General features: G+C 39.6%; 1 protein-coding gene across 1 annotated transcript; it reads left to right on the top strand.

Moving 5' to 3' along the window:
* The first annotated feature begins 81,643 nt into the window (after positions 1–81,643).
* On the top strand, positions 81,644–251,674 carry PPP3CA (protein phosphatase 3 catalytic subunit alpha). Its single transcript, XM_059844181.1, has 13 exons — positions 81,644–82,222; positions 151,336–151,536; positions 201,146–201,270; positions 209,693–209,804; positions 210,997–211,142; positions 213,091–213,230; positions 219,636–219,713; positions 221,482–221,576; positions 229,668–229,793; positions 232,435–232,509; positions 240,079–240,163; positions 243,940–244,037; positions 249,925–251,674. The coding sequence occupies exons 1-13, from the start codon at positions 82,165–82,167 to the stop codon at positions 250,116–250,118; spliced, it is 1,533 nt and encodes a 510-aa protein (XP_059700164.1). The 5' UTR covers positions 81,644–82,164; the 3' UTR covers positions 250,119–251,674.
* Positions 251,675–267,605: the final 15,931 nt, after the last annotated feature.

Here is a 267,605-nt window from a genome sequence, read left to right as displayed (position 1 = left end):
TCTTCCAAGTTCAAAATAAAGGCCAGACCCACCCCCAGACCCACCACAAGGAGTTGGACTTTCCCCATAAAACAAGATTACAGAAAAACTGAAGGAACTTTCTGAAATACGTTTTCAAAGGAAGCGAACCTTTTCAAACCATTTTGTGCACAAATGTGTGCTCCTTACCCACCCAAACTTCTATGTTCACCTTCTCTGCCTGAACTTTTATGTTTTGTGGCTGATTTTAGTGAAACATGGCAAAGGTTTTAGAGATCTTAAATGTGAGTTTGCTAAGTACCAGTTTCAGGAATGCAGGTGTCCAAAATGAAGAGACTCTGCCTAAACTGAAGGAAAGGCTGCTGAATTAATTCAAGCAGTACGAGAGGAAGGGAAATTCACATAGAGGAAGTCTTTATAGATGTCTTAGTGTGACAAAACCTTCACAGCTTGCAATCAGCTACATACCACAAATTGCAGGAGGCTGGACTTAGTCAGGGAGCTACTTCTGTAAAGACTTTGCACACTGCAGGGTCTGTGTCTGGCTGAATTACTTGGAAAACTGAACCCTCTGAGCTGTTCCTGTTTCTATCATTACATAGGTAGATACTTCTTGATTATTATCACTTGTTATGTTTCAGGGGTTATTTTCAGTCACTTCTGCTAACATGTGGGCGGTTTTGGTAAATTTCTGACTTGGGCTGGCCTACCACACAGAGGAAACATCTAGCTACAAGGACACTGGGAAAATCTGATCTAGATCCAGTCATGTCAGGGTACATGTGCATCGGGAAGAGAGCATGGAATGCCTCCCCTTGTTCCTTGCTGCTCATTTTTTACCTTTGGATTTTATTCATTTAAGTGGCGGGTATCTGGGCAATATCTCATTCCATTGCTGTATTTTTGGGTGCAAGGGATGCAGCACTACAGTGTCAGTAGTCTTGAACTGTGAGCAGGATAAGCACAAATGAGTTCTCTTATAAAGGAGGGTGCAATGTGTTAAAGATAAAACATTTAGAAACTCTGCATCTTATTATTTTTCCATGGCAATAATAATTGCTGCTTCCTAAAAGATGGGTTAGGTAATGTGGTTGGATGCAGTTGGGATTGAGAGTTCTGAACAGCAAGGACCTTCCCTTGGAAATAGGAATTCATAAGAAGAAAAACAATCATTAAATACAAATGTATTTAAATATAAAAACAACTAAAATGGAACTTGGAACTCATGGAACTCATGGAACTCACTTCAGTAAAAACAAAACAAAATTAGGGTGTTATCCTGGGTGTCAGGATGAGGAACGAAATGGATTGTGATAGCCCAATTGTTTACATTGTGAGAGCCAGCACTGTGGAAATGAGTCCTAAAAGAAAGAACACAATTTGCTTTACTCAGGTTTTAAACCAAACAACAGGCAGGCTTCTACTAGTCAAGGAAAGAAAAGCCTTCATTGGAATCCAGAAGCAAGAGGCCCTGCTCTGCATGGAGGCCCTGCTGGAGGCATTGGTCAGTGCACATGGCATGCCTGGAGACCTGCAGTGGCCAGGGAAGAACCTGTGCTCTCCTCTGGTGGCCAAGCTGCTAAGTGTAGGGTGATCCATGAAGGGCTGGAAGGAGACCATCTGGGACACGTTGCTGAGAAGATGGAGATGGAAGGGTAGGGCAGGAATTGCGTTGTTAGATCCCACTTTGAGGGAGGATAAGACTTGGTGAGGATTGTGGTGGTCGTAAAAGACTGCTTGGTGTGGTGCAAGTGACTTGCTCATCATGGTGGGTGCACCTTCACCTCTCCCTGCTGATGGTGAGGCTGAGTCTGCTGGGTCTGTGCTTTTAGCTGGACCCAACTGGGTCTTTGCTACTTAGCTCAACTAGTTTACTGTTGAACATGTTTTTTTCCTAAGCTGTGGTGCTGCCATCACAGCTTTTGAGACAGTGATACTGGCCTGACACCATGGGAATGGTGGACACTGCACTGGTCTCTGACTATTTGCAACTCAAGACAGTGTTAGGTATACCGAGGCCTGCAACCAGCAGAATTACTTCTAAGAGCAAAACAGCTCAATTCTCTAACTGCAGGGTTATTGCCATCAATTTTTACTTCTTTAACCAGCCCAGTCATGAAGATTTTCTCTGGAGTAATGTCTGCATATGACTAGGTATTACTGCCAGTGTCAGCAGACTCCTACTTACAAATTAAGTTTGCTGTGGCATCTTTCAGAGGTTGAGGTCTCTCTACAAGTCCAGCAGAAGAATTAGTTTTCCCCAGTTCTTCAACGTCCTAATGATTGCACTTTATATATATCATAAAGCCACAGAATTTATAATTTATGCTGGAGGTGTAAGAACACTCACTGTTTCTAGGCAAGGAAAAACTACTTAAATTATTAAGCAATCTCAGCCCATGTCATGAAGCAGTGCTGCATTAGAGGGAAAAGAAATAAAAAACCCATGTTAAATCATGAAAAACATGTCTTGGGAATGATGTCAGTGTTGTGTTTAAGTTGTCTGGCTGTCCTCAATATGAATTTCAAGCTTCAATTTTAGTTAATTTATTTTAGATATAAGCTTACTTCCAAACACCCTAGATTCATAACACTGACTTGGGGACAATTATATACTTCTGTAATGCTTTTACCTTCAGGTTCTCACTGATCTTGTCAAAACTACTTTCTTTCTAATACTGCCTTTGTTTTTCCCTTTGTGTGTATTCTGCTATTGTTGGAATGCTGGCCTTTCCTTTGGATATAATTAACATTCAATACATTGCTATTATAATTTCCTCCACATCTTACATATTTGTTTTCCACAGGTCTGCTAAGGTTTGAAAAGCCTTTTTTCTGTTGAAGAGCTTGAAAGCGTTTTGAAAGCTTTATTCACTGTTGATTACTAACCTGATTTTCCTTCTAGGTTTCGTTGTAAAATCCACTGACAGTATTGCTAGGCTATAGTACAATACAGACAGTATTGCTATAATTGCTAACATAATCAGTTGGAAATATTGCATGTCAGATGATATTGTTAGTTTTTGTTTTAGCAGGAGTTTGCACGTAGTTTAGATTCATGCTGTGTAGTCATCTTAGTTTTTCTGCCCTTGCACATAGCTACTGCATTTTCATCTTCGATGTTACTGCAATAATTAATATGAAGTTAGCTGAGTGTCCACTCTTCTTGTCTAGTGGAAAAAAGGAAAAACTAAGTATGTGATAAATTTCTAAATATTGGTTAAATCTTATGAAGATATAGAAAAGAATAAAGGGCGTTGCCCAGCTTGTATGGTAGCTTTCAAGAAAGTAAGAAAATTGTGTTTGAGACCTTCATTTTGTTATTTAATTTCACATGCACTAAAATAAAAATAAAGCAGATCTGGGACAGAACATGATTCTAAGAGAAAATGTTACTGTACACAGTAACACACTCAGTTAAGAGAAATGGGTCAAGTGAGACAAATCTAATAGCTTCTTTCTTTAGTACCATTATGATTAAATTGGTTAATGACACAGATGAAGCATAAGAGAATATAAAATAGGCAGCCTGGAATATAAAAGCGCTGCCAGTATGTAATGAAAATTATTTGTGTCATTCTTTAATTTCATTTTTGTATGTATCAAAAAAAACCCCCTGTTTCCTCCCATAGCAACTTCGGTGGTCACAGCAGTGTTAGGTACTTTTGAAAAAACTTTAGATACATTATGCATGTGTGGGTTTTTTAAAAAGTTTTTTACAGGTATAACAGAGAGCAGAAATAAATTCTTCCCTCCCCACTCCCCCATCTATGGAATATAATTTCATGTCTAATTACCTGTTACTGTGATGGAATGCATGTACAAGTCACATTAATCCTCAAGATTTTGCTTAACGAAAATCTATGTATTGGGGTTGCCACATTCAAGCCTTCAGTGATAATAAACTGAATTAATCATGTTGTGGTTAGAAACCAGTTCAAACGCTGTTTACAACATAAGAAAGTCAATACTCCAATATAATGCTATATAGCAAGATGCTTTTACACACTTAGAAAGGTAATACCTGATGTGTCTTGTATGTCTTACAGTAATTGTTGGTAAATATGAATTCTTAATGTCTGACATCAGGATTCTTTTATACCTCTATTTGGAAATGTGTATTGAAGAACTACACCACTAATAAATAACTTGATGCAGTACCCAGCAGGATGTTAGAATAATGTAGATTGAATTGATTAAGTAGAAAACAGAGTGGTTTATGGATTATAAGTAGAGCTTGGTCATAACTGAACTGCTGGTTTGTCTTGCCACATGCAACCCACAAAGGAATGACCAGGAAGACAATAAATAAATAATAAATATTTCTTGAGGTCAGTTCAGACCCCCAACAGCAGTGTGTTTCTCCACTCCACTGGAAGCATTGCTGGATGCATATGTACTGGATTTGTTAGATCTAGATTACTCAGTCTTTGGGCTGTATTCTTGGCTAGTGCAAGTCAGGTTTATTACCTCTTCACTCTCCTCAAGGTCCGTGGACATACCTTCCTATGCATTACTCTTTCTCTTTTTTTTTCTCATATTGTGATCTTTTTTTTTCAAGGTAGTACAAGATTTGCCAGTATTTCTAGCAAAGTAGTGACTGCTTGAGTCACACTGGAGTAATGCTTGTCTCATTTCTAAAATGAATTGTTAAGAATGGTCTGGAAGATAAGAGGAAGGCAATGCTTGAGTTGCATTCTTGAAAAGTAGCAAGTGGCAAACAGCAAAGGACAAATTTAAGACGACTTAAAGGGATGGCAGCAGCATGTGAAGATCTAAAACCAATGAGGTGTTGACTTTGATGTTTGGGAATGCAAAGAGAAATATCCAATACCGAAATCAGAGCAAAGGTGATCTATATCTCCCAACCAATAGTCAGCACTCACCTCTTATTGATCATCTCTGCCTGAGAGACTAAGGTGACCCATATTTCTCCACAGCAGTGATACAACATTATGCAGTCCTGACATTTTATTTGTGGAGAACTATTTGTTACTTTTCAAAGTGTAATTATTGTAACATAATGGTTTGTTAAAACAATGTTGATTTACAGCCTCTGCCTGTTAGTTTAGTAATGCTCATACCTTTGACCATTGATTATAGAATTAATTTAGTCCAGATTATAGTCATTGTTCTTCAGGTAAGAAATTAATTTTCAGAGACAACTGAAACAGTATGGAAAAATAATATGTCTATTAAGGAATATTTTCTAATAGCAAGAAGTTTAAGTACTTTTTGGTTGTGTTCAAAGACATTTGTCATGTGGCAAATGAATGATAACCTTTTACTGAAATGATCTTACCACTTTTTAATTGGACTTACTCAAAAAACAGGTTGTAGAAAACACTTCAAAATGAACAGCTCAGTCTTGGCAGAACAGACAAAATAGACCATGTGACCTAAGAGAACTTTGCTGAAATTACAGCTTAATTTGCCAATATTTTGCTTTTCAATTAATGAGAAAATCCAACAGATCCTATTGCAGAAGAAATTTCAGCATATATTGCATTGCCATTTGCCTGCAGTAAACTACTTTCTAAAATATAGTTCTTTTTCATATTTGCCTAAGCAAGAGAGCTTGAGGTCTTTACAAAGGCTCTCACAGGCCTTTGTAAAATATATTTTTTTAGAGTGGCTGGTAAATGTGATAAAGTAGATTTTTGTTTTCTCTACTTCTTTTTTCCTCCTCCCGACTTTACAAATCTGAAGAAACTGAAGCCAGTCCTTAAACAAAGAAATGGAAGAAAGGAGTGAAGCAATTCAAACACGAAACAGATTACCAAGTCAGGCTTAAAAGATCAGACTTGTTTGTAAGGAAATCTGAAACTGAGGAAGGATTTGAGAGGAGGAGTGATGCTAATGAACATACATGGATTGGTTCTTTAAAACACTAGAACAGAAAAACTTGTGAAGAAAAAATTGGGGCATAGTTGATGTCTTCTATCCCCAAAAATCATTTGGTCCAGATTCTGTAGAGCACTTTGTTGGTGATGCTGTTGATGTCTTTCCTAGAGTCATGACATTGAATCATATGGATAGAGGCTGAGTTTAGGAGCTTTTGGACAGGATTGCTCTTGAAATGTGGTCGCTGGCCCAGATTTTGCTGGCATACCTGGCTAGCAGTGTTGGTTCCATACTCCTGTCTCTACTGTTGCAGTGCACATGTGTGCATCCTGTACAAATGGCCAACTAAGTAGAGTCAGTGTCAGGGAACGGAATAGGAGCTTCTGACAAAAATTTGGCAAAAGGATTGTAGAGGTGTAATTAAGCCTTTATATGGCTTTGTCCTTCAGGATTAATGATGGCAAACCAGGTATTCAATATGAATAAACTGAGTGCTTTATTTAGATTGTTAATGATTTGGTACAAAAGAAGAGAATAAAGGTAAAATTGCAAAATAGTAAAAAGCAAAAGGACAGAACATCAAAAGAACAAAAGGCTGTAATCAGAATTACTAACTACACAATAAAACTAATACAGAGCACTTTTTACTTAATCAGTATTATGAGAGCTAGCTTATCAAGTAGAGTTTGATGTTACTCACCCATACCAATGACTGTGGGCAAATCTCTTTGATCAGCCTGGAGTGTTAACCTTGAGGAGCGTCCCCACCTAAGGGAAGGATCATCCCATACCTTAGGGAGGAATACAAGAAATCCCTGCGGTGAAAAAGTGTGACTGGTCTTTAACAGTATAAAGTGATTGACTGTTAGTCATACATATCTTTAGATTATGTGTTGTCATGCCTGCTCAGCAAAATATGTTTTATTGCTGGAAGAGCTGTTACCGTGTCTTTGGTTTCTTCTGCTTGACTCTTCTGACTCTCACTTCCATCTCAGTGCCTGCACATCCCTGCTGCTGTTTGCCTCAGTGAGGAAGTACCTTTCTTGGAATTGTGGTGTTGTTGATTTGAGATAGTTTGTTCAGGCTGGTCTCAGGACTCTTCAACACCAAACCAGCAGGCCCTCCTTGCTCAATCCAGTACTATTAAATTGTAATTAATGATCATTATCTGTTATGTTCCTGGACAACTCAGCAGCCAAACTTCATGGAGCTAAAGAGGCTAAGCTGGTATTTAAAATTGAACTGTACTGTCGTCAGTCCAAATTATGTGTTCTGGATGTTAAATGGTGCTTTGCAGCCATTCAGACTTGCTTTTTAGTGTCTTCCAGCTGCCAAAATGACTTGTGCTGCCTGTAACTGTGGAGCAGTGAAAAAATGTGTGTGTTCCTGCCCCAGTGGAGGCCACTGTATCCACCTTAAATCCATCAATAGCTCAGGCAGTTTATGTGGCACAAGTGACTGGAAATGGACTGTCCCTTCCAGCACACTTTTACAATAAGAAAGCAGCAATGTCTTCTCAGGGTTACATTGTCTTACAGATGGTGACATTTTGGGTCACAGTGGGATTCTTCCTGGCCAGCTGGAATTTTTTCCTTCTACTCTTCAAAATGTTTTTACTGGGTGTTGGGATTTCCCAGGCCAGGTTGGATGGGGCTTTGAACAATCTGGTCTAGTGGAAGGTGTCCCTGCCCAAGGCATGAACAATATGATCTTTAAGGACTCTTTCAACCCAAACTATTCTATGACTTCATAAAGGAAAGTGAAGAGTATGAATTTCAAGGATTTATGTTCCTCTTCTAGGTTGTTTGCTTGTAGGTCACTCTGAACTCTTTGTTTTCTCCAAAATAATATTGGTCAAAGGTAATAAAGTTCATATTGTAACTTTAAATCCACATTTTAAAAAAATAATTTTATACCTTCTTTCTGTGTGGGTTGATGTACCTTTTTTCACTTTGCTGAATGTTGTCTTTTGAATTCTGATCTCCTACCTCGCAGTATCACTACATACAAGTCATCACATATCCAGATGCATCACAAATATTGGTTTATCATCTCCTTGCCTTTATGATATTGGAAAATATTTCTTATTTCAGTCACTCTAATTCTCTGTTGAGGCTGGATTGTTTTCAGTACTTCTGAGGGGAAAAAAGCAAATAGTTTTTTAGGAGTGTAGAACATGAAAGAGGAGCAAGTCTGGAAAAAATAGTTGTACTTTCATTGGTGCTGCATCCACTCTGGTGGAGCTGCATCAAAGCAATTGTAAATATGAGTCATTTCCCTCTGTCCTGCAAAGAAAGAGTCCAGATGGCCTGTCAGACTGCTGGAACTTCCAGCCTCCCAGAAATGACTTCTCCAGCACCTGAAGCAAGAGAAAGGGCTCACTGGATCCTGCTGGCATCTTGGCTACATTGCTTTGCATGTAAAAGTGCCAAGACTGAGGTGTCTGAGACTGACTTTCTTTGCACCATGTACCCTGATATCACTATTTTAGGCTTTGAGACTTGATAGAGAGAGGGAGAAAATACAGGATTTTTTTAGCTTTGCAGCTTGCAAGAGATAGGGAGAAAAGATAGCATTGAAAGCAACTTTTAAGAGTTGCACGTTCAGCACATAGACTATGCATTTTTTTTGTTTTTCCTTTTTGAAGTGCCCATAAGTAGGTGGGTGCTTGGAAAATAGGACAGCATGGTAAGAATGGCTGTTAATATTCAACATGCTTTTTATGCAATAGCTTTGCATATATTTGTATTTTAAAAATTACTTTTTTGGCCCTCTATTTTGTAGAACTCTTGTGGTGTATTACCATAATCAGTCTTTCTTAAGTCCAGCTTGGAAACCCCTTATTGTTAAAAAATATCCTTCCATTTCGATAAACTTATTTTGCTCACATTATCTGCTCCTCTATGTACTCTGTGGGTAAATTAGCACTTATCCAAGAAGTGGCCTGATCATTTTAAAAAGCCCAGCAGAAGAGAGGGAGAGATGCTCAGTGAGTAATGCTTTTGCACCTTTAGCCTCTTGAAGCAAAGAGAACCCAGTGGAACCTGGCATTTTTGAGAGCTATAAAGCTCTGGGTAGCACTGTTCCATTTTGGAGGGTACATAGTAACATCTTACACTTTTTACTGGAAAATAAAAGCAAGATAATTTTCTGTCTGAATATATAATGTATGAATGACTGCTTTTGAGACACTGATACATAAATTATAGATAGCCTTTCAGATTCTGCACTATGTATTATTAATTAAAAACTGAAGATCTTCATCTACACCCTGATATCTAGGCCACTGAAGAACATATTTTAGTGTTGGGAACTACATAACCTGGGCAGATTGCAATAAATTGCTATCATTTTGTTGTTTATGTGTAGCATTTTGGTACAGAAAATGGCCAGAACCTTCTGCTATTAGAGTGGACAGGAGGTGTTCTGCTTTATGAAGAGGAGGCGTGAACAAGAATGAAGGTGATGTTTTATTTTCCTTTGCATAGAAATTATATGAGGAAGCATTTATCTCATGCTTATCCTAAATTATGTGATTTCCCACAAGACACAGTTTGCACAGTTTCTGTCCTTCACTCTGTCTTCCCATCCCCTCTCCTTGCAATAGTTTTTAATGTTGTTTGATGGGTGTTGTAGTTGCCTGCTAGAGTCATTCTGAATTGCAGGTTTGGAGGGAAACTGATGAAGATGCTCAAAGTTGCCAGATATTCTTAATAGCTAAGCTTCTAAAATAAAATCAAAGAGATACATAACAAAGCACATAATCACAGCAAGCCATAGTTAGCATCAATTCCTTTTAAATTAAACTGGAAACAGCCTATCATACACTGGTGAGATGTTGGCTAGTGATGGTAGACCCACACTAAAGAGTGAACATGGAGAATGTCCATTGCTTGTTTCTTGTAATCTAAGGATATGCGAGAGCCTTGAATTTGAACAAATTGTTGTGTGAAGCAAAATTGAACAAAAGCTAATACCTGGCATCTGTCTGCAATCACAAATTTAACAGCAATCAGAATATGTCTGCCCAATTCTGTACTTTATTTTTTAACTGGTTTTACTTGGAGAACTACAGATGGTTTTGTGTTTGTTTACATTCTATGAATCAGTTATAACTGCTGCTGTAAATACATGTTCATGTAGCTCTTCATTTTTACTGACAGAATGCTTCATGCTGGGACTGTTGCACAGCTGGGCTATAAATCTCATGCAGAAGTCAGGCAATACAAATGAAGATAAATGCAAGATACAAAACCCAGACTAAAATAAGAGCTTCATTCATCCTATAGCTTATGTGCTGGGAACAGAGAAATCATTCTCTGAGGAACAGACCACCTTTAGAACCTGAACAGATCTGAGGTGTTTATTGTCTCACAGGCCAGATCTTGCCACAGCTTCCTTAAGCAAAATTTCCAAAGATCTGGGGGAATTATCACAGCAAGACTCAACTTCCCGATGTGCATACATGATAAGTTAGAATAAAAATTGATGTCTAATTATTACTCATCTTAGGCAGTAAGAGTAACAACCATTTATTTTCTTTTAGTGATAAGAAGGTAAAATAGGTGCCATCTGCTGATGAACCAAACAATTTTCCCCCCACTGAATACTCCTGTGCTTGGAAGTAGCTGCCTTATTAGTGCCTTCCTTATATGCAAACAGCTTGTTTATGAATCAGAGCCCAGCTACCAACGAGCCCTCATGTTAGTATTTGAATGAGTTATTTTCCAATGAATAATCTCCCTGCATTTCATTGCAGGCTAAATTAAAATGGAAGGAAGGTGTTGAGGAAGAAAGCTTGTGTGCCTCTCTTGGACTATAGTTGCATAGCTGCTGGGATTTATAGGTTTCTTAGCTTCATTTTCCTCAGAGAAGGAGCTGATTCAGCAGTGTCTGTTGTGGTTTATGCTGATGGCAGGCTGCCCTTGCAGTCAGCACAATCAGAGCAGTGTGATCACCTCATAATGCTGCTTGGATGGACTTTTAGCTTTGACCCACAACCGACCCACATTTGGCTGCTTTGCAGTGGTTGACAACAGGGGTGCCCCAACCAGGCAAAGCCTGCAGAATTTCCAGAGCTTCCAAAGATGAAGCACAATAGTTGTCTCCATCCCTCACTACTCTGCTCCCCTCTGCCTTCTTTACTCCTTCTTATTTGCTGCCTCCGTCTGACACCTTTTAGAGAAACTGGGAGGTCGCGGCTGCCAGTGTTGGCCTACCCCGAGCATGGCAGGGCGTTGCTGCATGCAGGGTGAGAGCAAGCCCTGGTGCACCATGGCATGAGTGTATGAGCTCAGGCAAGAGGGCAGGGGCTACGTCAGAGTGAAAATGGATGTGGCACTGTAGGGCAGAGGAAACATCTGAGGTTTTTCTATTTCCAGGTTCTGGGAAGACCATGTTGCCAAAAGCTGTACTTGTCATACCCTGTGAGTAACCCTCAGAGGCACAATGATTCAGAGCTACCCCTCTGAGTCATAGGTCAGCAAAGTGACTTTCATTAAATACTTCTCATGCAGCTTCCAGCTAGAGTGGCATCAAGGTCAAAAATTATGCAGATCTGAAAAGTCATGGAAACACATCTGAAGTTATAGTACTTAGAAATAAAAACTTTGGAAATGATGTTGAATCTGGGATACTGACTAACTTAGAACAAGACTTTAGATCTAGACAATGGATGGTATTGGTCACTTTTATTTCAAAATTCTGATTCCCACTACTGCCAGGGATAATGTTCTGGACTGGATGTACAAAAGTCAAATACAGGCTTACGATACCTTTCCTTCCTGCTTTTCTGTGCTTTAGAGGACAACAGACATTAATTCTTCTCCCTTATCAGTAATCCATCACACCTTATTTTATCATGTTCCTGCGTGCAGGAGTATATGCATGTATAATCTTGTAGTGGAGCCATATTTCTCACCCACCCATCCTATAAGCAGTTTATGCTGTTTTCTGTCATATGCTCAGTTATATGGTGCATATGCAAATACAAAATCAAAGGACTCAGGCAATGCTGAGTTTCCTGTCATGTTCCCTTGCTCCAGAATAAATTGTGCTGGTCTTTCTGTTAGCATGGAGCAGTTTTGTGGGCCTTGCCTTTTAAATAGACTGTTTTTTTGGAAATAACTATTGTGGCAGCAGGATGCTGAGTGGTGTGTAGGCTGTGTGAAAGTGGCTCAGGGATGCGAAACTCCAGCATCATGGCTTGTGGGGATTATTGAACACCAAGCAAGTAATGCAATAAAAGCTACACAATGAAAACAGTCAGTTGCTGACATTTATGATAGAGAAAAATAACAATTGTTCCTTTGAGTCCTTTCACCCATTATGCTTGGGCAGAATATGGAAGATGAGACATAATGCTCAGCAACTGTATGCAATACGATGTATTTGAAATCTTCAAAGCCAGGATTTTATCACCAGAATTAGAATTATGGTGCACACTGAGGAGCCATTTAGTCATATGGTTTTTGGCTGTGGTTGTGGCCAATGTTGTTTTAAGAGAAAGAATAGTGATTATTATTGAGGTAGACAGTGTAGGTGGAAGCTATGGTGCAATATCTTTTTCCCTGTGTTTGACTAAAGCAACTAGAAATGAAAGATTTAGCTTAAAAAGCTAGGCAGTAGTAAACCTAAAAACAATGGCATACTTGTATTCCAGACAGCTGTTCTTTCTGGAACTTTGCTTTATTGATCATTCTATTTCTATACTTTCTCTTTTCTCTACTTTTGAAACCTATGTAGTTAACCAAGTCTATATGTATTCATATAGAAGGATGAAAAATTAAATTTCATAGTATAAAAATGTATGTTTATGTATGTGTGTATAAAAAAGGGCTTATCCACATACATACATGTATACATATACATATATTTATTTATATACACCTCTTTAAAACATTTTTGAAACAATTGTATAGGATAAATGGTGTTTGTAGAATAATAGTTTTAGTGGCAGCCATTTATTATGCTTTAATTGCTACGTTGATTATGAATAATTTGGTGCATTTCTTGCCATCTAAACTCATGTCACACCACACGTCTTACCTATTTTGTATCTGAACCAGTCATGATTGGAAAGTGTTGTAGATCCATGTAAGAGATTGTTTTCCTCCTATATCTTTGATTAAATAAAATCAGGGCTTAAAACTGAAATACATTATGGGTGCTTTGGTGTTTGAATTGAGCCCTTCTAAGTAGCTTTATGTATTTATTTTGTTTCTCATAAATTGTCAACACCATATACATAGATTTATATATATCTGTGGGTGCTGCAGAGATGTGCTATACATTTATGCACACATTTATGATGTTTGGTTACACATAATGATTTTGTGTGCCTTTTCTGTTTATCCTCTAAAAATTGAAGAGGAAAATAAGCTTGGGTGAAGCAGTTAGAATTACGGATATGGTAGACAATTATGTTTAAGTAGAGACCTAAAAATGAGAAAAGATGAATGCTATAAATATTGGCCATATTTTTAAATGAATAGACACATCACTCCTTCCCACATCCAAAGCTGTTACTTTATATTTGGAAAGAAAAGTGATACCTTTATGAAGCACACCATGCATCTCCTTTGCTGAGTTACCTCCTTGCTCAGTGAAGACCATATTCTGCCCCCTTTCCATTTCAGTTAAACTGTAGGGAAAATCCTTTCTTTTTTAAGCACAGCAGACAGTTCCCATTATTAGTATGTTGTAATAGGTCCCAGCAGGTGTTTCTATCAACAAAACATTTCATCTCAGACAGACGTTCTTGTATAAATATTAAAAAATACATGCAAATAAAATTTGATATCAAAACATACCAGTACATTGAAATACTGAGGTCACAAGTGGTGTGAAATGTTTAAACTTGAAAACTCTCTCAAACTTTGAGAGTTCCAAACTCCAACCTGAGTCCAGAGCCACCAGTACAATTTGTAATGTGAAACTAGTGCAAGTATTAGGAGATAATCTCATCACTTAAACAGTGCAGGAAACAAAATTTTTAAATTTAGGCTCCAAGCTTTTAAGTGTTTAAATTAACCTATTGCCATTTTTTTCCTGTTTGTAAATTTCTGCTCTTTATTTAAATGGGTTGATGGCTGTAGCAAAGCAGGTGGTTACACAGAATCACTTACATTGTGTTAGGTGGGGCACAGTGACACATTTCAGTGTCTTAGTGCAAGGGAGAGAACAGAAGGACCCTGTAAAACACACTAAATGTGCAAAGAAGCATCATCTGGGTGAAGAGATATGAATGTCTCGCTGTAAAGTGGCCATGATGTCAGATCTCAAACACACAGGCTTGTGTTCACATGGCTTGGGGCCCTTAAAATACCTCCTTTACTGCCTTCAAAGTTATTTTATTGCTTGGGTTAGGAGAGTAAGAGCCAAATATACCACTGACTTGTCTGAGTCAAATCTTGATCTGAGCTGTATAAGGTCTTCCGGTGCAGCAACTAAAATGCTCAGCAAAAAGCCTTGTTTTCTGTAAAGTTTTTTAGTAACTTGGCCATTTGAAATGTCCAACAGAAAAGTCAGATGGAAAAAATACAAGAAACCCTTTGTGTGTTGTTTGCCACCCCTCGGAGGCTCCAAATCCTGGATTGCTTTGGGTAAAACATGTCAGTACAGCACCACCACCTCCAACAATGAAAAATGGAAATCATCAGAAAATCAAACAGGTGGAGAGGGAGCCCAAACCTTGTGCCTGGCCCAGAAGAATCACAGGAAGCTTAAAGTACACAAGATCTGTTTGAGTCTTTTTAATTCCTTTCTTCCCCAATCCTGGATGCTCTTAGAAGTAAGTCAGAACTGCACCATGCAAAAGCTTCGGTTTCTTGAGAAGTGAAAACTATGATTCTCCTGGACTTAATGGACTGCAATATTTAACCCATAAGAAAAATTTATTGAATACTATTAATATTTTCCAGTAATGCAACAAATTGGCAATGTTGCAGAAGCAATTAAACTGAGGCTGTTCTAGACATGGCACAAGGGATGTTCTGTGGTCAAGATGAGACATTACTGGACCTTTTTTTTTTTTAATTGAAGCTTCTTAGCTCTTATTCTGCCAATCTTTGATGTTGTAGCTGGTGGGAAATGGAAGAAATATGCTTGAAATTATAGTTTCCCAACAGATTGAAACTTTTAATTTGAAAACTGCCCCAATCATAATGAGTATTTCTTCAGAGGGGGAGAAGCCTTTTAACTTTTTACGGCCCGTAGCAAATTTTCCAATTATCCGAAGCATTTATAGCGTAGGAGGACATTGGGAAAGATACATAAAGGTTGTGAAGATTTATAAAACAGAGTAAGCAAACAATTTTTATGGCAGCCTAGGAGTAGCTGGAGTCAAGAGTGAGTGAAGACACTTGACTGTAGGATAGCTCTTTTGTTCCCACCAGCTGTCAGACTCAAGACATTTATCTTTTGACTTTTTCCATACATCCAACAGTTACTGATTTGAGAAGAAATCGTAGCCTGGATGTAGGCCTCTAATGAGCTCAGCTGGTCTCTGGCATGCAGGGAGGGAATACATGGCCATCTCTTCATACTGCTCTGTCACAGTCAATAAGAGTGGTTGTATTGGCTGTCAAGTCGCAATTCAGGAAGGTTGCAGGCCTCTCATCAGGCGTTATTGGCCACCAGTAGTTTCACAGATGGATGTTGTGTAATAGGTTGAATTCAAGAGAATTGAATTGCACGTATCTCACATACACATTGTCCTTTCCCTTTCCTCTCTTACTACTGCACACTGTTTCCGGTCAGTGACTTTCTGCTGTCATTTCCCTCCCATCCTTCATCTCTTGCTCCCTTTTGTCACTTCCCTTTTGATGTTTCTGCATTCCTGTGTTCTGCAGGAAAATACACAGTTACCATCATAACAACCATCAATACTATTAGAGAGATGTTTCTTTGATCTTTTTCCAATAAAGTCATCACAGGAAATTTCTAATTTGTTCTGAAAAAGCACTCCATAAATCTTACCACTTTCATGAACATCAACCTGGCATTTCACAGGGCTGCTTGAAAAGAAATTACTGAATGCATTTAGAATGCTATGACTGTAAATGCAAGGTATTCAAAGGACAAATCTTCAAAAAGGCATCCAGTGATGAGTGGATGGTGAAAGTTGCTAATGTATTATTAAGCTGCATTCAATTTTCTTATTTTTAGAATAATTAAAAGTGTTTTTTTCATTCATAAAGACATTTTTGAAGCAATATCAAATATTTGGAGAATTACAAGTACCGAGTCCATCGCCTTGTTATTTATTCATTCTACCCATACTGTGCCAATAAAAAGTGAGAGAATTCCTTTTCTGAAGTCTCTTTCAGTGTAGGCAGATAAGCCCTACCCAGACAGAACAGAAAGATAAATGGGATGGAATTAATACCATAAATTATTATTTTCCTGTTTTACTAATTTTATATACAGTTGAAATAGTTGTTTATGGTCCCCTTTTCTACATGATTACTGCAACCTTTTTCACTGTCTTCATTCACTTTGAACAGCTTCCTATCTTTTCCACATTGAAGCAGCAAAATAATGCCCTATGAAGGCCGGATTCTATGTGAAAGGTTTTAGTGGAACCTGGGAAGACTTCAGTTGTCTTCTTCAGGATCCACAGGAACAACTGAGCCGGTTTTCCTTTTGTCACTCTCCCTGTGCCTGAGCAGTTTGTGAAGTTGTGCAGGCTCCCTCTGGTGGCCCACGGCCACTGGCCGGGCGAGAAATAGCGTCTGCGGGAGGGAGGTAGAACGTAGGAATTTGATAGAGCGGGTAGTTCCTAGATTTGGCTTTTTATTTGTGGGGGCTACCGTTGAAAATCTAAATTTATATAAGCATGTAAATACAAAAATATTACATATAATTAAACACAAATAAAATAAATATAATTTTGTGGTGATAGTCAGTCTCTAAGTGAAAACTCCTATTTTCACTTAAAAATATTTTGGTATCTTAGTTGTAACCCAGCAAACCAAGCATGGTTACTTCTTTCCAAAGACTGCAAGACCAATAAAGTTCATTTTAGCAGTTTTTATCATCAGGCACTTACTTTCCATTCTGAAAAGGAAACAACTGTCTTGCTGCTGATTCACATCACCATTGCTGGTGCTGTCCACATTTCTTTTACATTTGCTATTATGCTTTGCAGAGCTGGAGAGTTTAGTGAGTTTAGTCATTTAGATTCCATATCAGCACATTTGAGTGTCTGTCCTTTCCTTTGAATGGCAGCTGTGTGGACCACACACAACCCTTTTTCTTCTTTCCTGCTTGGGTAGACTGTGAGTGGGATCCAGGCTGAGTCCTCACTTGTTCACAGTTTGCAGTACAGATAAAACACGATTTATAAAGCAGGGCATGGCAATATTAACCAGAGTAAAGCTCTCAGAGCATCTTGAATGCTTTCATTCCTACAGGACATTTTTCTAACATTTTGTTCTTTGCATCTTGTGTTACGTAAGTTTTAACAGCAGAGTTCAAAGTCTGAATCTAAATTATGAACCACCTTTTTTTGTGTTTTTAGGCTAATTCTGTGCCTAATAACATCAGTGGTCTTCATCAAAAGTATAACATAATAACATAACATATATAACATAATCAGAATCTTATATAACATAATCAGAACAGAAAAGATGAAAGATCACCTCCATTCATATTTTCAGAACTACAGAATATCTCATTATTTTTCCTACAGTGATTTACTTTCACTCTTTGTATGTAGTAGTGTAAAATGTTTCAGACCCTCTACCACACTAGGTTATATCAACAGATATTTTGTTAATTACTATAAATGCTGCATTGGCAATTGTAACAGAAAGGAAATTCAGTCTTAAGATCAAGAAGTACATGTTATTCCAAAATATGTGTCAGGAGTCCAAGGTCCAAGAGAAGCAATTTAACCTAGTGAAAGGTATTTTGTAGTCGGGTTTTTATTGCTAATTTTTAATTTCCCTAAAAATGATGATGTTAGTCCAGTGTCCTACTAAGCATAGACGGGTGTTGCCTTTCCTGTAGCCAGCCCAGCCAGTGGAACAAGTCTGCAGCAGTGCACTCCTGGGAGAGGATGCTCAGCCTGCTGTGGGGGGAATGAGGGGAACAGACTCAAGGGCATGATGGAACTGTCGGGAGACTCCTGCACTCAGGCACTGCGGACTGCACTCAGGCACTGCAGACTGCACTCAGGCACTGCACTGGCTGCAGCTCTTTCAGAGCAGCACAGAGTGTATGATTTTGCCCATATTCACTGGAATTCACCCCAGTGGTTGCCTACCACCCAGGATCAGCAGCCCTGAGCCTGCAAGTTGGCACAGCGCGGCATGGAGTGACTGCACTTTTGTGAGTGTGACAACACAGCTACCTTTGCCATTATAACCATCATTTCCTCCTGTCTCTGTCATCTAGAAAAGCGAGAGCAAAAACACCAGACAAACAAATACAAAACCAAAGCAAGCAGCAATTGCCTCTCTTCACAATTATCTAGTATAGGGCATCCACTGTTAATTGGTTACTTTGTATCACAAGTGATCTGAAAGCACATTTTACTTTGGTGTACACTGGTACAACTCCAGAGAGTTCATTGGTGAAATGACACCGAAATTCTGATTGTGGTGAATCCATCAGGTATGAATTGACCATAAACCAGACTGAGCAGTCCTGAGGGTTTCATGAAACATTCTTTAGAAGAAATTCTAAGGGAGAAAATAACAAAACTGAAAGAGTATATATGATATTTTGAGTCTCTACATGCTGCAGTGTTTCTGTAATGTGTCTAAGTGAGAATTTCGCTTTGCTCCTAAACTGTATTTTTAATGAACCACAAAGAATCATAAAAACAGACTAGAACTATAGTGGTTTTTTAATTCTTGACTTAAGAATGGGAAATAACTCTGACGTACAAGGAATGAGTTCTTAACATTGCCAAGTTTTTAGTGTATGTTAGCTGAGAAATTTTGTTTTCCAAACATGCTAGAAGATCTCTGGTTGGTTCCTGGAATATTTTGGAAAAATGAATCTATGAAACCAGTAAGGCCCAGTGTGTCCAGGTGTGTTTAAAATAAAGGACACTATTTTCTCTCCTCCTTTTCTTAAAACAAAGGAGACAGCAGCTCTGTGTGGCAAAGGTTCATCTCCTGTAACATCCATCAACATGTTTCTATACCTACATGATATCTGATCTGCATGTCAAAATAATGCAGATGATTTTCACCAATTTCAGCAGCTTCTGGATAGATCCCAAATTTCCTGAGTGAAGCTTACTTTTTCACAATAACAGAGTTCTCCTGGAATTTAAAAGCCTGTTGGGATAAGTAAAATCTATAGAAGTAAATATATTTATTTACTTCTATATTCAAAACATTTAAAGAAACTGAGAGTGATCTCCAGAAAACCAGGAGCCAGGGTTCACCTGAGCTTCTGTTTGTAACTCCTGGATTCATAAAAATCTCATCTCATAAAGTCATGAGCTGGTTTGCCACAACTTATAGGATCTGAATATGGTCTACAGATCTTAATCAATTCAAAAGGGAACATTTCCAATATGTCTGAAAGTCTCTTCCACATGCTAGCAGAGGAAGAGAGATCTCTGTGAAGGACTATATCTAATTCATACTTTTATGAGATTTTATGAGAGTGAATGCTATCAGTTCCAGCTCTGCTAGGTGCAGTAACCTAATTTACTACACTTGCAACACAAATCAAATTCAAATCAGAGTCCAGGTAGAGAGGGCATATCTTCTTTGATAATCTAATATAAAGGTAATTCTCAGTGAAGATTAAAAAAAAAAACCTGTATGTAATTTATACAGAAGGAAAACTATTATCTCTACGATGTTGAAATCTTTCTTAAGAAAACCCTATGTGTGGCTGCAGTTCTTCATTCTGTGAACAGAGATGTATAAAGAAGAAAACAGGGGAAGTCACATCAAAACCGCCAGGAACAGCAGGAGGACTGAGACAATTTTGAAGCTAGTTAGTTTCATACACTCATTTCTTTTTTAATTGCTTTGATCTTTTGAAAAGTCCATGTTATGCACTGAAAATCTGGAAAACAGAAAGTACCCTCACTACTGCACACACTTGTCAGCTGTAGTAGAGCTGAAATAGATAAGCACTTTTGGGGGTGGGGGTGTGTGTGTGTGTGTGTGTGTGTGTGTGTGTGTGTGTGTGTGCGTGTGTGTGTGTGTGTATACTTTATTAAGAGAAGAGCATGAAAAAATAAAGGTAAATGTACTTTTATAAGAAAGTTAGATTTTGTGGTTTATGCTGCATTATGAAAAAAAAAAAAATTATCTTCCTGACTGTGATGTTGTGTTTGGTTTGGAATGTGGTTTTTTTATGGGATAGAAGAACAGGGATGAGAAGGGGATATAAATGCTATGGTGTGCTGCTCCCAGTAGTATTTTCCCAGCAGCATAGCAGCACCAGTTGGTTGCTGTAACTGGCACAGGGAGAAGCATTTCTGATTCCTGCATGGCCTCTGGAGTGGCATGGGAAAGAGAATGCTTGGTTAAGCAGGAGGCTGAGGGTATTTCTGAGACTTTCTCTGTGGCAGCTCCAGACTTACATCCAAAAATAATTGCTGTCAGAGTGTTTTACTGCTTGTTTGCTCTGCCCTCTACTATATCCTTCACTGAATTAACATTGTATGACAGGAAGGAAAAGGTGCCGCCTGACAGGTAGAGCACTGTTTATGAAAGGGAAAGGAGGGGCAGACATGCATTCTAGTCCTTCTACCCAGAATTCTGTATTGTTTCATGAAGGTTTAATAAGAAAACTGCAGAATGGGGTATTTGGGTGGGTTCTGGGCTTGTAACTGCTGCAGGATTGTGTTTGTTCCATATTCTCTTTCTCTTGCTGCATTTTGAAGATGAGAGGCCCTGCAGAAAACAGTCAGCTATCAATAGTGTAGGGATCAGCTCGCTCTTAGGAGAGGGGGGCATCTGACAAGCTTTCCAGGTGTTCAAGAATGTAGGAGACCACCACCAAATTTCCAACACACAATGGGACCAAAGTGAGAAGGAAGGCTGAAAAAATATATACAAAGTATTTTATGAATTATGTGCCCTAGGAGTGTATTCTTTTAAGCAATGCACTTGCAGTAATGCTAATTAAAGACAAAAATTTGAGCAGAAATAAAAGGCAGATAACACTTTGCCAGGACTTGTCATGGCAGTCTTATAGTGCACAACTTAGAGAAATGAATAATTACTATAAAAAATATTTTTCTGCACTGCACAGGTCTGAAGGCATTCTTGCATCACCTGAAAAAGCATTGCTTTCTAATGCCAAGCACTGACTGAAAGAATATATCCATTCAACATACTTTTAGGTCATTGTAGGGACCTATAAATCACAGCTGACAGGTCATGTGGAATTCTTGCTGGAATCACAACCTTCCCACTTAATATAAATCCTCCAACCACATGGTTCCTGGCCAAAGTCAGAGCACACATGAGCCAGGCTTAACAAGCAAGAGTTATGAGTGATCCTATTTCTTTCTTTAGGGAATAAATGAATAAGCCAAGAAAACAACTCAGCAGGTCGCAGGAGAGCAGATCCTGGAGGAGTTACCACCTGTCAGCAGATATCTTGGCTCACAGTTAGAAGTTGTAGTCTATGTGCAGGATCAGCATTTGGTAAGTTAGCCAGGAGACCACCTCATTCTCTGTCAGCAATTGGATCACTGAATTAGCACAAGTAATTTATCAAGAGTACTTTGAGAAAACACTTAGAGGAACTTTAAATCAGGAGAGAAAAAAGAAAAAACAAGGTAAAATGGAGGTATTGTGTATTTTTTAGGCAAGATGCTTGAGGGGTGTTACTCTGCAAGGGGTAGTCTATGGAGCATGCTCACCTTGCAGGCCAAATAAATTGCACAGAGAATTATCCCATAGGGAGCAGATAGTTTCCTCCAGAGAAAAAATGAGAAAGTAAGGACAAAGCAGATTTTCTGAAATGGTATGAAACAGTTCTCTAATGAAGAAATAAAACCAAAGATCTGACATTTCATGTTGTTGTATGAATCTTTAGGACTGCTCACAGCTTATGCAATAGACAGCAACATGAGCTAGCAAGAAAAAGAAGCCTTCTTGTAAAAGGATGCCTTCCTGGATATGCTCAACCACCTCATGAATCTGGGAGCACTAAGAGGAAATATTGCCAGCTAGTAATGCTGAGGCCTCCTGTGTGCTAAGAAGAGGCTTGTAAGTGTGGGTATCTAAGTGTTGTCTTGCAGTGGCAGCTTTTTCCTATCTCTTCTCCATGAGCTCATGCTGGGAATGTTCTAGAGAAACGAATGAGGTGCTTTATTGGCTCAAGTTTTTGGAATGGTTTAGAGATTTTTGCTGAGGAATCCAAGCCCTGGCAAGGAGTTCTGTGTCAGCTATGCTGAGGAGGTGATGATGCAAACTGGAATGTGGATTGTACAGAAGGTTGGGGAGAGGTACCATTTTCCTGATAGATGAAGTATGGAAGAGGACCACCTCTGCCCCAGGGAGTCATGGAATGGAAGTCTTTATTCCTCATGGCTGTCATGAAGGCGTTCCTACAAGTTTCTCAAACACATAAATGAAGAACAGCCTCTGAGATAGGCAGAAACATTGTGAAAGGTCTAGGTTATAGGAGAATAATCACATTCATTCAGTATAATTCTTTGGTCAGAATTAGTGGTTACAGTTCCAGGTTTGTGCAGATAATTAAGACCTCAGCCTAGCTAGGTCTTGGTTGCCTTGTCTTCTTGCTCTGTTTGGCAAAATGAAATTTGCAAGATTAATTTGCCTCAAACATGCTAAATGTGCTTTGTTTTTTGCACAGCTGGGCAGTTCCTGAATGGCTGAAGGCACTGAGCCCTCACTGCAGCACACAAAATGTGAAGAGACAGCTGGGTAGTAGGCAGCCTATTAGGCCTTGTTGCTGTGTTCTCTCCATGCACTGCAGTCATCCTACCTACAAACCTTTGATCATGTTAGAGGGACCAGCATGCAGTACACAATTTCATTTTGGATAGAACAGAAAGCAATCGTTCCTTGTATTTAACTTTAAATATCTTGGTTAATGTTTCACAAAAAGGAGTAAGACTATTAAGTAAGACTAAATTGAACTAGGAAGGACTTTTTTTTGTTAATGTGTGTGTTCTTTTATTAAAGGAGAACAATTAAAAAGCATCCTTTCTGCAAACTGACTGGTAAAATTACATTGTAATTTACATTCATTATTAGGTTCATGCCAACTGGTATTGTAACAAACCTCATAAAGTAGTCCTTTTGGAATTGTGTCACTGTTTTAATTACCAAACTTATCATGCACTTTGGTCATTTGTATCTGTATTATATATCAGGAAAAACAGGCTTCATCTGAAGTTGCATAACTGATGATTGTTATCTACAGTGATTTGTAGTGAAAACAACTAGTGGGCAGCTCCAGTCTGTTATTGCTGTAAATCTAATTACTTCAGCTTGCACTTCTCTTGCTCTTGATCTCTCTATTTGGGATGAAGTTTTGGTGTGCCTTTTTTTCCAGTATAATTTCTAAAGTATACTGGAAAATAGAATTTTCCTTTGGGGCAGGGCATGAAATGATAATCCCACTGTTTATAATAACAAAGAAGTAATGGTGTTAAACCTAACAGAGAAATTCATGCACATTTAAGCTGAGAAATAATTGCAGTTTGCAAAATTCAGGACAACAATTCTTAAGAATGTTTTTAAAAGTCTTCATTCACTGCTAGATGGTTATAAATACTTCCTATTCTGATGTTGGGATGTTTTCTGACAGAAGTTGCTTAAAATCTGCAATATTAGAAAGAATTAGGAAGATATGTGGGCTTCAACAAGTTAGTAACAGCAGCTGTTGTAAATAAATACAGTAGTGCTTATGTAGTGTTAAAGAGTAAGAAATAAGTTGAAATATATACCTCAATTCTATTATAATACAAAGATAAGATTTAAATTTATGGGAAGATACAGTTAAGCTCATAAAATAAGGAGATCTGCGATCCTGCAGTGGATTCACTCAAGCCAAACAGTGTTGCAGACATAAGCATTTGGAAGTTTCCAGAGGTATGAAAGGCTTCTTGCAAGCTTGAACCTGACCTATTTTGTTCACTGCAATTTAAAACAATAGAGACTGCAGAGGGTAGAGGAAAGGTTAGTGTTTTTTAAATGATAACATTCCAGAGTTACTGAGACCAGCAGTAAAAAGTAAACCTTTAAGACAGGGCCTGTTGGGCTGTAAGAAGTTTCATAGGGAGATAATTTCAAATTATGTCTGTCAAATTGCTTCTGGTGCTTCTACTTTCTTCACTCAGCTCACCAGTTCTTACAGGTACACAGACCTTTCTGGTGTAATGGTTAAAAAAACTCCACACCTTGCCCTTCCTGAAGAAACTTACATGGATGTGTGAACACACGGCATTAGTCTGTGTATGTTTGCTTTATGTCTATGTTCAAAAGTAAGTGTGGGGATGAAATGGCAGACAGAAAATAGGCATATCAACCAGTGCAACCTGTGAGGAAAAAGCAGTTTCCTTGGAGGTGCAAGACAAGGAAACTAAAATTAATGCTATGAATACTCCCAGGCAAAGTGACCATGGGTTTTTTGGTTTTTTGATTATTTTATTGGACTGAAAGAGTTATTGACGTACTGAATACAGAGAGAAGATGTTTTCCTCAGCAACTATGCCTCCAGAAAAAGGTTTTGGCTTGTTCTCTTGCATGTTTTACAGCATAAAATCAAATTATATCACCGGTAGAAAATAGACACCGAGCCTAATGATCTCCAGTGGAGATCCTGTTGGCGTTGGCAGCTGTGGTGGTTCTGGAGGCCAAACCAAAAGCCCTGTTGGAGGCACATCTCAGGTTGGTGCAATCTGATTGTCTGAGCCAAAGAGTTTGATCTGGGAGGTGCAATTTTCCATTTCCTTTAAACCTCAAAGAACACAACCCTTGGTGCTCAAAATGGCCCAGTGTTGCCTACCAAGAACCATCATCAGGGTTTAAGGGGAAGGAAATACAAGGCCTAATGCATTACTATTCCCATAGCAGTGTAAATCAGTGTTTTTTTGTAATTAAGGAAAACTGTCTTACAGTAGCGCTGTGACACAATCTGGGAGTCACTTTAGAAATACTTTAGGAATCCTAAAGTATTTGCATTTCAAGTTATGTATTTGGGTAAAGTGAAATATTAAATATTCATCCAAAATAGAGAGAATTTGGAATTATTTAAATAAGGGATTTATTACCTACTCTTAGTTTTTATTCATCTCAGCTGCTGATTTAATAGCTCAGGCAGAATTCTCGAACTTTAAAGATTTAGTGAACTTATGGATTAAAATATTAAACTAGAATGAAACAATTTACACAGTCTCTAATTGCAAATTTTCTGAGGGCAGCCTGTTGCAAACAGATTGGAGGTCTCTTGTGCTGCTTCACTCTTCAGGTGACAGGCTGTGTTTTCAGTTTATGACTTCGGGTACACAGGATTCGTAGGGAGCCATTAGTAATAGTAAATAAAACCGTCTTCTATCTGCTAAGCTAGTTTTTCCAAACACAGTACCAATCAATATACTTTTAATTCCTAGGCTGGGGCATTGATTATATGATTATACTATCACAGAATTAAACTATGAAACCTCAATGACTCATGCCACATCCAGAAGATGGATTATTTATCAATAAGCAGATTCCCTGGCATGTTGATTTGGCTTTCTGGTTTCCAGTGTGCTCAAAGATAATGAAAATGAAAAGCTTAGTATTGGTCTTTAAGAAAAACCACCACCAAACCCAACGACAATAGCAAACCAACATCCCAAAACCCCCATAACCTGCCCAGAGTGTTCCAAGCTGCCATGACATGAAGAGAGAAGAAAGCCATTGATGAAGTGGGAGTGTGTGGTTCAGGGTGTTTTCTGAAAAAGATATGACGGCCTTCTATAATGCTCTCAGGACAAATATTTGGCCATTAAATATTTTGTAACAACCTTTGGTTGTTGTAAGAATAGGTTGTAAAGAAAAGAGAGGAAAAAGAATTCTTCTGGAGAACATTCTAGTTCAGCCACATTTTCATCACTGTGAAAGGAAAGAACACCTATGTGGTCCACCTAATTTGATATAAATCAAACAAATCTGGTTTGCCACTGCAGAAAACCAGTTCAAAAACCTCAAGTTTAGGTAATTCATCTGTGTGCAGATATGAAACCAAGGCATCTTGTGCCATTTTGTATGTTTGGATGGATGCCCATTGTGTCACAAACCCTTCAAGGGTTCTGTACCTTTCTTGATTGACAGCTGGAGGCTAGAGGGGAAGAATGGATATCCAAACACATCTAATGTGTATCTTTATATTGATCCTTAAATCTTACTCTAGTGTTTGGGAAACTTGACCTAATCAACCAAATAGATGAACACAACCTCTTTCCTTCTTGTACATACAAACTAAAAGCACCTGGGAAGTACTGGACCTCTGTGGGAAATGCACTCTGCTCCATTTCCTTTGGAAAACACTTTCTGCTCTGCATAATCAAGAAGACATTAGGGCAGAAAGAAATAGAGGGATTAAATTCACTGGTATCCAGTGGTATTAGATGTATTCTATCAGTCAATGAAGTCAGAGTTGTCCTCTTTTAAATATCAAGATACAGTTAATCCCTTGTCATAGTCTCCCTTGTATCAAAGCAAATCAAAGGCTTTTGACAGGACAGAGGTCTAATTCCAAAACATAAGCCTGTACCAAGGAGTAAAATACCTGGTAAAAGTGGCATCTATCAATTTGTGTTTAATTATCGCTATTATTTGTTGCTTAATTGCCACTTTTTTTAAATAGGCAGGTCTGTCTCTTGAAAACCTTTACAGTATAGGTTTAATTGTATTAAGGAAATTGTATTGTATTTTCTCTTCCCCCCCACCCCTTTCCATTAAGTACACATAATGTGTCATCCTTTGCACTTGCTGTTTTTGTTTGTCATAGTCTCAGTATGATTATTGACATTTTAAGGCTCTGAATCTCAAACCGTGGCTTTTGTTACTTGTGTAGTGCAGTTAATATCTAGATGGGAGATTTTCAGTTCTGTTGTTGATGTTTTAACAGGGTTAGTCATGTATGCATGACTGAATCCATCTCCTATCAGGTTAAATGCAACTAATATCACATCAAAGAACTGATTAACATCCCTAGTAGGGGGAAAATGTAGAATTCAGCTCTTTAATAGAACAACACTGGAATACACTGAAATTCAAGATAATCCCTTTCAATGAGTTACATTTTAACAGATCTTTTTCTCTAAATCAGTGCATGAGTTCATTATAAGAGCTGCATATTTACTTGTCCCTTTTAAAAAGACTAATTTTAACAATGTGTGTATTTATGCTTCACTGGCCTACTAAACATGATTATGTTGCAGTTCAGTGACTTTTAGATGTGCATTACTCTAAGACGCTTAATGGTAGAATTTGTTCAGTGAACTCTCAGTCCTTTATAAAACTTGGATATATGTCCTGATAACTGCCCTAATATCTGCCTTACATCACACAGATCAAGGAAAGGTTGAACACTGCTGCCTGAAAGGGGTATTGTGTGCACCCATGGTGTTCTGCAGGAATGACTGAGAGAAATTTCTGCATCTGTAGGTAGTGTCTGTGGCCCAATATATGATGGAATAGCCATTTTTTTCATTTGTGATGATGCTGTAATCTTTCTACATGTTCTGATAGCTGCCAGTTCCTGTAGCCTAAGAAGAGCTGTAAGGGGCACTGTTGTGTATGCCTTATATAGCCACCATATCTATAGTTGACATTCTGTCTAAATTGCTTCTGGAAGGATCTCGGGGGCCGTGTTAACACCTTCAACACCCCTGAAAATGCTTAGGAGAGCACAAGTTACTAAAGAGAAAATCCATCCTTGGGATAATTTTAGTTAATCATCTGTAGAGATGAGAAGGAGCCTGGCTTGAAAACATCCTCTGTCACTTCCTATTGTTCTTAGTATAGACTTAATTTTTTAATGTTCTCATTGACCTGACAGGAAGATTGTGGAAATATTCTGCCCCAAAAGAAGCCCAGTCTTCTCCACCAGTTTATGTGTGACCTCAGAGAGTAGGGAGAAGAGAGTCCCTGTATTTTTCTCATTCTTCCTTACGTTTTTTCATCACCTCACTTCATGGACTTTTTTACTGGACTGCTTTAATGTGTGTAACATATAGAGTCTAATGTGAAATTTCAAGGTTCAGCTGCAGTTCCAAGAGTTAGCAATAACTTCTAGTATTCAAGATATAAAATAGGGTTTATTTTTTGAGACTAGCCCAAGCCATGCTGATGGTAGAACTTAGTAGACTGAGAAGAAGTCGAAAACTAAATAGCCAAGGTTTTCAATAGTCGCTTGGAATTTCTGCAAAGAGGGGAAGACTCCTTCTTCTTTGTAGAATAATAAAAATTTTCAGCCTAACCTGTTCTTCCTCTTAAATTTTCTAATGGTGTTGTGCAGAGCTGACATGTCAAGCCCTAAGAATTTAGCCTTGTTGTTCCTCATCTTTATCAACAATTCAGTTTCTATCTTATCTCATACAGTCTTTTCTATTTTCTTCCCCATCTTGAAGAAGAAGATGAAGATATGATTGTGGGTTCCTTCCTTTACATTCTGAATTTATTTTTTCATCTTACGGGATAGACAGTCTATGAGTGAAACCAAAAAGAAGTTTCTTTGAGCTATTTATCAAAGTTAGTTGTCCATAATGATAACAGAGTAAAGCAGGCGTTATAACTTAAGTGAAAGTCAAAGAGTAAGTTGATAAAATCATGAAATAGTAAATATATTTAAGCAACAAAACCTTAAGCAACATGCACAATTACTTGTCTACTATTTATTCGCAAAGTGCATGCAGATAACTTCCCTTACAATTTTTATGTCTGTGAAAATGTCATTATTTTCTTGTAATAGATTTAGAACTAGAGAAAGGGTCTAATAGTAATAATTTAACTATTTGCCCTCTGTAGTACTTTCCAAAATTCTGCTTGGTTTCTCCCTTGAACTTAAAATATTTTTCATGTCTTTTAGCTCACTCATTATCTCTATTCCTACCCCTTCCTGAACCATCTTTTTCTTTTTTCAAATTTAGAAAAAGAACAGGAGTTTTAGGGACGTATAGATATATTTACCTGGGTATCAGTCCTGGGTCCCATTTTTAAATAAGGGATTTATTGCCTATTCTTAGTTTTTATTCATCTCAGCTACTGATTTAATAGCTCAGGCAGAATTCCTGAGCTATTCCTTGGTCATTGGCTCTTTTGTCTTTAATTTGGTACAGTTTCTTCCACGATTTTTAGTAAAACTGGATGTTTGATATGATCACCAGGACCTTGGGAGTTCTCTCCCTTCTTGTTTCTGAAAGATTTAGAGGGAGGAATAATGAATCAAATCTAGGGCTTACAGTTCAGAAGCAAAGCTGTGCAGTAGCATAAGCCTGATCCCTGGTAACAACTAGCAGGCCTGAAGGGCTGCAGGTACACAGGCAGTCCGGAGCAGTCAGGTACAGGCAGGTGGATGGTGCCAGGCTCATTCCAGAGGTATGTGGCTCTGCAGAGTTGTAAGTGAACTCTGTCTCCTTCCTGTCTCTCCTCTCTGCCCTCTACAGCAGTTAATTGCCCGCTGCTCATAGGTCTGGCACTGAAAGCTGAAGCACTGCTTCAGTGTTAGGTTTATGACTTGTTTGGTTTTCACAGGGGTGTGATAACCTGTACAGAGGTTGTTTCCTGGGTGTTTAGGTTTTTTTCCTCTGACAATCAGTAGAGGTCTGAAGGAACATGTGGTTGAATCTTGCATTACTTCTGCATAGCAGGAAGTGAAATGCAGTTGGGGACCCCATGATCGTGTTGCATGAAGCATGCAAGTGACCCCCTTGCAGGTTTCAGAACAGTTGTCAAAAATACAGACACATACTCCTCATCCATTTTCTTATCCACAGACCAGCTCAGAAAACAGTCCTCTTCAGAGAACAGCAACTGGTCTAGTCAAATCAAGAGATAACCTCTTGGGAATTTAGGATAAAAGATTCTCTTTGTTTAGATTCTTTGGCAACATGTGAACATAAACTTCCTCAATACACAAATTAAAAGTTATTGGAATAAATGGCTTCTAGTTGAGGTAACATTTCTTAAGATATTTAGAGGGGAAATGAAAGCATAAATTAGTCATATTGCCAGTAAAGTTATTCCCTGTCACAGCCTTTCCATTTCTCCTCTAAACCACTAATGAACACTCTAGCTGTAGAAAAAGCACTAACATTGTGCTCCCTAGTTTGTACTTTTGGCAGTTCATAATATGTCAGTGTCTGCACTGTCAAATTCTGCTTCAGATCAGTTGGCCACAGATCTGGCACTAAGACAAATATGTTTAAATTGCACACAGTCCAAAGAAGTGGAGAAGTCTCTTCAGGCTTAGGTATGAATACGGCCCTTTCTTCTGTCAGGTGTTTTGAAATTAGAAGTTTTCACTAAAATTACTGGTATAATCCCTGCTACAAATAGTCTCTGTTTCCTCTCTGTACTGGTGAGGTGCTACTCCCAGTGTATAAACAAACGGTGATTCATTAGCACAATGACCCAGAGCAACAGATGACCTTGCATCTGAATAGGTTATTCTTCTGCTTCAGTTACAGCAATGAATCATTTCCCTCTTGTGCTCCTCCTTCCCTTCTACTTGAGTGCATTTCTTATTATTCAGAATTCTCATCTTGAAAGATCGTTTGTCCCTGGAGGTCGAGAGGGGAAAAGACCCTTCACTCGCACAAAGCGCAGAGGAGCACAATTCTGCTGAGTCATCAGGAAGCCTCCTGGTTTATCAGGCAGTTCTCTGGTTATCAGTGCCTATCTTTGCTGCTTTACATTGGACCATACTTTCCTCTCAACTGTTTGTGTCCTCCTGACACAAGGTATGTTTCATGAGTGAAAGCATGAATTGTCCACCAAAATTCTTTTTTCTTCTGTGGAGAGCTCATTGAGTTTTGGAGACTGTGTGAATGTAAATTAAACATCAAGATTGTTCATTGGAAAATCCATTAGCGAGAATGTCTTTTGTCAGTATTTAGAATGCAGTTAGCATGTTTCAGTTTTCTTGTTCTCCACCCTACTTGAACACAAGGAAGCCTTGTTCTCAACTTGCTATCCCCAAAAGCCCTTATGTTTCTTAAAATACCTCAATATGTAGATTTCCTGAAGGACTTCCAGAAAATGGTACTTAGTAGTATCTGGATAATTTTTCTGGAACATTTTTGCTTAGGTAAATGTTAAAAACATAATCTCACATTTATATAGTGATTTGGCACCTGGCCATTTGTCCCTGTTTCATATCAGTGGTAAACAGCTGAGTTGGCTGACTTTTAAATACAGAAATATCCTGTTCTAGCTGAAGCTGTTAATGAAAAGACTACTGAAAAGTCTTTTGGTGAAAGTTGGCAATTGCAACAATCCTGTTCCTAGAAATACAATGGCTGATATTTACAATGGCTTGGTAGGGCTGAGCACTCCCTTTGGCAAGGGGATATAAGCCATGTGCCACCCAGATAAGCAGTTTCTGAAGCATGGGTTTACACACCTGGACTGTTTAAATAATGCTCAGGCTTGAGGTGAGAAGAGCAGAGAATCACTGACATTCTTCAAATGCCTAGTGACTTGCTGCAAAAGAAGGACAATATTTCACAGTCCATGATGGATAAGACAAAAGGCTTCAGTTTTAGTGAGCAAGGATGAGACATCAGGAGAAAAAGCATCTTCCTAAACATTTTCCTAAACAGAAGGATGGATTAGTCATAGGAACCCAAGGGTACATGAAGCCTTTGGGACCTGATGAAATACTAACCCATCATACTAGAGAAGTTGTGTCAATCTGGTGAAATTCCCAACAACTGAAAAAGGGGAAACATAACCCTCATTTTGAATAAGGCAAAAATGAAAGGCCTGGGGAACCACAGCCCAGTCAGTCTCACCTGGTGCCTAGAAAGATCAGGGAGCAAATCCTTCTGGAATCTGTGCTAAGATACATGGAAGATAAGGAGGTGATTGGTGACAGCCAGCATGGTTTCATTAAGGGCAAATCAAAGTAGTATCTCAGAGGCAAAGATCTTTCCTTGCTTTCCATATACAAGTTACAAGCTGCAATAGAAATGGGCAGAAAAAAGTTGTCATCTCTGCTTCTGCCAAGGAATTTCTTCAAGTTCTCCACTGAGCCTCATTAATATTTTTTCATTTCTGTTTGTTTCACTTTGATTATTCTGATATTGCAATTACAAGTCTGTAGACCCTGAGAAGAATGAATTGCATCTGAAATTAAATACATGACTGTCATATTTTAATTTCTGGTAATTAGAATTATAATGATTTGTTGTAACTGTGGGTATCTATCTATAAAAATTGTATTTACTGTCTAAAACACAAAAATTAAAAGGAAAAATGTAGTTCTTGTCTACATTTCATAAATGAGGCACAGGTTATGGATTTATGTTGTACATATTGAAAACATTTTTCAAGAGTACAAGGATATAATTCTAAGCAGTTTAAACATGTGGCTACATAAATCTGTTAAATTCTTCTGAGTAAAGGTTAGATGAAGCCATTTTTTATTTTCAAATCTCATGTGCAGCCATTCCAAGAAAAAGAGTGTATTTAAATCAATTACAGGATTAATCTGAAGAGAAGTCCATTAAGAATCTGAGAAGAACAGACTAAACAAATGCTACTTTGACTGCTAGCATCAGGTTCAAACTCACTTTGCAATTTTTTTGTCACCATTTAAAGGTTTCTATGGTGGTATGGAGAGCCTCTAGGCAGCTTCAGATCCTGACATTTGTGACAAAGAGTTAGACCAGTGGGTGGACTCAGTCACAGGAATTTTTTTTTTTCTGGTGATATATGTAGTGTCCTAAGGCATCACAGTTTAGAGTCAACAGATCCTTAAGAGAGACAAATTTGAATGGGTTCAGGTAAACAGACAAGAAAGCAGACAGTATGTCCAAATGACATCTCAGAATGATCAATAACAGCCAACCTGTGACCCTTTTCATTTGTCTATTTTTCTTATAAAGAGAGATTAATGGAAGAAGTTACTGACTGGACTGAAAGTATTGATACCTCTCTGTTTTTTCTGTAAGGTCATATGTATCTGAAGGAAGCAAAAATTAATTTAAAGTTAAGTATGAGTAAAGTCCTGAAGATGAAGCTAGGAAAATCATTGAGGAATATAATGTGAAATTATAAAAAGAACAAGGAAATAACCTGAATTCTGCTTTGACTTGATCCCCAGAAAAGCCAAATTGTTTAGTGAAACATGCATGGCAGGTTTGCCCTAGAAGTAAAGTTTGTTTCAATTCAGAAAAACATGTTTAAAATATTATTTAAGCATTCAAGAAAAAATGGGGAATCATTCTGAGGGTGTTTTTCCTTTTTTCTTAAGCAGGCATTTTGTTCTGTGTAGCAAAGGAGTAGTGCCTTCAAAAGAGAAATATGCTCTAAGAAGCAGAGAGTCCATTTAAAAATGAACTTGAGTCATATCTTCAGTTTTAGTAGGGTCCTGATTTAAAGTAATTTGACACTTGCCACGTTTCAAGATCAAGTATAAATATGAAATGATATGAGATGCAAAAGAAGATTGTCCAAATATGTGTCAGCCAGATCTGCTACCTTTTGGAGGTTTCACAGTGCTCACCCAACTCCTGCTTACAGATAAGGAACATTTGACATGCGTATTCCTTAAAGTCAACTTTTTCAATAATGAAACAATATTGGTACAATATTGGTTTTCAAATGTTCTGCACTTCCTCCAACTTCTGTGACCCAATCCATCAGTTACCAAACACATGTTTTTATCCCTTTTGTACTTCCACTTTTACTGGTCCTTTTTGTAGATTAAAAATTCACCAAGGAACCTGACTCCCATCAGATGAGGAGTTCATTACTTGCAGGCTAGTAAAGTAGGCAAACAGTAATGAGCAGAGTAGGCAAACTCCAAATGCTGATCATGGTACAGGTAGATTGAAAAAGTTCAGGAGATGTGCTGGTAGATGACAAGTGAGGACTTTGCTGGCTTAGAAAAAGAGCATGGCTAAGCAACGGACAGCAGATCCATCCTCTTACCTTTCTCCTATGATGGAATGCAAGACACTACAGCTCAGAAGAGGTTCATGTGGAGTATTTGATCATAGAGAGTGTTTCTGGCTCTACCAAAACTCTAGGAAGTTAATGCCTGAAGATAATTCTGCATATCAAGTGTTAATGTAAGAACATGAAATGCATTGGGGGGGGGGGGGGGGAAGCACATTATCGTGACAAAAGAATTGGAAAAATCTGACATAGGTAAATATAGAATCAGTGCTGCAGTGGAATAATAGGTGCCATTCTAGGATGATGAACAGCTACTTGGGTTGCTGCTTAAGCTCAGAAAAATGAGAAGAAACTTGCACTGTGTTTGTCACATTCAAGAGGAGATCAAAGTATGTGCTTGGATGTGATCCAATCAGCAATAAAATCATTATGGTTCTTTTTCTCGCAAATCCAGTCATGATGTCGATCATACAGATTAACACTCCTACGATAGCAGATGACAAAGATGCAGTTGATGAATTCTATCAACAGCTTGAAGAGACATTAATTAAAAATGAAACAAAGCTATCACCCTTGCAACTGGGGACCTAACTGTGGAAGTTTGGCTGTCAGATGCTTGGCTTGCCAAAAGAAGTAATGGAAAATGACTATTCATCTTTGTTTACTGAATGAAAGGGGCATCTGATTGAACTTTTTTGCCTGCATGTTAATTCCTTCTTCATTTAACACCTAAGCTGAAGGTCCAAGATACTTGTATAGATGATAATGGCACAATGAGTAAGAGCCAAGCAATACTGAAGGATCAATATGCAACAAAGAGCACCCTGAGTCAGAGGAGCAGTTCTTGGCTTCTAGAATGTCAAAACATGGATTTTCAGCAGCCCATTGATTCTTGTCCAGACACAGAAAAATCTATGTGATGTCTGTCCAAAAGAGGTTGGTTGCATTGGCATGAAGGAGCAGTCAGTTAACCCAAATGGGCTACGAAATAAAACTGCCAAGAACAAGCTACCAGTAAACACATCCTGGTAAGTCAGGGCTGAGCTCTGAACATCTGTGAACAACAGCAAGCAACCATTTCATGAGACAGCATGTGAATAGTAACATATGCTGCCCAGACTTTTTCAAAGTGTAGAGCGGATTTTCTCTGAGACAAGCTCTGAAAAAATTTGCAAACTACAAAGGAACTGTCCCACTCCCTGCCACCCCCTGCCCCCGTCCCAGCTCAGGAAACAAGTCAGATGTGCTGATGAGATAACAAGGCAAGCTCCAGTCCTAGGTAATCAGCAGAAAATGCTGGACTTACTGAAACCCACGAGTGGAAACCACATTAAGGACATTAATGTGGGAGGGAAGGAAATATTTCTATACTGACCAGAGAGAGGATGCAGGCAAATCTTACCCGATGATTACCTGCAGAAGAAATAGATTAGGTTCAGTTATCTGGAAACTTTTACACCCAACCACAAAGGTGTTCAAAAGGAAGTGGAGGCAGAATTCCAGTTCAGCTGTATCTTTTCACAGAAAAAAAGCATGAAAAATCTTAGAAACACTTATTAAAGTACAAGGTTCAACTGGTGAATATAGGAATGGCTGAGGGAACTGGGATCATTTAGCCTGGAGAAAAGGAGGCCAGATGGGGGATCTCATTGCTCTGTCCAACAACCTAAAAGGAGGTTGTGGCCAGGTAGGGTCAGTCTCTTCTGCTGTGTCTCAAGTGAAAGGATGAGAGGAAACAGTCTCATTGTGCCAGAGGAGGTTCAGATTAGATACTAGAAAAATTTTTCCACTGAAAGAGTGGTTAGGCATTGGAATAAGTTTCCTAAGGAGGTGGTGGAGCCACCATCCTTGAAAGTATTAAGAGATGTGTGGATGTCGCACTTGGGGAAATAGGTTAGGGGTGATTATATGGGTGCTGGGTTGATGGTTGGGCAAATGATCTTGAAGCTCTCTTCCAAAAAAGCTTATTTTTAAGTCCAAGACAGTGAAGGAAAGAAAGCAGATAAAAGCTTATTCTTCACCTAATTTTCTTCCCATTGTACATGGATCAATACTTTGATAGCTTAGCCTGTGTTCCAGGTCTGTCTTCTAAAACATCAGCTAAAGCACTGCCACAAGCAGTGTCTGCATATAATTTATATAGATCTTCTTCCAAATTACTTAAGCTGGTACTAGAAGGAAGTATTAATGTCATCAGGTGCAGTTTCCACCTTTTGGCAACTGTCCTCCCTGAGAACAGGTTTAGTTATATGCTACACGACTCTAATGGAGTAGTACTAGGAGGCAAACAGTAGTTAGCCTTAACATGGATAAATCTTATGTTCTTTTAGATCTCTGAAATCCAATTATTCTGTTCTTTTTACCTCACTGCTTTCACAGCCTTTTTTTGTTGTCCACTTGTATTTTTCTGAGCCATGCCTACAGTAATTTAAAAAACCTCCAAACAACCCAACCAACTAGTTTTAAAAAAACCCCTAGTTTTGCTTTTGGTGGAAAATCTAGGATTGAAATATAGCACATCTCTATGCTCCGCTGCTCTTATATCCAGACTTTGAGTTACAGTCACACAGTTTATCATGCTCATTACATTTTTTTTTTTTTGTGTCTACTACTATGTATTTCATTTCTTACAGGCTTAAATACTGTACATAAGTTCACAAAGATATCTGAACTCACAGATTCAATAGGATAAACTGGCTCTTGTAGTACTTTTTTCCCTGCTCACCCTCCCCCTCAAAGTAAAACCCCCCAAACCATCTATTCTATTCATCTATCAACTTCTGAGTCCTTCAATATCTTCATCCATCATTTCTTTTATGCATTAAATTTTGCTCTTTCTCTTCTTTTGATGCAGAGAGAGATCAAATTTAAACTGAGCAGTATGTAGTCAAGGCAGTATTGGACTTGGTTCTATGTGTTGCAGTTGCAGCTGATCCCATATTCACAGAATCACAGAATTTTTACACCGAATAGTTAGAAGGGAACCACAACGATCATCAAATCCAACTCTTGAGTGAATGACCCATATGGGGATGGAACCCATCACTTTGGCACTATTAGCACCCTGCTCTAACCAACTGAGTCCATCTCAGGGCTGATGTTCATTGCTTATGATTCAATTTAGATAATTAATTTTTTTTTAAATCAAACTGTTTTCATGCTGTGAGAAAGAAATCTGGAGATGGGAATTCTCCCTTCCAGTCCTTGTTTTCTACATCCTAAATTGCAGATTTCATGCACATATTTACAGAATTAGTCAGAGAAGGCTTCATGGTCTCCAGAATGTAATGCAGGATATTAATTCTCTGCCCCTTCCTCTCCCATTTATGATTTTTCAGTCTTTGAAATACAATGCAGCAGTCATGTTGATGCTGTTCAGACTCCTCTCTTGTGTATTTTATAGGTGAAAAAACTACCAACAACTGCTTTTTCTGGATTTATTCCTGAAAAATTAAAACAGCATAATACCACAAATGGGAAAAAAGGCAATGTTTGATGAGCAGATCAAATGCACAAAATGATAACTTGGGATTTTTCCAAAGGACATTTTCCTTTACCCAGACATGCTTTTTCTCCTTGTTGCTGTCATGATTGATTAGTGAAGCACCAAACAATCCATGTAATTATTCACCAACTGCAGACCATCTGGAGTTAGGAATTTGCAGTCTCTTTCTAGAAATGTATCTGCACTGGGTTTGCTGCACGCTTTTGAGCCTCTTTTGAGCCTAGTACTTAATCACTACATGTGGGAGGTGTTAACTAGGGAATTGCCTTTCCAGTCTAACTACATTATCATTTATATTGTGCTGTAAATGTCTGTAATATTTAAGATGCTGTTCAAAGGGTTAGAAGTGCAACACATATAACAGATTATACCCCAAAGAGCATGGAGTTGAAGTGCACAAGTGGATCCCATAAAATAAAAGGCAAATGATGAGGGAACAGTGGCTGTGAGAGAGGTAAAGGAACAGATGTCAGAAATTTTTTTGGAGGAGGAGGTGGGTGAGGAGGAGGGAAGCTGTTCCCATGTGAAAGATGATCTAAAATGGGGAGTGGGCGAAGGAAATGATTTGGAGTTTCTTACAAGGGTGTCTACTGTCCTATCAAGAAGTGTTTGCGCTTTTGAAAGGATAGCTAAATTTGACAGGAAAAAAACCCTTTTAAACATTCCAGCATAAAAAGAAGTGTAAACCATTGCCCATTGCATGGTTTAGACATCCCATGCATTACAAAAGTAGCTAGCATCAAAATAATGCATGTCTCACAACCAGAAACTTGTAAACTCAACATGAACTGTCTCTCTCATCTTTCAGAGACCAGGCAAAACAACAGAGCCTTAAGAAAGACCTGAAGGTCAATAGCTTGGACAGCAAGGTAAATATTCTGGCTTTGTGGAGATGAGGCAGGAAGGAGGGAGGCCAGTTCCTTCACTGGGAACAGCACAGTGGGCACCAGACTCTGGCCATTTACAGCTAAACCAGGGACTGCCCACGTTTTTCACTGTGGTGCTTCACATATGCCCAGTCATGACTGGGAATGACACACCTTAGTGATATGGTCTTTTTGGCTGAGGCTTTAGAAACAGCTCTATCATTATTGTTGAAGTTACAAACATGTGTTCGGAAGGAATCATGAAATGTGAAAAGACATTTACATCTGGGATAATGTCTCCTGGCTGAGGAAACATCCACCCTGCTTTATGCACTAATTTGCTTCTTTAGAGCTGGTTTCTGCAGCTCTTATGACACATATAGTGAGGCTATTGTCTGTATGCTCTGACATATTTTGTCAGTATTTTGGTACAATATCTGTTACTCCTTCCAAGACACAACAACTTCATTTTACAAAGAGGGGATATGGATAGATTTGTTGCATACACAGTTTGCTTCCAAAGGCATGCCACAATGCCAACATATGGGCTGCATTTCTTTATGCTAATAAATGTTATAAAGCCATGCCCTGGGCTCTGGCAGATCTTATAACTATATAACTAAGGTCTGCTCCTGGTATAATCTGTCCTCGCTACTTACAGAAAATGGACCTTGTCCTAGTGCTGAGCCAGGCTGTGTAATTGTCTAGGGAAGCACTAATTCCTGTGGACCAAATTCAAACCAGTCAGCATGCTAACAATTCAACAATAGAAACAGTAATGTGCTGAAATTCATTCCCTCTTTAGACACTTGGTCTGCTGATGCAGGCATAACAATAGTATATATCTAATTCAGAATCATTTTTAGGCAGCAGATAATGACCATGAAGCTTCCCTAACACCCCTGGCTTTTTCCTGGTTTCTTACAAACCATACCTGAAGAACAGGAGTCACCAAGTAGGCTGGAATACTTCACCTCCTCTTGGGATGTCAGATAGTACCCATATTTTGCCCCACTGATTGTGTCTGGTTCTCTCATTCATTCGCTGTGATACGCTTTAATCTTAAATAATTTGCCAACCCTTCCCTGCTCAGAGCATCTGGAATTTCTTCTCAACAATTTCCATCCCATATCAAATTAATTAAAAATAGTCATTAATATTAGTCTAAGAACCCTGTGGAATTGGTCTTGATGCTGGGCCACAGTTAATGAGGAGATTTTTGTAACTAGTTGCATATGGCAAAAGAAGGGGCAGGAAAATTAGGTGAGGAATGATTCTTTCTCTAATCCTGTCATTAAGAAAAGGTGAGAACCAGTAAATATCACCAAAGTTGTCATATAAGCCTTAGCAATGTTTTACATTCTATCACACTTATTCTGTCTCTCTGAGCACGCAGCTGCTAGACTTAACTACAGTAAGATAATGTCAGAAAACAGAAGCAAAATATTTTGATCTGGGGACTGCAGAGCTGTGGGTGGTGTTAACTGTGGCCTCCATGTAGATCAGAGACAAACCAGGAAGAACTTCTAGAAGAGTGAGAAGCTAAACTATGCTGTTACCAAATTAATGTGCTACTCTTGCTTAAGTCAATGGAAGGTTCATCATAGTCTCTTGTGGAGTCAGAATTTCCTCCCCAGTGCTTAAAACTCTACCAAGTTAACAGAAAAAGGCACAAAAAAATTACTTGCTGTTCATTTTTGGAGACTATATACATACATACATACATACATATATATATATATATATATATATATATATATATATATATAAAAGTAGTTGGTGAACTCCACTTAGCCATATCCCAGCTCCATGTTGGGGAAGACTCAACATGCTTAAAGTTTTCCACTCCTTGGTGCCTTGATTTCTACTAGGTGGGAATCTTGGCATATGTAATGGATAGAAATCCTGATCTGTCTTAGCTTGCCTCTAGTCTGGATGATCACAGGATACCTGAGAACATCATGGCACATATCCAGACATCACTTCAGATGCAGCCCAAGAAAGTCTCTGTCTTCAGAATGAAAGAGGTAGGTACCAACAGATGGACAAGACTATTTACTGCCAGTCAAAGTTCAGTCTTTTTACCTGGAGATACTGCTGTTTCATTAAATAATGCTCATTGTCTTGGATGTCACAAGAATATATTCACTCAACACAGCAGGAAAAGGCTTTAACCAGGCCAAAGGGTGAACAGTAGAACGATCTGCATTAGAAGGACACTCAGAATCATTTGGTATTACCTTGTCTGATTCAGCCTATTCTTCCTATGTAATTCATGTTACTTTTTTGTTTAATTAACACAGGTCCAGCATGAAAAGAGAAGAGGAGAAAGAGAAGGAGAAACAGAGTCTTTGCATTGGCCTGTCAGGTGAGTCCCACCTCTGTTACACCTCCCAGATGTATCATCCCTAATACATATAAAAGTCCCATATGCCAAGGAAAGAGACCACTGTGGGGGCCCTGTCTGGACTGTGCCTCTGCCAAATTGTAAAAAAAGGGATTTTATAACCAGCTCTACCAAAACCCATATTTTAGAGGAAAACTTCACCACAAGCAAGTTGGGTAGTGACGTGAAAATGCCTTCGTGTTTTTCAGAAGCACCCTTCTGGAAGCACAGCCTTTAAAGCAAATCCTGTAACTTGGTGTTACTCATTCCTAAAGGAGAATTTTTCTTCACAGCACTCAGGAGTGTCTTCAGGAAGAAGGGAGAGTTTCTGACCTGACTTGTAGTCAGTAATAATGTACAGTTCTGAATTGCACCTTTTGTGTACCCAGTGAGTGACATATTCACTTTGTCACCTCGGCAAGCTGTGATAAAGCTGCAGGGCCACTGGCATTTTATCTGTCCAGTCTCTTGGAGGAGTCTGTAGTTTTCTGTGCCGTGCTGATCCAGACACATCAGAGATGATTTTATGAGTAAGGAACAGGGAAGGTAAGCAAAGATTTTTTAAATTGGGATGTTTTCCTGCTTCCATCTAAACTAAGACTAGCTATCAAATTAATTCATAAACATCATCAGCCACTGACAGTTATTTGCTGCTTCCAGATTAAACAGAATTCAGAGCAGTGATCAAGAGGCGATGGGCCTCTCACTCATTAACAAGCCTGTGAGCCATCAGTTTCCCAAGAGCACCAGGTTTTATAGGAATGTCAAGAAGTACGCAGTAGTCATGGTGTAGTGTATGCTCGAATATTAATGAACTTTCTAGCTTAAACATACTTGACTTACTGTAATTAGACAGCAGAAGACTTCTTAAAGGTGCATTCCTAAAGCAAGTTAAACACTGTTTCTGTTACATGTCATTCTTCTAAGACAGCATCTGAAATAGGTATCTGAAGTGTAGCATTTGAACAGTGTTTCATTTACCCCAGACTTCACTGTAGCAGCCTTTCCTGAATTTAATAAGGCTGCATTAGAATGAGCAGTGCCCAGAGTAACCTGAGTCAATGAAAAGCAATTTAATTCACTGTATGGAGAGGTACATGGTGTCTCTCTCTCCCCCTGCCCCCGAAGTAGATTAAATGAAAAGCTTTCTTACGCATTGAATGAATGCTTTCAGGATTGTGTATCATACTCTGATCTCTATAAAATCTTGTCTAAATGTGTATATTTGGGTCACTGTGTATTTCTTCGAAGAAGAAAGGTGAGCTGAACATAAATGAATACACTGCTCTAACCATACAGAAAAGCAACTATTTAATTCACTGACATTTAATAAAAACAAAAGGAACAAAATAGCTGAAACACAAGTAGTACAAACAGGATGGCTGTGATAATCTAGGTGTATGTGCTTTTGTTCTTTGCAGTTCAGTAACACATTCCCTGCCACTCCTACAGGGCATGCACTAGGAAATCATGCCACTATTACACCGAGTTGTGCTTTTTGGTGACACGGCACAGTGAAATATCTTGGGCTAGTGTGAATACATGAGGCATACTATTTACCATGACAGTAGTGCTGTCTCTGCCGACTGTACATTAATTGAGACCATGAAGAGTGGGCCTGTTCCTCGCCATTCAGGCACAGCACGAGTTGGTGTTCTTAGCAGAGGTCACCAACAGAACCATCCTTCGCTGCAGGTACAGAAGCTATGGGTTTGTAAAAGTGTTTTCATCTTCTTTGAGAAGATCATCTTCTACAAATACTCAGAAATTGCATTAGGTTGTAAGTTTTGCTTTTATTTCATGTTGGTATTTGATCTCATCTTTCCTGACTATTTTATATATTCTGGTTTTCATGGTAAGCTTTCTGCTACCAGTTTGCATCTTCTTGAGGTGTAGTTATTACATTCAAATGCCTGAGTGTGGTGGTCGGCGTTTGTTATAATCTGATTTGGACTGTACGTGTTAACATGTAACAGCAAAACTGAAGTACACAGGATGCAGCCCTAAGTGCTTTAGTTCTTCTGGCCTAGAAGGCATCTATACTTCATCTTTTGCACCAAGGCAACAGTTTAGCTTCAGGCTAAACTCATGAAGTTACTGTACATGCTAATAGGAGATCAAGCTTCTTGAGAAAAATCAAACTATGTCACCGTGTGATTAGTTTTAAGAATGAATTAATACAAGAATTGCAAAGCTAAACATAATCTCTGTAGCACTGAATTTACTTCTGTTCCTAAGTTCATATTTGAGAGAAATATGTTCATATTTGAAAAGTTCATATTTGAGAAATTAAAAACCAACAAGCTTAACATCTCTAGCAGTAGAAAAAAAAAGTTAGGAGGAAAGTGAGATTTATTCAAACAAATGTCCACACTTTTCTTATAAGTAGGTTTAGAGGGACAATATATCACATCTGTATTCAGTGTTTGTTCATCAGAAGCTACCTCACAATTCAGAGTACATAATTCCAGGTATTCTTGACATCTGTACATACTATAAACAACTAATGTATGGTTTAATGATACCTTCTGCTCTTTGAAATTGTTATGGATCAAGTTTGACCAGCCATTTTGGAAGATATAAAAGGTTTCTGCATCAGATATGGCTGTCCTGATTCTCCAATCTGCTGTGACATTCATGGATAGAAAATGGAAACAAGATTTGCTATGTGCTGGGAATAGGTAAATGATTTAAATAAGAAATAATGGGCTGGAATATTGCACTGTGTATGTGCAATGAAAATGATAGCAGTACTTATCTGTGGAAAGAACTCCCAGCAGCTATTTACTGATTAAATTGGTTTGTGAGTCAGTCAGAACTTTTATTGCTAGTGTGCCATACAGCTACAGTGCTTGCAAATCTCTATAATTTTTTGTTTGTTTATTTTGTTTGTGAAGATGAGCTTCCAAACCAGTCCTTTGTGTGCTGTGCAGGACTTGAGCAATGTTTGGGCAGTGTGTGGGCAGCCCTTAGGGGAGGCTGAGTACTGGGCAGGGCACAAGAGTGCTGGTGTTCTGTAGTGGTGGTTGTGTGGGGCTGGTTGCTGTGGCATGTGGAAGGAGCCACATCCTTTTGCAACAAGAAAACTGCAGGCAGTGTGCTGGTGGGGACCCTGAGCTCCTGCTTCCTTTTGCATGCTTCTGCTTGCATATTCCATTGGAAAAGGATCTTTGTGACTTATATTTTTCACATGTTGTTTCAGGTAGAGCTAAAGCAAAGACAGCAGGAAGAACATTGTTGTATATATATGCATACATACACACACATATATAGTATTTTCTTTTATACACTCTGTACTGAACTACTGTTATCTAGAACTAGAATTCAGTTTAATGGCTCCCATCCTCTCTTACTTAGCCTCATGTCTTCTGTGATGAAAGAAAAAATTATTTCAGAGACAAGAAGCATTCCCATCCATAAACAATTGGGACAACTTCCAGCAGAGCCAATTCTTACCCTGGCTTTCTAGACACCCCAAAAAAAAAAAAAAAAAAAGCCACCAGAAAGACAACTCAGTGTCATCCCTGTCATTCCTTTTGAACCTTTTTTCCCCATCCAGTTTTATATAAGAGACCCAAGTAGAACTTTGTAGGAGTGGGTAGACAAACATAATAAAACATTATAGCACAGAGACAACAGGGACAGATGATGGAAATTGTGGGCTTAATGTTCATTCTCCGTTTTGTCTTTGTGAGAAAATCCTTAACAGTACCCAAATACTAAGAAAGTTCCCAAATACTAAGAAAGGAAAGTACTAAGAAAGTTCAACAGCAAAAGAGAGGCAGTCAACTTCTGAAAACAAACTTGAAATTAATAATTATGTTGAACCAGCATCTTAATGTACATATGCACCCACTACCAGATTACTTTTGAAATAATCATACCTCTCAGCCTGGCCTCTTCAGAAGGATTTAAACCCTGAATAATTCACCCCTCCTCCAGATCAGAATCTGTACTAATGTTTTCATAATGATATTTATATGAGAACATATATGAGCAGATCCACTGCTCTCATCACCTGGAATTTTCCATGCAGAACCTTCTCCAACCAATTCAGCTTCCAAAAATATTTTGCATCTCAGTATCAGAAGCCTATCCTTATCTGATTTGTACTCCCTTCTGATCAAAGAACAGTTCTAGGAGATATATTGATTGAAGATTCTTTGCACCAGATTCTCTCTCCATTCTATTACACACAACTCTGTGAACCATACTGTGCAAAACATTCTTTTCAGATGAGGCTGTCCTTCCAGCCTCTCCTTCTCAGAATGGAGTTTACGCCTCACCTTTCATAAGTACTCCATGAAGTCCCAGACACTCTTAGTGTGCTGTGATAAACAGAAAGTCTCCCACTTGCCCTGAAATGAATTCAAGATTCTTAGGTTTGACTCTTCTAAAAATTTTCACAGTCACTGAGTCCTACGCCATTTTAACAGGAAGCCAGAGTATAATTTGTGATGCCCCTTAGTCCTTGACAAAACATGACTACAGCAGAGATCATCAAACATTTGCCTGTGTTTTCTTCTGGTTTACCCACAGTAACTAGATTAGAGGAATTTGTCTCCCTTGTTAGATCTATCTCTGTAAAAAAATCTCTTCTTGCAGATACAAACTCTCTGAGGATCTTAAGCAATGATTCAATTAACCTTTCTCTGAAACATTTGTTGGTAGCATTTACAATTAACCTACCACATCTAAATTAGGATTTCTCTTCATCCTATTATACTTTTGACTTTTAATGAGTCAAAAGTTGCTCTCTTTAGATAACTTTATGGATTCAATCATTCTAATAAAACACTAGAGTATCTATTTTTTCTCTTTGGAGTAAACACATATTTCACCTAGCTCTTAGCACAAATCCTTTGCTAAAGAAGGTAATGCTTAAAATCCAGTAGTAAAATAGAGGATAGCTTCAAATAGGACACATGAAAATGAGTACCAGAAGAAAGCTTATTATTGAAATAATAATAAAAACAAGGTCCTCCTTGAGAAGCCAAAGTTTCTTAGGATTATCTTCTGTTGACTAGGCTTATTTGGGGAGTTTTTGGTTGCTTACTCTGTCTTAATTCCCAGTCTGTGGACAATATGTGTATGTTATATAGAATGTTTTTATACCTCATTTTTAAAATGGAGGGAAATTATCTTCCTTGTTTAATTCTTTATGTATATATTCTTCATAATATGTGATAAGATGCCTGTTAGATTTTTTCTTTGTGGGGGTTGTTGGGGTTTTTTTCCTCCCAAAGTTAAAATTCCTCATGATATTAAGCAAGAGTCTTGTTTTTATCATCATTGTCTGGTTCAGAATTGGACCAGGTCTGAGAAGTCCTGCTTAATGATGAAAAGAGTGTTGAATTTTGGACATGAAAGTTTTAGTAATTTCAGTTGCTACTGATTTGTATGCAGGGAAAAGACTACTAGAGAAATGAAAATTTGACATTTATCTCCTCATATAAATGGAATGATTTATTCTTTAAATCAAAGTAACCTACTTTGGTTCTTTTGAAAGCCTTTCTTCATTCTCTTTCAGCATCTGATTAAGGTACATTTTTCTTTAGCAAAGAATTTTATGTTCAGTGATTTCAAGTTTAGTCAGTCCTGACCTTAGAAACTGATTTGTGCCTAGAAAGTTATTATTTCGTAAAATAAAGGTTGGCTGCCAGTAGAAACCATGGATAAATCTTAACAGATGGCAGTACAAGCTGCAATTTTATGAAATTCCTGCACAGGAGTGTACATACAACTTATTATGCATAGTTTTTGGGGTCTGTGCAATTGAGTATGAATATATAATGTGTGGGATTCTTTTTGTGTAGAAAGAAGAGCTGTTTTGGACTGACATGGTGACACAATTGCATGTGGTTTTCACATGTGCCTGAACTTTGTAAAAAATTCCATGAAGCCTACAAGGCAATCCAAGGAGTGTAAGTGTACAGTGTTTCCTGCCATGGCCCTGCGATGTATTTCTGAGATGGTTCATGTGCCCATACTCATGAGATGAGCCTGTTTCAAAGGTCATTTATACTGAGATAAGTGTACACGTGTATAGAAACATCTGTAGAAAATTTGGTCAGCAAAAAAGCAAGTAAAGAGCAATAGGTAATTTTGTACTGAGGTATTTGTTCTTTTTAAGGAATTTGACTTGTTCTGTTCTGCTACGGTTCTGTTGCGTTTTGTGTCCCCAAGACAAAGTTCAAGTAGTATAAAATTACCTTATGTTCCCTCTGATAATATTCTTTTACCACAGCTCTGCTACTTGATTCATTGCCAAGAACCTCTTCTACCAGGTATTGTGGCAGCTGGACCAGAAGGACTGTGTCTCACTCACTTTGTATCCTTGGAAATAATTTCTGTCTGGCTAGGAAGAGAGCTGGATGTGACTTGCCATGATAAAATGGAATCAATCTTGAACTCCAGAGGAAGCTTGAGTAGATTTTCAGAAGCTTAGGTGGATCAAATCAGCACATCCAAGTGTGTAAAACTTTTTTGTTTGGTGAAATATGAGGGAACGCTCAATACAGAAAAACAGATATTAGCTGAAAATAGCGTCAACATTTTAATGTGTACTGAGGACGAAAGGTTTAAAGTGTTTAAACAACCTGTCCACAAACTAAATGGTTGCTAGCTAGCATAAAAGAGTTAATTACAGCTCACTTTCCAGTAAGTAAGAACTTTCTAATACCTGCAGGTGTCCAGTAGATTCTTTTATATCAGCCAGCCATAAGGGGTAACATGATCCTCCACTATATCCTTTTGAGTGGAAGTAGACACATTTTGTAAGGTAATAGAGAAGATTAATAACTACATTATTATTGTAAAGAAAATGAACACCACACTGAAATGCCTTTCAACTCTTTGGAATTTCAAACTGAGCTCTAGCAGGGTTCTAATCTGCCTTTTAACTTAAACTGAAACACTCAAATTGGAGCTGCTTTGAATGTTTGGATCACTGCTATATGGCTGAGCTTCAGCCCCATCCTGTTGGAATTCCCCGTGCCCTCTTGGTCTCTGCCTGCTGTATCCTCATTGTTGGATATGGCAATCAGCCTTGGCAGCTCTCAGTAAAAGCCAGCTACCAGCTGTTTCCTGTGACAGAATGGAGCCAGTGCTCACTGCTGCTGCTTTCTTTAGGGCTTTAATGCCTTTTATCGAGAGTTTTCTTTTTATTAAGAAGACTACTATGGCAGTGCGCATACAAAATTCAAATAGCTTTTAGTAAGGAACAGACTTCCGATGTTCAGTGTCTTGGTGTCAAATTGAGGACAGCAATGGCAAGTGCATTCAAAAGCTATTCTGAGGTAATGCTTTTGCTGTTCTGCTTGTGAGCCCATTAAATCATTTGCAGAGGACTGCATTCCCTCTGCTGAATCTTCACACTTTTGGAGAAAGAAGGGCTTGAGTGAAAAACCTTTCTCCTCCTCTGTTACACATCTTATGCTGAGATACTTCTTTCTCTTGTAGGCGTTTCTGACCACAAGAAAAGCTTCTTTACTTTTCAGACGTCCAATGTACTTAGAAAATGGGTTAATAGCACTAACCAAAATACTGCCAGTACATTTTGTTTTGAAGATATGTTCAGATACAGCATTGCTAAATTGGACTATAAACTCACTTTGAGAACTTTCTATCAATAAATGGCTTGATGCAATAATCATGGAACTAAAAGCTATAAAAAGTAATTTTATCAGTCATTAAGCAGTTCTGTGAAGGCATCACATAGCAAAAACCTCAGCAATGCTAGGATAGCCATCCTACATAACCGTGCAGAAATTACTAAATTTCTTCTTTATGAAAAGTGCAAACTGAAAGACAAAACCAGAGGTGCTCTTCTACTTCAGAGGCCTGCTGTTCTTCTGCATTCTCTTTTTGACAATGATGATGATACTGTTAATTATCTTGTCTTATATGTAAAGTATATACTGAAATACAGATGCTTCCAGAAGCACTTCTTAAAATTTGGGATTTTATTTAATTACTGAGACAGACTTAGACATGCTAATGCTGTGTGCATACATACAGCCACTGGGAAACACTTCAATAAAAATGGGACCTATGATCAATACCCCAGGTATGTTGTCTTTATTGACCTAAATAAATAACGTGAAAAATCTTCAGACAGCTCTACAGCAATGCTCCCTTTTCTTAAATATTGGAACATCATCTAAAGGCAGGAAACCTGTGGATTACCAGGACCTGACTCACAGAAGGCATATAAACAAAAAGTCATACAAAGGTCTAGTTGATTCTTTAGAGTAAATGTAGCAGTCTGTAGATTACAGAATTTTTATAAGCTGTCACAGAGATTCCAGCTCATCTTCCCTCCAAAACACTTCTCTTCAGCTCCTTCCTCAAAAACTACCAGCCATGGAGAATTCACTACAGCCCTTGACAATTTGTTCCAGTGCTTAGCTATCATCACCTGCAGAAAGACAACTTTATTCCCCATCTAGACCAGTCCATCTGCCCCTTTTCTCCAGTTACATTTGCGTCTACTAATCCAAATGGCCTTTTACTCCTCATGTTATTACTCACAGAAAGAGGTTAAATTGCTTCTTAACCTTTTCCACTGTAAGCTAAATAGACCAAGCTTTTAGTTCTTCACTGATGCAGGACATTTTGTAATCCTTTAAGAATTCTCATGGCTCTTCTCTAAATTTTTTTGCATCATTTGCATTATCCTCCTTAAATTGTCAGTATCACAGCTGGAGATAGTCAGCCCGTAACTGCAGCAGGAATGCTAAATTGAGGGGTTATACAAGCTTTCTTCTCCTACTAGGTTCTCCTCATTGTATACCCATTATGTTGCACATATTGATGCTTTTTGACAAAGGGAAGTTAGAAATCTATCTATCCTGAAAGCTCTCAATGAGCCTGAACCATTGCTACTCAGTGCTGGGTGCTTTGCTCATAAAATGAGGGAGGGAGTCACAGGCTTTTGCAAATGAAAGCCAGCCACCAACACAGAAGAACCAAGTTTGGTTAAAGAAACAGTTGTTTTAGGGTCTGATGATTCATCTTTTCCTATTAAAAAGCCTGATGACAAATACATATTAGGTGCCCAAGGACATGGTCTCAGCATCAAGCAATGAATTGCAATAATGTGAAAGGTCGATCTTGGAAGCAGACAGTGAGGAACACATGCTGGAGCTGTGTTCATCCCACCACAGAGGGGGCAGCTGACCAGGTGTGCCAGAGGTGAACATTCCATGTGCCTCCTGTGCAGGGATCATGCTGCTGGGTGCATCGTGTGGCTGTGTGGGGTGGCCTTTCAGCCCCAGCTGAGTGTCCGTCTCTCAAGGTTTTGAGTCACAGATCCGTTCCTGCACGTGCATCTCGTATGCACAAGCTTGCAGGGCAGTAATGCTGATGCAAAGTCAATAGCTGTTAACAGCTAAACCTGGCACACTTAGAGCCAAGGAAAACAAAGCCATACTGTGCACCACTGTGTTCTGCTGATTCGCCTTGGAGATGGGCTGTGCGATTACCCCCGCCCACCCGTCCGTTTCAAATCGCACTCATGCTTTGAGAATTCAGAGTTTTGGAAACATTCTCAGAGCTGGAGCACAGCCTGTGGTTTGAAAGGAGGCAGTGGGAAAGTAAACAAAGATGGAATAAAGTAGATTTTTGGTTCAGTTGGCTGGTTTATTTTTGTTTGTTGGTTGATTCACCTTTTTTTTTGGAGCCCTTTTGCCTTAGTTACTTTTTTACACCTCCTACAATGTGGCATCTTCACAAACATAAGACAAATTGTGAAGTATAACACAGCAAAATTATGAGGCATGTGACATCAGACAAGACATATAAATGAAAAACACTGAAATTACTCATTTTGTAGTGCATACACACATATGTCAGCAAGGGATATATGAGTGTATGTTTGTGTGTGTGGTTTTAAACAAGTTCCAGAATCTTACTTTTAACTTTGCTTCTATTGTTTTCTGTAGAGGCATTCTAGCTTTGGTAATATTTGTGAAATGTTAACCTTGTGTTATCTGGGAGGTACCCGCAAAATTAATCTGATGCATCTAGAGTATAAACAGGAAGTACTCCAGTACTCCACTGCACTTAAACTAGGCTGAGGTGATGGTCAAAGAAAAAGAGTCCAAAAATACCATGGAGATGTATTAGGACATCTAATCCCTGCAGCAAAATGACTAACACTAAGTTTGGAGCATTAGACTGAAATGAGAATCAAGAGAACAGGTTGAGTTTCCTAAATGGATAATATTCAGGAGTTGAAATTAATTCAAATAAATGGATCAGGTGGGAAATAATTAAAAAGAGAAAGAGATATAGATCATAATCATGGAGGGTTGTGGCTGTATAAGCAATTTTAAATTTCTGTTTCTCTTTCTAATAGGAAGGGAGGCAATGGGTGAAGGTGGTAAGAGAATTTCTGGAATGAAGCCCTTTGGAAAAGAAGAGAGATGCAAAAATGGTTCTTTAGTCTTTATCACAAAAACTGGTAAAAATTCTGGGAAAATGTCATTGTAAATAACCTGAAAGCTCCAGAGTAAGTTGTATTTCCCATGGACTTAGGGATTTTAGAATTTCATTTCATCCTTTCATTGGTCACCCCATAAGTATATTGGTTTCTAGTTTCCATATGATAACATTCTCACCATATCCAAGAGATTTCAATACTGAGTTTACTCTTGACTTTTGCAGAGATGGTCTTTGAGGAAATATTTTAAAAAGCCAGTGTAGCTGTTGTTTTTCAATAAATGAGAGAAATGATGATATGATAGAGGCACATGCAGACTGAGGATGCATGAGGAGCAACCACCCTCCTTTTCTGTGTCCAATTTGTCATTCTGATGCCAGATGTCTTTTAAGAAAGACGTTCATTGACAATGAATCTCATTCTCCCTTTCCACATCCACAGCAATACCAGTGTGCTTACATTTTTCTTCTTACATATGTGAGCTGAATGTGCCTAGATGAGCATTACTGAGCTAGTGCATAATCTTTGTGACCTCTTGCTGTAAATTAAGCTAGGCTTTTAAATTCTACATTGTGAAGGAAACCTGAGTGTAATTTTAGGAGAAGTTCATCAGGTGACTTCTGCCTGCACAAAGCAAAAGGGTCTGCAAAGGCCAGTGTGGGGAAAAGCCAAAGCAGGTACTGCTGCTGCTGCAGAAATCTTGAGGTGATTCATGTGCATTGAATTCAGTCTGTCATGGAAGCTCACCCCACTCTCTCTCTGTGGAGGAGGGCTCCTCTAACTTTCTTGCCATGTGGAAATTATGCTGGGTTTGCCATTGAGGACTCTGTAGTCAGCCTTTTAAAGAAGTCTGAGCAAAATGCACACAGTGGGAGTAATGATAAGGAGGCTGGGAACAAAATTCCAGAAACACGCTCCAGGTATTAGTTTGTTTTGGCTTTTTAGAAAATGTTAGAAAATGAGCGAACTTCCACAGAAAACTGCAGACATAAAACCCATTAACACTGCTAATGTGGATGCCTTATTGACAGCCTCAGCAAGAGGGTCTGATGGCAAACTTTCAGTCTTAATCTTCCACATGGATCTTCCGCAGATGTTGTCTGTGCAGCTGGTGTTGTGCTCACCAGACAATGTTATTCTCCAGTACAAACCAACCTCTTCTAAATTCTCTATGTTTAGCTCTAAAAATTACATGGAATTAAATACAACCCAATTCCAGCACTATACAAAGTATATGTTCTTAGAGATATAACCCAAACTGTTACATATGTACATAAAGTTTAGTTTTAATTGAGTTCAAGGAAGTTGATATGGTCTTGTTTGTTATGTTATTTTAGTAAAGAAATGCCAAATGTTTATTTAACTTTAAGCAGCTCTGAAACTTGCCTACTGTAACCCATAATCCTCTGATATTTATGGATGAATGCTTTTAGCCCAGACACCGTGAATGCAACAGATTCTACATAGCCTTCTGTGGTTTCCTAGCATAAAAATAATCTAGGACTAAACAAACAGTAGGGGAAAAAATAAAACCCAAAGCCACAGAACAGAAGTATTTCTACAACTTGAAGAATTGTGTCATGTTGTTAAAAAAAGTTCATGGTTTCATTTTTGTCATATGGAACTTTTCTTAGCATGGATCATCTAACACTACTAGAACTAATGTGCCATCTTGCCTGTATGGTATCAAAATACCCCAGAGTAGCTCAGTACAGCTGCTTCTCACAGAGATTCACAAAAAACCCCAAGTGAGTCCTTTATCCAGCTTACATTTTAAAAAGGCTGGACTTGCTCACTTGAATAACAAGAATAATATCTAGCAAAATAGGATAAAAATTTAGGAAAACACTCTCACTGCCAATAGTGCCAAAAATCTGGAGGTGCCATCAATAACTCTGTCATCACTGAAATTTATCAACAACTCAAAATATGAAAACAGATATATATTTCTATTCATTAGTCTTCAATGCCCTGTTATGAGTTTTCCCTTCTTTATTTCTTCTTCCCCCATCCCCCCTCCTTGTCTCTCCCCTTTCCCTGGTTTGCAGCTCTCAGAAATGATCCAGTCATCATAACACACACCTTTTTTTTTTTATTTTCTTTCCCCAAAGCCTTCATTTCACCTACAAGCCTGTTGCATCTGTGTAGCTGTATAATTAACTGGAAGTCTCATTTTTTATTTATGAAAATGAAGTCATGTTTCTGCTCCTTATGGTTGTAAAAAAGATATAAACCTCAAAGGTTTTAGGTCCAAAACAAATATTAAAAAAACCTCTCCAAAGTTCAAGAATTGTCATGTTTTTAAGCCAACCTTTGTATGTCAGACATCTTTTACTTATGTTTTCAATGTTCATATTTAGAAGTACTGCAATAAGAAAAATTAAAGGTTGTCAGAGGAGCAAATCTAAGAGTGATTGTTAAAAAATAATGGAATGCAGGATTATATCAGTGCTGTGACATGGAAAAGTTTCTTTCTCTCCCCATAAGTCTCTGTTTGAAAATCCCCATCCTCTAGGGAAGGGGGGGGAGGGGGGGGGAACCCCAAAAAAACCAGAACAAAACCAAAAACCTGAAAACAAAAATCACAGGTTTGGAAACAGAGGGCACTCTATGTAGAAAAAAAAAAAAAAAAGAAAAACAAAAAAAGCTTTCTTATCTAATTAAACTCTCTATTTTTGTGCATTTAAAAGCAACTGAAGATGTAGATCAGCAGTCCATGCTAATACAGAAGAAAATACAGTAAAGAAATGCTCCAAAGAGGGAGTGGAAAGTTTTCCATTGAAAATAGAGAGTATGAACAATTTTATCAAATATGTTGAACTGAGAATTTGTTCTATTACTGTCTCATCACAGCCTATCTACATATCACAACATCCATCTATAAATAACCTCACTTATACTGCTATTGTGTATTGTCTATTTATGTTGAAATTTCCCTAGAATAGTCACACAGTTTTTCTGCTTCACTGTTCAAATAATGCATGGCTTAATCTTTCAGTAACATTCAGAGGAAGCACACTTTTTCAGTACAAAATTGGCCTAATGCACCTCTTACAAGCATAGAAGAAAAATCTGCTTACAGACTTCAGGTCTATCATATAAAATACAGTGAAACCTTTTGACTTCAATGAAAATGGGAATGCAATTTTAAATTAGGCATAAAGGTGATTATAAGAAATCTCCTACATAGTATGATCCAGTGTTTTTATGGGCATGTTTTCATGATAGACTTAGCAAAGGCCTGTAACATGACACCTGATTAAGCTGCCCGTTCTTTGCTACAGTCTCAGGCATCCCAAAGAACTGTAAGGTACTTCACAAGCTACTAAAATTCAAAAACCTAATGAAATGTACTTGCCCCATCAATACAAGAGGTAGTGAGTGCCCATGCACAGGCACAGCCCTTATTCCAAGACTTACAATGGTGTGCACAATGTCAAAAAGCTTTAATTTTGATTTCCCTGGCAGAATTATTTTTTCCTCATGATCAACCAACTGGATGTTTAAAAGTGTAGCCTGATATGCTCTGGCACAGAACCAGATTCAGCAGAGATTTGATTGAAAAATTACTCCCCTAGCTACCCATCTGGATTACAACAGTGTAAACCACCAGAATAATATGGATCAATACTTCCATTCTGATGCCCAGCCTGATGATGCAATGCATTGATTGAGCAGAAAACATTGATAAAATGAAGCAATTAGTTTAAACCTTCAAATAAAATTTCCAATGTTTTTCTTCTCATCGCTCTCAACAACTCACTTTTGTGTGTGTTCTCTGGAAAAGTGTCACATTCTTCTAAGTATTTACATCCTAAACCTATTGTGAAAAAATGCTGTGGGGCTCTGTTCCCTGGAGCTCTTTGCTGAGCTCTTCCTATCCATAACAAGTTTTTACACAGAAAACATTAGAAACCCAGGTAAAATACTTCCAGTATTCATATTTTGAGAATGCCTGACTGAAAATGTACCACTTTAAGTCTGATCTGCAGAACCAAAGTTCCATTCTTGTCAGGTCAACATTTGGTTTACTAATTATTGTTTTCAACAAAATGTTCACATCAAGATCTTAAAATGGTTTTAGGAAGTAGAACAGGAATTCCAGTGTACTCTGGAATACTGGGAGGGCATGAAAACACCATTAGTACTGCTCTTAGGTTTATGCAATGCAGAAACTTAAATTCTAAAGAATATAAAAATAAATCATGCTTGTTTCTTATGAAATTACTTGTTAACAAAGCAGAGAATTATGTAATTTTTTATGTAACTTTTTCTCAGCTGATCATGTAATCTGAGTCTATAGCATTGCAAGAAATTGTCCCAAAGGATTTAAAATTTTTTATAAGACAAGGGAAAAAACAAAAATGAGAATATGCCTTATGTATATTGCTATTTGATGCCTGTTTATAGTATTTGTGTATCTTCCAAGAAAAAAAAGAAAATAATTATTCACAATTTGGAGAGGTCAATGGCAAGATCCAACTCAGTATCTGTCAAGGATACTGAAAGGACCACATCCTTTCAGTTCTGCTAGTACTGCCTGTCTCTGGCTGTGTTGGAGCAAGGCAGCTTCCATGACACACCTTGCAGTCCTGCCTCTGTCACCAAGCTCCTGTCAGCCCCTGCCTGCCAACTGCGCTAGGTTTGCTCTGCAGGGAGTCAGGGTGCAAAGGGCTGGGAAGAGGGTGTGAGTCTTAACATGCACTCTTTGCCCTTGTGCACCTGGAAGCCAGGAAATACTCTGGTTCCAATAGGAGAGAGGGAGATTTTAGTCTGTTTATACAAAGGATGACATTTCTGGAACAAGGTAGCATCAAATTAGAAAGAACAGGGAAGCAGAGATGTTGAGAATCGGGGATTGAGTGAAGTTCCAGAACGTAATTAAGAAATTATGACAATTATTATCTCCTATTACTGAGAAGTCATAATGGCCTGAAGACAAAGATTTTAAAAGTGTTCATGTACAGCTTTCCTTGCTGTGATGGTGCTTTTGCTGCATAGATCTTGCTGGCTCTAGTAGGAGCTAGGCAACTCTAGGGTGTGGAGCTCTTTGTAGCAGTATTTTACAATCTCTCTTAGAAATATATATGGAAACATAAACTACAATTGCTTTAATTTTATATAAATTTAGTGTTAAAATTTAGCAGTCATCCTTCTCCCAAATGCAATGATTGACTGCTCTTTGATGCCTGCAGACCATGAGACAGACCAGTGCACTCAGATGCTTTGCAAGACAAATTCCTTGATCACAGAGTCTTCTGTAATTACTGCCCTGCTGTAAAATGAGATTGTGCACACCTGGCTCACACAGGAATCACACACAATCTTCTTTGACTTTTCTAGGCCTTGAGGAAAAGGAATCCACATCTTGCTACAGTTGCCATATCTAAAGGATTAATGAGGTTATTTAGGGAGTGTTATGGAAGTAATGATTTATCTGGAAGATAGCATAGAAGTATGTTATTTTGCAAGGAACAGAGTAGGGCAGAAGCCTGGCTTGCATTTACAAACATTATCTCTATTCTGTTGGAAATTTTCTTTCAGTTGGAAATATATTGATGTGACAGGGGGAAAAGGGGAGAACCAACCTCATTAATAGTTATGGCATGGTTGCCTTTATTATGAAAAAGAGGTGACTAAGGGAGGCATGACACAGGCCTGTAAAATGATAGATGGTTCAGAGAAAGCACGTAGGCAGTGATTATTCACTATTTCTTACAGTATAAGGCTTCTTCAACGCTCACGCTATGACGTGACTTCAAAATAAACAAAAAGGAGGGAGTTGTGCAGGCAACACGGTGTTAATTCATGCAGCCTGTTAATCCATGGTGTTATGAAGACAAAGAACTGAGAATGCCAAAGTAAGAACTTGAATTTCTGTGGGAGACAGGTCAGTCAGTGGCTATTAAAAGGTTTTTCCAGGTGCAGTTTTCAGCTTGGGAAGGTGGTTAGGAATATGGTTAGGAAGGTGGTTGAATATTTAAAAGAATTGCTGTTTGTCTCACATTTTTTCCTTAGCTAAGTGCTAATGGCCACTGGCAAAGAGTGAATAGTGGAGCAGCCTTTATGTCCCTTTTTCCTGAGCTTTGTGGTTTTCCATAATGTAAGCCGTTCATAACATTTGAAACCTGTTAATTTTTCATGGCATTTTCTTGGCATCCATCTGATGGGACTCTTATTCATGCCAGCATCTGAAATCTCATTTCACCTCCACATTGGCATTTGGGATGAGCTGGAGGGACTGTCCTCTTTCCTTAAGCAACAGTCAGATACTTGCAGTTCTAAAGGAAGTTTTCTCATAAATTGAGACCTGTGTGAGCAACCCTGACTCAGATTTCAAATGCTCCCCTAAATTAGGATTAAATACCAGTTTTTCTGTGGACACCATGATAATTAAAGTTGTACTATAAACTGGAGTAGCTTTGTCGTCACTTCTAATCTGGGAAGAACTTCAGAATTCCTTCCTGTGATGGTGAACCACTGGGAATGGATACATTTTCTAGTGCTGCAACAATGTTGCTAGAGTGGATGCAATATATTTCCCCCCAATTTTAAGGTCAAGTCCATTTGCTGCTTAGAAAACTCCTTAAAAACGAACTGAAGAAGGTATTTAATGACTTGGCTGTATGTAGAGGTAGGTAGTGGGCTTTAGAATGAGCAATGGTAGAAAAACTTAAGGGAAACATTTTTTTCATTTTTAGGGCTTCTGCTTCCTGCTCCTTAATTTAGGTACAGAAAATTAAATGCTAACCAACTATAAAAATGTATACTACAAGCTTAATATTGGGTGCTGGATGTACAGAAGATATTTTTCCAGGTAATTACTTCCTGGAAAGTCAATTTTTAGTAAGCATACATGCTTAAATGTGGAAGTTAATTCCTCAGCATTGTACATTTTAATGACCTTCCTTGAAACTCCAAAAGCAGCTCTGGACAACTTTATTAGGTACACATTCCCCCAGCTTCAAGATTTAACATGGACCCAGAAAATGATGAATATATGAATGTATGTATTGATGTATATCAATTTTTGATGGCCATTAAGAATTAAATGGATACAAGTGACTATAACTCATTTGATGCCCAATTTATATATCTTGTATATAAGGAGTTTTTTTGAATACAAGTTTTTTTACTGCATTTGTGTCACCATTGTTTTTCTTCAAGCTTAGGCTTATATTTCCTGGTTTCAACAGCATGCCAATGAACAGACCAGAGTGGAATTCTATCTGAAACTGTGCCTGAGAGTCTGAAGAAACATTATACTAGAAATCCATGGGAGAAAATCAATGCTGTGATTGGTAACTATACACTATAGATTAATTAAGGCCAGAGGCAAGGGATTAAGCCCAGCACAATTCTTTATTTGGTTTGATTGCAGACACAGTTGTAAGCAAACTTCTCTAAGACTGTTCAAAGTTGAAGGTCATGTTGCACAGCACTGACAAATCTTTTTGTCCACCAGAATTTCAGAGCAGTCTCTCTATGTAACAAGGTACTGTGCTGCTGTAGCCATGTGAATAAACCACCAGTGTTCCCTGTGCTGCTCTGATGTGGAATGGCATGCCATTTGTTTGGTGATTTTCTCCAGATTGGCAATTGCATTTTAGATTTATAAATCCCTAGATTTATATCATGGTAAATCATTGTTATCAGTGCACAGATTCCCTATGAGGGAACCTTTCCCTGCTGGACTAAGAATTCTGCATTATTACTTGTCTGAATGGCTTCTTGTGGTAACTAGAACAGTGCTAAGTAAGCAGTACCAAAAGTGACAGAAGGATTGATTTGGTTCTTCCTCAGACTGTAATCAACATAATCCCTCCTGCACCCTGCAGAGAATGTCCTGCTGTCACCTCATTGCTCAGATGTGACAAAACTTCCAGCATTTAACCCAATGATCAGTAATATTTTTAATTAATGCAGCAAAATGTTGAGGTTAGAAGCTTGTTTTTTAAAAAATTAAAGCCAAAAAAGAGTTGAAATCTTCTCCCAACTTCAATCCATTTGAAGCAACGCTGAGCTGGCAGAGTGGCCAGAGTCACCAGAGTAAGGGAAATCACATATGGTGCGAGCATGAATGTTCTGGTAAAGCAAATAAAATCCCAGCTGCAAACACACGGCAAACCCTTCATTACTGACCTGATCATCTTCGTTTCATGGAAAACACTAACTGCTACAAATCTAGTTAATGGTTGTTATGGCCAATTAAAGTGCACAAAGTCATCTATTGTTATCATCCGACACAATTAGGAGTAGCTCTGGTGATGTAATGTTTTCAATGTCTCATTGAAAATGAAACATCTCAAAGCAAGGGCTGTTCTCTGATGCTTAAAATGCACCTTTCCAGAACTATGTTCTCTGCTGGTTTTGATAATAATGAAACAAAGGTCTTTGATTTTAAGAACCTTATCAGCACATCCCTGTGCAATTTTAGTGCATTGCTCATCCTCCATATAAAGTAGAAGCACTTCTATCTCTACACATCCCACACCTACTATAACTCCAAAATATCCTCCAGTTTACAGAGCTTCTGTAGCAATTACTCTCTGCATAGTCTTTTCCAGGTCAACCAGTTCTTTTAAATTAATTAATTAGCTCTGTTTTGGTTAAACAATTATTCATGACCTAGTCTTAATTTCCCCTGATTGTTTTCCATTAATTGCAATGCTTACCCAGGTAGTCCCACTAAAAAACTATGGTTTGCTTGGGAATCCCTCGCCTTCACTGTGCTCTTCTATTTGTTACCAGTGCTAGTCACCTCAATTCTCATGGGATGGTTTTTATTTTCTGATTATGAAGTTGACATTTTTTATGCAAGGCTTTCACAAATGAGCACTGCTGTGAGAGATGGGGATATAATTATGTTGCTGAAACTATGGAGGCTAATGGGGACAAGCATTTAATTAGCAACTCAAAGTAGTTTGAATACTTTAAACTAAGAAAGTTTTGCATGGTTTATTCCAAATGAAATACGTTCTTTTGTTAAAAGTGCATTATTGAATTGAGGATTAGACTTGTGCTTTTATGGGGAGGTTGGGATTGTCAGTCGTGCCTGTGACACATTCAGGCATCACAGCATTACTGTGTTGCTCAGTGATGTCTCAGGACAACACAGTACTGAACAAATTGTACCTGCAGCACAGAAGGTGCCAGAAACCACTGTCAGCTTAACTGAGTGCATAAAACCAGAAATTCTTGAATATATGGGAAAGGAACAGCATAAATAAAATGTTATTTCCTAGGAGAGAAAGTAGAATATATCAAAGAGACTTTGAGTGAGAACAAAACAATCATACCGTGGAGTCTCCCAGGAAAAGAAAGGGAATTTAGCCTCCCAAGATTGTTCCAGTTGGTGTTAATCTTTATTACAGCACATAGTTTTACCCAGCTCTCTTCACAAGTAAGTCAGCATTGTAGCTTCTTGGAATCCAGTCTGTCTGGTCTAGAAATACCTGTCTCTGGTGCTCTGCCTTTTTTAATAGGACAGCTTGGCAGTCATCATTTACAATAGCTCACTGGGGACCAAGCACCATTAACACCCCCCTGCGGTTTGATTCCCAGAGCTTGTGTCTGTCACTTTGGTTCCAGAGACTTTGCTGTCATTTTTGCAGTTTTGTCAGGTGTGGCTCCAGAAGTCTCTCCACCTCTCTGCCCCTTTGCCTTTCCAGTCTCCAGCTAATAAGGAGCCTCTGGACTTCAGAATTAACTTTGCCATGCCCCATTAAACACAGTTATTTTATCAGTCTTGTAGTGTTTCTACTGAGTCTGTTTGCAGATGATGCATAAAGATCTCTTCAGATACTTGCTGATTGTGTCCCAGTAGCTTTTGCTCGTTTAAGTCTTAATAGTAAAATCCATCTTGGCCATGCAAATACTGCAGGGCAGCTCAGGACTGCATCAGGACTGTGGGGCTGCAGAGCCTGTGCCCAGCTGGGGTAGGGAGCACAGCTTTCTCCTGGATCTGTCCCCTGTCACAGAAACCCTGGCAGGTGTGCCCCTGGCTATCTCTGTTTAAGGCATAAAGGGCATATTCTGTTCCTAATAGAGGAACAGCATATCCTTTTTATGCTAAGGAAAGCACAGATTTTGCAACATTAGGGACTTGTTGAAAGTGTGAGGAAGAGCCATAGTTTGCATATTCATCCACCTAAATCTGCAAGCATTTTCTACCTGCATGTACAATAGTAGATACAGTAAAATTAAAGCTATTTAATGGCTTCTGTAAGGTACCATCTGCTTCGGTGCAGTATTTAACATTCAGGACTCTATTTATAAACAGGAAGAGGTGTAGACTTCAAAGCTGGATTTGCACATCCCAGCACTATGGCCACCTCACAAGCTATATATATATATTAAACATGATACAGATCTACAGACCAAGCCTTGTATGTTTAGCTGAAGGAACAGAATGTGAAAGTGAAGGCTTATACACCCTCCTCCCAAGCTTAAACTGGAAGCAATCAGTGGGCGATAATTCTTCTTATCATCCTATTTTCATTAAATAGTCACCAGCATGTGAACGTATATTGGAGAAACAGAAATTGCATAACTGCTTTGCTGTGATATGGATGTATTTATAAAAAGACACCACAAAAGAATTCCTATTTTATTGATCCAACAGTTTAGCTTTAGTCTTGCCACTAAAAATTGTTCTTTACTGGTCAAAATATAAAATCAGTTGTCCAGGACATGTTTGCGTGTATGGTATTTGGATTTTATCCAGTTTTTGCCTAAACCAAATAGCTGAAAGAGTGAAGGAACAGCCCAGAGAAATTTGTGGCTATCTCTGGATAACCATGAAGCAAAGCAAGCCAAGGTTTGCCTGTTTCTACAAGGCAAGAGAGGAGGCTAATATTTATCAGCTGAGTAGATCTGGGATTGTGTTATGTCTTTGTATTTTAATGATACAATTTTTCTGTGAAAAAAGGACCTTTAAAGAACACAGTCATGGTGTTTGCATCCCTGCTTCATGAAACAGCCTGCCAGGCTTGTCAACATATTCACTGAATTAATTAACAATTTCTTTAATTTTTTTCGTAAAAATGATTTCTCAGAATCTCCCTTTTTCTAGAATAGCTTTGAATTGGGAAACACAGCTAAGAATTTTTGTTTCAGATATGACCCAGGGAAAAATGAGTAACTTATACATGTTTACAAAAATGTTGAATTCTTTATAAGTACGCTCTCATGGTTGCCAGGAGTATCAACTGCTAGCAGCAGTTTTGGTTTCAACCTCTTTTGTTAGACAGAACTCCTGGGTCACTGAAAGAGTGGTAAGCATTGGAACAGGCTCCTCAGGGAAGTTGTGGATTCACCATCCCTAGAAGTGTTCAAAAAATGAGTAAATATGGCACTTTGCAATATGGTTTAGTGGTCATAGTGGTAGTCAGTCAAAGGTAGGATTTGATAATCTTGAAGGTCTTTTCCAACCTTAATGATTCAGTGATTCATTTAAAAAATATAAGCTGTCTTTTATTATAAATTCAAATGGGTTGCAGATGTGAAATATCCCACTTTTTTGATACGCCCACAAATAAACTTAAGACGAAATCGAAGTACAAACAAATGCAATACTTTTTGTGATAGAGAATATGAAAACAAAACTGCCTGAATTGTAAATGTTTTTATTTTCAGAACTTATGTTTGACATTCTTGGCTGAAAATGAGAAGTAATTTTGATATTCATGTTGAAAAGGTACATTTGCTTCTTGCCATGGTTGGCTTACACTGCCGTCAGCGTGAACTGCATTTTCCCTCAGGAGGCAAGGGACAGTGCAGACCTTCTGCTACAAAACTCCCTCTCAGTAGACCCATGAATCTGGGCCTTTATGTAGACTTGGGAAAGGAAATTATGTGGAACTGCTTTGTTAAAATATTATATTTTGATGTGTCTCTCATCAAAAACATTACATGGACATTTAATCAAAAGTTTGAAGGGGAAGGAGGAGGTGGCTATAAACTTACTTATGTATGTCTTTACTTTGAATGCCTTTGGATTGCAAATCAGAGAAGAACAAATCTGTATTCCTAGGAGTTCAAATGTTAAGTAATGATGAATTTAATTGTTAAGATTACATAATCTCTCCACACTGTGTATATTCTGTCTGTCCCAACTGAATCATGATATTTGACCAGTAAAACATTGATCTGTAAAAGTGATTTTCTTTGAAATAAGGTACTAATCTTCAAGACAATTGTGGCATAATTAAAAACTATTAAACTGTTGCTAAATGCAAATAAAATTCCCACCAAGCTAGGAAAATAGAAATACCTGAAGCACTTCAGACTTACTTCCCATACATTTGACAGCACAGGTTATTTATTTATCTCCTATTTTATATGCCAGAATTGTGTGTGTGCGTATGTTTATAGGTATGTACTAATCTGTTTATAAAGAATGAAAGTTATTTTTTTGCCACTAAGATGAACTTAAAGATGAGATCCTGCTCAGTGACTCATAAGTCTTATGCTGCAAGGTTTGGAATGCACAGAAGAGATGGGGAGTGTCTCCAAGTCCCTCCCATTGAATCAGTGGGAGGGAGAATCTTTTCTTATTGCCTTGGAATCTGCTCAGGTTGTTGCAGGTCCTACTAGGAAAGACATTAACATATATTCAATTCCACAGGTGTACTAAGTCTGTAGACACACTGGCTGAGGAATAAACCTTTCCACAGGTTTGGGGGTTCTTATATGTCTGGTAATAGACATCAGTGAGCCAAGGTATGTGGTTGATTGGATTATTACAAATAATTTCTGAAGGAGATTTGAGTCTGCTGAGTAAGAAGTGGGTACAGAAGCTTTTTCTGGAAAACATTCTGCATACTATACAGAACATGGGGGGAGGGTTAGAAATGCACTTTTACTGGAAAAAAAAATTAAAATCACAAAGAAATGTTAATTGCATTCAGATAAGGCATTTGGCCAAGGGATGAGCAAGATTCATTGCAACTGAACAACTGTAAATGCAGAGCTGATGGAAAGATTGCTCTTTCCATTCAAATATTTAGATGATTGGTTTCAACAGTGGAAGCTACACTCAGGGTCAGTCCCTTTATCTGGGTACAAAAGAGAATATTTTAAAATACTTCAAAGCCAAATATATTCAGAGTTATAATATTAAAAGCATGGGAAGTACATAATCAACTCAAGTTTCAAAGAACAAATAAATTTCAAATTACTAAATTTTGGGAGGAATTTTTTTGTGGAGATATATCTCAGAAATTTACCATTGTGTAATCTTTTTGTCTGTATTAATAGCAAAATTCTAGATTAGACAAGCAACAATATGTCTTGATTACTCAAATGGCTCAAAGCTTTGGAGTAGATGGCATGCCTTAATTTTTTTAAGTACTTGAGAGTCTAAGACTCTAGTGAAATTCTCTAAACTACTGGAACATCCAATGAATAAAAAATGGTCAAAAATAAAGGGATTGTTTTCTGCAATGTTATGCTTCTGGGATACCTAACACAAGATTGAAGGCTGATGTAAATTACAAAAATACTACAAATTGTCCACAATTCCTGCTAAAGCTTATGAATTACTATTTTTTGGTCATGGTCCTGTTGTACTTAGATCTAAGCCTAAGATATCCACATGCGTGCATGTATCATGAATCATTTTGCATGATTCAGCTCCTTTCAAATGCTGCATGAAATCCTTTCCCCTTTCAGGAAAAACCTCTGACATCAGTAGGCAAGGAATTCACCCACCTCATTAGTGCAGAATTGCTACTGAATGTGTAAATTCTAATTAAAAAAAAAAAGGCAACTGAGTTAATTTTACCATGAAGAGCACTTCATTCATCTCAGCTGCAACAGGCACATACATGCAGGCAAAAATGTCACACACTGGTACATGAGATATATGAGAATGGTTTTGTCCAATTTGTTTTTATACCCAGTCTTTTCAAACTGGTACTTGATCATGAGGCAGATATTACAAAAGTTCTGTGGTTGTATATAATGATCAAGTCAGTTCCACAATGATGACACTTCAAGCATCTATATACAGAAAGCATGTATAATTTCTCTCCATCATCACTTCTCCTTGCATCCATAGCTATCCTTTTTTCAAGTTTTAGCACCTGGATAGCTGGTAGTAATTTGAAATGAGGACTAAGAAAGACTCCCATGTACAAAGAGACATTGAGTAAAGATTTAAATGTCAAACACAGGTGGAACAATGATAATTCTGGCCATCTAAAATTTCTTGTTTTAAAATGAAATCACTTGCTAATTCAGTCTGACATTATAGGCCAAATTTTGCCTTTCTTATTTATCCTATATATGTGGAGTGTGAAGTTTGAGCAGCAATGAATGGAGAAAGGATAAATCATGGGTGAGATATTGTGCAGTCTTTGTCTGAAAGAGATGGTTATGGGCCTTCTATGGAATAGCATGGATTTATGAACACTCCGTTGTTGTATTTCTAAACTTAATCTTTTATTTAGAGACCATATTCTTAAATATCCAATTAGAATATATAAGAACCATATTAATTGATAAAAATGTGTCCTTGGGACATTATTTGCTTTACATTGCAATACGTCCAGGTCCTGCTCATGGTTGTTTTATCACTTGACAGTCCCTGTCCTGGGAGGGGACTGTAGCAGGTTCACATTTGCTCTCTACAATTCCCTGACAGGAGGCTGTAGCCAGGTGGGGGTCAGCATCTTCTCCCAGGCAACCTGTGACAGGATGAGAGGAAGTGGCCTCAAGCTGCACCAGGGAAAGTTCAGGTTGGACATCAGGAATAATTTTTTCACTGAAAGGGTGCTCAGGCATTGGAACAGGCTGTCTGGGGAAGTGGTGGAGTCACCGTCCCTGGAAGTGCTGAAGAGACAATTGGACATGGAACTTAGTTCCATGGTTCAGTTGGGATGGTGGCGTTGGTCAGAGGTTGGACTCCATGATTTTGGATCTATTTTCCAACCTTAATAGTTCTATGATTAGTTTTTAGTTTGATAGCTGCAGGCTCTTTGATTTACAATGGTGAATCTCCATTGAAACCTCCTGATCATTAAATTTATAATACCATCTGATCCTGACAATTATTTTTGCAAACACTGGCCCTCGAAGCCAGTCAGCCTCCTCTGTCCTGCCCTTTCTGGCTGCCAAGTCCCCATTTTTTACTAAATGTTGACAAAACACTGGTGCTACTGAGTGTCTATTTAATTTTTGACTGATTTTCCTGCTGCATGAGATCACTGGCAACTGCTAGAACACATTCTTGCTTTTCCAAACTTTGTGTTTATTTCCCTGAAGATCTTGCCATCTGCTGTGCTCAGCTGCCCAAATAAGTAAAATTTTCCATGTCTTATAATTTTTTTCCTGAAAATATTGTCTGTTCTCTCAATATTTCCAGTTTTCATCAGGTTCTTTATGATAAGTTCACCTCTAAATAACATGTATCATAACAGGCCGTGTTACCAAAACCAGGAATATTGGTTTTGGCAGCAAGACAGTGGTTACTGAAGCAACATTCAGTATGTGGCATTCCAGATATTATCTAGAGGTCAGCCAATAGAACTGTGGACAAGAGATTCATATATGATGCTGTTCATGCAGTGTATATTTCTTTGGCCTTACTTAGCATTTACACCTCATTTATTTTGACTTGCTTACTGTTGCCAACCCTGAGTGCTCAAAATCATGAAATTGGCTTGAAAATTATAATGCTTCAAGCAGTAATACATTTAGAAGTTCTTAACCCAGAGCACTTGCACTTTCAAGCACGCTTCTATAGCTAGCAGAAAATGTGCTTTCTTGGGGGGAGGGCAGAAGTGACAGGAGATATTCACACAAAATATTGTGACCCCCTCTGAGCTGAGAAAACACAAAGTATCTCACTTTTGAGAACTCCATGCTGGCTGAGTGGCTGAGTTACTCAGCATTTATACCACCCTAAGTAAATCAGAATACTGCAGAAATGTGTAACAAAAACAATGCATCTCACCCATTTGAACTTATATGATCACTGCCCCTTCCTACTGGTTCCATATTATTTTACTTTAAGAATCAGGTGAGCAAAAGCTTTTGGAGATGGAAAGGCACATGGTGCAATTACATAGAGAGCTGAGGCAGTGAAGACATCTGTGCTGCCTGCCAGACTGATTAGTTCTCATGTTAATCTGTTCATGCCCATCATCTCTACTGCTTAATGGCATCACAAGATTAGTCTGAGCATACCTTGGGTCAGCCTGAGCCACACTTTAAGTCTTTGCACCATCAAAATGGGAATTGGCTTTGATTGAGTGAAAGTACTCTGTTCCTTTGCCTTGACATGTGTTCAGAAATAGAAATGTGGCAAGGCGAGGCAAGAGAAACAAACAGCAAGCAAACAAACACCCCAAATCTTGCAAACCTTACAGTCAATTCTTTGAAAACTAGAACTGGGACACAGAGCAAAGATTTCTTGTGAATTTTAACTCTATTTTGTCTATAGCTTCACCAAGGAAGCTTTTCACATTCTTACACCCAGGTCCTGATGTATTTTTCTCTCTTCAGTGATTTCTAGTGGGATGAGAGTGGGAGGTTAAGGGAAAGAGCAGTATGAAGAATGAATGAGTGTTGCTCCATGTGGATCCTGGGGACTCCCATAAAATCTAAAAAAGAAACGGTGGAGGAGGATGTGGCTGGCTGCTGAAATACTCTGTGGGCTCCATCCTGTCTGTGGCTGTGGCAGAACTTGCACACCTTTTGGCTGGTGTGTGTGTGTGTGTGTGTGCTGGGTGCTGAGCAGCGTGTGCAGCTCATACAGAGGCTGTGCCTTGCCACTGCACCCTCCTGTCCACGTGCACATGCTGAGCATGCCTGCTTTGGGAGTCATCTGCTTCATACAAATGGAAAGCTCATGTGAACCAGCACAATGTTACAAGGATGAACTTTCCCATGTGAAGGCTTTTCCTCCAAGACAATCTTGAATTTTCATCCTACAGTGCTTTTTCTCCAGCTCTGTAAAAGTTTTCTGAAAAGTCTTTATATCACTTTGTGTAGTTCAGCAGAGTGCAAAATAACCTCTTGGTGTTTGCTTTAGTTCTGTCATATTCTGTTTACAAATTCAAAAGGACCTAACATAAATAGCTGTCAACACTTACATATTACTGTGATTCACTGACTTCACTACAAGAATTTTCGTATAGCAGCAGAAAGAGCATCAATATAAAATCTTGTCTTGAAAGCCACTGCAGTTGTTCATCTCTCTTTCAGTGAGTGTGTGCACAGTGAATCTAATTATGCTACTTGAGATATAATTACACAGCTGCCAGAACAGGACATCAAAATGGTACCTCAGCAGTAGTGTGTGGGCCTGAACAACTGAGAGTGAAGGGCTTTCTTTTTCCTGTACTGCTACTATACATATTGTTTTGATCATCTAGATTTAAAAACTTTAATTTTAAATGGGGGACAAGAGAGCAAAAAAAAAAAGAAATCAGTAAAATCAAAGGATGCATGTCTCTTTTTCCCTTTTGTTTATTGATAGGTCAATAATTCCTAAAATTCTGCTGAAATTTTTGGTGAGGGATCAGTTCTGACCAAACCCTATCCTGCAGTTTTCAGCATGGAGGAGTTACACTTTAAGGAAAGACGGTTTGGAGTCTGTTGTTTGTTACAGCTGTTTAATATCTAGCCATAGACTAGGAAAACTTGCAGCACTGATTGCTAGCTGCCTATCTGTGGTCCTGTGGCCTATGACATCTCAAACCTCTCATGTGGAAAGACATCAGCAGGCAGCAAACATTGCAGACTGGGATTTAAATCATGTCTGCTGTGCCATGGGAAGGGAGAAGCAGGGAGACTTGCTGAGCTGCTCTTACATAACCATGCGGTGGACAAATATGCATCTGGCATGTATTACATTTTGAAAAAGCACTGGGCTCCAGGCTTCTCAATTCTCAAAATCAAAAATGTAGAAACACTAGAGCAGAGTTTGTATTGCAAAATGATGAACAACTATCTCACTGTTACAGGAGGACTGTGCAGCGAGGACTGTGGTATCCCCAGCTAGTTCCATTTAGTCTTACTGTCTGGAAATGCAATTCTGGGGACCTCAGTTTGACATCTCACCTAAGAGGTCTGGTTTCTCAGAGATCACTTCCTTCAGTGGCAGCCCAGGGCACTCTGAATTGCACAAGGACTATTCCTGGCAGTAAAAATATACTGGGAGACATATTTAGCTCTTGTAGAAGATTGTGGAGCTTCACTGAAATAAATGGACTAATTGAGGAGTAAGGTAAAACCACTGGCTTTAATGGCTTGAATGTTTCCTTCCTTTTTTTTTTTTTCTCCTGATAAAATTGTAAACAAGGTGCAATTTAGGGCAAAGTTCTGACTAAAATATTCCATCTAGACAGTCTGATTGGCGAAATTCATCTGACGAATGACAATAATCAAATGAATAGCTGGATAAAGTTAAGCAAAGTCATGATGGACTATGACCAATAACTTGTATAGTACCACTAGAAAGATGGTCTAAGTGTCAGTGCCATGAAGCAGCCGAGAAAGAGACTTTGTCACTGAGCTTCTAAGAAAAAGTCCTGTGCTTTCATGCATGGCATCTTTTACTTGCCTACAGATATTCAGTGCAGAGTATTTAGAAAAAAAGACTTGCATAGTCAGCAGGCTGAATTGATAAATTTGCTGGCATAAAATGCCATAAAGAACTTTCTGAATTAATTGGAGGTGGCAGGGCATTCAGCATTCAAATATATGATTCCTAGGATTGAGAAGCTGCCATGGATTCTAGCTCTTTGGATAAAAGCCAAACTTTTATGCAAACCAACAAGGCATGAGCTGTACAAACTGCTTCACTGCATTCCTGCTGCCTGGTCTTGGTGACCAGTGCTCCAAGGGAAAGCTCCATCAGTGGGGGTTGAAATTTCTTTCTGGCAATGGCTGATGAGAATAAAGTGGAGTTTTTCTCTTCACACTCTGGGACAAGGATTTTGCTTTGCAGGGCACTAAGACTGATGGAACTGTAATTATACTCAGGTTTACTGTGGATGATACAAATTAAACTATGAAGATGCATAGGTGTCTCAGAAGAAATGCAGACTGTGGTGCTTGGGAGTCTCAACAGCTTGGTGTTGGTGAATGGCGGGCCAAATAGTGCTTTTCTAAGCTGATACCCTTTCATTCTCTAGCTGTAGCTGGTCACTGTGTTATTTTTACTGGAATATAATTCTTCATTTTCAAGCTATTGAAGTGATTTAAAAAAAATGAATACATAAGCAAAAATGTGCAAATGCAAGATTCACATTTAATTGGAATTTTGGTTTGGTTGCACTTGAAGCCACACTTTCTTCCTCTTGCATACCTTCTGTCCTGCAGTATGACTAGTGCAACCATAGACAGCTAACTCTGAATTTGAATGCCTGACCTTCTCAGCAAAAGTGAATTCAAAAATTGTGTGCATTACCAGTATTTGTGCAAATTGGGTACTACACTTGGATGTGTTCCTGAGTGTATTTCCTATTCACTAAAGCCCTTGGGACCATCTAGTCCAACCTTCTTCATAGCAGGGCCAATTTCTACACTGAGTTCAGTATCTTGCGACTGAAGCAGACAGCATCTTTTTATACACACCCTGATGTGATTTAAAAGCTCCAAGTGTCCCAGCATATTCCAGGGCAAGAAGTCCCACTGGTTAATTACTCATAGTGTTAGAAATGTGTGTCTTGTTTCCAGAGTGAATTTTGCTGACTTCAGCTTCCAAGATCTGCGTCTTTGAATGTGAAATGTGAAACTGCTTGTTGTTTATTTCTGATATAGCTTGTCTGCACAAGGAAAGGAAATTATTCTCTGCAATTGGCAAGTAGGATGGACAGAACGGTATTAGTACTCTTTCTTCTCCTTCCTCCATTTGGAAAATGAGCATACTCTTAGGAGAAATTTAATGTTATGCTTTTAGCATTACTTCATACAAGTTTTCCTATATGGTCTTCCTAGAATGGGAATATTATATATGAATGATATGCAGAATATGAAGAACTTTGAGGTGAAAGGCCAGTGTCTGCTTCTAGAATGTTTCTTCTGCTTCTAGCAGTTTCTTCTTCCTCAGTTTTGTGCTAGTATTTATTTCATTGGCCTCTCTGATTAACTTGATCCATTGTTTCTGGATTGTCTCACCACCACCAATCTTCTGATTATTGCCAAGGCTTAGTAGTTTCTGGAGTGATATTATACAGCTTGTCTGGGAAATCTCAATGCAGATAGAAGCTGGCTGCTATGTGTGTTACTGTTGGCAGTGACTATATATTTAGAGCAGTATTAGCAATTTTTTTAAATAGGAAAAACCCAGATTTACTAAGCTCATCTCTGTGAGTGACATAGTCAGAGTTTACCCTAATTTATTTTGGTAGATAGTTCAAAGAGAAAGCTTGAGGACATTCAAAGTACACGCTCTGATTGGGAGAAATTGGTGACCACTTAAAATAATGGAGTTTAAAATTAAGAATCACCAGAATACTTTGGAAAGCACTTCTGGACACTATGTTGGAAGTCTCTGAAATGGTTCATGGGAAAGAATCACTGGAAAATGTCACAGCAATGTCTTCATGATCCCTCCCTATCACTGCCCACTATGGACTACAACAAAGCTAAGAAGATGGGGGAGGAAAGAAGAAGAGGGAGGAGGGAAGGGAAGGCAGGAACAGCAGCTTTAATGCAAAGGTTCTTCTAGAAGAATGTGTATGGCTACTGCGAGGTAGCCATACACATGGCTTAAAGGGAAGCATGCTGTTGTAAAACTTTTCTGAAACACTGTTCCAGGCACTTCCAAAATGAAGAAGGAGGAGGAATAAAAAAATACAAACTAAAAAGAGAGAAAAGAAGGGAAAACAAAAGAAGAAAATTCTGAGGACACAGAAATGGAAGGAGGTGAACCAATCATTCCCCACTGCATATTCTCCATCTGAGCCCATGAATATGCAAGTGAATATCTGAACAAACATTATCACTGACACAGATTTCCTTCCACAGCATATTTGTGTTGCCATGCATATGAATAATTGCATTAGTAAGGCAGAAGGTCTGGTTCCCATATTTTACATGCAACTATATTTTATCTGTGGCTATGCTTTGCACTTTAATTATATGGTGTTGGAAGCATCCATTTGTCTTCTTTCTTCCCAGTGAACACTTTTTTTTTTCCCAGCTGACCCAATGACTGAAAAAAATTGGCACAAGAATAGAAAGTGACAGCTCAAGCTAAGTCTGGACAGGAAGGAGGCACAAGGAAAGCATTTTAGTGAAGAGACGGAGTTCAGGTCATCTGCCATCTGCTAGACCTCATTTAATTGTATATCTGCATAGCAGCAATCACTTTCCTCTGTCTCATTTCCCTTCCCTTTCTCTTCCAGTAAGCTCCATGACTAAAATAGGTAGATTCAGAGATGAAATGACATTACACTCTTTCCCAGCTGGGGGGAACATGGCACAAGCACATGGTTCCAGCACTCTCTGTGACTTTTGTGTTTGGCACCAGTCATGGTGCCTGAGCTGCTCCCAGCCACTAAATATCCAGGGACCAATGTATTGTAACAGCATCCAGATCCTTCACGGGTACAGTTGTCATCAGCCTTCTCTCAGCTGATATATTTAAGTGGAAAACTTCTGAGAATCTGGCAGAGCATGCATGTCCTGGGCTACTTAATTTTGCAAGTCTCACCAATCCCACTTTGAGGTCAGGATAAGCACTTGTCAATTTTTTAACTCAGAGCAAACCCATTTTTGCAGATATTTGACTAATTCACTACTGAGCAGAAGGTCAGCACTGTAGTACTTAAATGTCATTTATGCCTTATCTGAAGATTTTAATGGGACTTATTTGGTATATAATCTTGGCCTGGCCTTGGCACAAGGGTTATTTTCACCCGAAATGAACTACTGAGGAGCTGACAACATCCTTTGGAAGACAACCAGCAAGAAGTCATTACTCTTGGGATAGCTGTGAACTCCAGGAGAGTTAGAGAAATATTTCCTTCTTAGGCAGAAAGCAGTGTCATATAAAGGAACGAATGCAAGTGCTGGGTTTATTGGCAATGCTAAGATAGCAAGAGTAACTGAAAAATGTTTGCTTCCACTCAATAAGAAACATCCTAATGGTTTTGAATAGTGTTAATGTCTGCTCCTTGCCTTAAGTTTAAATTATTTTCACAAACTATTAAAGTCAAGATGATGAAATTGTCCCATCCTATAGAGCACATCTATTTACAGAATGGATGTGTTCTGTACCAATAAGAATTACAGAATCATTTAGGTTGTAAAAGATCTTTAAGGTCATCAAATCCAGCTGATAACCCAGAACCACCAAGACCATCACTAAACCACTAATCCCTAATGCCCCATTTACAAGTCTTCTAAATACCTCCAGGGATGGTAATTCCACCACTTCTCTGGGTAGCTTGTTCCAATGTTTGACAGCCTCACCTCTTCACCTTGTTGATCCTCACTGAACTGGTCTCAACCATTGATCCAACCTGTCCTGATCCCTCTGCAGAGGCTTCCTACCTCCAGCAGATCAACACTCCCACCATCATTAAACTCTAGACCATCCAAACACTATCTCACATACATGGCTACCCCACCACCTCTCCTTCTTGCCTGTCCCTACACCCACTGCACTATCCATCACAACACTCCAGCTGGGTGAGCCAACCCACACTGTTGCCATGATGGCAACTTGTGTCATACTTTTCCTGCTGTACCTCGGTTTCCAGCTCCTCCTTTTGCTTGCCTATGCCACATACACTGCTGTAGATGCACTTCAGCTGACCTATTCATCCTTCCACCTTTTTAGGGGTGAAGCCTTAATTCCTGATCATTCCCCGGCACTTCCATTGTTTCTAACACATCAGTAACACATCACGTCTAACACATCACGTCTCTGCTGCTAAGGATACTTTAAAAGGAAAATTTATTATCTGAGTATTGTAAAATGGTGTTCTCTAGTCCTGTGCATTCAATTGTCACCATCTAGAGCCAAAAGAGCCTCTGGATACCACTTTTTAGCAATTTGGAGATAAAAACCTATGCATCTCTCGCTGTGCTGAATGCCATTTTTTGAGTGAGCACAGAGCACTGAAACTTTTTTTTAAGAAGTGAAGGAAGAGGAGGAAAGATTAAAGGGGCTCATGTACTTCTTACATAAAATTTGAGGAGCTGATGAAAAGAAATTTGATTAAAATATGATTGAAAGGATGTTCTGTGGCATGTCTTAGGCTGATATTTTTTCAATGACATAGGTGCAAGGGGGAGAAGGGGAGTTATTGGTTGTCAATATTTCTGGTTTTTTTTTTCATGAGATTAATACCTAGTCTTGCAAGCTGCCCTGCAGGAAAGCCTCGTGGGACTAGTAGGGCACTGCTAGAGTGAAAGAGTTCCTTTTCCTTTGCTGCAGTTGGTTAAGACAGCAGCACTGAACTTGCATCCCTGGTTGAGAAGGTTTGTAGTCAATTAGAAACCCAGTTTCCCTTAATTTAGGGCTGCTCTGCATCACCCTGGGAACATAAAATGTATTTTAAGTGAGTGTAAGTGTAACTTATAACCATTAAAATCCAGCTTTGCATTGTACAGCAGTTTAAAGCCTCAGGGATAGTGAGAATCTGGATTTCTAATGCTTAAATTATGGTCAGTCTGAAAATTAAATTAAGATTTTTATGTTTTGTAGTGCTACCACTAAGGCAACCTAAGTTATTTACATCTAATTCATTATTGTAGTTATATTAATTAGAGCTCCCTAAACTGTATGGTAATCTCTAGTTTTCAGTATTTTGCTTTGAAAATATTTGGGAATTTTACAAATGCACATTCAGAGATCAGATTGTTCTGTCCTTTTTTTATCCATTCTCAAGTTCTTCAGAAAAGACATGGCACAGGAGGTCAGTTTGAAAAACACTTTCTAGTCTGTTGTTCCTTTTCATATTCACTATGCTTCTTTAAATAACACATCACAAGACACTTTACATTCTGAGAGTTTTGGCAACTAAATCAAAGTTTTCAGTGTTTGTTCTTTGAGTATCACTTATTGTGATTAATTATCTCACTCTTAGCACCAGTTATGGTGTGCTGCCACCCAGCCTTCAGCTGGTACTGATGGCACTTGAATAAATAATTTACTCCAGGATGTGTTCTATGCATGTTACTTTAAAGTGGCAGGGATTTAATCTATACTGTTTTCAGGCCATAAAGGTAGCAAAACTAAATAATAAATCATTGCATCTCTATGAAAGCAAATAAGGCTTACTCTTGCAAAAGTAATTACACACATTCCTCTTTGTTCTTGTGTCTCTGTCATCAGCTTTACTCCTGAAAAAGGAGGCAGAAAAGCATCCTGGGTATTAAACAAGCTGGGTATCATGTCTTACTTCAGGATCTGTTCAGCTGCTTCTGTCACTGGTAGTTTTCAATAACACACCAGAGGTAAATCAGATATATATATATATATATAGATACTTATAATACAAAATGAATATATATCTTGTTATTTTGCTGTTCCTGTTTCCTTCAAATATTGTTCATTTCTCTCAACAGGCATTGGTCTGTCATGATGTTTTTTAATGCAAGAACATTTTTAAAATGCAGTGAGCTTTCCTTCTATTCCTTTCTTTTATTCTTATATTCTTATATTTTCTGGAAGATTTTAATATTCACTGGGATAACATCCTAAAGCCCCTTGCAAAATCTGTATTCTGTGGACTCCCATTAAAACCGATGTCTAATTAACAACCAAAGCCTGCAGGATGAACTCCCTGGGAGCAAATGACTAATTCTTGATAGCAGGACTGTGTTTTTAAGCTGTTGCCAGCATCTCGAGAACAGTTCGATGCTGGAAGCTGCTCCCAAGGGTCCTTTCTTTCAGTTTCACAACGTATTGGCAGAGGCAGAGAGGCTCGGGGACGGGCACACCAGTAGGGGGAGATGAGGGGATGTCTTTCCACTTCTGGGAACCTTGGCACTGTTGCCCGCCTTCAGACACAGCTTTTTGGTTTTTTCTACAGTAACACATTTTCACTGCACAAACTTGCAGTGCTTAATTAAAGCAATAATTTAAAGCACATTTAGACAAATCAGTGCAGCGTTCTGCTGGATACATAAATTGAGTGAAACCTGCTGCTTGCACCAGTAAATTTATAGGGACAAGCTACTCCTGCAGATCAAGTTTTAAGTCAATGAATGTTTAACCACACTGTTGGGTTTTGCCTGGGCTACTGGCCCTGCAGCTGGATGCAATAGGGCAACTGGGATTGTGGCCCAGCTGTGCAGGAGCTAAAGCTTGGCTAATTTCCTCTAATAGCAGATGTGTCAGGCAACTCCACCAGTTGTTCTTGGCAGCCTGCAGTGCCACTTGGCTGTAGTTTTGCTTCTGACTCTTTTGCCTTTCATTCTTGTTTGCTTAGTCTTGATTCCTGGTTCCTGCTTCCTTTGTGTTATGCTCCTGTTCCCCACCTTGTCCCAGTCCTGACTTGACTTAGGGGACTCTGGTTTTCAAACACCTGGCTCTATGACTTTCTGACTATGCTTTTCAGTTTGAGATGATTCTTTCCATCTCTGGTGTTTTGATTTATTCTTAAGCTGGCTTCACTCCTATCCAAACTCAATTCTTATCTGGTCTTCACCTTTGGGCTTAGTGGAGTCGTCTGATGAAAGCATGTGCCTCTCAGGAAATCTGAAACTGCAGTGGAGGAAACTTGTGTCAGGGTGCTTCTCAGCAGTATTGGAATGGAGACAGATATGGAAGTCCTTTGCATGATTTCTCTTGAGTCTGCATGCTGTGAGGGATTACAGGCATGACTTGTGGATCAGTTTTACACCAGGGGCTTAATCTGAATGCAAATAATAATTTGCAGCCTTAGATGACCACAGTTATGCTTCTTTTATATTGAAACCTGTTGTAAGCAGGCCAGTTTTGGCATGGGGTAAACAATTTCCAGGCCTCAAGGTTATTTTCTCTCACTTGTGTTCTTCTCTTTCAGGATTTGTTGACTTTTCAAATGTCACTCAAGCTCTGAATATTGCTCATGGCACCAGTTGTTACTGTTTTCCATGTTGATTCAGCATCTTGGAATTTGTAGCTAACCTTTCTCTCTTCTGTATTCCAGATGCCATTGCTTGCATTTTATTGCAACACAATTCATTTTGGTATCATCCATTCCATGGCTCTCTATAGAATTATCTATTTAGCTTTGCTTTCTCAACCAGGCACAGTATCATTAACAGTGCATATAAATACTTCTAAAAACTTCAGGACAAAATCCAGAACCTGCTTAATTAGCCAAGCCAAAAGCCCAACAGATGAATGCTGGGAAAAACATGCAAAGCTCCAGAGAGGCTGGTGATCAACAGGTTAAGTGCCCACAGTGGATCCATGAAGACCATGTGTGAAGAAAGGAGAGGATACACTTAGTGATGGGTTATGTGTCTGTCTTTTGGCATCTGAACTTTCCATCTCCTTGCCAACATAACCAGAAAGCATTTCAATGATACAAAGAATTTACTTGCTACAGGCCCTTTATCTGTCTTCTTTTGTACTGAGGTAGAACAAGAGGAGGAAAACTCTTGTCCAAAAAATCCTCAGACAGTGCCCCTTGATGGTGATCTAAATTGCTATGTGGTCCTTTGTGTAGGCTCTCTACCACTGGGGTGAATTTCCTCTCTTGAGGATATGATGGAACAAAATGACACGTGGAATGCTGGTAAATTATATTGCCTATCCAAGGCTAGTATACGACACTTGGTATCAAATTTATTTTAGTTAAATGCAGATGAATCTAGTTCTTTTGAAAGTTTTAGGTGCTTGTTGTCACTGTTGTGACTGTGAGCTGTAACACAACGTTGAGTTCACTATGGAGCATCTCCTCAAGACATACTATCAACATAGATTGGTATGAAGAGGTTTTAATCTTGTAGACAGTGCTGCTTTAGAGGCTATGGCCTAGGAAATAGACATAGATACAAAGATGTTGGGAATTTCCAGTAATTTTTATATTGAAGGGAAGTAAAGCAAAGGAATTGCACATCTCTCTTGAAAGAAAAATCAGGAAAATCATTATTTAAGGCAGCACCGATATCCAGACTAACCTTGTCGCATATATTTTCCATTCAGCCATCACAGTATTTAAGGGCCCTTGCTAATTCCCCTTTACTTCCAAGATATTGTCAAACTTACATTTATTACATGTGAAGCCAGAACTTCCAGAGGCTAATAATAATGCAGGAAGGACAGACTCCTGTAGCTAGAACAGTCTTTCTCTAATTATAATAATGACCAAAATTTTAAATACTATCTCTTGCAATCAGTACTTTAAAACAGTATCTTAATTGGTTGAGTCAGTGGGCAAAAGTATTGCTACATCTCTATAAAATAATCCTCACCTTGCTGCTGAAGTAGAGTCAAGACAACTTGACTGGTAATTTTTCATAGGATCTATGATGCATTTTGAAATCCCTCAGTCTGTGTGTCTTTTTAAAAGTCCGGCTTAAAATTACTGTCATCTTTTTGTTTGGGCATTTATTCCTCCTTTCACTTCAGCTGGATGCTGCTACTTTCCAGAGCTGCTGTGTGCTTAAAAGAATTGTCATGTCCCAGCTAAAATGGAACAGAATTGTTCATCTGAGGCAAAGAGGTGGGTACTAACTTACTCCAGACTTGGAAAAAAATCTCTCCCCCAGATCTCACAGAGCTTGTCCTCAAAATCAGTAATCAGGAGTGACTGCTCTTTGGAAGATCAGAGCTTCCAATCTATCATGCTGGGCTTTTAGTCTACTAGGGGATGAAATGACTAACAATGCTACTAGGGATTACTGATGCAAGAGGTCAAATGTGTTAGAATTTTCCCAGAATACACTGACTGCGTTCTTTTCACTCAAAGATGTGATCTTCATATTCTCCTCTGCCGTTAAATGAGAAAAAGGAATCTAATAGGACTCAGATCCCATGAAAAAGAAATTCTTCTGTGACCAAGGAGTGTGAGGAAAACCTAAAGGACCACCTGTGTGGATGGATTTGAAGGACAGATTTAAGTCATAAGGAATGCCTATATAACCTTTACTACTAACACAAATCTGAAACAGAGTATCTCTAGTTTGTTACTATTATCAGAGAACAAAGACAATGTTCGGCGATTTCTCTCTCTTACTTTCCCTCCATCACAGCAAGGATAAGGATAAGGATTTCCTTTTGCTACAGAAACAATTTATAGGGTTAAAATTACACCACTCCTTGACAGAGTAGTTATGAGGTCTTACCCCTGTGATCTGAATCTTGGCTGTATCATACCTTGCAGAAGTGGCATGATTCGTGGTATTTGGCTGTGGTACTGACCTTTGTCATATGAAAGCTCATCTGAATGCTCCTAAAGAAGAGATGACATGAAATGGGGATTCTACCTTGGCAAGGAAGACTGAACACATTCAACAGATGAATAATCAAGACCCTCCACAAGATAAAATGAAAGAGCTTTACGTAGCCTGGATGGTATCTTATAATTGAAAACCAGAAGGGAAGGAAAACTGTTAAAAAGGAAGAACTCCTATATAGCCTTCAGAATTAATACAAACACGCTGGAGTTGTGACACTGGATGTTCTTACATAAGCAGCAGCAACAATGATACTTTCTTGTTAAAAAAGCAGAGCTGAAGTCTTGTCCTGTGATTAATGGGGGAGCAAATGTAAACTCAAGAGTTCTAGAGCTTCTGTTATTCCAGGCTATGAAGACAAATCCAGATGACTCATGCAAACCGCCTGCAGTCCCAGAAGAACGGATCCAAACTGGTCCTCCACACCTCATGAAGCTGGGGCCCACGACATGTAGGCAATACTGGCCATACTGCATTCCTCACATGCTGCCTCTCCTTCCGTGTCCGAGCACCAAGTGCTGCTGGGCAGTGTTTCCCAGCAGTGGGGATGAAGATGTAGGGGTTTTTCTGTCCAGATTCTTCTGCGCCCTTCATGCTTCATGAAGTATGCCTACCATATGGGGAGATGTCTGCTTACTTGTCATGGGCTTCAGGATTTTTCTGGGCATATATAAGACACCCTCGCTTGAGCCCTAGCTCTGTTTCACATTCTCATGTTACCACTGCAATAGGAATCTCAGATGGCAACTTTATTACCCAGCTAGTCTGTGCTCCTGGGACAAGAGGATGGTCACAGCACATGGAGCTCACCACAGTTATTGGAACAAGCTGAGAACTCATGCTGTTCTACTAAATGTCAGTCACATACAATATCTTCCCATGCTCAGAGAAAATACCACAAGGACAGCCTACAAAATGTCCCCTAAAAATGTCAGGCAAATCAAAGCAGGGAGTATGTGTCACAACTGCCATCTTATATTCTTGGTGGCTTTCTAAAGCTATAGTATCTGCTAAGCAAGCAACTTGTACACCACCACAGAGGGAAGTGAGAAGCCAGGTTAGGTGTTTGTTGATTCTTGGCTCATCTACACAGAAATTATTCAACAACAATTCTGTAAACATCTCTCTCCAGAACAGGTATGCCTTATTTTCCTCTTTAATTAAAACTCACGGTGTTAAACTAAACCGGAACAGCCCAGCCTTATACTGGAAATTAGTCATGAAATTAGTCAGAAATAGCTCCTCCTGAACAACATGTATAAACAAGCCCATAACAATATTTATGTTGTCTGGAATGGTGGAGGACACCTTCACAGATGTAAAGTACTTTCCAATCCTCTAAGAAACATGAAGCAAGAGTTGTTGTCTTTCTTCCAGCTGGGGGCGGTGAACACTTCTCACCCATGTTTGGCCATTCCGCTTGTCCTCGCAGGCCCATTTGAGGGGACAGTGATACCCCAGCATTGAGGCCGAGCTCTGCAGGCTGCGCCAGCCCATGCCCGAGGCTGGCGTGTGCCAGATGCGCTGGGCAACACACACAGCTAGGGGCGATGGATGTATTTTTCCTTTATCCGAGGGGATGGATCAGCAACCCCCCGGCTCAAGGATACTATTTAAGAAGATGTCCCTTTCCCGCAAGACAGCCCCGGCTGCTCGCGTGCCGGTACCTGCGTGTCACCTTTCCAGGGACGCCGCACCTCGGGGCGGGTACCCCGCGGGGCAGGCGCTTGGAGCGCTCCGCGCCCGTCCGCACCCGCGCGGGCCGGCCGGGCACGCAGGCGCGGCCAACCGGGCGCGGTTCCCGGCGCGCAGCCACCGCCCCCATGAGCGGCAGGTAGTAGGCTCCTTCCCGCGGCCACACGCAGGCCGTGCCGTGCCGTTCCGTACCGGACCGTGCTGTGCCGTGCCGGGCAGGACCGGGCCGGGCCGTGCGGTGCGGTGCCGCGCGGGCGCTCGGCGGGGGATGCGCGTCCCCGGCGGGCGGGCGCACCTGGGCGGCGCGGCGCGCGCGGGGCGGGGCGGGGCCCTGGCAGTGAGTGGCAGCGCGGCGCGGGCCAATGGCGGCGCCCGGGAGCGGGAGCCGGGCGGGCGGGGCCGGGCGGCGCGCGGGGGCTGCGCGGCGGAGCGTGTGCAGCGGCGCGCGGGGCCGCGGCCGGTGTCGGTGCGAGGCGGGGAGAGACCCTGCGGGGGGCGGCGGGGAAGACACGGATCCGGATCCCGATCCCGTGCGGCGGCGGCGGCGGCCGTGGTGGTGGTGGCGGCGGCGGCGGGAGGAGCCGGAGCGGCGCGCCGTGGAGGAAGGAAGCGCAGGGCTGGCCGCTGCGTGTGCAACCTGGCTGTTCCTGCTGCCCGCGTCCACTCGCGGCTTTTCCTGCCGGCGCTGCCTGACAGCCGCCCGCCGCGGGTGTTGTCGCCGGGGTCTTTGGCGGGGGGGGGAAGAGCGAGCCGTCCTGCACAGCCCGGAGGCGTGATTGAAAGCGAGCAATAATTAACTGGAGGAGGAAGAGGAGGACGGGGGTGGAGGAAAACGAAGGAGGAAGGCACCGCGCGGCAGAGCCCAGCCGAGCCAGCGAGCGGCGGCGGGACGCGGCAACTTCGGCCGCAGCGGAGGAGCCGGAGCCGTGACCGCAGCGGCCGCCGCTGCCTCAGCCCGCGCCTGCCCTGCTCGAAGGGGGAGAGCCTCGCCGCCTCCCCGGCCGCCGGACATGTCGGAGCATAAGGCCGTTGATCCCAAGTTATCGACGACGGACAGGGTGGTGAAAGGTGGGTGCTGCGCCCCCGCCGCCCTTTCGGCCGGGTCCTCCCGCCGGGCCCCCTGCAGGGGTCGCGTCCGTCCCCCTTTCCCCGCCAGCCCCGGGCAGGTACCGCGGGGCTGCCGGCGGCGCGGCAGCTGGGAGGGGTGGGCACGGCCCGGCGGCTTGCGCCGGGCCCCAGTGGAGGGTTTGCGGCTTCCCTCGCCTGCCTGCCCGGCGCTACATTGCAGCATTTCCCCCCCTTCCTCCCCCCGCCGCCTCCCCCCCTCCGCCTTGAAGGCGCTGCACAGGGCTGGCGTGAGAGAGAGGGGGAGCCCCAGCTTCCTCCCCCGCCCCGGTGCCTGGGGGAGAGGAGGGCAGGGCTCGGCCCCCTCCCCCAGCCCGCCCGCTCCTGTGGGCATCCCCCATTCCTCCTTCTCCACCGGACCGCGCTCCCCGGAGCCCCCCACCCTTCCCCCTCCCCGCAGGCTGCGCCGCCGCCGCTTGTCACTGCCGTTCTGCTCCCCGCATGCAGCAAGGATGCCTGGAAGCCTCCCCGCGCCAGCAGCCGGGGCTGCGCTCCCACACCGAGCGCCGCTGCTGGGGACCGGTTGCGCCGCTCGGCTCCCCCGTGCCCCGCTCCCGCAGGGCCGCCCCCGCGGCACCCGCGGCGGGGATGCCGGGCGAGGGGGAGCGGGCCGCGGGCGTTGTGGGAGGCGGCGAAGGCTGTTTCCTCCTCCTCCGCCTTCTCCTCCTCCTTCTCCTCCTCTCCTCCTCCATCGCCGTTTCTTGCTGACGGCCCGGCCTGCTAGGATGTGAAGTTATCCGGCGGGCGTACCGTGTCCGTGCTCCCGCGTGTGCCTGCAGGTGGCCGTGAGGGTGCTCGGCACAAACACGTATGGGCTCCATGATCTTTTCTCTTTTTCGGAGGGACGCTTGTGCTGCCAGCCTCGGCCGTGTAAACAAATGAGAGTTTGGGTTGACGACGCGTTGTGCCCCGCAGTACAGACCAAGGTTTTATTTACTGGGTTGATGCTGATATAAAATGCACATGTGCATTTCTCGGTGTGTAGGAAGTGCACGTGTATTTAGTGGTCTGGGTTTTTTGTTTGTTTGTTTTTTGTTTGTTTCTTTCCTTCCGCACTGGGCACACAGCCAAGTGTACCCAGCTCTAGTGTATTTCACTCAGGTTATAACCCGAATGCTACAGTGGACAGCACACATCCTAGGTGCAGCTTGCATGTATCCAGATCCTGGGAAGCTGGAGATTGAAATGGCCTTGAAATACGTACACTTCTGTATTTACATGAGTATATGCCAGAATGAAACAATCAGTGTAAATATTATTTGGGAAGATGTGTTATTTATGGTTTTGTGTTTATATTTATCTCTTTCCCATCTTATGCCTTTTCCCCTCTTAATTCATTTTATGCCCCTCCAAAGGAAAGTGTAGGTATAGATATTGTAAGAAACATAATTGCAAGAACTTTAAGAAAATCACTTGTTAATTCACATTTAACTTGTAATATAGGGAATGTTTACAATTTAAGTTTCAGTCTGTTATATCACACCGAGAGTAGGCTTTAAAGCCTGTGTTTAGCTGATACTTGTCTCCTGTAGAAACAACAAATGGCCATCCTGTTAGGAGATTATGGGGTATCTCTTTTTTTAAAATTTCCTTAATCTCCGTGGTCCTAGTACACGACCAAACGTCCTGATCTTTGCTGTGGTCAGCTTCCTTTGGCTTAAGACAATGTTTCTAATGAATAGGAATTATTTCAGTACTTACAAAACCTTTAGTGCTTTCAGCTCATCTAAATGTGTTTTGTCAGCAATTGCTCTTTATATTTTTCCCACGTGTAAATGTCTCAAACATCTAAAACCAGCATTTTTAAGAAAACTTAGCAGTATGTTTAGTTAAATACTTTTATAATGCAGCTCAGAGATAAATCAACTTGGTTAAACTGAGTTCAAGTCTTGAACAAAAAAAGCATAGATGCTGCTTGGGTTTCCATGGCCCCTGCTGTTTGTCTTATATTGTCAGTGTTTCAGTGTAGATGTGAAGATCTGCTTAACTGGTTCAGGCCTCTATTAAATATTGAAATCCTTTTAAGGTCTTAAAATGGCATCTAAAGAGTGTAGTACAAAGCTAAGTGATTGTTCATAGGATTATTCTTTGCTGCATCATAGGCACTTCACACTGCCTTCATATGGACATTAAGGAAATCAAGAAACTGGTGGTAATAAAGGAAAGATCACTTGGTTGTTTCTGTCATATAGGACGTGATTTGTACCCTCTTGAGATGAACAACTGAAATGGGCTTGCAATGTTAAATTAATGCAGAATAATTAAAAGTTACATTGTGAGCACCTATATAAGTAGTTGAAGTCTTGTTATTTTAGAGAGAAAAAACAGATATTCTAACACTGGTAAGGTGTAACCTGAGAAAGCAAGTTAGTTAAGTTCTTCTAAGTTAGAATATCATATATAAATCTTCTTTAAAGGAAATGCCTTTAACATGCATGTAGTCTCTGAATTAAGTTTTACATTTGCTTGCCTGTGTGGGATTTTTTTGGTTTGATTTTATTATGTTTTGTTGGTTTTTTTTTTTTTTTTTTAAATCCTCTTCATTGCTGGTGTGTGAGAGGAGATGTTTCCTACTAACAGTGACTCCGAGCTGGCTGGTGAAAAATCCTGGCTTGGCGCTGTTAGGTAACAGTGGGACGGGCTTGGGGGGATTACAGTTCCAGCAGCTTTGTGCAAATTGCTTGTGGCTGAGAGCTGCTTCTTCTGGGGGTTGCTGTGGGTTTGATTTTTTTTTTTTGCTTCTAGTGCTTAAAAAGCTCGAATATATGGAGAAGTGGAGTATTTCCATAGGCGAGGATTTAATCTCGCACTCATTTTTCTTTGCTTTTTGAATTGTCTGAACTGTACTTGAACTGATTTGACTCAAAAATAAAACATGCTTTTGGGATGAGGGGAGAAAGGCTTGGGAGCCCCCAAAGTTTTTAACATCTTGGCCTTCTGGCTTTGTTATGCATATCTTACACTGTCATACGATGAAGAGTGTAAAGATGAAATTCAGGTTTGTGTGTAATGGTAAGTTTCCAGAAGCAAATTAACTCCAGTTAAAATTGACAAAACTGTTTTGTTGAGCTAAAGGAAAAAGTATAATTAATACAGAGAACGCAGTTGGGGTTTGAGGGGTACTTTCATTTTACTCTGATGTTCTCCTGAAGATGCTGTGTATGTTGTGATGCAAATTACACAATTCATCTTTACGCTGGATTTTGTCGTGCTGTAGAGGAGCAACACTTTGGTCTGTTGACTGCAAATACGATAAACTGTATATTCAGGTGCATTCAGAAGTTCGTGGGATCAAGGCTCAGGAACAACATACTGTTGCAGGAGGTGCTGACTTGTTGTTATTATTATAAATTGAAATTTCTTGCCTTTTTGTTAGTGGTATGGTGCAGCTTTCACTTGAACAGAGCTGTCTTAAAAGTTAGTGTCTTTCTTCAGGACTGAGGAAGCTATTCCTTATCCATGCAGCTTCTAACTCCTGAGACTTGCCAGCCAGAGTGTGGGCTTGGTTGTTCTTGTGAAGGTAGTAATACCTGTCCAGAAAAAACTGGACTGAGGATAGTAGCTCATTTCACATGGCTCAGCTGCCTGATGTCAACAGCTTTTGCTCACTACTGACATTAGCAAGATTTGAACCCCACCCCTGGGGAAGGAAAAGCCATGTATCATGTTACTTGACCTCCTCAACGTGTTTAGTGTTGCACCAGTGCCTCTGAGGAATACAGCACTAGAGCAGAGTAATCCTGAATAAAAACTTTGAAAGTCAGCTGGAGTAGTCGTACAAAAAAAAGGTGAAGTCAGTATTTCTTGGAAATCTTGCAGTTAGTTAGGTACACTAATTGTTTAGATTCTTTTCTGGGCAGGTCAGATGGTTGTATGCTTTTGTGTGGGTTTTTTTTGTTTGGTGCTTTTTTATTGGAAGTGGAGTTTTAATGAAATAATTCTGTCTCAGCTGTTTAGAAAGGCTGTAGCCATGGCCTGTGGATCCTTGGTGTTGTCCTTTCCTCTTGTGCATTGCATGGGGAGGTGTATGTGGTTATATCAGCAATTGACAACACACAATAAAACCAGACACTGCTGTCTCTGAATTTCAAACTGTGTCATTGTTAACACTCTCCTAAAGTGCAGGCCGACAGTTGTTTGTAATATAATATGAATGCCAGCTCAGGATCGATATCTCACCATCAGTGTTAATTTCAGATTTGTGAGAGGTAAAATTGCTGTCAATGGAAACTCTAAACTTCATTGTTAATTTCCATTAGTCCAGGGACACTTGTGTGTATTCACCAAAGGCTTGTGCTTCAGGCAGGAATCCGGCACTGGTGAATTGCAGAAGCCTGCTTCTGTCTCCCTGTGAATTGAGTTCAGTTTTTCCTGCATAGATGTGTCCTGCAAGTGCTTCAGTGGTTTTTGAGCAATTGTGTTGACCTGAATGTCTGTAATGTTAGTGGATTTGGTATATATTTTGGTGTAAATTTGAGTATTGCTTGTTTATGGCAAGGACCATGATTACATAAATAGTTGTAACTGATACAGTAAAGGATGATATGCCTCTCTTTTGAGGATGCTGAAGATTGTGTCTGTCTGATTCTCATGAAGAAAAAGAAGGAATTGCTTTGTAGCTGTTCCTGTTGGCATAAGAAAGCTGACTTTACTTTTAATTAATTTATTGTTTTAGTACTTGGGAATATACTGCCTCTCCTTAGGAAGACTGCATCTGGGTTCAAAGTGTACTATTAACTAGAGAATCCACCCACAGCTATGCCATAAAGGTGGCTCTGGAACAGCTGGGACTGATTTTCTTCCCGTCCACTATTAGCTTCATTTGAAGGAGCAGGTGTACATCCACCTCACTTTTAGTAACTCCAGAGTTGCAAATCTCCTGGTACCTTTATGAAACAAGCTGTGTGAGAGGCACCTAGGGGCAGAAAACAGTTGAATATACTTGGAGAGATATAATGGTTGTTTAGGAAAGAAAACAAGGTCGTGGTTTTTTATGTATGTAACTGATTTGTTCTTACCTCATGTCAAAACTAAGTTTATACTTGTAGGACCAATAGATTTTATCAACTGGATGACACTTAGGTGTTGCAGCCTTTGTATGTTTGACATTGTGCAGACCTGTGTGTGTATGTGGTATGTGTGTAACGCTAGTGAGGGATTATGAGTGTGGTGCTGAGAAACTGAAACAAAACCAAAGTACAGTCTTTGATGACTATGTGTAATAAAGCTGGTGATTTGTTTTGATTTATGAAGTCACTGAGCCTCTTAGTCATTAAGATCATTTTGTAAGTAAGCCCTTTGGTGAAACAAGTCTTTTGCTGTATAGGCATAGGGGAAAATTGTGCACTTGCTGAAGGGTGCCTTTCTTACAGAGTTATTGCTGCACTGCATAGGTGGGAGGCTTTTCTCATGCTCTGTATGATGAGAGTGGCTTGCTGAGTGTGCTGAGTCGTAGGACTGATATGAAGTGAGGCACAAAATTGCCTTGTTTGTGTGTTAAAAACCTTTTGTATGCTTCTGAATTCCACGTTGGCTGAAGCTGCCTTCTGTTGCCTGCTCTTTTTGACTGAGCCTCAGTAGGGAGCTGGTGCTTTTAATACCACTGTTTGTAATCTTGAAAGAGGAGTACATACTGGATGATATCAGCATTTAACTTAATTGGAAAATATGAGCCAGTTGAGGTCATTTTCTATAGGGGGATGTTGAAGAGAACAGTTGTTTTCTCTCTGTTATCCATACCCAAATTGAATGGTATTTACTTCCATCACATGGATCCCACTTAGAGATGATAGTTGTTGCGTGGATGTGTTTGCATTTCAGTGCAGGTTGTGGCAGGAAGATCACGTGCAAAATGTATTTACCTTTGTTTATATAACTTGATATTTTAAATTATCTTTTTTGTAATTATAGGCTTCTAGAACTCAGCACAGTGTTTTCTGCGTGGTATTTCTAAAGGGATTTTCTATCAAAAGTAAATTTGGGTAATATCAATAAATGTGTACCTGTAGCCTGGGTACTGCTAACTCATCTTCCCTGTTTTTTTTCCCGGTTTCTTATGTTTTGCTGAGTGGCTCCTGCTTACAGTACAAAAGCAGAACTGTAAGTTAAATTTGGTACTCCATTTAAGTGTGAATATTAACTTATTTTAGGCTTCTAAGTGATGTTGAAGCAGTGTATAGTGGGGATTAGTTTCTTCTTCATAGCTTCAAGGAATGTGGAAAAAAGTACTTCCTTAAAAGTATTTTAAGATGGAGAGATACTGCTTAACACTTACTGTAAGCCTGCCATAAAAGAAGCCACAAGTTTCTGAAGTAAAAGCCACTTCAAATCACCTTCATGAAAAGGTACCTTCTTATATTCTTTTGTATGTGGTTTCATGAATCAAATATAGGCTGTGATTTCACAATTGTTCTTCAGCTGAACACTCAAATAATTTCCTCTTCTGATAATCAGTCATTTACCTTGACTTCCCCCATAAAAGATCATTTTATGTCTACTCAGTAATGGTGGAAAGTATCACCCCAGTTTTGAAAACCATTATAGTGCATGTGCAGCCTAAGTGTGCACCTTCATCTAAGTGTGTGGCTCACATAGTGGTCTGCCACTTGGGTTGTAGATTGAGATGGGTAATTGCTGGAGGTGGTACTCCAGGTACATACTTAATAGTTTCCCATAATTACTGCATGAAGGAGGAGACCAGAGATCATATGTAGAAAACTGGGAAGACAATAATTGCTATTATGATGGTAAATCATTCTTCTAAAGGTAAAAATCTGAGCTAATTCCCACCCTATTTACTCTTCCCCCAGAAAGCTGCCACTGTTTAAATAACACCTCCAGAGTTAGTACCTCCTTGACAGTCATCTGTGTGTGTTTTAATCTCTATTTATAAGAGAGCTTAGGCATCGTAATGTTGATACAGCAATGCTGCTGTATGAGGAGAACATGATTGTCTTATTTAAGATTGATTTAGGATGCCAGCATCATCTCCAGCTAATTGTCAACTAACACCATTTGTGTTTGGAGCTGGAGAGGAAAAGAAGTAGAGTGGAAAGACACCACACATTAAAAATGGTGGTTTTAATTAGAAGTTAGTTCTTGTGTATCTTGGGGTGCTTGTGTCTAAGGTGTAGATAGCATCCTTTAGGGTGTATTTAACCAGTTTTAAAAAACATTTAATTTGAAAACTGACTATCAATCAAACTTCTTTCTACTTGTAATTAAAAGCTGTGCTGAACTTCTGTTGCAGCTCCTTTTACTTGTCAGCAAGTTGGGTTTTTAATGCTTTCCCCCTCTCATGTTTCAAAATGCCCTTTTCCTGTCTATTCCTGTCCTGCATTTCTAATAACTCTTCTTTCCTCATTGCTCTTATGCTTATTTGATTATTGCTAAATAGGATGAGCAGCCTAAGTGCTGCCTAGTAGATTTGAGTGATTTGGGTCCGTGTATTGAATGGAAGAGGTTCATAGAACACTGTCTTTCCTTTTGGTGCATCTGTAGGTGCCTGGGGAAGCCTGTGAGAACAGGGGAAGTATATTCTGCCTCGTCTCAGACTTCTGTTGTAACTCTGCAGCCAGCTGCCGACTGTAGCTTTCTTTTCAGTGAATAGCTCCACTGTCAGTGTGCTGCTCAAGCTCTACCCAGCTTGTCACAGAAGGATGTCTCTATTCTACAGCTCAGCTGCTGCTTGCAGGTTTCTTGCAATTTATGTTGAACACTCATAGTGTGACTGTTAGTTTCAACTTGTGTGGTTTGCAAAGCCAGCATGAACAGCGTGTTCTCAGTTAACTTGGAAGGGAGGTGGTATGGGTCCTTCTGCTTTGGTGCTTTTATAATCAGACATGGAAGTTAGTTAGCAATGAAGGGTAAGGCTTGGTGAAGTTAGTAATTCTTGAGAAGAATCCTGAGGTTCACCACAGATGAGTGAATTATAAAACCCCCACCTTAAACTTTAGGATTAGAAGGTGCAGAACCTAGTCTGTATGGAGATTGTACCAAACATTTGTGGAAGAGAAAGGGAAAAACCAGGCTAAAAAGAGTTGTATAAAATCTATGAGAAAAACAGCAGCAATTTTTTCATCTTTGAGAAAGGCATATCTGGGTTAATAAAACCAAGCTTTCAAAATTAAAAAGTTCTGTAATGTGATGGAACATGTACTGATGGAGACAGATATTGGTATTACAGTATTCTATCCCATATTCTTTTTCTCCATCCCGTAGTTTAGAAGCATTCAGCTTAGGCATTTTATTGCATCAGATTGCTGTTGGCCAAAATACTTTGAATTATCTTGACTTTTGCACAATACAGAGCTGAATAGAAAAAAAAAATACAAAATTGCTATGGAGCAAATTCTGCTACAATGTTTGTATAATATTTCCTAATTGTGCAGACTTGATCTTTTTGTACAATGTTGCTATAAGAAAGGAAGTGCACTTTGAACTTCTGATTGAAATGGTGAAAATAACATGTGTTAATAATGGCTTATGCAGATGTGATGCTACAGAGAGTCTTATAACAGTCACTCTGGGCATTGTTCAATAGGCTTAATTACTAGAATTCACACTATCCAAAACTAGAGTTTTGGCCTCATGCAGTGTGTGATTAGATTTTTTTTTTTTAATTTAGACTTTTGTCTTTGAAGGTAGGGTTTACAATTCTACTTTTTAATTATTTTTTTAAAATTTGCTGATAGTGACAAATATGTAACAGATAAGTGTGGCTGCATAAAGTTTCAGGATTGTTTGTGTTTTGAAGTAACCATCATTTGGAAAGAAATCCTTTGCAGTCTAGATAGATGTCCCAAAGTGAGGAAAAGAGGCTCAGCTTCTAACTTGTTATCTGTTGCTAAGTTTAGCTATAAGTACATGTTTAGCAATTATTTCTTCCTTTGGATCAGGAAGTTTCATTGTCATAGGATTTTTGTTGCAGCAGTGTTTGTTACTTGTTACGGAGTCCCCAGCCACTGCCACAAGAATGGGTCAAAGCCCTGTATGTTTAGGTCATCATCTTTCCAAAGTATTTGGAATTTCTCTGCCAATGTTTGTGTCTTAAAGTCGAGAAAGTGGTAAAATTACTTCTAATTTTCTTCATGAATTATTGATTTTCTTGGTAACTATAGTGAAGATAAAAAGCAGTGCAGGATTGTGATTTCTTTCTCATCTGTAGCTCTATATGGTTGGTCTTGGAGGGCACATTGCTAGAGAGGAACCTATATTCTCTTATTTTCTTGAGAAATTACATGAAATTACTAGAAGTAGTATGTTTCAAGTTCTGTGGAGATTTTATGTGGGAACACATGCTTTCCCCTAGCTCTTTCTCCATATGTCAAGGAGTAATGCTCCATTGGAGAGGGTTGTATCTGAAAATTCTTTCTACATCTATATGTGTGTGTGTGTATATATATATATATATGAATTTTTCTATTTTAACCTTTTCTCTTTGCATTTGTGTACTTGAATCTTTATGAAAAAGTCTGATTCGGTTCATGTATAGTTCAGTTAACAAAGCAATTAAAAGCTTCTAGAGGGTGATGCTTACCCTATTCTTGACTCCAGAGAAAAGATATTTCATAATCATCTTTGGATTTGAGACTTTTAGTCAGCACACCTCTTTTCAAAAAAAAAAACCAACAAAAACCAGAACAAAAAAAACCCACCCCAAAAAACAACCCAAAAAACCCCCAACCAAACACAAACCAAGCCAGGATTTATTAGTTGAATTATCTTTTTATTAGTAGAAAAGACAATTTTGATAATTTAATACCTGTTATTTACCATGATTTTTGTAAGTAATTTAACATAATTGACAATTTGAATAAAGAACCATTCATACAAAATCCCTTCCTATCCCCCCAAAACACTTAAAACCAACCCATGAACAGAAATTAAAAAATAAAATCAAACAGGATTTAAATGATTTCTTAGTCTTTTTTCCATGATGCTTGCCAAGTTTCAGTTTGATGTAGATTACAATGGTCATACTGTGTTACAATCTTTAAAAAAGTGCAACTGGTCATTAGCTGCAATGACATGAACAGCTGTAGTATTTTATGACAACAGCTGGGAACAATCTAGTTCTCTTCAATAACTTTCTTTTGTTGTTTCTTTCATGCCATTTTTAAAATGAGAAAGCAAGATTACTGTATTTGTTCTCTATTTTACACCAGGGATTTCTTCATAGGCAGTGGTGGCAATTACGTATCAAAATACGGCATTGCTGTTTGTGACTTGGAACATTTCCCTCTGCAGGACCTGTTTCATAACCCGCTGAAATCTGTGGGAGTTGGAGTCTTTCATTAACTTGAGTAAACTGTGAATCAAGTTGTCATCCTAGGATTTCTTATTTTGGCCTTCCTTTTTCAGTGCATGGTTTCTCTTTGGTTTAAACTACTTTGTTCTATTTGATCTTTTACAGCATTAGCACTTATTTTAAGAGTGAGCTAAGTTCCTTTCTACTTTGCAATGCTCATTTACCAAGTGAGGATGAACTTGTCTGTTTGTAGGTGGCTGGTTTGCCAAGAAAGTTTGCCTCACTGTTACTCTCTCTTCAGAAGTGTAGTCTAAAATATTTTCTGTGTATGTGCATATGGTTGTTCTTTATTGTTGGAAAAACAAGCAGAGGACTGTGAATATATGTTCTTTCTGTGTCCCTTTACAAAGAAGTTTTCTTTAGTTATGATCACATTTGGGTCACCTTAAATAAAATCTGTTTAACTTATTTTTCAGCTGTAAGAGTGTAACTCTTAAAATCACACGGGTAGTACCAAAGATGTACATAGCAGACAGGTATGGGAGCATTATTTACTTCCCTGAAAAGCCTGCTGTCATGTGTCACCCAGGTGGTGGTGTCTGTGATTACTAGAGAGGAGCCTAATAGTATAACATTGGGACCACAGATGGAGAGTTTGGGAGGAAGAAATGAAGAGCACAGTGGGCAAGGGGGTGTGTGTTCAGTGCAGTGAAGTGTTACTAAGGGAATTTATAACTAAGGTAGTTTAGAAATCCAGGGAGAGCTGTTTTGGTACTGCATTGCCTCATGAGCTCTGTTGGCTCAGGTGAGTATCCTGGAGGTGCCTGTGCAGGAGGGCAGGAAGCTGAGTGGTAGCTTCTGGGGAGCTTGACTCTCAGCAAGCAGAGAACTGGCAAAGGCAGTTGGTGAAGTTTTCAGTTAGTCATATACTCTGTGTGTATACCCCTCAGGCTGGTTTAGATTATCAGAGAATGAACTTTCTGCATATTTAAAAAAAAAGTTTACAGAGATCAAGTGCTTATAGTTTTTGTTAACCATAACAACTTTTAATCTGTAGTTATCAGTAAGAAGGAGGGGAAAATGACTTTAGGGTGATGTGTTTGGAGCATCCTGAGATAAGGTTACTTTTGGTAGTTGGAGGAAAGAAATGAAGTCAAAAAAAAAATCCCATACTTGTACTACAAAAGGGGAAGAACCTGCACTCATTTCAATTGAGAGATCAGTTTTAGCTTCTTTCCTGTTGACTACCTCATCAGGTATGGTTTGATATGTTTTTTTGGTTCCCCCCCCGGCTTTATCACTTAATCTTCTGCTTTCCCCTTCACTGGAGAAGTAGTGTATCCTTAATTTTTATGAATTATGTGTCAAAGTACCTTTCTCAGTCACTCTCAATGAAAAAGCACAAGTTCTGACAGCTTCACAGAAGCCAAGAATAGTTAAGGCTGGGAGGGACCTCTGGAGATCATCTGGGCCAGCCCCAGCTCTCTCAGCCTTTCATCATAGGAGAGATGCCTTGGTCCCCTAAGTCATCTTTGTGGCACTTTGCTGGGCTCTTGGTAATTGGTCCATATCTTACAATTTGTGGGACATGTGAAAGTACATGGAAGTTAATTTATGCATATAGAGAGCTTGTACATTAGGGAATAGCATACTTTAATCCTTTTAACAAGGTTCTGTTCCTTCCCTGGAGCTCTGACTCTCAGGTGACACTTACCTCACATGTAAATACTGTTTGTTTACCACAGAGAAGATGAGGGATATTGCTGTCATTAACAGAAGTCTTAAATGCATGTGAATTTTCTGTACACTTAACCTCACATCTTGTATCCTGTTGTAACAGACAATATTTTGCTGTAGGTTATTTGTATAACCGTGCCTAATCTCAGAAGTACTGCCCATCAGCAAGTTACTCTGCAGATATCTTTTTGGTTATAATCCAGTTGCTCTAGCTTCTGAAAGTTTGTTAGACTCTTTGCGTTCACCCCTTGATTTATGGAGACAGAGGTTTTTATGGGTTGTCTAAGAGAGTTTGCCAAGAGCCGTCAGGGCTGCGTAAAGACAATTGTTGCCAGCAGGTTGATAGAGGTGAATCCTCTGCTCAGCACTGGTGAGGCCATACCTGAAGTGCTGGATTCAGTTCTGGTCTTCCCAGTGTGAGAAAAACATGGACATACTTGAACAAGTTCAGTGCTGGTGCACAGAGATGGCCCTGGGACTGGGGAAATCTGAGAGAGCTGGGACCACTGAGTGTGGAGAAGACAAGGCTCAGAGGGGCCTTATCTGGCTACATGAAAGCTCGTTGTAGGAAATGGAGAAGGGGCAGCCAAGCGCTTTTCAGCAGTGCCCAGTGGCAGGGCAAGAGGTAATGGGCACTAATTGGCAGCTCTCACTGTAAGTAACTTTCTGCTTTTCAAACGCTAGCACAGGTTGCTCAGAGGTTGTGGAGTTCCATCCTTGGAGTCATTCAAAAGCCCCGTCTTGATGGGGCCCTGTGCAGCTGGCTCTAGCTGGACCTGCTTGAGGACAGGTGTTGGTTGGAGCAGCTGACCAACAGAGGTCCCCTTTCAACCTCAACCCTTCTGTGATCACCTTTTACTCAGCTCTCTTAAGTGAATAATTAAAACACTTGATCAATTCAGAGACCTTTTGACCGAACATGAAATAGAAAATTCTCCCTTAAAAATGCAAAGTTATGTTTGCAAATGAGGTGTTCTACAAGGAGGAATACTTTGTGGGATTGAGGGTCCACCATGTAAATAATTATCTTGGCACAGCAGCAAGATATGTTGCATTGGGAAGATATATACATATATATTTATGAGTTAATGCATCCATATGTAGCTAGTAGTGTTGCTGGCAAAATATTTGCTCAGATCACTCTTGAGAATTTTCAAAATGTCCTGAGCATGTGCAGCTCTGGAGTTTGGTGTAGCTTGGAAGCAGGACAGATAGTATGACTGCTGTACTTTGCTTTGGACAACTGTAAGAAAAAGGGAAAGAAAGCTTTTATATAAATCTTCCATAGTTACTGCCAGTGCTTCTAATATGACTATCAGAAAGGTCCATTTTCTATTTACTGGAAGGAAGTAGTTATCTTTCCCTAGTCCTTGGTTCATCTGGTTTTTTCATAGTGGCGTGACAGTCGAAATTGAGAGGGATGGCAATTGTCTTTCAGCACTGACGCTCTCTGGCATATTTTTTTCGTTGCTGCTTTCTCATGTCTGTTTCCTTATGAGGGTGAATGTTGCCCTTTAAACCTGACTAAGTTGCCCTTTGAACTGAATCTTGTGTGTGTTAATCTAAAATCATACCTGAGATAAGTGAATCTCTTGATGTGGGTAACAGAAAAATGAAAATAAGCACCTGGAAAAGTTCAGAGTTTGACAGAATTATGCTAATTGTTTCAGAAAGGTTAGCAGAGCAACCATACTAGAAGTTTTGAGCAAGTTCTGTAGGTGGCATCGCCTTCATGGATAAGTGATCTGGATAATGGAGGTGATATTTTATTTTGGAAGTGTGGCTTCCAGAGTTGCTCAGTTGACTTGATACATTTGAGGAAAAAGATAGGTACTGTAATATAAAGCATGAATCGTCTTGGTGTAGTATAAATCATAACATGAATGAAAATCTAGGGCAAACATACATCCCCATGAAAGAAGCTCTGGAATATTCTGTGTTGTAGGAAGCTGGGAAAGCAACAGCTTGAATTTATTACTGGTTCAGTATACAACAACCATCAGAAGGGATGCTGCTTGAAGTTAGGGAAAACTCACAAGAGGAGTTTGAATTACCTTTTGTTTTCTGCTTCAGCAGCTTACACATTTAAGTAATTCAAAGGAAAGAGGAGTATTAACCTTCAGTAGTGAGAACTGCTGAGTATGATAAATGACTCGGAGAGGATTAGTTATTTATTCATGTTTGTGTATCTGCAGTGCTGTAGAAGTCGCTGTCAAAGGTCTAATTTCCCTTCAAAGAAACCACCAGAAAAATGGTCCATATAGGCAATGTGTTTGTACACAGTAGGGCTGTAATATCCTACAAACATCTTCCTGAGATCAGCAGGTGCTCCTAAACTTTACTGTAGAACTGGAAATAGAGAAATCCTGGGTGTTTGTGATTGGATTGTAAATACAAGGCATGGTGCTAGTTAGTTTCTGACAGAGTAGCATCCCCTGCTTGTGTAAGTGTGCCTGTTTCTGGTTCAATGGCACTGCAGCTGGAGAGGAGTATGTGAACCAGAGCCACTCTATAAGGGAAAGGTGAGTGTTAAAAGCTTTCTTCTTGAAACCCCACCAATTTCCTCTGTAGCATTTAACTTCCCATTCAGATAGGGAAGTAGCTGTGGGTAGTTCTGTTGCCAGGCAGGTGTTGCAGAGGCAAAAGCATTAATACTTTGTGCTTTGTACTGGAAAGATTCTGAAGCTTTAGAAGACTTTGTCTGTTTTCAGGCCTGTAAGAGCCTTGGGTAACAGGTACTAACTCTAATTCCTGAGTTAACTGAAATGAATGCCTTTTGCTTAGTAAAGAAAAAAAATAGCCAAACCTAAGATATACAAACCCTTCTCCCCAAATCAACAAACATCATAGAAAAAATATGCATCTGTATGTGCATAATTATGCAAAAAATTATGCATATGTATGCATTTTTCTTCTTTCCCTTTATAAGCAAATTTGGAGTCTCTATTAAAAAAAAAGTATGTTTTCCTGCATTGATGGTCTAACTGCTATAAAGCCTATGTTAATATGGACTGTTTAATGTCATGCCTTTTTCCTGTACCAAGAAAATGGTGATGACTGGAATGCATGTCATCAACTTCTGTAATCAGGGTACTTGAAATATTTACAATACTGTGATTACAGTAAAGCTTCTTATGTACACATACACACACACTGTAGCTGCCTTAGATATTTTGGCCTTTCAAGTTTACCTCCTCATTTCTCTGCTAATCTTATGTGGAGTTTGTTTTTTTATCAAAGGTTCTTGGCAAAAATGAATAAAATATGAACTTCTTTATCTGCTATGTGAGGTTTGCCATGTGGACGCTTAGAAATTATCCTAGTGAAATGAACCAGGAGAAAAGAGCAAAGTTTGAAGATTTTCACAGGCCAAAACCAAACACTCCAAAATCTACTGAAACTACCAAACTCTGTTTTGGGGGCTTGTCTGTCAAGAGTCTAAAACCTTTTCCTGGATCCGGCGAATGGAATTGAGCAGCAGGAAATCCTGGAACAGATTTTCTGGAAAGGCCTCTGTTTGGAAGAACAAAGGTTCCTTTAGGTGTGGGATGCAGAGGAGTTTCAGGACAAGACCCGTTAGTCTGATCTGTTTTGTTTCTGTTGTGTGCAAGAGCTGTGACCATTTGGTGCTGTACTTGGCTAAAAAAGCCAATTCTTTGTAGACACTACTCCTAATTCTTGTTTCAGATCCCGATGGTCAGTCCAGTGGGAAATAATAAGGTATCCCAGAATAATTACACCTGTAGTATTTCCTGTCTGATGGGCAAAGTTCACAGAAAACCTTCTAAAGCATGACTACAGACTCATTTAATTCAATCCATATTCTAAACTGGGCATACCTGGACTGAGTCCAGGGCATGAAACTGGAGAGGATTGGGTGGCACTAATAGATGGTGTTCTCCTGTGACTGGATTGCCAGGCATCTGTTGCAGGAGGCATTAGAGAATGTGCCCACTCAGTGGTAGTCAAAGAAACTTGGATTACTTCTTGCTGGGGGTCTTGTAGAATTTTTTATGCTGGTGCCTGGAGCTCTAAAATGAGGCTGTTGTAGTGGTTTTGCTTTCCTGGCACGAGGGCAATAGCCGCAGCAAAAGGATATGGATTTTTGCTTTATAGCTAGACTGAAATTGTAGAATAAAGTCCTCCTTTTTCCTGCTGGGATGAAGGGTGATCCTAGATCTTATGCTCTGTGCACCTGTGTAAAACATTTATGTTTGACCTTTCCTTTTCTTATGCAGTCTATAGTCTGCTTAAACCTGGGTGGTTTCGTGTAACTTGTACCAAAAGTGAAGTGCCCTTTTTTTTTTCCTTCTTTTTTTTCTTTTATCTTTTTTTTTTTTTTTTGTTTAATTCAGTTAATGTTCTTTGCAAAGAGAGGATAATGTAAGAATAAGAAGTAAAAACAAATACTGTTAGAAAATCATGCCCTCATGTGTTGATGTGTGGCTGTGTAGTTTTTTGTCTTCCTTGAGAACTGAGGGTTTCTCTTTCATGCCTGGCTGACTGATGTGCCCTGCCCTGTTGGGCTGTGCAGTCTGTCTTCCCTAACAGGCTGTAACAGGTTTTTTAAATCTCTTTTTGAGAATTTCCGATTTTGCTGGCTTTTTTTTTTTTCTTTTTAGGTATACAGTCCCCTCCCCTAAAGGTTGCCTTTTGTGTGCTGATGTACATAAACTACCTCAAGGTTTTCCTAAAGAATAGTGGAAGCAGGCCCACTAGTTCTCCCAGGAGAAAAGTGCAGTGAGGTCAGTGGTATTCCTTTTACTTCCCTTTTGGTTCTGTTCACTCCTATGCCTTGTAAAACAGCCAGGAAGATTTGTCACAAATCATGTTTATTTCTTCTCGTGCAGAATATAATCCAATGTTGACTTTTATTTTCCTTACAATAAGTCTTCTGAAATCCCAGCAGCAGAGTCACAAATGCCATTTTATTCTTCTTATTTGGAATCTAGTGCCCCAGTCTGTTACATCAATATTGCTCTCAGAATAGTGCCACTTGTTATTACCTGTCTGGTGGAAGCATTGGATTTGGCGTGCATATATGTGTGCTCTCCTTGTACAGTTTTGTTTTTTTCTTATCTTAGAGTATATGTATTCCCTGCCACCTCCCCTCAGGTGTAGGAAATAGGATCTCTGCAACTAGTATTGTGGAACAAAAGCAAGGTTTAATCTTTAAATGAGAGTATGAATTGTTATTGTAAAGCCTTGACTCCAAATATAGTCAGTTGTGTTTTCAGTAGCAAATCTCTTCATCTTCTCTGGAGGAGTCACAGCTTCCCTTTTTTGTCTCTTTTTAAACTGCAATTCTTATTACCATTTATCAACTTTACTTGAATTGTTATGGATGGAAAGTAGTGGAGCAGCCTGCAGAATAATATTAAAAGTTTACAGTGAGAAAAGTTTAAGAGCCTGTTGCTTTTGCAGCACCTTTTGGTTTTGATTCGTCTTCTCTCTGCTATAACTTCACTGAAATGCAGAGTCTCTGGCACTAGGAAGTGTGTGAAAGGCCAAAATGTCTCATTCAGACAGTGACTCAGATGTGCAGTCACTTAACTCTCCAAAGGCTTTGTTGTATCTTAGAACCAAATGTACACTGCTCTGGTATATCCTCAGACCTGGAGGATGTTCATGGGCACTCAGCCAAGTACAGATTATCCCAACCCTTGAAAACCACTTGGATCCCAGTGTAGTTGGCAGTAATTTGTTTTTATATAGCAGTGATTAATTAAGACAAATACTCTCTGAAAAGCTTCTTAAAATTTTAGAAAGAAGAGTTTTTATTTTCTTTAATACATACCTTCCTAAGGCAAAGTGATTATTCTTTAAGATCTGAATCTTCTGTGGTGATTTTTCTCCCCCAAGAAAATCTGTGTGGAAGTAATAGAAGAGCTGTATATAGAGAATAAATTGCTTGCAACTTCTCAGAGAAAGTGTTGTTAAAAATTGAAAGCATCCTAAGTTTACAGCATTAGGGAGAACTACTGAGAAATAATTGTTCATGATTTTACCTTGATCACATGGCAACAATTTAAAAAGTGGTTTTGCATTTCAAGTAGAAGTTGACATTGCTATTCATAAAGGCTTATGACTTGTGCATTTAATGAAAAGAAGGACCAAGATTTGTCCTGTCTGTTTGCAGAACACCTCGTAATGAATTAGAGATGATGGCTTTCAGAGGGAGTGGTGGTGGTGTCTGGAGAAGAGACCTGTGCTTCATCTTTCCTCCCACTTTTATCCCTTGCCTCTTCCCGTTCTCCACCCACTTTTTTTGTTTTACTGAACTGTGTCAATTTGTGACATGATCCCAAAGACGATGAAAACAAAGTGCATTGAAAGGCTGGTGTTCTTTGAGATCTGGTGCCAGAAAACTTTTGGAAAAAAATTCTAGCAAGTACAGAAAATCAGATTAAACATTATGTGAGAGACTACTTCCATTTTGGTCACTGCAAAAAAGGAGCAAATAATGTTCTTATAGCACTTTTCTAGCTGAGGTGCGCTGTCGGGAGAATTATCCTTATGGGAATATTTGCATACAGAAGTAAAAAAGGTTGTGTTGGTCTAAGTTGGAATTCCTTTTTTATATATATATATTTATATATATGTCACTTTTAAATTATTATTGCTTTTTTACAAAAAACAACTTTCCATCTAAACTCAATGAGCTGAAAAGAAGCTGAAGGGGATATTTGTTTATGTTTATATAACTTTTTCAGTATTTCATACTGGAGCAGTATCCCTAAGCCTCCCCATACTGGACTGGACTGGACATGAGCAGAAATGGACCAGTCTCTTTAATCTTATCTAATAAAGTACTTGCTTTGGCTGTACAGAGACTGTTTTAATTCAACTAATGTAAGAGCCAGGGAGGGCTGTCAGGTGGTTGCATATCTGCAAGAGGCAGTGGTTTGGCTCCTGAGTGTGCAGAGCAGTTACTAGGATGGGTGCTTTAGCACGGCCTCCATGGCTTACCTGGATTTTGTACAAGAAGACCTCTCTGGGGAAGGGTGACAAGCTTATGCTTGAGTTTGTGCCTGAGCCAGCCAACTGAAGTGACAAGTGCAGCCATTTCTCTCTTTCCCCCTCCCCCTTTTTTAATTTTTTAAATTTTAATTTGCTGATGCAGGTTTGCAACATGGCTGAGGAGCCAGTGACTCCACACATTGGCTGTGGTTCTCTCTGTACCAGCAGTCAGTCCTTTCTAAATGTATCACATAAGCAAAACAGTTTAGAGAGGGTTGAGTAAATTCACTTAAAGACTGGTAAATGCCGTTTGCCTTATCTCTGTTAACCTAAACAGTTTATGTAAATGGCTGCTGGTAAATGATCTTCACTAAGTTGTATGAAAAGAAAGTATTTAGTTTTAGATTAGTTCAAGAGGCCAAAGGAGTTTACTTGTCTGTGATGGTAAGTTCTCAAATAAATCACAAAATCATATATGGGTGGTCTTGAGACCAGCTAATTAAATGTAGTAGGAATCTTAAATTCAAAGAGCAAGTTTTCTCTTTTAGTTTTTCTGTTCTTAAAAGGTTAGTTATTTTTTCCAGAATGATGTAATGTTGGTGTTTTACGGAAGTTATTACCAATACCTAAAAAACTTGTATGCACTCAGAATGGTTAGAGGAGGAATTACAGTGTAGTGCTTTTGTAAACATCTGCGAGAGGCTGGAGTTTGATACTTTGTTGTTTTGTAGAAGTGGAGTTGGACTAAAAAGCTTTTTCCTGCTGGTATCTCATTTTCTGTTCCATGGTCAGCTGAAAGATAATTCAGAGGCATAGTATCCTGTCTGTAAGGGAGGTACAACCCTTGAAATTTTCTTGCAAAGCCTAGAAGATTACCTGTTTTCTCAAAGTCTTGCCTAAAGCCAAGTCCAAAATGCTGATTTAGTAACTTAATGATGTATTTTTGGTACTGGAGCCAGGTCTCATTCCTCTTACGATGTCTTGCTGATTAATATAAAAATTGCTGTTCTTTTTAAACTTTGTCATCCTCTTGCTTTAACTTGGTGATATAAAGCACTAGGAACATCTGACATCTGTTTTCTTTTGATCTGTGAAATGCTTTTTGTTTTATAATAATAAAAAAGTACATGTTAAATTAATTCTACTTCCACCTATCCTTCTGGGGGGGATGGAGAATGACTGTCTAGGTTTTCTTAACTACTGAGAATACCAGTAACCTCTGCTTGCCAAAGGTGTCTTGATTGCTGTTCCGAGCAGAAAGTCCTGTGAGAGCAGGACTTTCTGCTCGTGGCCTGGTTCCTTCTGTAGTCTCCCACCTTCCAGACAGAGCAGCTTCAGCATTTCTGGTGCTATTGCCATGATTCCTGTAACATAGTACAGGTCAGGAGGGTCTCACCTCATGTTAGGAAGGACCTGTGATCCTCTGCATGGTGTAGGATTAAGAGCCTCTGTGCCACTTTAATATGTTTTTGTTTCTGTAGAAGGAGGAAAGAGAGAAGCTGAAGGTCTTCTACCTTTTTTTTTTTGCTTCCCAATGTGAAGCTCATTAGCTAATTGCTAAAACTTAGCATGATTTCATTTGTGATGCAAGGCGCAAGTCTAACTGCTTAACCAACTACTTAACTAACTGGAATAACTAACTAAAGTCACTATTAAATATATATATTCTAAAATGAAGAATCATAAGACCATTTTGTACAGCATTTGATAGCACATCTGAAAATTGTAAAGTACAGGTATGGATGTGCTTGTCCCTTTTTGTTGACTTGTGCATATTTGAGAAACTAAAGTAACTTCTTTAAAACTTCTTAAAAAAAAAACTTCTTTAATTGGGTTGAGCATTTCAGCCTTTTAAATGACTACGTGCAATAATATATGAACTATTATCCTCTCCAAAGATGAAGTGTGACAAAGAAGTCATGTGCATTTTTTTAAATCAACAAAGGAGGAAGTAGACTTGCTATACTGTCTGTTACATAGAATATTCTGTACATTTTGGTTTCATACAGAAATCTTTTCCTATGCTGGAAACTCCTGAATGGATGCAGAGCTGCCCTTACCCTGGAACATTTGTCTGTGTGTAGGAACATTTCCTTGTAAATCCCATTACTAGTGTTGCAGCAGAACTTTGTTCTAGCTGTGTTCAGAGCATAGGCTCTTGTAACTTTCAAATATAATCCTTACTGTTTATGAGTGCAACACTGAGAGTGAGGCCTCTGTAAATAGATCCAAATCCATATTTGTGGATGGGAACATGTGAGGTTTTATGATGTTTTTTTAATCCGTTATCTTGAGACAAGCAGCTGCCTCTAACATCACTCAAAAGGCTGCAAAATTGAATTAATCAGACACGCTTCTTTGACTGATACTTGGAAACTAATAGCAACCCTGTCACTGTCCGTGGTCAACTGAATTTCACCCAGCTGGAAATCCCAGTGATGTTTCTCTGTTCATAGTGGAGAAAGCTGAGCCACTGGCCAGACCTTTGCCTGCTGACCTTCTGCAGTGATTTCTACCTCCCCTGGGGAAGTCTCCTGTTCACTGAGGGGTGAATTATTTGGGCTCTGTGTTTGTAGGAATCGTCTGTAATCCTGGACATCCTTAGTAGTTAGAGCATGGAAGATTATAGACCTGGGCTTCCAGGTTGATCTTTTTTGTGTCCATCTTTCTTTTTTGGGACCAAATAATCCAGGCTAAACAGAAGTTACATTTGGCCTGATGATCTGTGCCTCATTAGGATCGTCTTTTTTTTTTAAATACAGAATGTGCATGTCATTGGTATGTTGGAAATATACCAAGGGAACTCCAAAGCAGAAGAACCAAAAATGAAGCTAGCTAATCACAAAAGACCAACGCTGTTTTCTGCTGGGATTATGATGCTGGGGAAACTTCTCATAGTCCCTGCAGATGAGTCAGCAGTGCTCTGCCACCCAGGAGGGCCACCCATGTCCTCAGGTGCATTAGGTGCAGCATTGCTGGCCAGGCCAGAGAGGGGATTGTCCCACTTTGCTGTGCACTGGGGTGGCCTGACCTCAAGTCCTGGGGGGGCAGTTTTGGGCACCACAATATACGAAAGACATTAAGCTATTCGAGAGCATCCATAGGAGGGTAAAGAGGTTGGTGAATGTCTGGAGGGGAAACCTTACAAGGAGCAGCTGAGGTCACTTGGTTTTGTTCAGCCTGGAGGAGGCTGAGGGGAGACCTCATTGCTGCCTTGAGCGTTCTCACAAGGGAAAGCAGAGAGGCAGGTACTGATCTCTTCACTCTTGTGACCAGTGGCCAAGGAGCCTCTTGCTGGATATTTTGTTGAGGATATTCAGCTACCTGACCTGTTGAACATTTTGTCTGTCAGCCTTTCAGATTAATGCAGATGCTAACATGCTCTCAGAGAAGTTTTGGATATTATTAGTTGCACATTTGTCAAAGCCTTCTCCTTAAAAAATTTTTACTGTGTTTGTTTAACAACTTGGGTGTAAAGTCCTGGCTCTCCCTCAAGCCTGAGAGAGCCTTGGCGTGAAGCATGTAACAAATGAAAAACTTGGCTTGATCTAAAAAATGGGGTTTCATTTCTTTTCAGATGGCTATCTTGCTGCTTACTCTGTATAAATGTTGTCTCTCACCTTAAAAGTAAAATAAATAAAATCTGAATAATTAATGCAATTAGTGATTGACAAGAAGAAGCAGCGCTCTTGGAATTTTTGTGATTGCTGAGATGGCTACTTGTTAACAGTTAAAATGAAGTTTGTAGAAACTGAGAATAGAAAATTTATTTAAACTCTAAGCATGCTTTTGTTAGATATTTTTTCTTTTTTTCTTCTTCTTTTTTTGGACTTCCAGACCCTGTTAAACAGAAGCATAATGATATGAAATAGAAACCATTGAAAAGGAAGACCAGTGTTCATATGTTTCCTGTTTTATCATTATTTTGTGTTTAATTTGTCAGTGGCAAGATTCACATGACCTAAAACATCCTTTTGAAGCAAATTTGCCAACTTGTATGACTGTGCTTATTTGTTCTGCATTTTGAAGAACTCCCTAATGGGTACATGAAAAGGCTTACTTTCATTATGATACATGATATTGTGAATTATCGAATACTGCTTTATTTTACCTCACTGAAAGGAAATCAAGTGTGGATGACCTTAATTTATTTAGTTAGTAGTAGATGATCCTTGTACTTTTTGGTATTTAACTTAGAGAAAAAACATGTATGATTGAAGTGGGAGAAATGTGCATTTCTCTTTTTGTATGAATAGATAAGGATTAAATTGCTCCCCTAAGGAACAGGGTTTAGTTGATACATGTGGGCCTCCTTTTAGAATGTAACAGATACATTACTGTTCTCCCTTGGTCAGTCTTGCATGAAACAGGAAAAAGAAATGCAAAGCTTTTCTTCAAACTACAAAATTACAGCGCTGTATAAAAACTGTTAAAAACACTGAAATGACTTTTAAATTAGGTTTTCAAGTTTGGAGACTTCTTTGGGCAGTCTCCAAAACTACAGAGAAGGGGTAGTGGTAAGGTGGAAGAATGAGGAGATGAGTTGTGCCTGGGGTCACCCAAAGTGGTGGGATGAAGGTAGTTTCCCAGATCCATGTACGTGTTTCAGTTACACCAGGACTCCATCTCGGGATGAGAAATTGTGGCTAGTGTATTTTTCCCTCTGCCAGGCTCTCCTCTGTTGTGTTTTCCCACAAGAGGAAGCTTTTGCATGATGTCTGGCAGGGTGCCTGGGTGCTGGGCAGCCTTGCCCTGGCCAGAGCTGCTGGATCCTGGGTGGGCTGCAGAAGGCACCTGCAGCTGGGCTCCTCACAAGCTCTCCTGATTCAAGAAGCGGTGCTTGAGTGTGTTTCATGTATAAAATTTAGGATGTCAGGGAATTCACAGATTGGGTTTTGAGCTATGAGAAGGGGTATTATTCATTATCTTCTTTTTTTAAACCCAGAAGCAAATCTAAGGGTTGTAGAGTCAAGAAGTGGTGCCAATAATGGGCATTGGAAGGAAGAACTGAGCATTTGTGTGCCAGACACAGCAACAGGAAGATAAGCATAGCTCCTGGAAAGCCTGGCACTTCTCCTGCTGAAGGGATCTGTATCATGTTACAGTTGACTGCTGATGCTACAGAATTTTGATAGGTTAAACTCTAGTTTGTTTATATGGGTTTTTCTCCAAGGTTCTGTGATTTAAATTGAAGATGTAGGTCTTTAATTAAATAGAAATATTTTGATCTCTGTTGACAAAGCCGAAGCTTGCATAGCTTTCTGGCTGCAGAATAGTTGCTCTTTTGGGACTTAAACAGTAAGAGGCTTTTTTTGTATGCCTTTGCAAACATGAAATAGTTCCTCAGCCAAGAGAATCGTCTTGTAATCTACATAGGTGTGTTTCTGCTTTATTTGAAGCACATGGATCATTTTGTATACTTTTATTATCTGTGTCTTTTGTGTGCTTGGGGAGGGTGGGTGGTTTTCGTTTTTTTCCTGCTTAGGGGAGCACATAGTTTTGGAATCGTTGTCTTACATCTGAAAACTTGATAAGGGATCTTCAGCTTGTGTAGCTAGATTCATTCCTTAAACAGTGACTTCTTTTTTGAGGTATTTTTTTGGTTCTTTAGGACAGTAAATAGGTATATGGTTGTAAAAATAGGCCCTGTTCAAACTCTGGCCACCAAAATAAATGTTAGCATTTAAAACTCTAGCTACAGGATAGAGGAGAGGAAAGAAGCATTTACAGAAATGAGATGACATTAGTTTGGTTAAAGCAGATGCCAGAGAAATTATTTCTTTTGAATGCCTGGATGATGCCAGGCAATGCTTCAGTCCACTGAGAAATCAGTCTGAAATGTTGAGCTAGGCTCAGTTGTTTGCTCAGACTATTAAGTTAATTCCTGCAGGAGGCTGGCTTAAGTTGTTTACTAGTCGATATTCTCAGTATTCATCATCCATTTATCGCTGTCAAAGAGGATAATTTGAGTATTTTTGGAAGATGAAGCGGGAAGGGATTATAAACAGTTAGGAGAACAGATTTAGAATTTCATATGATGAATTGGAAAAATGGTTTGAAATCAATGAGGTGAAATTTAATAAAGACAACTGTAAAGTGTTATGCTTAGGAGAAATCAAATGTACTGATATAAATGGGCTAGGCAGCATGCTGGCCAGGAAGGATCCAGGAATCACAGTGGCTTTGCAAACTGAACTTGTAAGGGGTGGTGTGCATTACACTGAGATTTCATTAGGGCTGTGTAAGTGATGAAACATGTCAGATAAATGGCAGAGGAGATAATTATTCTTCTGTGCTCAGCACTGTGCTTTTAGCCTCTGCTTTAGACTTATAATTAAAGGAGGATGTGGTAGATAAAGGAACAGGGTCTCAATGGCACCAAAAAGGCTTGGCCACAAGGCTTGAAAAACTCAGCCTATAGGGAATATGTAAAGGCTTTGAGGTTTTTTTAGCCTAGAAAACAAAAAGGTTTGAGAATGTCTGAATCTTAAATGATTTAAAAAGATGGTATAAGAAAGATACAGATCAACTCTTCTGTATTCTTCATTTCTACTGAAGCTAAAACAAATTATTTTAACTTGCTTTGGTGGAGCTTTAGATTACACAAGATTGAAATTTTCCAATTACAAATATCTTTCACAGTCTGAAAAAAAACAGTCCAGAGACAAGAGCTAGATGAAGCACTGATGCCATTGCAAAGATGCACAAATAAAAGCTGCCGTAACAAGGGAACCCTCTTGGTGTACAGTATGGAAATGGATGTCATAGCTGGACTCTGAAAGCAACAGAGCAGCAAGTTAACCCTGCTGAGAGCCTGTCAGCTCAGCCTTAGAGCTACACTGATGTAGCCAGGGATATCTGCTGCTGTAGCTGCTTGCAATGCTTCTGCAGAGAAATTACTCTGTGCGTGGTAGGGGTGGTCTAAAGATGGCAGAGTGTGCAGGGGCTGGTATTAGTCAGGATTTCTCAGCTTTTTCTAGTCCTTATCTAATTTTTACTATTGAAAATTCTTAGCTTATTATAGTATGTGGTTCTTGGAGTGGGAAGGTTCTTCGTGTCTCACTTGTTCTCTGCAGCATTTCAAGGGTGAGTTACACCTCTCAAGTTGGGAAGAGCAGGCTTGGATGATTGCCAGGGGCTGTCACTAGCCGGCTCAGAAGCAGGTAAAATTACAAAGCAGGCTGTAGTGTACTCCTCTGAGTCAGCACAGGGTTAGCTGCTCAGCTGGTGCATTTGCCTGTGCTACAAGAGTTAAATTGGTTCTGGTACCTGAGCCTAATGCACTGAGAAGTGGCCTGGGAGTCTCTGCAGCAGTGACCTACCTGACTCTTGGGCATGTTCCCCAGCCCTGTGGTACAGGGAAAGGAAGTCTTTCCTCTGCCCTGCATTTGGCAGGACTACTCATTTTGAGCCAGCCTGACGATGATAACTACTGTGTTTGGAGTGTTAGGTTGTAGCTAGAGTCAGAATGTTCTTTCCTGTCCTTTTTTCCTGATCTATCCAACTGCACAGAGCACTGGACTTGGAGAAATGGTTTACTTGCCTTTTGAAGTGACTTGTGGTAGGGGCTGCTAGCACTGATGAGTGAGATGTTCTACAGATCCTAGTGACTTTTTGCCTTTTAAATATGATATTTTGAAATGGATATCTTGACACTAGCACAAAAATGGAGGAATGAGACATTTTTGAGGAAAAGGAAATTATTAATAATTAATAAATTATAGTTCTTATAGAAGGTATGGAGCTTCTAGTTTGAGGCATGCTTGAGATTGGCTTTTGAGCTCAGTGAGGTTGCTTTCAATTTAGGTGCTATTGAAAATAAGAAGAATGCTTATTTTGGTAAATTGAGAGGGGAAGATTAGTATGAGCCTTCTGTGAAATTAATTTATTCTTGGGGGGAGGGAAGTGTGTAAAAGTAAAATTATGTTTATACTCAATCATTATACTCTGATCATGTAATTTGCAGGAGCTAAAATTTTAAAACTCTAATGTTTGTGTAAGTTTGTCACTTTGTAAGTGATTGCCCTGGTGCTACAAACATGAAATTTCTACCTCTTATTTTATTTTAGTCAAATGAAAGCATACAAACCCAAAACATTGACTTTCAACATTGAGGCCATTTGCCATTTCATTCTCAGGGAAGTCAGATTAAAATGTCAGGTGTGGAAGGGATATGTTAGTTCTGGATAATTTATAGGAGATTACTTTTTTTTTTTTAGCACAGCATAATTCCCATGCTGTTGCTGCTAATTCCTAACTCAGTTGCTTCTTGGAGCAACTTGGAGAAAGGAGCATTTACTTTGGAAAACCTTGTTCATTTGGCAGCTGGACCTGGTGGTATTCAGACTGTATGACTTGTGGCATGAAATGAAGACTAATCTTAATGCCCACATTTTCTCTTTATTGGGGTGTCTGTATCTCAGCTCCAGATCTGAGGTACAACACTTGATGTAGCTGCGTCTTCAGTGTGTTCCAGGATTTCACTGAAATTCCATTTCATTGCTCAGAGTAAAATTAATAATGTAAAGATTTTCCCAGGTAGGCTTAGATCTGTTTTGTGGCAGTCATTGAGATGCAGATTAAACGATGGCAGCCCTCTCCTAATGAGCTTTTTCAGTGCACTTTGTCAGCAGCAGGCTGGCTTCACTTGAACTGACGCCTTCATTTAGCACCTTGCATTAGCCTAGTCTGTTTTAATTTCATTTCCTGCCTTGACAGAATACCTACAGAAGTTTCTCATACAGTTTTTCTCCAGTGAAAATAGCTTTGTTAATTAGCTAACATCCCTGTGAGGGTTCCCTTTGCTTCTGGTCACTTCTTTTTTCTTCACTGTGTGAAAGTATTAGCTTCACTGTTTGCCATAGTATAGTAATGTTTTTTCAGAAAAACTCAAATATTTAGACAGCTGTTTCCTTTAGTCAGTACATCACTGAAGAGGATATTTTTACTACCCTGACACTGTGCTCTTAAGCTAACTCATTAATTCATTTGGCTAGTTTTGCCAGTTCTTTGCTAAGACAATTAGTTTATGGTAGTCTGCTCTCTTACTTCTTTCTGACACTTTCTGCTCTTTCAAGGTGCAGCAGGTATTTTGTCAAGGAATTGGGCAGGTATAATATCAAATGGTGTCAGAGATGAACTTGACTTCCATGAAAACCTGCAGTAATAATTTTCAGTGTTGTAAATTCAGGCTTCAAAAATATTTTATATGCATCTGACATAGGCTTGTTTCACTAAAATGAGACCACTTTTCTCTTGCCAGCCTAGGCAGAGCTCTGCATGGGTTTCTGCACACCAGCACTTGTGAAAATCCCCCTAAACCACTCTGAACACTTCTCACCTTAGGTGAAAGGCATGTGTTACTTATCATCTGATAGGCTTGTATGTACCAGCAGTGCCTGCCACTTTTGCAGGATGTAAATATACTACTTAAATGTGATATGCCGTGATACACTGATTTTTAAACTTAATGCTTGAGACACTCTGTTTTCAGTGTATATCTTTGTATGTCTTGGAGTCTTACAAATCTGAGCCCCTGCATGGTAGAAGTTCGCTGAAATTCTTTGAGTGGGGTTTACTTTCAGTCCCTCTTTGAATATCATGTCCTTAACAACCATTTGTAATCACCAGAACAGTTGCATAGGAGGGCTTTTAAACCTGTAATTCTATATAGTTCTCTGCAGAATGTCTTCCAGGCTTTTGGAATGACTAAAACTTAATGTATTTTGAGAGAAATTTTCCCATGTTTGCAGTTCCATAGAACTTTTGAAATACTCTTTAAGACATGCAGAGGTAGTGTTTGAAATTTATGCCATGCTGGGAAAACAGTACAGCACTCGCCTAAATGAGGCTTTTCAGTCTACAGCTTTGTGTTTCAAGGTTGTGGAACATGGAGTGATGTTTCTCAGTGTGCAATATGCCTGTTAGAGGTGATTCTGAATAGCAGATTTGTATGCCAAAAGTATATTTATGTGAATATAACCTTGTGTACATTTATATTGCTTCTATTTCTGGGATCATTTTAGGAACAGTGGCAAATCTAGATGATGGATTTTGTAGAGATATCACATGGCAAAGGTGTTCTCTCAAAGGTTCTTTTCTTTTCATAAGAATATTAAATATTGATATTAAGAGGTGAAGAGCAGTATCTTTTAAAATGTGGGTTTGTTGTTTTGGGGGTTTTTTTTTTGGTCTTTGTCATTTCTTGTTTTCCTCACAATTCCCTAGCTAACCTTGTTTTCACCAGATAACTATTTATAGACAGTATCTCTGTTACTGGGAAGACTGAGCTGGCAGGGTTTGAGGGGGATTCCAGGAGGTGACATCATCTCATCTGCACAGCAGTCTCCTGCTGGCATGGCAAGAAGGGAAAACCCCATTACTACAGATGAGATGAGAGAGCTTGTAAAATGCCTTTTATAGAGTATATGTGCAAAGATGTAGTTATCTTACCTGCTTCTTACTGCCTGAAGAAATAATATCTCAAAACTCTTGTTGCAGGCTTGGTCTTGAATTTTTAAACTGTCCACCCACTCTTTTCTGTCCTGAAGACTCTTTTGTATTTCTTTTCAAGAGGAACTTAAAAGCTTTTTGAAGCAAACAGAAGAGAGAAGATATTAATTTCCTTGTTTTCCAAGTGGATGGCACTTGAGAAGTTTCATTCTGACAATAAATGTGCATTCAGTTGCAAGTATGGAAAAAGGGGGGAATATGTATTTTATTGGTCCTCTTGGATACTCAGCATCTCTCCTTTTGCATATCCAATGATTAGGCAGTATCATTAGGGGAAGTGAGTTGTACATGAAGCCCATATGTAGCTGTTTGCCACCTATATTTTTTTTTATATGAGGAAGAAAAAGGCTTTCTGTAGAGGGAAAAGGGAAATCAACATTTTTTTTTCCTATTCATGGTATGTAATAAAATATTTTGGAAATCAACATATTTTTCCTTTCATGGTATGTAATAAAATATTTTTTTACAAGAGGTATATATGGACCTAATTTTCAGGAAAAGTACAAGTTCCTGATGAGGAAGGATAAGCCACCTTGCCCTGTTTTGCAGATAAGGATTTGGAGTGGACAAATCCATGGACATTTTGTTTTTTCAAAGAATGATTTCTATCCCCTTAAATGGTATGGGATACGAATTTCTGCAAATTTGTTGCAGCCCTGAGCCCAGGTAGCAGAGCTGAGCAGTGAGACAGTGACCACTCGGCAAAAGCAGCACTCGGGCACCCCAGAATGATTTTTGATTTGCAGCATGGCAGGGCTGGAGCAGCAGCTGGGGAGTTACTGGACTTTACCAGCTGTATCCTCAGTTCACTTGCCTGAGTGTCAGAACTCTTGAATTCCAATCCACCTTCCTGTTTGTTGTCCCACAGTGGTCCAGCAATCTCAAGTTTAGCGCTTGCTCTAGAGAGACTGCTTATGATAAATCGAGTTTGGGATACAATTGTAGCTGAAACATGGAAACAAGAAGTTGTTGGTTTTTTTTTAAAATAATGTACCTACAGTGTGTAGGTTCAGAAATGCAGGTGAGGAAAAAGTAGTTTGGGAGAGGTGCTTTTTTTAAAAAAAAACAAATATTCATTGTTCTGATTGATGTTGTAACGTTTACTGTTGCTGCCAGGATCAGAAGAGTGTAGATATTTATCAAATGGAGAAGTATTTAGGCAGTCACTTGAAATAGCAAGTATGACTTCCCTCCCCAGTTAGGTTCCGTTTTGAGGCACAAAGTGATCTAGAGGGAAAAAAAAGTTTTCTGTTAGGATGTGTTTTCAAACTTGAAAATACTGGGTGTGTTAGTTTTTGTTTGCTTTGAAATGATGTATGCTTGTCTCTCGATTCTCGTGCGAAGCAGATGGCTAGAGGTGCGTAGGGGGAGAGGTGGTCAGCGCTGCACCTGGAGCACGCCTCCAGCTGCTGTCAAAACCAAGGGGGGAAGAAAGCAGATTTCTTGGCTGAAAAATGCACAGGGGTTTTCTGAAGGCAAAAAAATTTCAGTCTCAGCTGTCGAAAACTGATCCTGAGATAGGACTGATAATATACTCTTGTGTGAGAAGCTTGAACCCCGGCGCAGGTGACAGCTGACCTACTTAGTGCAGCCGTGTGGCGAACCAGTGGCCAGCCCTGGTGCCGACAGGGACACAGAGCCGCCCCGTGGGGACCCTGCCCTGGCTGGCTGCCCTGCAAGAAGTCATCTGTCTCCAGTGTAATTAGTGGCGGTGTTTAAACCAGCACACTGGCAACAGTTCGGGTCTTTTAATAAAAGCCTGTACCCAAGGGAGGAGAGATAAAAGGGACACGGCTCGTAAAATGCCTGTGTGGTTTAAGCTTGGGCGAAAGAAAGGTGTCTGCTGACTGAAAGTTGGTAGAATCTGCTGTGTAGATTATACCACTTAACACAGTGATTTGCCTGTCCTGTAAAAAAAAGTATTTTAAAAATGTTAGAATAAAACAGCCTCCGTTTTAAACTCTTCAAAATAAGATTTACTTGCGTAAGATAAAGTCTGTATTCAGGCTCTTTAAGTTCCAATCATGATTACCTCTTGTCTCTTAACTTGCTAATTGCTTCAATGCATGTATTAATTCTCGTCAATATTAGCAGAACTCTATCACTCTGGGACTCTAATTTACTTGTTTTCAGAATTGCAGGGGGAGGGAAAAGGACCAAGTTAAGCACATCAGTAGGAGTTTCATTTGTTGCTACTTGTATGCTGGTTTTTTTAAGTCAAGTGAAATTGTAAATGTGTTGCATGCCTTTCACTCTCTCTGGCAGCCATCCCGAGGAGGGAAAACAATTAATTCCTCTTCATCTCACTGGGCCATGATGTGTGCTTGGAGCTGAGTGGATTCTTCAGCCAGTCATACTGTGCAGCGCAGCCCTTTGCTCTGTGAGGAAGCTGATGTTTTTATGAACCTTAAAACAAAGGGAATAATGGGCCATGTACAGTGCAGCTTCTTAGAATTTTTTTATTAGGCTTTTATCCTATATCTTCAAGAAGAAGTGAAGAATGGAAGAGAGAAGAGACAAATGTAACTGCCCAAAGCACAGCTTTTACTGGTGTGAGAGCTAGCATTTCCCTGCTGGGACCTGAAAATGTGTGGAAACCAGGTAATTATTCTTTCTGACAAAACACAGATGTCTCCTTATACATGTCTCTTTTAAAAATAGGCTCTTAATGTATATGTTCTGTTAGATCTGGAATATTTATTTGTTAAAAGACTTCTGCTAGTGGCCCTTTTGTCCTTGATGACAATTTCTTGGACTCAAAATTTTGTGGGTTTGACCAACTTGAAAACAATGTAAGGCAGAAGACAGACTTTTGTCAGTTGGGAGAGGAAAAGCAAGAGGGCTAAATATTTTCACCATGCTTTAAAGGCAGCTCTTCGTTGTAGCTGCTTTGGTTAGTGAAAGCATAGTGTCATGTAAAGCAGCTCATGTTGGTGTTGAGATGAAAGCTGCTGGTCTGGACTCCTGAATTCATGGTACAACATGACTGTTCAAAGGGTAGATGCCAGGTAGTTTAGGAATAATATGTAGAAGGACTTAAAGGTTCCACTTATTGAAGCAATGGTATTTTGTTGTTGTTGTTTTGGTTTGGGTTTTTTTGTGTGTTTTGTTTTTTGGTTGTTTGGTTTCTTTGAGTGAAGTTAAGAACAAGAATAAAAACAGATCTAAGGATCACTTTACCTTTAGAATTAAGGTCGCACTTTCAGTGACTTAATCAGTTTTGGTGTGAAAGTTCATAGTTTTCTTTTAATTTAAAACAAACCTCTCTATGTTGTACCAAGGTATCAGGTTCTGATTTTGTGGAAGTCACCCAGAAGCTGCCATTTTTTCCCATGGAAGCTGAATACCATGTGTAATATCCAGTGTATATATCTGTGGGAGCTGTGGTGGAATCCTCAAATGACCAAGGCTGTCACACTCTCATCATTCACATCTCTAATACCCCAGTTCACAGTGACATTATGTAATGAGGCCTCTGCAGCTCTGAATTCAGTGTTTGCCTTCTCCAAATTCCTTGTACACAGTGCAGCTTTGAAAACCTGTTAGCTGTCAAATTGTTATATCTTGAAATAATTTTTCAATCTCCTTCCCATCTATTTCTTGGAAAAGCAAGAGGTGTTTTTTCTGCAGAGCTATTGGTTTTGATTATGAATTTGTATCGTGTGAACACATTTAACAGTACTAAGCAAGCTTTTAGCTATTGTTTCTAATGTATCATCTGCAATCTGAAATGCAGTAGTTAACTCCTGACATATTTGTAGAGTTGAAATTTTTTTGTGTGAGTCAAGCCTGCTTTTAGCCAAATAGCTGTATTTGAAGCCATGTAGTCATTATCAAGGACTGGCTTCCAGTTTTCCACATTCTGTAGTATTACATTAACCTTTCAGTTTGTGCTGAAGGTTGAAAAACCTGTGTAGAATTACTGATAATTGTTAGCCCACACACTTTGGACCGTCAGAAGTGGCCTTACCACTTTTCAGTGAGTTATCTTACTGCAATTCTGAGTATATTACTGAAAATAAGCTAACTTGTAAAGAACATTACTCTCATAAATAATTTTTTAAAGCATTCTAATTGCAACTAAGTTACCTCAGTTTAAGAATTATCACAGAATCATAAAATTGTGTAGGTTGGAAGGGACCATAAAGATCATCTTGTTTCAACCCTTGTGCTGTAGGCAGGGACACCTTCCATTAGACCACATTGCTCAAAGGCCCATCCAATCTGGCCTTGAACACATCCCTTGAACACAGGGATGGGGCCTTCACAGCTTTTCTGGGCAGCCTGTGACAGCATCTTAAAGAGCAGAGCAATAAAAAATACTTTAAAAGTGTTTTCTCTGGTTGGGCAAAACTGAACTTGGGAGTGCAGGCAGAATAAGACTGGGGGCATCTCTAACAGCACTAGTGCGTGTAGCCCTTCAGACACCACCTTTTGAGAGTGTTGAGACACTTGAGTTTATTGACAAAACAATTATGGGCAATAATGTTGGAACTTCAGTACAACAGTTTTGTATTTGAGGACTTGTAAATATAACACTCTACACCTACATTATTGAAAGTGGAAAAAAGCAAAACTGCTTTCTAGAATTTTTTCAAAGCACGGGGTTTCATTTCCTCGATGAGCAAGTGCTGGTTTTTCCCAAGTGTGTAGTAGGAGTAGGGATGTCGGAGAGCAGCGCTGCTACTGCTGCTGCTGCCGTTTGCAACAGCATCCTTGGAAAACCTGCACAGCTGCACTGCCAGCTGCTAAACATTGGCAAGGTGGGGAGAGAGGATATTCCTTACCTTGACAGGGACACAAACACTGTCTAACAGTGCCACCCAGTGATGCCTGCCATAACAGCACGGCAGAGCGAGGCGCTCCGTGTGCCCGTGGTGGGGGCGGCCGGGGGTCCGAGCCCCATGGACCCGGAGTGCTCGGCCACACGGCATCACCTCTGCTCACGCTCAAGCGACCTTCTGGGCTGCGTGTTTGGAGTGAAGGACAAGACACATCTCCTTCCAGCCTGAGAGGGGCATCTTGCTTAAGTGCAAACGGATGGGGTGAAGTGCTGGGCCGCAGGAGAGATGCTTTGTGGGGGTACAAAATGGATTGGGTTTAGCACGCCTCGTTCACGCGCAGCGGTGTTAAACTCACAGCGCAGTTCTGTCGCTGCGAGTGCGGCAGGAGCTCAGGGTAGCTCTTTGGCCTCTTTCTAGTCTCTGTGTACTAAAAACACTGGTGGAGAACAGCAAAATACAGAAGGTTGCAAATCAACTTTCAAGTGCTGAGTCCAGGGCTGGAATTAGGCAGAATTGTAATTTTCAGCCTCTGGAAGGCATGTGGAGAGGTGGGAAAGGGGCTAAGCTCTGCACAAACTGGTTTAGCATTTTAAGGCTGTAACTGCAGCAAACATATTTTTAGGAAGGTAGTACAGACAAATCAAACTTCTCACAATGAAGCCATTTGTATTCAAAACTGTAAGGGGAGATATTGCATAAACATCCCTCCTCGTCTGTTTAAAAGAAAAAACCCCACTTAATAGTGTGGTAGGAGTCTGAAACTAAAAATAATGGCTTTTATTATTATTCAGCACTTCTTTAATATCAAGACAGATGGAGTCAATAAAAGCTACTTCAAGGCCACAGAAGATGATCTGCCTTTTATGGCTTACACTTTTTAATTGTATCTGGCCTCAAAACATTCTGGAAAAAAAATTGAAGCATTCTGAGTTCTGATGATGATAATGGCTTGCTATTTTGTATTCTTTAAATATGAAATTATTGTGGTATTGCATCAAATTTAGAGGGCTTAAATGCATTTTGAAATCAAAAGTAGGGGGTTGAATGTTCGTACATCATACATCCTAGAAATAATTTGAGGAAAGGTGACATAAAGCAGTTATTTACCTTTTTCCTGAAGTCAGTAATGAAGCTGCCACCTCATTTTTTTATTATGAAATATGCAGGATGGTAAAAATATGTGTTAAAATATTTCTCCAGCTGGAATGAAAAACGATAGAAGTGATCTCTTGATAATGTGTTTTTTTCAGAATAGTCTTTTACAGGATCAAATACTTTGAATTTACTTGGTCTCACTGTCTGAGTGCTGGTGCTTGGCTTTCTTTTGGCATTTGTTCTAATATTTTCTATAACTAAAGTTAACCAAATTTTTCCCCCTTGGTTTCTTAATGTCACATTTGCAGTAACATGCTGTGCATGTACCAGGACATGAATGTGTGGGTGTTTTGATCTGTATTCATTCTTTCCTCAGAAAATTGTTAGCACTGTTTAAGTACTTGCTTTCCTAGCTTAGATTTGCTTGTTCCTGTTGAGTTTGAAAAAAGTAGACTGATGCCATCTGTTAGATTCAGACTTCTGTGTAGTTTGACCTTTGTAATCCTTGTCATGTGTAGCACAGAGCTGCCCTTGCGGGAAAATATTTCACAAGGGAGGCCCCTTCTTCTCCTTATCCATTTAGAAACAAACCTGATTATCTCATTATTTTGTGGAGTTTTGTTGTTATTGTATGTTTTTCGAAAACTTTTCCTACAAGAAGAGATTTGATCAGTGTATAGGCTTCAAAACTGTGTCTGCTTCCTGTTTGTGGCTGCATGCAGACCATCATTTTGGTTTGCCTTTTCTTTTAGTCCATAGAACTGTGCAGAATATGAGAATATACAGGAAGCTTGTTCAGTTCATTCTGCAGACATATGCTTTATTTTCCTTTCTTAAACTGGTAAACCATTATTCTTCTAACCCTTAACCCAAAACATGGAAAATATTTTATTATAACTCTGTGTGCAGTCTTTCTAGTGAAAAGGGAAGGGGGAAAAAGGAACTAAAGGGGAACTAAAGGAAATATGTGAATTGTAAACACAGAAATGCTAAATTCTGAGCAATTTTCATTTTCTCTCTTGCCATTTTATTAAGGAACTCACCTCAGTTTTACTGAAAAGTTCATCAACATTTCAGATCAGAAAGTGAACTCTCAAATCACTGTGGTGCAGTTTCAAAAATAAGCCACTGTTAAAAATTTAGTTAGAATTAATTCAGGTATTTATAGTGATGATTCATTGCTAAGAAAATGAAAACAACAGAAAAGTCTAGCAAAAGAAAAGTCTTAAGATGTCTGCATTTTCAAACAGGATGTATTAGGGAACTTGAAATGCTTCTACATGGGGACAAATCTACTGGCATAAATAGTCTTTAAATCCTTAATGTTGATGTTTCCTAAACCCAAGGTGTTCAGTGTGCTTCAAGCTGTTGTATGACTCTTAGTGATAAAAAACTACAAAACAAAGCAGAAAACCCACAGCCCCCACCCTAAATTAGCTACTCTCAGAGAAACACAGCAGTATGTTTTCTATGCAGTGCAAAGCTTTTTTATCCTCCCATTATAAATAGTAGAACATAGGGCTTTAGTTTTGTTTATTAAGATTTTTAAGCTCACATCTGTTGAAATGTTCTTTATTTTCACAGTTAAGTGTGACAAAATGTATAGTGATGGAAAATGTTCCAAAATGTTAGACTTAAATACAAGTTGGAAGCAATCAGTTTTATAAACAAATACCTGAATGAAAATGCTGGTCTTAAGATCATTAGTTCTCCCTGCATCTGTGTGTTAAATTGCAGAAACAACCTATGTGATAAAATGAAAGTAGGGATAATTGTCCTCTTACATCAGATGAGTTTTCTGAAGTGGCAGTACCTAACACATAGCAGGATTTCATAATGGAAACAGTAGAAAGTGTATATCTGAGGGTAATAAATTATAAATAGGAAAAAGAAGAGATGGTGGTTAGAAATATTTTTCTGGGTTTTTGAGCTAGAAGAGACTTACTGGCTCAAAAAGCAATTGTCTCACTCAACAAAATGGATTCTTTTATAGAAAGCACTCTTAGGAAAGGCACAGGGGGGCTAATATTATATAAACCACATTGTAAAACTATCTATAATTTATTCATACTTTTATACCTAGTATAAGAATTCTTCTTTCAATAAAACTGTATGTGAACAATCTTCAGCCTTGTATTTAGTAGAGAGGTTACTGTACACTGGTACTTTCTTTAATATTTATTAGCTTTTGGATAAGAATGTTTTATACATACATAAATACATAAAGTCATTGCATATGTATCCACACTATGAAATAATTAAAATTACATATAGGAAATACTTATAAAATTAAAGATAGTGACTATCAAGTAAAGCTGCTAAGTGACGGCTGCCTAAGGGTTGCCTGTGCTGGGCAGTATTGCTGCAGCCAGACTGTAAGTGTTGATTTCCAAAGAAATTCCTGCCTCTAAATCTGGAGCCTCTGTCCTCTCCTTTCTGTTGTAGCAGTGCTGCCTTTAAATTTATTTTAAAAAATATTTGAATGGCTTGGGTTGGAAGGAACCTTGAAGATCATCTGGTTCCAACTCCCCTGCTGTGGGCACCTTCAACTACACCAGGTTGCTCAAAGCCTTGTCCAGCCTGGCCTCGACCACCTCCAGGGATGGGACATCCACAACTTCCCTGAGTTACCTGTTCAGTGCCTTGCCAGCTTTACAGCTTGTGGCTGTTGGGGCTCTTCCCTGTGTTTCTGCATTTGTAAGTCCTTGGTTGATAAAGAACAAGCAGGTGCTAGTCCTCTGGGAAGCTGCTTATGTGAGCTCTGGGGCTCGTTTGCAAAAATCAGAGTACTGTATGCATGACACCAGGGATGAAATTAGCAAAGCTGTTAATGGCAGCTGATGGGGAGTCTGGAGGGATTGTTTTAAAATTGCACAAAGGAGAAACTATAAGACTGGGAAGGATCTTTCCTGGAGCACTGAATCCACTACTCTGTCACTTCTAGCATTCTTGCAGCCCTCTCCAAAAATGGTTCAAGCTCCACTTTAACACTGTTGAGATTTATTTCTCAGTCTACCTGGATTCAAAGACTGTGTGAGACCTCTTTAGTGCTCATGTCTGGCAAGCTTCTTACTGATGACCCAATTAATACCCACTTGTTCTGTGGTCACCACTGTCCACCCAGATATTCCTGTGTTTATCTCCAGCCCATATTTCTTCCCCTTTTGTTGCCTCTTGTAGGGACAACAGAGCCATCTTCTCCCTATCTTTCCCCCACCTTCATTTTTGCCTAGCTGAAGGAGGCAAACTCTTTTAGCTTCTCATAAGACAGACCTAGGGTTGCTGCTATCATTGTCACAGCCCTGCTCTGCACCTGTTAGGTATGAGTTTATTTCTTGATTGCAGGTCACCAGGGCTGTGGATGGTGTTTCCACTGATTGCTCACCACAGCCTTCCCAATTATTATATCTCAAATTTGCCTCATAAAAGTGGGACTTGATCTTGGAGGTCCGTCCTAATCTGTTCCAGGGCTGTACACATTAAATAATTTGTGCTGTTTACTACCTCTCTTTCCTCTCTCTTAAATGTATTTAGAAACTGAAAGGCTGAATGAATGTAGCTAACTTAATGAGGAATAACATGATGCTGAGTGTCTGGAACCAACAAATGTTTTGAAATTAGAAAGTTTAAGAAATAGAAATATGAAACTTCGACTAATGAAATGAATAGTTTTACTAAATTCTGTAAAGAAGAAAGCAGATGACCCTCAAACCTCTCTTGATAAATTGATATCAGTGACAAGAATAATCTTAAAAGTTACTGCCTGTTATTTTTAAATTCAACTGTGCAAAACAGCTGAAATCATGCCCTGTCAGGAGAATGTTTTGAGTGATGCAATCAGCATTTCCTTTTTTAACCTCAGTATTTCTGTAATATATCATTGATATTCACTTCAGGAAATCTTCTAGAGAGACAGCATGAGCTAAATAGATTGCAGTGGAAACACAGCTTAAAAAAGTTGTCTTAGATGTGATACACCAAGTCTCTAAGTGCAGTAACCAACTTGAGGGGAATGTCCAACTGGTTTTTACTGGGATAGAGTTAATTTTCTTCAGAGTAACTGATAAGAAGCTGGTTGTGGGATTTGTGCTGGAAACAGTGTTGCTAATACAGGGATGTTTACATTACTGCTGAGCAGCACTTGCCCAGAGTCTAAAGACTTTTGCTGTGCCTCATCCCACCCCACCAGCAAGGAGGCTGGGGCTGCACAAATAGGGGGACCCAGCTGGGACAGGTGACCTAAGGAATATCCCACATCAAATGGCATCTTGCTTGGCTATGCAGTGGGGGGAGGAAGGAGGAAGGGGCAGACGTTTGTAGTGATGGTGTTTGCATTCCCAAGTCAGCGTTAGGTGTGATAGAGCCGTGTTTTCCTGGGAGAGGCTGAATAGCTGCCTGCCTGTGGGAAGTGGTAAATGAATTCCCTGGTTTGCTTTGCTTGTGTGCATGGCTTTTGCTTTAGCTAGTAAGTTCCTCTTGTCTTAATCTGAGTTTTCTCACTTTACTCTTCTGATTCTCTCCCCTATCCTGACATGGGGGGACTGAGTAAGCCCCAGCTGTGTGGGGCAACTTCTTACAGAGAGATATTTTAAAAAAGTTGGGGAGAATTTAATGGTGGCATTTAGAAGCTAAATATTTTGACATAAAATTTCCATTGGTTCAATTTTTCTTGGTTGAAACAAAAGGGTATTTAACCCAAATCAAGCTCCATAAAGTCCTTTTTGCCCTGTTTCCTGCGTAACAGTCGCATAGGAGGTAAGCTTCAGTGTAGTGCTGGTGAACCAAAGCTTGAGTGCTGCCATGTGCTTGCACAACCAGTTCTGAAAATTTTACTGCTGCAAAAAAGAGGGGGAAAAAGCAAGGAGGCTGATGTTTGACATTTAATTAAAAAAAAATTATTTGCAATCTATAGAAGTAGTCTGTTTCTAGTATAATCTCTCTTCAGCAATTATCTCTCAATCCATCGCCAGCTTCTGATTTTTGGGGAGAGGACAGAGTTTGCCATTTTTTCAGCTCATAGTCCGCTCCTGCTCTGTCCCCCAACATTGCTCAAGCTGGCTCCCCATCTTTGAGTCTCTTCCATACCCCTGCACCCTGGCAGTTGTGGTGTTTCCATGGATCGCTCTCCAGCTGGCTGAGGAGCGCCGAGCAGCAGGCAGGGGCAGCTGGCAGCCGGCATCCCAGGGAGCTCAGCTCCACCAGCACTGCTCTCTCTCCCTGGCAGCCAGCCACAGTGAGCTGCTGTGCAGCAGCCTGGTGGGCTTTTGGACTTGGCACAGCTCAGCTGCAGGCTCAGGTAGCAGTGGAAATAGCGCAGAGCTTTCTGACCCATTCTGAAACACCAAGCTCAGGTTACTGCTCTTAAGAGTTGAGCAGGAGCCTTTGCTTCATACACCTGAGCCAGCATCTTGGGGAGGACTTGTTGCACCCTTTCCAGTTTTGTATCTTTTTGTTGTTCTTTCCCAGCTCCGTCAGAAAAGTTCAGTAAATGAGGGAGGCAGCTGAAGTAAGGCTGTAGAGAAGAGGGTCTGGGAGCCCCGAGGAGGGAGGGTGGTATTCTGACAGGAGCTGGTTCCTGCAGAAGCACCATAGGAGATGTAGACTGGATAAGAGGAAGGTAGCCTGCTATCAATATAGTAACCTAAGGGATCCACCAGGGTCGTCTTATTCCTCATTCACCCTTAATTAAATATTACTTGCTTCAATATGTATGTAATAAAAGGTAAAAGATATTACAAGCTGACTAATTTTTTTTCTCTGTCTAATGTTTTCTGTAGCCCTTTCTACAAGGGTCTTTCGGTTATAATTTATGTTTCTTACTAATAGACTTTTTCCTGAATAGGGCTTTATGTAGCCTGCTGTGATTGTGGCATTCTAAAAATGCTGACGTGATTTTAGTATCTTTTTTCAATTAAAATAGAAGATATGCAGGTATTTTATGAGTGCAATTTGTGTTGCCCTTGTGATATTGCAGATTTATGATTGTGTTGGAGTGAGTGGGAACAACCTACCCAAGTTATTTATTTACAGTCATGCCAGGAAAGAAGATGGCTCTTTGCTTCGAAAGTATCAGTCCTTGTTTTTAATCTTTAATTAACTCTGAATTTGACTAGATCTGCAAATAGCAGATGGTGAAGTGTTGCCAAATTGCTGCTCATCATCTGCTTCTCACATACATAATTTGTAAGAATGTAAGTATAAAGGAAATATATGAAAAGTCCTCAGCACAGTGTTCCCCAGTAGCAGGAAGTTGCATTTGTTTTTCTTTTGGCATTCAAGTTTAACAATGAGCAAGAGATTAAATAAAGCATTTGCATAAAAGAAGACTTTCATAATAGATTTTTGAGAAACAAGCAAATAGGACAGCTACTTCAGAACTTTGCATTGTGCTAAACCAAATGAATAGATTAACTTTGTGGTGTTAAATGAAATGGAGAGTTGCCTACATATGAAGTATTTTGCTTGTTTCAAGTGCTGATAATTGATGCCTTTTGTTACTTGCACTGGTGCTTCTGAACTCTGACTGGGCTGTAGTAATTGAACACAAAAAGGGGAAGAAGGGCTCATTAAGTGCAAGAATTCTTATGGGACGTGGGGGTGACTCTAATCTTACCTAGTAGAAACACACAAGATTTCTTGTCGGCTCTGAGGAAAGCTGGAAATGTAGACTGTTGTATTGACAGCCTGTATAAAAACTCTCCCTTGTTGCCCAATATCTGTTGTTACCTTTAAAGGAAAAAAATAACAACACAGGTTTGAAAGTAAAGCTGAAATACTGAGAAAACTTGCTGCTTGTCTAGTCATGCATCTTCTGATTTAAAAATATTTCATATGCAAGGCTAGTTTCGTTTTGTTATGTTTTCAAGGTATTAGCCTGTAAATTGTACAGTTCTCAACTTTAACACTACACTTGGTATAATTCAAATGTAAGGTTACTTCAGCAAGTCTTTTTAAAGCAGTGGTTGAAGGTTAAGTGTAGGCATGACTGTACTGCTCCTACAGTTCTTCACCATCCTCTTTCTGAGGGGTCGTTTAGAGTCCCACAGCTGGGAGGTGTCTATGTGAAAATCCATGAGATGGGGTAGAAAGCTGCTTCTGCCCTCTTAGAATTTGTTTTGATGTAGAGGCTTTCTATACCAGAGAAAGAAATCAGCTCAGTTTTTTAACCTAGGAGCAAAGCCTTACAGGGCTCAGCATTTAGCAAATGCAGGATGGAGCAAAACATGCCTGTAACAAAAAAAAAGCAACAGACTTTAAAGAAAGACTTGAGAAGGTGTAGAGAGAAAAAGAGTAGTTTTTTGGGGTTTTTTAATCCATTATCTGTACCTTTGGACAATATTTTTTTCTTTTTTTTATGGCTTCTTAACTTTTCAATTCTATTCTAATTAAGTTTGTATTTAGCGTATGCCTATTACCTCGAAAGGACATTTATCATACTGCCAGGGTCTTATACTTACTTTTGCTGTCTAGTAGAAGACGTGGAAAACTACATCTTGAGTACATGGGTTGAAAATGAGGGCGTTAATTTTGCCTTCCTCACAAATCAGTCTGTCATATCATTTACAAAAAACTGTTTTCAAAAGAGCTAATTACTCTGAACGGTGTTCTAAAGCCTTGGGAGGGGAGAAGGGATTCCTGAAAGGGAAAAAGTAAAATATATTTTGCTGAGTGTGGTTCAGGAGGTTGGTTAACTTGAATCGGATTAAACCTCGGAGCTCAGATGGTGTCAGTTGTGCTGGTGGGAGGCTGGTGGAAATTGACACTTTCTTCAGCTTGTAGGCATTGTGCATGTGGGTAGTGTGGTTGCCATCTTCAAAAGAAATTCACAGAAAGATCCATAGATAGGAGGAAAAAAGGCTTCTCATTTCTCCTTACCGTCATGCAAGTGTTCAAACCAAATGGATGGACAGCCCAGCTTTTGCAGTTGGAGCTGTATGTGTACTGCTGTCACAGTGGATATAGCCAGAGGATGGACTGTGACCGGTGGAGATTTGTGTTTCTTTGGTTTGCTCTGCTGACTCAAATCTTTCAGCTGGCTTGACTGTGGGAAATGTATGATGGTAGTAGCTCCTTGGCTGAGAGGAGAAGTGATTTCATGGGGGATGTGTAGACCAGGGTCTGGATTCATTTTACCTTTTGTCTCTACCTTAGTTAATTGCCTTCATCTCCTGTGAGCTGTGGAGAGCAACACACTCATGGGGAGCAAATTTAACCTATTTAAGATTCATAGTGTAGAAAGAGCTCAGTTGTGCTGTCAAAATTCTGGTAGAGGGAGTCTAAAGATACTGGGTTAGTCATGCACATTTGTTGGCAGTTGTATGTTAGGAATGAGATTTGCCTGGATGGTCTTGCAGTTGAAGTCTCTGCTCCGGAACATGCTTCACTTTAGGACCAGTGTTTCAGCGTTTATTACGTCAATGGAAAATTCAAAGAGACTTGAAAAGATCTTTAACATAGTTCTGTCTGTCACGGTCACCCAGATGGTTTTGTGATCTGGGTTATGGTTTTCTTAGGTTCTCACACAAAATGCAGAGTAGGCAAAGAAAGAGTGTATGGCCAAGTGGTGAAATTTGTTCGCTGTCATGGAGCAGCTTCATCTCAGAGTCAGAAATGTTTAGAGCATATGACAGCTGGTCCTCTGACTGAACAAACTTCTAGTTTCCTCTAACAAAGCATAAAGAAACAGACTGGTCTAGCTTTGATGTTCAGTATATTAGGTCATCTCTGAACATCGAAATATAGCCTAACTATAATTTCATATCTGTGTCAGGCAGAGCTAGATGAGTTTGTTTTTCATCCTAGTTTTAGTATACTGAATATTAAGAGGCCTTTAATAAAATAAGGGAGGTCCAACATTTTGAGAAAAATCCCTGAGTGCATCCCCCTGCTCCTGTTTTCTATGTGAAAGAGCTCAGACCAAACCCTTACTTCCTCTGCATTTTACTTGGAAATGAACATATCTTGTATGTTCATCTGAGTTTCAGCTGCTTTCTCCTAAGTGCTGTGAAAAGATGGTTATGCTGCTTATGCTAATCTATAGATTAGATGCATAATTTCCTGTATTTTGTCTCCAAACACAGACAGTTTTTGCTACTGTTAGACATAAACCCAAACTGGAAACCTGCATTTGCAAGACAGTCATGGGCACAGCAACAAGCTAAACGGATTTGCAGTGACGAAAGCATGTTGAAACCAGTGTACAACTGTAATTTTAAAAACCTGACATTTAATTTCTGCTTTGTAAATCCCTGTCCTTAATGGGGGATAACAAGAGATTTAACGGATAGGAAGACATCTTGCTGGTAGATTCAGGCATAGTTGGGGTTTGGGCTAAAACCTAATTTTCTGTTAGCTTGCCTTTTATCCTAGTCCCAAAAAATCTGACAAGGAAAAAGAAAAGTGTTGAAAAAATATGACTGGAATGAGCACTATGTTAGATGAAATATTTGTTTGTGCCTTTGTGAGTTGTTGCGTGATCTAAACCTAATTTTCAAATGCTAATATTTGCAAGAGCTGTTGGTGGAAGTGGGTTGTCTTAATCCCTTGTATGTGGGAATGTTAAAAAAGCACATGAGAGTGGAAGGGAACCCTTGGCAGAATCAAACCCTCGTGTCAGGGTAAGGAAGGTAGCAAACATTTCTTTCTGAACAGCAGAGTTGCATAAAGACCTGAAGATTATCCACTTTTTCTCTTTATCCCTTGGCTGGAAACCAACGACTCTGACTCTAGTAAAGTCTGACAGTGGCAGGAGAGGATGGGTAGTGGTATGTTATTGCTTTTCCTATTACCTTTTAAATTTGCCATTGTGTGTCTGTAACCCTGCTGGGTTGCAAAGTGGCTTTATCTTGGCAACTGCTTTGTTTGCTGTAAAGCAGATAAAAAGCTGTGTAATCTAGGCAGTTGGCACTTGCAGGAGATTTTGAAAGTAGATGTGAAGTAGCTGCCAGGGGTCCCCCAGACAGCTTGTTCTTTCCCTTCCCTGGCTGCAGCATTGGGATGGGCAGGTGAGCACACCATTCCTCATTCCTCTCAGTATTGATTTCTGATGGTGGTCAAGCGAAGGGCATGTGCAGGGATTTATTTTATTGATTGTTAATGAGGGATAGTAATGCCGGTGCTCAAAGAAATGAAGTTTCTCATGGTTTCTTGCAGCTGACTGTTCAGTTTAAAGAGAATTTTATAGTATATGGGTAGTAATATTAAATATGATTGGGAAGGCCAGTGATGGTGGTCACTGAAGAACAAGGATTTTGGAGGGACTGACTGTGTAAAGGACAAGTATTCAAGTGATAAAAGCTCTTCTGTCTTGTATATGCATGTTTGTCTCCCAGTTTTGTGATTACTAGTCAACAGTGTTGAAGAGAGAGGTATTGGAAGGCCACATTTTACTCTCTTGGTAATTCCTAGAAAGTGGGGCAGTAGTGAATACAGCTCTGTGAAATGGTCTGATACATCTTTTCCTTCTCACTGTAACTGACTGCAAGGATATTTTAAAACAGAGAATGAGAAATACTGACTGGCCTCTTTCTTCTGGAGGCAGCAGTATCGCACCTGAAACCTGTCATTACCTAATTTTTAATTTCCAAGAACATGCTAGTTCATTTTTTATTTCAGAAATAATACTCCCCTCACTTCATTCTTCTGTAGGTATTTTTAAATTCAAGTATCTCTCTCTTTGAATTGATTCCTCCCTCAGTCATGCTGAGTGTGCCCTGTGTAGTTGGGCTTTTGATACCAATCTAGAGCTTTTGGTCCCCTTGGAGTGAGAGCATGGTAAAGAGATGTTGTAGAGTCTCCATCCTTAGAGTTGCTCAGCACCCAACTGTCCTTAGCTTCAGAACTTTTCCCACCTGTGAGACTCTAAAGATATAAATGATAAATAAGGCAAGATTAATGAAAATGTTGGAGACTAAGTTTCAAATTAGAGTAGTACAGGTTTCTGCTTTAGGTTAGGTTGTTTAGTCACATTTATCAATTAATGCTGTTGTGCAAGCTTTTCTGCAGTCCCTTTATTTGGAGTTACAAGAGACTGGAATACAGGCTGCTGCCTTTTCTGGTTTTCTTTCCTCTTGTTGGACTTCCTTGTGTCTTCCTCTGCATCCCTTAGCTGATGTTCCCCTCACTACTGGACTGAAGTGACAGATTGGTGTTGCTAGGGCTGCCTCAATGCATGTGCAAGCAAACAGTCATCACTGGGTGACTTGTCAGAAGCCTTATACTTTGGGTGAACAGGGAGAGAACTGTGCAGACACTGCACCTCTGACAGGCTGAGGTCTGGATGCCCTGTGCTGCCTGTGTTCTTTGTACTGCGTGCTTGCAGTTCTCAGATTTCTTCTCCTTTCCTCCCAGTACTGAAGTGCTGAAAATATTCTGCCTATGAGGATGCATTGCCAGTAAAGACTGCAAAAGTGTGATTTGTGAAGAGATTTTTAATGCTACCGTGATAAGCACGTTTCAGTGGGTTGAAAAATCATTAAAGTAAGGATTTTGGCAGCCAACTGTTTTATGCAGGCCTCTGAAATGCTTCTGAGTATGACTGAAATGCAATTAGTTAAATGAAAAAAGGGCACACAGAGGTGTAGGACCACTTCTGTCTTTTGTAATTAAGGAGGGGGAGGGGGGGAAGGGAAAGATAAGTTACCTGTGTGAAGAAGTTAGACAAAACCAATGTAGAGTTCAGAGTTAGAAGAGGAAAAGCAATCTTCCTCAAAGCCATTCTTCGAATTTCTAATTGAGGTCTTGCACTGTCTCTCTTGCATTCTAGTCCAAACAGCAATGTCTGTTAAAATCTGAAAAGATGAAACTGAAAAACCACTAAGAAAATCACAGAGAGAAGAGATTTTTTCTTAGGAAATAATTAATTAACTTGGAACTCACAGTGGTTGCTCGTATTTGTCTGTGATTTCTATCCCATGTTACCATTACCTTCCTCTTTAAATATTTCAGGAAATCTCTGCTAATTAATTATGCTAAATGGCTACAGTGATTTTATGGGGGAGATGGTATTATGGACCTTAGTCTCTAGCAGTACAGGGAGATGGTATTATGAATAGAGATTAATTTCATGTTTTGGTCTTCAGACCAGTTTCTAGCTATGAGACATGGTAAGCTGTAATGAGTTGGACCCCAGCCCGCCTATGCTGGCCTCTCATGTTTTCTTCTGAAATGTTTGTGTAGTGTGAAAAGATGACAAGAACTGTTGGGGTTCACTGTACAGGAGAATAATCACTCCCTTGATTTCCCCCTCACACTCTGACTTGTGCAGATACTTAACAAGGTATTTACTTATGTGCTCAAAATTTGCCTTTTCTCAGTTCATCTGGCTTGGCTCTTGGCTTGGCTGCTATAGCATGTAATATGCACCTTTTGCTGTTGGGCTTCAGGTAGACCTCTTACTGCTCTGCAGATTGTCACTTCCTGTATTGTTTTTATAATTAGACCCAGCTTTTAGTTTCTACCTGCTCTTTACTGTCTTAAAAGTTATCAGTTGCTGAAGCCGATGGGCACAGAGGTAAATCCATTATTATCTTTAACTAGGGTATTGTATGAAACCAAGATATGCTGACTAGAAGTCTTATTCCTGAATTTGGTGGCTGTTAATTTCTTCTTCCATCTGTTAGGTCTTGGGCTTTAATCTAAGCTTTGGCCATATACTTCAGGTTTATGAGAAATTCCTCCTTTATTTATCTTCAGTAACTGAATTACAGGCCTCTCACTGTCTCCTTACTAGGCATAAGGTGCTAAGTTAGATTTCTTTACAAGTGTAAGCACTCAACTGTTTCACTACTTTTCCTTTCTCCTCTTACCTACTACCTTACTTAAATGTGTGAAGTCTCACCAGATCTGCATTCTGTATTCTGTTAACTTGTGTTAGCTCTTGACAATAAATCCCTGTGCTTCAGCGGTCATCAGGACAGGAGGCCCACCAGATTGTTAGTTCATCTTGCAGTGAAGCTGCTGTAGCAACTTGACTTGAAATTCTTTAAAATGGGATGTTAGCAAAAGCCAAAATGGGTGTTGTAAACATGGAAAAAGCTTTTTGTGTACTGAAATGACATTTAAACGACCTTACTCTGGTTTTGTAAGTAGCATGGTGCAGTACTTATGCTGAAGTTGGAGTTCCCTATTTTACATTCCCTTTGAGCCAAGTCCCTGATAATAGATCAAACTGTCATTCTTAATGGACTCAAGAGCAATAAAATAAGGACAAAGTGTGACGTGTTGTAACAGTGTGAAACTGGAATCAGGTCTCTTACTGCAAGAGTCATAATGGCACATAGCTCATTCTTGCACACAGGCTGCATCATTTCAGGATAATGATCTCTGCCATGAGACAAAGTGTTTCTGAGAGAGACTGCCAAAAATGACGAGTATGAGTAAGACAGTGGGGTGTTTTTCCCCTGCAGAAAAGCACTGTGTTCTGTAGCCCGAAATGTCAAATTAAACAGTAACTTTCAAGTATAAATAAATTTTGAAATACGCAGTATCAACTGTGGAAAGCTGGAAATGTTGTAATAACTGGAAAAAATGAGATTTCTACTCCCTGTTGTGTTGGCTTATAAATGATTTGGAAGAGCAGGTGAACAGTGAGGTAATGAAGTACCATGTTATTCAGGGTAGTTAAAAGCCAGCTCTAAAGAATTGCACAACACTCTTACAGTCCTGCTTAACTAAGCCACAAAATTGTAAATGAAGTTTGATGTAGATAAATGTGAGTGCGCCCATGGGAGTGGAAAACTTGAGAAAATTACAGTTCTACCATGCTACGTTTGGACCTTGCTCTTGTCCCTTTTATTTCCAGGATCATCTTCCCATGGGTCACTCTGGTAAGGGAGGAGCCTGATGCTCAGTAGGCCTAAGTAGTGCCCAGCAGATGGAGTGGCTGATGTCCCTAGGGGAAAGACAAAGGACAAGTCCCAAGACATGGCCGTGCAGTGTGTGCCTACAGCTCGTGTGTTTGAGGCAGCTCTGGATTACCAATCAGCGTAGTTAAACTAAAAGACTGTTCTGAATGCTGGGGTAAACCATGAGGAAAATGGGAGAATTCAAAACATTAATCTGGGAGAAATCTATTGATTAGAAAGTTCCTCAACTCTGGGTTTTTTTATTCCTCTGTTTTTAAAAGTAGGAATTAATCCTAGTCTACCAAAAAGCTTGGCTGTATTATGATGATGATTCTTGTTTGTATAAATGTAGTGAGATATTAGATGTTTGTTTTGAAATGTTGGAACAAAAAAACATGCCCCCCCTCAAAAAAATCCACACAAACCTCATCCAAACCGCAGCTATTCTCGTACCATGAGAGCTATAAAGTCCTGCAGGCTGACATGCAATATTACAAGTATTTGTTCATAAGAATAAAAATATTCCAATTGCAATCCTTATATTAAGGGGGAACAAATCATTGAAAACTTTTTTGATGGAGCCTGTGAGGGCGAGTGTTGCCTGGCTCTGTGGCAAACCTTGAAGGGCTGAGCTAATGCAATCTACCAGATGTTGGGGTTATTTTCAATTCTGTAAATGAGTAAGCCTTTCCTTGGGCACAAGCCTTCATGAAAAGGAATTAAGGGAAGGAAAGAAACATAAATAGTAAAAAGGCAAAGGCAGGCAATACAGCCTCCTCTTTAAATGTTAACCTTGTCTGTGCATCATGGATAAATTTATCTTTATAGAGCTCCTCAGTATTTGTTTGGAAATAGTGTGTTGTCTGTTTCTGCTTCAGGAGAGGTTATTTGTTTTTTCTGGATGTGGTTTTAGTTTGTCCTTTTCTATTATTAATTAATTGTACCAGCCTATTATTCAGAGAAACATGCACATGCCTGTTCTATCCTTGCCTCATAGATGCATTTACTCGGTGCTTGTGTTTTGCTATTAGGGTTTTTCAAATATAAGCTTCTGAACACTGGAAGGTGAAGCCAAGACTGTCTTTGAAATGCTGTATTTGAAATGTCATTTCTCAGTAACCAGGTAGAGTTAAATGATGCGAATGGCAGACTTCAGAGTGATGGAAAAATAAAATGGAATGCAGTGTGATTTTAGGTTCATTTTGAGTTCCAGAGGAGAGAGTTTTAAGCTGTTTCCATTAACATATGTATATCTGAGTATATATATTGCTTTCTGACAGTTATTATTTTCCCTGTGGCAAGATTTTTGCAATAAATACATCTTCAGTGTGCTTCTGACTTGGAAAATGTAAGAATTTTGTTTAGCTAAGTGAATTGTTAAGTATTTCATGCAATGCAGTTCTTCCACACCCATTGAAAAGTGGTGATTTAGTCCTTGCTTATAGACCTGGTTCCTTGCGCAGAGAAGCAGCCTTTCTATGCTAAAATGTCTACAAGTTACAACTAACTCATTTTGAGGTTGCTGTATTTAAGCATTGCTGGAGTTGTGATTTCACAATGTTCATCTCATTATTGAGTCTGAAATTCCAAAGAGAAGAGCAAATTTGGAAGCAGTCCAGTGTGCATCCGAAAAATTTCAGGGTGAAGCTTGAGGTAAGAGGGACTGCTATGGAAACTAGATCAGTTCTTTTTTGCAGGATCTCTGCCAAGGCCCTTCATTTGTAGAGGAAGGCATAATATGTTTTATCTGTGTTGTCTCAATATAAAAAAATCACAGTCCCTCATGTGGAAAAGATGGATATGCAATATTTTCTTTCCATTCTCTGGGACATTGTGAACCTCAGAAAACCCATTCATCATCCCCTGCCTTGCATTTGCTGTGAGGAACAGTGTTATCTTCTTGCTTGCTGGATTAGCCCAAACAATTTTTTTTTTTTTTCCTCTTGAAAACATAGCTTCATACATAACTTCTAGCCAGGAAACATTCTGGGATTCCATTTGGAAGGTTTTAAGCTTGGGATGGATGGGGAATAGACAAACAAGTTAACTCACTTGACATCTGCTGCTAAAGTTGATGTACATAAATGTGTCAAAATTATTTTGGCTGCCTGCAGAAGAGAGAAGTACTATCATAAATTCAGTAGTGTTTTGTTTGTCCTGTCAGCCAGGGTTGCTGATTCAACTGATGGTTGCTGGTTAAGAGTGTGAATTTGGATTAATGAATTTCCTGTGTATCTGCCCCTGACTATAAGCAGGGTGGATTCTGACAGTGTTATCACCAACATACAAAGTATGAACATAGGACTGAGTAATTTAGAAATCACTTTTTTTGTAAGACTGGGATTCTAGTAAATAGGTGGTGTTTTTTCCCCCAAAGGAGGTAAATCAGAAGCAAATAAGTTTGATTGTAAAGCTTTAAATGTAGAATTTATCCTTCTGAGTTTGCATATTCATTTAGTATTTACATATTCATTTTAGTATTTAAGTATCTTTAAATTATTATGGCAGGAGCATGGGTTTTAAGATCTTCAGATAATGAAAAAAGACTGGATATCTGTGTACTGTGTTTCTTTAATGTATCCCACAGAACACAACCATTAAATAAGTTTGAGTTTGAACTCAGTGGCTTTAAAGTGTGGAAACACTTTTAAGCCTTTGTGCAGTCGATTCTCTTGGTTTTCAGGTGTTTGCCACAGGCTTTCAGTAAGATTAGACCTGTGCCAGATAATATCAGGGCAGGCCTCTTGAGATGATGCAGAGTTTACCAAAGCACATGTCTGATGGTACCTCAGGTAGAAAATAGTAAGAATGTAAGAGCAAAAATAAATATTACTAAAAATTAATGTGTTTAACTTTTAAAGTTTAATTAGGAGATGCTATGCTGAACTAGCATGAGGAAGTTCGAAAACTATAACATCATGTGCATCCAGGGCAGCAGGGGGATAGATCTTCTAAACCCACGTTTCTCCTTTATGGATGATGTTGCAATTAAACCAGCAATCTTTGAGGTTATTGTTAGTCTGATCTTTAAACCAGGAGAAATGTAAAAATTGTTCTGTGGCAACGTGATGGACAGTGATAAAACTTGAGAAACTGGAGTTAGAGCTGTCTGACTTGCTTGCATCTGGATAAGGCATGGATTCTTGGGTGCTTTGGGAAATTCCCAGCGGCAGTCTTAGACTTTGTTAATACACATTCAAGAAATTAAGCACAAAGGATTTTGTTTCTTGTGTGATAAATCCTACTTAGTACACATTAGTATCTTTATGTTCTTAATGCTAAGATAATATTAATCTTAGAAAAGCCTTTGTGTCATACAAATATAATATATAATGCATTTTTACTTCTTTTCACTTACATGCAGAATTTTCTACTCCTTATCAAGTTGCAGAGCAATTTGAGACTGCTTGATTCTGCAGAAAATGATTCAGTTGAAGTGCACTTAATTTAATCTCCTCTGTTTCCTTGAGTATTTGATAAGAGATAATTGAAAATGCTTCAACTTGTGCTCAGAAAGTTGTAGTTAAATCAGACTTTGGTTTGCTCTTTTTTCCTGCACCCTATTAAAGGTCAGTGGATCTTATTTGTAATCTGAATTATGCAGGAAAGTAAGCCATTTATGGACTCAATTCAGAACTGATGGTGCACTCAGGTAAATGTGCATCTAAAATGTATTTGTTGCATTAATCTCTGTCTTACAGTGTGAACACTGAATTGGTAATACAAGGAAGGTACTGCTGGCTGCCAGGTGGTTAATAATTGATTCAATATCTGATGAATTCTTGATTTTCCTAACAAGTGTCTTTTAATTCATTTGTAGAAGTAACTCAGAGAGGCTGGGAAGAGCACATGAAAAGTTGGGATTAGTTTTGCTGCAAATTCAATAGACAGTAGTTTGCTGGGAGGCAAACTGGTGCTGGTTCTGACTTCACAGTTATCATCCCAGTCATTGCCATCCTCTTAGCAGCAGAAAGAGTGAAAAAGGTAACTCTTGCATTACTTGCATGTCCACAATTTTTTTTTGTTATTCCTCAGGTCTTCTTTAGTGACTAATTCAGTGTAGGTTGTTCTGTGTTTTTCCCCAGAAGACAACACCAGAAATATTAACCTACCTTCAACTGAGCAAATTTCTTCCCTTTTGTTCGCAGCTATTTTTGTTAGGATGTAGTCTCACTCTTGTCTAATAAAATGGTGATAATTTTATTAAAGACTGCTCTTTAAAGCCATTCGAGAAAACACAACAGTCAAAGATGAACAAAGTTTGAAGGAGCTAGATAGGGGAAAGAAACAACTTTAAAACAAATAATGAGTGTAATTAAACGTACCATTTTGTAGTTTAAATGAAATCTCTTCTTTTGGCAGTTGAGGTGAAATATGTTCTTCCCCCACACAGGGGAAAAAAAACCCCAAAACAACAACAACAGCAAAACCATCCCACCAACAACTTTTTTTTCACAGACTCCAACAGATTAGGTGGCCACCAGTGGGTGGTAAGTGGAATGCATGGAACTAGTTATACTTGGAGGGTTTTGGGGAGTAATGGCTACACACACACCCCCAGGTCACAGCAGTTTATTGCATTGCAATAAAAAGATGTAAATCAGACTTCAGTGTTCAGAAGATAAACAATAATACTTTTTCAAAACCAAATTAGATGAAAATCACTTAGGCCTTTGCAGCTCCCATTGAGATCTTCTGTGATAGGTGACAGGAATCAGTCCTGTTAAGTCTGATGCAATGCAGTATAAGCATTGTGAAAAATACAACTTTATTTTATAGTAATTTTGATATTTTTGTATGTGGGGAAGGGAGGAAGCCAAGTCAGAGACGCAGATTTTGCAGAGTTTTTAGATGAATATTACTAGAAAAGTGTGAAGTTAATGGCAAAAGAAAGGCTTTGCTCTGTATTAGAACTGGAACCTGATTAGTGGGCTGGGGACATTTTGGTTTCTCAAAGTTGTTTTTTTTTTTTTTTTTTTTTTTTTTTTTTTTTTTTTTTTTTTTTTGTTCTCACATCTTCTGCATAGTTTACAAGGAGCTGGTTTTAACAAGTATAGAAAAATAGTTTTGTGTATCTGGTCATAACTAGCTTTAGGAAAAAAAACAAACTATTTTTCAGTGCAGAGGCGATTATTGATATCTGTTGACTAATTATAAATTTATTTATCCTTAAGTTTTTTTTTTTTTAATACTAGAATACTTAATCTTTTTTGTGATGTTCATACAAAAGATTAATAATGCAACTCTTAAGCTGCATTTACAAGGAAGTACTGTAGGCCATTCTGGAAAGCTGCAGTTTAATCAGGAAAGGCAGACATTTCACTCTGCTTACTATTTGTTTTGTCACAAATATTAAAAAAGCTATTAAAACGTGTGAAAGCAAGTTGAAAAATTGTTTTGGCTCTCCAGTGGTATTCCTGAGGAGCAATTAGCAGAATGGGAGGGCTGGGAACTGCCACCATCTCAAAATTTGTTCTGTGCTGGAAAACTTATTCAAACACTAGATTAAGTTGGAAACAAAAGCGTTCTGTCCTTTTTTGATTGTGTTTTGAAGACCTTCATAACAGGGCAAATATTTTATACCTGATAACCAATTAGTCCTTAGGGTGGGGGGGAGACAGGGCCCTTACCTGCAATGTCTGCCTGGGTTTAATTTGTAAGCAGTTTTTTGTGGAATAGGGAGGGCTTTTGCAAGACCCATCTTCTCCCTCAAGTTCTCTGCTATAAAATGCTATAAAAGATAGCATTTCAGTACTTCAAGCTTGGAGCTGGCCACTGGCTGCCCATAAAACACAGGACATTCCTGTGTTCTCCTCTCAGAGCAGTATTACTTTGGGAGATAATGGCTGTGCTGGAGATAACTCTGTGAACAGAGGTAAGGCTGGTGTAGTGATTTGGGTCCAGTTGAATATAGCCAGTACTGAGGAGTTTCTTCTGGAATACACTTTGGATATAATGCATTATATAGGAAGGTTCTGAGGATCCAAATTGTCTGGGGTACTCACAACCCTGAGATGCATTTCTTTTTAGCTATTCCTCAAAAACATCTCAGGTGGAATAGATGTGTGTGGTGGTTGTGTGCCTTTGGGGGTTTGTATTTGTATTGATCAAGAATTAGTATAGTTTAGAAGCCTTGCAGTCATTCAGTGTTTGCTAAATACGATTCTTGAGGCTTTTGGGAGCATGTGGATTAGTGTCCATTGCTTTTGAATTCAGATGGAATTTTGTGTGAAGTGGGGAGACTTAAGACATATACCCAAACTTCTACAAAACTAGCTCAGATTCTTAGGGCAGCAGTGTCAGAAGTGACCAGTTGTTCACATCAGTGCAGTGTAACGTTACCTGTCAGCAAACCTGGAAAAACATTTTAACTTCTTCAGCTGTGTGCAATGTGTGAAAAGGAAATACAGGTATCCTTTGGTACTTCTTCCTAGTTCTGTATAGCTTTAAGAGATAAAGTCTGTAATCTGTAGACTTTTCACTTGTGTGCATGCAAAGACAGGCTGGTGAGTATTTAAGTTCATTTCAATTTCTGTAATCGTAATTCACTCCTTTATTATTAAACATGTAAGAGTGTGTAACAAGGCCATCAGCAGTCTGTCTTGATACCACCATGGTGTGTATTATTTCCTTGATAGATTGTCTGTTAAACACAAAACATATCAGAGAGTTTTGTTTAGAATAATTGTGTGTAGATGAGTGTTATAAATACTTCATGTCTGTGTTCTGTCTCTGTCCTCCACACCAGTACTATTGCTTTTGCTCCAAATGGGGCAGGGTAACAAGGTAGGAATCACTTCAGGAAGTGTAATCACTGTAATTTTTGCAATTATTTTGAATGATGCAGAGCTGAATGTATTTGAAAAAAGCCCTCCACAAAACCTCTTGATATAGGAAACATGTAAGGCCCATTGCTCAGTTTGGGATACCTCTGCAGATTGTAAAGGCTCTTCCTTTTGTTACGCTGGTCCCCAGAGTAACTGTTGCCTTGGTCACAACATATGAGGCAAAAAGAAGTGGTACTGGCTGTGCAAATTGCCACGGACCTTTCAGCTCACTAAGGTGTAGATTCTGACTCTGTCTTCTACAAGGTGAGCTTACAGCCCAGTGAGGCCCTGCCAGGGGTTTTAAATGTGTGCTGCATTAGACATTTGCCTTTAAAACAGAATGCAAGAGGAGACAGTTCCAAACCCCTAAATATTCCTAAATTTTGAATGCCTTTGGAATTATCCATCTTTACATTGATATTGTTACTCCACTTGATTTTGGAGGCCAGCAGTATCAGAGGTCTTGGAGATGGTTTTGTGTAGAAGCCTGTGAGAAGTAATTTTATTGATCCTTGTTTCCTTAGGCTTTATTCAAACTGTTACATGAAACAGCAGAAGAGTTGAGCAAACAGGAGAAAGTCTTGTGTGTGTGGGGCTACAGATCTGTTTTGGGTAGTGTTGTGCACCTGAAATATTTTTTGTTTCCCACTGCTTGTTTAGGCTAAAAAGTGTTCTGTTCCCTGAGCATCTCTGACCTTCCTGCGGCCTCTTTGGTAACAGTGGGAGATCTGCATGAAGCAAGAACAGTGAATTCTCTGTCCTTGTACTCCATCATTTGGTTAATGAAATGTGCCTTTCATCTGCAGGTCCTTATTAGATGCTTAGTGCAAGCCCATTGCTCAGCATGAGAAGTGACCGTGCTCTTGGAAAGGGGCTGCTTTGATTTGCAAGTAGCAGGAGCTACATCTTTGAATCTATTTGGAGGAAACAACCCCATGTTCCACTTAAGTCAGAACTGTTTTCCTTGGGTCAGGATGATGCACTGAAATGAAGCAATGCATCTAACAAAACAGAACAGTGGAGCACTCTGAGTGAGAAAAGCCAAGCGGCACATCACGGATTGTAGATGCCAGATGGCTTTTTGGTGCTAGGCTCTGATTATGGCATGTTTCTCCAGGTCCTGCTTTCCTTCATTATAATAATATATAATAATGTAGTAGGTCAGCTATATTAGATCAGTAATGTTGATATAGTGATACATGACGCAGGTGAAGTTCTGTTTCTTGCTAAGGTAATTTAATAAAAAATTCTGATGCACCTTACAGGTAAGCTCATCTCTTGATAATGCAGTGAGTTAATGGTCTTGAGAGATTAAGAAGCAGTGAAATGTGTAGGCTGTGTCTTGTAATTTGCAATCCATTAGTGAATGGACCTAGTTAGATATTTCCATGATAATTACCATCTGAGACTTCTCTGGCTCATGGTCCTTACTTCCATGTATAAGCAGAAATCTGAGAAACTTGAGTTACTTTTTAGAGCACTTGAATCCTGTTTTCTGGTTTTGCTTTTTATGGTTCTTTATGTGAAAAATATATCTTAATTTTATTTGTTCAAATATTCATTATTAATACTAATCTCTATTGATATTAATACTGCCATATTGCAGCAAAAACCTGCACAGTTGTCCCTCTGTTCTTGTCCCCCCCTTAATCTTGTTAGCCATACTTTCATCTCAGGCTAGAAAAAACTTGAGTTCAAGGAGGGGTAAAGGTACTTACCTCTGGGAAGGTGCACTAATACTGTTACTTCTTCCTGTAGGAAAAAAAAGTTTCCTCAGCATGTCTCAAAAAGTTAACTGCTTAGTGTAAAAGAAGAATTTGGATTCCTTAGGACCAGAAAAAAAGGTATTTGTGCAGTAGGGGAATGGTGACATCAAAATTCCTGCCCCTGCAACAGATGAGGCCATTTTTACTGGTTCTAGGGAACCAGTGAATGTGAAATGTGGAAGTGGCCTTGGTAGCCAAAGGCATGAGTTTAGTTTCCTGCACAGCTGCCTAGGCTGCAGCATCCCATTTCCTTTCTTGCTGTCTGATCCATGGCTTTTGAATCATCTGTAGAAAAATATTTTAGTCTTGGTCAATGTAGGGGAAGATGGTATTTTGACCTAAGGTCTCTCAGGCAGCACTTCACTGGATAAGTGGCTGATTGAAATTTCTTTTGATCTTGTTTTGAAATAATAGTGACCTGTTCTGCATTAAAGGATTTGAGACCCAAGATGTGACCGAAAGTGCCTGATGCCACCTCACCATTAGCAAATGAGAGAGTCCCATTTTCCTGGTGTCTCCCTGGTAACTGTGCTCCTTCTGTGACTTTTTTTTTTTTGTGGGGGGGAGGTGTGCTGGGAGTCCTGTTGTGCTGTGCTGGTCTCATAGAGGCATCACACAGAGTCACCATGACCAACACACGACGGTGCATGACAGACCTGAGCACCCCAGTGCTGAGCTCTTTCTGTGTGTTCTGTATGTTTGGTTACTGGCAAAAAAATTAATTGCTTTTACACAACAGATCTGGGAATAAAGCACAGGTGTCTGGTTCTCTCACTGCTTCATTAAGCTGGTTTTTTTTATACTCCAATGTTCTGCTTAAGAACAGGATGTTTCAGAGAGTATGAGCAAAATGGTAAATTTAGACAGATTTATTTTTATCTAACATTTATTAAGCAGCAATTGAGATTTGAGGGAAGGTATGGTTTACAAAAGCTATAAAAGCATCTATAATAAATAAAAGGAGGATTTGAGTTAAATATCCCTTTAGATACAGGACTGGAAGCTTTTACTGAGAGCTTTGAAACTATTGCTGCCATGTGTACTGAGAAAAAAAAACGAAAAAGAATTTTAAAAAAGTGCCTATCAAACCACATAATGTTCCAATCAACAAAAACTTGCCTTTTAAAAATGTTATTTTTTTTTCTTATAAATTCTGCTTGTGTTACTTTTAAAATCAATACAACTTTTTCCAGAAGTGCAGGTTAGTTGGTGGAAATAAATGTGCTTTGATGATGAGTCCAAGGCAGAAGTTTCATGCGGATGTTCCGTGATACAAGTGCTGGTAGAGGCAAGCCATGAAAACCAACAAAAATACCAGGGCTGATTCACTGCCACGTTGCTTGAGATTAATGTCAGTGTCACTGGGTTTGGTTTGGTAGGTTTTATTTAGACTCTGTGAGCAGGCTGAACCCAGTTTCAAAGCTCAGTGTGATCTGTTAATGCTGGATTAGAAAGGGTATTTGTTTAATGGCATTACAGCATAGCACAGTGGTGAATGTGGTCCATAATCTTTAGTATTGATCTATGTGAACTCTAATAACATCACAGGGAAATTAGTCCTTTGAGCATGTTGGAAGAAGAACAAGTTCTATATGAAACTATTTCTAAGAGTCTCATGGAAGAATTTGAATTCTTTTCATCAGGAGAGAAAGGCACCATTGCTTACAGGGCCTGTGGAGGGCTGACTTTGCCTTCTGCTTATGCCCCTTCTGTGAACCAGAGGGTTGAATTCCCCTGTTAAATGTTCTAGTTTGAGCTGGGGTATTAGTTTGGAGGGGTAAGCCGTATCTCTATCAGGCAACAAGAAACAAATTGTACTAAGCCTTTGCTGAGTTCCAGGAGAAACCAACCATTTCAGTGAGTACAGTGAGGACTGAGATGGGGCTTTTGTTTGTTCATTTAAAATATGGCTCTGTGTAACATGAAGTGCGTGTCCCTAAATCTGAATGCAGACAAAGCCAAACCGTGCTGTGAGAACTAGTTGGTATCTAGACATTAAACTGCATGGGGAAAAAAAATTAATAGTACCTCTTTATGTTGCTGTTTTTCCAGGTGTATGACCTGACCCCTAAATTAGAAGGGGCTGTTATTGGATCAATAATACATGTAACCTAGTACAAATTAGTATTATTATATAATCAGGTGCAGATTTTTTTAGTGCATGTGTGTTTCCTGTCTATTGATTATGGCTGATCAAACAGAATTCAATTTCAGTGGAATTCTGAAATTGTTTTTCACACTAGTATGTGCAGATCTTGGCCAGTTCCTTGTACACCTTAAACCAGCGTGAGTCAGTATAGATTCACTCATCCAGAAGTATGCTGATTTAATATTTCTGTCAAGGGCTAGAATGCTACTAAATAAGCAAAGTTCTTTGGGAATTAAAAAAACAAATCCCAAAATTCAAACAAAACCTGAAACAAACAAAACACCCACACATCAACTGCTTTTTCCAACTTCTTAGGATCAATTTGGTTCCAGCTGCACTTGGTCCTTACACACACTTATATTTGTAAGGCTTATTCCTTAGACTTGTCTGACTGATTTATGAGGTGTTGGTGTATATCTGCTACTTACTTCATGCCTCATGATCAGCAAAATAATAAACCAGATTAACATTTACAGGTCAGCATATCTTTTTGATTTAGTTCATAGGGCATAGTTCAGACATTAATGTTTTAAATGGTTTTCCCATCCTGATATTTATTGACTTAGGTAAGGTGTTTGAGTTTTTTATTTGTTTGTTTCCCCAAAACTTAGCTTTTTAAAAATTTTTCAAATAAAATAAAACTTACATGATTCCAAGATGCTACTTGCAAGTTCTTTGGTCAACATGGCAGTAAAGTACCTTGGTCTGTTAGCATCCCTACCCCCTTGTCTTTGTCCTTTGTCCTTAGGCTGCACAGAAAGTTATCAATTGCTAGGTGCTAAGTAGCCTTAACTTTGAAATGTATTTTTTGAACAATTGCTTAGTAATGCTAGTAGGAATCTTCATTTCCTCTCCCCAGTGAACTTTCTTGTAAGAGCCAGAGATGTGCTGATGTTTCTTGTTCCAGGAATCAACCTTGGCAGGCTGACATTTAAGTAGAGCAATTTCTGTAATGTGGCATTTAAGGAGTGTTAGGAAACAGAATTATTCCAAATAAAGACTGCCTTACTTGCACTTACTCATCTCTCCTTTTAGGAGTGAGGGGCCAAGCTGGATGGAGCTCTGAGCAACTTGGTCTAGTGGAAGGTGTCCCTGCCCGTGGCAGAGGGGTTGGAACTTGATGCTGTTTAAGGTCCTTTCCAAAGCAAACCATTCTAGGAGTCTATGGCTTCTTTTAACAAATTTGTCTGACAAGTGCCAGGCTGTGTACAGTGGTCAGTTTTTGGAAGCTAAATCTTGGTTGTATTTAAACCTTGCCCTGATAGAGCAGCTTTGGAAAGTGGTGTTTTCTTCCTGCCCTTTTGCATGTCACTAGAAACTTTTGAGTTAGTCCTCAAAGCCAAGCTGATTTCTGACGAAATTTGGTAAAGGTACCTCATTATGCCCAGAAGGTTGGAGAGGGAATTCTGTTTTGTAGGTGAGGATTTATTTGCAGTCCCTCTTTTAGCTACCTTTGCTATATAAGAGACTGAAATTTGGTAGTGTCAACTGACTGAAGTTGAACCAAAAAACAGAAGAAAATGGTGCCATAAATTTGTATTGATACCTGAAGGTTTTCCAGGTCCTAGAATTGATATTTTGGGTTTTTTTCCCCTGTAGATTGAAATAATTTCAAGTGCAATCACTTCCTAATTGGTTCCAGTTAGGGACAATAGTGAAACTTTACCACAGAAAAGAAATTATCCATCACTCAAGTATTTTGGGGGATGGAGGACTGTGCCTGATTCCTTATCTAAGTCTTGGAAGACATTTGGTATTTTCCATTGTTACAGGGTTCTTTTTCCCCTGACTATTTTCTCCAAATGAATTGTTCTCATAAAGGAATTTAAACTCTGGGTAATTATTGTTCTCTGATCCAAAAGCTAATAAAAACAAATCTCAACAGTATTCAGTTCAAGGCCTATGGAAAAGCTTGGGTGTAACAAAGTAGAAAAACAAACTTTTCTGATGAAGCCAGGAAGCTACAATCACATTTTCCAGTTTTTACTGTATGTGTTGGTCCTAACTGGGAATGTTTCCTATTGAACTGAATTTTTCCTCTCCACTTTATTTTGTAGTTGATTTTTTATCCATGAACTGTGGACAAGAGTGGATCGTAAATGTCAAAGATACTTGCATATGATCTCAAACACAAGGAAAGATCACTCTTTTGCAATATTTTACAGGGATGTGTGTTGTTTTGTGCTCTTTAAGACTGATAGAATTTGTTTGTTTATTACAATAGTTGGCCAGAAGATACTCTGGGAATGCTGCCAATGTATAACAATGTACACTACAATTTGATATTTCATACAGACCCATTTCTTTGAATTAGGAGGCTTTTCTTTCTTGCCATTTTTTTAAAGTGCACCTCTTTCCCTTCCAATTTCCAGCCTGTACCTCCTCCAAGGTTCTCAGGGTTCCTATGCTCTCTGATGTGTCTGTTGCCTGTAAATGTTCTGGAAAAGTTCTGATGTATTTTTTTCTCTGACTTTTTCTGAAAAACTGAAATCAATTTTATTGCTAATTGCTTGATAATGATTGAAAATTTAATTTGGCTTGTTATAGAGTTGTTACATTTATCTGTGTTGCTGATATCAATGCTACAATTTATTACAAAAGTGTTCAGGGTGGTTGAGATGGGCGCATGTCAATCAACTCACTAGTCAGGGGTCAAACCACCAAGGGAATCTTGTCTGTTTTTTCAGGCCTTGGTGGTTTTTATAACTATTCTTCATTTGAGCACAGAGTAAGAATAATGGGCCACTGCTCTAACCTCTTGGAAGAACTTCTTTGTGTAAATTCTTCTTCAGGGTTTTAAAGCTTCCTGAGGTGAATATAAAGAAAATCAAATCCTAAAACAGACAGTGTTGTTTTTAATGGATTTTTTAAAGTGACTGACCTATGGTGGTTCTTTCCAAGTGTAATTTGACCTGAGTTTATGAGGAGATTGATGCTCTTTTAAAGAGTTGAAGAAAAGCATTGCTATATACTTTTCTTATTGTTAGGTACTGTGTATTCTGGAGGAGGCCGGTGATGCCATAGCAATTCCCAAAGGGGTGGCAAGTGGTAGTACTCTAGCCTTTCATCCCCTAAGAACAGGCACCTGGCATCCACCCAGGGGCAACCCATCATACTTCAGCTTGGTAATTAGACAGAAATGACAGGATTTCATCCCCCTTCTGTTGGTCCAAGTTAATGGTGACTTTTATTGTACTTCCTTTCTGCTGTGCCACTCGTGCAAAAAGATCCCTGTATGTTCATTAAAATGGCAAAGGCGGCTGAGAGATCATCCCGTCAAAAACTTATCAGTATGGTTGAGATGTACTGACAAAGCTCGTGGCACAGTGTGCAAATAAGTCCCAGCTCCACAGCTGGTCAGAGGCAGTGCCCTCCTGTGAAGTAACAGGGGGTGAGACTTCATCCTTCCCTTCTAAGTCTGAGGCTCAAATCCTGTAGAGGTGTTGTGCTTCCTGAGCTATCATGGAGTTATGCTGCGTGAGGACTGCTGGAATGGGTTGTCTTAGAGTGGGACATTTCACTGGAGGAGTGAAGCCTGCTGATGAGAATGCCACAGCCTTAGTGTCTGGAAACAACATGGCAGTGTGCTGGGATCAGTACATGGTTGACACAGCCCTTCCTTTTACTGACAGTGTCCTGTCACAGCTTTTGTCCAAAGTTAGGCACGCTTCTCTGAGGCAACTCTGTCTTTGCTGTTATGTTTCCCAGTTATGACTGAAGTGTCAGAAAATATTTAAAATAGTCATCGGAACTGGCATATTTGATGAAGCGTCTTTTGTTACTTTTTAAAATTTTTATAGTTTGAGCTTTTGTTCATCAAAAAATAGTGCTATCATGGCTCATCTCAATCTTGTGAGAAGCAGTTTCTTTACCAACCTGTAGTACCTTCTGTTTTTTCTAGGCCACAGGTGTTATTGTCTCATGTCAAATGGCCTGTTTTCTGTGTTGTCAGCTGTGATATCTGTGAAAGGCACTCCTCTCTCTTTTCTCTCTACGTTTGGGATATGTGGCCTTTGTTGAGGTATGACTCTCCTGCCTGCTCCCAATTCGGTTCACATACAGGTGCTGTTACTCAAAGGTATCTTCATGTAACATTCTTTTTGATGGACTCTTTCTTTCTGTTTGCAGTATCGACTGGCTTGCCCAGTGAAAACCTCAGCTTCCTGTGAAGCAAAGTGCCTTGCTCATGAGTGATGTTAATTTAGTTATGTCTTTTAGCAAATACGGTTGTGAGCTCTTCTGATTACACTACAAGAACTTGTTGGCAATGAAGAAAAATTCATGCTAAATTTCTATAGGAATCCTCATAGCTGCTTCTTATTTTGTACTGTAGATTTATTTTCCAGATTCTAATTTCCAACACTTTCACCATCTGGTGAGCAGATTTAGTAAAAACAGTCCTCAAATACGTCATGTCTTAAAATAGCAGGTGAAAGCTTGATCTTTTAGAGAGAGATTGCCAATTCCAGTGCCTACTCTAATGACAGTAGCTAATGTAAAATGAAACCTGATAGTTTTTGTTAGAAAACATCAGAACATGTGTTCCACTTTTAGCTCCACTGAGATGATTTTGGTTTGGCTCTTTTGCTGTCATATAAATAGTTGGATTTTTTTTTTCAGGTGTAGACATATTTCCTTGCCAAGTACACAACAAACTAATAAGAACTTGCATATGGTATGAATGCTATAGTACAAAATTTTATATTGTAAAGAAATTTTGTCTTCTGAATAACTCAACTTTCTGTATGGTACTCCTAAAAATATACCTGCTAAGGAAGTAATATGCAGGTTAAAAAAGAGATTGCAGTGATTCAGTGTTGGAATGGTTGAATCTGTCTCCAGAAAACTTGTGTATGGAGATGAAAGCATTATCCATGTGGTGCCTGAGGAAATCTGTTGAGAGGGGATGTTTGTCATATGAGAATTCCATGTCCTGCATGGTTGAGCATCTTTGGCAGTTCCCTTTCCTTTTTCCACTGCTTTGGTGAGCCCTGAACTGCCTGGGGGTTTCACTCTGTTCCCCTTTAGCAGCTGTGGATGGTGGTGACTCATCTACTTGTGTCGGTCTGTCACCTGAATTAAGTAGTGTTCTTGAAAAAAAAAAAGTCATCTTTCCTTCCCCTTAGGTTCATAGAAACCATGTAAAACAGAAGTTCATCAGCAACTGTACAGGAATTAGGTAATGTTAAATTCATGTCTTTGGGTTGAAAAGCTGATCTTCAGCTGCATCTTTGTGTTGCTGCGTAGGTTTTGTCAGACCCAATATGGTCCAGAAGTGCAGAACTCCAATTGAATAGTAAAAACTCCAGTATGGGTGTTATTGGTCAGCAGGAATGCTCAAGGTTATGCTATATGTTCAAACAGATTATAAAATGAGTGTAGATTTTCCAAGTCAGATTGCAAAACTTGTTAGTTAATTATTAAAAATGTTCCTGTCTTTCAACAATACAGTTTTGTTTCGGAGGCATTTCAGAAATGATTTTTATCATAGTTTTAGGAAAGTTTTATGCATGCCGAGTCTGAAGGTTATTGAAGAAGTAGATGTAGAAAACCCAAAGCTGCAGAGTGACCTTTTAACTTTTTTTTCACCTGTGGCATAGTGTCAATGTGTTTAATAACTTGTGCTGTAGGCATGGCTGTAGTGCAAATGTTTCTCAAAATGGAGAATTGCAAATTGCTGTCAGACAAATGTGGTGCATTGGGTTGTTGAGATGTTAGCAGATGTTATTGGTGTGTTTTCCTTACAAGAAAAAAAGCAAACCTATATTTGTCATAAAAGTACGGTGTGCAGCATAAATTGCATAAAATTATAGGACTAGCATTACAGGGGGAGATAATTTGGGAACTTGAACATTGATGAAAGAGAGTTTTTCTTATGGGCAGCCTCCTCTGAGAGTATTAATTTAGTGTACAGCTTCATTTTAAAATGAATAATATATAAACAAATAATGCTTGCTTTGCCACATGCTTGTATTTTATTTATGCGTGCACACATGGTCCACTCTAATTAAGTAGAGCTCTTTATGGTTTATTTATTTGTTCCAGAGTGGCTGCTTAATATTTGAGAGAAACAGTAACCATGTCTGACCTTTGCAGTGGCTGTGTTAGCGATGACATGGGTTTTGTAGGAGCCTGCAAGAACAGTAAAAGAACAGGTTGATCTTTTCCTCCATTTGCTGGAACATGCTCAAGAGACCTGAAAACCCAAGTGGAAAAATCCCCATTAGTAAATGGTTAAAGAGAATTTTCTTGTGCTTTTGAATCTCAGGAGAATGTTACTGACAGGCTGAGGTCATGCGTTTTAAACTTTGTTTCTTTGCATTTGGTTGTGGCCCGTGTTTTATGACCAAGCCACCAGGGTAGTATTTCACTTGGCAAATAGTTGTTTGTTTGTTTTTTATGCCAATATAAAGAAAGTAATATAGATGAGATGGACACCAGTCCAGATTTTAAGTTTTACAGAGTATGATTAGGCATGCATGAGTCTTGTGTGGTGGTCTTGTAGTGAGATTTGTCACTAAACTTCTAAAAATAGGTCTTATATGTAGATGCACATTTTATTGCCTCTCCCCTTTTTATGGCCTTTGCTCAATAGATTCCTGCCTGTTTTTACAAAAACATCCCCTGAGGCTGTGCCATGACAAGGAGCTCTATGCTGGCAGCTCAGTACCCCACTCCTTCCTCGTCCTGCTTTTCCCTGGTGGCCTCCTCTCCCAGTTCTGTGCTCTTCCTCATTGTGTATTGTGTGCACAGTTGGTGTCTGATGAGATTCTAGGGTTTATTTCTGATAAGAGTCAAATTTATTGCATTTGTTATTATTTACTTATATATGCTAATATGATAGGTTTAAAAAAGCAGAAAAAAAAAAGGAATGGAGAAACAGGTGGATACCTGTGTATTCAGATGGTAACATTGGTCTCTATAAAGCAACGGAAGTTAAATGTTTGTTGTATTTATAAAAGGATTTTGGTTGATACAGGCATTTGTGGGTGTTATTAGTAAAAATGATGTTTAACAGACTTCTGCATTAATGTGACCATTTCTTACATTGTTCTTCTGTGGAAGTTCTGTGTATGTGTACATTCAAAGTTAATATTCTCATAATGGAAGATGCAATTTGTGGTCTATTCAGTCACTCATGTTTTTGCTAATTAATCATGAATCATCTGCTGCTGGAACAGTATCTTTTTTTCTTTAATTAGGTATGGGTACATCTTTGTTAGAGCTCTGCCTGCAGACCCCTTACAGTCGTGCAGCATATGTAATTTTTCTCTATATCAGTAGGTTTTATGTCATAGCTTCTGTTTGCTATTGTCATTGCATCTTGTGTTTTGCTCTGTCTTGATAAATGTAAAAATCTCCTTTCAGCATACAAGCATATATGGTAGTTACCTCAAAGTACTGGTGCACTGCATAGGTTTGTGTGTTATCATGCCTTTGAGGAGGAGCAGTGGCCATTGTCTTGCTAAGGAATGCAAGCTAATGGTGTATGTGCTTATTCCAGCCAAAGTGATTGCAGATATGTACCAACTTTTCCCCTTCCTCCCTTCTCCATGCTGGAAATGCAGGATCATTAGGACTAGGTAGTCTTACAGAGTTTTGTTTTTGTAGAAAGAGGACTGAGTGTTAGAGAACTGCTCAGCTATCACTTACTTTCTGTTTTTTAGAAAAGATTATTCTCTTTCTGTGTTGCATAATAAATTGTTTATTTCATAAATTTTCACTTTTGCCCTGTGTTTAAGTCTGAGAGCAGACAGACTTCAGTGTATTTCAGACACATTCATAAGTCCCCACCAGATTATTTCAGTGGATGGATGCTGAAGCAGCAAAAAGGGATGAAAACAAGATTGAGGTGGGGGGAAAGGCATTTTCTGAAGCTGTTTGTGTCAAAAATATCAGTGGAAAATAACTGTGTAAGGTGTAATTTTTTATTTTCTGCTCTGTTACTTCTGGTAGTGGAAGATAAGAGTGTTGGGTTTGAATTTGAAATAATGAGTGTGAGTTATAGGTTTTTGCAGTCCACTGCTAGTGAAATTAGAAGAAAACTGAAGCTTATGGATATATTGATCTGCTGTGTTAGGGTCTCATGTCTTGTGATGGGGCGAAGCTGCCAGTAAACAGGGGACAAGACCCTTTGGCAGGGACAGGGTTGCACTGCAGATCTGACCAGCTGAAACCAGCCCTGTGGCCACCTCCTGTTCCTGCTTGGAGCTCTGGAACAACCTGACCCTCTTGCATCTCTGGCAGGGATCAGGATAATTACCCTGTGGCTGGTGAGGTGGGCGCTGCCTAATGCCACTCTGACTGACCTGGGAGGGAAAGGGGGTTAAGCTGGGATAATGTTCCAGCCTCATCCTGGCAACTGACAGCGTCACCTCCCACCTCCGAGCCTTCTTGCTCCAGCTGGCCTCAGGAGAGCAGGAACATACAGGTTTATGCCTCTGACCTTACTTGAGGACAGTGTGCAGGTTGCTGCCATGTTGCCAGGACAAGATTCGTATTTATCCTTTTATTTCCAACTTCGGTCTAATGCATCCTCTGCCCCATCTGTGCTGCAGTGATCCCTTCAGCACTGATGGGTTTCGGATGTATCTTGTGCAGCAAGCTATTACTTATACAGGGAAAACCTCTTACATCCCTCTACCCAAATTCATTAGAAAGCTCTCTGTCTTGGTTTTCGAATTTTAATTGGAGTGCATCTATGCATGTCCACGCACAGATATTAAATACTGCGCTTGTTTGTGCATTTTATGCCATTAATGAAGGGGATGTCAGTGTTCTCTGTTTCTACCAGAGCAATTTAAACTCTGTTCCCTCCTTTCCCTGGTATTCCCATGCCTTTTGGGGGATTTACTTGAATGTATCTACCTGTAATTATGGCCTAAATACTACTCTCAATTTTTTATAAGCATGAATTATTTTTTGCATGTGTTAATAATATATCTTGTAGAATACATGCACTTTAATGGTTTCTCTGGGAGTCTGTGTACAATTTAAACCACAAATTGTAAGAGGCACTCGAAAATCTTTGCTAACATTGTTCTGCAGCAAAGATGTGTTTTGAATGTGTCAGTAATAGAAGCTTTTCTGTAAAGAATGACCTTTTTTTTTTTTTGGGTTTTTTTCCATCTAGCTGTCCCATTTCCTCCAAGTCACCGTCTCACAGCTAAGGAAGTGTTTGATAATGATGGAAAACCTCGTGTGGATATCTTAAAGGCACACCTTATGAAAGAAGGGAGACTGGAAGAGAGTGTCGCTTTGAGAATAATAACAGAGGGAGCTTCAATTCTTCGCCAGGAAAAGAATTTGCTGGACATAGATGCACCTGTCACAGGTTAGTGTGAAGTTATGGGGATGGAGAGGAATGGGTGCTGGCTGGGACATGTTTGGTAATGCATTAGTGTGTGTGGCTTCCTAAGGCGCTGAAAGGCAGCTTGAAAATCAGTTGTTCTCGCCAACACTTGATTCGCTCTTTGTCTGCTGCCACTGGGTAATGGAGGCCATCAGACAGCTTGTAATTTAAAGGAAAGGATTACATCTGCTGAGACCTGTCTGTTTCGAAGGCAGGGAACATTTTTAGTCTTTAGGAGAAAATTAGAACTACTTTCTGAAACGTGAAAAGTTACCTGGCCTTTTGCACCAGCTATTAATTCTGTAGTTGTATAGATGTTATTTATCATAGCAGGACTGTTCAGACATACAGACAGCATTGGGCTCTGGATGGCATGAAGTTCAACAAGGCCAAATGTAAGAACCTGTACATGGCTTGGGGCAATCCCAAGCACCAATAAAGGCTGGGCAGAAAATGGACTGAGAGCAGAGGTGATGAGAAGGACTTCGAAATACTGGTGGATGAGAAGCTCAGCATGTCTTGGCAATGTGCACTTGTGGCCCAGAAAGCCAGCTGTGTCCAGGGCTGAATCAAAAACAGCATGGGCAGCAGAGCAAGGGAAGGGATTCTCTTCCAGCCCCTCTGCACTGGTGAGGAAACCCCCCCTGGACTGCTGCACCCAGGTCTGGGGCTCCTGACATAAGGAGCCCATGAACCTGTTGGAGCAAGTTTAGAGAAGGTCCACAAAGATGCTCAGGATGCTGGAGCACCTCTCCTCTGCAGAGAGGCTGAGGGGTCTGGGGCTCTTCAGCCTGGAGAAGAAAAGGCCTCAGCAAGACCATATAGCACCTTCCAGTACCTGAAGGGGGCCTACAGGAAACTGAAAGAGGGAATTCTTACAAAAGCATGTAGTGACAAGGCAAGGGGCAATGTCCTCAAACTGATAGATGGTGGGTTTAGATGAGATATTAGGGAGAAATTCTTTACTATGAGGGTGGTGAGGCACAAGCCCAGAGAAGTTGTGGATGCTCCATCCCTGGAAGCGTTCAAAGCCAGGTTGGATGGGGCTTTGAGCAATATGGTCCGGTGGGACTTACCCAGCCCATGATGGGGGGTTGGAACTAGATAATATTTAACGTCTCTCCCAACCCAGACCATTCTGTGATTCTGTGAGGGAATTATGGTGTCAAATTTAGTGGAAATTTTAATTAGATGTTAAGGAAAATAAGAAGTGCAGAAAAAAATTAGCAGTTTGTGTTGCCTGGGGGATTAATGAATTGTGCTGGTTGCGGAGCCCATCCTGCCCTTGACTATCAAACACTACCACCCACTCATTAATCCTCAGGAAATGCCTCATTTTTGAATTTCCTTCTCTAATTGTCTCCTGCCTCTGCCTGCATTCTGAATGTATGAATGCATTTGCTTGCTCTAATGTGTGTCCTCCCATATTTTGTTGTTGCTACTAGATATGAATGCATTTTTGACAACTAATTGATCTGTGGCATAGAAAGTTACCTAGGGGAAAAAAGATATCTAATTCCAGCCAGTTTAAACTGTGAAGCCAAATTATAAAGCCTGGTTTAAGAAGTCAGGTCCCTTCATCACTTTTGCTTCTCAAGAGCCCTGATAAAGGTACTAGAAATAGTCATTTACTGCAGAGGAAGGGTAACCAGTTTTATTAGCAATACTGGTAGCAAAAACTGCATAGAAATAATAAAACCTTCATTTTCATGAAACCTTCTATGAAGCTGAGTGTAGTGTCTGGACTAGAATGATGCACAATTTATTAAAGCTTGTAATTTTCAAAATGACATCCAACTAGAGGATTGTAGCTTGACCTGGAGAGGTAATGTGTATCATTTTTTATGTAATAATTAGCTTGTCATGCTGCTGTACAGTTCTGATGGAAAAGATGTCAATCATGTTGCAGCTCATGGATGAATAAAGAAAACAGAATGAATAAAAGGACCCTTAGTTGACTGAAAATAAAGTTCTGCAGATATATTTTTTTTTGACACTTCAGGATAAATCAAAGAAGTTTGAGAGGTGCAGTACCCTTGTCCGTAACTGAGTGTCAGACACACAGAAAATCCTACCTCTTTATGGATTTTTTTTTTTGGAGTAATTTTTACTTTTTTTTTTTTTTTTTTTTTTAAATTCGTTGAGAGATGTAAGCTGTAGGGGGACAGCTCTGGTGTGTTGTGTCCCAGCTGATCTCCATAAGCCTATGTTTAATGTTCATTCTCTCTCTCTCTTTAATTTTTCTCTTCAAAATTTTTCTTAAATGCATTTGAAAGTGTTGGAATTGTTCTGAATTATATTTTGGGGATTAATCTCCTGAAGTTTACCCCATTGTGTAACACTGGTATAATATAAGTCTTTGATTCTTTTTTCAGTTAAGCCTACACCTTGCTTTGTTCCTGCCTTTGAAATTATTCTCATGCAGTGATTGTGATACTGCAGCATTCTTCAGGGTGGCTGGTAGCTACTTTGTTTTAAGCCAGCAGAGGAAAGCTGGGCTCCCGATGCGTGTTAGCAGGGTAGCTGAGAAAGTGCTAATCTTCTGTGTGAACAAACATGAAAGCTGTAGTTATGAAAGTGATCATCAAAAGAAGGAAGAACTGAAATTGTGAGGGGGAGGTTAAGAAAGCTTGTGAGGCATGGTTGTTGTGGGCCTGACAATTTTCTTTGTATGAGTAGTATGACAGCAGGTGACTGGATAAAGAGAATATCAATTGACTGATGGTGTAGTGGAAGTGCCAGGTATGCAGGCAGTCAGGAAATAGCTATGCAATAGAGGAAAGCTTTTTTCAAACATTGGGAAGAACAAACAAAACCACTGATAGCGTGGCTAAGAAAATAAATTTTAGGATTCAATACAAGAGAAGCAATGGGATTCTTTGTGGGAGAGGCATTCATCTTTTAGAAATATATTCCTGTCTTTGGCTTAGAAGATGGTGATCATCAAAAAGAAGAAAAATTGAAAAGTGTAACTATAGAAGTAATAGCATTGTGGATTATTAGAGTGATATACTTGATAAGTGTTAAAGAATATGAAAAGCTCTTTCTTAAAGCCTTGTGCAACCATCCAGACATTGGAAATTTCACTTTTATTTTAAGGGGTAATAAAATTGTCCTCAGAAGAAGTATCAGAGTTCTGTTTATAAGTCATGTGCAATGAAGTGGGTACATGCAAAGCTTGAATTCGAGTGACAAAATGATAATTGGCTGTGAGTCATGCAAAGAGCCTTAATGGGACATGCACAATAAATTATTTTGCATTTGTGTATAAAACTTACTTTGTATCTGTGGTTAGCTGGAACCATCAATGTGATTGCCATTTGAATGAATACATTTAATTTTCAAATTTGGCAAGGTTATAAGCCTTTTGAAGTACTCCTGATCAACCCGTTTGAGTGTAGCTCAAATTGTCATTGTTTGCTCCCTGCATGCACTGCAGGTCTGGCTTACAGACCCAGAGAGCTGTTCCTGCAGTTACACTGGGCTGCTGCTCACTGGTAGGGGTATGAACTGAGCCTGAAATGAGAGACTCCAAGTGCCCTCCTGTCAGGACTTTTCTTGCATCTGGGAAACCATGAGGTGCAATGTTGTCTTGACTGACTTCATCTGTAACCTCCTCACTTGAAATGCAGACTTCGTTTGAAGCTTGTGTGTTTAATGAGGTTGATCTACCACTAGACTACAGGTGTCCAGTGGACAGATGTCTTTATGGCAGCCTTAGGATTTCCAGTCCTGTGTTATGTTCATAACAGTATAATGACACATGGAGAAATTGGCTCATTTTTAATGTTTGGGTGTTTTGTTTTTTCTTTCTAGAAGGCTAAGGAGCTTTATCTCTGAGTCACTCTGATGGCAATTTTTACTGAAGTCACACTCCAAAGTACACTTGAGATTGCCAGATTGATGATTGACTAGGTAGCCTTATTACAGAGGTTCATTACTATACAGAGTGATTTTGGGCGAGTGATACACACTGCCCTTTCTTTGCACGATGACTGACTGCATGGTTTTATGGGCTCTCCCAAATCTAAAATGTGCTCCTTGATTACTGATCATTCTTAACTGCATGCCAAGCATGTGTCCCCTAGACTTCAGTGCATGGGTGACTTTCTCTTTATGCTTCAATGTATACCTCCTTAAATGACATACATAACTACAGGATGGACCTAGAACTGTAAAATGATATATTTATCTAATATCTATCATGGCACATCTTTGCTTGTACTTTTTAGATTATTTTCCTTGAGGATATTGTTAGATTTACAGATAGTGAATGGAAATAGCATGATACCTCTTACAAATATGACTGCACAAGTGAATAAGCTTGTAAGATATGTATTGGTGTTTTAAGATAAGTCTTTTTTCCCTGTTGATATTACTGTTGAATTACTTTTTAAAGTAATTAACATGTGCCCTTTTTTTTGTCACACTTGATATATCTCATTTTTTGTGCTCAGTGTGCAGTCTTTTAGCTAGTTCTGCCCATCAGTACTAAAGAAAGTGTCCTCCAATAAACTAAGAACACTAAAACCTAAGTCATACACATCTTTATAAAACTGTGCTTTTTAGTATGTGTATTGAAATATAATGTATGAGTATTACAGAGGCAGCTGTCTGTGTACAGATGTTCTCCACTCTGTTTGTGTGGCTGCCCCGCCAGCAGTGTCCGTGACAGTGGTTTCTGGCTTGGTGGCTGTAGCCAGGCTATGCACAGGCACAGGACCCAGCATCTGTTACTCCTTCACTTAGAAAAAAATGGAAAATAGGTAAAAACAGCATATACTTTCATTCTAAACATGTTTAATTGAGGAAGTCCTGACTCTGTGTTAGCCTGTGTGCAAAGCTTTCTGAACTGCCAGGTGCATGCACTTGGTAGATGAAGAGAGGAGAGCATCAGGCAAGACAGAATACAAGCTTATTCTTGTAGTGTAGAAAGTGTCTCAGTCTCTGCAGAACTCCCTGGTCATATTTTCCTCTCGTAGTCCTGTTTTTTGCAGCTCCGATGTTTATGGCTGTGGTAAGTGCAAGGAAACCACTGCAGTTTGCAGAGTCTTCCTTGCTACTCCCTTTGCATCACATAATGTAAGGTAGGGGTTTTGTATCCTGTAGGTTTGGAAGTGCTAACCTTGTGCATGCTAAGGGGGTACACACACTTGCACTATTATTGCAAGTTATTATCTTTGGGTAAAAAATTCCATTGGCTTGGTCGATGCTACAGCATTATGGAGATCCAACTTAAATACTTGAGTTGCTTGTGATGTTTGTGTCTTTGTGAACTCACAGAGGTTTTATAATTCAAAAGATAAATTGATGAGAGAGGGAAAAGGTTGTAGGCATTTATGGACAAGCCTTTGTGGGAACAACTGTGGCAGCTTGGGTGACCTTTGGGAACTTTTGTGCATTACAGGTCCATAAAAACTAGAGGGAAAGCCCTTTCCTGTCAGCATGTGCCTTTATGATCTGTGAGGCTTCCAGATATTCTCTGGATACCTTATTCAGTGGAATGGTAGGGTATCATGGACCTGAATTTTTCTTCATGTGCCACATATATTTTTCCTTTGCCCAGTGTCTCTCATTTGGTAGCATGAAATAATGTTAGTAGGTTGCTAGTGCTGTGCAAGCTAAAATTTTGTAGACAGCAAGAATTTCTAGCTGAAGTGATCAATGTTAAGATGAGCTAAGAGAAGTATTTATGCCCACATTGTAGTAAAAGAGAATAGCATTTAAAATTACATTGAATTTAGTATGTATGTGAATGATCTGATCCAATCTGAGAGTCAAACTAAACCAGTTCTTTCTGAATTTTACCTTTGAAGCAGTTCAAGATAAAATTTCAGTGTGGAAAATAAGCAAGGTTGCTTATTAGAGACCTACAAATTGTTAGATCTATCCATATTTGCACAGCAGAGTTTGTTTGAAATTAACAGTTCTGTAAAAGTAATTATAGTTAAAATTTCTTTATTTCACACCTAGGGTTAAACCCCATGTACTGTGATCACTGTTGAAGAAACTGTTGAATTCCCAGAATATGTATAACTAAAATTTTTACATATGTGCCATGAAAAAAAAAAAATCACATACACGATCAAATTGTAAAGTGTTATAAGGCTGGTGTCTTCAGACACACAAGTCTTAAAGCTTAATTGCTGGTTTGAAGCCTAGATACCTGCCACTTTTGAGGATAAGAATTGGACTTTTCCCTTCTTTGCCAGAGGACGTTCAGTATAGTTATCTTGAAAAAGCGTTTTTAATTTTGTTTGTGGCACTAAGAGTGAGCATGTGATGGGGTCTGCCCTCAGAACAGGACAGGTTACAGTACAACTCTTTTTTCTGTATCTTGGAAATGCATGAGAGTTGCAAATGCTCCTGGTGTAACTATATCAGTTTGAGTTGCTGAGTTACCAGTAACACCTGAGACCGGGACACATTTCTGCAAATTAGTCTCACCCTCAGATTTAGTAGCCTGCAGTTAATTCTCCTTCATCATAGGAAAGTTAACTTTGCCTGGAGTGAGGTAATGTCTGAAGTGAATTTTTACTTGTTTCTTTCTTAATATCCATTCACAATCTCATTTACATAGATGAGATTTCAGCAGAGCAGGTTGGAACTGGGAAGTGGAGGAAAGGGAAGGTATTAATAGCACCACCTACTCTTGTATCCATCTTGAAAACAAATGATAGTCCAGTTGTTATTACGTGTTTTTACTATATAAGAGCAGATAGGAGAGGAAAGCAGAAGCAGCAAGAAGAAAGCAGATATGCTTTCTCAAATTAATTAGACTTTGTGAAAGGATTGCCATAATTTTTTAAAACGTGTTAGAAATCCTCTTTTCTCAATGTAGCGTAAACACAGTTTGCTGTTGCACAATTATTTTCCATTACGTTATCACTGTTGAAGGCCATTAAACTACAGAAAACCTGCATTTAAACTTATGTTTAAAGTAATTTACCATATAAACATACTGTTGAACAGCTAAAGTGAACTTGATTGGATCCTTTATTTGGGTTGCTGATTAAAACTGACACAACTCCAGCTATTTTGCATGCTTTATTGAGAACTCAATGCTTCAAATCACTTGTGGCTTAAAATCTGATTCTTCTGTAAGAAGGTGAAGATGTAAGGCTGTATATAATCAGATTTTTTTTATCTGTTCCTTCCCTAAGTGCTTCTGTTGGTTCCAGATATAGATTGAAATGTGTGTGCCTGCATCCCTGGTAGAACAAAGCAATTGTCTTGTAGCTTAATTGAACTGCTTCAGCCATTAGCATCTGACATTTTGGCAGAGCTGATGTTTTCTAGTAGCAGCTGCTTAAATCTATCATTATTGCCAAGACAGTGGATGCTACTGATGGGATTCTTTACAACTACCTCAATTGTTCTTATAAATGATCTACCTATGGTTCACTTTATTTGGTGCAAAAACTGTAGTCAAATAAACCAAACTGAAATTGTGGAATCTGAGATTCCCTTCAGATTATGGAGCTTATTTTGATGCTGTGAAATGGAAGATCAAATATATTTTGGGCTTCAAGTCAGCACAGAAATTGCATTGATTTAAAAAAATAACCAGCAGCAAAAATACAAAAACAACTGCTTGCAAACACCTAAGCCTTCAGGACTTTGTTCTTGCCATCTTTTATTAAGCATGTGGGTGGTTCATCATGTAAATACTGACAGCACAGTATAGCACATTAACATTTCTTCTAGGACTATTCCAAGCAGACAGAGTACATCATAGCAGTGCTATTTATTATAGATTCTCAAATATTTCTCTGAAACTTGTAAAGTTTTTACTTGCTTTGCAATTTTGTAGTCAGTGGCACAGCTTGAGTTAGACCTGAGTCTTTGACACTTGAGTTCTTTTTTGAAAATAACCATGATGTTTGTACTGTGTAATCCTCATTAAGAAGAGTGAACCTTTGTTCTTGCCTTTTGTGTTCTCTTAGCTTTGCCCAGTTACTCCTCCTTTTGATTCTCACCTCGGTTAATTTAACTCAGTCTTAGGTCGTAGTCTATATTAGTAAGGGATGTGGGAATGCAGTGGGATCACTGCTGAAATCCCAGCCACCCATGTTCCTCCTTCCATCCATTTTGGACGGAGGAGCTACTGAAATGAGTAAGAACTAGAAGGAGGCAGGGGGAAATTCCAGCCTATGTTTGCCTTCCCCCTTGGAAAATAAAATATCTACCAGTCACAGGTGAACAAAACAGAGTTCCCCATCTTGATTGAATGTGAAATAATTATAGAGTCATGATTTATATGTGTGTGAGGCTGAAAGGGGGATTGATTAGGTCTTAATCACACTGTACCTGCAACAGCTGTAATTGGCTGCAGTACAGAAATAAAGAAAAGAAGTCAGAGGAGTGTGAGGGGGTGGACTAATAGCAAGTCAGAGACAAACAGCATTTTGTGTTAGCTGATTGTTGCCATTGGAGGTACCACCGTGTTCATCTGATTTGGGAATCGCTGTGCAGAGGTGTGCCTCTGTTGTTCAGAGTCTGGTTGTGCATTTGGAGCTAACACCAGCTGTCTCTTGCCTTCATCTGTGCCCTATTTTTGTGTGTCTAACCTTTCACCAAAACCTGCTGAGAAGCACTGGCAAGTGCAAAGGAGATAACTAATAGGTTCCTTCTTAAAGAGATACTATAAACATACCTGTCATCACTTAGAGCATAAATCAGAGAACATTAGAAGTTGGAAATGATACTTATAGAAGGACATTATTCTGGGGTGGGTGGTTCTTCTACTTCTTCCTGCCTTTACATGCTTTTGCATTAGCATTTTAATTATTCTAAGAAATATTACCAGAGCTGAGACACATGCTTTCTTTATTTGGTTTTCTGTATTTATCTAGAGAAAGCATTTATAGAATAGCTTCCAGGTGTATATAATATCCCCTGAAGCCTTTTTAAATGAAAAAGAAAGCTGTTGTAGTTCAATACATTTAAATTTGTTTTTTAAAAATAATATTTTAAAATGTTCTTTACAGCCTAAAAAACTCCATGATCTCCAAATAAGTGTACCAGATAGGAAGATCAGTTTGGCTGAACAGGAACACCTTTTCAATCTGCAGTTGATTTCAGAAAGTCTTGGGAAGTGTCTCAGGGGATTCTGGCAATAATGTGCATAATTTGTACTGCTAGTGTGTCAAGCCATAACATTTTCTTTTGACATGGGGGTCATTATGTGCATCTTGTAAGGCATTAAAACATTAAATGGTGAGTTTCAAATTATTCCTTGGTGTTCTCTCTGCATTGACTGTGTTTGTTCCTGCCTCTCTCTTCTCAGCTTTAGGCATCTAAATCTGGTTGAAATTCATGTATGGATACACTTGGGGTGCTAATTTCTTCCTGATAATATGTTTTTGATAAGTGAAGAGGATCTTATTTCTCATCCACTAAAGAAGATTGAGCATTGATTGAATTTTCAAGAGGAGTCTATGTCCTATGACATGTTGTCTTTCCCTTTCTTTATTGCATCCTGAACTTAGCTGTTGTGTTGAACCTTGCGGATTGCTTGGCTTAAGTTAGTGTTGTTCCTTCCTGTGAGATTTTTATAGATCCAGCTATGTCATCTTTAAAGCAGGCAACCCAAGGGCGAATGGCAAAGGACTAAGCTCCAGTTTCAGAGCCTTTGTGAGAGTCAAAACCAGCCACGGTGCTCAGCACAAGGGAAGGTGCTGTGGAGAATCCGTCTTGCTCATTAAGTGTCCCAGCATTGCTGCTTTCAGATGGTACTTCTGAGAGTTGCCATGTTGAATTTTTGACAATCATTCTTACACGTAACTCTTCTCACTCCTAATTTACTTCTGCAAAAATTTTTGCCTTTACAAATGGAAAGCACTACAAAAGTATTGCTTCAATCAGAATAGGTTGAATTTGGATGTCAAAATGAATGGCTTGTGAGAGTTCATTACAAGAGCTTATTCATCCAAACAAAAAAAAATTCTTCTGAATAATCAAGGAGATAAAATTCAGTCAGCTTTCAGATTTATTCTGTGCTAACCTGTATTAAGAACACTTAAGTGTATCATTTTAAAAAACCTAAGAAAGCAACACAGCACATTTCAGTTCATTTTTCATGCATGTTCTCCTTTGTATCTGGTGCCCCCTGTACATACAGGTCAAGAGCTTAGTGTGGCAACAGGGGCTGGGGACATTGCTGGTGGCCACAGAAATGGCTGTTGACAAAGTGGCAGAGCACTTTCATTTGCTTTCTGCTTGGCTTGATTCCTGTCACAGGCAATAGTTGGAGTTGTCTAAAGCAATAAATTATGAAAGCTAATGTAGCTTCTTTGTTCCACTTCATTTCCTTTGGTTCTCATCAGACTTTAATAGGGGAAAAAAACTAGTCTCAGTGCAGGGTACACAACTGAAAGTGTAGAGAGGAAGGCCTAAGAGCTGTTTGTGACATCAGCCTGCATACATAAATCTAGGTTATATTTTTTCCCCCAGACAATCTAAAAAACTTCTGTTGAAAGGGTAAAACTCCTTTGAAGAGAAAATGTTTCAATTCTAGACAAATAAGAAAATATTTGTCTCTAAAAGGCAGTTAATTTGCAGTGCCTATGGCAGGAAATAACCAAAAATTGTTCTTGAAAGGTGAAGAGTATGGTAAGTGTTGAGGAAACACTTGGTTGGTCTCTAAGTACAATAAAGCCAGCATTGTTATAGATTTGGGTGTCGTTTGTGTGCTACATTTGTACTGTAGCACACAATGATTGATAGCAGCAGATTAGAATAGGCTTGTAGTCTACAGTTTCTTGTAGAATTACTTGGAGTTAGGGGTGCTTTTTTGTTTGTCTTGTTTTCATTAAGATGTCTGCTAAGGGAAATAGACTTTCTCATTATAGCAGAAAAACTGAAATTTCCAAATACATGCAGAGGTTAGTTATGGCCAAACCCACCTCTAAACAGGGGACCAAGTATCAAATGTTAGAAAATCCTCTGTAAATCAGTAGTCCCTCTTTGAAAATCCAGTGCATTGCCCCTAGATTTTATTGTAAAATTAGAGGGACATCATTAAGGAGATGTGGAGAGGAGCCATCAGACGTGGTGCAGAAGACTGCTATGGCTCCCAGAATCCTTGTTGTGGGAACAAACGTATCCTCAATAAAATGATGATTTTAGCAATGAAAAAATGGCTTTCAGATCATTGACGCCAGTCTTGGTCTTCACTAGTGCTTCTGCTTTTTCTAGTCTAGAAGCTTGAGGCTTCAGAATATCAAGGCTCTTATCAAATGCAGGATCTCTTCTTGAAAGCATGATCTTAAGATGTAGCTGGTTGAAGATGCCATCTGGTGGCATGTGTTTGGTGTGTCTGGCTGCTCCCTGATGCATCTGCCATCAAGGCCATATATTCTTCATATGCACGAGAGGAAGAGTAACCACAGTGATAAGGCCAGAACACAGGGGTCTCCAGCTGTTGCTAGGGGAACAGGCTGGAAGATGACCACAACTGTGGGAGAGCAGATAAGGATAAGCAATTAATGCAAGTCAGCCTTTTACTTTGGAGTCTCATTTTCTAAATAAGCATTTGGAAAGAATTTCAGGTTATCTTAGTTGGAGTGGCAGTGAAGAATAAACTGGATTTCTGTTGGGTTGAGGTAGCAATGAACTGATGAAGATCTGAAGCCTTTGCTTGCTGCAGATTTTTATGGTAGAAGGAAATGTGCTTCAACTGCATAAACAAAGCTTGGGTGTGTGTGGGTGTGTGTGTCTGTGTTCTAAATCTCAAGGTCTGTATATTCTTTTATCTTTAAGAATATCTGGAATATGAATATCACCCTTCCTAGTTCTTCAGTGAAGCTTTTTTCTTTGAGGAGAGCTTTTCCGGTCTAACAGTAATTGAATGGGTAAAGGTTAAAACTTTATAGCAGTAGCAGTTATTCACTGTGCTGTTGAAGCTAAGTTACTCAGTTTAGGTAGTTTAAACAAAATCAAGGCATTAGTCTGCCAAAAGACATCTATCTTCTCATAACATTTGCAGGTTCTTTGGCACTTAATTCATCACACTTTTTCCCTAGGCACCAGTGACCTACTCTCCAGACTGTAGCTTTTTTCAGCATAGGTTTCATTCAGTAATGAAGATAATGCTATTTTTGTTTTGTTTTTCCCACTTTAAGCCCATTTCTTAAAATAATTTAGGTTGACCAGTACCTTTGAAAAATCACATTGTGCTACCTCTTGTTCCAAACAGGGCCAGATTCAAAGGTAGATGAGAGTAAATTCTGCCACTTCTTTTCTTAATTAATCCATCTTCTTCTTTCCAACTTACATTCGTCCTTCCCTCCTAACGTGTTGTTTCTGAACAGACCTCCTACCAGTCCAACTGTGTTCTGAGGGAGGTTGACTCCTCACAAAAGCAATCATATTCTTCAAGCATCACGACTGTCCCTCATGACTATGCTTCTTACTGTCTGTCCCTGTTTTATCAATTATCCATATTGTCTGTTTTGCTCCAAGATCCCCAGTGACTCATCTGAGCTCAGACGGTTTCATTCTAAGCCTCTGAAACATTTCTTTGATTCTTCATAGAAGAAGGACCATATGCAGCTCCTTTTATCTTTTTGTTCTTTTCTGTTGGTGATTTTGTATTCAAAAAATCTGGCCTTGGAAGAGTAGTTGTCTGAGCACTGAGATGTCTCTTCTCTCAAGACCCAGTCCTTTCATGCTTCGTGGGAAAGGTGGTGCTAACGTTTAGGCTGTCCCCAAAAGCTCTTGCTCTGCAATGTGCGACTGATGATTCTTCCCCGTTACCAGAGTGTACGGAGGAGAGCCTGGTGTTCAGAGGCTGTTCTGGGTGCCAGCAGCTGTTTCATCTGCACCTTCCTTGAGTACCTACCCTCTGTCTGCCTTTGGACTCACAGACCATTGCTGATGCAAGCATGAAGAAAGAGTAATAATGTGTTCAGCTGATGTGAATGTGTTCAGCTGATGTGTCCCTGTCCCAACTGAATCTATCTCTGGGATAGATATTATTTAAAATATTTATTCTGTGTCCTCAGGAACACCTAGGCATTGTATCTGTCTTGCAAAAGATCAGACTGGTTCCTTAATTCCATTCTGCTGTGGCAGAAATCTCGTAAAACTTTTGCAAGTGAAGTATTTGGTTCAATTCCTGTTAGTATATTGGGATATGGGGGTATTAAAGAAAGGACTTCCCCAAAGTATCTTTTTCACAGAAAAGCATGGAGAAAGGTATTTCAGTAGGAAGAGCATGTTTTTAGTTGCAGCAATTGAATTGATATTGACAAGAATTTTATGGTAAATACAGATGCTAATGGTTAGAATTTTTTAGTTGGTGTCTGTTACACTGCATTTTACATGTTTTCTTGTGAACTAGAAGCATTTTCCAGTAAACAAGTATTTATATCCAGCGTGTGCCTCATATGTGATCTCAAGGCACAGTTGTTACAGCTGATAAATGTGTTGTGTGGGTGCTGTACCAGTTATGAGGCTCTGCTGTATTTGCATGCATAGGGGGCATAGTGTAATTAACCACATTAAACTGAATAACATACAGCCTCCCCATTGTTTTTCTTTATGGATGTAATTAGATGCTGAGAGAACTATAGCAGGAAATAGGAACAGTTTCCTCCTGCCACCCTCAAACAGGTTTTGAGTTCCAATTAAAATGAATTACATTTTCAACCAGAAGAGATTACTGACACGATATCTATGTCATTTATAAACAGGCACGGAAAGCCTGTTGTAGAAGTAAATGTTAGAAAGGAGAAAGAAAAGGAGAATAATTCAGAAAACCTAACCAATGGGAATTAAAAAGCTGATTCTTTGAATTGCTCTCTTTGAATTGTTAGTTTTCATTGAGAAATCTACCAGAGGTTGAGTAATGGGGCTTGAAAGACTGGTCACAAAATTTTGGGTCTTAGAGATTTCTGTAATTAAACTATATGATGTGCTTTGACACTTTGATGAAAGAGCAAAGTTTCAGAGTTTTATGTATTTTTTTTTTTAAAACCTTTATCTTATGAGACTTCTTACAGAAGAAGTAACTTTCTGCCCAACTTATTCAAATTTTGATCCATCAGATATTCCCATTGTGCGTTCCTCACTGCTGTGACAACAGAACTTATAAAACAAACAGAACAAAACTCTTAATTATGATGCAATTAGGTGGAAGGATAGGATTTTTTAATCATTTTTGCTGAAATCTCACGTGTTTTATGTCATAATAAAACAGTTGTTTGGTTTTTAAAGAATCAGTAAGAAAGAATCAACAAAAAAAGCCACATAGTGAAAATTATGTGATAAAGGAAAACCCTAGTCTTTTCAGCTATGAAAAGGTTTTAAAACTGAGACTCTATTTTCATTCTTAATAAACTATGTAAGAGAAACCAGCAATTCACTTACTAAATGTTGTCTAGTACATGAGCCTTTTATCCTTTCTCTGAGGATAAAAGGATGGGTAAGGTGGTCCAAGAAAGATTATTTGAGAAATGAGGAATTTCTAATTCTCTATTATCATCATACAATTCCAGTGACTTGTAAATCTTTTGATAGACATTATGATAAACGACGGCTGTCTTTTTAGCTTAATCATGCAGAAAAGGTTAATACAATCACAGGAAAAAATGCTGTTTCCTCTCCTTTCCTTAATTATTCTGACTGTTTAGAAAGGCTTAAGTATAATTGTGAAAAAATAATTAGTATATTAATAACAATGTTTTCCACATGTGAAAAGTCTTCATTTCCATGGCTCCTTAATCTGGGTCTGCATGTTACCTGCTGTGTACATTATGTCAATGCATTAATCAAACTGAGGAGAATGTGGTGTGGGGAAGATTCTTGGATCAAGTGTATTATTAAATACCATGCAGGTGTATATTTTTCAGCAGTTTCTTATTCTGCAGATGCAGTCAAGCTGTGCAAGTGTGTCTAGTGGAGGAGGATTTTAACAATGCTAATGCTTGATGGTCTTTTACTGTTATCCCTCCACGCTTTCTTATCCATTGCATAAATTCACTTTTGATGCACTTTGTGCAACACGTTTTTGAGTCCAAATTCAGTAGCCTTTGATACTTTTTGCAGGAGAGAGAACTCTGTCCTCCAAAACATAATGTGATCTACAGCCTGTCAAGTACAGTAATTCGATGGTTATGGCTAGTAGACCTGATTTTTGATATAGAAAAGAAAAAAAAAAAAAACAACAACAAAACAAAAAACCAAACCTCTGTTTTTGGGTAGGAACAGCAGAGAGAGAAAGGAGCTGATCAATACATGCTTGTTAGATTGGGGTTTGGAGCAACCTCACCTTTCTGTGCATTTTCAGAATGGCTTATTTTGTGATGTTTAAAGTAAAGATAATAATGAGTTTTGGACTGAAAATATGAGCTGCATTTGGAAGATTTGATAGCAGTTCATGTCTCTGCAATTGTGTGGTAAACTTTTAAGTTAAAGCATTGCAATGACAATTCAATTGGAAAATTAACGGCACAATGTGGAAAATAGGTCATTCTCCTCCCACTTCTTCCCCATCCTTTCATCTAGCAGAGTAGTCTAATTCCTGGCAATCTTCTTATTTTCTCTGCAATTTTCCAGTGTCCTTGATAATATCGGAAAAAGTACAAGTCTTAATTGCTTCCTTTTTTGAGATGTATGAAGAGATTGCTCTTCATACTTTTTTTTTGTGTGTGGTACATGGTGATGCTTTTTTGGGGTTTAAAGTTGAAATGCTGAGAGGTTTTTGTAAAACTGTCTGTAGTAGTAAATTCAGCTCATTACATAAGGAGTTTAGGGCATGTTCTTGTACTGTCACTGCTGTTAGTTTGCCAGCCACATAACTGCAAATACCTTGTTTGGTTTGATGCAATCACGGAGTTGTATTATAATACCATTATAAATATTGTTGGTTGAAAAGAGCAAACTAAGACCTGCAGAAGATGTTTCCTCAGCCGAGCAGAACTGGGCATGTAGATCCTCCATTTTCCTTTCACCTGCTGAAATGCTGAGCCAGTGTAAGTGACCCTTTCCTCTAGCATGGCTGTTGACCTCTTAAGTGGCACTTGTGGCCATCTGGGCTGGCTGGGCTGTTCTGTGGCAGCAGCCTGAACTGCCCACTGGCTGTCCTGGACTCCTGGGCTGGGGGGCTCCCCTGGACCCACTCTTCCAGCTTGCTAAGCCCACTGAAGTCTAAATTGGAAGAAGTCCTGTAATTCAGTGTAGCGCCTGGCTTTTTGCTGGTTTAGTAAGCTTAAGCAGTTCATTTCACTCAAGGATGTCTGAGACCAGGAGCTGCAGTAAGGGAAACTGCAGTGGCCAGGAGCATGATTGGCTGCTGCTGCTGCAGACCCAAAGGCTGAAATGACATTTTCTTATTAGGGAAGTTGAAGGTATTCCGTCATTTCTTTGGAATAAAGTATTTTTCTCAGTGCTTGAGAAAGAATCAATATCAGTACCTGGTAAAGTCAAATGTATAGTCTGGGCATGTTCAATACACTTTGGCTGTGCATGTAATGCTTTTAAAACTTTCCTATGTTGTGATAGTGAAATTATAAGAGTAATGTATCATTTCTTGAAAATAAATTAGCTATGATCCTTAAATTGCTACTAAATGGAAAATATGCTTATGTTTTTTGAATATTTGCAGAATAATACTAAACTCGATATTTGAGTCATCCTGTGTGGAATGAAGTGTGATGCTTTTGTCATCAAGAAATTCAGTACAGCATGATGCTTCTTCACTGAGATTTCTATCTGGGAAATATACCAAAATTGTACTTGTGAAATCTGCTCAAAACATGAAAAGATTGAATATGCTTTCATGGAAATAATTCTCTGTGGAACCAGTATAAGGGAGGAGCTGTTCACTTTGGGGCTCAAAGAAAATCCCATCGGGGTGTGTGTATGAAATGCACAGGATACAAAGCTTACCCACTTTGAGCTGGGTTTCAGGCCCTTGTCGGTATACATGCACACTTACTGCCCTCTATCATGGTGAACCATGAGACAGGGTATCCATTGGGCACTTGGAAGTTATTTTAAATGGATCTGTTAGAAGGGGTCCGGAGGAGGCCATGAAGATGCTCAGAGTGCTGGAGCACCTCTCCTGCAGACAGGCTGGGAGAGCTGGGGCTGTTCAGCCTGGAGAAGAGAAGGCTCTGGGGAGACCTTACAGCACCTTCCAGTACCTAAAGGAGGGAGAAGGAGATATTATATATTATATTGGCATGTTGGGACAATGAACAATGATTTAAAAACTGAAAGAGGGCAGGTTTAGATTAGGTATTAGGAAGAAATTCTTTGCTCAGATGATGGTGAGGACATAGACCAGTTTGCCCAGAGAAGTTGTGGATGTCCCATCTAGTGGGAGCTCTTCCTCCCCATGGTAGGGAGACTGGAACCACATGATTCTTAAGGTCTCTTCCAACTTTAGCCACTCTGTGAGTTTGTGATTGTGTATTTGTGATGTTTATAGAAAATAAGGTAATGTTTTTCTTCAGAAGAAACAGCATTGCATGTGCCAATGCTCAGAATTATGGTGTAGATTGCAATTGTGCTTGTTACTTGTATACTAAATACTAGCTGATTATTTATTAGATGTATCTCTTGATGAGGCATGTCCATATTTTGCTGCAGTTTTTTCCAGCATTTTGAATAGCATCCTTGCAAATTTCATTTTGTGATACTCCAAGGAGTATCAGTTTAAAAAATAATTTTTGGTGTCTTAGCATCCATTTGCTCCCTTTTCTCCTTTTCAAAGATTATGAAGACTTTTTGTCTCTGGTGATAAAGGATATGTTTGCTCTAGGTTGTATCATCTTTATCATAGAATTAGAGAATTGTTACCTCTAAGATCATTGAGTTCAACCAGTAACCCAGCAATATTGTGTTCTAATGCTAAACCATGTCTCCAAGTGCCACATCCACACGTTTTTGAACATTTCAAGGGATGGTGATTTCACAAACCTGGCAACCTATTCTAATGCTTAACCACCATTTCAGTGAAGAAATTTTTCCTGTTATCTAATTTAAACCTCTCCTGGCACAACCTGCTTTCAGATATTCATAGGGAGTGACAAGGTCTCCTCTGAGCCTCCTTTTCTCCAGGTTAAACCATCCCAGCTCCCCCAGCTGCTTCTCATCAGATTTACTCTCTAGACCATTCACCAGCTCTGTTGCCTTCCTCTGGATACACTCCAGCTCCTCAGTGTCTTTCTTGTAGGCTCAGCCCCAAAACTGAACACAGGATTTGAGGGGTGGCCTCCCCTATGCCAAGAACAGGGGATGATCCCTTCCCTAGCCCTGCTGGCCACACTATTGCTCATACAGGTCAGGATGCCCTTACCTTGCCAGCTAACCTCATCTAAGGAATGCAGACATGTATTTAACTTTTTATTCAATTTTGGTGGGAAGCCTTATGCTGTATTTCTGATCTAGGCTGTGGAGACTTGAAGTGATTTTTTTTGATGTTGTCTCTTCCTCTCTCTGTCATCTTCTTTTGCAGAATCTTAAGCAGTTATTGTGGCATTCTCAGCCTTCCTGGTACAGGCACTCAGCATTGTCTGTTTCTATTTGATGTCTGGGCGAAGACTGTTTAAATGCCTAGACTGAGAACTACTTAAGTCTGTTTAAATTTGTTTAATAAATCCCATTTTCTTTCACCAGAACCTCTTGCTGACAGTATGGGGAGGGGGAAGAAACTTCTCTTTCTGGGGAGAACTTGATGCACGTTCTCTCAGGTGCTCTCTTAGGTTAGAAAACAGTGTCTCTCAGACAGGTAAATCTAAATCATTCCGAAATATCTGTTTCTTAAAAATGATGCAACACGTCTTTGGAGCAATCTGTGTTGAACTAAGTCATCTCATGTTGAAACCAGAACAGCACCTTTGCCTGGTCAAAACCCCTATGCAAATTCTCATCCAGCTGTCTTCCTCCACATCTCCCTCCTGCTTCACCTTTCAAAGCTTAAAGCAAGCAACCTTCTGTTCACTCATCTCTGCTTCCTCAGCACGACTGGACTTGGGTCTTCCTGCCGTTTCTCTTTGATCTCTCTGGAGCTCCCTTCCTCTCTTGGTCACTTCCCTTCCTCAGAAATGTGTGGAATCCATGCAAGTTTTCACTTTATCTCAGCTACCCTTTAAATGCTTTGTCTAAGGACTGATATATAGATAATGTAGAACTTCCTCTGAAAGTTTTTTAGATTTGTGAAACTGAGTTGCAGATTTTTGATACCAGTATGCCAGATCTTTATCAGCTGTTTTGGTCCATATGTGAGGTTTAAAACATCAGAGGCCCCGTAGAGAAGGTGGAGATCTTTTTTGTATTAATCTCAGTAGTCTAAAATCAGGAGCAAGGCAGTAACTTGCCCTGCCTCAGAAGGTCAGATCTGCCCTTTAAAGTCTGGGAAATGTCTTTGGGGGCAAGGTGCTCCAAAGACAGATGGAGACATCCTTTCCCTGGATGTAAGCAGGTGCCTTGTGAAGCCTCAGGGCACACAACACCTCTCAGCTGCTGGAGAAAAGTTCCAGTCCCTAACTATGGTAGCAGCAAATTATATCTGCAGCAATGCAAATGCAGTTTTTACTTTTATTTTAATAGAATTTATGAAGGTTCATTATAAGCAGAGTTGAAAGGACTTGCTATTTAAAAAGAAAAGAAATCTCTTTTTAGTTCTGCCTTTAATCCAGGTCACTTCAATAGGCTCACAGTAAATCTCATAGAGCTTCCTTAGTACCTGTTGAATATTCATCTGTATGAAAGTAACACAAAGTTTCAGTTTAACAGCCTGTTTAAATTGACTCCCAGAGTGTGAGGAAATGGAAGATGCATTTGTTAATCTCAAATGTGTTTGTTAAAAATGTTTAGTAAATTCTGTAGAAAGATGTAACATTAAAAAAAAGAAAGAACCTGGCAAAATCATAGTATAAAGATGTAAAGGAGACTACCTGTCTCCTCCCTCCAGGAAAATGGAGCCTGCTTTAGATGTCTCTGAATTAGGGATGATTAGATAATTAAACTTTGTGAGTTTGGGTTTGTTTTTTTTTAAAGTTCAATTAAAATACTTCTTTTTACAAAGGAGCTTAAATTTACTACAGTTTTCATCTCAGACTTTTTTTACAACTCATGCAGTTTTGGAATTAAACAAGTAAACTGCATTAGCTCCTTACTGGACTTTTGAAGCTTTTAGGCCTTTTTTTGCATCTTGTGTCCCATAGTCTGAAATATGGTTTTCTGCACTAATCGTAGTACTGGAGCAAATGATGGAATAATGCTAGGTAGTGAATTTAGACACTACATCCAGGATAGACTTCAGTAACAGATGTGACACCACATAATCACCTAGTATCATATCTCATTTAAAGGGATGTTTAATGTCTTTTCTCCTCTGGAATTAGATGTCAAAAGGCCTTTTTTTCCTCTTGGAAATTGGGCTTTTGTGCTCTTTTCTTCCATCTGAGGAAGAATAAACTTCTGTTTCATTTAGTGAGGTTGATTTTTCAGGTAAGAATGACAGCAAGTGCTATTTTCTGTGGTTTTCAAAGGAAACATAAAGCTTGGCCCCCTGCTTAATGGATGGCTGCTGTTAGTCCTGAGCAATGAGTTTTGCTGTAGTTAATATTTTATAACTAGGCAGAGTGTTTGCTGGAGAGTTTTCATGGAGTGGGCTCTGGTCTTGGGAACAGCTTAAGGGCTCAGTACCCGTGTGAACTCTGACAGAGGGAGCACTAATCACTCTGTGTCACTGCTGATGTTTGCAGAGCTTTCAGCTGTGCTTTTCTTTGCTGATTAACATTTTATTCCAAGTATTTTTCCATCAGACATCTTTTAGGTGTCTCCTAATTTTGTAATAGCATTCACACAAATAAACTTAAAGTAAGTGTTGTTTAAGTTATTTCTGTGCCAAGGTACAGGATAGCAGTACAACTGTCCTGCTTGGTGTTTCTAGAAATCAGAGAAAGTTATACTGAGTTCTCTTAATTCTTTTATTCCATGAGGTGGCTGCGGTATGTAGCAGGAAGTATCACAGAGACCTTAGTCTTTGGTTCCTACGTTGGTAGCAACTTCTTCTGGAATGTAATGTGCTTTTTCCAGTCCTTATTTTGTTTGTTTGCTCTATATATACTACCTGGGCAGACTGATAGTTCTTGGCAGCTGTTCGCTGTTCTTAGTAGAAGCAGCCACTAATTTTTTTGCTTTGCCACAGTGTCCTCTGTGGAAAGAACCACTTGTATTGGTTCCTAACAGTTTTGGATGGCTGTATTATTGAGCATCTTTCCTGTAATGATGTTTTTGTCCCTGGATTGTCTCTCAAAGGGGAAGAAAAGAGTTATTTCTCATAGGCTGAGTTAAGTCTGTGGTAGCTGTGAGTTCCAGAGGTTGCAGGGGGAACAGTGGCTGAACACTGCAGAGGTTGTGTCAGTGACACTGCATATTAATGCAGCCATTTCTGGGGAAGGACAGAAATATGGGTGCATAGTAATCACTGGGAAAATTAATGTTTGGTTAATAAACTAACTGGAAGTTCTCTAAGGAAAGCTAAAAAAGGAAAAACATTATTTTGTGAGTTGACCTCAGAAGAACATATCAGTCAACCTGTTAATCCCTTAGCCTAAACGTATCTGGTGATCCTGCTCTCTGACATTGCTATTCCCCTTCTTTAACGTTGGGGTCAAGCACAGTCAGAGGCTGCAAATGCTATTTTATACTGTTCAGAGCAGATGAACCCTCAGTGGTACTTAACCTCTAGTTTTTATTAAGTTTCCTCTAGTATGTGTGTATCTCTCCCCCTCCCACTAGTTCTGTTCATTTAGGCTGCTTTTTCTTACCAGCAGAGATGAGTAAGAGCTAAAGACTGACCCAGTTCAGATACTGTGATGGAAATGAAAAGGAACATGTACCTCTGGGAACAGCAGGATGTGGTTTTGCTTTAGCATGGCTAGATTTGTTGCTCCAGTCTTTGTGCTGAAGATTTAAAAACCCTCATATGCTAAAAAAACTGGAAAATTATGTGGTAATTTGTATTCTCTTGAAGCATGTGGAGGTTTGAGGCTTTATTCTTTGAAAAGGTATGTTAATTTGGTGCTTGTCAGAAAGGTTATGTGAGGAGGTGGCCCACATGTAGTACTGTGTGAAGGCAATGGGATATGGATGAAATATGTAGTTTGCTTATTTACTATTCAAAGGAACACAATGTCAAACAAACAATACAAATTACAATGGTAGCATTCCAGAAAACAGAAGATTTTGAGGGTTAAAAAGGTAAATTGAAATGGATTATGAGCTCCCAGGACACAATATCCCAGCAAATGGTAGGATATGAAGACTGAGTTAATTTCCTTGTACTCTATTTTTTAATTCCACCCCGAGGATTTGTGTATAATGATGTGTGCAGTGGGCTGTCTGTAGCCAAAGGCATTTAGAAAGTAGTCTGCCTAGGTCTTTGTCTCGTTCTACTGAAATGGATAAGGATTTACAAGGGACAGAATCAGACAGATGTTAAAAGGTTTTGAAAAGCTCCTCATTCATACATACTGGCAAAATTAATGAGGCACTTCCCAGCTTAGAGCATAGTTTTTATATGCAATTTATGCTTCTTAACTGAAAAAAAAAATCCCTTTTTAATTCCTTCTGTTTAATACATTTTTTTGTTTATTTGTTCAGACTTCCCTATTGACTGTACCTTAGGAATTCTGAATTAATTTAGAGCATTCATACGTATATTTTCTATCTGCTTCAATGAGAAGTTAATGGTGCTGATGTGAAAAGATCCAGCAATTTTCTGCATAAGTTTAAAGCACTGTAGCAAAATATAGTAAATTGAACCAAAATAAAATAACCAAGAACTCCTTCATTACTAAACACTGTAGTAACAAGAGAGTGTATATGTAATGTCTTAAAAACAGAGAGTGTATTTGTTGTACAGGTGCATCCTAAATGAATGGAAGTGCTGTGCAGAAGTACTTTTTTCTTTTTTTTTTTAACCTTTTTTTTTTTTTTTTACGTAAGTTTTTAATGAAGTTGCTTCCACTCAGGTGGTCAGCATCTAAAACCTGTAGACCAGATGGTTCTCCCCAGGAGAGTGAAATGCAGAATTGCAGAGTGCAATCTAATGGTGCCAGACCATGCAGGACAATCTGGTGCCTGAGCTTGCCTTAAAACTAGAACAGAAATAACCCAGAATTAACAGATGAAAAATGGTCACAGGCCAGACTGGGGCAGAACATAATTTAGTGGATTATTTCTTGGGGAACACAAAACAATACTTGAATAGCAGTAGGTGAGAATGAATTTAAATATATAATTGTGCTTGGGACTAATTTGCTGCTTTTACCTATTGAGTTGCTAAACATTACAGTGGGGTAGGACGACTGCTTTTGAAATCCATGTTCCCTATTCTGTGAGAAACCCATAAATATGTGGTTTGCATAGCATCAGCAAATAGATGTAGAAGGAGTACCTCTGTTCCTGCTCTTAGAGCAATCCCTGTAAATCTTGTGGTTTTTGCTTTCTTCTCTTCCCTGAAGGCAGAATCCAGTCATTTTCTGAAGTCACATGTTCATTTATGTGAGGGATTTCTTTCCTGCTGTTTCTGTTGTAATCTAAACTGCCAAATTTCCTGAAAATGCCATAACTGTGCCTTGTATCAAAATGGTGGTTGTTTCTTTCTCAGTGTGGGAGCATTTTTTCTTTAACCTTTGAGGAAATTTCCTTTCTATTTAGGAGACATACAAGTATAACTTGAAAGCCTCTGCATAAGAAATTCAGGCTTGCTTGCATAAGCTGCTGCTTTCATCTCCTTCGGCACATCTGCATCATGCTTTCCCTCAGGGGGCTTACTGGTCCTGTCTGAGAGGAGGGATGGGTTTGTATCTCAGAGAATAGCCTACAAAAGCAGGCAAGCTTTGATTTAATATTTCCATGGCAAGTAGTAGGTTTGGTGGAAGTGTGGCAGCAGATGGACACTCAACTAGGAGTGAAAGCAAGAAGGAATGTGTCTTACACCATTCCTGGCTGGAGAGAATTTCTTGATAAAAATTGAGATTAATGGTTATTCTATCCTAAAATTTAAGATGAGTGGGGTGGTTTTCATTTTGAATTAATTTTCTTGGCAACAATAAAATTGCGGTGTATAACAGAGTGCTTTGATCTATGCAGTCGTCTTTTTCAAGCAGCTGATGGCGGAAAGAAATATAATTAATCTATAAGCATGTTTACCCTCTACTTGAGGCATTTTTTAATATTTTGCTTTTATGTATACTTTTGCTTATGTATATGTGAGACTGTTAGAAAGAAATCTGAGTTATTGTCTTGTTTAGAATAAGACTTTTTCATTTTCCTATATTGAAACATTTGAGAGAGCAGGTACCAATATTTATTTTCTTCCAGGATTGAATTTAGGGCCTTCTGTGCAATCCATTGGCAGGATACGTGGGATTCTTGTCAAAGCTTTGCAGGTGGTGGCCTGTTTATCTGGCTGTAGGTGACTCTGGCAAAAGGCAGGTGGTTGTGGGGCTAAATGCAGTGTTGAAACACAAGCATCTCCCTTGGGGGCTTTTGCTGTGTGCTCTGGAGTGGGTGATTGGTTTCTCCTTTTGAGCAGACGTTTAACTTCTGCACTGGATGGATCTCCATGGTGCCCAGCCTCTGGCTGCCTGTAAAGGGGAGATTGGGGTGATGAGTGGGCTTCATTTTGTCTATATATCCACTGCAGAGGAAGATTGTTTCTGGGTGTTTGTTTGTGTGTCACTGTGTCAGCGAGATAGCCAAAACGGGGGTGAGGCGACAGGGGTTACTGACCCTGATGTGAGGAGTACACACCACGGACACAGAGCAGTGAATTCGGAGAAGGAGGTTCCTGATGGTCACATAACCTATCACAAAATTGCTTCTAAGAATCAAATTTGGCCATGTGTTTAGTACCACCTGAATTTACTGTAATACTGAATTATTTTAATCTCTGTCATCGGAGGGTTTGTTATTGTAAATTATTATTTAATAAAGGAAGTAGTGAGCCATGCTAATCAGCTTGTAGTAGCATTATGCCAAGCTCTCTGCAGTCATCTAGTAAAAGACAATTTCTGCTTCACAAATCAATCTCTTCCACTAAGTCCTCTCCCTTCTGTTGCTGTAGGCTGGGGGCGAGGAGGTCCTTTTTTGGTACTAAGTAATCAAGATAAGAGTTTGAGCTAAACAGCATTTGGAGGAAAAAACTTTTTGTACTACATTACCTGTTACATTTTGGTGCAGTTACCAACATTATTCTCACACTAAATTAAAATACAGCACTACACCATCTACTAAGAGCAAAATTCTGTCCCAGCTGAAACCAGGACAAATCGTTATGCAATTTTTTCAGCTTTAGCTATGAGGCTGTAGTAATCTGTGATGATGCCCATGTCACAGAAGAGGAGACTGCTTTGGGATGATTATGTGAAAGAGGAGGATAAATGTGCCGTACTATAAAGCCAGCAAAAAGACATATCTAGCATATATGTAACAGTTCAATTTCATGTTTTCTAGAAAATCTATTTTAAGCACCTTTGCCATGACATCTGCAAATTTTTGATTTAAAAATATTTCCACTGTCTCAATCAGATTTTAAATCTAGAGTTTCAATATAGGCAGTATCATGAAAATGATGTCAAGATTATAGTATATGGTCCTTATGACCATTTTGGTTCTACAGAGGTGTAAGGCAACTTTTGCAAGCTTGGCTGGTACAGCGGTACTGCCACTGAAGGTCGAAGAACTGTGTATGGAGATTATAGAGATCTTTAAAATGGAATTAAAAGGAGAAATTAGTTCCAGCTCTTTATCCCCAGACACCTACCACAGTAGGAAGCTACTGGAATGACTGACAGTGCATAATTGAGTCTCACAGTTTTAATGTGCATCTTCAAGCAAACTTTTTTTTTTCAAGAGGCCATTACTGAAGATGATGATTTTTACTTGCATCCAGATACATTACATTTCTGCAGGGTAATTGAGCATCTGCAAACAAGATTGAGAGGAATCAAGGAATTTTAGAGAAAGGTACTATTGTGGAAACTAACAATGTCTCAACAGAATGCATGTATATGAAGGTGACCTGAGGGATTTCTAAATGTGATGGAAAAAGATGAATTTGCTCTTCTCAGAATATTGTTTTACATCACTCTCATCCTAATTGCTACTGCACACTGTGTTATTGCATTTGGATATGTACACCAAATATTTATGACTAGTCCCTTGGAACTGAAACAATTAAACATGCTGTTCTTGGAAAAATATCTAAGAACCAGACAAACAGTTGATTGGTCTTTGCTAGCACATTCTTTGAGGAGTACTACTTAGATCCTAGGTATGTAGCTGAGTTTGCAGGGGCTGCCCTAAAATGTCGGTAGTGCGTTGCTGGGGCAGGGTGCCTGTTACCTGGCACAGGTATAGGTGAGGGGTTTTTGAGAGACAGGCTTGGTACCTACTGAAAACAGCAGCTGAAATCATAGAGTCATAAAATGGTTTGGGTCAGAAAGGACCTTAAAGATCATGAGCAGGGGCACATTCCACTAGACTGTGTGACTAATTCACCAGCAGAATCACCCTTGTCCATGACTTCACCTGTGTTGAAGAGCCAGTATGCCTGTCTGCACATTCACCGGCCAGGTCTGGCCAAACAACGGAATTTAAAATAGCATTTTAGTGCTCTACTGTTAGATATGGGAAATGTTTGGGTTTTTGGCAAGAATGGCAATGTCTTTGTACTAAATAGTATGGAGCCAATGCCTCTTGTAAGTTTTTGTATTTCAGTACAAGCTTCTTCCTAGAGGGGTTAAACTGTTTCTCTAAGCTGTGAGCTCAGTGATGCAGATGGGTGGCATGTGCTGCTTATGGCTGCAGAGAGATTGTCTGTGCTGTGGGGTGCTTTTCATGCAGAGTGAGGGTGAAGATAGAGTTTGAAATTCAGTGCTTGCGTGTCAACATTAAGAAAAACAAACCAGCTTGTAATTCCTCTCTTGAGTCACTATGGAGGTGCCTGATTCAGGATATGTAGCTGCTGCTTTTGTCAAAAAGCTAACAGATCACTGCTGGTGAACAGTGTTCTTCCTTACCGGGGGAAGTACTTGAATGCTGTGCCAGGTTTGCCCTGTTTCTGTGTGGTGGCTGTGTGATGCCAGACAGCTGATGTGCTGCTAGGAAATCACAGAATCATAGAATATGCTGAGTTGGAATGGACCTTCAAAGATCATCAAGTCCAGCTTCTCTCCCTGGACAGGACCATTCCCAAGAGTCACACCAATGCCTGAGAGCATTGTCCGATTGCTTATTGAACTCTGTCAGGTTGGTGCTGTGCCCACTGCCCTGGGGAGTCTGTTCCAGTGCCTAAATGCCCTCTGGGTGAAAAGCCTTTTTCTAATATCCAGCCTAAACCACGCCCGACACAATTTCAGGCCTGGCTGGAGATGCTGTTCCTGCTGCACCCCAGGATATTGTTGGCCTTCTTGGCTGTCAGGATGCTGCTGATTCCTAGTCAGCTTTCAGTTAAGCAGGACCCTCAGGTCCCTTTCCACAGCACTGCTTTCCAGCATCTCATTCCCCAGTCTGTACATCCAGGGTTGCCCTATCCCAGTGCAGAGTCCAGCGCTTTCCCTGGTTGAACTTCGTATGAACTTGACCAGCAGCTTTGGCAGTAATGCAAGCAGCGAAGTCTCTTGTCTGAGGTTGCACCAAACAGAAATAAGGTTAGAAGGGTCAACCAGCTGTCGAGAGTTGTAGTCATCTTCTGGGCAAAGCCTCTTGCCTGTGATAAGTGCTGATTGGCAGGAGCAGAGTATGTGTCAAACCTGGGATGATCTAGAACGTACGGGTTACAAACATTTGGGATGACAAGGTACTTTTCTGTGCAGATATGAAAAAAAGCTCCAGGACTTTGCAGAAGTGTGCAATTAGGAAATCATCTTGCAGGGTGTTTAGAAGAAGGATCCGCCTTTTGCTGTCCATATGGACTTTTGCCAGCTGAACTTTGGTCATCCTAATGAACCATGATGCCGGCCTTTGTGTAGGAGCTTTGCCCTACTGTTAAGAGAGTGCTGTCAGTACATCTTTGAAGCCTTGCTGGTCTTCAAGGTACAATTAATAATTTTGTATGTGCCTGAGGTAAAGCAAGCTGTTAATATTTTCTGGGAGCAGGTATCTGGCAGGCAGATAAGAAGAAAGAGGAGCTCCTTTATTCTATGTTATTGTAGCTGCTGTGATTCACTGGAATTAATAGGTGCTGCAAATTTTTTTGAGACTTGCTTTGATTTCTATTTTTATTACTTTTTCCTGTATGTATGGTACTCAATGTGTAGTACCATAGCTAGTAAAGCTTTTCATTGAACTAAAGCTGTGTTGGCAGTACCATGCTGTTTCCAAAGACAAAAGGACTGATGGTCAGTAGTTAGAAGGCTTGTGGCTGCCAGTCATTATGCATCTGAGATGTCACAGCTGTACTATGATTCTAGAACAAATGGGAGGAGGGGAGATGGAGAGGCAAAATTTTAGGCATTTCTAAGATATTTAGGGCATCCTGGTCTCATGCTGCTGCAGAATGGCTGAGGTTGGAAAGGACCTCTGAAGATTACTTGGGCCAGCCCTCTGACTGATTTAGGCTTGCTTGTGTAGATGTTTTTTTAATGGTAACTTAAGGAGATGAACCACTTTTGTGTCTTGTGAATAGCTGTGTGAACTACAGTTTCTTCCCTACAGTTTCAGAACTGATACGATGCTATGTCTTTACAGACCTTTTCTTACGTTATGACCTTGTTTAGGCATGTGTTGAGCGGAGCAGCAATTCTGCACTGACGACTGTATTGTCTGCTTTCAGTGAATGCTGCTGTGTCATCTCATTTTTCTGCTGTTGTTTGGACACAGGTGGCATCTTAATTAAGGGCAGGATGCTGAGGACAACATTGATCACAGATTGCAGAGTTAAGGAGAAAAGGTGTTGGGAGTTTGGCCATCAGGGTGGTCTGATACAAAGCTGGCTGAAACATTCTTGCCAAGTACTAAATGATTGCCCTTGCAACATGTAACAGGGTGGTAACAAAGAGGTTGATCAGAGTGAGGAGGTAAGCCAGGCAGGAAAGGTGAGCAGGCCTAGTGGCTGATACATTACATTTTGCAAAATTTTCTTGTTCATACTCTCCATATGCAGGTGCAGCTGCTGGTCTCTGTACAGGTGTTGGAGATGGGAAACAGCTCTGAAGAAGCACAACAGCAACAGAAAAAGCTGCTAGGTCACATCCTTTGAAGCTGGAGCTTAGTACTGGGCACAACAATTCATTCCAGGAGAGTATCACAGGAGGTGATACTTAGGGTGAAGTTACTTAGGGTAACTTAGGGTGAAGATATTGTAATACTGCAGCCCGTTTTTTCTAGGCCTGCGTGAGAGCTTTGGTGTAGACTGAGCATCTAGGAAGTCAAGTCATGACTGAGGTCACCAGACTTGTGGCTCTCACCAAAACTCTGCAAACCTTGCAATGCTAAAAGGAGGTGCCCTCAGCTCTGTTGAAGGAAGTGCCACTTTCCAGAAGGCTTAGAGCTTCATCAGGAGGCAAATTGTATATAATATTTTCATTAATTATCTTGGCATAAGAGAGTGGGCATGTGCTAATAAATTCTGCTGAGGACACTCTGTGGGAGGTACTGTCAAACAGAGGACTGGAAATGAGGGAAGAACTGGAATGTATTAAAGGTTGCAGTAGTAAAAATGGGATGAAGTCCTTAGTTTTACTCACGAAGCTGGCTGTTTCTGTTGTTAGCATCCTGCTCATCATCTTGTCTGTGGAGGAGAAAGTCCTGGCTTTCACAGTTGATGGCAGAATGGCTCTAAGTGTGAAAAAGATAAATTTTGTCTTGTCCGAGAAGACATTTCTAATAAATACAGGCATGTGTTATGCTGATTTTCATCCATGTGTGGTTAGAAGCCCTGGTTAATTTTTTCTGGAATAATGGACCCAATTCTGATTGTATTCAAGTTGAAATTCAACAAAAATAAGTATAAACAAAGTGCAAGGATGAAGAATGCAGAAGCAATAGAACAGTGGAAAACTGTTCACAGAACACATAATAGAACATATGGAAAAGGTTGAGGAGAAAAAGCCAGAGGAACAATGGCTTATTTTCTTTAAAAACCAGTGGTGGTACAAAAAAAGGTGGTTGCCTGTTAATAATGATAAAAGGTCAGCTTGGAATTGGAAGAAACTATCCCTGTCTGTGATGAGAGGCACAGCTGACTGAACTGTTCTCAGTGCATGCATATCTTCCCATAGTGTGATATCACTGGAAAGTCTTTAGTCTTTAGTTAGCCATCTGAGGGCTTCAGAAAGCAACATTAGGAAAGAAGTAGCCACGTTGTTTTTTTGGTGTTAATTAACACAGGAGCCAGAATTGTTGGTGATTTCTTTTGAGATTTCATATTGCAGTATCAAGATGGAACTGTAGGGAGATTCTGAAAAAAAAAAAATTTCAAAAGCCTCCTTAAAGTATCTCTGAAATAGCTTTAGAGTATAGTGAGAAAAGGGCCTGTTGAAGAACAACAAATCTTGAAAGTAAATTTGCTTTAGTATATTGAAAATTTAGAAGCACAAGTCTGTTCTTGTGAAGTCTTCCAGTTGTAGGTGCTGGTGGGAGTTGGTGCTTCTGCCTGATATACAGGGTTACACTGGAGATGGAGCAGAATTAAGAAGAAAAACAGAAGGGTCCAAGAGCTATCGATTTTATTTAGTAGGATTTCCTTTTCAAAATTGGTGGCATACTTAGGAGATTGAACTTGTATTGTATGGAAAACTGTAGTTTAAGCCATTGGAGGTATGTTAAAAGATTAGGTCGGTTGCTTTATTTTTATTTACTCTTGTCTCTGATGGTTATACATATCCAGTGAAGGAACTGTAGTACCTTGTCAGCGGAAAATGAGAGGAGCCTGAATATCGTGTAAGTCACTGATATTTGGCTCCTGCAACATGACTCAGTGGGCCAGGTAACTGAAGTGGACACTCTGCAAATTGAGCACATGGGTAGTAGTGCTGGCAGCCAAACCTCTACCCCATCACTTAAGAATATTGAGCATGCTGGGAAGAGGAGGCTGGGCTTTGGGAGGAATAGGAGACCCTATTGGGAATGTCCATCTGTTCTTCATGCTGATGAGGTTACATGCCTATGATTTCTTGGCTGGAGAAACTTGACTTAATAAATAAATCTTAAAAAAGCTTCTGTGACTAATAACAACAATTTGTGCCAGAAGAGGATGCTATCAATTTGGGAGTTAAAAAAAAAAGGAAAATGGGATATCTTCACTGTGGATCATTCAGCAACCAAGTGAAATTATTTTTTTCCCCATGAAGGTATTTTAACACTTTGGTATCTTATTCAAACTGATAATTGCATGTTTTGAGTATGCTAGTACACATGTTCTCACAGCTGCTGTTCCCACGTGGGAAAAGCAGTGCTATTAACCCAGTCTCCCGCTGGGGTTATAAACCTTGCTATTATCTGTTGGGGGAATGAATTGCAAGGAGCTTATTTGAAGAAGATATTTCTGCAAGTGAATTGTGCTCTTGTATCACTATGAGTCAGAAAGATGCAAAATTGTCAAAAGGTGGAATGGTAGTCAGCTTTTTACAACCCATGAAGTAAATTACAATTCTGGTATATAATTTGTTAAGTCAGTTCAGTAAGGGAAATATAGAGGACAAATTCCAGTATAAGATTGCTTACTATTAAGTAACAGTGATTATGAGTAATTAAGAGTAGTAAGAAGATGGATACTGATATTTTTGAAGCATTTTTATTAGTTTTATGAGGTTTTCAAAGGCATTGCACTTTTCTAGGCTCTGTCTTTAAAGTTATTTTCTTCTCTTATGACTGTCAGTGTCATAAAGTCATGGGCACTTTCTTTACAATAGTAGTATGGAGGAAGAAATGTTTTCTGTGGTACTTAGATTTTTTTTTTTGGTTTTTTTTTTATCCTTTACAGTAGCCAGCCTAGGCCTCTATTAGGAGTCATTAGGCAACATGTTGTCTTTTGTGATTTTTTTGAATCTCTAGTTTTTGTTTTGGAAAGCCAACATAACCTACCAAGTCCTCTTTATGAGTCCAAGCAGAAGTTATTACCTGAAGATGTGAGTTAAGTCTTTGAAGTGAAAAAGATATTGTTGAAATTACTTTACACTTCTAGGGATATATAGTTAGGAAATATCATCAGGTGAGAAACAGGTCTTTTTATTTAAAGCTCTTGTTTTTTTTCTTTAATGTAGGAATTTAGGTTAGTATATAATAATTTGTGTTCTGTTGTGTTTTGGTTTGATCCTGATAATGGAGAAATGTCAGTATCTGTTGCGTCTGGTGACTTAATAATTTTCTTTCCTGAGGAAGTACACGAGGAGTACTCTTGAAGAATAAATTCTGCTGCAGCATACCATATAGTTATTGTACTTCTATGTAAGTGCAATGAAATGAACGCCTCCAGTAACATGTGGAGGCATTTAATTATCAGAACCATTTGTTATTATTATTTGATTTGCTGTTAAGGAAAGTAGCGAGGAAAAAAAGCCAAAACCCTCCTGGGAAACCAAAAGCTTTTTAGATGTGTTTTGTGGTTGATGTTTCATGCTTGTTAACTCCAGAGTTTGGTTTCAAAGCCCTTTTAATAGAAATGCTAATGGGATTCTTCTCCGTCTTAGAGTGTGCGATAAGAGATTTTTTTGAGGGATAGCAACATAAGCTGCACTGAGCAACAACATACCATTCAGTAGCACAGATTCTACAGAGCTGGTGTTACTGGGATAGTATTTCATAAGACTGGGGGGAATGATTCCTCTCTAGTCATTGCTTATTTGCTTGTTTGGGGCTTGTCAGTTGGCTGGCAGTCTGCTTACTTTAACTTGTGCGTGTTCTCTACTAGCGAGCATATGGGCGGGCAAAACCAAACCATCCCCACCACCACCCACTCGAGTTAGGTGCCTCCCTCAGTGTGCACTTCTCACCTGTGAGTGAAAGCTCCCACCTGGAAACCTTTTTCTTCCTACCTGCAGTTGAAATGATCTGCTGCAGGGAAACCAGGAGTCATTGGCCAAAGAGGTCAGCATGGACACCTGCACTGGTTTGATTGCAGGGTTTGGAGCTTCAGGTGGGCTAATTTACACTGGTTTTGGGGGAAGATTGCCTATTTCTGCTGGCCAGCTGCTGTTAATCTCTAATACAGCTTTGATCCATTCAATGATTAGGGCTTCTGAGAGGCACTGACAGAACAGAGGAGATTGGAGCAGGAGGAGCACGTTACCTCATGTGAACTCTCCATTTAGTTGCACAGTCTCTTGCTCTGTTTTCAGCTTGTGACAGCTCATCTTGGTTAGTACTTAATCCTGTGTGAATTATGCTGCTGATGATGTTAGATCTTTACTTTATGAAAGTAAAGTTTTACCGTATGCGTCTTTCATTTCCTTTATTTCAAATCTGTAAGATGATGTTCCTTCCAGTATCTCGGGTCCTTCTGGGGGTTTTAGTCATACCCACTGTAATTGTTACTAGTCTAAGTTAAATAATAATGCTGTTCTAAAGTTATTGTGCTATGCAGTAGATTGTATTTTGAGCTGTGGACTTCAGCTTTCTGAGGAAAAGTTGACTCTAGGCTTGGAGTAAGTGGATTTTTTTTGCTTCCTTTTGCTGTCACCCTGCCAAAGGTAAACCCTTGAGATGAACAGCTGAGGTGAAGGAAATGATCTAATGACACTTGTTGGTAATACTTGGGATGTTTTCATTAATTTGTGTTCATGCCAAGGCGTCTTGCAAAAGGATTTTGTTTAGATTTAGTAATTTCTGGTTACACTGTTTATTTTCAACTGGAAATGCTGTAAATCCTTTTCCAGTGATGTGTCTGTCTGATGCATTCCCATGCAGTATTAGCATGCCCTCTCTAAACCTAATACAGCAGGAACTGCTTCCCCTGGAGGTGCAGAGAAGCAAAATTAGGTTTGAATGGGAAAATCAAATAAAGCTGAATTGAGAGGAAAAAGAGAATTTGCATGGGTTTCTGAAGTGAGGGCTGAGTGTATTGTATTGCAGGCTGTACACCTGCTCAGTTTAGTGGCTGGTGGAACTGGGGCTCCTCAGTGTAGCACAGTACCTTACCCCCCTGCATTATATGGACACTGCCCTTCAAAATCCTTAAAAATGAATCTGAAGTGCGGCCAGCAGAAACTGTCTCACTTTATTGCAGAGTAGCCCCCTAATGTTTGACAGCCATTTTGCATTGTGAGTACTATGCATTGATTAACTAACAGCACAAAGACCTTCTGAAGAAGTCTTTTTATTTTTTAACAAGAAAAAAGGAGACATAGATAATTGTGGAAAGGAATACCACCTGCTGTATCAAATGTTTTCCAGCAATTCCTGAGTCTCCTGGCTATCCATTCTGGTCCTTGCTCAGCCCAGCAGCACAAGGCAGGATGACCTGGCTGCACCAGGTCATTGCAGTGCCACCATGAGCATGTCACCTGTGGTGCTGCAGTGTGAGTCCAGTGCAGGAGGGGATGCTGCCTTCATGATCAGGAGGCCTTGATGCTGACTCTATCACAGATGCTTGATTTATACCAAATCAGAGTCTGAGCTTATGCAGCTTTTCCTGATAGATAAAGTATAAGAATTACAGGACTTAGCAGAGTTTAAAGGCTTGGAGAGTGTATTAAACTTCAATGCTGTCTTGCAGCCTCATCTGCTGTTTTTCACCTTTTATTTTTCTGATGGTTTTCACTGAAAACAGCAACGTACTTCTGTTTTTGTTTTTGCTTTCTGTTGAAATAAGTATCTGTCTAATAATACAGCAGCAGTGAGGGAGAATTTTTGTCTGGGATGCAAAATCTGTATGTGACTCACGTACATGGGTAGCACTAGACTGATGATTACAGAGGATCCATTTTCTGTAAAAAATGCCTTGAACTAAACATGAAACTTGATTCTGACTTTGAACATACGCTGGTTTTGTTTACTCATTCCTTTCAGAATGGCAGATTTTTTCTGGCTTACATGGTTTAAAAAATAAAATACGGTGTATTTTAATATTTAAAAATAATTTTAAAAGTAAAAATGGGTAGAATATTCGATAACATCTGTTGTCTCAAAATTCTATTCAGGAATTTATTGGTTTTTTTTTCACATCTGTACTTCATTTTTTCTTGGCCTTTCAGTTAAGTGTGTACTTGTTCCAGCACTGAGACTAGGAATCAATTCTGTATGTCACAGGTTTTGATGCAGTCCCAGTGTCAGGACAAGAAGGGGCCTGGAAAACTGCTCCCTTCCTTCTCTCCCACTGTAGCTCTGCTGTCTTTGTCCTGACCTACTGAAAAACAAAGTGAAATGAAGGACAAGGGGAAGAGCAAAGCTGAAGTAGGAAATCACAGTTGTAAAGGACGTATTCAGAACAATTTTAACACTGTGTCTATATTTTATTTCAAAAGTTTATAGGTATATTTGCATGATCAGATTTTTTTCCTTATTGTTGCTCTTTAGGTAATTTCTTGCAAAGTCTTAATTTGGCACACTGAACTCCTCACTGTCTTCATTCCTAAACAATTAGGCAAGAAAAGACAGCTAAACTGTTATTAAATCAATAAATTTTTCCTCTGTATTTAGGCACCCTTTTTATTCTATAATGATTACCTCACCAGGTAGCAGAAACAAATATTTTTACTTGGGTTATTTAATATTTTGCTCAGGATACACGTGCTCTTTGAAGAAAAATACAGCCTTTTTTGTTTCCTTCTGAATGCAGAAAATTACCATTCTTTTTTGTAGAATGATCACTTTATTTACGAAGGAGTTTGAAGAACAGGTAGAGTGACTTCTTGCAGCTTAGAAATTATTCATGCTACACCTTGTGCTTTCCTCTTCTCTTGACGCTCCATTTCTCTGGTTTGAGGAACATATCCATCAGCAATTTCAAAATGTGAATTTTCCATTTCTAGAAGTTCAGTGAATTAATGTATTTTAAAACCAACATACACTTTTAATATTAAACAGCTTTCTGTTTTTACAACTGCTAACAAAATGACTTTATGCTGGTTATCAGCTCAAAAACTGCATCAGCCAATAATACTAGAGTACTGTAGATAAGAATTACAAAAGCTCAAGTGAAGGTACAAGGAATAGAAATGGCTTTTGAAGTTACCACATAAACTCTTTTACTGTTGCCATTTACCACAAATATCTCCTGATAGTCCAGCACCAAAGTAGCAAAAGGTGCTGATTCTTCTATTAAATTTTTAATCTGACAGAAAAGCCAGGTTTTGCAGCCTACCACTTGCTTGCATTGTCACTAATTGAGTTTTAAATGTTGCACTGTTTCCTGCTGTAATGATGATTTATATCTTTCTAGTAATGAGCTTAGATAATTAGAACATCCATGTTCAAGGGCTGCTGTGAGAACCACAGCAGTGCTGCAGTCCAGTGAAAAATTACCTTAAATGATAGTTCTTTATCCTTTTCCTTAAAAAGAACTCCACAGAATACTGCTCTTGTAGGTCATAAATAAAAATATGTGTTGAAGATGGAACCTCAATACAGAAAAGCATTTTGTCTAGTCAGGTGTGAAATAATCCCTCAGATCATGGTTGTGAATGATCTACAGAAAGATGACAGCGTTAGTCCAGTTCTTAATGACACTATGTTGTAATGCCTTTCCAAGGGTGTGAGACTTTTAGCATTTCACAATGCCAATCATCCTCTGTGCCCAAAAGGACAGTGTAATTAAAGCAAAGCAAGACAATGATATTTGCTAACTGTGAGTACCAAACCCACAAAGAAAACAAGCAGTGTTTATTTAGATATTTTTTTCTCTTTTGCAAGTATTTCTGGAGGTGTTTTTTTCTGAGACACTAGTATGTAAATGAGATCTATGTGACAGGGAGTACAGGGAATATTAAGAATCACTGCTCCAATGCAAAACACATCTGATCCTTACTGTTATCCATGCCATTTCTGATAACTTGCTCCAGTTTAAATAGCATTAAATAGATTTCTTATGATTTTGTTGTTGTTGTTTGTTCTTGGATTTTTTTATTTGTTTGTTTTGTTGGTTTGGGATTTTTTATCAGAGATATTAATACCTGGAGTAGAACTTTGTTGTACCAATTTAAAGAGGAAAAAAGGAGAGAACTGCTTTCATGACTTGCAAGATTTGTGCCTGGTGCAGAAGTCTTGCTAGGCTGCAGAAGTCTGATGTGGCTTTGTTCTTTCAGTTCCCTTATTGCTGCTGTTTGTTTCTAAAAGTAGATCAATGAGAGGGGCTCAAGGAAAGTCCTGACTACTTTCCTTCTGAAGCTTAGGACATTGTTCCTTGCTTCCTGGAAATTCTTTCTTGCTCACCTTGGAAGGGACAGCTCAGAAGCTTCCAGAATTGAAGGAGGATCTTCCAGACCCTGCCCAGATCCTGGGATCCCTTGTAGCCACATACTTTGTCAGTCCTCAGTGGAAGAGATGAACTCTTGTGCACTGCTGATAGAAGTAATCTTGTCCATGGCAAGTTTCTAATCCTCCATCTTCTAAGAATAATTGTCAAAACATTTCCAGAGTTTCAGGTCTTTTCTGTGTGGTCCAGTTTCACTGAGCCTTTAATCAAAGCTGGAAAATCAACAAATTAACAAAATTATCAAATATGACTTTTTCCATTTTTTACATTCTTAAAATAGTCTTTTAGACTTTTATAATTCTTAAACAAAGGACTTACATATGCATGTCTGTCCTTTGGTGGAAAACCTCCAGCATTTCCTAGCTGTATGTGTATTCTTATGAGGTAAGGGAATTAGTTGTTGGATTTTTAATTTTTTTTTTTTTTTTATTTTAGAATTGTCTATTCTCAGAGTCAGCATGAAAAAGGAGAAAAATAGGTTGAAAGCCTGTTCTTTTCTACTTGTGTCATTTCATAGCACCTTCATCAGCTCTACTTCCTGTGATGCATAGATATCCCTGCTTTGCTTGGTCACCAAAAATACATACGCACAATTATCTTTTTTTGTGCATGATGATCTTCTAAGACCTGATTGCCTTACTTGTGTGTTTTCTGAAGATAAGGTCCTGTCTGCACTGACTCATATTTTTTTGTCACAATGATGTCTTCCTTTTTTATAAGAAGCTTCTGGTGATTTTGCTGCATCTTTTTTCTTTGGTCACATGCTTTTCAGCTTTCTAGCAGTCTATTTATAGTAGACAGACTGTTGAAGGACTTTATTGAATTTTCTTTACCAAGTTCAGTAGTAAATATTTCAATTTGAAATATAGCTACACAAATATTGTATGAAATTTTCAGTGAATGTATAGGTTATAAAACTTCTGGAGTACATGAAAACATTCAGATACAATAAATACAGGTTTATTATCCAAGAGGTTTTTTTTAATATTTTATTACTTGGCCAGATACAAGAGGCTGAAGAGAGACTGCCAAGCAATATCTACAGTTGCAGTGAAGCACTGGCAAGCCCTAACAAACATATGAATACATTAGAATTTTATTATTTTTATGTGCCTGAAAGGTTTCTGCCTCTAGGTCACTTCAAATAACCAGGTTATTGCAGTCCAAAATAGAAGCAAGCAGCCTGGAAAGTCCATGAAGTGCAAATAGCATATTTTTTATCTTAGTACCCATTTTTCACTTGACAGTATCAAATCCTCAAAAGAATTGTTTCCCTAAAATTGTTGGATTGTTGAGAGCCAAATTTGACAGATCCGTTGTGCAAAACCATTACAAGGGAGAAGCAGCAGCAGCAATTGGTGTTTCATAAAGGGGTGTGTACCGAGGGCAGAGGTTTTTGTTTCATTAAATCAAGGCAGCATATTCTTGGGAATAAAGCCTCTTGCCTGTTTGCAAGCAAGGAATAGAATAGCTGGAAATATGCTGAAAAATAATATAAATGTCATCAATGTAGAAGATACCAGGTTCACTATTTTCCTCCTGTAAAAAAGACAGTTAGTTCAGCTACTCGTTATAGAAAACGAAGGGAACTAGACATCAATAAAGAAATGAATGAACAAGAAATTGGAGTGGACCCAGTCCTTGTAGCAAAGGACTATTGAATTACAAGTTACAATTTCTTTCAAGGTGCTGGAGTCCAAACTTTCTCTCTGACAATATGTGGATGGTAGTAAGCAACAGTGTAAAATTTTAGCATCTGTAAGTATCAATGGACCTCTACAGCCTTATAAATCCAGGCTAGATGCAGACATGGTTGCTGAAAAACACCATGGCATCTTGTGTGTTGGCTGTTGTCCTAACCAATGACAGCAATTTTGTTGCAAGAAAATTAGTGGCACTGCTGAGTTTACTGCATTTGCCTTGACTGTATTCAATGGGAAGTTCATTCTCTTCATTTGGTATTTGGGTTTTGAGGGGGTGTTTTTTTGTAATAGTAATTTTTATTTTGGTGAATGTTCAGCTTCCTATGGTGTTTCACCATTTTGGTTGATGATTTCATTGTTCTAGTGAAGGACTCTGGTCAGAGAGACTCCTGGAGTTGCCTTGGTCAGGGTCAGTGGTTTTGAGCACTTCCTTGGGTTCTTGCTTGAATTCTGCTTTGAACAAAAGCACATACTGCAGAGGTCAGCTTGTCACCAGCCGTCATGGGATGGAACCTCACAGCCTATAAGAGGTGGTGAAAAGTGGCATTTCTCTCTGAAATTTAGTGGTGATGAAGAATCACAAACAGTTTAATAACACGCTAGATTAAGAATTTCAAGTAAAAATGGTACTGTGACCATTTCCTACTGATGGCTTTTGTCACATCATCTTTCACCAGGAATATTTTCATGGTCCTTGTTTTTTACAGCTGGGAGCTGAATTTAAAGGTGCAGGAAATGCATGCTAAAGAGAGATGAGGAAGAGAAATGCAATTCTTCTAATATCATGAAAAGGATTTTTTCTTTTTTTCAGGACAAAAGTAAACTAATCTATAGCTGGTTTGGGGGTTAGTATTGTAGTATATTATAGTCGGAAAGAACATTTTGTGTTATGATTTAAACTGATAATGTGTTGGATCTCAGCCAAAAGCAGACAATGTTCTTTCTGAAAAGTGAGTCACTCTAGGGAGCAAGAGAGTTAAAGAGCAAAGTTCTTCTGAAATAAGGGTTTAACAGCTTCAGTCTGAAGCATAGTGTGAGCATAGTGTTGTGTTAAAAAATCACCAATTACCCAGCTGGCATGGAATGGGAACAAGGAAATGCTCATCTCTTATTGCCCCATTCAAGCATTATTTTGCTGTGTGCTCTGATGGGATTGTGTTACATATAAGTGTATTACCTGTTTGACTGGGGTTCATTCATGCAGAATGAACCTTTATCCTGCAAGTGCAAAGGGTAAGGTGTGGAGATCCTTGGTTGGAGATACTGAATTCATGTACTCTTAATTCACTTATCAAATGTCAATGAAATTTTTTGACTGATAGGCAGCATATTAAACACTTACTTATCTCCCCTTGGAATGTCTGGTCTGTAATCATTAAAATGTATTTACTAACTCTACATTAGGAGCCTGAAAGGATGTCATATTTGAGGTTACTGGTAGACTACAGACCAGAAGAGTGACATAAATGCCAATTTAGTGTTACAGATTTTTTCTTTGTTTTTTTTTCACCTGATACTCTCTCTGTAAGCTGGTGGCCTTTTCTTCTCACCTCTGTTTCTGAATAGCAGTGCTCTCTTACCTCTCAGAACAACTTAAGGCATGTGATGTGGTTGGTAGCTGTCTGCTAAAATAATACTTCTTTCCTGTCACACCCCTCTAATGACTTTTTGGGTATTTTCCCCTCTCTAGCCAAACATTAGGAAAACAATTCTGAATATAGTGTGAGGCACTGGTTAGCTTGCTTGAGGAGCACAGAGCAAGAGCTAGCCCAAATCTGCTGACTGACACCCCTTAGTGCTGCCCTTAGTCCTTTTTTAGCTTGCTTGCACTCTGCCTAATAGCAAGGTTACACAAATAAACATAATTAAGGCTATTCAGTTCATCAACATGACTTCTTTGTGTTTATTTTCATAATGATCATTAAGTGATAGCAGTTTGTTTCTAGAGCTAGATATTCTTAAAGGTGCCTTTAAACCCCAACCATTCTATGATCCATGTTGATTTAGGATCAGCATATGGATTTAGCCATCTACTCAAGGTCATGTTTATGTTTTCATCAAGGGGAAATCAGTGTGGTCAACTCCTCCTTGCACTGGCTCTCCTAACTAATTATCCTGTGAGCTTTTACCAGGACAGAAAATTACTTTGGAGAGCTTTCTCTTGAAAGCGTTTTCCTCAGAGCTTAAGCATTTTTCACCAGAATTAGATTTGCATAAGACATTGGTTATGTAATTTAGATTCTATAATTTCAAAAAGTCATTTTCTGTGTCTTAAACTAGAATTGGGGAATCTTGCACATTGCTTGCTTTCCTTTCCCTTATTCCCGTATACTATCACATGAACACTCATAGTACAGAAAGGCTGGGTTACAGTGATGGCTCAAGCCCACCAAGATGGGTGCAAAACCTGACATTACAAGCTCAGCAGGTCTTTGATGCAGGTTCTTTTCATTGATGGCTCTGGATATAGCCCAAATGCTGCACTTCACTAAATTTCTTCGAGCTAATTGTGCTGGCTCTTCCAGCTCAGGAGGCATACGAGTATCTGTGTTGATACTGATGGTTGCTAATTAAGAGCACAGGAATTTGAGAAATCTTATTTCCATTTTCCCTCCTGTTTCTGGGATGTACAGAGTGCTACAGATACAAAGGTAACAAACAGATGCAGTTTTTCGTTGTGGGCAAGTGTTTGTTTTCCACTGATAAGACAAATTGTTGCACTGAAGGAAGGAGGATGCTCTTTGTAATAGTGTTGCTTCTTATTCTTAATAAAACACTTAGTAGGAGTGGGGTAAAACATCAAGTAGGGCTGTGATGGCACACAATGAGGAAACTGTGACAGCAAAGGTTATCCCCAGGTAAAAATGGAGAACCTGTATTGCCAGCCAACATGACAGCTTTGTGGTTGGGTTTTTGGATACTCGGCATTCATAAACTGAAGCTTGACATACTAATACTTCTACCTGTAAAATCTTGTACATTGTTGGGTGCTTGGAAGGTGATTGGATTGCAGTCTGTGATGGTAATACTGCTCTAATATTTTGTAGTTAGAAGAGCAAACTGTACTATCCATCATGGCCCTGTAAATAACCAAGGCTTCCTTTGGGCTTTATGTAACTCTCACTGGATCCATGTAGTACTAGTGCCTGTGTTTTAGCTTTACTGGGGTTGGGATTAGTGCTGCTGAGAGAAATACTGATTGTAGAGAAACCTGTTCCTAAGAGTTGTATTAAATCATCAGCAAAATAAATTACCCTGTTATTTGAGATTCTCCTCTTCAAAAGTCCTTTTCTCATTTTGCCTTGTTTCCCTTTCCTAAATTTCATTTGGAACATTGTGTTTAAAGCCAGGCTGTGCCTGCTTCTTCTGCACTATCCTCCTTTCTCCTTTAAAGGGCTGTCTGCTCCTGGTGCATTGAATTGGATGCAGCAATATAAGCATGCATTGCTCCCTCTCAGGCTATCCCTGCTGACTGAACCTGTGACCTTATAAACTGTTAAAATTCCTTGGACCTTTGTTTTTCACATCTGTAAAACTGGGGATAAGAGAATTTTCCTACTGCTAAAAATAACCTTGATCTCAGGATATGAGCTGGAAATCCTGACCCAAACACCAATGAAACACTTTCCTCACAAATAATCCTTCTGATGGGGTTATTTGTGGAATATGCATTGCTCCCTGATTTTAAGGGTGCATTAACAGGAGATAATGACAGTACACTTGCTTTTATATTTGCTAAGGAGGATCCTCAGGGGCAGTGCTGACCTTGGGAGGATGGCAGGGGAAGAGCTGGTTGTTTCTTTGGTGGATATGGGAATGAATGCTGACTTAGTCCTGTCACATTTTGTTTCTCCCTCTGTGGCCTCATTCAGCATCTTGTATATGTGATGAAAGCACCTACCTATGTTGATCTTGGAGAAAAAGATCTGTAAAATAGGCACTAGATCACCATCCCCTTTCTACTACCACTCTGTTAAGTGGCTTTGATTTGGAATTTAAAATTTTCGTTTGGTACCTCAGTGCCAACAAGTGATACCAACTTACTCTTCTGAAAAATTCAGCTGGGGTAGGGGCATGGAGAGAAGGGCTTTTTCTCTGCCAGTGTCAGTTTTACAGCTCTTGGTTAAGCCTGTTTCCTGAGACTTGTTTCTGGTATTTCCTGTATACACAAAGGCACTCCTCTGCCTGCTAAGCTTATGTACCTGGTTTTTATTTTGTTTTGAGACACTGGAAATAATATTGTGACATGAAAATTAATATGTAGAGCTATTTTTAAAATCATTGTGCTGAAGACATTTTTCTAGGCTTAACATTGTGAAGGGTTTCTGCTGCATGGGTTAGGGTTTGGGGGATTTTTTGCTTCCTCCTTCAGAGAATATTAATGACTGTTGTCCTGAAGGTCTTTTCTGATGTGATGTTTTCCTGTCTCTACTCTCTTTCACTCTGCCTCTTCAAATCAAGTGTCATTAATTTGTTCTAGCCTTCAGGGGATGGTGGGAGAAAACTAACTCCTATTAGAAGGAGTGAGCGTGGGTGATCTTTACAGACACTGGAGTTGCAAGTGTTGGCAGAGCAGAACACAGTATAGTGTCCTCATGTGTTGCACAGAAAACAGATTTTCCCAAGATGCTCCTTGCCTTTTTTTTCCTCTATGCAAGGAAGGAATGTTATCAGTCAAATAACATTGGCAAATATGGCCTTGATGCTTCCTTTGTGGTTTCCTTTGCTGTACCTGTATGGTCAATGGTTTCTGGATTTATCTCTGGTTAACCAGGCCTCTTTATGAAAATGAGTAATTGTTTGTTAATGCCAGTTCACTCTGGTAGTACAAACTCATCAATTTGCATGCAGTGATTGAAGGGAAAAGATAGATGAAAGCCTATTATAATCACGTTAGATAACCAGATATGAATATGAATGAGATCATGCTTCTTTTGGAAAGAGAGCTGTGTTGTTCAATAGACTTAGTATAACAAACATTTATATTAAAGCCCATTATGTTGAGTCTTGTACTTGTTTTCTTTGGAAGAGTTACTTAGTGAGCTGTCTACATGATTCTGACCTTAGTTCCAGTAAGTAATGAAATCTGCAAGTTCTTTAAACAGCTCACAAACAGGAACAGAATTGCATGGCAATGAAACAATGCATGTAACTTAACCACAGACTTTGGGTCTTGAGTAGCCCTTTCGTGAGCAGTTGCAAATAAAAATTTCTGGAGTTACTTCTTTCATTTTGTACTTCTTCCTTGTTCTCCAGAAAATAAGGAAGAAAATTGCTCTTTCTTTAGTGATTAGGGAAAAAAAAAGGGACTGAAACTGTGGCATTCTGAACATTTCATATTGCTATGGCAATATAGAATATTCCTCAGATACACATTTGCTAACAAACCTCATTGAAGCTGTAAGGTTGTAATCGAAGACATGTGACCCTTATATGTAACTTTGTTATTAAATTTTGAGGAAAATCAGAGCCTTCTGGTTAATAGTTGAACCCTTCAAAAACAATGCAGTGGTTGTTCTCGAAGCACATGAGAATTTCATGCATATAGATCTTGCAGTTCTTTTCCCTCATGTTTGTGAGTTTTCTGAGGAAGCCCAGTCTTTGATAACTGAGCTGCAGAAGTTGGTTTTGTTGATTTTGCTTTGCCTTTGTCTGCCCACTGTAAGTACTCCTTCCCACTTAGCTTCTTCACTTAGCCTTTTGTACCTTTTCATTCCTTCAAACTCTTTGCCTGGAGAAATGTTTAGGGCATACTTCTCATTGGACATGCAGCTTCTTTACCCTCTTATTGTAGATCTGTACAAGTGACCAGCCACAATTCTGCTCAGACACGTGCAGGTTTGCATGATGCCATCTTTTCTTTGTCAGTAAGGCTTTGTAAGTACCAGGTGTCTTTGCAAAGCAGTAAGCTCTTGGAAGCACGTGCTCACTAATGGAATGGTAAGAGGCTAAATGCTTCCAAAACATTGTACAAAGCAACCTCCTTTGGGATTTGCAGTCTGCATCCTACGTCGTAACTCAGTAGGGTGTTTTCCTCCCTTATGTATTTTGGTATTGTGTGCTGCTTTGCTCAAGCTCAGTCCCTTGGAACTCAGTGCAAAAACATCTCCAGCTCAGTGAATGTAAAGAACAAGTGATCAAGTGGTGGATATTATTCCCTACACAGTGGTTCAAAAGATATCTTTGCTAGATTGTTGTTAATTGTCATACATGTGAGTTCACAAATGTTGCTTGTGGAGCTGGTGATGGAGTGTTGCCTGCTTCTAATACCTGATGGCATTTGAAGATGAGAATATAATCTTGTGATAACATGGAATGAAAATTTACTTGAAACAGTAACTATATTTTACTATAGTTGTACTATACTCAGCCTATTATGTTACACCAATTAGGTATGTACCTGATAAATGAGAAAATAAGTGTGGCATATCCAAACTGTTGCAGATGGAAAATTTTTTAAATGACAGTGTTTAATGTAGTGTGAATATAAATTTTGTTCCTAATGTCCATATGAAGTGGGAAACCATATAGAATAATCTTTGGACTGAGTTTGTACATAGTGAAGAGCCTTTAGTTATTTGAAGGAAGGTATGTGAAGAGCATTCACAGTCTTTTTATTTGTGCCAATAGACATTGCACTCTAAATCACTGTTATACCACTTTGTCATCTATAAATAAACTGGCAAATGCACTGCTCAGCTTCAAATTTCCTTCACTGCTAGTACCACTTGAAATCAGTGGTACCTGTTTCAGTATTGCTTGTTCTTGACGTAAATCAAAGAAAAATCCTCACAGTGAAGCCATCAGAAAAATAATTTAATTTTTATTCGGATGACAAAAACATTGCTCCTGTGTCTCGCCACGTCCACTTTCTATTTTTATAATAGAATGGTATTTTATAGACCACTAAATTGGAAAAAATCTGCTGCTATAGGTAAAGGTTGTGTAGTGGATCAAAATACCCATCATAACAAGTAGAAAAAGCTGCTGAGAAACGTGATTTCTCAGGAATTGCAAGGGCAATCCTGTGAACTTGAATCTTGTGAAGGGGCCCATGTCTTCCTTGAAAACTTCCTCAGCAGATACAGATTTCTAAGGAGTCCACAAACAACTCATGTTTCTCAAATTTTCTGATTGTACCAGCAATTACTTTTTTGGAGATTGAGATATTAGTTTCGAAAAACTTAAAAATTTCTTTGCATTTAAAATATTTCTAGTGTGTTGTGCAGTTCTGGAGCTTGCTGCCCTGAGAGTTTAGGTAGGATGTTGACAGGCTCAAATAGACAAATTCTTAAGCAACAAATTTGATGCCTGAACTGACCCTGGAAATAGTGAGTAGAAAAAGTTTTGTTGTTCTCCAGCTGGCAATTTTAGAATACAAAGGAAATTGAAGAGCACTGGGTAAATTAAGTAGTGCTGTCTTCTTCAGGGAGAAGAATTTGCTGTTAGATTAGTTTGTTATTATAAATTAATGAGTGTACAAAGGACGTGACTTGATGGCACCTCTGTGAAATCATTGATATTGGGTAGTATGTGAATTCCTCCCCTTTTTTTTTTAATATGAACACAGCTGCTTTTAATGTTAATCCTGCACACATAGAAACCATGCTTTACATTCCCTGTGTTCATAGTTAAAATCCATAAGTACATTGATCCTGGAGATCTTCATTAAAAATTTAATTTCCTGCTTTATTGTGCTGGGGATTTTTTGGTTATTAGTGATGAAAGAATGTTGATACATCTTTGCTTGTGTTGCTTAATAGTCAGAGCTCCAGTACCAAAAGAGGGCCTGTGCAGGTGTAACAGAACAGGGTGTGTCTGGCAAAATTCACAGGAGCAACAGATTCAATGCTAATATTTGTAGGAGAGTAAGCCCAAATATATAATAACCAGTGTGCTTTCAGTTGTTTTTTTTTCTTGTAACAAGAAGGATGAGGGTAGTGGACTCAGCAGTGTGGCGTGGATATGGAACCTCTCCTGTGGGCTCTTGGTGGGACAGTGCTGCAAGTTCTTTCTTAGTGATATGAAGCTGCAACATGACATGGAGACTATGCTGGAGTTATTGGCTGGTGGATGTTTCTGCCTTTTTGAATGGAAACATAATGCTGGATCTCTTTTGCCCCCACCTAATGAAAGATAAAGCATTGATTCAACTGCCTGAGAGATCTTCCAGATCTGAAGTTCATAGGAATTTAGAGTTGGAAAAGAAAGGTGACAGAACTATAGTTTTGGAAGCAGTTGCAGTTCTTTTCAAATGATAAACTGAGCATAGTAGTGTATGCATGCAAAATTGCCCCTTTAGTTCATTTGTAAATCAGGCTATTCATCAGAATATAAGTATATGGGTTTTAGGGTTTTACATTACAAGGACATTTCAAGCCTATACATGCAAACCTGGAAAGTGTAAAGTCTGTAAGATATTCCATCCTATTCCAGGCAAAATACTAATTGGATTAACTGTATGTAACATTGTCATTTGGCCATAATAAATTAAACCTCAATGCTAACTCTTACTTTTAGCATCTTCCTCTCTCTGCTTTTACCAGCTGATTTTAAGCTTTTCTTTTGGAACCTACTTTAATTGACAAGGTTAGTTTTGAGTGCTGGGCTTTAAAACTTTCCATCTTTGGAGGGTGGGGTGTGTTTTGTTCTTCCTGGATACATTTCAGCATCTATTGCTAAGTATAAAAGAAGTAGGCTGCTTTGTGCAAAGTGCCTAGACTATCTATCAAGTACCCATTTTCTAGACCAATTCAGACTTTTGCAACTTGGGGGATTGCAGAGCTTTGCACTTTTTATTTCTGTCCTGTTCACTGATTTGCACACTGCTTTTCTGACTTGTGACAAATTCAGGGACATGCAGGTCCTTGCAGAAAGCTTTCTAACCTTTCTGGTTTCTCTGTAATAGGCCTTGTGTATTTACCTGTTCACACATCTGCATATCAAAAAAAAAAAAAAAAAGTCTATTTTCTTTGTGCTTTAAGTGAAACTAAAAAAGTTAAATCCATTTAAAAATTGGTAAGTCTTGTTCAACTTCAGGTTTTTGCAGTTGGAGCAAATGGGGGCGGGTGATAATTGGTAGAGCTGTACAGTTATGTAACTAAAAGCTTTTCTGCTGCAAGTTAGGAGAGCAGATTGCCTGGCCATCAAATTGTGACACGTGTTTTTAATCTTCCCACAGTGTCCATGCAGAGGAGTACAGTCAAGAAATGTGTATTGGTTTGGGAGATTAATGTGTTCAAATAAAGATGTTGCCAAAAAATTTCCTTTGGGGTACAAACATTTTTTTAGAGAAACAGTGGTGGTGTCATACCACTTGGGGATTTAAATAGTATTTATTTGGCATAATTAATGGCAGATATTATTCTTAGGTTGAAATTGAATTGTTGATGGCTTTTAGTATGAAAGTTGTCATCTAAAACTCACAATGGGGAATCAACTGGTAAAAAAATTATACAGTATATCACAGTGGTGATAAGATAAAATATGCTATTTTGTGGGAAAAAATATCATGTTACTATCACAGAAGAATAGTCAGCTAGCCTGGAATCATGAATTGTCACCAATTTCACATAAATATTCATGCAAGCAGTGACTGAGATATCAGTGGGTTTTTTCTGTACCCAGAGAGGTGGGTGGTTGGTTTGGTTTGGATGGGGGTTCTTTCTGGCTTTTGTGTTTAGTTTTTCTTGATGCAATGACACTATACGGATCTTAGTGTATACATTCAGGGAAAAGTGATACAAGTATAAAACTATAATGTGAACCTGACTGAGATGAAAGACAGTAGCATATGAACACTTTGCACTGGGAGTTTGTTGGATTTGGTGTTGCAGCTATTGTATATAGTCCTTTTGTATCTATATGGAGTTGTGACTTCAGCTTCTCCAAGGCATGTTGACAAATGTGAAGTTGGCTTATCTGCAGTGGAACAAGGGCATTACCTGAAATAGAGCATCTGAATTTTACTTAAGGTGGGCTGCTGCTGCATGTTAAGGCCTATCTTGGACCCTTCGTTTTCTTCAGTTACTTGAAAATCACCCTTAGAGTGTGAAAATCAGATTTTTTGAGGGGGGGTGAGGGCGGGGGGAAGAGGGTTTTAGGTCACTGAAGGACCAGTTTAAACAGTACCAGTCAGGGCTATTAACATCACCTTGGTTAAGGATCATTGCCATAAAAGCTCCAGGCTTTACCTTAAATGGGATGTGTGTGGGGGGAGTTACCTTTTGAGTAGAAGAAACAAAGCAGGTTTTGACACTGCACTCTTAGGCATCCATGGGGTTCTCCAAAAGCTTTGCCTGCCTTCCTGCAGATGCTTGAAATCCCCCACCAGGGAGTTGGAAGTTTCACAAGAGAGCAGAGCCAAACTCTTCCCCTGAAGGCACGGACTGTTAAACTGTTTAACTAGTAAATGATGCACAGAATTGTCATAACATGTCTTTGGATTGTGTGTACCTAAGATGATTTTTGCGTGGTGAATCTAAATGTTGCTCCTCTTCTGTTCTAGTTTGTGGAGACATCCATGGTCAGTTCTTTGACTTGATGAAACTGTTTGAAGTGGGAGGTTCTCCTGCCAACACACGGTACCTCTTCCTGGGGGACTACGTGGACAGAGGGTACTTCAGCATTGAAGTAAGTTTCTAATTTCTGGGTTTGGGTGCAAAATTGCTTGCAGCATGTTTTGTATATTTAGCATCATGTCTTAACTAGCTCAGGAATAGTGAGGCTCTTCACAAATACCATGTTAATGTTGCTGGTGGTGTTTTTATAAAGGTTGCTTGGAATCCAGCCAAATCCCACTATATCTGTGCTGGAAAGCTGACACAGAATGGTGCTAACTAGTGGCCATCTAAATATTGCACAGAAGGCAGCGTGCTCTGCAGCTTGCAAAAGCTCAATAGCCTGAGTGGATGTGAGCTATTAGAAAAGAGACATAATAGAAAAAACTTAACCTACGACCCACAGTTTAGTTTGACTTTTAGGATTATTTGATCTGAGTTTCCTGGATGTGAAATTTTAGGAGAATGGAAGGACTAGATGAGAGGTAAATGGGACAAAAAGCCAGCATGCAGCATGCTGTGCTGGAGAGAATGAGTAAGTTCTGTTTAGATATGGCATGCAGGAGTGCATGATCTCTGGCTTTTATGCAGCACTTGAATCCACAGAGAAGTGATGCACAAGTGCCCTGCTGGTGGTGCTGAGACCTGGTGTAGTCTCTCCAGGTGAGGCCATAGAATGTGGAGGTCAAACGGCCTCTTTAGCTGGCTTGTGAAAGAAACAGTGTCCTATCCAACCTGCCAGCTTTGACTAGAAGTGAGTCAAATGCCAAGCTGAAATTCTCTGTTCCAGTACTTGTATAGCAAACTAGATGTTTTCTTCTATCCTGTGTTATTGCTTGATTTTACAAACTGACAAGATGAAGTGCACAACTGCTGAATAAAACCTGATGTGGATTTTTTTGTCTAGGTTATAGCGGAGCTAATCATTGAACAGTCAATCAGAAATCCTTGCTGAACTCTTGATCTTTTCTGTGAGAAGTTCAGACTTGAATTCCCTGAGTCAGGGCAGAATGCCCATTACCTATTGGAAGCAATATAGATCCTATGATACGTGTCTGTGTGTCTGTGACTGGATTAGATGGCATCATGTGAGAACACATCCACTGCTGTTTCATTCTACATCCCACACTGAAGTACACTGTTGCCATATTGGTATACAAGCATATAAGGCCAAGCAGCTGAGTTACATGTTTGGAAAACAGATCAGTGTATTATCTTGCCAGTGTAATGTTTAAAGTAAGAAGTTGCTGAAAAATTAGATTCGATAAAACTACTTTTGCTTTATTATTTCATTTTAAAACTTCATTTCACGTGAGCTGGTAATCACTGCTGTGGGTTGCCATGCTGGATTTCTTGGGGAGGGTTGGGAAGGAGGAGCAGGAAGAGCTTCACAGATTTAAACCATTGTGCAGCTCTGTCTTGAACTACCATTTTTGAGTTGTGATAACCTCATTCATGTCTCCTGCAGTCTGTGATTGAGACAAGATGTGTCTGGAAGAGGAAAGTTTTGTCTTCACATCTATATACGTAGGCTTTTAATAAAAGAAATAGAACAGCTTTCAAGTGCTTCTCTGACAGTTTACCAAAATCTGTTCCAAAATCTATTACCAATTAAAGACATAGCAAGCCATATGAAACAAAGAAAACAGCCTATGTATAGGCAATAATCCCCTTAAAATCTCTCATTTAGCAACCTGTGCATACATACTTAGCAAATTGTGTTCTGAATGCAGTTTTTCCATTCAGGAACATTGCTTTTTCACTGGAAGCAGTATTAGCTTCTGCCAGTGCCAAGAAAATATCTCAGCTGTCAATTCTATTATTTCTTTTGTATGTTAGGTTCTCAAATCACTACTTTTTTTTTTGGTCACATAACTGATTTTCTCCACCTGTCACCTTGATTAAAGATTATCTTTGAAAGGAAAGCAAGTTTCTATTTCATAAGTGTATTTAGATGTAGAGTTGTGCATTCAGGCATGAACTCAGCACAATAAATAGTGACAAGGAAAGAAATATTGTGAAGAATGCAACTTGGCATTTAGAGGGAAAAGATATTTCTGGTGGAGAAGGGGACCTAAGTACATAGATCAGGCACCAACTCTTGTCAGTACTTTGTGCTGGGGAAGTCATGCTGGTAAACAGCCCTAGCCTCAGTTTGGCCTCAGCTACCATGCCAATCACATAGTGATCTTTCTTCCATCCATCTGCTGGCTTCCCTTTCTGCTATGGAGACAGGAGAGTATTGCAGTTCTGGGGTCTTTCCAAAAGAATTAAGTGGCTGGTCCAAGGTACTAATCATGAGTAATACAAGCTTTAAAAACATTCCCCTTGATTGCTGTGTGATCTCTAGTGTAAAAGTGACACCACTGAGCGTAGACCGAGCTGAGTTCTGATAGTGGGCGAGATAATCCTTCTCTGTGGGCTGCAAAGCATTTGGGATTCTTCTGGATGAAAGGTACTACATAATGCAAGCTATTATCATTAAGAACAGAGAAAGAAATTGCATAAGGTAGGTGGAAGGCATTTGATAATTCAGAGGGAAAAGGAGAAAAGTATTTGTATAAGGCACTCAGCAGAAATGTCGGTCCTTGCTCTATAGAGCTTTTGATCCAAGGGCTCAGTTCTTCATGTGCATGCTCCATTTTTACTGCTGTTAGTTTCACTGCGTGAAGAGGGTGTGTGTTTTGTGGTTTTATATTAGCTCTAAGCAATGAGTCAAAGGATGAGAGACTGATAAAGAAGTTCCAACAGGTAACGTTAAAAAATGTCAAGTTGTAAGTAGAATGAGACAAGGTTTCTTGGCACAGACAGAATGTTTATTCCATATCTGCGTTCTTTTCCATTTGACCTTTTGTTAGAACCTGGGCATTTCTTCACTTAAAATAACAAATTTCTGCAATTTAATACAGTGCATTTGTTTATCAGTTATACATGGCTGTATAACTGATAACATTTCCCTCTTGTGCTTGCACTGTTCCAGGGGTTTGACTCCAGAGTAGAAGAAACCCCTTAGTCTTCACTTTCAAATAAGTTTTGTGGTCATGGAGAGTCAAAACCCAAATGTTTAAAACAGAGGGCTATTTTTAAATGTAAAGAATAGTTAGAGCCTAAGTGGTTCTGCAGGAATAGGTTGTAAGGGAGAATGACTAATCTCTCTACCCAAGTCTGAAAAGTATTTTTTGAAAAGCAGACAAGTGCTGTGCAGTGTAGGGAGGAGTGTACATATAGACTATTTTTCATCACAGTCTTAGAAAAATTACAGAGTAAAAACCAACTACAGTGCAATAATAATAATACTAATAATAATATATAAACCAACTGTTGGAATTATTTTCTTGCTCAATTCCATATAACAGCATACCTTCTTAGATGTCACTTGTAAGGTATGTAGTGATCATTTTTGGCAGAGGAAAGGGTTAAAAGATGGAGAATTGAACCAATGTTCAAAACTAACAAAAGTGGAGTTATGTTTTAAGGTTCAGAACATGCATACATTTTCCTTCCTGAATGCACAGACTGACATTGCAGAAGGTGAAACTGGTGTTATGGTATTTTCAGCAAGAACAAAGTGAGGTGTTTGGCATGAGTCTGGAATTTGACCGCTGGACCTTATGCCAATTAAAAAAAAAAGCATCTGGCACTTGAGATGCTTCTGAACTCGGTGAACTGTTGGAAATTAAATGGTCTCTCCCAAGAAAAGAATTACACATAAATAAATTTATGTTAGTAAACAGTGGGTGAAGTTAATGCTGGTGACGTTGTGTGTTTATTATCTCTCAAGTCTCTGTGAACTTTTGAGGACTTCATTGGAAGAATAAACACCTTTCAACATTGTCTGTTACTGTAGTGTATTAATGTTTTTCAGTAAAGAGCTTGTTTTAAAATAATTTGGGCTGATCAGGAATACTTCTCCAGTGAAGTCAATAGTTTTTTTCAGTTCTCTTAAAGCAAGGAAAATCCTGGGACTTTAATTATCCTGAATTTCCTTGCTGTTTTCTTCTGTAGACCAGTAGCAAATACCTTTCTTCATAGCAACAATTTGCATCTTGTGAGATCTCATTTGTGTATGGCATTGCTCCTCAAAGCTGTGAAAATTCAGTAACTCAGCAAATTGAGATTATTTTTGTATCTATTAGATTCCCAGACTGGAACATCTGTTTGTGTCAGGGCTGTCCTTGCAGCTTGACTGGTCCTGTGCCAGCTGTTCCCAGTGTGAGTCCCCAGCATGCCAAGAGCCCCTTTTGGCTGCAGGGGGAGAACATGTGATGGCACCATTTCCCCTGCACTGATGCCATCTCTCGGTGGGACCCATCTTCTCAGAGAACAGCTGAGGCCTAGACACAGGATCCCAAAAGGGAGAGTTAGGAGCCATCTCTGTCTAGAAAGTACTAGCTGTAAGAATTATAGGAACATTTACAAAAAAGAATATCCTAGGCACATTTTGGTTGAAAAAGAGGTACTTCTTTTTGGATATTTTTTAACTTTTCAGATACTCTTTTTAATGGCTGAAATGGGAGTAATGTGGTCTAAACATTAGCAAACAGTATATTGTGATTGTGCTGAAATCTTATTTGTAGTGAAGGCAATATGGCTTTTTCTTTATTTGCAGTAGTGTTCATAATCTTTTTTGTGCTCAAGGGATAGTAGTTCAGAAATGGCAGTGAGTTGCATCTCATGTGAGTATTCTGGTTCCAGCTGCAATGTATCTTTATTTGTCTCTGAAATCATGCTGTAATAAATACTCATCCCAGTAGCAAGAATGCAGCTGTGTGTGTAAAAAGGTACATGGTTTCCATTGGGATGGTTACTCCATTTTAGGAAGCTGTATCTGTACTAGATGTTGTGATGGTATCATTATTTCAGTGAGGTGTGTGTTAGAGAGTGTGGGAGCTATGGCAGTTCCACGGGTCACAGAGCATCAGTGGAGACCTTAGCAATGTGTGGCTCAAATTAACCTTTCAAGTATCAATTACTTCACACTTACTCACACTTTATTTCCTCTGCTGAGGAGTGCCCAGTGCTGTCAGTCATTTGGAGGGCAAGTTCAACTTCTGTGGCCCCTGCAAAGCCCCACAAGTGGCAGTGAGCTGCATCTCTCTGTTCCTGGCACTACCAGCGCCAGAGCACCCAGAAGTGAGCACTGTGATGCTGTGGTTGTACTCAGGTGGCCATGGTGATGATTTTTCAAGGCTCCTTGCTTTAATCCCATAACTTGAGATGCATTGAAGAGCTGTGGGGCCTTTGGTTTTCCTTTCCAGGATGGGCTGAGGTGTGGAATTGTGCAAATGCTCCAATTCAGCATGCAACAGTGGAGTTAAACCCAAGTCTGTTTTGAAAATGTGGGCCTTTGGCTTACACAGTGCTTAATTGCACAGACCTTTTCTTTCCTGAAGCTGAGGCTGCCAGAACCTCAGCAGGAAAACATCTTGACTATGGGAGCTGGGAGGTAAACAGATTACCTCTTTGTTACAAAATTAACATGTCAGCTATTTCAACAGTTGAAGGACACTAAACAAGTAAGAGGGGTTTGAGTGTCCTCAGTCTTAGATACATACATATATATATATATATGTATATATATATATATATCTGATATGGGTCTTTTGATAGTTGGAAATGAAATAGATAAAAATACCTTACAGATGTCTAGATTGCAAGATTGTCCCCACTGTACATTTTGCTTAGAGTTACAGCAGAGCTGATGTTTAGTATGTTCTTAATGAAAATGTTGAAGGAAGAAAAGTATTTTAAAATTTTACAACAGGGAAGCAGTATTATGAAATACTTAAAGACTTTAAGCTCAGGTTTTCAAAAGGGCAATTTATCATAAATATTTTGTTTTCAATAAGAATTATGATATGCAAAGCACTGGTAGGAAAAAAATCAAAACCAGAATGTTTGCTCATGATTTGTTGTTTGGACATAAGGTTTTTTGTATGTTAAAATGACTGTAAGTTGAAAAGCCATGAAAATCATTGCCCTCGTATTTGCTCTTTAGTTTGCATGGAAAAAAATCTTCTAATTAGTTCTTATTTACTATTACAACATTCCTTCACTGAACTACTGAAAAGAAAAGGGAGGAAAATTACAGGAATCGTCTGAACAAAATAAACCTTTGATATAGTACTGCTGAAAATATCACAAAATGTGAATAGTGGGCTTATGTTGCTTGAATAGTGGCAGAGAAATAGAACTTTCTAGGCTGTATTGATTCTCTGTTATCTTCTGTCTGGTTCTCATGAGTACTTCAAAGGAAGCATGGAAAAAAGAATATGATAAGCAAATATAGAGCAATCAACCTGTAAACAAGTACCTAATGCCAAAAAGCCAAAAATTCCATCTCTCCTTATTTTCCCTGCTTTGCAGATCTGGACAATATTTTAAATATGGAGTGCTCACTTTAATCTTGCCAGAGCTTTCAGAAAATTAAAAACTTAGTTATGAGGGAAATGTAAACCACTTTAAAAAAATAGCTGTTTTATCTAAAGATGAATCATGCTTTTCTAACCATGTTTTGGCAGGATTAGAAGCTCTAAGGTAACTTGGCTAGGACTTTAAAATCTGGAGCTTTCCTTGCGTGGAAGGAAATGAGGGTGTCACTTTGGACTTCTTGTCTCCCAACCTTTACATCAAATTTTTGCAAGTGTCAGGAAGTTTGAAGTGGAATGTTCTGGAAATTCTTGGAGCAATGAAAGAGAGTCATCATCAAAGAGAGAGAGAGAATTGCTCTGGTGGTGTGGACGAGTTCAGGTTTCTTGGCCCTTTGGAGTGAAACCCTCAAACCCAAGTCTGCTGGAGTTTACACAGAGACAGAAAACTTTCTCCACCCACACCCCTTGGTTGTTTTGGGCCACAACAGATGATTCCTGTGACCTGACACCATAATTCCATGCTGGATTACATTAGCATGATTTCCCTGGCATTCTGGCATCTCTTCTTGCTTCCTGCAGTGGCAATAGCGCCAGGGAGGCGGAAGAATTGGCATGAGCTGGGAGGCCTCCCATGTGTTTCCAAGAGGGAGAATGAGTTTTACAATTCCTCTAGTATACTGCCTGTATTTTTGCTGTTTTTCTCTGTCTGTACACCCTCTGAGTAGAAGAGCTGACATTACAGAGAAAGGACAGGCAGAGCATTCAGATGTTTACATGTAATAAATTCAAGGCAACAGGTAGTAGTATAAAAGTCCAGCTGCTGTGTGATTATCTATGAATGGTATGAGTACAAACATTAAAATATTGAATCCCTTCATCTTTTCCTGTTTTTCTTCTAAGCTGACTGAGTAGCAAACAAGGGATCTGAAATCTACATGTTGAGATGATTAAATTTACTATTCAGCTGTTTTTCAAGACACTCTGAATTGTAGAAGGGAGTTCACACTATAATGTAGAGGCATTGCATTGACAGCAATGCTGTTGATGTTCTAATCTGGAACCACAGAGTACATTGTGAATTTCCAATCTATTGATTATTAAGCTAAATGAAAGGATTTTTTCCCCCCAGTGGAACAAAGAGGAGTGTTAGGAAGCAGTTGTAAATCAAAGTGGGGTTTTTTGGCACCTTTTGTTTCTTGTGCAGTATTTCAGCAGTTCATGGTTATATAAGAAAGGAAGGCTGGAGGAAGACCCATTCAGACAGTTTTTCTAGCTTTCTAGTTTTTGAGAGGACATTGTGGTCTGTACAGTGTCCCTGCAGGCAGTGGGCTCATCTCATGGGATGAGCACATCTTATTTCCATCAACTTTCTTGGAGCTGTGAGTTCATTTTCAAAACAAATATTTTTGATTGGGTGGTTTAGAGAGGTCTGAGCAGATCTTAGCCTCTCCAAGTGTTTTTTTTTTTTTTATCTTTAAAAACATGTCTAGAAGAAATGTCATCTCAAATAGAAATCTTGAGGAAAGAGAAAAGCCATTGTGAAAGCTTTGTAGTAACTTTATTTAATGCAAGATCTTTGTGGATCTTTTCACCCCAGTTTTATGTAGGGAACAATGCTAAGTGAAAAATGAACAAGCTCTCATGTAAAAATTGTGTAATTCTGGAAGCTGAGGTATTTCCTGAAGTGTGAGTTAAATTGTTCTGAAGCAAATTTTCCTTAAGCCAGGAAATGCAGGTCTTCCGGTGGAATTGTTTCCACGGGAGGTTTCTGCCTAACCTTGCAGGTGGAGAGTGTGCACTTCCTTCTAGGGATGCACAGCAAATGCAGGGTGTGAGAGCTGGGGCTGCTGGGGGCAGCCTGGCACGGCTGACCAGGGAGGTGCCACTCAGCAAGAAGTGTAAAACTCTGACAGAATATACCCACACGAGTTTCAGCCAGCCCAGGCTGAAGTGCAGAGAAGTGTTTGAGTGTAGCATGTGAAGAATGAAGTTAATCAGTTGAAAATAAATGCTTTTCACAGATTACTTTTACTTTTTCTGCTAGTTTTTTTGTGATAGAGGGGAATATAAATTGTTCTGTCATTAATTATGAATTCTAATTTTCTTTCTTCTTCTGATTCACAGTGTGTGCTGTACTTGTGGGCCTTGAAAATCCTTTACCCCAAAACACTGTTTTTACTTCGTGGGAACCATGAATGTAGACATTTAACAGAGTATTTCACATTTAAGCAAGAATGTAAGTCTGTCTTACCTTTCTCCTCTTAACTCCTTTTTCAGCAACTTATTTTGCAGATATTTGATACTGGTTCACTATTAGTAAATTTTCATGTACTTTTCATGTTAAATGCCACTAATTTTAAATGGTAGTCCCTGTTTCCTGAGGGGGCAGTCACCTCTCTGTGGTGTGGAATGGAAAGCTTAGATCCCCCCAGATTTGAGTGTGGGAGGATCCTGGGGCTGCTCTGGGTCCATCTGGGCCGGGATGCTCTCGGTAAGCGTGTACTGCTGCTGGTGCTCCTGGCAGCAGCCTGGCAAGCAAAACCTGCTGGCACCCCAGGCCTGGCACCTCTGACAGGTTCCTGACTGCTGGTTAAGGAGGACCTTGTCTCACTGGGTCTCAGCTCATGGAGCAGGAGAAAAATGCAAGGAATTTTTATTTTCTTTTTCCTTTAGGTATAGCATTTTCACATTTGTCCTGTGTGGAGGCTTAAACTTTTCAATATGCTCTTTTGATATGAATTCCTTTCTGTGTTGCAAGAAATGATGCAGTGACATATAAAAGCTTATTAGATGTAGACCTTTACCTGCACAATGAAGGGTTTTTTTCCCTGTGACACTGTGAGATGAAACTATTGCCATAAGTCTGTGTTTTCTCTTTACACTGGGGATAAAGGAAATGTTAATTGGCTTGAAGGCTTCATGGTTTACTGAGTTTAATATGCATATTGGTAAATTAACATTTCAGCTTCATTATTCCACCTCGTTCATTTCATAATGGCATTTCTGTAGATAATTAATTATAAGGGACTGGGCTAAAGTTCTGACTATTTCACAGAAAGTATATTGAGTGATAATGTTGGGAACCATTCAGCAGATGTTTTAAGGTTTGCTCTACAGATTTTATACTGAGTAGAAATGGTAGACTGTAATGGCATATTCAGTCATTTACTTACTTTTTTTAGAAAAAATATGAAAATTTTTTATTAATTTCACATCAGAACAGGAATAATTTTTCCAGCAGTGGATTCATGAAGATATTTTTGTATTAAGCAAAAGTTTGGGTACATTTCTCAATACCAAAGAGAAAAAGTTCGAGATATTAAGCATAATCCTTTTTCCTCTTAAATACTGATGGGAGATATTAAGCATAAACCTTTTCCCTCTTAAATACTGATGGCACTTTCTGTTACCATCTCAATTTTTAAAAGGTAAAATCAAATATTCAGAACGTGTATATGATGCCTGCATGGATGCCTTCGACTGCCTTCCCTTGGCTGCTCTGATGAACCAACAATTCCTGTGCGTACATGGTGGCTTGTCTCCCGAGATCAACACCTTAGATGACATCAGAAAAGTAAGTCTTGGAGGTATTACCTGTTTGCACAATGTAAGCCCCATCTGACAACTCCTTGTGCCTTGTTAAGTGTTCTGTGCTTTCTTGGAGAAGATGCAAAAGAGCTCTAGAAGAACCTCACAATATACAAAGATGTAACAAAAAAAGGCTCATATGATTGCAATGAATATAGTTGATATTTTCTTAAATACTCAAGAGCTTAATTCTCCATGGGTCCCACCATATTCTGAATAGTTCTGCATTTGAGTGCCCAGCAGATGGTCTAATTGAGGCTTAATAAGTTCATGCTTGTTGTACCCTTATGTTCTGAAAAGTTTCTCAGAAATCTCATGGAAGTTCAGAGAACAATGTCAAACAGCTTCTTCACATAATCCAGTGTTATTGCATGTTATCAAGGATTAGTTTTTTATTCACATGTTTTGTAGAAGAGATCTCAGTCGATATTTCTAGGAAGGGCTATTTAAACCATTCATTCTTAGTGTTCCCAGGAAAAAAATCCTTCTTGTTTGCTGTTTGAGACTTGCAAACATGGATATGTGTTTCTGAGCTTTCAGGTTAGTGAATGGTAATTTATATTCTGAGGTTAATTTGTAGTCTACTAAGAAATGAATATAGTTTTAAAAAAACCAAACAATTGAGCCAGTAATTGCACGTTTTGGTTTAAAAGCAATTAGCTTAAGACATTAACTGCACGTTAAAAAAATTACTGAATGCAAAGTTTTGTTTCTGAGGTAAAGGTTCACTATCTCAGTAAACAAAAATACTCTGCGTAAAAATTAGCTGGCTCTGCAACAGCATAATGGCAGAGTCAAGTTGTTTAGCTCTCAGATTCTAGATTAGGTTCATTAACACCTTCCCTTCCCCCTGCCCAACCCAGCAGGTTTATTTATCTTTGGCAATCAGCAGAAATTGGGTTTGCATATTTATGAATTTTTGTTTCAATGAATTGTAATTACATAAGCATTAATCGGAGAGGGCTGAAATAAGAAGTGTAGATATGCTGTGAATACGTCAAGATGAGGACACAAAGGTAAAATTGTAGAGGCCTCTTTCTAAAACTTTGTGTTGAAAATTTACAAAACCAATTTGTTCTCCTTGAATTTCATTTTTTTGTTGAGCGGAGAAGGTATCTACTAGCTGCTGAATCTTTTACTTGATCTTTCTAGTCAAAATAGAGTCTATTTCAGACTGCGAGCATTGTTCATACACCATCTTAACAGGGCTGTTCTTGTATGAAAGAATTCTTGAGATAACACATGATGTTATTATGTTAAAGAGTTCTTGCAGGAGAATACTGTTTTTTTAAAATTTTATGATTTTGCTATACTTCATCTTATTTGTTGTATGATTCTATGTAATTTGAAGTTTTAAATACCCATAAGAAGACTAAAAAGAAAAGTTTTTAACTTCTTAATTAGGGTTGAGGTTACAGGAGCAACAGGAATGTCACACCAACATGCTGTAATGCAGAGATATTATCTTGATATTTAGATACATTTTTTTGTGAAAATGTACATAAATCTAAATGGGAACTTGCTTTGAAATAACTACTGTATTTTCTTGGGGTGCCCCACTTACATAAATGTAATGTTTTAAGGTTTGAAAAATCATGAAATACAGAAATATTATATTCTCCCTTGTCCACTGGAATGCTTGCAAAAAATGCTTGCCAGTAAAAAGGCAAAAAAAGAGCAAACAAAAATTCATGTAGAATGGGAATCCACTGTATCTCTTAATTTTCACTGAGATCTGTTCCTTCTATCCCTGTCGATGTTTGCAAGGAGTGTTTTGCTGCTACTCAAACTCCATTGCTTTAAAGCTGAAGAACAGATTGCTATGAGTCTCTTGTTTGCCTGCTCATGGAACGAAAAATAGTAATTTTGCTTCATTGTTTTTGTGATACATAGTTGAAAGAAGTTAGTATTTCTTTGTCTCCTATTTTTCTTAGTTAGATCGATTCAAGGAACCACCTGCATATGGACCTATGTGTGACATCCTGTGGTCAGACCCATTGGAGGACTTTGGAAATGAGAAGACTCAGGAACACTTCACTCACAACACAGTCAGGGGGTGCTCGTACTTCTACAGGTGATTATTACTACTTGGAATAGATTTCTGTTGGTGAACTGCTTCTGGTTTTGCAGTATAAGTGTTTGCTTGAACTTTGTGGCACTACTTAGGTAATTAGGCCTTTTTATCTGCAGGCTAGCCTTGTTTTCAGAAAAATTCTTGCTTGCTTTATTTGAATCTCTTCTGTTATGCCGCTCTGGGAAAACTCTAAATCACTTAATTTTATTCAGCAAATCCTGTGTATTTTGTCTCTGTTTTTGTAAGTTAGAGAATGCATGCATCACTTTTAAAAAGGGGTATGTAACTGCCTTTCTAGTTTGAAAATTGAAACTTAATTTCTAATGAAAGATGCCAGCACTGAAAAACTGATTACCTATTGTTCTGCAGGGTAAATAGAAATTGTGATTTCACCCACAGAGGTACTTTTTTTTTCCTCTCAGTTTGATCAAACTTTTTTTGTTTGTTTGTTTGTTTGGAAGCAATTCTTCTTAAGAAATTCAGTATTTGAAGAGCATTTGTTAAATGGGACTTAGTAATACCTGAAATGCAGAAAAGTGTCTGTAACATTCCCGCAGAAACATGTATGTTCCATCCCCTGGCAGTCTGGGGATTTTAAGGAATTTGGGTGCTTTTTTTTTTGATTGTGGTAGTTAAGAACAACATACGAGGACACCAGAGCAGCAAAACTAGAAGGGGAGGAGGTTAAATGGCAAAATGAGCAATGTATTCAGTGAAATATTAATTTAAAATCCATTTTTGTTCAGATGAAATGTGAAGATGTTATTGAAATGTTAAGAGGTTGTTGAACTTTTTGAAGTGAAGCAGTTCTACTTCAGCCCATGCTAGTTACACACAAATCTAAGTTTTCTCAGCAAACTCAGAGGAAGGGAGGAATCCAGCTCTTTCACTTGCCTCAGAAAATCCCACCTTGAACACTGTAGCTGTTGAGTAACATGTCAAAAGTAATTCAAGGGCTTCCACCAACAACCAGGTGACAGAGCCGCTGGAATCAACCTCCTTGTTGGCGACATTATCAGGAAGGTGGCAGATGGTTTGATGTTCAGAAATGAGATTTCTGGCTCCCTTCTCAGAGCCCTGTTGCTGCAGCGTGGGGCCAGTGAAGAGCAGAGCAGTTGGCTCTGCAGCCTGGGCTGCCGGCTCCCGCCGCCGGTGGCAGCGCCGGCAGCCGCGCTCGGGTCCGTGACATCTGGGAGGTGCTCCATGGATGTGTTTGGGCTCATCATGGAAGGGATGGCACACTGCTGCAAACAATTGATCAGTGCAGAAATGGGCTATGACAGAGGAGTAAAATCGTTGCTTATCCTCTCAGCAGCAGCAGCTGCAAATGCTGGAGTGTACCTGTGACTCCCAGGTACTGCACACACAGAGAGTAATGGTGATTTCCACTTATGAATAGCCTGGAAGACATGGCTTGTGCTTAAATACAGAGCTGTTTATATACTGGGAAAAGTTCTAATTTGAGGTTGGGGTTTTTTTCAGAGTTGCCATAAAATTTCCTTAATACATATACCAGTTTCCTCCAGAAAATGTATTAGACCTAGTCTGTGTCCTGAGATGTATTCAGAAAAGTGCATTTTCAGGAGACAGGAACTATCCAGAAGACAGCTAATTATCAGGTCATGTGAGGGACATATAACTGCTTGCTGATTCAGTCAGAAGGCTAGCTTGGAATCACATTATCTGAGTTTATATAAGGGCAAGCATTCCTTTTCAAAGAAGTACCTAGTTGCCCTGGAAGATGACTAATTGCTCACCTAATGATAATACCTGGTATAAAAGGTATCCATCAGTGTGGAATGTCTAATTTTCCTTGCCTTTTCTACTTACTTCCTGAGTAAAGGAACAAATTTTCCTGAACAGGCAGCTTGGCTTGTAAAGGAAGGACTGAATTACTCAGTCCTCCTTCAAGAATGCCTCTTAATAGAATGACTGTGTTTATTCTTCACTGCATAAAATTTCTTAAGTTTCTTCAGTCATTTCCAAAACGGGAAGTTAAAAGATAGCAATTAGAATTTTGAATGAAGGTCAGAAAGATTTCAGTCATGCCTGTGAATCAGTGGAAGAATTTCTAGCTGATTAAGGTCTCCTAATAAATTGCAAGAAATATCTGTAATAAACATTTTTTTTCATCAGAGATGTTCTTTATAATGACAAGTTGCAAGTTACTTTGCTCGGACTTAAAGTTATTTCCTAATACAAAGATGCTGTGAGGAAAATAACAGTAATGTGGCTTTCTAACTGTGCATGCACCATGTTAACTGGACCTTCCATCTCAAGAGTGCATGAAGTCCTCTGCATTCAGCCAAAACCCATTTGTGAAATGTTGGGCCATTTCTCTGAGAAAGTGTAAAGACTGTAGCTTACAGTAGTCTGACAAGCTTCTCAGAGCATTTCTTACATGATCACTCTCATACAGCCTATTGAATTTCAAACTGATCCAGTATTTCTTCAAGAAATGTCCCTTTATGTAAGAGTTCTTGAAACTGCTTTCGTTAGGTGTAAAATGTCAGATCTTGAAACCATAGGCATAACCTGTCATTTAGAGAGGTAAAGAATAGTCTGATTTTTCAGAAGTGCTCAGAGTCAACACATAGTGCACACCTTTAGCATCTAGCAGCATTTTGTACCATGGATTGTCAAAATAACACAATGCCAGAGTGAAATGTTAACTGCGGAATATAAGGAATTAATGAAAATATATTAAAGTTTCTGTACCTTAAAGAGAACAAAAAGATTTCATTTTCCCTTTCTGAAGTTTAAAATTGTATGTCCTTTGTAGTCATGGTCATGTTTGATGCAATTTTTTGAAAAAGTAGAAATCATTAATGGAATGCTGGTTGTTTAAATTGTTCTTTTATTATGAGTTAAGCTTTTCTTTCATCCATACCCAAAATAATGTTGTGTTCAGAGTATATTATAAACATGAGGGAATTAATTTGTCCCAGAGTGATATTAGACCCACAGGCACACAGTTTTTCAGCTGATCCAGCCAGTAAAGAAGTTTTCCTGTTTACCAGATTATCTAGTTCTTGCCTTAAATTTTTCTAGCAGATATTTGTTTGCACTTTGCAGTTTGTACTGGTCTTGCCAATGACTCTTTGCACTTCTTTCATAAGCAAGTGGTACAGTAACTCTCAGGCAATTTTGTAAGAAACAGGTTGGACACCAGGAAGAACTCCTTCACTGAAGGGGTGGTCAGGCATTGGAATGACTGCCCAGGGAAATGCTGGAGTCACTTTCCCTGGAGGTGTTCAAGAAACACTTTCCAGCCTCACATAGCAGTGAAATGATCCAACCTTGCAGATACTCTGGGGTAGAGTTATAATTTTGGCCCTACAAGCACATGATTTCATTGGTGCACTTGACATGCAAGTTAAGTTTGTCAGTATGCAAAGATTAAAGAAATATCTGCTGAAAGCTTTTGAAGACTGTAGTGTGTTTCAGCTCAGGGTGGGAGGTACAGTTGTATGAAATTTTTTTTTTTTTTTTTTTTTTTTTAGTAATAGCATTTTAAACAGCTTCTTTTGACCCTTTTCTACTCTTCTGTCTCCCAGACCAGAAGCTTTTTGCTGCCCTCACATTGTCTGCCCAGATGTACTGGTGGAATTGCTTGTGTGCTCCATCAGGCCTGGGAAAGCATCCAGTTTTGAAAGAACGACTCTGCAGAAAAAGACGTGTTTATTTGTTCTAATGCAGTTCCCTGTTCCACTTCCCAGTGCAGCTCTGCAGACAGCACAGCTAAGAGCAAGGAAAAGCTGGTGGAAAGGGATGTTCTGAGAGTTCCTTAGGACAGCACAGTAACAAAGCATTTGCCTTTGGAGACTCAAGTGCAAGGCCAATGGATTTTGTAGGAAACCTATTTTATATGTGCATGTAATGTTACAGAAGCTTTTTGGACTGAAATTGAATGTTCTCTTTTGAAAGAAGTGCTTGTGCCCCTCTTTTAATGGCATCAGTGGGACATGAAAAAAACTATGTTGATTCCATCCGTTTTTTCCAGTTGTTGGTGGAAAAACAATTTGAAGACATTTGCCATTTGGGTTCATGTTAGCAAAGTATTGCTTCTCTTTTAAAACTGCCAGAAGTAATCAGATATCATGCAAAAGAGACCTCAGAACTAGTAAACTGTGCATGGGGCATGTTAATGAAAGAAGATGCCCAAGTAGGGAATATCACAGTCACATAGTCCATGGGGAGTAGCATCTCTCTAGCTGAGCAGAGGGGTGTTTTGTTTTCTCTGTGAGTCACCGCTCCGCCGTGATTCAGCATGACACATGGAGGCAGGAGGCTGGGTCGCTGTGGAAAAGCCTGTTGCGTGGGGGATTTCTGTTTGTTTGTTTTCCCTCTTGGCCAACTGCTTTATTTCTGGCTCATCTGAGTTACAGTCTGGGCTCTGCAAAGCAGGGCAAGGAGGAGAGTGTTTCTGGAAGGGTAGCGCTCTGAAAAACTAGTAGGGAATTTGATTGCAAGTCAGTCATTTTAATAAAAAATATTTGAAAAAAGATTTCCAAGCAGAAGTCATTTCTGTAAAATTTTGTTTCTGATTATTTCTGCCATAATTTCTGTTTTATTGGCTATTTGTGGGACTTTTTATTTTTACCAGCTTTTTAGGACATGTATTTTTGTGTTAAGGAATATTGTTTAATCTCAAGTGAACATACTAAGGAAATGCTGGATAGCATATGTAATAGCTGCACAGTTGCAGAGTTTGCTACTCCCCAGCCTCTGCTTCAACCAGAAGCTCAAGAAAAATGCCCGCAAGTAGCTTTGCCTTTTTCAAAATATCCTGGTAGACTGCTCATGGGTTGTGGTGGTCTGGGTAATAGGGCAGCTGGTACATTGAAGGTCCCATGCTATTCACTTGTAAGAAAAGAAGGCAGGCAGATTCTTTTTTTGTAAATTTGCATGAAGCACTGTGTGACGCCTCTGCCTTTGTAGGTGTGTGCCTTGCAGAATCAGCCAAATTCTGCTAGCAGAACTCTTATTTTCCACAAATTTACGAAGAACAAGATAATTAAGCAATAAAAAACCCCACCACTTTTGTACTTGAAATGGAAAGAAGAACCTATCATATCTATTTAGGAGCATTTTTTACCACTTCATTATGTCTTCTTTAAAAGCAGTACTTAACACTGGATGAAAAGAATAGTATGGAGGAAAAAAATGTAATAGCCTAGGCATTTTGAGCAGCTGCACTGATAATTAACATAATCAACTGTCTATCAGATTTTTGTGATAGACCCCAGTTTTCAGAAGTTAATGTAAAAATTTCTAACCAAAATGTACCATAAGTCTGCATTTAGTCACAATTAATTATGAAAAGAAATGTATGCAAATCAGTTCTCATTTGCCAGTGGTTTGAATGGCAGCCTGTCAGCATTTGAGATCATTGCAGTTGCCAAAATGTTACCCCACGTAATTTGGGAATTGAAATGGTTTTACAATGGCAATCTTTTTAGACAATTCCAAATACCAGACCTGCATCTGAGAATACATGCTAGGTGGCTCAAGTCCAGAAACAGCAATGCAGCACTCCACTGGGTTTGTAGCTTCTAGCTGCAGATGACATTTCAGCTTCAAAATACTCAGGAAGGTTTGGAAGCAAGTAGTATCATTTCTCTTGGATAATCTAAAGGAAGATGATGTATTAGACTGGGGGAGGGGGATATGTAAGTTTTCTTCTTTTTCATGCATGAAATTAGAAACTGATGGGGCTGTTAACTGATTGCAAGTGGGCTCTTAAGGTGAAACCATGCCTGGGACAGCAGTTTTTTGTATAGTGTATAATGTATAGTTGAGTGTTTTGGGTTTTTTTTTGTCTTGCTCAGTATATTTAGCACAGATGAATACAGTGAACACATTTTTGGGGTTTCAACAGTCACAGGATTTTAAGCTGCCAAGGGGAAAGATAATTTGTTTATCAAGGAGATAAAGTTCAGGAAGATAACCATCCCCAGTTTGAAGATTGATTTACCTTTCTTTTTTTCTATCTCTTTCCCTCTCTTTCCACTTAAGCACCTTATTTTCTGGTGTCCACAAGCAGCCACTGCATACAGTAGTCAGTGGGTGAATTTCTCTGTTACAAGCAACTGCTGTATTGCATTTTGCTTTTTTGGAATACATTAAATCTTAGATGAATAAAAGAAAGTACCTTTTTTCTGACAAGCCATTGGCTGATTGTTATGTAATGAATTGCAGTTTCTAGCATTCCTTTCCAAGCAGTTATGGAGTGGGATTTAAAAAGACACTGCTGGTGATGTTGTCTCTACTGAAATCTGCCTGCAGAGCAGGCGGTAATTTCATGAATGATGCACGTTTTATGATACATTTTTTGAAAGCTAGAGCTCTTTCTGCTGCTTCTGATAATGCCATAACAGGTGCTATTACTTTTTTTCCTCACAGTTACCCTGCTGTATGTGAATTCCTACAGCACAATAACTTGTTATCCATACTCCGAGCTCATGAAGCCCAGGATGCTGGGTAAGTATGTGTGGAGAGGGGGCAATAATAATAATAATTATGTATAATGCCTTGCCATTCCCAAACAGAGCTCAAAAAGGAAGAGCAGCTGAGTGAGAATGAACTGGGATATATAAGTTGCAACAGCTCTCACTTTTTACTAATGCTACAAAAATACACACTGGCATTACAATGTCTTTTACATTATTATTAGTGAGTTACAAAATTTAATGAATCCTTATATATACCACTTACTTAGCCTTAGTGATTTTAACTGATATAAAATGACCGAAATTTTTTTGATGCCAAACACTGTCAGACATGGAAAGAAAAACAAATTCATTTCAGAAAAAGGTTTGCAAATGTGCCAGAGTATTTTGACACACTGATTGCCATGATGCCAGAGAAGTGATTTGGCTCACAAAGGCCAGAACTGCCATCTTTTAGGACTTTCTAAGCTACCTGAAACTTTTGGGCCTACTGGTTTTATATTTCATTTAAAAAATTAAAATTGTGAAACTCTACAGGCACATAAATTTTTCTGCAGGAGTATCATTAATGAATTCAAGAAGTCTAAGTCATTGAATGCAAAAACAGTCCAGGTCAAGCATCAGGTGGTGTTGATGGTTCCCTATGAAACTATTGTCATTATAAAGGTAGAATTTTTTATGCTGCTTTAAAAAATTATTTTAAAAATTCCTCTTATTTGAAGTGTACCTTACTTGTGAGATATTATTATTATTGTGTTTGTTTGGAGGTAGAAACTTTAGCCAACTTGAACAGCAATAAAAGATAAACTAATGGCATTGTAGGACTAAGGTCAATATTCACTATGCACATTAAAAGCTATTCTGAATGTTTGAATTGTCATGACTTCCATATGGTAATGCAATTAAAAGCAAGCTATTACTATGCCAGAAAATACCTCTCATGGAATACTCAAGGGTAATAAGATTTCATTTTCTTGTATTGCTTTCCAGTAAAGGGTGAAAATTAAAATTTTGTGGAAGAGATTGCATTTAAACTATACAACAGCTTTAGTGCAACTTTTGTGGATGTTTGCTGAATTCTGAGGTTTCTTGTAGCTGAGGACTGGAAAGAAGTGTTTGGTGTACTTGTGTCGAAGCACTGTTTGGTTGCTTTCTTTCCAGTTACTTGCAGGTTTAGTGCTTGATTAATTATTTGTTGGCCCAATAAGCCTTGTATTTTTCATGAGGCAGTAAGGTTAGGTAATGAAAACACACAGACATTAATAAACTGGCTGATAGAGTGAATAAGATCAGACACAGCACTGAAAGTATCTGATGCCCTATTTCCCCTTCCCTTCTCACCCCTTCCATGTCCTCTAGCCGTGCCATGGCTTCCATGCCTGGAGAAGGCAGGCAGCAGGAGGCCCATGGGGGACACCCGCTCTCCTTCTGAAGGCAGGACCCTTCCAAGGCACCTGCTGGTGCTTGCTTCACCCACAGTCCCCTAGAGAGAAAGTCTGGCAATGTCCTGGGCACTGAGCAAATTCATAACAAATCCCACCTCTGGCTCACTGAATTTCAGACAGAGACACAATTTTCCAGCATGGATCCCTGGTCATGTCAAATGGTTATAATGAGAGAGTCTGCAGGAAATACTTCTTTGCAGTGGCTTTTAAATAGCTCATGTGCATGTTTTTCAGTCTAGGCATGTGTTAACAGCCAGAGCCCTAATGTGGTAGGCATTTTTTGCACTTTATGTGGTCAGTTACAAATACACATTCAACACTGGGTAGTAATTAGTATCTTCTCTTTCTTCTTAGATATCGTATGTACAGGAAAAGCCAAACAACAGGCTTCCCTTCGCTAATCACAATTTTTTCAGCACCAAACTATCTAGATGTATACAATAACAAAGGTAAGAATTGAATTCCTGTTCATGTACAGTAGACTGTACTTCTGTGCACTCGAATATGTTGGTGTCTTTTCATTCCTATATTTATCAGTTCATGCCCATTTTCTTCCTCTTATATTAGTTCATGCCCATTCCACTTATTATATAATACAACCCTAATTAAATTTGTTACAGGCAGATGTATGCCTCTGAAGATAACTGCGTATTTTAATATGCCTTAGGATATTCCTGTATTTTGACTGCAAGTTATTAAGTAAATGTTACACGGGAAGCAAAACTTAAAACAACTCTATTAATGAAGAAGTATATTAAAAAATGCTCTGGGTGAGATGTTTAGAGCCTAGTGTTCCTTGTAATTAATGATCTGTTCCTTGCTTCTTTCCAGTAAAATTATTGGAGTTTGTATGTGCAAACTGTCTAGCCAATTAAACTTTGACAGGTCATGAGTGGATAAAGCATGGGATGGATATCTGAGTTCCTTTACATTTTGGGGTTTTTAATCCTTGACCACTGAAATGTAGAAAATTAAATATAAATAGCCAAAAAAAAAACCTAGAAAGGTTACTACAGAAATAAGAGTCACTGGTCACTGTATAAAGGCTCCACTGAATACAAATCTTTGCAGCTTCTCTGAATTTATTCATTTATTGCATTCCTGGAAATCTCTAATGAACTGGAAAAAAGAATCATGTTTCTAAAAATAAAGTTTTCTAATATACCTGTCCTCCTATATCTTGAAATGAACAGTATGGTTTACGTTCTCCTAGTCCTCATAATGATAAAATTATTTATGTTTCTCTGTGAACAAAGTAAAATAATTCTTTCTCAATTATAGTCTTGAAAGTTGCTCCCTTGCAAAGAGATCAGTTTCTCTTGTAAAGGGCTATTTTTAATCTGGATGCTTGTTTGCAGAGGAAGCAAGCAATACTTCTTTTCAAACTTGAAAAGAAATCTTTCTTCGGGCATCGTTTTATGTTATAAAATTTATAATCTAAAAGCTTTTATGCCATAAACTGTATGTAAGGGAAGGAAGCACTTCACTGCTAGATAATTGGGTTTGTACACCTCCGATTTCTCAATATGCCTGTTAACTTGGGGAAAAATTAATATGTTATTCTGTAAAACTATGCAAGCAGAACTGTCGGTAGCTACTTCTGTAAAAGTTAATGATGGTTGCTCTGCTAACAACCCGTAAGTGCAGGATGAAGTAAGGAATGTGTTCATTTTCTTGGTAGGATCATTGCTGTTGGTGGAGAAGTGTGTTTACTCTCCTGGTTGGCTGCTTTGGGTCAAAGGCTGAGCGATCACAAGTCTGTACTAGGAAGGTGGTAGAAAGTGTTCACCTTTTGTTTCTTAGGCATGGAAGCAGTTCTGTGAAATGAAGGCAATGGGTGAATTGTGTGAAACTTTGTCTTGAAAGCAAATGTTAAAAGGAAAGCAATGATTCACAATGTTCAAAACCTTGATTTTGAAACCACAGAGTTTGGGTGGTAAAGAGAAGTGCCTCTCTATTATCTTCATTTCTAAAGAGAGGGTCATTTCCCTTGTTCCAGGATGCTCCACTGTGGCAGGCAGGTCTTACATGTGGTGGAAAGCCTATTTTGATGGAAAGCTGTACACCATTTGCTGAGGGGTTATCTGTGGCCACAGCTGGAGCTGGTGTGCACTGCCAGCAATACCTGCTCAGAGTGAGCTCAGGCAAATCAGCACTGATGCCACATCAGTACCTGTGTGCCACTCCTTATATATAACTTTTTGTAAGTTCAGAGGCTGACCTTTAGCAGCTTTGTAATGGATCTCCATTGAGATTATCTGCCTCCTTTCTCTCATTAGAAGTTTTGAGGCATTATTTCATGTGACTGATTGCATTGGCTCTTGGCATTTAAAGTACATCATGCATAGTTTATCATGCTGCATCGCTCATTCATCTTTATCTGGATAGTCTCTGAGTGCTTGCTTCCCTCTTCAAGGAAAAAACCCACTGTCATATAGAAGGAGTCCAAAACATGGCTACTTGTTGGCTTCCTTGGTTTGCAGCAAATGAACTTCCTGAGAGCACAGTTTCTGACTGATTTCAGGAGAAAAAGGAAGGTATTTTCATCCAGAGGTGGTGTCAGGGCAGCTGCTCTAGCTGACTCATCGTGCACTGGTGCAGAACCTGATTGATTTTTAGAGGTCATCTGCAGGTTTGGTTACTGTTAGTCCTTATAGAAGGAGTTATTCTCCTACTAGTTAGCACCTTCCTGTCTAGTATGCATTCTCAATGTTCCTCTGGTTGTCAGCCCACAGTCACCCTGAATAAATTCCTGAGAGCCTTCAGCTCCCACTGACATTAAATGGGTCATTTTTAAATGCAGTATTGTTTAGGATAAATACAGTTTTTTTAAAAGCTGCAAGAGGCTAAGAATGCTCATTTTCTCCCCCAGGTTGATAGTTCTCATACCTATTAAAGCAGATGTAGTTTCTTGAGCTTCTTCAAAGCACTTCAGGAGTAGACCTGTTCGCCAGCTTTATTCAGGGGCTCCTTCAGTCCCTGCTGGAGAGCAGCTATGAGATCAGATCTGGGATCAGATATGTCCTCAAAGAGCAGTAGGGAGGCAAGGATATCAGTGCAAAAGAAGGTTTGACGGGGTGGCTGAGGATAAGCTACCCAAACAAGCCCGTGTTCAGCAAATCTGCTGTTAATAGTGCTGCCATGGAGCCTCTGCATGGGCTGCCTCGCAGTACTGACCCACCATGGGAACCTCTTCTGGCTGTGCTGGGTTCTGGCACCCAAGGGAGGTTCCTGTATCCCTTTGGTTGCTGGCTGTGGCCTCGTGCAGGCTGTGTGTGTCACTCGTGCACACGTGGCTGCAGCTCTGTCCCAGCCCCAGGCCACACACACAGCTTCAGGTGCCAGGGGAGGTTTGGCAGTTAGGAGGCTCCTGTCGGGGCTTCCCTCTGTAGTTAAGGGAGACACAGAGAGAGGCTTTCAGAGGGTGATTCAGAGACTCAGAAACTGCCTCAGTATTGAGAGCCTTGTGTCCTTCTTTTTCCAATATTATCCTACTCCATTACTGTTACTAATTCCTTCCATATTCATTATAATGGAAAGCATTGGCAAAGGGAGGGAATTTTTATATGGTTTTTGGCAACTTCTGAGCCACTGTTCAGTATCTTCATAGCTTTCTCAAACATTTCTGCTTTCATTTATTTTGTTAAAAGGCATAAAGATACTCAAAGATTGTTATTAGTACTCGTTACAAGAAATACCAGTGCACTGGTGATTCTTCTAAGACTGCTGCTTCTGGAGAGAAAGCTTATGCAAGAAGATAAATGTTAATTGGATTGTGGTAGTTACCAGTGACTTCAGGGCCTCAGAGATCATCTGTGCTGATCAAGAAACTCTGAGAAAGTTGTGTAAGTACAGATTTGGCCCTGGCCTCCAGGGTGCCTATAACTAGGAGAAATTCTCAATAGCAGCAGAATGAGAGGGTGCCAAAAATTACCTTGTGATATGATATGGCCTTGTATTGTGTCTAAACTTTCATTCCTGCATTCAGTATTTCTTAATGCCTTAATTAGGGCTTGCTGTAATGCTGTTTATGCACACCCCCCAAAAAATAAATTAAAAAAAAAAATCAAGTGAAAGATTCTACAGAAGTTCAATAGAGACAGAAAGGTTACTTGTAAAACACTGGTAATACTGGCATTTTTGTTTGGCTGTCACTTCAGTAAGTGTGTGCCTTTTGGCTGAGTGAGCAATTTTAACTTGCTGTTTAAATACAGACTATTATCTTTTGAACACTTTTAAAAGATTAGGTTTTGTAGTGGAGAGAGAACCACCACAGAATCCAAAGTTATCGAAAAAATCCCCAGCATGAAGTTTCTTCCAACATACATGCTTTGTTTCCAAAAGGAAAAGCAGGAAAAGGAAGTCAGTATGCAGGGGAGTTTGGGATAGTAGAAAAGTGAAAACCACCTCTAAGTCTGTGTGCCTGTTAATGTATCATAAGTTATGTGTCAGTGAAGTGTGTATAAAATATCAGCATGAAGTGTACCATGAAGAAGTGTACCTGATCCAGATGGATCTAACAGGAAAACTGTTTTCATCCAGAAAAAAACAGAGTACTATCCATGGAAGACAAGGATGATCTGTGAGAAATATTAGCACTTTGAGGGGAAGAAGAGAGATGTAACCTCTGTTTGCCCTATCAGTTTTCTTTAATGCCTTATCTCTGCTGCTGTGAAGAGTTCTTGTCACGGAAACAAAAGCTTTTAAAGAAGACTTGTCAGGGTATCTGGGCCATCTCGTTGCTGATGCAGAGAAGTTTGCCAAAAGTGATTTTTGCAGTCTGTTGATTAAATCTTGAATGTTACTTGGCTGTTTCTTTGCAAGATGCAGTTGCACGTGTAAAATAAAAATCTTTAAAATTGTATAAGGAAAGACATTTCCACCTACAATTATCTTCACTTCTGTACTGGATTATTTAGACCATTGCCTTGTATAGTAAATAATTTTTGTCCTTTGATAATATTTAAACTCATTTTACTAACCCTTATCCCTGACCTGACTTGGGCAGAAAATGCTGTGGTTACTTAGCAACTCTTCTTGAGAAGGCATTGTTCCCAGTTGCACAGTTAATGCTTAAGTTAATTTGGCATTAAATCAGAAATTGAAATTCTTTCTTAGGTGAAGAATTTGATGGACTTTTCACTGATTCATTTTCTAAATGCAGGATGAGTTTTCTGAAAGAAAATTACAAGAAAATACGTTAAATTGTTTGCTTAAAATATTTTTAGGTTGTTCTTCTAAAAATATTCTGGGCTAGCATTTCCACCAAGCTCATTATTTTTTTCCTCTGATTGTATTTTTCTGATGGATATGTTATTAATTAATTTGCCCTGAAAAATGATTTGGCAGATCATGAAGCAAGATATGTCATGTCTCTGAGAAATTCTGAGCTAGCTGTCACACAGTTTAATGTTGTTCACATGGCTTCAGGTCTTAACCTACCTCCAAATATATAATCTTTAAAGCCCCATTTGAGATGCCAGAGGGTCAGAGACATCCATTCAGATCTGACAGGTGTGACACAGTTGTTCCAGGCTCATCTTTAATTGAGGGAGACCAAGGAGGTGCAGCACAAGCACTAGAAGGGCTTTCTCCAGTTGTAGCCAAAGGAAGGAGGTTTCTTACCTGCACGGTTTTCAACACCCATATTCCCAGCCTTAGGGTAGCTGTGTTAAATGCTTCAAGCTAAACAGTCCAAATGCCCTTTGCCTGCTGCATTAGTGTTCATTTCACTCTGATGTGATTTCAGCATATCTCAGTTTACTAGCATTGGAAAGAAGTGTCATGTTTATTTGGGCTACCTGCACTTCTTCACTTTACAAAATATTAGCTTTTAAAACTTATTTACAACAGCAAGTATCAAAATTAGGTGAAAATATGTGTGAGTGTTAAGAATAATAAAATAAGATTCTTACTCTGGTTGGTGATTATACGTGATAATGGTTGATGGCTTGGTCTGCTAGCCATCTCTCTGAGTATGTGTTTGGAAAGAAAAGTATTGAGGTTGCAGCCTGGAATAATAAGCAAATGTTGGATAAAGTCAGGTTTTCCTCTCTTACAAGTTTCATAACCAAAGGATCCCATCCCACTTCTGTCTCCTCCATCAGCGTCTGCGTGACCTCCACTCTTGTAACCTTCAAAAGCTGTGTACTCTTTCAGGGCTGCTGGTTCTCCTGCAGCTTCTTAGGCATCAAGCTAATGTGGACTAAGGAATGAAGCAGAGGTGAAACCCCCAATCTTTTCTGAGCTGACAGAGAGGGAAAAGAAAGCTATGAGCAAAAGAAACCACAGAGGCAGATAAGCTCAGGGAAGCTCCCGCTGTTATCTGAGAAGCATTTTCTACTTGATCCAGGCAGTTTTCCTCTTCTGACTACTAACTAATAATCAGAACTGTACATTCATAACAAGAGCTGATTTGCATGTTAAATATCATCTTCATTACTTACCTAATAAAAATATTTTGTGTGTATTGTGCTTGTAAATGACAGATTTTTAGTTTAAAATGCCAAAAAGTATTTGTGATACTGGTAACTACCCCATTTTATTTTATTCTTTTAAGAGAAGAGTTATTTTAGAACACTTCTCTGTTATTACCCTGCTTTATTGTGTAAAGTTATTTTGAAGTAATTTGTCAAGATGTACAGGTCATTTACAGGGTAGAAATTTTCAAAATACTATTATCAGAACTTTATTCAGGTATATAAATTAATAAGGTGTTGTGAGGATACTTTTGTTTCAGTAATCTTAAATTATCTTCCTTTCAAAGGAAACAACCCTACTAAAGCCATTTTTATTTAATTTTTTGTTTTGCAACTGCTTTGCAAAGGGTCCAGGCTTTTTCAGAGGCCAGCTTTAAAAGTTCTGTGTAAAATTTCTTTATTCAAATTTCACAGAATTTAGAAGTAGATTTAATAGATAAATTGAAGAAGTAGTGGGAAGGGGAACTACCTCAGCTCAGTAAGATGATGAATTTGAAGTTTTAGTCCATCTAAATGAATCTTTACAACAACGAAGTGGTCCTTTTTGTGTGGTTTTGACTCATTTTTTTTCTGTAAAGGCGCCAACGATTTATTTTATTATGCAATTGTGTCACAGTAATAGAAGAATGAATTTCGATCTGCTGTGTGTGATTTCAGCCAAAATCTGTTGGAAATATTCAGAGCATTGACACTAGTTTTCTCATTTTTGCTAATAGCCGTATTAAGCCCTTTTTTTTCTTCTACTGAGCAGCAGATCAACTGCCAGTTGTCAGACTGGGATGGACAAGAGTCAAGTGTGGTTTATTGAAAATGGAGGGTGTCTGCTTGGCAAAAGTTCACATTATTGCTGTTTTCTCTGCCCATCAGAGAGTGTGTTTCAGAAACTCCCAGGTCACTCTGGACTCTGTCATGGTCCACAAAATGGAAGACATTTAACATCCTCTTAAATATTTGTGAAGCAATAGCCTAGTGCATAAAAAAAGGTTTCCTCTCTGATTGACACATAGTCAGAGAAATAATCAGAAAAGAGAGAAATAATCAGAAGGAATTGTTCAGCCCCTTCAGCCAACACTGCATTTCCCACAATGCTGTCTCACGTTGCAGTTGTGCAACTTTATTGCTGGCTATTAAGTGATAGCCAGTCCCTGGAACTACATTTCTCCCTGGGGAGACGGAAATGGGAAGGCTGGAGGAAAGGGGAAAGCATAGAATGACACACCTTATGTTGGCTGGTTTTGTTGCTTGTGTTGATTAAATATCCAGCATGCAGTCTCCTGTAACTGCATTGTTTAAAGAATTTCATGTCTTTAAGTCACTTTGGTGAAATCTCAAAATTACCTTTTTGGATTACCATTTCAGATATGAGCCTGAAGTCCATTAACAAAAGTTAACACTGAACTTGGTGCAGTGCTTTAAAAAGTGGGTGTGGCATAAATATCTATATTTCTGCCTGTGAACAAACCTAGTCTGTGTGTTTGTATGTTGATAAGAATGATGACAATGTTAATTGGTGCAAGACAAATTGTATTAGTATTGATTCATATTATGGGGAGCATATTTTTGCGTGCCTAGAGCTTGCATAATGTGAGAAGTAAGTGTCATCTCAGTTACTATACTGTGAATGAAATATGTTGAAAATGTCCATCAGAAGAGCAGTGTTCAGACTGAGTCATAAATGCTTTTTTCTGTTATCTCCAAAGCATGGTTGTGAGGAGCTCAGATAACTGGGTGAAGTGAGGGGCTCTGAATACTCTGCTTCATTCCTCGCTGGTGGCAGATCCCAGAGCTCATGTTCCTGACTACTCAGAGATACTAATTCACTTAGCAGCCCATCTTAGTGGCAGGGAAAGCTGTTGACACTGCTTTCAGACTGAAAACGGCTTTCCACTTCAGTGAGGCTTTATCCTACTATAACTAGCATTCAGGTGGTGCCACTGGATCAAGTGGGTGGAAGCTGGTGAGCAGCTCTGTGGGCTGTGCATGCTGTCCACATTCCTGGTCTGGTAGCCAGTTACACACATGGCTGATGTCTCTTCTGTTTCTTTTCTTTCTTCCTTCTAGCTGCAGTATTGAAATATGAGAACAATGTTATGAATATCAGGCAGTTCAACTGCTCCCCTCATCCGTACTGGCTTCCAAACTTCATGGATGTGTTTACCTGGTCCTTGCCGTTTGTTGGTGAGAAGGGTATGTATGTAAATCAGTTCTGTTCATAAAGACTGCAAAAGGGTTTCTTAGTCACTGTACATGTGGCCTCATTTATTTTAAAGGACAAGAATAATTTGAAGACAGGTGTCTTGTTTTTGAAGACAAAGTTGTAGAAATGGGGCTCAGAGGAGCAAGCAATTACCAGTGGTTAATCACACTTCTCATATTTTTTTATCATTTCCACTCTTTCCAGCTGATGATACCTTTATCTTTCTGCTGCAGAAATAGATTTTATGGCATTGCAGGCCAGAGGTGCATTCACTAAACAAAATTCTGATTTGTTTTTCTGTTATAAGCTCTTAAACATCCCCTTGGATATCACTTACTGCTGAATGGATGTCTCAACAGACTTCACTACATGAGGTTGCATCTTCAGTCACATTACCTTTATGGGTGGGTTGCTTTTTCATCAGCAAACACAGAGCTGGTGATATTAAGAGCCAGTCTGACTAACTGTTCTTGGAGAGAGTGGAGGGATGCCAGTAGGAAGAAAAACTTGTTCCTCAGCCCCTTCTCTGCGCAGGACATGTGGTGCCTCATCGCTGGCAAGAAGAGTCTAAAGAACACAAATGATATTTTATTGAAACCTGATGCTCTTGATGTTGCCTAAATGCAGCTTCATGCTGTGAATGGCAAGCACACAAAAGGCATGAAAACACTTTGGTCTAGCGCATTAAATTAATGCAAAATACAAACTGCCTAAACCCCAAGTCATTTATTCAGTGCCCGAGATGAAGCTTGCTTTGATCCTTCCATTACAGAGTATTGCTGCAACAGCAATTACTGCCAGAAAACTCTAATAAACTCTTAAAAGCTGCTTGGAATAACAGTTCTCTCTTAATAGGCAACTGGAAATACAGCCAGCTGTGTCTCATACCTGCAGTCATGACCAGCTTTGTTTTGAGCTACTCTTTTGTTTGAGGAAAGCTGCTGGTGAGACACCTGAGGTCTCTGTGGACAAAGCAGATAGACAATGAAACAGGGATTACCAAAGAATAGGCAGCTGCTTGCACTAATGGAGACATGACATAATCCTCACTGACGTGTGTGCAGACTCTTGTGAAGCAGATAAAACGCGTTCATTTTCTTTGGCTGTAAACTCAGCCAGGCTGTTTTTAGGTTGGGCGTGTTCTCCACACACATTGCAGTCCTGTAAGATGTTCTGTAAGGTCACTTTTCAGGGGCTTCCCGTCAGCAGCCTGCTCAGGTGGGGCTGCAGGATGCATGGCCAGAATTGTTGGGGTTCTGACACCATGGTGTTCCTCAATCTTCTTACGTCTTGAGGTTTTTTTTTTCCTCCTTCATTTCTTCCAGTGGTCACACTTACCAATTTCTTGGAAATTTGAGAGCCCAAAGAAGTGAAATCAGTATTTTCCTTTCTATGCAAAGCATTATTCAAGGATGTAAGAGCTGGTGTTCTACACAACTTGTTATTTATTTCCTTTGTTTTTAATATAGATTTTTTCCCTCAAAGGCCAACTAAGGTAGGAAGCTGCTAGCTTCACTGGTTGTTGTCAATGTGGAAAGTCTTTCCACTAATACTGTCAGAGGAAAATATTAAATCCTTCACTAAAGTAGGAAAAAATCTAGCTTTGTCCCACCCTTCTAATTTTCCAAGCCTTCATAGTAGTTACAGAAGAGGGTTTTAATAACTACTTGACTAAAAAAATTAAAGTTTCAACCTGTGTAGCTAGTACAAGGGTAGATAAGCCTGGTAACACTTTTAATGTTGCTTACTACATTTAGCTGTAGTGAAGTTTTTCTTAATCTGCTAATTGCTTCACATTTTATGTCATAACTTTGGCCTCTTTGTTCTCTAAGTTGCATTTTCTTGGTTTTGGTTTTAGCTGGGGTTGGTTTTTTTTCACAGTTCTTAGTCTGTATGCTCTCTGGTTAGTGTCTCACAGTTGTTTCTCTGGAAGGAAACGAAACCAGGGTAGGGACAGTCTGTGGCTGACCCTTTCATGCCCAAGTTGCCAAGTAAGCAAGTTGAATATGGCCTAAGTTCTCCAATAGTGATGTATCTGTTGAATATAGAATAGTTCCACCTCTAAGGAATGTACTGGTCTATTTGTAGTTGTCCCTTGAATTCAAGGGACACCAAGGACATCTTAAAAAGGTTAATGTTTTGTTGAACTTGAAGTAGTGTCCAAAACCTGGATAAATCAAGAAATACTCTATGATCCCTCTTGTGGTACCTTTTTCTACTGGAATGCTGTTCCCATTTGCTGGGCAGGGAAATCAAATCCTGTTGCAGTTTAGGAGCAACAGGAGAGGGGTCATTTTGTTATCCAAGTTGAGTGAAAAGCAGAAAATGTGTTGAGGGGGAGAAAAGAAATGTTGCCTTCATCACTGACCGTTGCAAAAAGAGAGATCATTAGCAGATTTTTTTCAAGTCTATTTGTTGTGTTCATTGTATTTGGAAAAATATTTGTGGAAACTTGTGCTTTTTATTAGCTACACGGGACACTTTCAGCTTCTGATACTACAGGTCCTGTTGTTTAAAAAGTGGGTGCCATTGTTGCACTGAATTTTTATTCAGACTACTACAGCTGGAGTTGGCTCTCTGACAGACCAGGGAAGCTTTATATCAACATTTTGCATTTGTTTTCCATTTTAGTGACAGAGATGCTGGTAAACGTGCTGAATATCTGCTCAGATGATGAACTGGGAACAGAGGAAGATGGATTTGATGGTAAGAGCCTATAGCCTTGGTTGAGACTTTTTGCCTTGGAATTACTGTAAAAGTTTATTTACTAACCGTGAAATAATTTTCTGAGTCCCAGTTGAGTTCTGTGCCACTGAAAGCAGCTGTTGTGCTAGACTCCAATGGATTTGCTTCCATTATGCTTCAGAAAAAATTAATGACTCTGGCCTGTTCTAAACCATTTCTTTATCTCATCCTTCTGGTTAAAAACCTGCGTTTTCCTCCACTAAATCTGGGTACGTTGACATGAAGGGGGCAGATGATTTCTTGCAAAAGATCACAGGTATTCTCCTAGTGAGTTTTATTATGTCAGTGAAATGTGCTTCCTGCAAAGCTCCTTCCCAAAATGTTGGGACTGCGACTTTGGAAGGCTTGTACTTGAGGTATTTCTTTAGTCACTTTTTCTGATGCACTTGAGTGTCTAGAAGGCTTTCAAGAGCAATAGAATCATTAAAAATAAGCATGTAAACACAGACAGACAATGCTTTAACCTGGCATTTCTGCCAAGAGAGAAATGGTCAGTTCTGTTATCCTTTGGGTTGAAGTTTATATGATGATTAGTTGCCCGGTACATGTTGGTTTGATTGTAAATGGTACTTTGTATCTTAAAACTTGTAGATTCTTAAAAGTCAGTTTATTGTCTTAGACATAATTTTCTGTTAGCCTCTGCAAGAATAAATAGCAGCTGTCTAAAATGTCCCTTCTCAATTGAGAAAAGCTGAAAAAAATCCCATGTATCCCTGACATTCTTACTCTGAATGCTCTCAGTGTTTTAAAAAAAGTCTGTGAAAAGTAATCATAGATAATCTATCTAACAAAAATATTATATGAAAAGGACAGAAATACTAAGAAATAATTTTAAAAAATAAGAACCTGGAAAAATCTAACACTCCTGAATATTCTCAGGATTTTTTTAGGCAGAGTGAATGAACTAGGAGAATGGAGAACTTTCAAGTAAGATAAATATTTGATGAAGTTGTAATTAATAATTAAGATTCTCTTTCAAAGTATTTATTTTTAATCTTTGGAACAGGAAGCTAGATCATAGGTTTTCCTTTGTGATGGAGAAGACTGGTATAGATGGTAGTACTTTGATTTTATTCTGAAAACCAGATGGAATTCCCTGTTCTGCATCGGCCACAGAGTGTGGACATGAGCAATTATCTTGCAGGACTTGGGACAAAGACTGAATTATTGAAACTGGTAATCAGTGAAGAGAAGAAAACCCCTGTTTGAATATTGTGCCCATTTTTTTTTCCTCATGAAATTTAAATAAGTCACTACTGTGTAATTAAAGTAGCGTGTGAAATTTTGTGGAGGCATACGATGAGTAAAAACTGTGTCAAGTTAAATACAGTAGCAACAAACCATGTGCTTAAAATCCTTGGCTTAAGAAAGCTCTTAAGCCCAGGCTGAAATCCCACTGATTGCAATGCCAAAGCAAAGACTTTATGGGAAAAATTTCTAAATTAATTCAGCCTTGGCCTAATACTTCCTTTTAAAGTTGTACTGTAAGGTTCCATTGGGCATAGACAGGCCAATGCCTGTACTCTTTTTCTAAAACTTTGGGGTGTCATCATTCCCATCCCCAAATTACAGTTCAGGTGCATGTTTTCAAAAGAGGATCAGGAATAGGGAGGTATTTGGGGTCTCGAGCAGCAGCCCTCTCCAGCTGCAGGAGGTCTCTGTATTTGCTGTGCTTTTTCTGAGGGGCGAGTGAACCCCCATCCCACCTCTCTGGGAGTTTTGCCATGGCACTGCTCCACACTTGGAGTTTGCAGCATTGCAGGTGTCTGAGCAGGGAGACAGGCTGGAATCCTCTGGGCTGGCATGTGTGTGTACTGTGTAACAGTTCTAACAGCAGTAAAGTTTCCAGCTGAGGAATAACTAAACCATTCCTGCTGCTGTGCCACTAATACGGTTACCTAAATCTGCTCTCAGGTTTTTTTTTTTGTATGAATGATTTCTCTGTGTAAAACATGATGGTAAGGAAGATACTAGGAATGTAGTTGTCTTTAGCATGTGTAGCTAAAAACCAGAGCTGGCCTGTGTTCATGTCTGCTTTCCCAGGTAATCAGTCCCCTTGGAGCTGTAAAATGGGCTCTGTGGCACTGGTGCTGCAGCTTGCTGTGGGCTCACGCTTTTACCTACAGCCCACTGGACATGTTAGGCTCATGGGGATCATACACATGGAGGGGACTGAAGGATTCTGACATAGAAGTAAATTTGAGGTTGATTTAAATTTAAATAGAAGCTGATATCTGTAATGATTTCTTTGTGGGTCCCGATTTCTTATCTGTACAGCCAACCAAAATTCTCTTTCTCTCAAGCTGAATTCCCTCTTTTTTTTCTTTTTCTTTTTTTTTTTTTTTTTAAAGCCTTGCCTTTTGGGGAGGAGAAGTACAAGATGTGTTTCATTTGTCTTCTCAGTGAAACAGACCAGGATGATTACCAGCTTAATCAAAACTGTTTCTGTAAGGACTGTCTGCTGACAGTCTTGTAGGGGCTCAATATTTCCACTGTTCTTCCCCAGTAATTTCTGTCCAGCTTCCTTGGAGGACTAGTCCTGTTTACTGGCTGATATTTTTTTAGCAGTATTTCCCATAGTAGGAAATGCCTGATATCTGCAACAGCAGATGCATTTTGTTTTATGGAATGATTCTTAAAAATCATTGCTATTTTTAGATCATCGATAGTTTTCAGGGCTCGCTGCTGATTTCCTTTCTCTCCTTGCAGTTTGAACATGCCCTGACCTGGGTTCCCACATGTAGTGAGAATGGTCCATCACTATGGTTTGCACTGATCATTCGTTACCTTCTTTTACATTTTCTTGCCTTCTGTCTTCCCCTCTCATTCCTTCCTTCAAAACAAAGCCCCATCAGTATTGCCTGACTTCACTGCATGGTGTTCTTGTGAGCCCTTTTTTATTTATTATTATTTTTAGTTCTGAGTCATGTATGTTACATCTAGCCATGAGCAGGATGCTCAACAGCATGTGTTCCTTTTTTTTTTTTCCCTGCCCCCTCACTGTTTTTTTTTCCCCCCTAAGGAAACACATCATGGGGATCTGATCAATTTGTGGTAGGCAGTTTCTGTGTAAGCTTACTGTGAAAAAAGCCTAAATATCGTAATGCCCTTTATCCCATATGTCCCTGCTGGCCTGTATTGGCCTTTTGGTTTCACTCACTTTAAAAATGAGAGAACATGATAGGTCAAGTTTCCCTATCTCTGATAGTTTCCTCTTGCTGTACTTTCTCTCTCCTGTTTGCTGTGGTGGTTGCAATATAATCTGATCCAGAAAAAAATGTCTTGGGCAAATGTTAGTTCATGTGCTGTATGTTTGTGCATCAAACATATCACTTAGCAACAGGAGCTGCAAATACCTCTACCTAGCAAGCATACAGTCAGAGTTCTGTTTTGTTTTAATTAGCAACATTTCTGGCCTCATGCATTTGATTGAATAAACTAAACTGCTAATTAAAAGGATACAATAATGCAATAAACAATTTGACACAAATGCACTGCTTGATTTGTATGCATCCTTACCATGATTTGGCATGAAGACACTCCTAAATTATCTACAATTTTTTCTGTATTGCCTTCAACAATGTAGCTCTCAGCCTTCTCACAGAAAAGCCACTGTCAGAGCCATTAGCTACAGCATTTATTCCTTTGTTGGAAAACAGCTTCCCCGTACAGTGCTGTAGTTCCAACCTTAAGAGAATTCCCAAGTCAAACATCTCCTGCCAATCCTAACCTGGTTCTGCTGTGAGCACTAGTATGTGACATTTGCCACATCTCAGTACAGTAAACTCTGCTTGGAGCCAGCTCAGCAGCAACTAACAGAGACTGATAGTGCAAAAGCAAGGGTCATGTCCTTAGGTCTGTTACTTACCAATACCTTGATACAGACCTTCATGGTACTGCCTGATGAGAGTGTCTTAGCTTGCCAATGAGTTGATTTTTAGCTGGGAGAAAAATTGAGGGGTTTTCCCAGTGGTTTGGATTTGTTCTTTCTCCAAACCAGCAAGGCTGGGCTGCAGTGCATACTTAATTTCTGTGAATTGGTGACAGAGTGGCATTTTTAACGTGATCTTTGTATCCACCCTGTGATTTGGTCAGATGTGGTTGTTTCCACTCCCAAAGCATTTTCCTGTGAGCCACATTATGGCATATTGGTGTGCTCTGCCTCTGGACAGCCTAGCAGCATGCACTGGGTGCCCAGTGTCCCCAGAGCATGTGCCATGGTGCAGCTGTGTCTGGGCACCAAGAGCAGCACTTGTCTTGCCCTCAAAGAGCTGGTTTTAAAATGCAGTACCTTGCACGGTGGTGGCATTTGAATTTGCTGGCTGAGAGCTGCTGGAGCAGGTGGACAAAGGCCGGAGTGCAGCGGGTGGCACAGATGCTCTGGGAGAGGCAGACATGGCTGTGACAGTAAGCTGCTCTGTGAGAGAACGGGAGCAATTCGTTTGACCCTTTTAACAAAAGAGGCATCATCACGCAGGCACACCCCGTATGGCCAGGGTGGGGCTGGTTTTGAGAAGTGATTAGCCGATCAAAGCAGCACAATAATGTAGGAGAAAGTCTGTGTTGGAGAGGTGGTGACTCCGCTGCTGGTCTCCTGCCTGCATGTTGATTTCCCTGCAAATCCTACTAACAAGGTTTTAAGCTGAAAAGGTTTCTTTTTTTTTCTTTTTCCCCTCTCGTTTTCAATCTGTTTCTTTCCTTTTGGATGTTCTCTGCTTAATTTGTTTCTTTTCTGTTTTTCAGACTTTTCTTAAACATTACACTTCCGTTGATGTTGTCAAATGTTTTGTATTATTTTTTATTTTCATTCTACAAACATCACTGATCTTTTTCTTTTCCCCTCTTTGGAATTCATAAGAAGATCCCATTTATGCACAGAAGAAAGGTATTCAATAAGTTGGAAGGCTCAAGTTTTATTAATTTTCCTAATGCTTAACTACATAATATATATTAGGATACCAGTGAGAGATTTGGGGTTGACTTTTTTACTCAGAACTGTTTTAAATCTGTTCAATCCTACGTCTCAGAGTATTGTCAGCATTTACAGTCTTTTTATTCCTTGTTGTGCTTCTTAATCTGAACATTTAAATTACCTTTTATATTAATCCTTCATATCCAGCTTGCAGATTCTGTGTTTTCATACCAATGCAAAATCCAATAGAACTTGTTAAATCACTGAAGTAAGATTCAAAGCTTTTATATTACCCCCTAAATAATTTTTACACTTTAATTTTTTTTAAAGTTCCTTCATTCAAAAAGGGTTTCTTTAGATATTGGAATATCTTTTCAAGATATTTTCGAGCCTAAATGAGTCTATGGTTCTAAGAAAGGAAGCTAGAATCTTAAGAGGATATCAGGTAATGTTTACAAGGGCTAAAATGAACTCTTTTACCTATAGCCAGTTCTCAGGTTTTGACCCATTTACTTTCACATAGGTGTGTGCTTAAGTATAGCTCAAGTCATTCATCAGGATTTGCAGTAATAGTGAATTTCAAAATATCACACTAGACACACTTGGAAGGTGAGTCTACGATTTATATATAAACAGTTAAGAAATCCAAATACTGTGAGGTTAGTGATATTCAGTCAAAACTAACAGAGCAATACTACATTGTGAATATCAAGTGCATTTGTTAATAAAGCCAGAGAGGATAAATACAATTATTAGTAATATTTACTAAACATATGTCATTTTCACAGATTTGTTACATTAGGAAATTCAGTGGAGACCAAACTCTCTTAAGTATATATTTTTAGTAACCTTTATGTGTAGCAATGAGATACAAAACACTTCCTTTGAGCCTGTTGTGTTTTATGATTAAGGAGGGGGTTTTTTCTATTCTTATTTTGTATTTAAGTGTAAGACATTATATTTCACTTCAGTCATAAATTACAGTTCCAGTTTTCAGTTCTCAAATATTCTAGACTGTAGTCTTAGTTGCTGTTCAACTTTTTGAACATCCTTATGAGATACACCAGAACAGTGTGGACTTGTAATAAGCAGGTAGGGATTGTGATGCTTAGGGGCAAGAAAGGAAGAAAGGAAGAAAAATCATACTCAAGTGTTTTTGGAATAGAAAAGGCTGAAAACCATGTCTTGTCTGTCTTGAGAGTACAGTTCTGTGAGATCATAGTGCTGAGGCAGGAAGGTACCACCTCCTGTTCCTAGAGAACCCAGCTGAATCAGTGCTGTTTTATTAAAACTTCTCATTAAGCTGTTTAAAGTATATTACATTAATTCAGTTACAGCTGAATTACAGCTGTTTCTCCCACTCTTTATTGTCTAGAATTAGACATTTATGCCCAAGTGTTCATATCTCTTTTTATCTTTATATGTTTTAATACTTGCTCTATATTTTTATCTTTATGTGTGGGAGATTTGAAAGCCATCATTCTAAGTATCTTTTAAGGAGAAAGCTAACTTTATTCCTCCCAAAACCAGGACAGTATCCTGGTTTATCATAGCAGGTCCCACATTTTCCAGTACACCATCCCCTTTCCTGGTTTTGGTAGATAAACACACAGATACCATTCCCCTTAGTCTATGGGCTATCCCTAAAAAAGTCCATTGAGTTCATGAATTCCACGACCTTGAGCTCCTGTCAGAAGAGTTTTTCAGGGCAGGAAAGATGGTGTGTGGTGTTGTGAGGTGTTGGATTATTGCATGTAGAAGCCAATTCTGATTCCATCGCCACTTGTCCAGTTTCATCCAAGCATATTCTTCACTAATGTTGTCCTCCTCATTTTTGCCCCTTTCTGCTGATTTAGCTTCCCTGATGGCCTCTAAAACATGGATCAATTTGCTAGGATTTGAAAACAGAAATTTTAGTTTTTACCCTTGAATTCTGGAGTAACAGAGAAGGAAGCATTGCTGTGACGTGTAGTGGTGTCTGAACAGGCAGGAATTGTCAGGCAGCATCCACACAAGTCAAGGTCAGCTGTCCTTCAGAAACCTTTAGGAGAAATCTTCATGATGTACATGTTGAGATAATTCATGAAACTACTTTTCTGAGTATAACAGAACATTTTCTTGGGGACGTGGAGGATCTTTTGTAATAAGTCCTGTTTGCTTTTTCCATTCAGGTGGTTCTCTCTTGCACATACAGATTTTGATGATACCCAAGTAACAAGTACACCTCAAACTCAGCCAAACTGTAGTCTGTGTTGCACTAGACCCTTTTTTTAAGGCAGAGTTTTGTGTGAGTTCACAAATTTCAAAGCAATTGTAATTTTGAGCAGTCCTTTAGCAGTGATTAGAAGGAAGTTGCTCTGTGGAACTCTCTCTGCCACTGCCAGCCCACACAACCCCTACCATCTCAAGGCTGTTTCCAGGACTCTGCCCTTAGGTTTTATTGTCTTTAAATAATTTTTAACTAGGAATGAGAAAAAGTGTTTTCAGTTTTGATTGCAAATGTGGCTTAGTTTGGCAAACTGTAGCATTAATATGATGTTTCTTGTATTTAGTGTTGAGAGTATTTAGTAATGAATTGTTTACAAATCCCTATAACAGTTTTAATATCTTTTCCATAGGTGCAACAGCTGCTGCTCGAAAGGAGGTTATAAGGAACAAGATACGAGCAATAGGAAAAATGGCTAGAGTTTTCTCAGTGTTAAGGTAAGGCTTCATGCTGGGTTAGTTTTTTTTTTAGTGTTGAATGTTATCTTTGAATGCTTACTTAGAGGACTCAACTGTTAATCAAACAGCAAATTTGCTATTTTAGTATACCACCCAACTGAGTTCTACTGCAGCCTTTTAGAGATTGTTTTATTCATACAATGGTGCTATTTATTTTGGCTCTGAACAGTCTTCCTCGGGGCTTTTGCTGAATATAAAACAGACAAACAAAAGACATAGGCAAAAAAATTCCAATCACCATTATTTAAAACCTTTTACTGACCAGTAAAAGGTTTTAACTTCTAGCTCCTGTGAGGCAAGCGTTCACTGTGAGGAAAGGGTTCGTTATACATCACCTTTTGTTAAAAAAGAAGTCAGCTGTCACCTTTGTCACCCACAGATGTTGCCACAGCCACCAGTAATGATGACTACAGGTGAAAGCGTTAGGGTTGTTTACCTAGAAATCCAGGAAATGGTTGTGCAGGCAACAGCAGCTTGTTCCTTTGGGCTGCACTCCCCCAAACACATGAACAGGAGTAACTAATTGCTACCCAATGTTTAGAACTCTCCATTTGATGTCTCTGAGCAGAAGAGAAAACATGCTGTACTGTGCTGAAGTCTAAATATAGAAAATACAGTTCTCCCTCCCTTTCAGCGAGCGATTTTTTCCTCAGGAAGCTGTGTGTTGGTCTGCTGGAGTCAGTTGATGGGATTATGCTTAGTGAAAAATCATGGGAGTTCTAAAACATTTACTGTTATTTCATGATTGATGTAAGAAGAATAAATAAAATTGTTCCTTGAAGAATCTACTATTTAGTTTCAGTGGGAACTGTCCAACTTGCTTGCTTTGAATGCAGCATGCCAGCAGTGGGCAGGTTCTCTGTAGGGCTTTGCATGGGCACAGCAGCTCACCCACGCCTTGCAGATTGCAGCAGCAGAGCTTTAAATAGCAAATTGAGATGGAGGGCTTTGTACCTGGGGATCCCAAAGTATTACAACTGACTTACTGGTGATGCATGAGCTACTTCAAAGTGGTGCCCATAAATAAAAAATATAAACAGATTGGCATAATGCCTTTTCCCTATACAAGATCGGGGAGCAATCAAATGTTTCCACCTGCTTCTCTGTACCAAGTCTGGCAGAGAGCCTGGAGGTGGCTGCTGCCACCTTCATAAAACAGCACAACTATTTTCCTCTAGTGATAGTTGAGCAAACAAAGTTTGGGAAACTTGGCTTTCTCCCATAACCTTGAACCACAGCTTCTGGATTGACTGTATTCTGTCGTGAACCGCCTTTTAAAATATAGGATTAGTTCTCAAGAGTTGTGAACTTTAATGAGCAGAAGGATCTGAAGTTGGATGATCAGCTGATATTTTTGGAGTTTTACAACTTACAGATGATTGACATCAGCCATGTGTCAGACTTCTTCAAAGGGATCTGTAGGGCAGAAGCTTTTCCATGGTTTCAAGGATGGAAGAGGGATACAGAATAATTCCTGCACGTGCTCTGTCTACAATGATACACATAAGTCTCAAACCTTTTGTCTACCCCAGGCAAAACCACCACAACCTTTTAGAGCTCTTGATTATTGATGGCCTTGAAAGCTTTGCAAAGAATGAAGATGCAGAGTAGATTTGTTCTCCCTTTAACCAGCAAATACAGCACATCCTCACTGTGATTCAAGGCATAGTCAGTAAATAAACAGGTACCTGCAATGCATGGTTTTGGTGACAAGTCTTCCAGGAGGATGAGTGACATTTCATCCCAGCCACCACTGGGATACCTGTTCTCTTTTTTTCTGAGAAAGGCTCATTTTCCTCAGCTAGGCAGTAAAAATTTCACAAGGTAATCTTGCAAATACTGTTCCTGTAGAAAAGCCTGGGATATTTTTTCTGTCTTGCCAGCATAATCCAGGTAAGACCCAAGTGTCAGATAATTGTGTGTAACCCTAGGAAGAAATCAGCAGCGCCACCATCTATTATCTGTCTATATACCAGCCTGCTCTGGAAATCTTTGAGGTTCCTGTTTAAGTCATTGTGTTTTATGAAGTTTATTTCACTAATTCTTGAAATATTTCTGAATTATTAGCACCTAATCTGACCATCTGCAAAGAACTTGGTCATCCCTTCTTTGGGCTGGAGTGGTCCCTTTCCTCAAGGATGTAACTTGAATGTAAAGCTGAAATAATTTCAGCCATTTTAGTGCAAAAAATTAGGTATCAAAATAGTGTTGTATTGAGTTCCAAATGTTATAAATGAGCTTTGATGAAAATAGATATTGTAGAAAGATTGGCTTTAGCTAAATGGGAGACTTTGTGATTCCTTGTCATTGACTCTCTTTGACTTTGTTTCTCAAGTCTGACTTTTCTTTTGGTGTATTTAGACTGGAGAGAGGTAAATAAAATACTTCATCAGTCTATTATCCTTTTTTAAAATAGAAATAAGTGACATAAATAGAAATGAAGGAACACTGAAAGCGAAAACATCATGATATTTGTGACACACATCTTTCTTGTGCAGATTCAGTTTAAAGATAATAAAAATATAGTTTGTAAACTTAACCCATGAGGGTAAAGCTAAAAGTACCATTGCAGTTTAATTAAATTTTTAAAAAAAGGAAATATATGTAATGTACTGAATAATTGAGAGAAAGCAAAAGCTTTCCTGTGTAACTGTTGATGATAAAAATACTGTGTTAATTCTAAAAATGTTTTGCTCTTGCATTAGTTCTAATTGCTTGGGAAACTTGCAAACAAAATGGTCACAATTTGATTTTGACTATTACATAATGAAAAGTGAGTGCAAGCAGAATTATTTTCAAACTAAAAATAGAACTTGAAGAGTATATGTAGTAGGTAAACAAGACTTGTTTCAAATACGTGAGTCATTCAGGGCATGTAGGTCCAAAGAAAATTGTAAGTAGTAGAATTGCTGAGAGACAGTTTTTATAGACAAAACCACATTATCCTCAAGTGAATGTGGAACTAAATTCTGTCTTTGTATTTGCTTCCTCCAGCTTAATGTCATTATATACTTCAAAGTAAAGCACTTCAAAATAGGTTTCTCTTAAGGAATTGGGGTCAATTTTGCTGCTGAGAAAGTATGTCATCACAGGCAGCATTACAGTCCTTGCAGAAAGCTTTACTTAAAGGCTTCTCTTGATAGAGCTGTTGTATTCCTCTAGCCATGTATGTAAAAATTCCATGTATTTGGAGACCAGCAAAGCATATTTCCGTTTCCTGAAACAATTTTGTTTAATCTGTATTATTTTTAGCATACAAAACCATTAAGGACAGTACTAAGAAGGATGGAAGTGCTTATTAATTTTAATGAGCTTTTATCTGCCTTTCTTTAAGTGGCTGGTGATCATCAATAAATAATACACCTGCCTGCTAGTGCAGACAAGAGCAAACTAACAGTTTAAGTTGATTTTGGACCACACAGTGTAAAATGCCCAAATGCATTGTTGACAAAATCTGGTCCTTCTGGTCCTTCTCCTGCCAGATTTGAGTTGACAGATGTCTTGTTCCATAGGCACAGGTTATAGTGTTAACTGCAGTAGAAGTTGAGTATGGTGTGATGCAAAGGTTAACCATGTACACAGCAGTGAAGGGGTGCTGATGTTATCACCAAATTCAGTCTATCTTGGCAAAGAGATTGGAGATGACAAAATCGTTGTAGTGCATGTGTAGCTTAAGATGTCTAAAACATATCTTGTGTTTTTAAGAAAGACATTTCCTTACTTTTTATTTTTCATTTCTTTTTTAACCTTTGCAGAGAAGAGAGTGAGAGTGTGCTGACGCTGAAAGGTTTGACTCCAACAGGAATGCTGCCCAGTGGTGTGCTCTCTGGAGGAAAACAAACCCTGCAAAGCGGTAAGCCTGTTTGCCTGTGTGTCTTGTCCTGTGTACAAAAAACAATTGGTTTTCAACTGCAGAACCTAAGAAAAGTAATCACAGCTGTCTCAGAAAAAAAAAAAAAAACAACAAAGGACAGAAAAAAACCAGGCAGTTGGTTGTGCTGGAGCATTTGTGAGCAGTTCATGTGAGGCCACCTTTCAAGACTTACTACTTGCCATCAATTTTTAGAGAAAAGAGGGGAGGGGGGAGCCCCTGAAAATCAACTGTTCAGAATGGTAGCTCAGGATTGTATATGAAGTGCACTCTTTCCACAGTTCAGAGCATCTTTTGGCTTTTTTTTAAAGAGCAGCCTTTGATACATGGAGTACTGAAGGTTCAGCTTAGCTAATGACACTCAAACTCTTATTTTATCTGATTTGTTCTTCCTCATAGAGAGCCACCAGTGGAAAATAGGTCTAGAATTAGATTTTCTCTCCTAGAAATTCTAGGCAACAACATGAGAACAATTCCACACTGATTTAAGCCCAAGTGAAGGGAGGCTCTTACAAACTCAGTGTTTGCCTTGTACACAAACACAATACAGATTGTCAGTTTTATATCAAGTGCTTCTTGTTACAGGAAATTGGTAAGTTTATGGTAAGGCTGCCTTTGTTTCCTTATGGAATAAGGAGTGCAAAGTGTTTAATTTATTACTGGAAGCTCTCCTTTTTTTTTCCTGTGTGTACTGCTGTAGAGTATATTGCAGGCACGCATAAAGCTCTGTCATTTATTGAGGTTCTATTGGCAGTAGATGTAAGAAATAGAAATGCTTTATAACCTTGACACAGTCTCAGCCTCTTGTTTTCCTCTTTCCTTCCTGGAGCATTCTTTCTCTGTATTTTTCTCTTTACTGTCTCTTTTATCTAGAAGATTCAGGTATATGGTGGTAAACCTCCTTCTCCACTTTTTTCCCTTCTCTTTTTTCTTGTTGATGACTTGTGTGTGATGGACATAGTAACGTTCTGCTTTGGAAATGCTGCAATATGATTTCACAGGAGGCCTTTCTTAATGGGTTTGTGGTCTTCACCTAGGCTTTTCTCCACATAGTTCCTTTACATTTGTCAGACAATTTGGTCCAAGGAAACTGCTATTGTTGCCCTGGCAAAATATTAGGAATAGAAATAAATTTGAGAAAATAGCCAAATGTTCTTGTTACAATGGCTAAAAGGAAAATCTCCTCATACTGCAGTATTCTGGCTCAGTAAAACATTACTATACACAAGCTTCTGCATTAGTTAACACATAGTACCCCATTCACCAAATACTCTGAAGTTCATATAGTTTCTGTTAAGCACACATATTGCCATATGTATTAACAGAAAATATGAGTAGTATGTTCTGTTGTGGAAGTATACATTTTAGTCCTCATTTTTTCTAATGTGTCAGTGCTGGTTTGGATCTGGTTATTCATTTTAATATTTCATCCTAGTTATCATGTTTCCTTTTCTTTTAAGTTTGCGTTGGTTTTGTTCCTTGTTTTTCGGCCATCTCTCTTGCTCTGCTGCTTGAGATGCATAGGCTTACCTTGGTGCATGAGGGTTAAATCCTCTCACTTCCCCATGCAGCAAGATAATAGTATAGATATTTTAGAATATCTCTTAATCCATATTTGACATCCTATCTTAAAAAAAAAAAAGTTTGGGTTTTACGTAGGGGGAAAACAAGACAAAAAAGAAGAGACAACTTCCTAAAAACTTGATTTCTTGAACTACTCTCTGAATCAGAGAAATTCTTGAAAATCAAAATTTCTTTTAAAACATTTGCTATATTGGATTGCATTTAATGATTTGCATCAGCTTCTAAATCTCTGACTGTAAAAAAAAAATGCAAACCAAAGCTGATGGGTAAAACTCAAATGCAAGTATATGTTTAAGCACCATTAATGGTTTCATAACAGTGGTAACATGGTATTCATAACATTGCAGCAATCTCCCGGTTACAAGCTCTGCTCTCTCTGACCAGGCTTTGCAACTTTGGAGGTCCAACAGTCAATCTTACATCTACATCTGTTGATTTAAATAAAATATTAGCAAAGTGTTGTTTTTCAGAGACTAGGTTGACAAAAATAAAGTTTACAGATGGAACAGACTGGGCAAAGTTGCAAGCAAAGGCAAAGCTTTCCGAGGATCCCATGCTGTGGGGATGTTTCTTTTAGTCAGGAGAGAGAAAAAAATAATTCTGTTAAGTTGTATATGGAATTCCTTTGCCTTGTTCTGGCATCAGTACTTTTCAGGCTGATGTTGGAAGTTGTATGAATTTTGTGCGATGGCTTTATGCCATTTTTTGTTCTCTTTTGACAGGGCAAGTCAAACTGCTCTTACTGAGAGCTGGGACAGTTATATAATGACCTTTTCAGGTCAGATGTGCAATATGGAAGACATTTACATTTTGTAGTTCTTTTGAGTCAAAAGAAAACTTCTTAAATGTGTCTTGAAAAACTTTTAGTTTGTGAAACTTCTGCTTTAAAACAAACTCTAGCTTAATTCAATCTTCAGATTACTGTTTTTGTCTAAACATTTCTCTGTGTGTCTGTTTTGCCAAAATCCAGCACTTACAGTAACATTAGTGTTGTAGCTCCTTTGCTATTCACTGACTTGTTCTTAGAGTTTAAATCCTCTGCTCATTTTTTCTCATTCGTTTTGCTACCCCTTTCTTCTCTTCAGCTACTGTTGAGGCTATTGAGGCTGATGAAGGTAAATTGGCCAGTCCCCTTTCTGTTGGTGCCACAACAGATAAGGGCTCTGCTGGGTGTATTCATTTTGCTGTAGCTTGTACAGATTGTGTGGGTGTTGGGCTAACAGTTGTGGCTCAGTATTAACCAAAATGTAATTGCTTTAAAGGGGAAAGTGTTTTTTTTGGTTTTTCTTTCTGTTGCTGCTGTTGAGGTTTTTCTCTTTCTGTAAGTAACAAACCCGTTGGAATTGCTGTATGTTGAACTAAGCACTGACTCATGCCACAGGAGGAGATCAGGGAACTCGGATTTCACGGGACATTACTTGGCAGCAGCTTGTACATGCTTTGTGACACACAGCTCAAAAGCTGTGCGCTGGAGGCTGGCTCAGACTATCCTCAGCAAATTCTGGTCAAAGAAAACACATAGCTTTTGAAATATTCTCTCTTTTTGTTGTTCTTTTCCACTTTTTCTTTATTTATGCTTCAGTTTCTTTCCTTTCTTTCAGGTCACTAATAAAAAAATTTTATTGGTCTTTTGTTATAGCAGAGCATGCTTCTGTTTCCCTTTAAAAGTAAAACAACATGAGACATTTGTCTGCAAGATGTCTGCTTCTTTTGGTAGTGGCAGTTTACACACTGGATATTTACATTAGAGCAACCATCAACACACGCACTGTTTTAGCTGCATATAAACTGACTGGCTGCCTTAGAAGATTTCTGAACGCTCAGTATTGAAAACTGGTGTTTTGTTGACAGACCTGTAATTTAACCCTTAACAATTTTTAACACTTCAGGTAAAATCTAAGTAACCATGTATTGCAATGTAGATGTACAATATTTGTTCAGTATTATAAAGTTTTGGAAGAAGAATTTCCAGAATTCCCCTTTAAAACAAAATTCTTCAGTTGTATTTTGTTCTTGCCCCTCTCAAATTTTCTGTGGGTATTTTTTTTTAGCTAATTAAAAAAAAAAAATCTGGTGATTGTTGCCCTTCAGTAAGATGTGCCCTTTCGGCCAGTTGAATTTGTTTTTGAATTTTGTAAAGCAGTGAATAAAATTACAGAACAAACAAGTAAGAGAAAATACAACTGCTTTCTAAATAGCAGTGAGTAAGCTGCTATTTATGTTGGAATTATCTATTCCTATCAGCAATCTCTAATCTGCAGTGTGCATTCTTGTTGACAGTTTGGCTGTTTTCTGTGATTTTCTGTGACTATGTGTTGTGTTTTAGTAGACTCTCAATGTAACCTGCTAATACTCGTTGTCTGACCAGCAACTACAGCAGAGCACCTTCCTTAGTGTTACAGACAATAATGTGTCTACTGGAAATACAATCCCTTAACGTGCCCCTGTGCCAGCAACACGCCCCCCTCGAGTTCATTCTTGATTTGCCATCCTTGCTAGTTAGACACCGTCACCATAGTCACAACTACTGCTCCACACAGGTGAAGCTTCTGATGGAGGAGAAGTTTCACCAGTTGTCCTTCAAAGCCCAAAAACACCAACTGGGCTGTGCTGCTGGCAAGCTCCAGGACATGGCAACTGCTTCAGCTTCAGTGCAGCCATCCATTAAACTATTGCTTTAAGGGATTGGCATGGGTGCTTGTTAGACATCTTCATTTTGTGGTAGAAGGTAAATAAAAACAAAAAAAGCCGACCCAAAAGGCAAACCTTAAGAAAAGTCACTGTACAACCTGCTCTGTTTTCACTGCTCCGTCCCTGCTCACTTGACTAATCACCATTATGTTGTTGTTTCTCTGAGTTGAGTATAATACATGTTAAAAACCATGCACTTCACAAAGTTCCAATGACACATTTGTGCAACTGGCTACAGAACTAAATCCTGAGGCGAACAGGATCTATCATTTTTCACAGGAAAGGTTGGCACAACCAGAGAAATGCCTTTTCTTGCTCCCCACTACAAGGAGTGGTAGCTTGGTACCAGGGATGTTCTGGGGTTTTGGATGTGTTAGGCTTTTTTTTTTTTTTTATAACAGAAGTTACCAGCTTGTCCAAAATCAGGACTGCACATAGGAAGGAGAGTATCTGGGGGAAAGGAGAAGAGAAAAGGGGAGAAGGAATACTGAATTGGATCCCTGAAACTCCCCTACCATTTTCTCCCCAGGGAGTTTGCAGTTTCCTGGTACTAAAGCACCGTTTCTGCTCTATGGCATGTTATGATAGAGGCCTAGCAGAAATTCCAGTTCTGGAAGTGCAGTGCACTGGTTTGGTACAGATAAGAGAAAAAACACACAGAAGGCTGATCTACGGGGCTGTGACCTGCTGTTTGCCTACAGTGCTTTTTTTCTCTTTTGCTTTAAATCTAAAGATCTGCAACACTTCAATTAGAGAGAGAATAAAATAAATATCGCAGTCTGTGAATACATTCCTCAGCCTGTGGCTTCCTTCTGAGGTTGGTATGGCCTCACCAGTGTCGCTGCTAAAAGGCAGATCATAAATCCTCAGCTGGAACTTTGGTCCTTTGTCAGTGCATTTCCTAAGCTAAACTGTATAGCTGCTCCAAAATGACAATATCCCTGATCTGTGTTGCACAGTGCTCCTGCTGTTTGACTCAAGTTGCTTTCTAGAAGTCCAGGGTTTTATCAGGGAGGAGAATTGCCCCAGGCAATCAACAAGCAGCTCACCTGTGTTGAGAACAGACGGCAACTTCTTGTAGGGTCACCCCAGATCTTCCCTAGCTTTGATGTATATCCCACAAAGTGGCCTCACCACGTCATCACCATCTGGAAGTAGCCAGCACTTTTTGCACAATCTTTGAAAGTCAGGTGGGAGTTTTGCCTGACAGAAGAGCGCTAGGGCAAGTCACGGTGTCCGTAAGGCTGTAAGGGATGACAGCAAATGCCAACTCACCAGCTCATGGCTGTGCCCTCAGCATGGTTCCCCAAGTGCAAACTGTAGTTTCATGTCAGCATCTTGGTGTTCTAAGCTGAACCCCAGTGGACAACAAAATACTGGAAGTTGATCGCGTTGAAAACAGTAGTTGTGTTGGAAGGGGTGGTGGTGGTGAGCCCCCAGCTCTTTCTGAGTGTGGTCAGGAGTTGGTGGTGGTGTCAGATCTTCTCGTTTCTGCCTTCTCAAAGAAGGACTCCCGCACTTGTTGCTAAATTGGGGGAAAAGCTACTGAGAGTTTTAACTTGCTAATTTTATTTTTCAATAATCCTTTATTTAGCTATCAAAGGATTTTCACCCCAGCATAAGATCACTAGCTTCGAAGAGGCCAAAGGCTTAGATCGAATTAATGAGCGAATGCCTCCGCGCAGAGACGTGCCATCCGATGCCAACCTTAACTCCATCAACAAGGCAATCTCCACAGAGACTAATGGCACGGACAGCAACGGCAGTAATAGCAGCAATATCCAGTGACCACTGTCCGGGAGGGGGGTTGAGCTGCAGGGCGCGATGGGGTTGCTGCACGTCAGCACTGGGATGTTCTTGCCTCTGATAATAGCTTATTTGCTCTGGGGGCCAGGTGTTGGATTCAGTTTACAAAAATCATCAACAAAGAGATCGTCAACTTTAATTTGGTGGGAGGGCGGGTGGGGGAGACACACCTCCTTTGGATATGCCTTTAAATGCTTGTAGAAAAATGAAAGCTCATGCTGGTATATATTGCAAAGTTAGGGGAATGAACATGTTTTCCTACTACATTGGGAACGTCTAGCTATGTTACTGAAAGGCCTTTTATTATGTTACTGGACATGAAAACTTTGTTTAATTTCTTACTAACTATTGTACGTTTACAGTTGCAGCACTCGACATCTACAACATCGAAACATTTTTAACAAAATGTACAAACTAAATAAGGACTATTTATTGATAATGTTTTGCTACTCTTGTCAGACAATGGCTATGAAATAAATTAGGCACTCTTTAAAAATATAGAGAAAAAAAGAAAAAAAAAAGTTGGAAATTTGTTTAAAATGCCAAAAAAAAAGAGAGAGAGAGAGAGTGAGAGAGAGCGAGCGAGAGCGACAGTTTAATTTTGTACAGATTATGCTTACCTCAGGTTTCTTTAGTGTGCTTCAATGCCCTTCTTTAAATATAACACTTACCTTACTAATTTGGCAGCAATTATCTTTTTCTTTGTTAAAAAAAAAAACTGGAATAATTACATTTATCTTTTTTTGCTGTTTATATTTAGGGGGGTTTGGTTTGGGAGGTTTTCTGGGGTTTTTTTGGTAAAACAAGTCTTGGTTGTGGCTTGCTAAATTTAAATATTTATGAGTGGTGCATTTTTAAGTATAGTGAACAAGACACCATATTAAGTGCAGTGAAAAGCATCTATATTCTGTAAAAATCTGCCTATGCATGTTTTTTAAGAAAAAATGGCTGTATAGGCCTGTATGGGACTGTAATGCGCTTAGTGGTCTGACTTATACTGGAAATGTATGTATACTGGCGTACTTTATATTCTCTAAAAAGAAAATGCTTAATGCCTTTGAAATTTTGTAATCAAAAAAAGCTTTGAAAAATCTAAGGGGGGAGAGTATTCTTAAAGTTTTTAACATAAGCTTGTCAGTGCACATATAGATGGGTAGCATGTTTAGCAAACCTTGTGAAATTTAAATAAGTTTGTAGTTACATGTGAAATTCTAAATGCATGATAACTGTTAATGTCATAATGGTTTAGTCATTTTGTTCTGTTTTGTCATGTGCCACAAAATGTGTAATTTTTTCACTTTTTTCCCTTTGTATATCAGTTACGGGTTTCAACTGGTTCATTCTAAAAAAGAAAAGGAAACAAAACAAACAGTCCATTGATATTTTTTAACAATTGTATAAGTGCCCAAGTAATTCACTACAGCCTACAGCCTTGCCTTTGTAATTTGACTTCGAAATGTTGGCAATCAAAGCATGCACTTGTAACAATGAAAGAAGCATTTTATATTACTACTCAATAAAAATGTGCATGAACTTAAGCATCCTGCCCTTTCTTGCTGTCTCAGTGGCAGACACTCTTCTGTCTCAGTGGCAGAAGAGTGCAGGCACCACAGGCGTGTGCTTCTTGCTCTCTTTTGCTGCGGACAGGAGAGGACCGCTGGTGTAAGAGCTGAGTGACTTGTTTCAAGATTCAAGGTCAGTTCTTTACAAAGAGAAGTAAACCCATGTGTTACCCAGCTGTTCTAGGCTACTGACTTCTGTCAGTTCTTCAGTCCTGCAGACTTCCCCCGAGGTCTGGTTAGAACGTTGGGTTTTCACTAAAATGAGTAGGATGTAACCCACGAGTCGAGTGCGCAAGAAAAAAAGCCTTCTGTGTGTTTTCCCCTTATCTGGAGTGTTTGAAAAGGTCAACGAGTATCGTTTACAATGATTACAATTTTATTTCAAATGCTCTCTCTTTTAGTCAGAGAAGAATTGTCAAAGCTCTGCCTTCTCATTTTCTCCCTAACTGTGCTCAGCATCCTTCCCAAGTCCATCATCCTGCGAACAGCTGACAGATGATGCCAAATGGTGCAGTGATGTGGGTATTGCCTTAGCCCTCCTTTCAGGTACCATTATTAAATATAGGCTCAGTGCCTGCTTTCCAATATGTTTTTCCCACTTTAGCTCTTGCTAATTTTGACAAAATATGACAGGTGGCAAAAATAATGAGGTTTCATAATATCTGAGGCTATTTCAGATGTAACTTCTCATTTCAGATTGTGTAGAGGTGCAGCACAGACGCATAGAGTCTGTGTGTTCATCTGCCGCGTGGAGCTGTTTGTCCCTCTGGTTCAGGGGCACGCTGTGTGCAGAAGGGGATGGTGACACTTTGCGTGACCACTTGGCTTTCCTGCTGAGCCCTGCGTGCTCGCTGAGCAGCGCGGGTTACCTGAGGTAAGTCCTGCTCTGGAGACGCCCTGTGCCGCACGCGGCAGCGCTGCTGGGCAGCACAGTCTGCTGTCTGCCTGCATTTCACTCGGGCCCTGGCAGTTCCACCAGCCAGTCCGACCGTACAGAAGGGGGGTTCTGCTCAGCAGTGACTCTGCTTAGGCTCTCCGTTGGTAGATTTAACCCAAATCAGCAGTGGGGCTGGAAATGTCTGTTGTAGTTGGTGACGAGTTTCTTAGATAAGCAAGTCAGCCCAGGATGAGTGATCCACTAGGGAATGTACGAAGTGTCTGGTCACAAAAGAGATTTTGGAACTTTTTGCATCTCAGAAGAATGAAAAGTGTCTGGAGTGTGCAAAACAGCATTGTCCTATGTATCCAGGTAGGATGGCCTGGCTCCTTCCTGAAGCAAGCCCTGCTGTCCTACTGAGGGGCAGTTTCTGGATGGCTCCAAAGGATAGTCTAAGCTATACTCAAATGTTCCTGGAAGGACCAAAACCAATTTCCAAAACTTGTCTTGTTTCACGGCATCCAATCTCTTCCAGCTTTCCTTCTTTTTTCCTAATGCAGAAGAAACTGTGGATGAACTTGAAGAAAAACCCTGCTGCCACTGAAGGCTGAGTTTTGGATTCTGTGGCCTCATCAGTGACGTGTCATGCACTGGACTGTGTCTCCCAGTGCAGATTTCTTCCTTCTTACTGAATACCCCACCTTAATGCCAAAACCATCATTGGTGCCTACTTGAGAGATTTACTGTATTCTTTAACCGCCTGAATCTTGCTGTGGGAGGTAGTGTTTGATACAGTGTCTTATATTTTATGCACAATCATAATTTTGCTTTTCAACAGCTATTAAGCATGAAGTGCATTAGCTCTTAGTGTATATTTTTTGCAGAAGACAACATTCAAATTTTTTCTGGATTTTCCTCCCAAACTGCCGTAGATATAACTGTAGATATAAGCTTGTGCCAGTGTTGCCAACTGTTGGGCACAGGTCAGAACTCTTTCAGCATTTTCCTCTTCTGAAGTCTCTAGCGGAGTCCTGACCTCTCTCCTTCCTAGCTTAAGTTTTTAGTGAAGTGGCATTCAGAGTGTAAAAGAATGAAAATTTGGGGGCATTTTCTGGGCGCAAGCTGAATTTACAATTTTAGTCCTTAGAAATCAGTTTCCCTTCTTTTTTCAAGATATTGTTGCTCAGATTAGTCAGATTGATGCGTCTTCCCACTTCTTTGACTAAGAGAGAGATGTGGGAATCAGCTATTCCAAATGTTAAACAACTACAAGCACCAAAACAACCATTTGAAAAATAGTTTTCAGTTTGCTTTCTTAGTTGCTTTTAGAATGATGTTTGATCCCCTTAAAAGTGGCCATTTTGGCCATGCAAAAGGATGAGCTTGCTTGGTCTTCAATGATTTTGGAAAAAATATATCTACATTTACATTTTCAAATGTTCAGGCTTGTAGGCACTTTCCTGGCAGTAAAAAGAGATGAGCTGATGGAGGTAGAGATAGGGGCTGTGGTTTTGTGTCTTGCTGAGCTGACATGGCAGTATTAGGCCTTCTAAACTTTATAAAAATCAAAAGTTTTGTGAGGCCCTGATTTTTTTTTTATATATTTTTTTAAAATAACTCAAGAGCGATTTCATTTTGACATGTGACACCAGGTTTCATCGGGCTGGCAGATAGCTGTGTGCTCTGGGCAGTATTCTGCAGTATTCTGCCAATGATTGCAAAGGCAAGGGCTGCCTTGGCTCTGTCATCCCTGTCAGAAGCTTGTTTTAGGTAAAGTAACTTGGCAAAGATTGTGCTAAAGGACTGATTTAGCCCCCAGTGGGAAGCCTGCAGGCATGATGACAGACATGACAGTGTCTGCTCCTTTGTGCAGCCCCACTTGGGGCCATCACTAGATGCTCTGGGATTCCCCATGGCCCCCTTTCCCTTTTGGGCAAAGCCTGGCATGGTTGTCTGCTGGAAGTTTGGGTCTGGACACCCAGTTAGGCAATTCTTAGAGCAGCAGGACTTGAGCAAGAAGTGGTTGTTTCACATTTTAGCTTTTGCATTCCTGAGGCAGTTGATGCCGATGACCATGCTGTGATTGAGCAAGCCCATTGCTCTCAACATTTGGCTATTTAATAATCTCCTTTGCTTTGAATGAGCAGTTGAACACTGTGACCTGGGCTGATTTCCCAGTGTTCTATGCCGGAGGAGACTGGCATAGATCATAACCTCTGGTATGTTACAGCATTGAGAGTCACTGAGGCCAGCAGGCACTGCTGAGATCAGCTCACACAGGATCAGCTGGAGCAGGTTTACTGGGGCCGTGTACAGTCAGGTCTTCAAGGATGAAGACTCTGCAACCTCTCTGGGCAAGCTGTGCCAGTGCTTGAGAGCTCTTAGAGTACAGAAGGCTTCTTACATTTAAAAATTTGCTGTATTTCAGTTTGTGTCCAATGGCTTTTGTCCTGTTGCCAGGCCTCACCAAGAAGAGCTTGGTTCTTTCATTTTACTCCCCCCATCAAGTGCTTATACACCTTTTCGCCAGGCTGAGCAGTCCCAGCTCTCTCCATCTCTTCAGGTCTTCCAGTCTCTTAATCACCTTCGTGTCCTTTGTAGAACTCACTCCATTCAGTCCATGTCTTGCTCTGGGGAGCCCAGACCTGGATACGGCTCTCCAGCTGTGTCTCACCAATGCAGAGTGAGGGGGGAAAGACTCGACCTGGTTGCCTGTATGTGCCATTAAATTTCCACAATATATGCCTCTAATTTAAGACAAGTGAAGACATTTCTGGCATTTTAAGTTGAAGAGATGAGAGCCATACCTCAGTAAGTGGAAGAAGCAGAGGGACATTGCAAGTGCAGAGCTGAGATATACTAAGGTACAGATCCAAGAAGGTAAGAGAAAATTAATGCCTTGCCAGACTGAGAGTACAGTGAAAGACTGGATTAGTAGTTTTTTGCCAGTTTTGGTAATAAATTTGATTGCCAGATTATCCAGATAAGTATCAATTGCAAGAGGGAGGACCTTCTTCACTCTTTGTCCACTCCTGTGCTTTGTCCACACCGACTGCTGATCCTTCAGAAGGTGAAGTAGTCATGAAAAAAATCTCACCAAATTTTTACAGAGGGAAATAGTCCCTTCCTGCATTCGGCAAGCAAGTGGCTGAAGCCCTGAAGCATGTGATGTGTTTAAAGTCATTATCGTGGTGCAGATCTGCACGTTATCCAGACATCACATAAATGAGAGATCTTGTGCCTCCCTGGGGAGGGAGAAGTAACCTTCTGAGAAGGTTGCCTGAGGAAGAGGTGATTTGTTTATCTGTCACTTGGTTGTTCATTGTTTTCAGTACATATTTAATAAACTTTGTACTCAGACTGCATTTCTCTGAGGAGAAACAGCACTCTGAAGAGAATATGGGTCTGACATTCTGGCTGAGCTTAAATAAAGCTTCAGAGCTGATGGACTGAGAAGGCCCTGCAGCCATGGACCAGAGTGCCAGAGATAGGTAAGGAATGAGTAGAGGAACTGGGAGGAGAGATTGGGTTATTTATTTCATTCTCTTTTCAAGGTAGGCAGAAGAAGAGACAGTGGTAGCAGTGCTGCACCACGAGTCTGAGATGACGAGGTAAGGAAGCCGTACCAAGCTCCCAGGGCTCTGAGAAGGCCATGACAGGAACTAGGCTGGTAAAATTCACCTTAGACAAGATGTGCAATTAAGAATTATAGTGGAGTTCAGGTGCTGACCTGAAGGCAGTTGTGTAGAAAAGGAAAGCAGGCAATGGCATGGGAAGTAAAGTTTTGGAGGGCAGACTTGTGATATGGAACGAGCTGGGATTCAGAGCCCTGGCAGAGGAAGAAGAACAGATTGTGGAATAGAGTGATACATTTATTACATGCTGAAGAGTTGAATCAGTTCAGCCTTAGTGCAAGGATGGTATTACTAAGGAGTTTGGACCTTGTACAAGGGAGTTGCCATGAAGTCAGCTGGGATGACTGGCTAAAGCCTGTGCTCACTGCAGGATAAGAAGGCAGGAATTATGAAGACCTTAAATCTCAACTAGCCTTGTAAGGTAGGGATTGCAACTAACCACGTCAGAGAAAAATAAAAAGCTAGCAAGAAATGGAAAAATGATCTGTTAGCCAAGTAAGTTGGACATGACTGGTAAAGTCTAGGAATACAATGAAAACCAGCCTGAGTTCAACTAAGTTATCTTTGCTGATCGTGGTTGAAAAGCAGCAGAAAACTTTTCCAGACACTTGACTAGAAAAAGCAAGCTTAAATTAGTGGGAAATGATGCAATGAGGATAAAGGAGAGTTCTAAAGTATTGGCTAAAGGACTGTGGAAGGAAAGCCAAGAATGAGATTTAGGGTATGGAAACAAGGACTGCAGGAGTCAAGACAGAAGCAAGTTAAGAGTTGACAGCACTTATTCCAGGAAATTGCAAAAGTTTCTTTCCTAGTCACAATAAAAAATACCACATTTGCTTCCTCGTCAAATTAGCAATGTTCTTTAACAGCTCTCGGAATGGCTGGTGTGTTGTGAAAATATCCTTGGAGAATATATAAGTACAGAAATTTATATAAATCAGGAGGAACCACAGGCTGATTGGTCTGAGCATAATCCTGTGCAAGGATTTAAATCTTGAAGGAGCTACTGACCACAATGTGTGTGAGGGGCTGTCTGCTGCAGTGCTGTGGGGCAAACAGACACAAATGATGAATGTTAGGAACACGTACATGAAATCTGAAGCAGAAAGGAGCCAGATGGAGGGAAGATCACAACTGTCAATGTTGGAGAGGAAGTTAGAGATACCGAAAAGGTTCCTCAGATGTAGGAGATGAAAATTTAGCCAAGCAAAAAATGCTCGTGGCATTGTAAGTTTGTTTCATGCTTCCTTTTTTGCATCTGCCTCTGTCCACTTTCCTAGGTGAGACTTTTCCTAGGTTTCTACTTTCCTAGGGAGACTAGGATTACTGAGGGGCATCAGGATTTCCTAGCAGGGATTGCTGCTAGAGGGAAGTTCTTCCACATGTTTATCTTCCTGTTCCTTATTTCCTTCCCCTTTTTCTTTTCTCTCCCTTGTTCTTTTGCTTTTTCACAGCCACCATTTTCTCCCTGGTTCCTTTTCCCAGATCCTCTGGGGCACTGATGCTGCCTGCATGCTGGGCTCAAGCTTTTTGTGCCTTAAGAATAGGTGGTGTTAGGAAAACACTATTTGTGGGGAAAGAGTGACTGGACAGGGGAAGAAGATGATAATTTTTCTCTTAGCAGATGGGGAAATAATATTGGCAGTGAGCTATAGGCACAGTGTGAAAAGTGCTGATGTTGCTGCAGAAGTAGGTTGGCATCAATAGGTGATAGTACTGGTCCTTGCTGAGGAGCTGCTGGGGAAAACACGCAGAGGGATCAGCTCTGGGTAAGAGGAGAAAGGGGACTTCTGGCCTCTTCTGCCTCTGTGTGGCTATTTTATTTATAGTGGAGAAAAAAAATAATGGTTTTGCCTTCACTCCCAGCAAAGTTTGTCTTGGCCCTTTCACCCCTGCAGCTTTTTCTTGTAAGGAGTGATTCATGCGTGTGCCTGCATATGGAAATAGATGTGCAAGACTTGCCAAACAACGCACCTCCTAAAAGCACAGCTGGGTGCTGACACCGCAGTGTTTCCCTTAGTCCAGAAAGTTACATCCAGAAATAACCTTCCATCTCTCACAGCTCCATGACTCACGCAGGCTTTGGGGGGGTGCAGGGATTCCCGTCCCCGAAAGCCCCGCTGCTGCTCCTGCTGCTGCTCCTGCTGCTCCTGCTGCCAGGGCCTCAGGGAGAGCTCATTGCCATGGAAGCAACTCCTGGCAGAGCCTGCACCAGGAGATGCCATCCAGCCCACCAAGTCAGAGCAAATTGCTTCTGTGGGGACCAAGAGCTTTACACCCAAAGGGGTGTAAAAGCAGGCGTGCCCTAGCCCAGGCTCCCTGGGGATGTTGTCTGCAGCTTCCCAGTGGGGAATGAGGGGAACAATGTGTCAGGACTTGTGGTCCTGATTCACCCAGCTTCCCAGCCACAGTTCCCACTGTGGCTCGGCTGGCAGCTCCTAAATGACATGTTTTCTGTTAAAACCACTAGAGCCATCATGTGGCTTGTCTGGAACTCAAGGGGTTCATCCTTGTGAACGAGCACCTCTGGGGTGGTCTTCTCTAACAGCTGAGAATATGTGCTGTGACATTTCCTGCCATCTAATTCCAACCTACCCCACCATGGCAGGGGGCATTGGAACTACTGAGTTCCCTTCCAACCCAGGCCACTCTATGATTCTATGATCTATAGTGATTATTCTATTAAGGTATAGCTAGCCAGTGAAATAAAGATATTCATGCACTAGTTACAGAATGTACAGTTGCTCTGCACTGCCTAGAATTTCTTGCTGGGCTGCTCTTTGGCATCTTTGCTCCCATGCCAGTCTGAGAGCAGGAAGATTTAAGTAAAACTATCTATAGAAATACTTTACTTTCTCCACTTCCTGTGGATTGTGCTTTTTTTATTGTTTTTTTAACCCAAGTTCACCTTTGTATGTAGCGTATCAGAATTACTCCTAGCTCCTCACAGCTTCATCAGGAGTGTGAAGGTAGCGTCAGCACAGGCTCTGCCTCCAAGAAGTTACATACTAGATGTGTGTGTGTGTGTATATATGTATGTTAGCTAGCACGGGTGTTTTGGAGAGAGAATATGATCTTTTTTTCAGCATTTAGATTGTCTCAGTATCACACAGTTATCAAGAGACAAGATGTTAAAGTGGGGTATTGCCATGTCTGCCTTTCCCCCCCCCTTGCTGTGTCCCCATGTGTAATCTGGCCCTTCCTCTGGGTTTCCTTGCTGCCCTCTCCTAGGAAATCTGAGGGATTTTCTAGTCCCTCTCTGGGAAAGCTGAAGAACAGACATGACCCAGTGATGGCTTAAAGCCTCTCAGCCTGTGTGCCAATTGCACCAGCCCCAAGAGCACCTGCAGCCCATCCCCACAGCACTGGGTCCATGGGGACTGGGAGTTTAACTGCAGCTTTCTAAGGCAGAATTTCTCAGGAATCAGAGCACAGCCCAGAAAACAGCACTTTGGAGCTGAAAAGTGTAACATATGTGGGTAACATCATTGTTACTTTTCCTGCTATTGCTGGCCTGGCAGCCTTGCCTGCACTTAACTGCAGTTCCTTCAGATGAAGCAGGAGGCCAGAGATGAGCCCATAGGGTGAGGATGGGCTGCAGAGGAGCCAGAGCCAGCAGCCACGTCAGGAGCTCACCTGCTCAGAGCACACTGCAGGTGTTTGCAGAAAACCTGAGCCTGTGGGAGCTCAGGGACTGCCTGGTCAGTCCCTGGGATTCACATCAGGATGAAGAGAGCACATGTGTTATGGCAAAAGTGTTCTGTGCAGTTCAGCAAACTTTGCCAAAGTTTTCCCAGGAGAAGAGAGGGATACAGTGCAGAGCAGCAGGACAAAGGGATATCTGGGCTACTTAGAGCTGGAAGGGAGTTTTGGGTAATATTATTAACGGTGTAATGCTTTTTTAGTGAGGCCTGTGGAAGAATATCTTTGTATCTAATGGAATAACTGTCATTATTTCCTGGCTCTGACATATTTCCAGTCTCCTGAAGTATCAAATGTACTACAGAGGTCTCAGGGATTGCCTATTTGCAAGGGCAGTGAAAGGCCAAGGCTCAGGGAATGGAAGGAACTAAGAGAGGAAAGAGAGAAAAAATGATTTTAATAGCAGAAAATGCATTTCTTCCAAAACTCCTATTTTTCTTTTTATAACAAAGATTAATTAAGGATAAAAATCCCTGAAATTTACATCATTTGGAAGAGATCAGCTGGGAATGAAGCTTTAGCAAAATTGTCAAAAGACTAAATGCATCATTTATCTCTGCAACACAGCTGAGATGCAACAAAAAATGCATTCTGCTGAGCACTGAAAATTAAATTAAGTCATGCTTGTGTGAGCATTTGTACATCACTGGAATAAAACCCTGAGGTCTTGTGATTGGCTTGGGTACTTTGTGATGTCTGTTGTAGGATGGGCTTGCCTGGTTACAGGCAGGCTGCTGCTCCATCAGTGGATCACATCCATAGAGGCTGCTGGGAACTGAGGGATGCAATGCCTTGGAAATCACCGTCCCTGGAAGGGTTCAAAAGCCACGTGGATGTGGCACTTAGGGATGTGGTTTAGGGGTGAACACGGTGCTGCAGGATTCGCAGTTGGACTCAATGATCTTAGAGCTCTTTTCCATCTTAACAATTCCTGCTGAGCACCCAGACTTCCAGGCCTTTGGTGAAGACCTTGTCCTCCTCAAAAGCTCCACCATCCCTGCTGGTGGCTGCCTGATGTCTTCCACAGCCTTCTCCTGGAGCTGCTCTCTTCTCTGAAACTCTTTGTTTCAGAGTGTAGCTCAGAACAACAAAGGCTTGCAAGTTACATCCTTCACGGGGATCTTTATGGAACCTTCCCTGAACTGAATTGCACCTCCTGGGAAAAAAAAAAGCTGTAATTCCTTTCTCTTTTTCCTTTTTTCATGACAGGCAATTCACTTGAACATCCAGCAGAAACACTCAGAGAGGCCAGACTCTGTGGGCACCGCCTTGCCCGGGGGGCAGCAGCAGGGTCCGGGTGGGAGCTGGCGCTGCCATCACCCCCTGCCGTGCGAGCGAGGGTCGGAGCATCCGCGCCTCTGCATCCCTATGTTTAAGTGAAACCGGTTGCCATGGTGACAGTGGGGCTTACTAAATATGGCCTCTGATGCCCAAAATCTCGTGGGTGGCAGCAGCTGAGGTGTGCACAGGGTCCCTGCCGACGGCAGAAACCTGCTGGTGTGGCTCACGGCAGGGGAAGGTGTTTGCGCTGGTGAGTGAACGAGGCTCTGCTGGTGGTGTTAATTATGGGTTGCTGATTTTTATCTTCCACAGCACCTCGGTGCTCCCCAGAACACACAGACTGGCTCAGGGACCCTGTGCTGGTGCTGATAAGAAGCTGCAGCAGATTTATCTGACAAGTGCAGGGGGGACTTGCAGCCTTTTCACTCCTTGACGTGGCAGCGTCCCTTGCTCAGAGCGATGTAGCCATTCCCTGCTTATCTGTACAGGGCTGCATGGAGGGAGGGCAGATTACACCTGATACAATTATCACTCTTTTAATTACATGCAGCAGCCCCAGACACTCTCTTGGGTTTACTGTACGAATCTAGTAAGACTCAGGCATGGGAGTATTACAGGCTGAGGAAAACTGTGTTTGCCAGGCCTTTTCCTGCAGCTTTCATCGAGAGCTGTGGTGTGAGATGCAGCAATGTGTGTGAGGCTGGAGGGCTGGCTGGCTGTGTGTGTGTCCCTCCAGCTCTGCTCAGCAGTGTCCCACTGAGGAGAGGCAGGAGGTTCACACGCTGGCGGTCCCCACGATGCCCATCCCTCCCAGGCACGGGGGTGGCGTTTGCTCACAGGAGGTGGGAGCTTTTCTGTGCTATCTGCACAGCTCTCACACTGAGCTGGGGGTTGTTGGAGCAGCAGGATGTGAGTCCACAGTGCTCCCAGCTCCCTGTGACAGCCTGAGCAGCTTCTGGGCTCCCCTCTCAACAGATTTCAGTGCCAGGCTCCCCTCAGTGAGGGGCAGGATATGGGGGTCCAGCCCCCACTGAGGAAAAGCTCTGCTCAGGTTTTGGAGCCAGCAAGGCAGCCCAGCAGGAGCCACACACTCCTCTCTGCAAGCTGTGGGAGTTGCACATGGGATGAGATGGAGTGGAGGGGTATGGGGAAGTGGTGCAAGGTGAGGATCCCCCTGTGCCTTGCAGCATGCGAAGGAGAAGGGAATCAGAGGTTACAGTTCCTGCTTGAGCTGTCTCCAAGAGCTTCCCAGATTCCTGGAGCAGCCAAAGCCTTTGTAAGGCAGATTTCCTGAAAAATTACAAATAGCTCATTCTTGAGGTATGAGGCATTGGGAGAAAAAGGGCAAGGAGTGAGAAATAGGATGCTGCAAAACTTCCAGAAGCCATTGCAGCTGATACATAACAAACCTAGAAGCAAAGGCAGAGAGGGAGGGAAGAAGCTTGTGAGCTAGCCCTGCAATCAACAGCTTCTTGCAAGAAAAGCAGAGAGAGGAAAAGGGGGCCAGGCACACCAGTTTTGCAGATGAAAAACACATATGCATAAAGTGAGGTCAGCAACAGGAATTACTGAGATGCTATGAAGGCCATCGGGGACATCCACCCTCAACAGGTGCCCCAGCACATGACCAGTGGCTTCTGTGCTGGGTCTGGTCTCCAGGTTGGTCCAAGGCACTTGGCCAAGTATGGGGCACGTGGGGCTGGGGCTGAGCTGTGGCTGGTGGCATCCAAGGGGGCAGAGAAGAATTTGGTGGGAACCAGGGGGGAGCCTGGAGGATGGAAATCACACATCACCCTCATTTCCATTTCACAATGGAGGCGAGGAGGTGTCTTTTGGAGGTTGGAGGTGGTTGTACTTTTTAAATAGTGAGTGAAATGTGAAAAAATTGTTTCTGGTCCTACACCCTCAGAATGATTTATGTTGGTATTTAATCCCGCTTGTGTTTCCCTACCCACCACGTTCTGGTTTTTCTCTGCACTTTTGGGAAAGCAGTGGGAAAGCAGCACGCTGCTAATTACAGCCCAGGGCTGTTTGGACACAGAGAGGCAAAGAGAAATAAATAAATTAATGAAAAGTCCCATCACCATAATCCGTGAATATAGGTGCCACTCTTTGCAAAGCCCACAGCTGTATTCCAGGGAGTTTGCAAGTTACTGGCAGCAGTTTGTCAGTCTGGCTGGCTCAGGGTTGGACTGGGGGCAACATTTGGTCTCCATCATTTGCACTGCTGAGACAGGATAAAATGTGTCAGGGTCTTGTCTGGGGACATCTGCATGGCCAGGGTGGTGCATCTGCCCCAGCCCTGCAGTTTTTTGGGGCTGTTGCTGGTTGCAGGGTGGGACAGGTGGCTGCTGGGGGATGCCCAGGGAAGCACCATGTGCTGCACACTGTGTGTGCTGGCAGGGATGTTTGCTTTTATGGCAAGCATATCTCAAGGGCTCGTGTTTAAAGTCCCAGGCTGTCCTGCATCCATGTGCTGTTGGACTGCACAGTTGTGTCCTTCATTAAAAACAAATGTGAAGGCACCTGCGCTGCCTCTGGGCAGGGACTCAAGCCTTGATAACAGGAGCATGAGGAGGGAGGGAGGGAGGGAGCACTGGGGGGCATGTGCATCCCCAGGATGCTCCTTTCGCTTCCTCCCCACAGACTGCTGGGGTCTTGGCTGGTGGGGCTGGCAAGAGGGAGCTGTCAGTGGGTGCAGGTAGGGGCTGCTGCTGCCTGCATGGTTCCCACAGCCAGCCAATTAATAAATCTTTCTGGCACCTTATCCGATCCACAATTCAGTCAGTTTGGGCTCCCTGCGGCAAGTCATCCGTGACTGTTTTTATTCACTTTTCTTTCTGGCTGCAGGTCCCTCAGCAGGCTGCCTCAGGCCAGTGAAAAATCAGGCAAGCTGTTCTCAAAACAGGGGTGATGAGTGTTTCCTGTGCTCAGTGCTCTACCTTGCAAGTTTGGCTCTGCATCGTGTCCTTGAGCCCATCCCCTTGGCATGGTTCAGAGCAGTAGTGCAGTGGCCAGCTGCCAGCAGGGTTCTTCCTCCTTGGGTGGGGTTCTTTTGCTTTGTTTCAGGTTTTCAGGGGGGTTTCAGGGGCTTTTGGTTGCTTTGCACAGGGTCACATTGTCACAAGTGGCATTCCTGAGGCACTTTCTCTGGGACAGCGTTCGCTCTCTTCCCTCCGTCAGGGAGCACAGCACTCCCAAGAGTTCTGGGGGTAATGGAGCTTCTTCCACACACACCTTCCCACATGCCTGGTAGTTCTTGTAGAGACAGTCCATTTCTTTGGCAAGGAGCTGTGCAGAAGCTCTGCTCCTTAGGGATGTGCAGTGATGCCCATTTCCATTTCCACCTCCGTGCCAGCTCTGGAGACAGCCTGGGAGCTGGCACCTGACTGCTCCCAGTGCCTCTGATGTGCCCTGAGACCTGACAGCTCCTAATGAATGAAGGATGAAGAGAGAAATAAAACCCCTCATCCTGCTATTGAAAATTGAGGTATTTCTCTTTTTTTTTCCATCTTCAGAAGACAGAGCACTAAGATTCGATTGTTGCTCCTCCACCAGCATTTGTCTTTTCAGAGAACAAAGGTGTTGAGGGCAAGAAATCTAAGTCAGTATTTGCATTTTTCAGTGGGAGAGCAAAGAGTCCAAATCCCTCCAACCTTTGACATGTACAGTTATTCTTTCCACATCATAAAATCGTGGAGGGCTGAAACTACTAACGCTTATGATCATTAATGTTGTTGCTAATTACTTGTCTTCCATTAGGTATTAAGAATGCACTCAAGGCTCACCACCCTTTTGTAGTGTCTGACACAAAAAATTGCCACTTTTTGCTTTCCAGGCCCTGCTTTTTTTTCCACTGGAGTTGCCCTCACCTCAGCTGTGCCACCACAGGACATGGTTTGAAGAGTTTCCATGCAGTCACAGGCACTGCAAACCCCAACATCTCCTCTCCCCTCCTGTCCTCATTCTCCTGTTGATGATCTTCTGGTCCCACAGGTTTCAACGTGCAGGACAGACACCGCACACACGTCCAGAAGTGTGATCTGAGAATTTCCAAGCAGTTAAATAATCATTGGTTCACCTTCAAAAGCAAATTAACGTGATTTAAAATGAAGCAAATTTGCCTTGAAACCAGCAGATTTATACTGTAGGGCATATGAAGAAACTCAGGGAGTCAGTTAACTTGCATGGAAAAAGAAAAAGGAAAAAAAAAAAAAAAAACAAAAACCAAAGGGAAAAAACCCTGCTGCTAGCAGTATTAGCTGCCAAAGCCATAATTGTGCAAAGCTGGAAATCCCTTGCTCAGCTGAACCTAGCACATTGGTATAGCATTTTAAGTGAATTAGCTGGCATTGGAAAGCTAGCATTTCTAATAAATAATAAACCAAATGTTTTTTTCAAGTCATCCTGACAGTTTTCTTGGAAATCTGAAAATACAATACTTATGTTAACCAGCTGTGTCATCTGGATCAGCATTTCAGTTTTTCAATGGGAATTATAAAAGGTAACATCTGTAAAGCAGCACAGTTCATATAGATTGTGAAATACTGCCTCTAATGCAGAAATACATCAGCGATGAAGTGATAATTTAAAAATCATTATCCCTGTAATTTATTAATATGTTCATATTACACAGTAATTTATGCTGCTATTTTGTCACTTTTCTTGTTGTCGTTTGGCTTTTATTTTTACATGTTAATCTTCTGTTAAAATAGACATCTTAATCTTCTGTTAGCATAGGCAGGCTGCTCAGCTGCCTGCCCAAAAGCTGGATTGCTCATGCATGCTGCAGGTGGGACTCCCTGGTCTGTGCTTTGGGATTATCCCAGTTGCTCCTGCAGGCTTGGGTACACTCATAAATGTCAAGGTTAGACCAAAAAAGGAGGCAAGGCAGTGTGATCATTGTCTTTACTGAAGGAAAGCTGCTCGGCTGTCTTGTTCTTCCGAGTGTTTTTAGGCTGCGAGGAGTGAGGCTGTTTTGCCAGCATGGCCTTTCTTAAGGGAGATTTTCTGCTTCTACCACCCAGGCCCTTGGTACCCTCAGATCTCTTCTGCAGTCACTGGGGCTTTCAAATTTTGCCATACTGGGTTGTGACAAACTGCCCTAAGCCCCTTCCTTGTGTGAGACTCACAAACCCCAGAGAAGGGCCTCTGTGATGAACACTGCTGGTGGTTTATTTCCCCTTCTCTGTTTGGTAGAGCTGTTCTCCAGGACATGCCCATCCTGATAAACTCCAAAACCCATCTCTCATGTCTGTGTGTCTCAAACCTCAGATCACAGGACTGAAGATGAAGAAGTCCCAGGGTGATATGTAAGTGACTCTGGTTTCCAGAGCCTGGCTGGAAGAACTGGTGAGGTTCAGGCACTGAGATCCCTTTTAAATCTTGAGATGGGAAAATGGCCATGGCAAGGGAGGCCCCAGAGCAAAGCATCAGGGTTATCCTGTGCAGGGTGGTGACGATAGCTGTTAGTAACCATGGAGGATTTAAATTTAATTCCATACCCACGTACATTGTCACCACTCAAATTAGAACAGCTATCCCACAGCGACGTGAGAAATCACAGGGCTTTAAAAATACATGGTAATTAAAACTATTAGAAAAATTAAACATTTTTATACTCTCATTTTCCCAGTTCCCCAGTGGGATTGTGGTACTGGTAATTTAAGATTGGGGGAGTGAGAGGTGAAGATGCATGTATCTTGGAAAGTTAATTTGGGTCTGAAGTGAAGGAATCCATCCTGTTCTGCAGAAATTATCAGTAACTGCAGCTGAAGGAAGCAGAAACCACTCTATCCCACTTGTCATACAGTTGTCCATATGGAAACACTTATTTGAGAAGGAGTAATTGAGAGCCTTAATATGAAAATCATTTCAGATTTGCCTCTGAACCAAAAGGTCTTTCTCCTTCAAGATGAAAGTTTTGCATTAAATATTAACAACAGAACGAAAGCAATTTCTGCTGAGGATTCCTGGTGTGCCTGGGGAGCCATCAGGAAAGTGTTCACAGGGGGTTGCAGTTGTGGGGGGCTGCGTGCCCAGGGCAGGGCACTCCCAGCCTCATGGAAGGCTCCTGGACCCTGGCAGGGCTGAGACTGCAGCCACAAAGTCAGAATGGTTCAAATAATTTGAAAATGAAAAACGAGTTTCCAGAGCACAGAATGAAAGAAAAGCAGTTCCCCTCTTAGCAGGCTTGCAGTTAAAACAAAGCATTTTGGGGTTGAGCTCAAAACCTCTGTGTGCCCATGGTTTTGCAGAGGGTCGCTGCAGCATTGCCAGAATTCAGTCTTCTCCCTTCTTCCTCCTTGACAAAGAGGCATTTGTAAATAATTGAAGTCAGTGGCTACCCTTTTAAGATAGATGTTTTAAGTGCACTGATGTAATTTGTACAGTAGTTTGAAGTTCAGGATTA

The sequence above is a fragment of the Haemorhous mexicanus genome, chromosome 4, assembly GCF_027477595.1.
Source record: "Haemorhous mexicanus isolate bHaeMex1 chromosome 4, bHaeMex1.pri, whole genome shotgun sequence".
NCBI lineage: Eukaryota > Metazoa > Chordata > Aves > Passeriformes > Fringillidae > Haemorhous > Haemorhous mexicanus.
Note: the sequence above shows the minus strand (reverse complement) of the source record. Positions and strands in the feature narration are given on the sequence as shown.

Excerpts from the sequence above, each read along its gene's own strand:
- PPP3CA (XM_059844181.1), top strand. The coding sequence starts at position 82,165 with ATGTCGGAGCATAAGGCCGTTGATCCCAAGTTATCGACGACGGACAGG. Across the intron at positions 213,231-219,635 it reads GGGTGCTCGTACTTCTACAG|TTACCCTGCTGTATGTGAAT; the intron begins GTGATTATTACT and ends TTTTCCTCACAG. Across the intron at positions 221,577-229,667 it reads AGATGTATACAATAACAAAG|CTGCAGTATTGAAATATGAG; the intron begins GTAAGAATTGAA and ends TCTTCCTTCTAG.